Source organism: Tasmannia lanceolata, unplaced genomic scaffold (genome assembly GCF_043159265.1).
Source record: "Tasmannia lanceolata isolate RefF3 unplaced genomic scaffold, GAP_Taslan_0.1 ptg000018l, whole genome shotgun sequence".
NCBI lineage: Eukaryota > Viridiplantae > Streptophyta > Magnoliopsida > Canellales > Winteraceae > Tasmannia > Tasmannia lanceolata.
Window position 1 is genome coordinate 17,543,870 of NW_027518695.1, and position 240,764 is coordinate 17,784,633.

At 38.5% G+C, this 240,764-nt stretch overlaps 14 protein-coding genes, 1 long non-coding RNA gene, 1 other non-coding gene and 1 pseudogene across 37 annotated transcripts; 3 read left to right on the forward strand and 14 right to left on the reverse strand.

The window, feature by feature from the left end:
• Positions 1 to 8,076: 8,076 nt before the first annotated feature.
• On the reverse strand, positions 8,077 to 10,469 carry LOC143850747 (uncharacterized). Its single transcript, XM_077359994.1, has one exon. The coding sequence runs from the start codon at positions 10,067 to 10,069 to the stop codon at positions 8,336 to 8,338; it is 1,734 nt and encodes a 577-aa protein (XP_077216109.1). The 5' UTR covers positions 10,070 to 10,469; the 3' UTR covers positions 8,077 to 8,335.
• Positions 10,470 to 18,279: 7,810 nt separating this feature from the next.
• LOC143849549 (uncharacterized) lies at positions 18,280 to 29,969 on the forward strand. Of its 9 annotated transcripts, XR_013235703.1 has the most exons (7): positions 18,282 to 18,496; positions 23,081 to 23,193; positions 23,322 to 23,372; positions 27,293 to 27,405; positions 27,534 to 27,584; positions 28,181 to 28,295; positions 28,378 to 28,824. XR_013235703.1 is itself a non-coding variant. In XM_077358607.1 (4 exons), exons 1-4 carry the CDS (start codon positions 18,419 to 18,421, stop codon positions 24,245 to 24,247), a joined length of 312 nt encoding a protein of 103 aa, XP_077214722.1. In that variant the 5' UTR covers positions 18,284 to 18,418; the 3' UTR covers positions 24,248 to 25,355. The 9 variants fall into 9 exon arrangements, 1 of the variants encoding a protein (XP_077214722.1); XR_013235702.1 differs by having other exon boundaries at positions 18,281 to 18,496; positions 27,293 to 27,584; XR_013235704.1 differs by lacking the exons at positions 28,181 to 28,295; positions 28,378 to 28,824 and adding an exon at positions 29,299 to 29,969 and having other exon boundaries at positions 18,284 to 18,496.
• Positions 29,970 to 43,731: 13,762 nt separating this feature from the next.
• LOC143849791 (uncharacterized) lies at positions 43,732 to 54,123 on the reverse strand. Of its 3 annotated transcripts, none has more exons than XM_077358988.1 (3): positions 53,393 to 54,123; positions 45,590 to 45,744; positions 43,732 to 45,497 (listed from the first exon to the last, which is right to left on the reverse strand). In XM_077358988.1, the coding sequence occupies exons 2-3, from the start codon at positions 45,735 to 45,737 to the stop codon at positions 44,212 to 44,214; spliced, it is 1,434 nt and encodes a 477-aa protein (XP_077215103.1). In that variant the 5' UTR covers positions 45,738 to 45,744; positions 53,393 to 54,123; the 3' UTR covers positions 43,732 to 44,211. The 3 variants fall into 3 exon arrangements, with proteins under 3 accessions (XP_077215103.1, XP_077215101.1, XP_077215102.1); XM_077358986.1 differs by having other exon boundaries at positions 43,732 to 45,506; XM_077358987.1 differs by having other exon boundaries at positions 43,732 to 45,506; positions 45,590 to 45,756.
• Positions 54,124 to 58,979: 4,856 nt separating this feature from the next.
• LOC143849648 (UDP-glucose 6-dehydrogenase 4-like) lies at positions 58,980 to 69,495 on the reverse strand. 2 transcript variants are annotated; one of them, XM_077358760.1, is made up of 3 exons: positions 69,449 to 69,495; positions 69,239 to 69,337; positions 58,980 to 60,670 (listed from the first exon to the last, which is right to left on the reverse strand). In XM_077358760.1, the coding sequence occupies exon 3, from the start codon at positions 60,641 to 60,643 to the stop codon at positions 59,195 to 59,197; it is 1,449 nt and encodes a 482-aa protein (XP_077214875.1). In that variant the 5' UTR covers positions 60,644 to 60,670; positions 69,239 to 69,337; positions 69,449 to 69,495; the 3' UTR covers positions 58,980 to 59,194. The 2 variants fall into 2 exon arrangements, with proteins under 2 accessions (XP_077214875.1, XP_077214874.1); XM_077358759.1 differs by lacking the exon at positions 69,449 to 69,495 and having other exon boundaries at positions 69,239 to 69,436.
• Positions 69,496 to 73,656: 4,161 nt separating this feature from the next.
• On the reverse strand, positions 73,657 to 79,908 carry LOC143849880 (UDP-glucose 6-dehydrogenase 4). Of its 3 annotated transcripts, none has more exons than XM_077359164.1 (2): positions 79,807 to 79,908; positions 73,657 to 75,392 (listed from the first exon to the last, which is right to left on the reverse strand). In XM_077359164.1, the coding sequence occupies exon 2, from the start codon at positions 75,371 to 75,373 to the stop codon at positions 73,931 to 73,933; it is 1,443 nt and encodes a 480-aa protein (XP_077215279.1). In that variant the 5' UTR covers positions 75,374 to 75,392; positions 79,807 to 79,908; the 3' UTR covers positions 73,657 to 73,930. The 3 variants fall into 3 exon arrangements, with proteins under 3 accessions (XP_077215279.1, XP_077215278.1, XP_077215277.1); XM_077359163.1 differs by lacking the exon at positions 79,807 to 79,908 and adding an exon at positions 77,389 to 77,585; XM_077359162.1 differs by lacking the exon at positions 79,807 to 79,908 and adding an exon at positions 77,244 to 77,382.
• Positions 79,909 to 85,514: 5,606 nt separating this feature from the next.
• On the reverse strand, positions 85,515 to 100,821 carry LOC143849736 (diacylglycerol kinase 1-like). 4 transcript variants are annotated; one of them, XM_077358906.1, is made up of 9 exons: positions 100,686 to 100,821; positions 97,418 to 99,225; positions 94,902 to 95,268; positions 94,743 to 94,819; positions 94,004 to 94,123; positions 93,765 to 93,929; positions 92,920 to 93,003; positions 86,448 to 86,585; positions 85,515 to 85,813 (listed from the first exon to the last, which is right to left on the reverse strand). In XM_077358906.1, the coding sequence occupies exons 2-9, from the start codon at positions 98,597 to 98,599 to the stop codon at positions 85,664 to 85,666; spliced, it is 2,283 nt and encodes a 760-aa protein (XP_077215021.1). In that variant the 5' UTR covers positions 98,600 to 99,225; positions 100,686 to 100,821; the 3' UTR covers positions 85,515 to 85,663. The 4 variants fall into 4 exon arrangements, with proteins under 4 accessions (XP_077215021.1, XP_077215020.1, XP_077215023.1 ...); XM_077358905.1 differs by having other exon boundaries at positions 100,567 to 100,704; XM_077358908.1 differs by lacking the exon at positions 92,920 to 93,003 and having other exon boundaries at positions 100,567 to 100,704.
• A 5,002-nt stretch (positions 100,822 to 105,823) lies between these two features.
• On the reverse strand, positions 105,824 to 113,152 carry LOC143851649 (small ribosomal subunit protein eS19z-like). The gene is made up of 4 exons (XM_077361124.1): positions 112,963 to 113,152; positions 108,034 to 108,124; positions 107,722 to 107,905; positions 105,824 to 106,223 (listed from the first exon to the last, which is right to left on the reverse strand). Exons 1-4 carry the CDS (start codon positions 113,044 to 113,046, stop codon positions 106,151 to 106,153), a joined length of 432 nt encoding a protein of 143 aa, XP_077217239.1. The 5' UTR covers positions 113,047 to 113,152; the 3' UTR covers positions 105,824 to 106,150.
• Positions 113,153 to 116,767: 3,615 nt separating this feature from the next.
• On the reverse strand, positions 116,768 to 130,831 carry LOC143849487 (uncharacterized; annotated as a pseudogene). The gene is made up of 5 exons (XR_013235683.1): positions 130,382 to 130,831; positions 129,309 to 129,447; positions 127,719 to 127,780; positions 125,594 to 125,731; positions 116,768 to 117,890 (listed from the first exon to the last, which is right to left on the reverse strand). The product of XR_013235683.1 is annotated as an uncharacterized LOC143849487 (transcript).
• Positions 120,753 to 122,287, forward strand: LOC143849489 (uncharacterized). The gene is made up of 3 exons (XR_013235684.1): positions 120,753 to 121,046; positions 121,529 to 121,635; positions 121,790 to 122,287. It is a non-coding gene; the product is annotated as an uncharacterized LOC143849489 (long non-coding RNA).
• Positions 130,832 to 141,696: 10,865 nt separating the features above from the next.
• LOC143850703 (expansin-A22-like) lies at positions 141,697 to 143,905 on the reverse strand. Its single transcript, XM_077359927.1, has 2 exons — positions 143,775 to 143,905; positions 141,697 to 142,307 (listed from the first exon to the last, which is right to left on the reverse strand). The coding sequence occupies exons 1-2, from the start codon at positions 143,902 to 143,904 to the stop codon at positions 141,697 to 141,699; spliced, it is 741 nt and encodes a 246-aa protein (XP_077216042.1). The 5' UTR covers position 143,905.
• Positions 143,906 to 146,390: 2,485 nt separating this feature from the next.
• On the reverse strand, positions 146,391 to 148,848 carry LOC143851613 (Pentatricopeptide repeat (PPR) superfamily protein). Its single transcript, XM_077361097.1, has one exon. It carries the CDS (start codon positions 148,796 to 148,798, stop codon positions 147,299 to 147,301), a length of 1,500 nt encoding a protein of 499 aa, XP_077217212.1. The 5' UTR covers positions 148,799 to 148,848; the 3' UTR covers positions 146,391 to 147,298.
• Positions 148,849 to 149,865: 1,017 nt separating this feature from the next.
• TRNAA-UGC (transfer RNA alanine (anticodon UGC)) lies at positions 149,866 to 149,938 on the reverse strand. Its single transcript has one exon. It is a non-coding gene; the product is annotated as a tRNA-Ala (tRNA).
• Positions 149,939 to 152,112: 2,174 nt separating this feature from the next.
• On the reverse strand, positions 152,113 to 156,697 carry LOC143851614 (chromatin modification-like protein). Its single transcript, XM_077361098.1, has 5 exons — positions 156,394 to 156,697; positions 156,200 to 156,272; positions 154,236 to 154,287; positions 154,054 to 154,123; positions 152,113 to 152,344 (listed from the first exon to the last, which is right to left on the reverse strand). Exons 1-5 carry the CDS (start codon positions 156,484 to 156,486, stop codon positions 152,258 to 152,260), a joined length of 375 nt encoding a protein of 124 aa, XP_077217213.1. The 5' UTR covers positions 156,487 to 156,697; the 3' UTR covers positions 152,113 to 152,257.
• Positions 156,698 to 159,253: 2,556 nt separating this feature from the next.
• On the forward strand, positions 159,254 to 176,677 carry LOC143851407 (uncharacterized). Of its 3 annotated transcripts, XM_077360829.1 has the most exons (9): positions 159,254 to 159,493; positions 162,407 to 162,865; positions 163,261 to 165,890; positions 165,969 to 166,114; positions 166,237 to 167,877; positions 168,393 to 168,441; positions 168,551 to 168,801; positions 169,184 to 169,291; positions 175,694 to 176,677. In XM_077360829.1, the coding sequence occupies exons 2-9, from the start codon at positions 162,673 to 162,675 to the stop codon at positions 175,920 to 175,922; spliced, it is 5,247 nt and encodes a 1,748-aa protein (XP_077216944.1). In that variant the 5' UTR covers positions 159,254 to 159,493; positions 162,407 to 162,672; the 3' UTR covers positions 175,923 to 176,677. The 3 variants fall into 3 exon arrangements, with proteins under 3 accessions (XP_077216944.1, XP_077216945.1, XP_077216946.1); XM_077360830.1 differs by lacking the exon at positions 162,407 to 162,865; XM_077360831.1 differs by lacking the exon at positions 159,254 to 159,493 and having other exon boundaries at positions 162,726 to 162,865; positions 163,269 to 165,890.
• Positions 176,678 to 178,507: 1,830 nt separating this feature from the next.
• Positions 178,508 to 181,928, reverse strand: LOC143849834 (pentatricopeptide repeat-containing protein At4g13650-like). The gene has a single exon (XM_077359086.1). The coding sequence runs from the start codon at positions 181,708 to 181,710 to the stop codon at positions 179,410 to 179,412; it is 2,301 nt and encodes a 766-aa protein (XP_077215201.1). The 5' UTR covers positions 181,711 to 181,928; the 3' UTR covers positions 178,508 to 179,409.
• A 1,090-nt stretch (positions 181,929 to 183,018) lies between these two features.
• On the reverse strand, positions 183,019 to 196,525 carry LOC143851307 (Transducin/WD40 repeat-like superfamily protein). Its single transcript, XM_077360688.1, has 15 exons — positions 196,370 to 196,525; positions 196,053 to 196,217; positions 195,786 to 195,886; positions 192,138 to 192,244; positions 189,415 to 189,450; positions 189,206 to 189,291; positions 189,030 to 189,097; positions 188,843 to 188,953; positions 188,581 to 188,715; positions 185,155 to 185,298; positions 184,740 to 184,848; positions 184,508 to 184,644; positions 184,080 to 184,115; positions 183,906 to 183,999; positions 183,019 to 183,381 (listed from the first exon to the last, which is right to left on the reverse strand). Exons 2-14 carry the CDS (start codon positions 196,213 to 196,215, stop codon positions 183,907 to 183,909), a joined length of 1,326 nt encoding a protein of 441 aa, XP_077216803.1. The 5' UTR covers positions 196,216 to 196,217; positions 196,370 to 196,525; the 3' UTR covers positions 183,019 to 183,381; position 183,906.
• Positions 196,526 to 198,434: 1,909 nt separating this feature from the next.
• Positions 198,435 to 220,663, reverse strand: LOC143849409 (putative methyltransferase PMT5). Of its 3 annotated transcripts, none has more exons than XM_077358414.1 (10): positions 220,506 to 220,662; positions 218,933 to 220,330; positions 213,087 to 213,222; positions 208,059 to 208,299; positions 206,051 to 206,276; positions 205,695 to 205,870; positions 205,151 to 205,451; positions 201,142 to 201,277; positions 199,575 to 199,756; positions 198,435 to 198,748 (listed from the first exon to the last, which is right to left on the reverse strand). In XM_077358414.1, exons 2-9 carry the CDS (start codon positions 219,442 to 219,444, stop codon positions 199,607 to 199,609), a joined length of 1,878 nt encoding a protein of 625 aa, XP_077214529.1. In that variant the 5' UTR covers positions 219,445 to 220,330; positions 220,506 to 220,662; the 3' UTR covers positions 198,435 to 198,748; positions 199,575 to 199,606. The 3 variants fall into 3 exon arrangements, with proteins under 3 accessions (XP_077214529.1, XP_077214530.1, XP_077214531.1); XM_077358415.1 differs by having other exon boundaries at positions 198,435 to 198,751; XM_077358416.1 differs by lacking the exons at positions 198,435 to 198,748; positions 199,575 to 199,756; positions 201,142 to 201,277 and having other exon boundaries at positions 205,268 to 205,454; positions 205,669 to 205,870; positions 220,506 to 220,663.
• Positions 220,664 to 240,764: the final 20,101 nt, after the last annotated feature.

Here is a 240,764-nt window from a genome sequence, read left to right on the forward strand (position 1 = left end):
AAACAATGTGGGCCCCCACTGTATTTTAAGCTTCTGTGTAGATAACTTATCTACACTAGTGCGTGTTTTCTCAAATAAATTTTGGATTTATGAATTCGCCCGCGGTTTTTTCTTTCTTTCTTTTTTTCGCTGGGGGGGGGGGGGGGGGGGAGGAAGAAGACCTCTAGTTTGATAATTTTGCAGACAAAACCATGACATTTTAGTGACTTTGGTGACTTTTACATATCACATAGCCATCAATTTGTGCAAAATGTCCTTTTTTTGAATGACGATACCAAAATGTCTTTAGATGTGAAAAGACAAAAAATGGGAAGTGATATATACACCCTTTTGATTAGCTGGCACACCCAGCAGCAATGTATCAATGACCACAGAGGGGCTGATATACTTCACGTCAGAAGGATTCAATGGGGCTGATTGCCACGTACACTACTGCTAGGTAGACCTAGCAATCGGGTGGGTCGGGCAAGGTTTCACCCGACCCGTACTGGTCCGGGTCATACGGGCCGGGTAAAAAATGACCCGGAATTTTACAGGTCACCAATTGGTGGACCCGGACCCCACCTGCACAGCCAGATGGACCTGTGGGTCACCTGTTTCTTTTTTAAAGAATCTAACGAATGAATGTTTTTTATCAAATTCTATGAAATATGGATGTTTTTTTTTTTTTTTTTTAATATAATGGAGAGGTACTTTGGTCATTTTTTATGAGATAGAACCTTCATATTTATGAGACAAGCATTTTGGCTCTCTCTCTCGCGCCCGATTTCGTCCTTATCTATTTATTTTTTCCTCGTGTCCTTATCTTGTTCCTCATTTTACATTTTAACGGCAAATGGAAAAAAGCCTAAAAAGTTAAACTTGCTTTTTTATGGGTACCCTCGGGCACCCGCGGGTCCACCCGACCCGACCCAATTTTGACGAGCCGGGAGGACCCACGAGTCACTTGCAAACGGGTCACTAATCATTGACCCGAACCTGTAATTTACAAGCGGTCAATTTTAGCTAGGTCTATTGCCAGGTGTCCCAAGTATCCAAAAGGAGCGGATGTATCATTTCCCGACAAAAAAATTACCTTCCAAAAGACCAAAAAACCCATGACATTAATGATACGCTTGGAATGAAGGTAGTGGTCCCACTATATATACTAACATTCTTGGCCCATGCCATGTATGGGTGTAAAAAAAGAATGGGCCCTCCTCATCAAAACATGAGGTGTAAAATGGTGTGTGCCACCCTATGCATGGGCTTGGGTGGAGATCGTGGGACCTACTCCATCAAAACACGAGGCAAAATGGTGGGTCCCACCCGATGCTTGTGTTTGAGTTGATCTGGTGAGATCCACCCTATCAGAACATATTGTTGGGCATCACCTAGTGGTCATGGGTTCGAGTCACGGAAACAGCCTCTTTGCAAAGCAAGGGTAAGGCTGCGTACATCTAGCCCTCCCCAGACCCCGCAATGGCAGGAGCCACGTGCGTTGCACTGGGCCGCCCTTTCTTTACTAGATAATTTTCATCTTTTTATACACAAGGACATATTGGTCTTTTTATGAGTGAAAAATAATCGACCATGAGTATCTTGATCACAAATCGATGGCAAGACTAATTTACAAAATTCAATCAAATATGACGGCTATTTGCAAGCGGAAATGTTATCAGCGCAACCATGTTTTGATATTTGCACAAACACAGGTGTCCTTTCTTCTTTAATTGGCTCATGAGAGCTTTTTGAGAAATGTAATAACCTTCTGACGGGGTAAGGCTGCGTACATCTAGCCCTCCCCCAACCCCGTAATGGTGGGAGCCTCGTGCACTGGGCTGCCCCTATGGTTGTGCTGATATCATTTCCCTTTGCAAATTGTCAAACTAGAACACTGTTTTTGCAAATAAAGCAAAGTAGACGACTGGTTTTGTAAAAACCCATTTTTTTTTACTTGGAACAGCCCTTCTACTGTAAAAGAATAGTCATAAATACACTAGAGAGGGCTGTCCCAAGTAAATTAAAGGGGCAGATATATCACTTCCCTAAATGTTTCCGAAGTTTTTAGTCTTGAAAAGCATTAGTAATAGTAGAAGTGGGAGATACAATGGATGAGTCTTTTTTCCTAAAAAACATCCTCATTGAATGATCCTAACCTTTTAAATTGTGGTAGACATTTCAAAAAGAAAAAAACAGAGAGAGAGAGAGAGAGAGAGAGTTAATAATATAAAACTCTTTAGTTCAATTTGGTTGAAGAGGTTATTTAGGCTCTATTTGATTGCAAGTAATTACCTTGTAGAGTAGTGGTGTTAGTAGTGAACGGGAAGGAGACAAACATTGGATTGACCTGGAACTTTCCCTGAGATTTCTTTCACTCGCATTAATCCAAAAGCAACTATCGGTAGAGTCATCTGGAGTCTTTGTGTAAAATAATAGAAAATTATATTAATCTTGGATGATTTAGGGTGTGTTTGGCGTACCATTTGAAATAGCGTTTAAAATACCGTTTTGCAAAACGGTGTTTTGCCAAACGGCCTTTTCATGTTTGGTTGGCCAGATCAAAACGGTGTTTTAAACGGCAAAAAGAGGCATTGTGTGTTTGGTTGCAAATGCCCCAAAACGGAGTTTTAGTGGTAAAATGACCAAAAATGGCATTGTTTGGTTGGCTTCAATGTAACTCAACTACTCTCTCATTAGGCCCAATATTAAAATGTCATTAGGATCTCATTCAAACACTATTAAAATTAAACATCATTGCAAAAAAAAAATGGCTATACCTTTGGGGTTCTTCTCCTTCTTCTTAACGGCCGGATTTGCCGAATTTGACGAATGAGTGGAGGCGTTGAGGCAGTGAGGCGGACGAGTGGGTTTGCAACTTTGCAAAGTAGATGAAGAAAGTAAGAAACTAGGGTTTCTTTTAATTCTTTTGTTTTTAAAAAAATCAAAATTAAGAGATCATATAATGATATCAGCAGTCCCTTGTTTTGAATTAAATATTAACAATTTAACAAATTTGTGTCCTCAAGAATGATATTAACACCCCAACTTTTTTGGTATTTGACGTAACGCATAAAGTCGCACGCATATATGTAAAAATGGGTGTTGATGAGGGCAAACACGTAAAAACCCACAGCCCAAAAACTCCGTTCAAAACAGTGTTTTGCAAACGGACCTCCCCCCTCCATTTGCAAAACGCCGTTTCGAGGGTTCAAAAAGGCGTTTCAAACAGTGGCTGCACACCCAAACACTCACAAACGGCCGTTTGGCCCCAAAGCGGTGTTTCAAACGCCAAACGGTGTTTCAAACGGTACGCCAAACACGCACTTACAATAGAGCTCAAGGTGTGCTTATATTGAGCACATACATGATAAACATAGAAAGAGATCAAGCAGACTATGGAAAGAGATAATGATGGAATATTCTAATCTAATCTACTTACTAATTAAATCTAGCTGCATATTCTAGTGGGTTGCCTCATTAACTAACTTGCCTAATCTCCCACAAGAAGATCTACACCTAATCCAACGGTGGATCTCACATATTCTAACAGTTTGTTTTGGATTTATTAGAATTGTTTTTTTTAGTTCAAAACTGATTCTAAGCACAATTCATTTTGGTTTCTGATAATTGATTTTGCATTCAAAACTGATTATTAGATTCAAAATTAAATTCAATTTCGAGTCTAAAAATCAATTTTGGACGCAAAATTCATTCTCACAATCCAAAAAGAACAGGGCTTTTTTGCAAATTGAGGTGTTTAGAATCGATTTTTTTACTCAAACTGACTCTACATTCCAATAGTTTGTATATTTTTGTAAGGATTTAGAATTGTTTTGAGTCCAAATCGATTCTACAACTGCGAACCAAACACCCAATTTTTCCAAGTATCACTTTGAACTCAAAATTGATTCTCAAAATCCAAAGGCCCTGTTCGTTTTGGATTTTGAGAATTGATGTTGAGTTCAAAGTTGATTCTTGGTCTCAAAATTGCATTTAAATTTTAGTCCAATAATCAGTTTTAGACTCAAAATCAATTCTCAAAATTTAAAATGAACAGGGCAGAACAAACATGGTCTTGGGAAACTATGGGATCCTTTCTAGTGAGTTAAAGATTTTATTTTGAGATGCCTATCTTGTAGTGTGTGTATGCCTTCCCTTTATTTGGAGTTTGGATTTTTTTTTTTGTATTTTTCTTCCTTTTTTATAATGCAATTTTGATTGATAAATAATATTGTAAGTTGAGATTATGCTCCAATTGGCCAAAAGGATGAATATATTCTTTGGGGCATCGTAGCGATAAATGCTTTGGGTGTGAAAGGACTCAGCCTACGCAAATAAAATGAAAAATATTCCAAGACTTACTTTTGATATTAGCGCCCTTCATCTAAGCAGCGTATGGGATAATTACATTTACACCTCCTCAACCATGGCCAAATTCCACTTCTGACCCTGTGGTATCGATTTCACCAAAGACACCCACTCATCTTTCAATAATGCTTGTAACGTGATGTGGTGGGCGGGAACAAAGAAATTGTTAAGGGTGTTTTGATGAATTTTGAACTATAGGGTGAAAAGTCAGGGGGGTCTACTTAAAAATGTCAGAAAGTTGAGGGGGTTGTCTTTGGTACCTTAATCAGAGGAAAATTGTTGCAGTCAAAAGAATTTCTTTCAAATTCATGCAAAAACTTATAGAAAGCATTTTTACCAATATACCAATTTATGACATCTATAGCTTATTTTGAAGATAATTTAATGATCTACAATTAATGGATTTTGTAAAGATTAGCATTTTGGGCTACAAATTGTGGATTGAAGGTCAGTGATAGAATTAGTAACAAAAAATCAGAGTTTTAATTGTTTTAGTCTATAATTTTAAATCTAGTTAACAAATGTCTCTAATTTTAACTTTAGAAATCTTTTTCTTTACGAAAAGATCAGAATAATTAAGGTTAACTATGGCTAGTATTGGGAAACGGGTAGAACTCACCCTTTAAAGTTAGCCATTGAGAGGAGGGTGCCCAAGTCCTTATAAGCCCTTCCACATCCACTCACTTTTCCAATGTGGGATCTTTGCTTTCGTGTGGAACCCCCAATAGTTAGAACTTAACTCGGTGTTCATATAATACTATACGAGTGATCAGATATCTCTATTTCCCATATCCACCCAGAAGAGAATTAGAGAGCTGATAAGTTGGCAAAATACTAATACTCGGGGTTGAACCCTTAGCTCAATTGCTCAAGCCTTTATGCGTCAACTTTGATAGCTGATAAGTTAGCAAACTACAATGAAGGTAACCGTTCCGCTGATTTTGAAGAAGATTTCAATGAAGCAGAGACCAGATGGGCTAACAACCTCGTGGGCTATTTCATAGGGGAGCAACCTTCATGGCTTTGCTAGATCACCTTTCTAGAATATGGCAGTTGAAAGGAGACCCGCAACTTTTCGCCCTAAACAATGGTTTTTTCCTCTTCAAGTTCAACAATGGCGAAGATTGTTCCCAAGTTCTTGAAGCTGGGAACCATTCCTATGGTGGTCGTCCTCTGATCCTCAGAAGATGGAACCCAGATATAGCTCTCGAAAGATCATCTATCTCCTCTATCCTAGTTTGGATCCGCCTGCCTAATCTTCACCTAAAATTCTGGGCGACCAAAGGGTTAAGCAAGAGAGCCAGTGGGTTTGGGCAAACCACATACATGGACTCACAAATGGCATAGGTCTCTAGTCTAAGCTACGCTGGAATCTGTGTGGAAATAGAAGCCGGCTCTCTCCCTCTTCCTGACTTCATCGAACCGAAGACACCCTCAGGACCAGTGAAACAACTAGTTGAATACGATCGGAAACCAACAAGGTACCCAACTTGCAAAGACTTCAGTCATACATTCCGCACCTGCCCAAAAAAACCCTCATGAATGCCGACACACCAAGCCAGAGCAGGAGTGGAGGCCTGTTGCTCCAAAACACCCTACATATGAGACATAACCTCCCCTGAAAATCCATTCAATGGACAGCCCCCAAAAGCCAAAAGACAACAGAACAAGGGAAACGACATTAGCACAACCATGTTTTGTTATATGCACTGTCCTAGCTTGTCTTTTAGTATTTAAAGAGCTGTTAAAAGGTTATTACAGTTCCCATGAAGATGTCACAAGCCAATTAAAAAAAGAAAAAACAAGCTAGGACTGTGCATGTAACAAAACATGGTTGTGCTGATATCATTTGCCCAGAACAAATATCTCTGGGGAAAGTTCATCTCAAGGCCTCCTGCCCCTGAAATCAAGCTTAAAAACACTATCAGTTTACTGGAGGAAACAGAAGATCCGGAAAGTGAAAGATTTGGGTCTGAAATAGAGTACTCCTCCTCCATAGAAGTGTCAGAAGCTGGGAAAGAAGAGCACCCCCAACAAAAGAAAAGAAAACCTCTCCATCAAAGTAAAACAGAATGCACAAAGGTTCAAGAGTTGAGGAAGAGCCAGAGAATACCGAAGTATAGCCAGAAGATGATAGACCTCCTGAATCACAGTAAGCATCGCTTCACCTGAGTATGGAGACTTGCTCTAGGGATCACGTGTCTCCCAAGCCCCACCAATTGCACAAATCCTGCTAGTGTATTTTCTTTTCTCTTGCTTGTTTTGAGTTCGTCTTCAAGGGTATCATGACCCTGGTTGTTCTGGCCTCTTCCTTGGACATTCTTCTAAGGATTGGACAGTAGTCTTGTTCCTATATTGTATCATCTTTCTTTATTTAATACACTAGTAGGGGTCCGCCTAACCCTAGCTTACCCATAAAAAAAAGTTAGCAAAATACTAATACTTGGGGTTGAACCCTTAGCTCAATTGCTCAAGCCTTTATGCCTCAACCTTGAGATCACAGGTTCAATCCTGGCTTACCCACCAAAATAATTCAGCAAAATATTAAGTTTGACTGTTCTCATCTAACAGTGTGGGATGCAATGTCCAATCGTAGGTGGCTTCAGTGTAAGAACCTGTCACATTTTTTTTTAAAGATTTTGAGTTGTTTTTCAGCTAGTTGGTCGAGCTGGTGCAATGTATATTTGTTGTTGTTCTTTTCTCTCTCTTTTTTTAAATATATATGTTAATTGTTTGACAAAAAAAGGTTATGTACCCAAACCGACTTGACCTAATCTTACTGTGACCAATTCCATTTGGGTTGGTTCCAGCAACCTTGGATCCAACTGCATGTGATTTTTTTAGTTAAGAGTTCACAGAGCCCATTAGAAACACTGCTGATTACTTCAAAGCTGTTATTACTAATGGGTTTTGGAATCCCATTTAGAAACAGCGTGCCTAGAAAGATTTAGACAGAGATATGACCTTAAAACAAAGAAAAATGGAATACAATGTACTTATGGGAACTGACTGTTTAATTAAGATCATGGGTCTTTTTCAGGACATAACATCCATTCATTCCTGAAGCAAAACCATTCACAAGAAATGAATCCTAAGCATCTTTGTACAGTAAAACTCTCACCGTGCAGCTGCATTTCCAACCTATCTATCTATTAGTATTCCCTCTATTCTTAAAAGAAATATCACAAAGGTGACTGAATTTCCAACCTATCTATCAATGGACTGGATTTACAGTAAGTCACAAAGGTGACTGAATTCACTGTATCATGAGGCTGAAATGAGAATTAGGGTTGCATCTTGGGTCAATTTTTGGAAATTCTTGTTGAGCTTTTGCATAAAATCTGGTTGGATTGGCTTTAATTCCTACTCATTTTTGGCAAAAGCTCAACCCGACCTGACCCAAGTTGCACCCCCTAATGAGAATGCACTCACATGGATTTAATAGAAAAACAACCAAGTGATTTGGGCCAGCACACCTGATTACTTAAGGCAGCAATAACTTGTGAGGATTCCTGGAACCCTGCCTAATGAGCTCAACTAGAACAAGTCACTCAAAGTATTATGGCTGGAACTGCCATCAATGACCTTTGTCCTAACAATTTAATAGTGAATCTAGAATGAAACAAGATATACCACATACACTTGAGCATATAAATTCTCTCCCAGTAAAAGAGGGTAGTGTAAGCTGAGTTCATGTAAATCTCTTTTTGAGTAGATGAACATACATTTCATGAAAAAAAGAATTCAGTTGTAGTATCATAGTTTCAAACAATAGACATGTCATGATTGTCTCAGTGTAAATTTATTCTCAGACTTAAAATCGAAAAGAACTCGAATGTGAAAAAAAATGCTACTTAGAGTATTAAGCAGCGAATGGAACTGTTACCTCTTCGGCAATGTGAACCCGTAAAGAATTAATGAAAAAAAAATCCATCAACTGTTTCTACACTCTTGCATCTTAACGAAACCATGGCTAGCCGGCGTCTCAATTGGAGATCAGACCCGTGAGTGGCTCGTGCTTGTGGTTGCTTCCAACCCACCAAGAATTAAAGCCATGTCCATTGTCCTTATCTTCGTTGACAGGAGTGGGGAGATTAAGATCAAGTAAATCTTGAATCTCAGGCAGCTGTTGCTGAATTACAATGGCATCTGAATTTCCAATCAAATGTGACCTCTTGTGGCCTCCTAGAGCTTGGCCGGATGAGAAAACCCTGAGACAGATTGGGCATTCGTGACCTTTGATCTTCTTTTGTCCATTACTAGTTTCTCCCCCTCCTCCCTTGTCAATCAGATTCTCAATTCTGGATGGCTTGAGTTTGTCAACTGCTGTTGAGAGAGGGGAAACATTGGTTTCAATGCTGTTTTTGCTGCCCTCCATCCTCGGCGCAGAGCATCCTTTGATCTTCATGTGGCTTGCCCTGTGACCCCCAAGAGCCTGGTAAGAGTGGAAAATTTTGTTGCACGTCGTGCACTTATATCTGCTTGTCTTGTACTGATCCTTACCCAATTCACTTCCATCATACATGATTTTCTTATTGGAATCCCTCCCTAATTCAGTATCATAAGCATCATATTTAGCTCTCTTGCTTGAATTCCACTTCCCCAATTCTGAATCAAACCAATTGGACCTAATTTCCTTGGTTGAAACCTTGCCCAATTCAGTGTCAGAACAATTCAATTGAGCCTTCTTACTAGAATTCCTCCCCAATTCAATATCAGACCAATCAGTTCTTCTTTTCTTACAGAAATTCTTCCCCATTTCTTCATCTGAAACTTCAAGTCCAGTCTCTCCACCCGCGAATTCCGAATCAGAGAAATCCAGCTTACTCTTCTTAAACTCATCACCCCTCTCAAACCAATCAATATAAACATCTGATTCAACCTTCTTGACCATATCCCTCAAAACCCTAGATTCAGAAACATCAAATTCAGATCCCTTCCTTCCAAAACAATATTTCTGTTTCTGCTTCTCTCTTTGAAATTTCACCTCCTCCATCTCGTCGCCACCACAATCAAAATCCCCATCTCCTTTCTCAGTAATTCCCTTAACTAGTCCCAATGACCTAACCCCCAAAACCACAGAATTATTATCAGAAGACTCCGCAACTGAATTTACTCCACCCCAATTAGACCCCACATCCCTAGAAAGCATCATCAAACAAATGGCTACATCTTCCAATTCCTGTTCAATCTCACAAAAAGAAGAACAAGCATTGGTAACAGACAAAGAAGAAGTCTCAACATACCTATTTCTTCTCAATCTCCTCCTCCTCGGCGCCGTGCATTCGTTGTCAGATTGGCTATCCAAAACCATCCTTTTGTTCTCTCCACTCCAAGAATTTTCTTCTAAGCTGTGAGGCAATCTTTCTGTATGACATCTCATATGACCAAAGAGAGCTTTCAATGACTGAAATCCCTTCCCACATTCCTTACAGACCTTCCTTTCTCGCAAATTCTTGTTGTTCAAATCCGAAAGCCTCCATGTTTTTTTGGGGTTTTCTCTAAGGCCATAACCAACCTTACCATTAGCTTCAAGACCCATGTAGTGATTTCCGCTACTCCCACCATTAACAGAATTCTTTCTTTTTTGCAACTTCTCATTTGTTTTGGCAGAATTAAGGGTCAAATGTGACCTCACGTGACCACCCAAAGATCTGCCACATTGGAACTTTTTGTTGCAGAACTTGCAGAAATACTTAAATTCTTGATCTTCTCCCATAAATGGAAATTCAAATGTAAAAGAAATAAAGGAACCCACAAAAAACCCAGATGAAAAACCAATTAAAAAGATCTAATCAAACAAAAAGACATACAAGACTGATTCTGTTCTTGATCATAGATGGTAATCAAATGTTAAAGAAAAAAAGGAACCCAGAAAAACCCCAGATGAAAAACCAATTAAAAAGCACAGATCAGACAAAAAGGCTATTGTTCTTGATCTTCTACCATGAATTGAAATCCAAGTACCAAAGAAACAGAGGAACTAAGATACCTAGATCAGAAAACCAAGGAAGAACTCAAATCTATTGAGAAAAATCCAATCAGCTTATGGGTTTTCTTGCTGTCTTTAGGAAAGAAACCCATCTCATACTCTGTCTCTCTGTCTCTCCGTCTCTCTCTCTCTCTAATGTCTGAATAATAAAAACCCATGCAAGGAAGCAAAGATAAAAGGAGGAAAGGAAAGATAGGAGCACGTGTGCTCAACTGAGAATCCTACAAGACCAATTCCAACGGCCAAGATCTCTCCTCATCCCATACATTTTGGGCATCTCTAAGTAAAGGGTCTGAACTAACCGCCTCTAACTATTCCTTCCTTTGTCTTGCTGTTAGGAAGCCACAAAGGTGTAGAGTTCGACCCTCCTACCGGTATTCTTTTGGACTTTTCCCATTTTCTTTAAGGGCAATGATAAAGTCGCCTCCTTCTATTACCATATTCACCCCCTCTTTTTCAAAATGGACTCTACAGCCCACACCATAGGATGATCCAAACCGTCCATTTGATGGGCCACAATGTAAATAGGTTCTTCCCCAAAAATAATTTCCATAGGATGATCCTAGCTGTCCGATCTATAGAGTTTTGATTGTATGGATCTCTATAGATCGGAGGGCTAGGGTCATCCTATGGAAATGAATTTTGGGGCACAACCTATTTACATTGTGGCCCATCAAATGGATGGTTTGAATCATCCTATGGTTTGGGTTGTACTGTCCAATTTGAAAAATAGGGGATGAATATGGTAATAGAAGGGGGCGAATTTATCATTGCCCTTCTTTAATTTTACTCATATAATACTCGAAAAAAAATTCCTTACACCCACAATTAAAAATAAAAATCAGCACCTTGGATTACTTTGTATGCATTCACTAAAACCCATGTCATGCATTATTTTATTGATTTTAAAAAATATCTTCTTCATTAGAGGGACCAAGTCAGGATTCAAGGACATAGCCCCAGCTACTGTTGTGGCCTAGACCGAGAACACCAAGACTGTGTCTTGCTCAGGATTTTAGGATTTTGGGTTTTCTTTTTATAGTTTAATCCAAAGAGATTTGGATAGTAGTTTACAACTGGCAATGGTGCCAGCCTTGTTCCAGCTCGAGTTGGCTCATCACACTAACTATTCTGCCAGTGTGTTAGTGTTTATTAGGTAATATTAATCACATTTGGGTTGCAATTAGTCGCCAATAACCACCCATTGCCCGCAATTTTCTTGGAGTGTGCAGCTGTAAGTTGTTTTGAGTTGGAGATTCTTCATGTGTGTGTAACTGTGTATCATTTGAGTGCGAGCTTATAGCAATAAGGAATTATATTTATATTTAAATGTACGTATGTATATGTGTATGTATATATATATATATATATGTACGCACGATTCATATTAACTGAATCAAGCGAAAAATCCACCGAATCCAATGGTTATCTTTGATTCGTGTTGAGATTTGCTTATGGTAAAAATAGAAAAGGGTATACTTGAGAAAAAAAAATTAATAGATTTCACCCTTAAGGAGAAACCATGGCCAACTATGATTTACTTAAAAATAATAATTAAAATAAAAGTACTTGCAAAATTTTGAACATGACTAAATCAAGTGCAGCTTATTCAAGACCCATTTTCAAAGCAAATTAATTGGGGCAATTTTATTTTTTATTTTTTATTTTTTACTTTTGGAAATAAATTCTCATACTAAATGTTAATTTTGTTCTGAAAATTTTGAATATATATAATAAACAAAATTAGCAAATGAATTTTCTGATTTCAATGGTGAAACACACTCATAATTATAAATTAAACCATGTAAGTATAAAATTAATTCTAGCTTAACTAGGAGCCAAGTGGCGCATCGAGCAAGTGGCACTTTGGTGGTGAAGAAATTTCGGTAGAACAATGGCGCTATTCGGGCGAAGGAGCTTCGGGTTTGTCGGGATTTCGGCAGCACAACAACGCTATTCGGAGAAAGGGGCTTCAGGTTTGTCTGAATTTCGGCATAACAACGACGCTAGTTGAAGGATGTCGCTTCGAGTCTTCGAAAATTCGGTAGAGGGCCAAAGCCCAGTGTGAGCTATCTAAGAATTTTTCTACTTTCTCTCTTTTAAAGCAAAGAAACTAAAACTTTTTGGACAGTAACTTTTTTCAGAAAGGGTTTGAAAAGCAGAAAACTAGAATTTCTATGAGTGAAAACCTAATTTAGAACTATAAAAACTAGAAAAGTCTCTAATGTAAATTCTCTCTGAATTCAACAACTTCTGAATTCTTCTTTACTTCTACCCCCCCCCCCCCCCCCCCCATATATAGGAAGTCGGGCAAAATTTTCACACTTTGCGAAATTGGACTTGACACTTGGGTGTCAATGTCAGGTCGGCAAGATTTCAAAAAATGTGATTTTTTGTCTTTTGTGGGGGATTTTGGGGGAGTTTCGGCAGGCCATAACTCATCCGTTTGGACTCATAATTGCGCGATCAGATTTGTTGGATTCCTTGTTCCGAGGAGATTCCAACGAGTCTAATATCGCTAGCTTTCAGAACGTAAAGTGTTTTGTGGATAAAAACGTATGTTTTTTACTCAAAGTTAAATTCTTGGTTGAAATGTCGTGTGGGAACGGGCTTTTGGCTGTGCTGTAAAAGGCGGGTGTCATGTAAAGACGGGCTTTTTATTGTACCTCTGGGATAAAATCGTTTTCGAGAAGTATTTTCCTGTTTCAATAACCTAGAGAGAGAACCCTCAAAGAGAAATTGAGAATGTTGTTTAGATAATTTCTTTCTCAAAATCCCAATCCTCCCCAGGTGATAGCATCGTCACTTGGTGTGAAGTTAGAAGAACTTCTATTTCTGCAGAAACCAAGTGAAAAGTTCAGTAAGGGCACCGTCGATAAGGCTTGCAGGATAAAAAAGAAAAGACAGAATAGAAAAAGCAAGGAAAAGAAAAAGAAAGAAATAAAACATATCACAGAAAAAGCAAAAAAAGCCAGAAAAGTAAGGTGTCAATGAGTATTAGCCTTGTCGAGTCCGGCAAAGTCGATGTCAAAATTTTTTTCATTCCTCTCAACCTTTCCAACACCATAGAGAAGATCCCCACCCACAACCATTCGTCCATCAATGCCATAATCATTCCTAAAAAATATATCAAAGAAGCTTTCCTATCTGTCATGATTTATGTCTCCTAATTTACAATCTTCAATTTCTATATAATGTAGGTGCCGTATGACTTTTGAGTAGGGAATAATCACAATTAGTGCAATTAGAGCATTAGAAGATGAGTTTCCTCGAATTAACTCATTTGAGGCCTTTTCTCGAATTAACTCACGTTTTCCCTCTTCCCCTATCATTTTCTTCTCTAATTTCTATTTCGATTGAATGGTGTTCTATCAATTGGAGGAAGGAATAGAGGGTGGGGATTTCATAATCAAAGGTGAAAAGTCCCAAAGAAGGGATTGAGATTGGCATTCTCCACATTTCTCTTTTCGTTTAGAGAAAAGTACATAATGCAGGCCGATGTTTAGTGAGATTACGGATTGCGGGCACCTTTTAAAACAAGAACAAAAAAGGCCTAAACTTCAAAATCGGGTGGTCAAAAGACCTTGATACCCTTCTGACATCGACAGAGTTCTCCTTTTTCATTACTGCCTCTTAAATTAGCCCGATTCACGAGGTTTCTTTTGGTTCATTTAAATGTGAATTTGAACCGAGAGAACCTTGGGTTCGTTTTTATCTTGGCCGTCGGAAATAAATAGAGACGGATGGATCTTGACATGTGTTGGAAAACTTTTTGGAACCCCGACGTTATTGTACTTTTTAGAAAACTGACGTTATCTTTTCTCACTTATCTTTTGGCTTAGAACGGTAACGTTATTGAATACATCTCTTTTGGCTTAGAATCTTTTGAAATAATGAGTACGCTGGCGGAAATAATAAGGTATGCCGGCAGAAATAATGGGTACGCCGGCAGAAATAATAGTTACAGAGAGGGAAATAATGGGTACGCCGACGAAAATAATGGGGCGGAAATAATGGGTATGCCGATGGAAATAATGGTTACAGTGAGGGAAATAATGGGTACGCTAGCGGAAATAATGGGTACGTCGATGGAAATAATGGTTACAGAGAGGGGAATAAAGGGTACGCTTGCGGAAATAATGGGTATGCCCATGGAAATAATGGTTACAGAGAGGGGAATAATGCACCGGTGGAAATAATGGGTACACCGATGGAAATAATGGTACAGAGAGGGGAATAATGGGTACGCCGGCGGGTATGCCGGCGGAAATAATAGGTACGCCGATGGAAATAATGGTTACAGAGAGGGGAATAGGAATAATGGGTACCCCGGCGGAAATAATGTGATGGGTACACAGAGAGAGGGGAATAATGGGTACGCCGACGGAAATAATGGGTACGCCGACGGAATTAATGGGTACGCCGATGGAAATAATGGTTACAGAGAGGGAAATAATGGGTACAGAGAGGGGTATTATTAGAAGACGCCACCATTTCATATTTATGTCCACGTGTTGTGGATCCGACCGTCTATTCATATTGGCGACGACCAAGATTTAAAGGAACCCAAGGATTCTGGGTTCACAGAAAGATTTCAATCCAAACCAAACCGATTATGTATAAAGCCGCTAGCATTCCAAAAAACTTTTCAACACGTGTTAGTTATCCATCCGTCTCTAGGTATTTCCGACGGCCAAGATAGAAACAAACCAAGGTTCTGTCGGTTCAAATACCAGACGAACCAAAAGAACCGTGTGAAACACGCCAGTAATAAGAAAGGAGGCTGAATGACGTTTATGTTGTTGTCAGAAAGGGTATCACCGTATCAGGGTCTTTTTCCAACCCGATTTTGAAGTTTAGCCCTTTGTTTGTTCTTGTTTTAAAAGGTGCCCGCAATCCGTAATTTCACTAAACATTGGCCTGCATTCCGCACTTTTCTCTTTGGTTTATCTCCTTCCCTTGTGTCAGTATTTCTTGTTAAAAAGGTGAAGGTGAGGTGTTTAAAACCTTGCATTGCATGTGACTATGTGAGTGTGATCAAGACTGTTGATATGTAGGCCACCACTTGCAGACAAACATGTTCTCAAGATCAATGGCTATAAACTCACCATTAGCAAAATGATGAAAGATTCCCAAGTGATCAAGATTCTAGGTTATGTAATAATCACAATGGATCAATGGTTATAAATGTAGGACCCATGGGAAGGTATCTAAATGTTGATTGTAAGTAGGCCAAAAACAAGGTAGGCCCACTTATTCGATGATCCCAGCCATTCATCTGTTGATCTTTCCTATTTATGGGCCATCTCAACGGTGACAATACATTTATGTGCAATCGAGACCGTTGATCTTATATAACATAATGAGGCAACCCACATGATCTTCCTGGTCTCATTCAGAGAGACTGAGAGAGACTAGGGGTGTAAATGGATATTCAAAAATTCGATTACCGTCCGCAACCGAATCCGTTTAAAGCGAATATTATCCGAATCCGTTTATTAGATATCCGGCTCTTAGCGAATGCGGATCTGGTAAATGGTACATCCGATCCGTTTAACATCCGAATCTGAGAAGTACATCCGTTTATCCCGAATATCCGCATCCGCATCCGTATCCATATATCCGAATTCGTATTCGAATTCGATATTCGGATTTGTTTTATTATTTTAAATATAATTTTTAATATTTATTATTAATAATATAATCAAATAAGTGAAATAACAAATAAATCCTCAAATATAATTATATTTACATTTTTGCCATCGATATATATTTATATTTTAATATAAGTTCCTAGCTTGCAAAATAATTGGTAGTTAGTTTTTAAGAATCACGTAATATCTAAAGAGTCCAGTATTTTTAAAGGGAGCTGATAAATATGCCCCTTTTAATTATGTGGACACCCGATTTGATACCTTGTCCCTAGTTAAAGAACGTGGCCAGTTAGACGTAGTAAGTCTGTTTTGAAAATGACCAAAATACCCATAAAAGCATCTTAATCGCTAACTCTCCATTTGTCTCTCCCACACCTCTCGCCCGGATCAAGCAACCAAATCCAGCGCCCAATCTCTCTCTTTCAAGCAATTTTAATTTGGAAGGGAGCTGAATGCTGAGTTCTCCTCTCTTGTACAGGTAGACGTGCTAAGGGAAACAAACCTACAACAACGATCCTTTGTAGATACTTTTCAAAAAACCAAGAAAAAAAACCTAGAATGGAGAGATCTTCTAAGCTGGATTTGGGCGAGACGCCGCTGGTTTTGGGTGAGAGATGGACGTGTGGGAGAGAGAGGGTTTAAGGGTTTGGGGAGAGATGGGTCCATGTCATGGGTATTTTGGTGATTTCCAAAAGTACTTTTGTGGTATATTTGGCTACCTTATTTAGCCGGTTTGGTGGCGTGAAAACGGTGTCTGTAGAATTAGAAGGGGCGTATATATCAGCTCCCTTTTTAAAATAGTTGCTAAGAAATCCCAATAACAAACTAACGCTAATTTTCTCACTAAAATTTTTTAAAATGACAATTTTGCGGTCGAACCAATAACTCGTTTTTAACTCATCCTTCAAGACTTGTGACATCATTTAACTGCTAACTCTTTCGAGAAAAGTTCTAATGAGTAATGACAATCGAAAAATAGTATCTCTAAAAACTTTCAAGTATTTGACGTTATGGTGCCGTATAAGTTATAACTTTAGGCTCGGTTTTGATTGGAAGAAAAATAACTATGCACATATTTTTTTCTCCTTTAGGCCATGTTTTGGATTGTAAGAAAAACATTTCTGATGGAAAAGTGGGCAATTTTATAAATGTTTTTCCTTTCCAAAATTTTCACAAAATTACAAGTTTACAACAATCCAAACAGGGAGTTAACTTTAAATAGAAACCAGTTTCTTAGAAATAATTCTGATAGAAATAATGTTCTTAGAAATAAATCCAAAATAACTACAATAGATATAATTTTCATGGAAATTATTTTCTCTTCACGTTTTAGAGGGAAATTAAATGAATATGGTTACTTGGAGCCTTTCGGAGGGCTAATGATTTCTATCTAAAGTTAATTAGCTCGGCCCTGTTTGGATTGTTGTAATTTTGTGGAAAAGAGTGTCAAGGAAATATATTTGTAAAATGAGATTTTATATGGTGTAAGTCATTATAGTCCCGTATTTTTCAAAAAGTACTGTACGGACCACATCACAGGATGATCCAAACTGTCCATGTGATAGAACACAACATAAATAGATTGTTACCCAAAAATTATTTCCTTTGGATGATCCTCGCCCTCCAATCTATAGAGGTTTCCAACTTGGGATCATGCTTTGGAAATGATTTTTTGGGCAAAACATGTATACTTTGTGGCCCCTGCCCCTCACATGGTCGGTTTGGATGATCACAGGATGATCCAAACCGTCCATGTGATAGAACACAGCATAAATAGATTGTTACCCAAAACTTATTTCCATTGGATGATCCTTGCCCTCGAATCTATAGAGGTTTCCAACTTGGGATCATGCTTTGGAAATGATTTTTTGGGCAAAACATGTATACTTTGTGGCCCCTGCCCCTCACATGGTCGGTTTGGATGATCACAGGATGATCCAAACCGTCCATGTGATAGAACACAACAAAAATAGGTTGTTACCCAAAAATTATTTCCATTGGATGATCCTCGCCCTCCAATCTATAGAGGTTTCCAACTTGGGATCATGCTTTGGAAATGATTTTTTGGGCAAAACATGTATACTTTGTGGCCCCTGCCCCTCACATGGTCGCTTTGGAATTTTGGACCATCCTATAGTCTGGTCCGTACGGTAATTTTTGAAAAGTAAGGGACCATATAATTTCTTAAAACCCTACTGTTTGTTGTGGAGTGTGGACAGCCCCATTTACATAGTGTAAAATACAAAAGGGGAGTCATAGATACACACTGAATGGGGGGCTGCATGAAGTAAAAGTAGGAGGTAATGGGGTAAATATCACTACCTATATGATATACATATCCAAATGAAAAGAAACATGAAACCCTAATCGATTCATATTCTGGCTCTCCACACGAATCCTAATCAGCGGCGCCTCTCTCCGAATGCCCACACCAAACCGGCAAACCTTAATCGGTGGTCTTCCCCAACCCATATCACCGACGTTCCTCGCCTCTCGCTCGGTACTCACTCCCCCTTTCTCTCTCTGACATGTTTTTCTTCTTCTTCTTCCATTCTCTCTTTTTTTTTTTTTTTTCAGAATAGGGTGGGTTAGGGTTTTCATACAAAAAAGGAAAAGATTAGGGGTGTCAATGGACCGACAATCTGATGTATTCAAAGGATCTTAATGTTAATGGATGTATTAGAGAATAAAATCAGATTTGGGGTTTTGATTTAATCACTGTTTAACTTTTGATTCTACAGATTTGGATTTTAGGGTTATCGTTTTTTTATTTTACACATTTTACAGATTTGAGTTTTAGGGTTTTCGGTTTTGATTTTTAAAATATTTTGTGTTTTTGGCATTGATTTTATTGAGCTAAGGCTTTTATTAAGGCTTTGATGTTACTAATTTACAGATTATGGTTTTGATTTAGGGCTTTTTGAATTAGGGCTTTTTTATTTACCAAATTCGAATTCGGATATGAATTATTCAAATTCGGATATGAATTTTTCGAATTTGGACATTCAGATCTGAATTCGGTTACTAAATTCGGATTCGGATTTGAATTCGGACATTCGGTTATGAATTCGAATGTTCGACTTTACCGGATAGTCGGATACTAATAATATCCGAATTCGAATATTATCCTTCGGATTCGAATTCGGTAATAGAAATTAAGTATCCGCCGAATTCGAATCCGAATTCGGATAGTGGAAATTATAATCGAATTCGAATTCGATCCGTTTACACCCCTAAGAGATACCCTACTAACCTTTCGAAGAGGTCTTGCTGTCCATTTTCCACAAATTAGAAAACTTGCTGGAAAAGTAATCAGTTCTTATCTTTAGCTGTCCCGAAAACCTACTATTTTTTTTTTCCTTTTCCAGAAAATCGATGGTGATGCTGATAAACTCATATTGAAGCATTCTTTCAATGGTGATTGTGTCCATGTGGTTTTGCTCAGAAAGAAGAAGAAGAAGCTGAGAGTTCGAGTTCGCTCAATCTTTCCCTGGTTGTAAAACTCACTAGGACTTCCGGGATTTCTTTGGTATTCTATTGCGTTGCGTCTTCTACACATATCACCTTGGATAAAATGCAATTCCAGCGCGATCATACTGATGCACATATTCCTACTACGGTTCAATTCTTCACCTATTCCAGGGGAACCAAGGCTCTTCATTTATGAGCGTCAAGCATTAAGCCTAAGAGAACAAAATGATCAATAGTTTTGAATTACATAATCAACTAATTTTCAAGGGGTGAGATGGGCTGTTTGTGAGCGCTTTGTTTGGCCAGATTTTCTTGGTAACTTCCTGCCAATTTGATTCTCCAAGTTCTGAGGTCTCCTCTATGTTCGACTTGAATCAGGTGGACTTGATTGAGTTCTTCTGCCCACGATACATTTTTTTTTTGGAGACTCTGGGGCCTTATTTATGCTTGTTTGATTGTCCTCCTTTTCTGGAAAAGATGCAAATGAGGGCTTCAGGGTCAAAGTAGTCCTCTGATCTAGTATCTTCTTCAGTCTCTTCGTCTTCCGTCTTTCCATTTGAATCTTGTTAAACATTGTCTTGTATGGCTTCATAGTTTGAGTGCTTCAGATTTTCTTCATTTTCCATACCTTCCTTTGAATCTTGAATGTTTTCCTCTTCTTGAGTGTTTTCCTCTTCTTCATTTTGGAGGATCGACTAGGGATTGAATGTCTGGATGCTCAGGGGGGCTGGAGGGGTATGAATTTTGGACTTTGAGCTTTCAGCATCGTCTGTAGATTTCCTTGGGGAATTTTCCTTAGGTCCAGGGTAGGAGTATCTCTCAGTGGGCCATGGGTTGCTCTTTTGGAAGCTCTTTTTAAACGGGCCTCCATTATTTTTTGGGGGTTTTGCCTGAAGTTTTCAGCTGTAAAGGGGCAGATTTTGGTGGAATGATCAAAGGTATGGCAAGAGGGACAAGAATGGGGTTTCCAATCATATTCCACTTCCTTGTAAATGTTGCCTGAGGAAGTTCTGATCAAAACAGAGTCGGGGAGGTTGGCTCCAGCCTCAACTTCCACACAAATTCTGGCATAGAGTAATCTTGTGGCTTCAACAGTTTGGGAGTCTAAGTAGAGGGGTTTGCCCACTCCGCTTGTATTTACAAACTTAATAAAAAAACAAAAAAAGAAAAAGAAGAAAAAGACTAAACTTGATTTCAGCTATTCCTCCCCACCATCAATCTTCTTCCTTCATCTTCGAGGTACCATATTTTCGGGCCAACAGATTCCTACAAAAATAAAAATATATAATAAGAATAATAATAAAAAAAAAACAACTTACTCATATTCTTCAGAACCAAAACACCTATTCTGATTTGGTTTCGCTTGAAACCTCTCCAGAAAAGCATTCCGACACACGGAATAAAAATGTTTGTGGTGTTTATGCTATTCTTTTGAATGATCCAGAAGTCATTTATTTGAATGGAACCCTTTGCTAAAGCTCTCGTGCTCATCCTTTAAACAAATCAAACATTGATATTTGTTAATGTTTCCACCAAAGGTAGAAGCATAACTTCTACATTTAAAATAATTGGTGACGAACTTAATAAACAAGGAAAATTTTGAAGCCATCAGAATTTTGTGGGTTTTGGAAGACGGCTTTTGAAATTCACCTATTTTTTATTTGAATTTTTCTTTATGTAATTTTTTTTACAATCATCACAGTTGTATAAAGAAATGTGTGGCCGATCCCTACAAGTGGTTCTTAAAGTCATGATCCAATGAAAAGGAAGGATGTTTTCCTCTTGAAGATGGATAGATTTAGAGGGAGGCAAGTGTTTTTTTCCCCTTGTGTTAAACAACCAGTTACTCCAAAAGCTTAAGCTGTTGGAGAAAAGCGTTATTTATCTTTTATACTTTAACACTCCCCCGCACGTGTAGCCCACTTGGCAAACACGTGGCACATGTGGTCCCACTTTGGGCCGACCATCGCATGTGGATTTTTGCTATCCGAGAGGTTTGAACTCGAGACCTTTGGCTCTGATACCATGTTAAACAACCAGTTACTCCAAAAGCTTAAGCTGTTGGAGAAAGGCGTTATTTAAGAAATAAAAGAGAGTAATGGCCGGGCGGACAACTAGATTGGCCGGGCGGACGTCTAGATCTGCCGCCCGCCGGAGAAGGAAGCTTCTTGTGTTGTGCTCAGGCTAGGTCCAATCGACCTGCTTTGATACCATGTAAAACAACCAGTTACTCCAAAAGCTTAAGCTGTTGGAGAAAGGTGTTATTTATCTTTTATACTTTAACACCTTGATTGTTAAAACTCGATCAAATCAAGATGGATATATTTATGGTTCTGGAAGCTTCTTACTGTAATAGAACTGTAAATGAAGAACTATTTATCTTATACCTCTCTCGTCTTATGCATGTATGGTTAGATCTCTGACTCCATCTTGCGAAGTATCTTGGTTTTTTGTGGAAGTGATTATTTTTCGTTCCTTTTATGTGTCACCGAATTTTCTTTAGATTATCATGCAAACTTTGGTAATGGACAAAATTGTAATGGGACTTAAATTCAGCAGTCAGATCAATGGAGGTATATATGACATTCAAAATATATTTTTTAAAAAAACAAAAAAATGGGTTATTTTAATAAACAGATGAGATCATATGAAGATGGATATATGCAGCTTCAACAAGAAACATGAAAGCTCTAAATTGAATCCTACTGATTCCAAGTTACTGAGGTGCCCTTTTTCATTTCACTTCAAAAGCAAATAAAGCCTCCTTTTCATTACTAATGCAGCTCTTTAAGTTTGGGATTTTTAGCTCAGGCAACAATCAAATATAAAAGAATCCTCTAATTTTAGTCTTATGTATGCTTTATATCTACATGTTTTAATTTGTGGAGGTGTATAGGTATTGCAAATTAAATGTTTTTTTAGAGATTGAGATAAGATGATTGTTGGGATTGAAGATAAATTAGATGATTAGAAGTGTGTGAGATTGCATGTGATGGATACAGAAAAGATCACATCCCGCTTTGATTTAGGTCATACACGCTGCAATAATCATCGGTTTGTATCTTTTTTTATTGAATGCCATTATTGGTTTATAACTTCATCCAAGTAAGAATCACAAGATCTGAATTTATAACTTCATCAGGTCTATTATATTAAGGAGGAATCGTCAAAATACTATTCATGCTGACGTGTCGGCGTCCCCGTTCGTCTTAGCATATATTTTCTGTGTTTTTGCTTATTCAAAAAGACTAACTTCCCTTACGTGTCAGTCTCCCATTCGTCTTCACAGATAGAATAGAAGCCAAAAAAAATTACTCGCTATTTTCTCCCGATATTTTCTCGCTGTCTTTGTGAGATTTTCCCCCGATATTTTCTCACTTTCTCTTTCTCTCTCTCTCTCTCTCTCTCTCGATTTTAGTTCGTCTCCCCGCGAACCCTAAAAAAAGTCTAAAAAGGAACGTCATTAGCTTCACTAAATATGGAATTCCAAAAGCCGTCTATTCCTAATATCGTTGTTTCTTTATCTTCCTCCAAAAAGCAATATACAGTCAGGTATTAGTCATTTCCATTTCTACAAATGAATGTTTTTTTAATGTTTCTCTTATTTGTTTAGAAATCAAATAAATAGGGTTTGAGGCTGAGATTTGACGATGGTGTTGGATTCGGTACGGATTTTACACTGTTTGGAGGTTCGGATTTTCCGCCCATGTTGGAGATTGATCAAAGGTTCTTTCCCCCTTCTTCTTCCCCTTTCTTCTTCTGTTTTCTTTGCCTTCTCCTAGGGTTTCTTCTTTAAACCCTAAGATATTTATCTTAATTTGTTTGATATTTCTGTGTTCGTACGGGTTTTGAAGTCTCTCCTCTTGCCCTGCTCTGCTCAAGGAGGAACGAGACAGCAATCAAAGGTACTTTCCCCTTGTCCTTCTTCCCCCTTCATCTATTTTGTTTATCTTCTCCTAGGGTTTCTTCTTTAAACCCTATGATATATCTATCTTAATTTGTTTGATCTTTGTGTATTCATATTCTTTTTTGAAGTTTATTTGGGGTTGAAGTTTATTTGGTTATTTCTGTGATTTGCTATTGATTGATTTACATTGGCTTGCATATCATTGAACTCCTTGCTTTTTAAATTCGATGAGCTTCTTGCCTTTTGAAATCAGCATTTAACTTGATAGTTCTCTAAGAGTGTATTTGGATGAACACCCCCACTGTTCATAACGGTATGTATGATGATTGCTCTCCGTTTTATCAATTTCATCTTCTTTTCTCGATTTCTTCTTCTTTATAAATGGAAAAATTTCCTCTACCTCTTGGGTTTGGTAACATGAAAACCTGTTTAACAAAAACAATTGATTATGCCAACATATTTGAGTAGTTCATGAAGAGGTAATGTTTCATGATTTTATTCCGACTGATACAATTCATCTTAGTTTCTTGAATAATCCATGGTCATGACAACAATTAGCAAAAAAAGATTGACATGCTATTTTTAAAATGGGTACGTCAAAACTTTTTATGGAAATTCTGGATTATTTGGTTTGCCATGCTATTTTTTCCATTTTCTTGATCTTGATTGGCTTGACATGATGAATTTCTTGAATTTTCAGAAGAAGGTAACGTCTTTTTGTTGGGTTTCATTGATTACCCCTGTTTCCAGTTTTGAGTTTTTTTGTTTTTGGTTCTCTTTGATTGTAGATGGTTCTCTTTGATTGTAGATGGGTGTGGTTATTTGACGCTTGCACTGTTGGTTCTCTATAGGCGTGGAGATTGTGTGGAGTAGCTGAAAAATAAGGGGGAAAATGTATTTTGAGCAGAGTTTTTATATTCCCTCTTTTTTCAGCTACTTCCAGCCCTCGGCTGACTCATGACCTCTAATTTCTCTCCATCTCACACCCTTCCTATCCCTCTCCCACCGTGTCAATAATCTAATATTCCATGGAAAAAGCTTTCATGGCTGCCAGACAAACATGGATGCCAAACATGACCCATTCATGACCCGAACATGGATTCCATTAATTTCTTATGTTTTTTAATTTCTTATAGAGGTTTCCATAACTTGCAGTCTCTTTAGATCCGAGGGCTAGGATCATCCTTTGGAAATGATATTTTTGAGGTGCAACCCATTAACGTTGTGGGCCATCAAATGTATGGTTTGGTTCTACCTTGCTCACATATTAAAATAAATTAATTGTTGGGCCCACCAACTGTTCATGCATGTTGGAGAGAGAGAGAGACCAGATGGAGTACACGGTACAGCGTACACCATAGGATGGTCCAAACCGTCCATTTGATGGGCCACAACGTAAATAGATCGTGCCCTAAAAATCATTGCCATAGGATGATCTCAACCGTCCGTTCTATAGAAGTTTCTATATTGTGATTGTTTCTTCAGATCGGAGGGTTAGATGATAATGATTTTTTGGGCACAGTAGCTGAAAAGTCAATCCGTAGCTTGCACGTTCCACTCTATTCTCTAGTATCACTATGTACATGTATTACTGTAGTTATATAAAGGACATATAAGTATATTACCTTTATGTAGGTGTGTGGTTTCAATAAATATGGAAAGAACTCTTCGTTTCCTATGGTGTTGGACCATTTTCGCCTGGATGGTTTGGATCATCCTATGGTTGGGCCTACCTTGCTCAGATATTAAAATAAATTGATTGTTGGGCCCACCAATTGTTCATGCAAGTTGGAGAGAGAGACTGTTGTACCGGTAACAAGTAGATTGGAAACTTGCTTTATATAGGTTAGGTCTCACTTTTCCCATTAGTGGTATCAGTGCCCTAAAGATGCCATCCTATTAGGTGTCACTTGCTTTATAAGTTTCTATTTCTGCCTGAGAGAGAGAGAGAGAGAGAGAGAGAGAGAGAGAGAGAGAGAGAGAGAGAGAGAGAGAGAGAGGAGAGGGAGAGGGAGAGGTTCTCAATAAAAAAAAGTGCAATTTATGAGGGAGATAAGGGACATTGAGCGAGAGAACCCATCCAATAACCAATTAAAAATTTGGCATGCAAATCATTGCGCCAGAACCCTTTTATTTTAGTATAAATAGAATCTCATATCTTTCTTACTTGAATAGAAAAAAAGAAAAAGAAAAAGAAAAAAACTGCACTCGGTTCAAGCGATTCCTTCTCACCACCATCAATCTTCTTCCTCCTATTTAGACGTACCATACTTTCGGACGAACAAGTGATGACAAGTTTAGCAATAATAATTAGCACTTTATCTTCTTCTCTAAGTTCACGAAAATCTGATGGCTTCAAAATTTTCCTTGTTTATTAAGTCTGTTATTACATGTAGAAGTACATGTAGAAGTTATGCTTCAGTAGGTGGAAGCATTAGGAAATACCAATGTCTGATTTGTTTACATGATGTGCACAAGGATTTTGGCAAAGGCTTCTCTATAAAGAATGGACTTATCGATCATTCAAAAGCATTGCATAAAGCGTACAGAGATTTTGGTCCCACGTGTGGGAATGCATTTATGAAGAGGTTTCAAGCAGAACCAAAAGAGCATAGCTGTTTTGGTTCCGAGGAATATAAGTAAGTTGGTTTTTTTAATTTTTAATTTTTTTAGTTTTTAGTTTTCTTATTATATATATTATTTTTGTAGGAACTTGTTTGTCCGAAAGTATGGTACGTCTAAATAGGAGGAAGAAGTTCCTACAAAAATAATATATATAATAAGAAAACTAAAAACTAAAAAAATAAAAAATAAAAAAAACCAACTTACTTATTTTCCTCTATGCTGTTTTGGTTCCGCTTGAAACCTCTTCATAAATGCATTCCTACACGTGGTATAAAAATGTCTGTACGTTTTATGCAATGCTTTTGAGTTTTGAATGATCGATAAGTCCATTCTTTGTAGAGAAGCCTTTGCCAAAATCCTTGTGCACATCATCTAAACAAATCAGACATTGGTATTTCCTAATGCTTCCACCTACTGAAGCATAACTTCTACATGTACTTCTACATGTAATAACTGACTTAATAAACAAGGAAAATTTTGAAGCCATCAGATTTTCGTGGGCTTAGAGAAGAAGAAAAAAAGGTAAACTATTATGGCTAAACCTGTCCTCACTTGTTGGTCCGAAAGTATGGTACGTCTAAATAGGAGGAAGAAGATTGATGGTGGTGAGGAGGAATCGCTTGAACCGAGTGCAGTTTTTTTTTTCTTTTTCTTTTTTTCTATTAAGGTAAGAAAGATATGACATTCTATTTATAATAAAATAAAAGGGTTCTGGCGCCATGATTTGCATGCTAAATTTTTAATTAGTTATTGGATGAGTTCTCTCGCTCAATGTCCCTTATCTCCCTCATAAATCACACTTTTTTTTATTGACAACCTCTATCTCTCTCTCTCTCATGAATCACTCTCTCTCTCTCTCATAAATCACTCTCTCTCTCTCACAGGCAGAAATAGAAACTTATAAAGCAAGTGAGACCTAATAGGCTGGCATCTTACGTGTCAGTCTCCCATTCGTCTTCACAGATAGAATAGAAGCCAAAAAAAATTACTCGCTATTTTCTCCCGATATTTTCTCGCTGTCTTTGTGAGATTTTCCCCCGATATTTTCTCACTTTCTCTTTCTCTCTCTCTCTCTCTCTCTCTCTCTCGAGATTTTAGTTTGTCTCCCCTCGAACCCTAAAAAAAGTCTAAAAAGGAACGTCATTAGCTTCACTAAATATGGAATTCCAAAAGCCGTCTATTCCTAATATCGTTGTTTCTTTATCTTCCTCCAAAAAGCAATATACAGTCAGGTATTAGTCATTTCCATTTCTACAAATGAATGTTTTTTTAATGTTTCTCTTATTTGTTTAGAAATCAAATAAATAGGGTTTGAGGCTGAGATTTGACGATGGTGTTGGATTCGGTACGAATTTTACACTGTTTGGAGGTTCGGATTTTCCGCCCATGTCGGAGATTGATCAAAGGTTCTTTCCCCCTTCTTCTTCCCCTTTCTTCTTCTGTTTTCTTTGTCTTCTCCTAGGGTTTCTTCTTTAAACCCTAAGATATTTATCTTAATTTGTTTGATATTTCTGTGTTCGTACGGGTTTTGAAGTCTCTCCTCTTGCCCTGCTCTGCTCAAGGAGGAACGAGACAGCAATCAAAGGTACTTTCCCCTTGTCCTTCTTCCCCCTTCTTCATCTATTTTGTTTATCTTCTCCTAGGGTTTCTTCTTTAAACCCTATGATATATCTATCTTAATTTGTTTGATCTTTGTGTATTCGTATTCTTTTTTGAAGTTTATTTGGGGTTGAAGTTTATTTGGTTATTTCTGTGATTTGCTATTGATTGATTTACATTGGGTTGCATATCATTGAACTCCTTGCCTTTTAAATTCGATGAGCTTCTTGCCTTTTGAAATCAGCCTTTAACTTGATAGTTCTCTAAGAGTGTATTTGGATGAACACCCCCACTGTTCATAACAGTATGTATGATGATTGCTCTCCGTTTTATCAATTTCATCTTCTTTTCTTGATTTCTTCTTCTTTATAAATGGAAAAATTTCCTCTACCTCTTGGGTTTGGTAACATGAAAACCTGTTTAACAAAAAAAATTGATTATGCCGACATATTTGAGTTGTTCATGAAGAGGTAATGTTTCATGATTTTATTCCGACTGATACAATTCATCTTAGTTTCTTGAATAATCCATGGTCATGACAACAATTAGCAAAAAAAGATTGACAAGCTATTTTTTAAATAGGTACGTCAAAGCTTTTTATGGAAATTCTGGATTATTTGGTTTGACATGCTATTTTTCCCATTTTCTTGATCTTGATTGGCTTGACATGATGAATTTCTTGAATTTTCAGAAGAAGGTAACGTCTTTTTGTTGGGTTTCATTGATTACCCCTGTTTCCAGTTTTGATTTTTTTTGTTTTTGGTTCTCTTTGATTGTAGATGGGTGTGGTTATTTGACGCTTGCACTGTTGGTTCTCTATAGGCGTGGAGATTGTGTGGAGTAGCTGAAAAATAAGGGGGAAAATGTATTTTGAGCAGAGTTTTTATATTCCCTCTTTTTTCAGCTACTTCCAGCCCTCGGCTGACTCATGACCTCTAATTTCTCTCCATCTCACACCCTTCCTATCCCTCTCCCACCGTGTCAATAATCTAATATTCCATGTAAAAAGCTTTCATGGCTGCCAGACAAACATGGATGCCAAACATGACCCATTCATGACCCGAACATGGATTCCATTAATTTCTTATGTATATTAATGGATTATAATTAGAATGTTCTAAATAATCTTTCATTGTTTATTTCATGAATATGACTGTCATTGGCTGTTCTTGCACAGGATGCTTTTTAATCTGAATTTCATCAATCCGAGTTATGATTTTAATTAATTCAATTGCCTTCTGCATTGCTGACTTGGAACATAATGGGCAAATGCAATGTTAGTTGTGGTAGAGCTAAAACAGTTAGGTTTGCTTCCTTCTCAAGGATTTGATTAGTAATTTGTAGGATTTGAGAAGTACTATAGCTTCCTCAAAAAAAATTCGGCTCTAAAAAATTATATAGTTTATTCTTCTCACAAATATCCTTATGAGCATGCCATGTAAGTTATCACTAAGGTCCTTACTATTATTGGGTTTCCTTTTACTTGAAATCGGTATTTTGTTGGCTTATATTTATCAAAAACAAAATAAATGTCGATGCAACTTATTCCATTCTCTTTTTCTTTTTTTTTTATGCTTTGTATCTTATAATATGTTTTCTACTAATTGGAACTGAGAAGTAGAGGAATTTTGAGCTGCTTTTTTCCTCTTTTTTTCTATGGTTTGCATCTTATGATATGCTTCCTATGTATTACATAACAGGGAAGAAGTACGGGACTTCAAGGCTGTTTTTTAGCCTTGAAAAAGAAGTTAAAGAGATATTTTATGGAAGGAGATGCATTTCCAAGATATCTGAGATTATTTATCTGTAGGGGCGTTGCAAATGGATTGAATCGAGCATAAAATAGGAAGATAGACTCTCAAGATCAGGTAGTTTTGAGTGTTTGAGTTCATTCCTCATGATCCCTAGGTGCGGTCGACCGCACAATCTTATTCCTCATATATATCAAAAAGAGAGAAAACTTAATTCTAATCAGACTCAAACTGGAATTAAGAGTAATTCCAACCATACCCCCCAAAATCTCTATACATGAGGAGCACCATAGGAATTATCGTTGTCTCATGAATAAATCTCTTAAATGCAATTAATGAACATGGCATACTTGTATGCTCCATAGGTACCATACAAGTATGCCATCAATAAACAAATAACCTTAATATTTAAAATATTCACAATAATGCAATTATCTCTTAAAATGTTAAATATCAATGTGCTTTCCAATCAAACCGATAGCACAGACTAAATCCTAATGAGCACCCGATCAAGCATCCATCTCTGATCCCTCTTAGTGGGGCCTAAATAGGTGACACCTCCGGATTCCATTACTTGCAGTTTATGCCCAAAAATCATTTCCATGGGATCATCGCAACCCTCCAGTCTGTAGAGGTTTCCATAACTTGCAGTCTCTTTAGATCCGAGGGCTAGGATCATCCTTTGTAAATGATATTTTTGAGGTGCAACCCATTTACGTTGTGGGCCATCAAATGGATGGTTTGGGTCATGTACATAGTGGTAGTAGAGAATAGAGTGGAACGTGCAAGCTACGGATTGACTTTTCAGCTACTGTGCCCAAAAAATCATTATCATCTAACCCTCCGATCTGAAGAAACTTCTATAGAACAGACGTTGAGATCATCCTATGGCAATGATTTTTAGGGCACGATTTATTTACGTTGTGGCCCATCAAATGGACGGTTTGGATCATCCTATGGTGTAGGCTGTACTGTGTACTCCATCCGGTCTCTCTCTCTGTCCAACATGCATGAACAGTTGGAGGGCCCTACAATTAATTTATTTTAATATGTGAGCAAGGTAGACCGAAACCATCCATTTGATGGCCCACGACGTAAATGGGTTGTACCTCAAAAATATCATTTCCAAAGGATGATCTTAGCCCTCGGATCTAAAGAGACTGCAAGTTATGGAAACCTCTATAGATTGGTGTGGAGGGTTGCGATGATCCCATGGAAATGATTTTTGGGCACAAACTGTAAGTAATCGAATCCGGAGGTGTCACCTATTTAGGCCTCACTAAGAGGGATCAGAGATGGATGCTTGATCGGGTGCTCATTAGGATTTAGTCTGTGCTATCGGTTTGATTGGAAAGTACATTGATATTTAACATTTTAAGAGATAATTGCATTATTGTGAATATTTTAAATATTAAGGTTATTTGTTCATTGATGGCATACTTGTATGGTGCCTAGAGAGCATACAAGTATGCCATGTTCATTAATTGCATTTAAGAGATTTATTCATGAGACAACGATAATTCCTATGGTGCTCCTCATGTATAGAGATTTTGGGGGGTATGGTTGGAATTACTCTTAATTCCAGTTTGAGTCTGATTAGAATTAAGTTTTCTCTCTTTTTGATATATATATATGCGGTCGACCGCACCTAAGCTTAGGTGCGGTCGAGGGCCCAACCACATGGGTCCCACATTTTTTGTGCTGATCAAAACAGTTCATTTGCAAGGTCCCATCATAGACAGGGTGTGTACAAAAAATCAGGTCCATTGAATCATCCTAACCCCTCCAAAAGTGGAGGGGAAAAATGGGCAGATTTGTGGCAAGCGGTGTCTGTCCATTTTGCCCTCCACTTTTCCATCCAAACTCGGCATGGTTTCATTTCCCCACCGAAAAACATACGAAAACCGAAACCTACAACATTGCTTAAATCTCGCCTTCAAATCCTTTTGAATAGTGATGTGGGCCATCAAATGATCATGGATTGTTCGGCAGTCACAACTATGGGCTTTGGTAGGGTCCATCGCAGATGGTCTGTTGCATGTCAGATGACCCACCTCATGAATGAAGACAAAAGCTGCTGTAAATTGAGCCTGTGTAGCTGGCCTGACATGCAACATACCATCTGCGATGGACGCTAGCAAATCCCTTGATTCTGAATATTTTATTTATAGAATATCGGGTTATAGGCATTCTTGCACAAATTAATGAATGGAGTAGCAAGTTAAATGGCCTTTTTAATATATAAAATTTTGTTTCAATTGACGGGCTAACATATTGGTGAAACTGAAAAGGGTATCTTTATAATTTAGAATCTTTTGTTTTCCTCAATTGTTGGCTATAATCATTTTGAAAAGAGGGTGGCAAACGGAGGGGGACTGAGATAGTCACCACAAAGCCAAAGAAAGGTTGGAAATTCATCTAGTGGCTAGATGGCCACATCAAGGGCGATATTCAAAGATCTCCGAGGTGTGTCTATTGACTCTTGACCGAGCTAGCTGCCCATCATCATTATTGGCAACTCTCCAAATATGCTTGAATATGACTGCATGTCCCTCGTCTGTGTTAAGAATTTCTTTGGTTGCAAATGCACATCTCCATGGATAATTTGTCATGATTTTTATCCAATTAATAATAGTCTTAGAGTATCCTTCCACTATGTTGCGATCAAGGTCAATAGTGTCCATCAAGCCAATACCTTCTAGAAGAGCATGTACCTCCGCATTGGTTGCATATGTCTGTCCCAGAGGCCTCGAGTAGGCTTATCTCTTGGATTTGTTGTGCTCACGAAGAAGGCCTTCAACACCTGCCAACCCAAGATTCCCCATGCTAGAACAATCAAAGTTCAGCTTAAAGTGGCTTTGGAGGGGGAAGAACCCCATCTGGGTCATCATTCTCTGAGGTATGGTGATTAGATCTCATCCCATGATCTTCTAATGGCATTTTCCGCAACTCCCTTGAACTCTGAGTGGACACCGGTCCATCGAATCGTCAGAGAGGGTATACAATATTGGCAGCTACATACACCTTTGGAAGTTCTCTGAAAAATTCGGCTATTCCTTTCTTTTCATAAACACCAGGACACGATGATCAGCACCAGTCTCCATAGCACTTGATTCATTTTAGGCCAAGGGACATAGAGCCAACAATGGTTTTAAATTTCGACCAAAATCCGAAATTTCGGATTTCAGTCGACAACAGAACCGAAATCTCATATACACGAATGGTCGTTTATTTCAGCCGAAATTTTGGTCGAAATTTTGTTTATACCGGAAATTTAAGGGATTTCACCCAAAAATCTCTATTTTAGACAATCATTTAATATTTCCCGGAAATTTCAGTTTCAGTGAGGACCAAACTGAATTTGAAACCATGGAGCCATCTATTAAAAAGGTTCGCTCTGTGAGCCAAGAGAGTCCATGAGATATCGAACATCTGAAACACAAATGACCAGATTGCCTAGCAAAGGCTGCAACATATGAACAGGTGATCTACAGACTCTTACCTTAAGGCAGAGAGCACAATAATCTACGATGTTTGTTCTCCAATTTCTCAAATGGTCCACCGTGAGGATTTTGTTGAGGCTTGTCCAGGCGAATGCAATCTACGTGTGTGCTCTTAGGCTGAAATCTGCCATACTTGTTGTTCTTACTCCTCCTTCGAATAAGGTCTCTGGAAATTAACTTTCAAGTGTAGTCAGAATAGTCTTTTAGAGAATATACCATCGATTCTCCAGTGAAACCGTGATTCCTGATTGTTTTAGGTGACCTTTAGAGCTCCTGGAATTTTCGATCTACAATTTTGAAGTACTTCTTGTTCTTACTCCTTCGAGTAAAGTCTCTGGAAATTAACAAGTGTAGTCAGAATAGTCTTAGAGAATTATACCATCGGTTCTCCAGTGAAACCATGATTCCTGATTGTGTTAGGAGACCTTTTGAGCCTGGAATTTTCGATCTTCAATTTTGAAGTACTGTTTCGATTTTCTATTTCACATCATTGGCTGTGCTATCTTGGATTGGATTGGTACCAGTGCTTTCACTTTTTATTTCAAAGATGGCTTGGCTGTCATGATCTATACTTTGCATGTTTTTCTACCTTCAAATATGGAACTGAACATGTGTAATATCACAAGCAAGGTGCTATCCCTTCAACTTCCCTTCAACTTTGCATGTTTTTCTACCTTCAAATATTGAAGATACAGCATGCATTATGGATTGAAACTCCCACTAAAATCTCGGTTGTTACTTTAAGCTTCAAGGTCCACAGAGGAATCATAAGCTATATGACAGTGCTCCTCATGTGTGGGTTTTACTTTTCCTTGCCGAGCTATTAATTTCAAGTAGAGTGCAATTTAGAGTGGAGAATGTAACTGTTAATGATTGGCTTTAACTTCTTTGGAGCGGGAGATTGTTCCAACATTACATAGTTCTTTTTAATCTTGTTCTTTTATAGTTCTACATCATTACATAGTAAGAAAGAAGCCAGGGACTACTCTCAGCCTTGGATCTGCTTGGCTTGAGATTAAGTGACCTGAAGCCACCCTTTTAGAGCAGAAGCCGACCCTAGCTTTGACCTTGGTTACATCCTTTAATTTGTTCAGCCATAGATTTACAGTTGGTGCTTGGGTAATTTGACACTAGAAGCACAGTGATCTGCACCTACAGTGTCCTCTATCATGACATGTGCAGAGCATCCCTGTGCCACTTACCTTGCATCAACAGTGTCCTCTGTCATGACATGTGCGCAAACAACAGAAGTTGAGAGCGCGTATCCACATAAAGGCAAAAGCGAGAGAGAGAGAGAGAGAAAGAGTGTGTGTGGGTGGTTGAAAGTGGCCTAGTCGATCTGTCACTTCCACCCCTTCTTTATTTTCAACACGGGAACCGGTTTAGATACAACAATGGTTATAACTAATTGGGACAGCAGCTCTTGTCACTGTGAAGGGAAGAAAATAGAATATTTTTGAGGTGCAACCCATTTACGTTGTGGGCCATCAAATGGATGGTTTGGGTCTACCTTGCTCATGTATTAAAATAAATTAATTGTTGGGCCCACTAACTGTTCATGCATGTTGGAGAGAGAGAGAGACCGGATGGAGTACACAGTACAGCCTACACCATAGGATGATCCAAACCGTCCATTTGATGGGCCACAACGTAAATAGATCGTGCCCTAAAAATCATTGCCATAGGATGACCTCAACCGTCCGTTCTATAGAAGTTTCTATATTGTGATTGTTTCTCAGATCGGAGGGTTAGATGATAATGATTTTTTGGACACAGTAGCTGAAAAGTCAATCCGTAGCTTGCACGTTCCACTCTATTCTTTACTACCACTATGTACATGTATTACTATAGTTATATAAAGGACATATAGGCTTTATAAGTTTCTATTTCTGCCTGAGAGAGAGAGAGAGAGAGAGAGAGAGAGAGAGAGAGAGAGAGAGAGAGAGAGAGAGAGAGAGAGAGAGAGAGAGAGAGAGAGAGAGAGAGAGAGAGAGAGAGAGAGAGAGAGAGAGAGAGAGAGAGAGAGAGAGAGAGAGAGAGAGAGAGAGAGAGAGAGAGAGAGAGAGAGGTTCTCAGTAAAAAAAAGTGTGATTTATGAGGGAGATAAGGGACATTGAGCGAGAGAATCCATCCAATAACCAATTAAAAATTTGGCATACAAATCATTGCGCCATAACCCTTTTATTTTAGTATAAATAGAATCTCATATCTTTCTTACCTTAATAGAAAAAAAGAAAAAGAAAAAAAAAAATTGTACTCGGTTCAAGCGATTCCTCCTCACCACCATCAATCTTCTTCCTCATATTTAGAAGTACCATACTTTCGGATCAACAAGTTCCTACAAAAATAATATATATAATAAGAAAACTAAAAACTAAAAAAATTAAAAATAAAAAAAACCAACTTACTTATATTCCTCGGAATCAAAACATCTATTTGGTTCCACTTGAAACCTCTTCATAAATGCAAAAATGTCTGTACGCTCTATGCAATGCTCTTGAATGATCGATAAGTCCTTTCATTGTAGAGAAGCCTTTGCCAAAATCCTTGTGCACATGCTTCTACCTACTGAAGCATAACTTCTACATGTACATTTTATTTGGTCCAATTGCATGTAGCTCACACAGCACAATTAATTTCCCTCTGTTGTACTATAGCTTGTTTTCAACCCTACGATTTGTACCAAATGTGTATATTTTGGACGCGCACATATAGAGAGTATTTCTAAAAGGGGAATGATTTCAGGACAACTATGTTTTGATGCATGCGCTCATTTATGTTGTCTTTTAGCATTAACTGTCACGTAAATGCTTTTTGGGGACCGTAAAAACCCTTTCACGCTCTTTAAATATAAAAACACAAGAAACATGAGCGTCATGTATCAAAACATGTATATGTTGAAATCATTTCCCTCCTAAAATTTCCTAATTTTTTTAACTCTAAATCATGAAAAGAAAAAAAATTTGTAAAAAAGATTTTAGTCATAAATGTTTTTCTTTAATGTAAAGAGGGCTTACCGAGAGACTTCTTTCTTTGTTGGTTTCCTCCAATATCCCACTCATGTCCATAAATCATCAAGTTCATTGCCTAAGCCACAAACTAAAGTGAATAAGAAAAGTTGCTTATAGGCATACATATACACACATATATACATCCATCACACACGCCAGATGCCTTTTTTAGTCACATTTAAGGTGCATGCCGAATCATGAAATTGGCATTCATCACAGCACACCAAATACCTTCTGTTTTTACTCGCATTCTATGTGCATGTGGAACCATAAAATTGGGATGCTTGTGGATTCAAACATCCTCCTTCAAAGAAACCATATGATATGGTATGCCCACCTAAAATAAAAGCAGTAAAAGTTGAACCATTTGTTAAATGATCCGAAAACATCATTGGGCAGGGTAGACCACACCGCATGTCCCAACTCTTTCATACTAAATCTGGATTGTACGCTTATATTGTTTTAGCAGCGCCAACATTTTGTTGGCCATTGGTCGAAGTTGAGATCATTTGAAGGGAAAATTTTGGGGGCTACCTATGGTAGGGCCTAAAATATGAATGGGGCCCATGGCTTGGTTATGGCCAAAATTGCACCAACTCGATATTTCTGATTAAATTTAAAACACAGGAACTTGTCAACCAAAATACACATGAAAATAGAAATTCTTTTAGACTTACCTGCCATGGCTGAAAACAAAGAACTTGAAGTAAGCCTTCAACTCAATCCTCCTGCCTTATGCTCTTGCTTCAATGGATCAGCAATCCTAATGAGCATGAGATTAAATAGAGATAGAGTTGGGACATATGGAGGGCAAAATAACAAATACGTGCAAGGAACGTGAGCAGATCATATTTCTGCTCTCTCATTTCCCTCTTTCTCCCACCAACAAATTAAACACCCTTTTCAACCCCCCTCCTTTTCCCTCATTTCCTCTCCTCCTCAAATATTTTCTTCAAAACCCTAGAAAAACCAATCCCTGTTTTTTTTTTTTCTGTTTTTTTGTTTTTTTTTGTTTTTGGGTAAGCTGGGGTTAGGCAACACCCCTACCGGATTTATTAAAGAAAGAAAGATAAAGATAAGCATGAAAAACATACCCTCTACAGGCAGAGGGGAACAAAGATAGAGAGACAAAGGATCTAAAAAGACAACACAGAAACTCCCAATACCCTGTTCTACAGGGTTGGGGATATTAGTAATGGAAGGCAGAATGCTGAGGAGCAGCATTTTTCTGGACCGAAGCTTCAGCATCAAAGTCGTTTAAATCAAGTCCCTGTTTTCTTAGAGAGAAAAGATCAAACGTGAGAATCGAAAGAAAAGAAAATTCCCAATCTCTCTCTCTTTCTCTCTCACTATTATTGTTTATGGCGATAAACTCTCTGCAGGTCAATTTTTTCTGAAGCTGTTCGTTTCCCAAGATCCTACTTACTTGTCGACCGTCCATATTCAGAGTAGTAAATATATTTGGATATTAAGATTGTCTCATTGAGTCCACTTGAAAAACAATTCAGCTCTCAGACCCATCATATGCTGGGTCGGTGGGTCAAGGACTCAAGGCCTATCTATAGGCTATAGCATGGGCAGAAACGTTGTTACCGAATTGTAAAATTTAGCAGCCAATGAGAGAAATTGATTTATACGGCAAGATTTTATATATTGTAATCCAAAAAAATCTGATATTTTCACAGAGTACTGTAACGCTTACACCATAGGATAATCCAAACCTTCCATTTGATGGTCAGATGATCCAAACCTTCCATTTGAGGGGCGGAAACGTTGTTCCCAATTGGAATTGTAAAATTTAGCAGCCAATGAGAGAAATTGATTTATACGCCAAGATTTTATATAGTGTAATCCCATAAAATATGGTATTTTTCAAATTGTAGCAGCCGATGAGAGAAATTTCGCCAAAATTACCGGGATTTGGGATTAAAAAAATATTATTTTTAATGGTGTGACGAAATTTTGCCCAAAATTTGGTATTAAAAATAATGGCTTTTTAATTGTGTACTAGATTTCGTCCGAAATTTCAAACTTCTGGCTGAAATATCGGTTTCGCTTATGGGCGAAACTCATACCGAAATTTAAAACCTTGGTTGCAAATACATACATCTAAAATTACTTAATATTTTTCTAGATGATCACCAACAATCTCTGTTTGTTCATGGTCCCCCAAAGCTCTATGTACCTCCGCCCCTGACACGCATTAAACCATTTCATCATATGCACCAAAAAAAGAAAAAATTCAAAGACCACTACCAACACCATCATCTATCGCCGCCGTCTCTCTCTGTCTCTCTCTCTGCCTTTGTTTTAAAAGGAAGAAGACGATCTCCTAAATTCTAGGGTTTGAGAGTTAATTTTGAGTAGAGAAGATAAAGGTCTAGTTTTAGGGTTTGGAAAATTCATTCGAGAAGTAGAAGGAGAAGAAAGATAAAGTGCTTCAATAAAATGTTCTAATTTACCAGATAAACGGATACGGATAATATCCGAATTCGAATAATATCAGATGGAATCGAATTCGGTAATAGATATTAAATATCCGTCAAATTCGAATTCGGATAGTGTATCTTGTAATCGAATTCGGATATCTGCTCCGAGTTCGATCCGTTTACACCCTACTTTTATCATACCGCCCACACTGGACTTCACGGCCAGGCACCATATAAAATCTCCTAAAAGAAATGTGACCGGTAGGACAAATGATATGTGCATCACACTTTGTCTCTCTCTTCCACTTCTTCTGTATTGATGTATGTCTCTCCCCATTGTCCCCTCTTCATTTTCGTCTTCCTGTGCATGGCACAGGGTTGCTCACTAATAGTATATACATGTGTTTGAGGTTCAAGCATCAAAACGAACTTCAACGCCTTTATTTAGCAATGCTCCACATGAAACAAAAAGCCCGTGATCATGAAATATAGAAAATCACACGTCTATGGTGAGCAAGGTTTTAAATTTTGTCAGAAATCGAAAATTTCGGTTAAGACCGAAACTGAAATGCACCGAAATTGAAATCGGCGAAACCTACAAAATTTAGTTTTCAGAAAAATATTAATTTTTAAATACTTTACCAAATTTCAGCCGAAATTACCAAAATTTTGGCCAAAAAAATGAAATTTCGAGTCTCTTTACCAGATTTCGGGATTTCGGCTGAAATTTCGGTTTTGGTGGGGACCGAAATTAACCCCGAAACCGAAATTTATAATCTTGACAATGATGATGTTGGCTTGCTCTATGCTCATTCTTCTGAGACACGTGTAAGCTTTGCATTTTCAGACCTTGCTTCTGTCAAGGTTATCCCCAATAGCACTCCCATTTTGCTTAGTCTAACAGTAGGGATGTATTTCTAAGTTTATCAAATATAAAGGGCCATTTTTTTTTTGGCCCCACCAAGTTTTAATAATGGGCCGATCTCAGCTTGTCGTTTCTTTTTTAATTGGCTGCCTAGAGCTTTTGGGGAATTGTAATAGCCGTTGGGAGCTGGTTAAATGATAAAAGACAAGGTGAGTTCAGCCCATTATAAAACTTGGTGGTGCCAAAGGCCTTTCCGTTGATTTTCGGCCTCCAAAGGCCTCTCCGTTTTAAATCTAATTGATAATGAGACCCTAATTATTCGATAGCTCCTCTTATCTTAAAGAATGTCTTTTTTTAATCATGTTTGATCAAGGTCTAGAATAATCGGATCAGAGTGTGACCAAAGGCAATAGGCCGGCTTTTCTATTTTTAATAAAATCAATGGACCTCGTAGGTATGGTAATGGGTCGTGCCAATATTGAAACAATGGAGTACCGATCAAGGGAAGACCCGGCAAACGGGCGGGGCGGGTCAAAATGACCCGAAAATTTTTAAGGGTCACTGAGCTTGGACCTGCACCCGGCCCCTATGGGCCGGGTCGACCCGTGGGTCACCTGGATTTTTGACGTATTTTTTAAGATTTTTTTTTTTTGGTATAGGGATTTGCTAGCCGCGGAGGAATACCGAAAGAATATTCTAAAATATGACAATTACGGAAAAAACTACAAAGAAAGTTAAAAAATTATGACAATTACGAAAAAAAAACCAAATAAAAACTTTCCACCCGCGGGTCAATTTCAGGGCCTTAATTTACGGGCGGGCCGGGTGTACCCGCGGGTCCGGGTCACTTTTTACCTAGTCTAATCAAGGGGCCAGAATCATTCAATTGGTGTAGGACCATAAAAATGTGCTGACGTTATGATTGCCTGCTAGATCAACGGTTAAGATCAAGTTTAATATCACACATGCGACCCAATAGTGATTCTTAACATATTTCTTCTGTTCACGAGGAGACAAAGTATTTCTTCTAAAATGCAAAAAAGTTCCGCTGAAAAAACACAAATCCAACAGTATAAAAAAGTAGAAATGATACTTTTTTTGTCTTCTTTATTGCCTCTGAGTAATCAAATGATTACTCACCTCTTTTCCTTCCCGAGATCCTGCCCCGTCAGGCTACATAATATAAAGATTCAAATAGAGTAAATGTTATCGGCACTACTGTATGTTGATGAGGCCACTCCTCACTTTATTAAAAGTACTGTATGGCCTGCACCATAGGATGATCCAAACCGTCAATTAGATGGGCCAAAGTCTAAATAGGTTGTGCCTCAAAAATCATTTCCACTAACCCTCCGATCTGAATGTTAGAGGGTTAAGATCATACTAAGGAGATGATTAGCAGTTTTATGAAAAAAAAAAAAAGAGATTTCTTTTTGGGAGATGATATTTTCACTCCCCTGTATTACATTACGTGCACACTCCCTTATAACGTGATTTGACGTCAAAAAGCGTTCATGAGACAGATGCGATAATTGACACGTAACGGGATGGTAACAAAAAGCGTTTAAAACCGGTTCCCGATAATGAGTTGGTTCCAATGAGGCCTCCTTCTCTCGCTCTTCAAGCAAGGCACCCTTGTCTCCAAGAAATGAAAAATACAAAAGCAGCAACACAAATCTCCTTTCACTAACTTGCCGAGTCAAATTGGACAAGAATTCGAGTTGTCTCGACGAACCATAGTTACAAGGGTGGGAAACCAATTTGGAAAATGAAATGTGAAACGGAAACGGAAAACATATGAAAAAATATATCGGGGAAACGAGAAACAAGCAACGACAGAAATTCATATGAGAAACGTCTTGGGAAATGCATTAGAAGCATTTCAGAAGCCATAGAAAATCCACACATGAAACACAAGGAAAACACAAAGTTTGTGGTTTTGTAGATTTAAATTTTATTAATTTCAAATTTCTATTTGAATTTTTCTTGTTTTTAATTTTAAATCATAAGAACTGATTACTTTTCCACCAAGTTTTCTATTTTGTGGAAAATGGACAGCAAGTCTTCTTCGAAAGGTCCACCCGGCCTGACCCAGTTTTGACGGGCCGGGTGGACCCGCGGGTCAATTTCAAACGGGTCAATAGGTTGATCCCAACCCTCCGATCTGAATGTTAGAGGGTTGATCACTTGATCCTAACCCTCTATAGATCGGAGGGTTAGGATCAACATATTGAGATGATTTTTGGGGCACAATCTATTTAGGCTGTGGGCCATCTAATGGACGGTTTGGATCATCCCACAGTGCCGGCCATACCGCTCTCATCAAAATCCAGTGATAACATTTCCCAAAATAAACGACTGTTTGAATTTGCGGATGACCCGTGGGTTGACCCAGCCCACCCGCGGGTCACCTAAATTCTGACCTGCAAAAATGCGGGTCATTTCCTGACCCGACCCGCACCCGCATCACCCGCGGGTCGAGCCGGCCCGGCCCACCCGTTTGCCAGGTCTAGTTTTAACCACCTCACCTTCACCTTTTTAAGGAAATTTGGTCAACAGGGTCAAAAAATAGCGGAAATAGTGAAACGGTACCTCCACATTTCAAATTTGTGAAATGGGTCCATTTTACTTTTCCTGACATGTTTTTTTACCTAAATACCCCTCAGACGGTTTTGTTTATTTTAAAAATATTACAGGCTTACGACCATCTTTTACCTGGAAGGGGTTACCAAGTCAAGGAAATTGAGGGTATTATATATGAAAATGGGGTGACCAAGAGATGAAATGGGGATCACACCTGGAAAAGAACAGCAAGTCTTCTTCAAAAAATGGACAGCAAAAGTCTTCTTCAAAAGTCTCTCTCTCTCTCTCTCTCTCAATGAGACCAGGAAGACCATGTGGTAGACCTGGCAATGGAGTTGCCCGTGGAGTAGGCGTTGTTTGGCCGAACCACGTTAAAAAAGTCTATTGTGTTGTATTGTGTGTGTTCTTATTTTGTTGTGTGATCTTTGTGTGTGCAAACTTGAGTGGCTGACTAGTGTAATGCTAGGCCATCATGGACAGCCCTTTTATCAAAGGAATTTTGATTTTTGGTGAGTTGCCCCGTGACACTAAGCATGTTGTCTTTTCTTTCTCAACTGGTTTCAGAGAGCTATTAGCGGTCGATAACGAAACCGAAATCGATTTAAACCAAAACAGTAGTTTATTTCGACCGAAATTTCGAAACCAAAATTTTGAAATTTCGGTCGAAATTTTGTTTATCCCAAATTTCGTCCGAAATGTTAAGGGATTTTACCTAAAATCCGTTATTTTTATAATTATTTAATAATATTCCGAAATTTCAGCCAAAATTTAAGAAATTTCAATAGAAAGTGTAGGAGAAAAAATAGCCGTTCAAGAGATTTCGTTGGATTTCGACCGAAATTTCGGTTTAGGTGAGGACCGAAACGCATTCCAAAACCGAAATTTGAAACCTTGGTTGCAAGTAACATGAAAAAGACAATAGGTTTTTAAAGTTGAAACAGATGGTAAAAATTTCTACTTGTTATATCTTGTTTCTAGAAAAAATGGTTGGTATACTAAAAAAAGCTATAGTGACTAGTGCTTTCAACTCACTGACATATTTGACACTCCTTATTCAATCAAAAGGTTGGTGATTAGGGCCTCTTAATCTTCCTGTAATTCGTGTATCAATTCCTTCATTGCTTTCTTTACTAGACCCTCTGCGTGAAAATTCATGTAGTCGAAGGCCTTTCATCATATAAAAACTCATATAAATGATTATGAGCTCAGAATCCCTCTAATTTCAACAAAATTTAGTTCGAAACGGGCATTAATTGCCAAAATAATTTGCAAAATTTCACGTAGAGGTTCTAGTAAAGAAAGCAATGAAGGAATTGATACACGAATTACAGAAAGATTAAGAGGCCCTAATCACCAACCTTTTGATTGAACAAGGAGTGTCAAATAAGCCAGTGAGTTGAAAGCACTAGTCCCTATAGCTTTTTGTAGTACACCAACCATTATTTCTAGAAACAAGATATAACAAGTAGATATTTTTACTATCTGTTTCAACTTTAAAAACCCAATGTCTTTTTCATGTTACCTGCAACCTGCAACCTGCAACATAAGATTTAATATCAAAAGATGTACTTGAAGGGAAAAGATGAAGGAAATCTACGTTTTAAAGGGTTCATAAAGGATCCAAATCGGCTGGTAAGCAATCTTTAACCACCATATTTTTTTATTTTGAATGACAAACTTTAGCCACCATTCTTTGCTTAGAATTGTAGGACCCATAACCAGTACAATATGCATTTAGTTTGCTTAGAAGGATTCTCATGCACACAAAAGAGAAGGCTTATAGAGAACAAAGAATGGTATCCTATGCTTTTAAATCTAGTCTGAAATTTTTTGTCTATCTTATTATGCATACAGAAATTTAGTGCTTTGCTGATACTGAGGAGGAGAGATGGTGGGATTCTTTTACTACAATTTCATTTTATTATGTGGAAAACATAGCAGAAAGACCATTGAAGTTTAATGGAGTCAGTGAAACCATACTGCACAAAACCTAACATAAAAAAAAAGCACATTTAAGAATAGGAATTGTCTTCAACACTAGACTTCAATAGAGAGATGAAATGTGCCTTCAATTAGACACTACATCCCATCCCCTTTATAAAACTTCCAAACACATCCTCTTCCCAAGAGAGATTTCCCAAGAGAAAAAATGGAGGGTTGCCCTAAAAGGTTGCAGGAGTGAATTCACAAATAGCAGATTCCATGAGAGTAACTTGAAAAACTCATGGAAACCAACCCCACCATAATAGAGCTTGAACTACATTTTACAATGAAAGCAGAACTTCCATCTTCCACTGCAAATGTACAAGGAAATTGGACAGCCCTATGCTCAAAGAAAGAATACCCTCGCCAACATACCTGACTAACACTAGAATCAGATACCTTTGGTGGTTAAGAGAAACTCGCCTCACTACCAAGATGAGATAGGTTGCAAGGAAGGGATAGCCCTCGCTGAGGTGAAATATTCCAGCTTAGCTGACACTCAGATCATTCCTTGACTCACTGTTATTCCAGGCTTCGTCCCCAAACACTTCTTGAATCACATTGCATGTAGGTAAGAAGTCAACATCTTTCTTTGGGCCAGTGAGAAATTGAACATCCCAAACTTTCGCATCATAAGGCTCCAAGGTGTATCCATGATCAACCACGGCACCAAAACTGTCGTTTCTGTAGTCATGGTACACACGTTTATGGTCTGTCTCAATTTGACTCTCTTGTGTCGCAGCCACATCAGAAGATGTGCATGAGTCCTCCATGCCATGATGATGATGATCAACAACGCCATCATGATGATGATGATGATGATGATGATGATGCTCATCATCATCATCATGGTTATCCTCCTCGTGGGAATCATCATTATAAACACCATCTTGATCAGGAAGAGATTCCACCACAGAATCCTCATCATCTTCTGTCACCGCAAACTCATCACCATCGTCACTTCCTTGCCACTCATCATTGTCGCTGTCGATATTCATTGGGTCCAACCTGTTCTGCTCAGCCCTTCTCCTAAGCATAAAGACATTGAAATAGTAACTGACAAGGTCATTCTTGGTTTTGGAAGGGAAGGCCATTGAGAGATGATCCCAGAAGTTCTTGCCCAGTGATGCGGGATTTGAGAACACAACTTCTTGGAACACCTGTTCGTCTTCTTCGCTCCATTTTTCAGATACATCCTCTCCCATGTTGCAGAATCCCAACTCCACAAATCTCTCCTGCCCAAGCATTCCCCTTAGTTTTTCTCTTGCCTCCATCACATGTAGTCTCACACATCTAATCGAGCCCTCGTCCAAGCACCTACAATCAGTTCTACCATGCCCAACTTTTGGGCCATCAGGAGCTGATGAGTCAGCATCAGGCATTGGAATGATGCAAGTCCCCATGAACTTCTCCCCATTGTTGCCATAGTTCATGGTATTGTGTAAGGCACATATTGGAACATCTGCTTGATGATCTGGTCCAATAGAAACAAGTTTCCGAGGAGGAAAATCAAAATGAATTGAATAGATATCCTCCGACAGTGTTAATGCCCTTGAAGGGTGGTCATGCTCAAATAAACTGGCGGAACAGGATATCTGTAATGCTGGCTCTGACCTGAAATCTCCTTCACTACTGCTGCTTGTTACCCATGACAAGCTGGAGACACTGCTAAAACCACTGCTATCAATATCTTTTTCACCAGCAACAGAGAGTTCCGCAATGTTGTAGTTTACAAGCCTATCCCCACCTTGAGATTTGTTCAAGCATTCTTCACCTTCACCGACTTTGTATCAGAATTTGGTCAGGCTATGAAGATAGATCAAACAACCATTTTCTATAATAACGATACATTTAACCTTTTTTTACCTGAAGGGTGAGGTTTCTCAGGGAAACCATTAGATATTCCTACAAATGGAGCCAGATGCCTGCTGAAATCCAATTGTCTTGGCTGCTTATAAGAAAGTTGGCATGACTCATCATCACTGAAAGTCCGCTTGTTTTGCTTAAATACCATGTTTGACCTGTAACAGAAGCTATTAAAGAGTAATTAATAATCACCATGATTTATGTTATCAATCATCCCACAGCTTGCAGAAACAAGGACCAATCAAGCCATATATATCAAAGGGAAGTAACGGAGTTCTGTTGGCTGAAGCTCAAACACGGATTAGAAAAAAAAAAAAACTTTACATGAGATTGAAATAGGGCAGTTATAATCATGATTCCCAACCATGCATATATTCCAGAGAAATGAATGTCGGCAAAATAGAGATAATGTAACCAAGAAGACAAACCAAAGATTTGTGTTGAGCAATACAAAAACACAAATTGCCATGTTTTTTTTTTTTGAATTGTAGACACACTGCCATGTTCCACCATGAGGATTTTTATTTCAACAGGACCCTTCTTATATAGCTAGTATAGTTCAAATTGCAGCGAAATTTAAATCTCAGTGACCATTTGAAAAAAAAAGAAGCAAGGGCCCTAAAAAGTGAAATTTAAAATGTGTATATGGTTGAGGAAGCGATACGGGAGAAGCATGTGGAAAAACACCCAAGCATGGTTTTAAATTTCGGCTGAAATATTTCAGATTTAACCAAGGCCCAAACGAAATTTACATGAAATCGATTTTTTACAAGATTTCAGCGAAATTTCGCCAAAGCTTTAAAAATTTCTACCAAAATTTTATGATTTCCATCTAAATCTTCACTAAGAAGCAATATGGTAAGCGGACAAGAAGCACAACGGAAGCAATATGAGAAATGAAAGTGCGGTCGGCAACACAGTGAGGTTGTGTTCCTTAACACTGCTCCGCAGCACTTTTGCGCCTTTTCAATGCAGAGAGTAAAAAATTGAAAAAAAAAAAAACAGAGAGAATGGAGTGATTTCGTCAACCCCGACCCGTTCAAATCTCCCTGTATTCAAGTTTGGGAGCCCCGCATAGGGGCCTCCTCAAGCTTAATCTTGATGGTCTAGTCTTGAAACCCGGGTCCGGCCGATATTGGGGGAGTTCTTAGGGATGAAGAAGGTGTAGTGAGGTGGGCTTTTGCAGGGGGGCTATTGGAGTCGCCAACTCTAATGAGGCGAAGGTGCGGGCAGTTCATCAAGGTATAAAATTTCTATTAGGGGAAGATTTTAATCGAGTGGTGGTGAAAGGCAATTCATTAAATGTGGTTCGTTGGTTATCTGGCACTCACAATTCTCCTTAGCGGTTTGCGGACTTCTTTAACGAGATTATGGATATCGTGGGCAGTGCCTCTATCTCCTTCTATCACATTAGAAGATCGGCCAACGAAGTGGAGTATAACCTCTCTAGGAGAGGGATTTTATGAGTCCTTTGAACAATATAATGTTCTTCCTCGACTTTTCATGGTGTCTGTCTCTATAAGTATAGTCTTCTGCTCTTTTCTTTGTTAACTATCCCTTCTTGTATTATTTGACCCTCTCGGTCCTTTTAAAGAATTCTTTTTACCTCTACAGAAAATGACGTGTTATTTTATGCTCAACATGGACTAGACGTGGGGGTAAGAGACAACACTTTTCTTTGACATTATAGAAATAGAGTAGATGGATGCTTCAACAAATCATACTAGATGTGATGAACGCATAAAGAGTAGATGTCCACTATAGAGTATTAGAGATTGTTCTTATCGTCTACGGTATCTTGGCCAAGAGTCTGTGATGTAGGATGGTCTTGCTATTCCTTGAGCTTTTCTACTTTTTGAGTTTTCTTGGGGAAGAAGTTAGAAGTTTCTAGAGTTTCCAGACTAATCATGATTTCTAGGCTATTCTTTAGTTTCTAGAGTATTCTTGTCTTTCTATTTTGTATGCCATTAGGGCCTATAATAATAGGGTGTGAGAAGTGTATTAATCATCTTGGAATTGAAAAAACTTAAGTTCTTATTTTCTCTTGTGGATTCAAGAGTGTTTTCCATTAAAGAAGATGGTGTTCTTCATCTTCCGCACGCCTCCGCCGCGTCAAAGTGGTATCAGAGCAGGCGAAGATTCCTGCGGCTTCCATCGAAAGTTCAGTTTTCCAGGACTTTCTTCAACCTCCATCGATTAAGATCAGTCTTCCTGATTCGCAAAGGATTGATCAGGGAGAGCATGAGCCCATGCGTTGTACCAGTCTTGTTAACACCTAAGAAGGATGGAAGCTGGTGCATGTGTATCGACAGTCGGACCATTAATAAGATCACTGTGAAGTATAGGTTCCCTATACCACGATTGGACGACTTGCTAAATATGTTACACGGATCGACTGTGTTTTCCAAGTTGGACCTGCAAAGCGGTTATCACCAGATCAGGATTAGACTGGGTGACGAGTGGAAGACCGCTTTCAAGACTAAGGACGGTCTATATGAATGGCTAGTAATGCCGTTCAGTCTTTCTAATGCGCCCAGTACCTTCATGAGGCTGATGAACCAAGTTCTTAAGCAGTTTATTGGACGGTTCGTGGTGGTATATTTTGATGACATCCTGATCTATAGTCGTAATGATGAGGAAAATGTTGGTCACCTCAGACAGGTACTTCTCACCCTCAAAGAGAATCAACTTTACTTAAATCTCAAAAAGTGTGGTTTCATGACAGATAAGCTATTATTTTTGGGATACGTTGTGAGTTCTACGGGCATCCAAGCAGATGAGGAAAAGGTAAGGGCCATCCGAGAATGGCCTACACCTAAGACTATCAATGAAGTACGGAGTTTTCATGGGCTGCCGACTTTCTATTGTCAGTTTGTGAGAAATTTCAGCACCATTGTAGCACCAATCACAAACTGCATGAAGAAAGGAAAATTCCAATGGACTGAAGCAGCAGAACAAAGCTTTGCAATAATCAAAGAGACGTTATCCTCTGCCCCTGTTCTAGCCCTACCGAGCTTTGAAAAGTTGTTTGAGGTGGAGTGTGACGCGTCGTATGTTGGTATTGGGGCTGTCCTTTCTCAAGAAGGAAGACCTGTATCTTTCTACAGTGAGAAGTTAAGTGATGCGCGCAAAAAGTGGTTGACATATGAGTTAGAGCTTTATGCAGTCATCCAAGCTCTACAACATTGGAAGCACTATCTCATACAACGCAAGTTCATTCTTTAGACGGATCACCAAGCTTTGAAATATATTAATAGCCAAAATAATGTGAATCGTATGCATGCCTGTTGGATATCATTTCAACAAGAATTCACCTGTGTTTTGAAGCACAAATCTGGTCAGCAAAATAAAGTAGCTGATGCGCTTAGCAGGAGAGCTTCGTTATTGGTTTACCATGAGTAATGAAGTTGTGGGGTTCGAATAACTCAAGGAATTATATGCTGAAGATGATGATTTCAAGGATGTGTGGGCTAGGTGTCTGATTTCGCCGATTGAGGATATGCACATACATGATGGTTTTCTCTTTAAGGAAAATCGATTGTGTATTCCAAAGTGTTCATTACGTGATCGCATCATCCTAGAGCTACATGGAGGTGGATTGGCTGGACATCTAGGTCGTGACAAAAGTATTGCTCTTGTAGAAGAGAGGTACTGTTGGCCTCAGTTGAAGAGAGATGTTGGAAGAGTAGTACAAAGATGCCATATTTGCCATCCAAGGGGACATCTCAAAATACTGGTCTTTATACCCCCTTGCCAGTACTAGAGGCACCTTGGGAGGACTTATCGATGGACTTTGTGTTGGGTCTTCCGCGGACTCAACGAGGCATGGACTCGGTGTTTGTAATTGTTGACAGGTTCTCTAAGATGGCACACTATGTTCCGTGCAAGAAGACGATGGATGCAACAAATATATCCAATCTCTTCTTCAAGGAGGTTGTGCGCTTGCATGGTGTTCCAAAGACAATCACCTCAGATCGTGACACAAAGTTCTTAAGTCATTTCTGGAGGACATTATGGAAGCGATTTGATATACTACCTTACAGTACAATAGTGCGTATCATCCACAAACAGACGGCCATACATAGGTAGTGAATCGTACTTTGGGGAATATCATCCGATGTTTGTCTTCAGATAAGCCCAAGCAGTGGGATTTTTCTTTTGCTCAAGCTGAGTTTGCTTTCAACAATATGATGAACCGCTCTACGGGCAAATCTCCTTTCGAGATCGTGTATGGACGTGCACCAAAACATACATTAGACCTAGTATTATTACCAAAGCTTCCAGGAATGAGTGTTGCTGCTGATAAAATGGCTGAGAGGATTGTGACCGTACATGCCGATGTTCAGAAAAAGTTGCAAGAAGCTAATGCCAAGTACAAGAAGGATGCTGATCAGCATAGGCGTTTGAAAGTAGTGTTTAAAAACTCGTTGACTCGGCTCGGAACTCGGCCGAGTCAACGCGGGATGGTGGTGACCGCGTCATGGAGTTACAGACTCGGGCAAGTCCGCGCCATCTCGGTCGAGTTCATACCTAGTCAAACAAGAATCCATCCTTTTATTGGATGTGATCGACTTTGGCAACCATTTTTGCCCATCCATGGACCATGACTCCTCGGACCTTTAATCTTTCCAAATACTGCTTGTTATTCAAAAGAAAAAAAGTTCTCTGTAAAAAAAATCATACCTATAAATTTGGGTCAATGTTGATTCTCATTCAATCTGTGCAAAAGCTCGACAACCTTTGTTTTATCATCAAACCATTTTTGCTAGTAGGTTACTGATTATCTGAAAGATTGGTGTTAATGTCTCATTTATGGTGTTGCTACTTGGTTTATGTTCTACTGTTTCTTGTTTCACAAATGGTTGGTTTTTGTTTCTCAAGGTAAGAAGAAGACGATGACCTAAGACCAGAAAGTTATACCTTTATTTGTTTAAAAAACAAATAATGGTTAAAAGGTGTTTGAAATCTTAGCCGTTGGATTAACATATGCAAAACCCAAAATTTCTATGGATGGAAAATGAAATTTAGAAGGTATAGATATGATATGTTATATTCGCCCCTTTGTTACGTGAGACAGCCCCATGTATTATAAAAGAGTAGTAAGAAATACAGCAGAGGAGGCTGTCCTTAGTAAAAATAAGGGTAGAATATATCACTTCTATTGTCCTTTATTATGGCAGACACAACTAGAGAAATAGATAGAGTGATAAAGCTAGCTATATGACAGCTAGTATGTTGTCTTGTCTTAAAGCTGGCATCTCTCTCTCTCTCTCTCTCTCTCTCTCTCTCTCTCTCTCTCCTGCCAAATTTAACACTTTTTCCATTTGTTAATACTGCAGTGCCCTATTTTGATAATGCCACCCCAAAGTTTGTCTTCACATTCGAATTTGAATTTGATAGTGCATCGAGTATTGTAAATTAGTAATAGTCATGTGCTGATATCATTTGGCTAAAAGTTTCTTAAAAAAGAGTTATATTGCCCATACCATAGGATGATCCAAACTGTCCATTTGATGGGTCACACCAAGGGCTAGAATCATCCTATTGAAATGTTTTATTAGGCACAACTTGTTTATGTTGTGGCCCATCAAAAGGACGGTTTAGATCATTGGATCATCCTATGTTGTGTGTATCCGGTCTCCTAACTTATACCAATTGTTTTTTTTTTTAAGTTAGATAAATCTTTTACTAAAAAAATCTATATTCTGTAAGATAATCAATCTGACTAACATTCACTAAAGTAGTCAATTCATTAAAATTAACTAAAAGAAGTTACATAAATCCTTTTCTTTTTCATTTATTATTTATAAAAATTACAACTCATCCGACTTAGCCGCATCAACCGCGTTCTCAGCCGCCTCAACCGTGTTCCGCGTCGAGTAGACAAGGATTTTCTCTGGCCGCGTTCCGCGTCGCATCCGCATTTTTAAACACTGTTTGAAAGTATTTAAAGAAGGCGATAAAGTGATGATTCATTTAAGAAAAGAGCGTTTTCCAGTGAGGACATACAATAAGCTAAAGAACAAGAAGATTGGTCCCTACCAAATAGTCCAGAAGATTAATGACAATGCATATGTTATAGATCTTCCAAAAGACAAGGCAATTTCGCGAACCTTCAATGTTGCAAATCTATTCGAGTACCATGAGCCAGATCCAGATAATAACTCGAGGGCGAGTTTCTTTTCAAGTGGAGGGGATATGATGTAGGATGGTCTTGCTATTCCTTGAGCTTTTCTATTTTTGAGTTTACTTGGGGAAGAAGTTAGAAGTTTCTATAGTTTCTAGACTGATCTTGATTTCTAGGCTATTCTTTAGTTTCTAGAGTATTCTTGTCTTTCTATTTTGTATGCCATTAGGGCCTATAAATATAGGGTGTGAGAAGTGTATTAGTCATCTTGGAATTGAATAAAGTTAAGTTCTTATTTTCTCTTGTGGATTCAAGAGTGTTTTCCATTAAAGAAGATGGTGTTCTTCTTCTGTAAGTTGAAGACGGTGTTCTTCATCTTTCGCACGCCTCCGCCGCGTCAGTCTGGCATTGGATAGTGGCATTTAAGACTTACAAATTGTCATTTATGATGCTTTAGTTTATATCACTTGGTCACTCTATAGTTTGGGGGGTCTTGACTGACACGTAATCTAAAATTCTATGCTTATTAATAATCATTTAGTATGAAGTATTCAGATATTTCTTGTTTTCTTCATTAGGTTCCAGTTGCTACTTTATTTAGTTGATTATGATACCTGATTACATTTATAGTTCAATAGTTCAGGTATTTTTAAAAAATTTATCATATTTTAGATTATGTTACAGAAAGTGTTGAGACTTACGCCTTTTGCCACTAAAAGCCTTGACACAAACAAAATGTCAATAATTTCTAAATAATGACCACACTTGCAATGTAAGATTTCATAAATATAATTGGCACATCGAGCAATCAATCCAACATACATTAAACTGTCCAGAGAAGGCAACCCTGCAATCAAAAAAACTCACATTCAACAACATAGGAAGAACTAAACTTCCATTATTTCAATGCTGCATCCTTTTTCCTTTGTATGGTGAATTAGAATCATAAATAAGCTGTCATTAATATAACAAATAGCATTTTTCAGCCAAATAAATTCAAGAAAAAAACTACAGCAAAGATGGTTACTACATTCAAGAACCCCATTCAAACACAAAGTAAAACACTGTATGACCCTCTAAAAAATTAGTAAAGTATTCCCAAGCCACTCTTCCCTTCCATACTGAATTATCACTTTGTACAATAAAGATTAAGTACATAAACAAACTGCTTCCTATACATCCAAATAAATGAAAGAACAGGGCTATCATGGAAGATGATTATTGAAAGTAAGACACCAGTATTGACAAACTCCCTCCTGCTACCGTTTACGTATGAGTGCGCGCGCGCGCACTATATGTATGGAAATGTTATCAGCACAACCATATTTAGATATTTGCACAAACCCAGCTGTATTTTCTTCTTTAATTCTGGTGAGAGCTTTTTAGGAAATGTAATAACCTTTTGAATGCCCTTTAAATACTAAAAGACAAGACGGTTTGTCAAAATATCAAAATATGGTTGTGCTGATATCATCTCTCTACATACACACACATATTTATGAATGGACAGGTGTATTGCAGAAAGACATAAGAACCCAAATGCAGAAATTTAGAAAGATAACTTTGCCTAGCCTAATTTGAGAAGGTATCAAATTGAAGAAATAGAGTATTCGTCAAACCATAATCTCAACTAAAACAGCATAAAAATCATTTAAATATCAGGAGGTGGTGCTTACCTCCGAAGAGCCTTCCAACTTTTGAAAAAAAATAGATGGAACACAGAAAAATCAAAGATCAATAAAACCCTAACCCTAAATCCTGAAATTTAAGCAAACAAACGCCAATTAACAAGAGATCAAAAGGGTGAAACGTCTATTAAGGATAAAGTGTGCTATTCCCCCAAGAAAATTCAACCAAATCGGGCAAGACGAGAATTTTACGAAACCCTAACCCTAGAATTACGAGAATTCAGCGGAATCAACAAAACAACGACCGATCCAAATAGGGAAAGATTGCCAAAGAATATTAATAGCTATTTCCAGACAAGAATTACGGATCGATGTTACGCATGCGAGTTTCGAAAACCCTAGCCCTACAAACCCAAAACGATCGCGAAAAAACACGAAATTTCAAGCAATTCGAAGAGGGGAAAGAGAAATGATGGAACAAAGATTTAATCAACCTAAAAGATCTACCGATCGGGGATCAAAATAAAAAAATTAAAAAAAACTGGTATTCTTGCAAACCCTAACCCTAGAATCGCGAAAAGGGAACGGCCTCAGACAAAATTAAGATCAATCGGTAGAGGGGAAAAAGGGCGATCGGGGTGAAGGTTGATTCGAAGATCTGGTAGGTTGAATTTGAGGAGAATCGAGATGGAGATCTGAGAAATTTTGAAAAGGGTGGGAAGACAGAAAAACAAAAAAAAAGGGGTAAAGCCAGAGATCGTTGTTTTTTGTATTCGTGCGAAACCATTTTCACACGAAGATTCTTAGCCCCATTTATAATTACCAAAACAACCCTAGTTATTTCCAAATATTACATTATTTTAAAAGCTTCCTTTTTTACTAGTGCAGGGACTTTATTGTACATAGAGATCTCGGATCTAAACGTTTGCCTGGCATACAAGTGGAACTTTGTAAGAAGATCAACACCATCCAAATTGTGGGGCCCACTGTTGATTGAAGATACATAAGAAATTGTACAGGTGGAGTGTGATCCTAACCATCCGATGAAAGGATTTTTAATTGTTTCATTTAGGCCATTGTTTGGTGGGGCCCACAATAGATGGCCCAAATCAAACACTCCTAACCATCCAATTAAAATGCCTTATAAATGTGAAAATTTCTTTATAGTTATTAAAATATCTGATACATGTAAATTTCTCTATAGATAATATAAATACATTATAGATGTAAATTTCTTTATAGCTATTTAATATTTTACATTTTTAAGCTCGGGCTCTGTTTTTACCTCATAAAATTTAGTCATAAAAGCATATATTTTATATGGGACTTGCTAACGTCCATCGTAGATCGTCTGTTGCATGTCAGATGAGCCACCTCATGAATGAAGACAAAAGCTGCTGTAAAGTGAGCCTGAGTGGCTGGTGTGACATGTAGCAGACTGCGATGGACGCTAGCAAATCCCATTTTATATAGGTATTAATACTTTACATTTTTAAGTTCGGACCCTATTTTTACCTCGTAAAAAATTAGTCATAAAGGGCACACCCGGCTCCCAAGGAAAGTTTTTCCTTACACCCGAAGTGTAAATTTGGAGAGAAATCAGGAAACAAAATCCCCGAGACAATTCTCCAATGAAGAGAAGTTGCTAAAAACCACAAAACGATTGATCGGGTTTTGCGTAGAGATTTCCCTTACCGGATTTTTGGCAACTTCTCTTCATTGGAGACGTCTTCTCCGGGATTTTGTTCCCATATTTCTCTCCAATTTACATTTGGAGATGGCAATTTATTAGGAAAAACTTTCCCTGGCAGCCAGACCTGCCCAAAAGCATATATTTTTTAGGGAAATGATATCACCACTACCGTATTTTGATGTTGCACTCCTCACATTATTAAAACGTACGGTATGGCCCGCACCATAAGATGATGCAAACCGCTCCTCACATTAGATGGGCCACAGCCTAAATAGGTTGTGCCCTCAAAAATCATTTCCATAGGTTGATCCTAACCCTCCGATCTTAGAGGGACTGAATATTAGAGGGTTGATCCTGATCCTCTATTGATCGGAGGGTTAGGATCAACCTATGGAAATGATTTTTGGGGGCACAACCTATTTAGGCTGTGGCCCATCTAATGGACGGTTTGGATCATCCTATGGTGCGGGCCATACCCTACATTTTAATAATGTGAGGAGTGCGATCATCAAAATATAGTAGTGGTGATATGATTTCCCATTTTTATAGGTATTAATACTTTATATTTTAAAGCTTGGGCCCTATTTTTACCTCGTAAAAATTTAGTCATAAAAGCATATATTTTTAGAAAAAATAGTAGGTACTCCCTCCAGTACATAACTTATCTACTTCCTAGCTTAAAATAACAGTTGGGGCCACCTTGTTTGGGTGATCCAAAGCATTCATTTGATTGGCCTTCACATAGATAGGGTGTGCCCAAAAAATCAGCTCGATAGGACGTGCTCTATTTTTTTTTTCTCAAAAATTTTAGTCATAAAAGCATATATTTTTGGGTGAATATTTGTTCACGCATAGCACATGCTTTTTTCTTGTAGCCCTTTAAAGAAATTTCTTATCAAATACTTTATAGATGTAAATTTCATCATAGCTATTAAATATTTTACATTTAAGTCGGGCTCTATATTTATCTCAAAAAATTTAGTCATAAAAGCATATATTTTTGCATGAATATTGTTCATGCATCGCACGTCCTTTTTTCTTGTAGCTCTTTAAAGAAATTTCTTATTAAATACTTTATAGATGTAAATTTCATTATAGCTATTAAATATTTTACATTTAAGTCGGGCTCTCTAGACCCCCAATTTTTGGTGATCCCCTATCGTCCTGCACAAACACGGGAAAAAACCAGCTCTCACAAGAATAGATTTTTGTGTGAATATTAAATACTTTACTTCTTAAAACTTTGTTTCTATTTTTATATGAAAAATATTTAGTCATAAAAGCACATATTTTTGGGATGAGTATTGCTCATGCATAACACGTGCCGTTTTCTTGTAGCACTATAAAGAAATTTATTTATTAAGAATTTGATTTAGAATTTTTTTTTTTGCATTTATAAGGTTTTAAATAACTCCAAGAGGTACACAAGCTTCCCAATAATTACATATAGTATAGAGATATAGTACAAATAGGTTGTCACAAATCACAATTAGCAAAAACCTACCAACACCCAGTTAAAAATGGGTTTAATAAAGTGAGGTGTACCTACCAAAAGACTGGCATGTGAAGAAAAAAAATGAGTTTTTATATGGTGTGTGGCCATATAGTCCGATAGTCCAGTATCTGGACTACTGTTCGGCCCACTCCATAGGATGATCCATACCGTCCATTTGTCGGGCACTTGGGCCTCAACGTAAATATGTTGTGCCCCAAAAATAATTTCCATGGAATTTTAGTTTATCAAGTTTTTAGAGGACGAAGGAGGGTGGAGGAGAGATTGGAGAGGGAATGTGTGAAGAGAGGGTGAGAAAAGGAGAAAGAAACAAGGAAAAGAAAAAACTCTAATCAAAATACAATTTATTTATTTTTTTCTCTACTTTATGGCACCCTTCTTAGTTCTTACCAGCCCTTGCTCACCACTATAGACTAATATTTCATGGAAAAACAATTCATGATTGCCAAACGTGGTCTTATGATCCAATCAATCTATGTCTGCTTCCTGCTTATCGGATATAGAAATTTAGGTTTCGAAGCGTTTCGGTCCTCACCGAAACCTTAAAATTATTATTTTATCCCATACCAAATTTTAATTTCGGTCAAAATTTCGGGTAAATATTAAATAATTAAAAAATCGAGATTTAGAATTTCCTTAAATTTCATACGAAATTTCAGAAAAAATAAGAATTTCAAAGAAATAACGTAACGTTTTCGGCAGTCGAAATTTAAAACCATGATATTACCGGGTTCTGGCCCAAATTTCATGAGCATATAGCATATGGACGTATGTACACGTACAAATACATGTATATACATGTATAGATGCTAGTGTGGATTCATGTATTTGACATTGTGTTTAAGAAGAGTGTAGAACAATAGGGCCTCTTTGGATATCCCTAAAATTTGAGCCAAATTTGCATATGGAATTAGGTTTGGTGTATAAATTGGGAAAAAGTTGTATGTTTTGGTTGCCATAAATAAATTTGTTTAAAGATGATTTTATGTCACATAAGTCGGCCCTGTTTGGATAGCAAGAAAAACATTTCCAAAGGAATTTTTTTTCTTGGGAAACTTTTTTCTTTTCATAATTTAGAGAAATGATATGATTATAGTTAATTTAATAAGATATTATAAGAAATTGAAGGCCCCTCTAATTAAAATTGAATAGGGTTGGTTCAAATCATCTTTTTTTCACGTGCAAAAAAATAAAAATGTTACGAACCCGAATGGTTCGTAACGTGATTGATCTTCTTAGAGTGAAGATCAGCCTCTTGATCCACTTCGAGGGAAGGATCAATCCTCCTTTGTGCAAAAATACACAATTTTTAAGATTATTTCTTCATTAAATTATAGAAAAGCAAATGAGTGTTTACTCAAGGAATGAACATAGAAAGATCTTATGATAACAATAGAAATAACTAAATAAAGACTAATCTAATCTTTGCTAGAATCCAAATCAATTCTAGTTACTTAATCCACCCTACTTGCTTAATCTACTGTACAAGCAATCTAATAAAAAGATCTTCAAAGATTTGACATATCCTAAATCCAAACTATTTTACATAACAAAAAATAAAAACGAACACGCCTGAATCAAACAATTTAGGTGAATAAGATGTTGTTTTAGCATTTAAAAAGTTATTAACATGAACATGATGGCATATGGAAACCCTTTATTAAGAAATATAGAGATTGTTCTTCTAAGCATGGAGTCTCTGATTAATTCCGATTTTGCAGGTTTAAGTGAAAAGAAGCAATTTTATGAACTGGAGAGCCTAGGAATCAATAAGATGAGAAAGGTGGCCAACCATCCTTTGTAGAAGATTTATGCAACTATAGACATGTTTTTGTCCATACACTCCCTCTACAAATGTGCAGATGATGGGCAGATGAAACTTAATATAAAATACAGTGGGGGCCACATTGTTTGAGTGATCCAAAGCATACATTTGATGGGCCATCACATAGATAGGGTGTGCCCATAGGATCATCCTGACCCTTTGATTTGTGGAGGCAAAAACCGGACAGATGCCTCTGTTAGGATTTGATGAAAGGAGTTGATATATTTGCCCTCTTTCTTCCTCAGGTAATGTGGGCGTGTATTTACTGATGGGCACACTTGTTTGGAGGATCTAAACCTTTTAAGGCCCTGTTCATTTTGGATTTTAAGAATTGACTTTGAGTCTAAGACTGATTATTTGACAATTGGTTCTCAAAATCCAAAACAAACAGGGCCTAAGTTTTTTACCCCCGCCCCAGATATGTGATAGGTCATGCCCAGAAAATCTTCTCCTTGGGATGATGCCAGCCCTACAATTTCAAAAGGTTTCTATACCCTGTTATGTTAACCACAAGATCATTTCATTTCAAGAGAGGAAAAGTATGTTCTAAATTGAAATTCTCCCAAAAATGCATACAACCAACAGACATGTGAGAACCAAACAATAAACCAGAACTAACACTGGAACATTAAGAGCCAGAGAGTGGTGTATCATGAAATAAAAACAAAATTAAAGGAAAAAAAAAGAGAGAGAGACAGAGATCTCACACTAAAGACCAAAAAGAAGGCTGTTTAACGTAGAAAGGATTTAAAAACACTCAACTGGATTACGAATTTATTTACCCAATCGCGATATCTATCTTCTGATGTTTGTCTTTCTCTACGCGACTGCAGGCATGTCCTTCATCCATGGATCCAAAGGCTTTCCTATCGAGTAGACTATGAATCCAATCTTCCTTAGCTTCTCCGCATCAACTATGTTACGCCCATCAAACACAAATGCTGGCTTCTGCATATTCTCGTAGATTCTCTGATAATCGAGAGCTTTGAACTCATCCCATTCAGTCAAAATGCAAATTCCATGAGCACCCTTTGTAGCCTCATAAGCATCCCATACCACTCGCACTTGCTTCACGGAAGAAGGACTCATGGGTTGGGGTTGGAGGTGAATTGGGTGATCCCAATCAAATTTGTTCATGGATAGATCCCTTTGAATCTGATCCTCAGTCACCTGCGGATCGTAGACGCTGATATTGGCCTTGTCTTCTAATAGCCCCTTACACACATCAATTGCAGGTGTCTCTCTAGTGTCCCCTGTGTCTTTCTTGAATGCAAATCCAAGCACCGCAATTTTCTTCCCCGAGACAGTGTTGAACATTGAAGAAACCACACGGTTTACAAACCGGTTCTTCTGATAATCATTGATCTTAATGACTTGCTTCCAGTAATGTGCTACCTCTGGGAGCCCGTTACACTCGCAGATATAGACCAAATTGAGTATGTCCTTTTGGAAGCAAGAACCACCAAACCCAACACTGGCATTTAGGAACTTAGGTCCAATCCTCGAGTCCTTCCCGACGGTGTAAGCAACCTCTGTCACGTCAGCTCCGGTTGCCTCGCAGAGTGCAGACATGGCATTGATAGACGAGATCCTCTGAGCTAAGATCGCATTGGCAGCAAGCTTCGAGAGCTCAGCAGACCATAGGTTGGTGGATAAGATCTGATCCTCTGGCACCCAATGAGCATAGACATCCTTCAAGGCTTTAATGGCTTTCTGACCTTCAGGAGTCTCCCTGCCTCCTATAAGAACCCGGTCTGGTTTGAAGAGATCTTGAATTGCAGTCCCTTCGGCAAGGAATTCAGGGTTTGAGAGGATTTGAAAGCTTATGCCTTTGCTGTTGTGGGTAAGGATCTTTTCGATTGCTTCGGCTGTTTTCACGGGTACTGTAGATTTCTCAACTACAATCTTGTCGGATTTGGATACGTCAGCAATCATCCGAGCAGCACTCTCCCAATAAGTCAAATCAGCAGCTTTTCCAGCTCCAATACCTCGAGTTTTTGTTGGGGTGTTGACAGAAACAAAGATTATATCTGCTTCTGATATGTGTTTTTCTATGTCAGTACTAAAGAAGAGATTCCTCCCTCGGCATTCTTTCACCACATCATCGAGGCCTGGCTCGTAGATTGGAAGTTGGTCACTGTTCCAGGCTGCAATCCTAGCTATGGATATATCAACAACAACCACTTCAATGGATGGGCATTTGAGTGCAATCACGGCCATGGTTGGGCCTCCAACATATCCAGCACCGAGGCAGCAGATCTTCACCATCTTTTTTCTTTGCTTTCTAACGTAAATCTGAAAGCAGAAAGAAACAGCACAAATCGATAAGAGCATATGGCAGAACACTTGCACTATAATCTAATTTGTCATGTTCCAAATGTCACCCAATGAAGCATTCCAGAACAACCTAGGCTCTGAGAATTTTCTTGGCAATTAGTTCTATTCAATGAGGACTTGTTTAAATTACTGTTTGGAAGAAAATTTTACCCAAAGTTAAGGTCAGACAATATATAAATTTTGATGATACACTAAAAAGGAATCCTAGTACTGAATTCGAATATTTGATGGATCATATAAAAAACGCAAAATTGAATTTAATAACATAGAGAAAGAAAATCAAATAATTCAAGTACAGTAAAATTGAAACAAGAAAAATAATCAATGCAAATCTGAAATGAACAATGCAGCAATCCTTCTAACTACATGTAAGTAGAATCTATCAAACCACGCTGATACAGAGAAGTCATTTATTAATTCATATAAATATTTTATCGTAGGTTTACACATAAAATATGCATCAAAAGCCAACTCATTCTTTATAAAAAGGGGCATGATAGGATTAGAACGACCATACTACACATGAACAAAAGCATTTTGTGTAAATCGGAATCAGAGAAATAGTAGAAACTGAGGAGGAAAAAATTTGAAAGACCATTCATTTGTTGGCCCCGACGTAAAGAGGTTGTGCCCCGAATATCATCTCCATAGGATGATCCTAACCCTTCGATCTAAAGGTTTCTATAATATGTCATTCCACTACAAATTGAAGAGTTAGGATCATCCTATGGAGATGATATTCGGGGCACATCCTATTTACGCCGGGGCCCAACAAATGAATGGTTTGGATCTTTGAACAAGGTGGACCCCACCTTTTTTAAAAAATTCATGCACCTGCGAGCAACAACATACAAAAACTTGAGTGCTTCCTCATCTCTGTCTATTAGTAAGTGTTTTGATTGCAAATGGAAAAATATGAAAGGTACGGCTAAGCACATTTACAACTTAAGCCCTGTTTGGATTGCAAGAAATTTTGGGAAAAGTTTGGAAAGGTTACACACGAACAAAAAGATAACTTGAACCGAACCTATTTAATTTTGATTTAGAGGGACCTTAAGTATGTAAATGCCGTTTTCTTTTTGGGCATGGTGTAGCTGCTGTTCACATGAGTGTGATGCCTCGTCCCGGTTGTTGTACTACAATTATTGCCATTTTAATAGATATTGTTATCTTTCAAAAAACAGGTGTAGCGAATGGAAAACCTCTTCATAAAGAGATCAAAGAAAGCAAGATTATTGCCCAAAAGGATGATATAGTCCAGGTAGACAAGAATGGCAATGATGTTGCCTTTGTAGTCCGAGTAAACAGAGATGGATTGGCCATGCTCCCCTTGAAGCAAGGGAGAGGAGAATTTAGCTGAGGAGGTGATACCATGCGTGCGGTGCTTGTTTGAGACCATAAATAGATAGCCTTAAGAATTTTATAGACATGATGAGGCAGCATGGTGTTGACAAAACTGGCCGTCGACTTCATATAGATTTCTTCTTGAAGAAGTCCATGGAGGAACACATTTCCAATGCCTAGTTGATGTATGGGCCAATGTATGGAGATAACAATGGAGAGGACCATTAAGATTGTGCCAGGATTGATGACATGACTAAAAGTTTTGTCATAATCAAGACTGGCTTGTTGGTTGAACACTTGAACTCTTGGAGACAAGACATGCCATGTAGCATTTAGTACTTCTGCTTGCAATTTGCTTGATCTTAAAAACTCATTTTCAACCAAAATAAAGTTATGTTTGGTGTGGGGGGGGGGGGAAAGAAACCAAGTTCTATTTTTTATCAAGGCGTTGAACTCGTCAGCCACAGCAATACGCCAGTTTGGGTCTTTCGAGGCAATAGTATAACATGTGGGCTCGGTTCGGCTACAAATGGAGGTGGAAAGACAATGAAAATTGGATGCTTTGTGGAAATATGGGCTGCATAGAATTTTTTGTCAATACCAGATTTTGATTGAGCCATCATGATATGAATGTTGGTAGGGCATATTGAGGGAGTGATAGCTGATGTTGTGGTGAGTGAGATGATGGGGCATTCACAATCGCAGGAAGTGAGTCATGAAGTGTGAGTCGAGGCACAACCAGGTGTAGTGGTGAAGGTGAATGTTAGGTGGAGAACAGAGCGAAGGACTCCAGATATGTCCTAAAGACGGTGCTGATAAGGTGTTTCTTTGTATCAGCCGAGACAGGTTGATCACAGGCACCTAGTGAGGCAAAAGGCCTGGTATTAGAGAACCATCCACTGTGAAGGGGTGGTAGGGGACCCAATATTGCCAGTTGTCGTGGAGTGGAGGAGATTGAAGCAAGGAAATAAAACCAAGTAACAAGCACATATGTATCCTAATCAAAGAGGGCATGTACGGAGATTTAGTCACACCCTGTGTTAGGATCCATGAACCTATAACCTTTATGATCGGAGCTATATCCTAGGAAATTGCATTGCATGGATTTCATCAACAGCTCGTGTCTTGTAGGAATTAAATATGGATAAGATGCACATCAAAAGTGCTTGAGAAAGGTGAAGTCCTGCAATCTTTGAAACAGCAGTGCATATGGGGACTTGTAATGCGGGGTGACAGCAGAAGCCAATTGATGGCATAAACAAAAGTGAAAATCACTGAATCATTTCATTGGCGAGAAAATCCTGTAAGTTATTACAGGTGAACTCACCACTGCTATTGTTTTGTAAAATTTTGAGGGTTTTGAAAAAAGTTTCTCTACCAGTAACTTAAATTCTCATGAAGTTAGACAAAGCATCGGATTTCTTAGCAAGCAGAAAAATCAACATATAATGAGTCTTGTCATCAATAAGACTTATGCAGTAACAAAATCTAGAATTTGAAATCATATGAGAGGGCCCCATAAATCACAATGTACTACATGTAAAGCATCTGGAGCAAGGTGCTGGGGCTAGGGAACCATCATTGTCGTTGTTGCAGCAACTAGGATAGCTTTTGCATCCTTGTCCTCTTCCTCGGAAGGTTGACACACAACACACACGAGAATCTTCCGTGCATACATTACCACGGCCAACATTAGAGGAGGAATGACGACCACCATGAGAGGGGGAGGAATGGCAAGGATTGGAGGGATACTGATATCGACCCAAGTGGATGAGAGAGCGACATTTTAAGGGGTAGATTGATGGTGTATTCATTGGAGAGGAAATTGCTGATGAAAAAGCAGATCTTGAGTTTAGCAAACAAAACTTCAGTGGCATGGATGTTAATGGAGGTGACAAGTAGATTCAAGTTCTTCAAGAGTGAAGGTGATAAGAGTGTAGTCAGAGACGTGATGATCGGCATCCCAAAGAGTCATTGATAGGTTAGACATTATGCAGTTAAATAGAAAGAGATTGAGAAGACGGTTTGCCCAGGATATGAACTTGGGAGCTTAGGTGCATGACCCGATAATGAGAATGTGAAGAGAACATTCATTCCAGAGAGGACTAGACAGCTTGTGAAGTTTGGCATCCCCATTGCGATCAGCATTAGCAAGGGATAGTAGCTGCGCGGGAGGGGGGGGAGGATCACAGGAATGTCAGGCGACTCAGGCCCTTTGATGGGGAACTTGACTTTCAAAAGCATATCAGCCGGGCTATTACCTTCCCTCCAGCAGTGCGAAACTTTCCAACTGTCAAAGCTCAATAGAGAAGCTTCAATGACAGAAGCCAAGTTTGTACAGGTCCAAGGGACTTCTGATTGTTTGGAGATTATATCCACAGCCAACTTGGAGTCGGATTCAATCCAAATCCTTGAAGCCCTCAACTTTTTTGCCAGAATTATACAATGAAATGCCGCCCAGAGCTCGAGGATGAAAATGGCTTCCATTTTAGTCTTCTCAGAGAACATTTGAAGAAGCATGCCCTTATCGTCTCTAAGAAGCCCCCCAATTCCAGCACAGTCAGATTCAAGATAAGCATCGGAATTTATTTTAACCTCACCCTTATCTGGTTTTACCCAGCTACAGAATTTGGGTTCATCGACCTTAACAAAAAGATTTATCAGGCTGTAACTGTCCATCATATGGGCATATTTTGGTTTTGTTTTTTATGCTTTTCTTTGTTCTTGGCTGTTGCTGGTCCTGTTGGGTGCATACCACTAGATTGTTGGCTTTCGAGCCCCCTTACTTTGTAGTTTGTACTTTTCTCTTCTTTTATGATATCTGGTGGGAGTCCTGCCTAATCCCAGCTTACTCATCAAAACAGAAAGTTTGGTATCCCACAACATGAGCCAAGGCAGATTCAGAGAGTGTGGCATTGAGCCAACTTAAGATCGTCTGATCCATTTTCACCCATTCAACGTAGGTAGGATTCATGGAGGGTGGCTCATCTATGTTGCTTGAATCGGAGAAGTGAGTTGGAGGTGGGGAACGAGACCCATCAACTAAGGTGAACATATCAAGAGTTTTCAAAATAGAAACAATTTGGCTTTTCTAAAGCCAATGATTAGTCCTATCAAGCTTCATAGAAACTAAGTGAGAGAGGTGTTGGAGAATGGATTGATGGAGAGAGTCGACATTGGCGGGAATGAGGAGGAAGGAGGGCAGGTTGGAGGAGTGAGGGAAATAGGAATAGAACTGACGGCAGGGGAGGAGTGGGCTTTGGCTGTGGTGAAGATGCGGGAACAAATGCACAAAACACGTTCAAGGAGAATCACAAGAAGAGGAAGACACATATCCCAGATCCTCGAGAATGGTTTAAACTTATGATACCATATAGAATGTTAGATTTTGATTTTCAAAATCTTGTGTTTTTGGTAAAAAATAGTATTAGGAAAATATTTTGTAAGTGTGTTTTGGAAAAGAAAAATTATTCTTTTTGGCAAAACTTGCTTTTTTACAAGAGAGTGCAGAAGTGGGAAAACAGTCCCACATGGGAAGTGGAGAAAGAAAGAGATGGGATTATATAGCTTTACACACATCTCTTCTTTGTTTCATTGCACATTGGGTCTTAGCTTTACACACATCTCTTCTTTGTTTTGTTGCACCGTCCCCATACGCTCATGCGGCATGGGCAATGGGCTGTAGGGTGCCAGTGGCGCTTTTTTATGCACACTCTGCACTTCGCACGACACATTGTCACAATGAGCAATTGGAGCACTAAATTTTTTTCAGAGTCGATCCGGACGGACTGCCCGATCAGAGTTGGTGTGGTCAGTCAGGCTGAGTGACCGAATGGTTCGGTCAGATTGGGCCATGGGTCGGTCCGGCTAGATGACCGAATGGTTCGGTTGGATTGGGCCGTGGGCTCGGTTCAATGTGCTCCAATGGCTAGTGCACAAGCGGGTACGATCTGAACCATCGATCGCAGGGTAACAGCTAGTAGCTGAGGACTGTTAGGTTGTGTCCCATTGTCCCAGCGGTCAAGAGCCCAAAGGGTGCAATCTGCACCCTGGATGGTTGATCTAGCGGTTACGGGTTGGAGGGAGGTTTTACTCAAGCCAACAGTCACTCCAGGATCGATCTGGACTGTAGAATCACGAACGGGCGCGATCTAACGGCCAGAATCAAACCTGCTCTGAATTGATAAGTAAAGGTGTGAACCAAACAAAAGTCACCAGAGACAATAAAAACAGAAGAAAATGCCCATTCCAGATAGAATTCGAAAATCTACTTTGGCAGACCCAAGTTGCTGATTCTAGAAGCATTTTCACACTCTTACACTCTCTTGAATACCCTACAGACGTTTTATTTACTGTTTTTCGAAGTTCTCTTCAAGTGTATTGTTGTTTTGCAGAAACTGTCACTTGGGTCTCACATACTGGACAAATTCATGGGTGATTCAGGTTTGGTGCCGTTTAGTGCAAAACGTCATCAAGCAATCGGTTTGGAACCGGGCTTCATTGTATCTCGGAGGCGAGTCCGTGGTCCCTTTTGCACACTACTGGTGGGGGCGAATGTCGTCATAAGGAAAGATTTATGCGCCTTAAAGCATCTTCTTTCTTGTCTTTTTACCATCACCACTGTACAATTTCTCCAACATAGAATCTAAAGGAATGTTGTTTCCTATGTAAAGCACTGTGATGGGGTCTTCCTTCTCTCTCACTCTATTAATATGTGTTGCGATTACAAATATATAAGTATAAATGGTACAGTAAAGCATATTTCCAAATATTAAACATAATTTAGAGTCTAATAATCACATTTGGGCTCACAATCGGTTCTCAAAACCCAAAACAAACAGAGCCATAGTGATGAGATCACCAAGGATTCGAACAATGAGATAAATGGCTATCACCTGATAGATCTGAAATATAACATAAGCATGTCACTGTCCCAACTGAAGCCAAGCATCTAACAAACAATTCCTTTCTCAATCCTTCGAATTGATGATATTATTAAATTCAGACAACAGTAAGTAGATTGATAGTATCAAACCCAAAGGATAATCAAATTAATGGTCATCCCAAAAGAAAAAAGTGATAACTACAAAAGATTAAGCATTTTTTAACAGATCCCATCATTAAATAAAACAATTGTCATTCAGATCACAAGTCAATGGACAAATTTGGGCTGAATCGACATAAAGGAAACATCCCAAATTCTAAAAAATCAATTAGGAGATAACACAAACAAAAACAATAGACCATATCAATATAAACTGACTGTATTCTTTGCTACATGAACAGTTTACGTTACAGAGCAATAAATGAAAAGTGAAACACCATTTAAAAAGAAAAGAAAAAAGAAAAACGAAAAAAGCAACCAAACTAACCAAACACACAAAGCAAACAGATCACGGTCCAGGTAGTGGAATTAGTTCAGAGATGTATCAGAACTGGAGATCAGCATTGCCTTCTGGATTACTCCATTCTCCTCTTCACCCAAGCCATGAGAGAGAGAGAGAGAGAGAGAGAGAGAGAGAATTGGTGGGTGTTTAGATCATCATAATGGAAGAGAAACCAGATTTTCTTTGACTGCAAGACTAGGCGAGGTCAGCCTCATTAAATACTCAAACATGGAGAAAATGGTACATACACAGGCTCACTTGCACATGAATAGATCATGAATCTGGATCTCTGGAAGAACCCTTGCAATAGAAAAGTAGGTAACCAGAGGCAGGAATTGATTTTGAGAAAATTATTCACAGGAATAGGTGTTATAAGTGATCTAAATAGATGGGGAATGACATTAAAGTCAGTATTTCAAAATTCGGACTTCGGCAAGAAGACAGCCATGGTAAAAAGGAGTTGACTCGGGTCAGTCAAAGATTGAGTCAGTTAATTTTACATTATTTGGAGTGAGTAAAAGGAGTTTTAATTGCCTTAGTGGGAAAATTCAGACGTGGATAAGAACTCAGCCAAGGTAAAAGAGAGTGGACTTGAGTGAGTGGACGGTTGACTTGGGAGTTTTTAAACAGCGATAAAATAGCAAAAAATGAGAAGCTACATTTTAATATGCTGATGTCACAAATATTAAACTATAAAAGGGTCGGAGATTGCAAAGGCTTAGTTGAGTTGAGTTTAAGAAGGTCAGGCAAGCAAAGGGTTGGAGATTACATAAATATTTAAGATTCACCATCCAATTTGACAGACCATATAAAAACACAAAATTGGATTTGATACCATGGAAAATGAAAATCATATGAATCAAGTGGAGTAAAGGGTTTCAACAAGAAGAATCAAGGCAAAGATCTGAAATGAAGACAATATATCATTTAAGTTTTAACTACCGGGGAAGAAGGATCTAACCATTTACGCTGATACACAAACAAAATGTCAACTCAATCTTCAGGAAAAAAAAAACACATAATAAGATCAGAACAAGCATACTACATATGAACAAAAGATTTTGTGCAAATCGGAATCAAAGAAATCTACAAAAATCCCAAATTGTAACTTGGGGCCATTTGTAGATTTCAGATTTACACATAAATTGCAATTTGTTTGTACATCCAAATGTGCCCTATGGAACTGAAATGTATCATAAGCCAGTCACTATCGTAGACTTTCTGAACACAAGCATCTAACAAACAGTTTTCTCCTTTGGAAATGAAGCTTGTTTTTACCAAAACATCTCAAAACCAGCTTTTTGGTAGGCACTCTGGGAGGTTGAAGAACAAAGCCTTGACCATTGAGCTAGAGGCTCAAACCCTATCTCAAAAGTCAAAACCAGTTTAATCCTTTGAATTGATGTTTATTCATAAAAAGCAAATGGGGCATCAGTAAGTGTAGAATGACAGTATCTAAACCAAAAAAACTCATCAATGTAGTGATCACACACATCAGATCCAGAACCAGGAAAAAAAAAGAAAGCCAGAACTACAACAGACCTAGGCATTTATGTTCAGATCTCATCAAGACATGAAATAGTCTCAATTCAAATCATGAAAAATCAAAGTAGAGAAATTTGAACAGAGAAAACCCTAGATTCTTCAAAAATCGACTCAGATCAAGAGAGTACAAAAAATCAAAATCAATCGACAAAATCAACAGAAACCAACTGAATCCTTCTCAACATGAACAATTCACATTACAAAAAAAAAAAAAAAAAAAAAGACGATGAGAATTTGGGATCAGCATTACCTTGGGTATAGATCTACAAAATAGGAGCAGAAACTAGATTTTCTTGTGCAGCAAAACCAGGTGAGCTCAGCTTCTTAAATACCCAAACTCATCTCAGATCTAACAACAATTGAAAAGGAGAAATGGGGAAAAAAAAAATCGATTATTATAAAGAAAATAAAAGGAGGAGAGACGAATAATAATCAGAAAAATCAAACAGTAAAATCATACCTTAGAAAATAAGTCAGATTTAATAGAAAAAACAATTAAGAGGAATAATATTCAACACGTTGTCACCATACCTGACACTAACAAACAATGTGAGGGGTAGAATAGGAAAATCATCAGTATGCTGAAACGAAAAATACACAGAGATGATACTGTTTTTCGCCCCCTCCCTGTAGGATAATACACTCCCCTCTTAAAGTGATTTAACGTCAAAAAAACGTTAAAATCTGCCCACAAGGCCACAATTGACTATTATCTGCCGTTGGGGCGAAAAAAAAATTATCTCCCAAAATATAGACCTCAAATTAAGCGATATATCCCCCCTTTTTCTCACTTGAGACAGCCCCCTCTAGAGTGCGAAAAAAAAAAAAAAAAAATTCCAAAGGATGATCCCAATCCTCCAATATATTTGGTATTAAATGGACGGGCCCACCATGATTGATATGAACCAACCATCCCATGAGATCGCATGGCACATGAATCCCACCATAGATCAGCTATCTTTTGTGCATTAACTTATCCTATATATACACACTAGTAAAAAACCCGTGCGATGCACGGGCCGACAAAGAACGGTACGGACCACGTGATAGGTTGATCCAAACCGTCCATGTGATGGAACACAACATAAATAGGTTGTGCCCCAAAAATCATTTCCATAGGCCAATCCTAGCCCTCCAATCTATAGATGTTTCCATAATTCCTCTTATCTTAAATCGGATGGTCAAGATCACCCTATAGTTTTTTAATTAAAAAACCATAAAGGAGGGGGGTAAGATCGAAATTATACGGCTCTAATGGGTGCCTTTGTTAAAAGCATAAAGGAGGGGTAGGACTGAAATTATATGATCTAATGGGTGCCTTTGTTAAAAGCATAAAGGAGGGGGTAGGATTGCAATTATATGAGTTGAATGGGGGCATTTGTTCAAAAAAAGTCAAAAAATGTGAGGTGTAATTCTCATGGATTTTTCAAAAAAATCGAAAAAACTCTCTCTTCTCATCCCGGCTTATTACAGTAGATAGCTACTAATATTTGCGCGGCCATGTTTTGAAAATGGGTGAACTCTACACTCACTTTCCATTTTATTAGATTCATATCCAATTTCCATGATGCTTTATCTAATGTCTGTTTGGATAATGTACGTCGAATCTTGTCTTGTTCAATTTAGTGATTACATTGTTTTATTTTCTTTCTCGAGATTATTACATTCTTCTTCTCTAGTCCCATAAAAAATGTAATTTAACCCAAAAAAAATCCAAGGGAATGATACCATTTTGGAGGGGTGTTTTCCATGTGTGGGTTTCTGTTAAAAAAACGACGGAAAGCTTCAAAACCCAGCAAGCAAGTGATAGGTGTACTCGAGAGCAGTTGAGTGAGGTCGAAGTCATGGTGAGGGAATGATATCCACACCCCTGTTTTTTATAACGGGACTTCACAATTTAATGATTTATTATTGACCCCATTTTCCTGATTACCCGTTTGGTTGCACCGGGAAAAAAAAAAAGGAAAATCAAAGTAAAGCTACAACTTTTTTCCACTGTGCACTAATTTTCAAGAAGTATAGTCGGGCCCACTTCGTTGGTTGATCCAAACTGTTCATTTGATGTGCCACAAATATAAATAGGTTGTACGCTGTAAATCATCTCCATAGGATGATCCTAACCCTCTGATTTGTAGAAGTTTCTATAATGTGTTGGGCCCCTACATATCGGAGTGTTAAGATCATCCTATGGAGATGATCTATGGGGTACAACCTATTTACGCTGGAGCCCTTACCGAAGGGAGAAAAGAGCTTCCCTATAGAGAAGCCAGAGCGTAGGGCTACCTTCCCGTCTTCCTGAGATAGGAGATAGGGTTTGTTAAAGTGTACTGAACTGGTGATAGGGGTCTTTGTAATTTTCAAGAAGTATAGTGGGGCACACTTCATTGGATGATCCAAACCGGGTTCATTTGTTGGTACATAAACATAAATATGCTATTCCCTATAAATCATCTCCATAGGATGATCTTAACCCTAAGATTTGTAGAAGTTTCTATAATTCTATGGCCCCTATAGATCGGAGGGTCAGGATCATCTGATGGAGATGATTTATGGGGTACCTAAAATACCTAAATTCCGGATTTTTAGTCTGACTTCTAACATATTTATGTTGTGGGCCAACAAATGAAGTTTGGATCATCCTATGAAGTGAGCCCCATTGTATTTTTTGAAAAATACCGGACTTCCGTGTGTGCACACAACATTTAAAATCTATCATAAGACATGCCTTGTGATTGTGAATTTTCAAAATGCAAACGAATTTTTTAGGGAAATGATAAATGCGCCTCTTTTCATCACTTGGGACACTGAGCAGCAGTGTATCAATGACTGCAGAGGGGCTGATGTACTACACGTCAAAACAATTCAACGGATTTGATTGCCACGTACACTGCAGTTGGTTGTCCCATGTGGTGAAAAGGGGCACATTTATCATTTCCCATTTTTTAATGTTCGACATTCCTCCCGAAATCAAGAGAAAAAAAAAGGGGTCGGAACCTCTAGCTCAATTGGTAAAGACTATGTTCTTTGACCTTGAGGTCGGAGGTTCATTCCCAGCTTACCTACCAAAAAAATTAAGTGAAGAAATGGGAAACTATGTTCTTTCCCTTCTACGTCTATATTGTGTACATCCAAATGGGCCTTGGAATTAGTAAAGTCTGGGATTCTAAAATGTGGTTGAGAGTGCAGAGCTGTATTAAGTCAAGAGGATAGCAAGGTAGCCAATTCCAAGAACAATTTATCCAAGCAAGGTAGCCAATCCCAAGAACAACTTATCCAAGGACTTTAGTCACAGAACGATTGAGGATTTCTTTTTGCAGAGTAATATATTTGACTCCTTTTCTTCTCCCGGCTACCCTCTCTAGTGTATTTATGATGACTCTTTTTACACTAAAGGTCTCTCCACCTAAGCTGCATATGAAAGGCCCAAAGCCAATCCTAGGGAACAATGAAGCTTCATAGGGTCTTTTTGTCCACGTACAAGTAATCCGCATCTTCACAAACATGTCTATTTCACCGACCCTCTCTCCAAAGAAAATGCCTAGATGACGCCGTCGGAACTTACCCAACATGGAATTTCACTATCTTAGGACCGTTGTAGTACTGCCTTTCATTGTGGATGACGCCGTCGGAACTTACCCAACATGGAATTTCGCTATCTTAGGACCGTTGTAGTACTGCCTTTCATTGTGGCTTTAGTTGCTGGCTCCCCTGTAATCGCATAAAGAGGGAATTTTTTGTTACAATAGAACCAGAACTTAAGGGGATTATTCAAGAATCGAAGTCGATTTGCTTTATAAAAAGAAGATATCAATAAACTTCTATGAAATGGTTCACGAGATTCACCCAATAGTCTAGAAAGGTGAAATTGTTCCTCCATTGGTCGGGGAAGAAAAGGAGGCAACTCAGAGGGTGGCCAAGTGGGTGCAAATTTGGAGCAGAGATCTCATTTGCAAGATTGAGGAGTGCAAAAATCAATGTATTAAAGGCATCATGCTTAATCAAAGGCCGAGAATCAACTGATGGGGTTGTAATTGCCAACAGTATTCGTGGACCTAATTTTGCAAGATTGAGGAGTGCAAAAATCAATGTATTAAAGGCATCATGCTTAATCAAAGGTCAAGAATCAACTGATGGGGTTGTAATTGCCAACAGTATTCGCGGACCTAATTACTAACACAGTGATGATTGTTTTCCTTAAACAAAGAAAAAGCTATAAAAATGGAGATTTGTTTTCTCAATTGAAAATGGATCTCCATTTTTTGAATTTTATTTAGGAAAGTGATAGTTTAGTAAAAAGGAGAGTAATATTTACGCATGCAAGATCAAATGGTTTTTAGGAGAATGATAAACTTCATCTCACCTTTGTTACTTCTCTCCCAATCCCTTTGTCCCTTGTGATTGTGCCTTATAATTGGTAAAACTCTCTCTCTCTCTCTCTCTCTCTCTCTCTCTCTCTCTCTCTCTCTCTGTGTAGCCAGGAAATTAGCCCTTCACACTTTTGTAAACGGCTGACATTAAAGAACAGACCTTTTAGTGAGATTAATCTGAGCCCTTTGTAAGAAACTTTTCAGAACATAGACAAACAGCTTGTGACCAAAAACAAAGGTGGATCCGATCCAAAGTGGATCCAATGATACCCCTACTCCCAAAACTCTAAACCAACACACATTTGAGAACTGATTAATATGTAAGAACTTCCACTTGAACAACAGAGACAAAACACTAGTATATCCTGAAATACAAGCAAAGTAAAAAGGGGGAGATATAAAAAGAGCAAGATATCCCACCTTTCATAAGATGCCAATCCTATCCAACTGAAGTGAGGAGAATGAAAAACATCAAAAGAACATTGTTTTAAGGAAGAAAAGACTAAAATGAATCAACTCGTTTCTTAATTTAATGACCCAATAAGGATACCTACCTTCTTCATATTTCACTTACTTTATGCCACAGCAGGCATGTCCTTCAACCATGGGTCCAGAGGCTTTCCAATTGAATATACTATAAATCCAATCTTCCTCAACTTCTCTGCATCAACGATATTGCGCCCATCAAACACGAATGCTGGCTTCTGCATACTGTCAAAGATTTTCTGATAATCGAGCGATTTGAACTCTTCCCATTCAGTCAGAATGCAAATACCATGAGCATCCTTTGTAGCTTCATATGCATCCCAAACCACACTCACTTGCTTAACAGCAGTAGGACTCATGGGTTGAAGGTGAATTGGGTGATCCCAATCGAACTTTTTCATGATCAAGTCCCGTTGGATCTGATCATCGGTCACCTGAGGATCGTAGATGCTAACATTTGCCTTGTCTCCCAATAGCCCCTTGCACACATCAATCGCGGGTGTCTCTCTAGTGTCACCAGTGTCTTTCTTGAATGCAAATCCGAGCACCGCAATTTTCTTCCCCGAGACAGTGTTGAACATTGAAGATACCACACGGTTCACAAACCGGTTCTTCTGATAATCGTTGATCTTAATGACTTGCTTCCAGTAATGTGCAACCTCTGGGAGCCCGTTACACTCACAGATATAGACTAAATTGAGGATGTCCTTTTGGAAGCAAGACCCACCAAACCCAACACTGGCATTGAGGAATTTAGGTCCAATCCTCGAATCCTTCCCAACAGCGTATGCAACCTCTGTCACATCAGCACCTGTGGCCTCGCAGAGTGCAGACATTGCATTAACAGATGAGATCCTTTGAGCTAAGATTGCATTGGCAGCGAGCTTCGAGAGCTCCGCAGACCAGAGGTTGGTGGTTAAGATTCGATCCGATGGCACCCAATGAGCATAGACACCCCTTAAGGCTTTAATGGCCTTCTGACCTTCGGGTGTCTCTCTTCCTCCAATTAGAACCCGGTCTGGTTCGAAAAGATCTTGAATTGCAGTGCCCTCAGCAAGGAATTCGGGGTTTGAGAGGATTTGAAATTTTATCCCTTTACTATTATGGGTAAGGATCTTTTCGATTGCTTCAGCTGTCTTCACGGGGACAGTGGATTTCTCAACCACAATCTTATCAGATTTGGAAACATCGGCAATCATTCGAGCAGCGCTCTCCCAGTAAGTCAAATCGGCAGCTTTACCAGCTCCAAGGCCACGGGTTTTAGTTGGAGTGTTTACTGAAACAAAGATTATATCTGCTTCGGCTATGTGCTTCTCTGTGTCAGTACTGAAGAAGAGATTCCTCCCTCTGCATTCTTTCACAACGTCATCAAGGCCCGGCTCGTAGATTGGAAGTTGTTCACTGTTCCAGGCAGCAATTCGAGCTACGGATATATCAACAACAACCACTTCAATGGATGGGCATTTGAGTGCAATCACGGCCATGGTTGGGCCACCAACATATCCAGCTCCGAGGCAGCAGATCTTCACCATCTTTTTTTTTCTATGTAACCTGAAAGCCGGAAAAAAAAAAAAAAAAAAACTGCACAAACTGAGTAAGAGCATATGGTTGAGAATTTCCAATATATTCAAATTTGACAGGTTCCAAAGCCACCCTTGAGACATTCCCGATAAAAAGCTATACGCTTTCACTAATTAGCTCTATTTTACAGAAATGCTCAGAAGAGAAATGGTATACTTCACTCAGATAATCTGATTCTGAGATTCCATGTACTCAAAACTCTTTTAAGTAATACTGTGTTTTTTCAGTTTTTTGAGTACTCGATCCGATTTTGGGTCTTACACATACTTGTTCAATTTCCTACAGGTTTTATGAAAAAAAAGCTACTCTGCCTGATATTAATCGAATTGAACTGACTAGGTGTGTATTCCAAGCACTCAACTGAGGCTTTGGACACTGATCAAGCCATGCTTAAATAACAAGTTTAAAGTTATAAGAATGAGAAGGGACCCACATTTTTAGATCTATAACACGTCAGAATATGAAGGATCAACAGAAGACGCAGGCAGAATCTAGCAGAGTAAGGATATAAGATCATGAATCTGGATTACTGAGACAACACTTCCAAGCAAAAGGGGAAAACCAGAGGAAAATTTTGATATTGAGACAAAAACTGGTAGGAATAGCTTGAGCCCGGAGTTCTTTGAAGGGATTTGAACACTTTTACTAAGCAAGACATTTAATTAAGAAAAAAAAAATGAGAAAGCAGGTATGCATACAGATGAATCCTACTATAAAATTCCACTAATCATATGAAAAACATAAAATTGAGTTTAAATAAATGGAAAAAGAAAATCAAACGAATTGAATGGGATACAAGGGATTCAAGAAAGGTAATTTAGGCAAAGATCCAATATCAATACATGATAGCAATTTTTTAACTACAGGGGAAGGGATCTGACAATCTCCTCTGATACAGAGAACTTACATAAAAAATGGAAACCCTTTCTTTAAAGAAGACACACCAGGATCAGACAAAAGCATTTTTAATGGATAAAAATCAAGGAACTAGCACTGTTGTATCGGGCAGAAATGTATATTCAATTCAACCCAAGCAGAAGGATTTTTGAATACTTACTTTTACTGTAACTGCCGATTTACATTGTTATATCAAACAGCTGATCCTGTTTACTCCGGAGGACCTCTTGCCCCCTCGGTTGTAATCGTTTTATGTTAATAATAGTTATCTTTCAAAAAAAAAAATATATCAAAGAACTAGCAAAACTTGACAACAATAATAAATTGGAACACCATAGGCGCATTTGGGTGTACACCCAAAGTGCAATTGGGCTTTTTCAGATTGCAGCATACGCGAAAACCCAAAATCAATAAAAAAAGCCAACTTGTAATATGGGTGTACATCTAGATCTAAAATATATCATAATCTTGTGACTATCCCAGACTTGCTGAAGACAGGAATCTAACAAACAGTTCCCTCATTTCGAAATGATGCTTGTGAAGTCTTCCAGAAAAATTAATTCATCTGAGTTTTTGCCAAACCTCTAACAAAGCAGTTTAATCTATTGTTGATGTTAATTGACAAGTAAAAATGAGCTGAGATGATACAACTCAGACATGAGAAAGTACAAGGGCCACCACATTAGATTCAAAACAAATAAGGAAAAAGGCAAGAACCACGAAGATCTAGCCATTTGCAAACAGATCTTGTCAATACATAACAGTCGCAATTTGGATCATAAAAATCAATGAACAAAATTTGGAGCCAATCACAGAAAAAGAAAACCCAAATTCTTCAAAACCCAATTCAGATCTGGAGAGAACACAGAGAAAAACAATGTATCAGATCAACAAAACCCAAGTCTACTCTTCGCATCGTGTTACCGTAATTAATGTATCAGAACTTGAAATCAACAATTCCCTTCTGGATTACTCCCTTCCTCACTTCTCTCCCCCAAATGATTAGAAAAAAATAAGTAACAAGAGAGGGAAAATGGTGGGTCTAGAGATCTTCATAATAGAAGAGTACCCTGATTTCTTATGCAACAAAAGTAGGTGACCCCACCCTCCTTAAATACTGTTACGCTTCTGAGATCTACCCCTGTATTTCCCTGAACTAACTAAGCAGAGTGAAATTTAACAGCTGAACAGAAATAGCCAACACTTTTCCGAGCATCTATTCCACTAACAAGAGAGAATAATAGTCCAATTTCAATCATAAAAGGCTGTAAAAATGAAAATTTTCCAAAATGAAACAGAAAAATAGAAAGTCAAATGATAAAGAAAATTAAAATTCCATGATAACCCATAACTTAGAAGAAAAGAAAGATTATGAAATCAAGTAGAATATTCAACACGGTTTCAAATTTCAACCATATGTTTCAGTACCAAAACAAATTGAGTGGGGCCAATGCTAACTATCAGTTTGTGGGGTCCCACATGATACATGCGTGTGTAATAGAGACCCTTGATCTTGTAGATCATCATGAGGCAGCCAAAAACTTAAAACTTCAGCTTTTCTTCTGTAACCCTAAACGAAGCTGTATGGATCAAGGGACTAGGATCATTTGATCAAGTTGAGATCAACAGCAATGGATTGGAATTGTGTTCTCCTGTTGGATCAATGGGCCTGATCACGCCCACATAGCACATGCGGCCCCAGAAAGTGCTTATTAGGAAACAGCCTAACATTTCTTTTTAAAAATTTCCTAAGATTAGACCTATATTTTAGCAAAGCCCAAAACATAAATTGGAATCATTTTTCTGCTAAAAGTGAAAACCTACGTGCAAAAATGAAATGCAGTTGAGTACTCAGTTGACGCGGTTGAGTCCTCAGTTGACACGATCATAACTGGGGAGAGTCAAAGGAGTTTTGATTGACTTTGTAAGGGGAAATGCGGACTAACAAGAGCGCGGCCATGGAAAAAGGGGGTCGACTCTGGGAGTTATCAAACTATGATAATACCCATAACCATGGTTTTTAATTTCGACAGAAATCCAAAATTAAATTTCGGATTTCGGCATAGAGTACGGACGAAATTGAGTCATTTCAGCTGAAATTTAAAGAAAATAAAAAATTGGTTTTGGTAGGGTCCGAAACCGAAACCGAAACCGAAATTTGAATCCACGCCCATAACACATAAAAATAAAAAAAATCATAAAAAAGGGAAACTCAAATAAAATGCATATGTTATGATCCTAAGTAATTTAAAGGCAATGAGAGTAAAAGCCATCACAGAGTAGAGTCCACCACTAACAGAGTAGCCTCCAAGGGATGTTGGCTCGTAATGTTATGAACTTATGATCCTAAAGTGGTTTGAGGGCATAGCCTAATTCATTCCATTAATCTGAGGGCTTTTGGCATATTGTTTAGAGACATAACATATTTCAAATTTTTTTTTTTTTTTTTGATGGGTAAGCTGAGGTTAGGTGGACCCCCACCTGATATATTAATAAAGATAAAAAGATACATCAAGAAGAACCAAGAAAATCCCTAAGCAGTAGGGAAACAAAAGACAACCAGTAGGTAAACAAAATCCCTAACCAGTAGGGAACCAAGAAAATCCCTTTGGATATTTCAATTACTATAGAACTTGAGAAAAGTTTTATAATATAAAACCCTAATACAAAAGTTCTATATGAAAAAAAAAACATAAAATAAGTTGAAACCCTAATATAAAATTCCTATATAAAAAATTAAAATAATTTAAAAATGGGCAAATTCAAGAAAACTAATATGAAACTATTTTCAATAATTCCCAATTCTAAGATCCCACCAAATAAATGAAAGGTCTAGCATAAAACATATATTCCAACCCAAAATAAAGAAATAAAAGGACAAAAATTTTCCAAATAAATAATCAATATGCCATCAATTAAATGAAAACTCAAGCATAAAACATAGTTTTTTTTTTTTTTTTTTAAGTCAAGTTTTCTAGGCTGAAAATAAATAAATAAAAAAAAACAAACAAAACCCATGTTCAGTGAAATGCTGAAAGCTTCAAAATATCCATTTAAAATCCATATTCCAACAAAACCCATGACCCATAAACTTAAAAAGAAAAAAGGAAACAGAAGACAGAAATAAAGGGTATGGGTGGTAATTTCCATGTGTTTTTGAGTGGTGATTTCCATGTGTTTTAGGGTTTTAACTTTTGATCTAACACGAGATTTTTAAATATTACTGATAAAGAAATGCTGAAAGCTTCAAAACCCAGAAAGCCATTGATTAGCCTACTCGAGAACAGTTAAATGAAATCAAAGCCATGGCACGAGAGATCGACATTTAAAGAACCCACATTCCAAAAAAAAAAAAGGAAATAAAATGGAGTTTTAACGTGGAGAGCCGAAGGAAATGTCACTAAATCAGCAAAAAAAGAGCATTGAAGGAAACGTGAAGAACACTACAATGGCGAATAGAAAAGAAGAGATAGAGGAAATATTTTACCTTTTTATGGGTTGGTTTTAGAAGAAAAGAAGAAAGCTTGTTTATGATTTCGAGGGTTTGCCTTTTTGCATTTTTATAATAGGTTGAAGGGTGAGAAATCGAGTAGTCTCGAATTTAAGATAGAGTTATTTTTAGGAGGTGTAATCTCAAGAAAATCTTTTCCAAAGATTGTTCTTTATTTTTTGGGCGATGATATTGTCACCCCCCCTGCGTACGCATTCGCCCCCCTTATTAATGCTTTTTGACGTCAAATCAAGCCAAAAGGGGAGCGAATGCGTAATTTAGGGGGGGTGACAATATCATCGCCCTATTTTTTATGGAAACTTAAACAGAAGTTTTATGAAGAATGCAAAATGAAGGGCACCCTTGCAAGAATGGAGTGAAAGGGTGCCCCATTGGATCCACAAATGACAATCAAGTGCCTTACAAATAGGGCCCGTTTGGATGCTTTGGAAAAGAAAAAAATTTCCTAGAAAATGAACTTTTCATCACTTGTTCCTCTATTGCTCTGTTTGGATGCTGGTAGATGTTGGGGGATTTAGAAAAGAAGAAGTCAAAGGGAAATCAAAAGGAAATCAGTCAACGGGGAGATTGAGAGCAAATCTCCCAGACGTTGTTTGGTTGCGTCCGGAGATGTGAAGGAGGTTTTTTTCCGTATTTTTTAAGATTTTTTTTGGGAAATGTTATCAGCACTATTGCTTTTTGATGAGGGCACTCCTCACTTTATTAAAAGTACGGTATGGCCCGCACCATAGGATGATCCAAACCGTCCATTAGATGGACCATAGCCTAAATAGGTTATGCCCCAAAATTATTTCCATAGGTTGATTCTAACCCTCCGATCTATAGAGGGTTAGGATCAACCCTCTAACATTCAGATTAGAGGGTTAGGATCAGCCTATGGAAATAATTTTTGGGGCATAACCTATTTAGGCTATGGCCCTTCTAATGGACGGTTTGGATCATCCTATGGTGTGGGCCATACTGTACTTTTAATAAAGTGAGAGTGCCCACATCAAAAAACAGTAGTGTTGATAATATTTCCCTTTTTTTGTAAAGGAATTTGTTAGCCAACTTCTCCGAGGCCACTTTTCTTCTTGCGCCCCATCCTTTGTGCAAAGATGGCACATGGGCAACGGTCCCTAGCAAAAACATAAAAAATGAAAAATAGTAATCATTAGGAAAAAATAGTAAAATAGCAAAGTTATAAAGTTTTAAATGAAAAATTACGGAGAAATTGTTACAAAGTTGGAAAATTATGAAAAAAAATACCATGTAATAACATATATGACAATTTACCATATATGACACAATGAAAACTATAAAGTTATGACAATTACAGGAAAAAGGAATTTGCCTGAGAAATTCTCCCATTTTTTCTTCGATTCGGGGAAATTCATCGGGCGAATTTTGAGGGTTCCACGTCACCAACAAGCGCCTGACATCCCCGGCGGTCAAACTCCCCAATATCTTTAAATTCCCAACCAAACACCCTTCTGAGAATTAGTAGAATTACATTCCCTGCTATTTTTCTCAAAACAAGAGAACCAAACAGAGCATATGAGAATCTCATTCTACTCTCTCTACAGAGTGGGGGAAATGCTTAGAACAGAATCACGATTTTGGGTGTAGTTAGAGAGGGCTTGGAATCTACTAATATAGAGACAATAACCATAGTTGATAAAGATGTTCTACTATAAAGCAAAAGGAAGTAGAACTCAATAGGATCTCATCTCTCTACTCCCCATAACGAAAAGTCCCCAGTCGGTTGAGCGAGGGGCTTTCTTTGGCAAGTCATTTGTCAGCCATATTTAATAAGACATTGATCTAATATCAGACGTCTAGGGTGCTCCATTGAATTTTGTGGCTACATCCAGTTCCCGATCCAAAATAATTTCACACCTTAGGATATAGATCCAATGGTCACGGTACTGATGTGGCTGGTGTGCTCAAATCTTGTTTATTAAGGTTCGGATTCTTTAGATTCATTGAAACCCCCTAGGCCCTGCTTGTTTTGGATTTTGAAAACCGATTGCGAGTCCAAAACCGGTTAATGGACTAAAACCTAAAAGTAATTTTGAGTCCAATAATCAGTTTTGGACTCAATCGCTTCTCAAAATCCAAAACAATCCGGGCCTAATAATTACACATATCAGGCCAAACCATCTGACAGTTATTTGCTCTCTCTCTCTCTCTCTCTCTCTCTCTCTCTCTCTCATACATAATCTGTATTTTTCTTGATACCATCTTATATCTCTCGTACATTGTTCTAAAGATTGGGGAGTGGTCTTGTTTCTTTTATTGTATCATCTTCGTTTAGTTAATATACTTGTAGGGGACCACCTAACCCCAGCTCACCGACAGAATTGTATCTTTCTTGAGGATTGTATACTGGTAGGGGTCCGCCTAACCTCAGCTTACCGACAGAATTGTCTCTCTCTCATACATTATCTGTCTCTTTTTTGAGGACATACCATCTTGTATCTCTCTTACATTGTTCTAAAGATTGGGGAGTGGTCTTGTTTCTTTTATTGTATCATCTTCGTTTAGTTAATATACTGGTAGGGGTCTGCCTAACCCAGCTTACCGACATAATTGGGTGGGACCCAGCCTGATATGGGACAAGTTCAAAGGGCCTTGCCTAACGTGTTCCATCAGCTCTTAAAGCTTTTGGAGTATTGGTAAGGAACCTAACAAGTCCTCTCATTTTTTGTCTAATTTTCTCACTAGGTGCTTTGTTAGAACCGTACAAGAAAACGACTTATCTAGGAATACGTTGGTTGTTAGGTAACTAAACAAAGAGAAATTATATGATGCCAGACCGGCAAGTCACGTGAAGGTGGTTCTTCAAAAGTACCACCCTTGACATTTGATCCAACAGGCTGTTGGATCAAATATCAAGGGCGGTTTTGACAGGACTTGACGGTCGACACCATATAAAGACTCCCTAAACAATATGCCAAAAAATCCCAATACTAATGGAATGTGTTAGGTTAGGACCTTAAACCACACGCTCTGTCATAGGTTGACCCTTCCGTTGGGTGGTCGACTATGTGGCTCTCACTCAGATTGGTCCAAGTACTCTTTTCACAAGTTGACCCTTCAAGGGGTGCACCTCGGGTCGATTTTTGAGAATTCGGGTTGAGCTTTTACCTTAAAATCGGGTCGGGTTGGGGCTGATTCCAATTCATTTTTAGCAAAAGCTTAACCCGACCCGTCCCAAGTTGCACCCCTACCCTTCAGTGACTCAAACACATTACAAAGCGTTCGCTTTAAGTACCAAAACCAGATGTTAATTACTTTTTTTTTATGGGTAAGCTGGGGTTTGGCAGGACCCCTACCAGTGTATTAGATCAAAGAAGAATTTACAATCTAACATAATCACTCCATTAGAGTCCTTTGATACAATTTCCAAGAGGGGAGAGAGAACAAGATGGAGTGGAATTCGGTCTGCCTTACAGGAGTCGTCAGTTTCTGATAAGATGTTAAGTACCTATCCAATAGCCAGTATAAAAGTGTAGGCTTTAATACAAAGTGTTGGCTTCTACCTATGGAAAATCCTGATTTGTTTATGGGTCGTTTAGAAACAAAAAGTATTTACTAATGGGGTGTGTGTGTGTGTGTGTGTGTGTGTGTGTGAGAGAGAGAGAGAGAGAGAGAGAGAGAGATATGGTATTTTAATTTAAAAAATAAGAGACCAGAGTGTAATTTGGTTTTTTATGAGGCAGCACCACATAATAACTCCAAAACACAAAGGCTACTTATAGGCACTACCATGTTTGGATAATTACACTATCTCTATCTGTCATTTCTTTTTTTGAATTGATTCCGACAGTTTTTATGGAATTGTAATAACCTTTGACAGCTGGTTAAATAATAGAAGACAAGGTGAGTTAGTGCAAGTATTAGAACATAGTAGAGTGAATATGAGTATCCCCCACTTTAAAAAACCTTCACCTCACCTAACCCCTTCCTGCCACTGGTAGAGAACAGCCACCTCCTAGAATATTTTGTCTTATTCATCTAATCCGTTTGATGTGGCTGTTCACTCATGAAAAAGTGAACCTCGAAATGGCTTAATGAGAAATTGCCTAATAAATTCCTCAAATTATATTACTAGATTGGTTTTTATAATGAGATTTTTGGTGAATTGAAGCCCTCAATTATAGGGCCCACTAGATGAATGAGTTAGATCATCAAAAATACTTGACCGCACTTGATCATCAAACACCGGAATCAGAATAGGATACCAATTCCAGGGCCTGATTCTGGAGATCCAAACGCAAGTGATTATGACAGATCCCCCAGAGTTGTACAAGACACTGAAAGAAGTTTAAAATAAAGAGGGATTTATGTAAATTATCACACCCTATTGAAGGAAAGGAGAAAGACAAACCAGCATTCAAATGAGAGAATGAGAGGGACGTAGAACCCTATGCAACTTCCTTGTAAACAAGAAAATCATAACGTATGCAGAGAGACACCCACATTCAAAAAGTTCCATTGAACCCAAGACAGAAAAACCCACATCAAAATCCCCTCCCATTTCTCCAAATGGAGAAAGCTTTGGACAAAAGAGATCACCCACTACCTAAGGAAGTTTCAATGGAGAAGAACCACCTATCCTTGACCCCCACCCCACCTCATCTCCGCCGCCAGTCTCAGACCCCACTGTGGGGATGCGGAGAGAGCACACTGTATGATTCGTACGAGCTCAGGGCCGTCACCAAACAGCTCGATCAGACTCTAAAAGCTACACAAGGACACAAATCTCCTTACCCAAGTTACCTGACATCCCCCTTCTATCCATATCAACGGCGATGTCTAGACCGCCTCTATAAGAAGAATGCCAAGAAATCAAAGAAAGTTACGTACCCATGTGCGACTCCCAAGCCTCTCGACACCAATGTGACGAATAAGAGCAACAGAGGGTTCATATCGCGGCTATGGAAGAAGCTGAAGCGGAGCATCCTAAGGAGTGAACAAGCACAAGGCTAAATGTGATAGGAATCAAAAGGCGCTCAAGATTTACTAGAGGTGGTTTAAAGGCGTCGGAGGAGAAACTGGATGTAACAATCCATCTTGTGTAGGTAATCTCGGGTTCATTCGAATGGTACATGTGATAAATTATCAAAAAATGTATACATTCATGTATAAATGTGTGAAAGTGTGTGTATGAATGCATGGCTAGATCTGTGGAGCATGAATACATGTTTCAAACCTTGAACCAGCTTTAACCAGCGACTATGTTGCATGAGTGCCGGATTCGTCAAACCTCGAAAAGAAAGATTCATAAATTCGCCAAAATATTTTAATCTATTCTCAAATTTTCATTTTTTACATAATAATATGGTTATAACATGTAATATATCAAATTTTCAAATAATTTAAATAAATATAACGTACATCTAGCCCTCCCAGACCCCACAATGGTGTGAGCCTCGTGCACTGGGCCGCCCCTTTTTATTTTATTTTTTTATAACGTTATATTTCCATAAAAATTGCTAATAGGATAGATAAAACTCAAAACTTGCGGTAATTGTAAAGTTGTGGCAGGAGTATTCATAAAAAATCGATAAAAGAGATCTAGAATGTTGCAGAGAATCCTAAAGAATTGGAATTCGACATGTGTACTTTGCACATTCAGAAGAATCCATGTAAAATAGGATATCGATGAAACTTCACATAGACGTTTGGAACCACAGAAATCAAAGAAGAAAAGGAATAGGAGAGATATTATGAAATGATACTGACAGAGTTTATCACTTAAATATAATACGCACCTGATCACAATATACTATAATGATGTTTACAAATGCCAACAAAACAAGCAAAAACAGAGGGGATAGAGAGATGTCTAGGATAGCTTGAGGGCCATTTCCTGAAGGAGAGCCCGCTTTTGAGCGGCAGTGATGACACGGTTAGTTTCAGCATTCTCAAGAACATCAGTGATGATGGCAGCTGCATGACCAAGAGGCTCTTCGGATGCCCTCCTTAACATGAATGCCTTTTGGAATCAAACGCAATAGACAAAACATTAATTTTCAAACAAAATTCAAAAAATGTGGAGAGCATTTGGTTTCCTAACCAGTTTCCTTTCAAAATCAAGTGAAAATGGATGTTTTTTTCCAGCAGTTGAAAAAAAAAAAAGGTAAAGAAATCAAAGCATCGAAACAGGGAAGGGGTTGTTTTAAAAGAATAACTTATGATAAACAGAGGAGTAAATGGAGAAGCCATTCAGTATTCAGAAGGTATGCCCTCATTCACCAACATCTGTTCTCATTTATCAGGTCTCTGGAAACAATAGTAAAAACTGCAAGCACATATATAGGGAAATGATATCTGCTACCCTTATTTTCATAATGGCACTCCTCACTTATTGAACACCTGTGGGTGGCTGTTACTGTTTGAGAACTGTAACAGAATAACAGCCTTTAACAGCAAATTCAAAGTGTAAAATGAAGAGAGAAGTGCCATTATTAAGGAGGAGTGCGGATCAGTTCCCTATACACATGCAAACAGATTTAGACACACACACACACACACACACACACACACACACACACACACACACATATATATATATATATATATATATATATATATATATATATAGAGAGAGAGAGAGAGAGAGAGAGAACCTGGCCATGATGCGATATTCCTAATATGCATGGTTCCTGAAACCAAGGTTCTCCATCAACCTGAACTGGCAAACCAACAAAAAGCTGGATCTTGATGGATTGGCCTTGTGCCAGCCTCCTAGCTCGAGACAATCCCACCTGTCCCCACACACATAGCAAGTCTCATTAAACAATTTATTCGTACATTACGAATATTCCGCATTAGATAGTTATTTTTAGATAGCACTAGATTCTGCTCCAACAGTTGCAAATTGTTCAAGAGGCTACAATCATCCATGTCCAACAATCCCATTTTTTCAAACTATTGCCAATGATGTATCTAATCCATTAATCAATTGTATATGCTTAAGCATATAAAGCACCCAGCAAATAGCCCATGTACAGACATTAACAGCAAAAACAGTATCATGTAACAAAAGTTTAATGCAGAGGAAAGCTTCAAATCTACCAATCATATAAGCTAACATGTTGAATGGGTCCACAGCTGCAGCTATGGAATTTCCGCTCCACTGGCATGGAAAACATATGGAACTGTAATTTGTGCAATTGAAGGAACCATAATGACAAATGAAATTCCATGACAAATTACGGTTTTCTATTTTTGGATGAGACCATAATCTGTAAATTTATTCCATTCAAATGTTAAATTAAAAAAAAAACTATTTTCCACCACAGCCATTGTTCATGGACAACTTCAAGAGGCTTTTGAATCCTTTCAACCACTGTTTGATCTCAACTCTTGACCCAGACTGAGTGAGGTCTGATGGGCTATGGCCAATAAAACTCAAAACTTATACAAGTACCTGATCATGGTTGTCAAATTTGAAGGGCTTCATATGTTGATCGGGCTTTCCAAGTACTTATCGGAATTTTTCTGAGTTACGATAACAAGATACCCTCTAAATTGACCTAAGTCTTGCCAATGGGCTATGGCCAAGAAAACTCAAAGCTTAGACAGGTAATTGATCAATTTTGTCAAATTTGAAGGGCTTCATATGTGATCGGACTTTCCAAGTACGTAATTGGATTTTCTTGAGTTAAAAAAGATAACAAGATACCCTCTAAGTTGACCCGAGTCTTGATCAAGTTGGCTGAATTGGGTGGATTTTATGAAGTATTAAATTGAGTTTCTAAAAACTTCTTTCAACGCGAAAATCATTGTTCCTAACATTGGCCTTTAGGTGACCAAGGCCATTAAAAACCTTCAAATTAAAGGAAGAAAGGGAGAAACAATAACTTAAATCAAGCCTAAAAGAAACTGAGAATTAGACACATTTTGAATAGTTAGGAAAAGAAAAGCTCTATATATTCCCATGTACTCGAATAAAACGTATCGATAACCACATCATACCAGGTAGCAAGTCTAGCCAGACTACCATGAACCAGATTGGTTTGGAGAAAATATGAATTCGAAGAAATTCCAACGGGAAAAATGAAAATAGTTAAGCAATGTGATAACATCTGACAGAAAAGCTAAAGCAAAAGAAAAAGTACACCATCTTCGAAAAATAAATTATTCAAATTAGGAGATCTTAAACAGGGAATTATTTCAATAGCAACTCATGTAACATCCAGTCAGAACCCCCATGATTGGGCATATCTACACGGTATCACCATAATCCATAGTTTTCATCCAATGAGCTCAATCATGGATTGAAAATTGCCCAAAATTCTCTCAAATTGGGCAGTTATAACTTATAACCATCCAACTGGAGGATATTTGTCTGTTTAATATGGAATATTGAAAACATAGATAGCAGACCACTCACTGATGATTAGGATTGTGTGATTGGGGCAATTTTGGGTTATAGCCAACCCATAGATAAACAGTCCTGGTCATAGTGGGCATCATGTGGGTCGGCCCAATGAGAGGTGTTGACCAAACAGTCCACAAAAGTGGTTTGAAAGTGGCTTCACACTTAAAAGCTGTGTTGCATGGATTCAGATTCGCATGTCGGGATCCGACACAGATTCGAGGTGTCGAATTCGGCAATCCCCAAAAAGTAGGATTCGTGGATTCAGTAATTTTTAAATAAAATTATATATATATATATATATATATATATATATATATATATATATATATATATGAGAAAAGAGAAGGTACTCCCTGGAGTAGATAACTTATCTACTCCCTACCTTAAAATAACAGTTGGGCCACATTGTTTGGGTGATCCAAAGCATTCATTTGATGGGCCCTCACATAGATAGGGTGTGCCCAAAAAATCAGCTCGATAGGATCATCCTAACCCTATGAATTGTGGAGGCAAAAATGGACGTGTATAAGTCTGCTGTATTGAAATAATTCAATGGGCCCACTGTAGAAGTCTCTCTCTCTCTCTCTCTCTCTCTCTCTCTCTCTATATATATATATATATATATATATATATATATATATATATATATATATATATATATATATATATATATATATGAGTTAAGTCAAGCTACACATACGTGTAGCTAACTTAGCTACACCGATGGCTTAAAATACAGTGGGCCCACATTGTTTGGGTGATCCAAACCATTCATTTGATAGGCCCTCACATTGATAGGGTGTGCCCAAAAAATCAGCTCCATTGGATGATCCCAACCCTTCAAATTGTGGAGGCAAAAATGGACAGATTTGTGAAGGTTTTTACACGTCCATTTTTGCCTCCACAAATCGTAGGGTTGGGATGATCCTATGGAGCTGATATTTTGGGCACACCCTATCTATGTGAGGGCCCATCAAATGAATGGTTTGCATCACCCAAACAATGTGGAGCCCACTGTATTTTAAGCCGTCGGTGTAGCTAAGTTAGCTACACTTCTCTCTCTCTCTCTCTCTCTCTCTCTATATATATATATATATATATATATATATATGTATGTATATATATATATATATATTCAACAACCTATATATAAATAGAGTAGAGTTGATGCGCTCGAGCACAGAAACAGGGGGGGCCACATTTTTGGTGGGATCCAAAGCATTCATTTGATGGGCCCTTTCATGGTAGGATGTCCACAAAAAATCAGCTCCATTGGATCACCTTAGGGTGTCCATTTGTGGGGCCAAAAATGGACAGATTTGTCTCGTTGAATCAGTGTGCTTTTGTAAGCCAGAGGCAGATATTGGATTGCTCTCTGGTGGCCAATGAGACGGTGGATTGGATGATCAAGTCGGGATCTGCGGGGGTTGTTTGTAAACTCGACCTGGAAAAAGCGTATGATAGAGTGGAGTGGCAATGTTTGGATCATTTCCTTAGTAAAATGGGGTTTGGGAATCGTTGGAGAGGGTGGATACAGAGTTGTGTCTCGTCGGCTTGGTTCTCCGTCCTCATTAATGGCTCTCCTAAAGGTTTTTTTCGATCTTCTCGAGGCTTGCGGCAAGGGGACCCTTTATCTCCTTTCCTGTTCGTTATCGTAGCTGAAGTTTTGAGTCTCTTAATGGAGAAAGGAAAATCCGTGGGTCTAGTTGAAGGTATCCAATGCAGTCCGAGCGGGATAGCGGTGTCTCATCTGCAATTTGCTGACGATACTCTTTTATTCAGCTCTCCCCAGATATCCAAATTAATGAACCTTAAGGCAGTATTGAGGTGTTATGAAGTCATCACGGGTCAAAGATCGAACTTCTCAAAATCCAGACTGTACGCAGTGAATGTGGGGGAGGAGGAAGCAAGGGGTTTGGCGAATCTAATGGGCTGTCGTTTGGACAAATTCCCTTCTTCTTATCTTGGCCTCCCTTTGGGAGGTGGTAGACCGAAAATAGCTTCATGGGCACACATTGTGGAAAGAATTGAAAGGAGACTAGACACATGGAAAAGGAATTTGGTATCAAAAGGAGGTAGATTGACATTGATTAAAGCAGTGCTGTCAAATCTTCCTATTTACCAATTATCATTATTCAGGTGCCCTGTTTCTATTGCAAAGCGAATCGAACTAATTCAGCGGAGGTTCTTGTGGGGCGGATCTTCAGGGAAAAAGAGCTTATCCTTGGTATCCTGGGAAGATGTATGCAAGCCGGTACGTGGCGGAGGTTTGGGAATCCGTAAAATTAACCAAGTAAATGCCGCCCTTTTGGGGAAATGGCTGTGGAGGTTTGGCGAAGAGCAGTCTCAGTTATGGGCGAAAGTTATAGGCAGTAAATATGGAGCAGATGTGGGTAATTGGAAATCTCTAAATCGATATAGGAAACCAGGAGTGACTCTGTGGAGGGATATTTTGCGTTTGTGTCCATCTTTCGACCGCGGCATCAGATATAGAGTATACTCGGGGGATAGAATCTCTTTTTGGAATATGGCCTGGTGCTCTGTTATCCCTTTAAAAGATATGTTCCCTGATTTATATATAGTAGCTAGTGACAAACAAGCTTTAGTCAGAGATTGCTTCGAGTTCCGGGCCAATAAGGTGATATGGAAGCCTTGTTTTCGCAGAAATTTCTTCGACAGGGAATTGCTCTCGTTGGTCTCTTTTCTTCAGGTCTTAGAAGCCAACTACATTAGTCCTTCGGGGGCCGATAAAAGGATATGGATGTGGGAAACATCGGGTTACTTCTCGGTTAAATCCTTCTACTCAGGATTGTATCCGTGTGCAGTAAATCGATCGGTGGCAAAAGTGTGGCAGTTGAAGGTTCCTCCTAGAATTTGTTTTTTTGGGTGGACGGCGATTCTCGGCCGTATTCAAACGGTAGATTTTTTGAGGGCCAGGAATATGATCATAGTTAATCATTGTGCCATGTGTTTCGAAGACGGAGAATCCGCCGCGCATTTATTTATTCATTGCAAAGTCGCTCGGGAGGTGTGGGGCAGGGTTCTAGCAAGATTCGGCATTGAGTGGGTTTTTCCTTCCGAATTGAAGGATCTCTTTGAGGGGTGGGCCTTTTCTCCTTGGAAGTCAAAAGGCAAGGTATTGTGGTCAATCTCTCTAATGGCTACGCTGTGGGTGTTATGGTCGGAAAGGAACAATAGGCTGTTTGAAGGGCGATCCAATTCTCCCATTACTTATATATCAAGGTAGTTGTCTTATCGATTTCATGGGCAAGGGCGATGCCGATGTTCAAATTTATTTCGGCTTTCGACTTATGGGCGGGCTGGAAAGTGGTATGTAACAGCCAAGTCTCCGTTCCTAGAATCTCTCAGCAATGGGTTAAACCTCCTGTAGGTTTTTCTAAGCTGAATTTCGACGGATCAAGCCTGGGTAACCCCGGCCCAGCAGGGATCGGGGGCGTGTTAAGGAATTCAGAGGGGGAGGTTGTAAAGGCTTTTTCTGGGCCATTAGGTGTCGCTGATTCTACCGAAGCCGAAGTCAGAGCTGCGTATCAAGGATTCTTGGTGATTGGTCGCGAGAGGTTAGCGCACTCGGTGGTGGAAGGAGACTCTGTCAACGTTATAAGGTGGCTTAAGGGTTCGGTCTCTCCTCCTTGGAGATTTCTTCGTATTTTTTACGAAATAAAGGACTTATCGGTCGGATGCTCGGTTGACTTCTTGCATGTAAGGAGATCAGCCAATGATATTGCTGATAGGCTGGCTAAAGAGGGGGTGGTCAAACAGTCTCTGGAACTTTTTGATTATCTTCCCCCCTAATTGTTTATTATTGTTTCGTTTCTTTTCTTTTCTGTCAGTTTGTAAGTTCGGCCCAGTGGGGTGCGGGAGGGTTTTTCGATCCTCCCTTATAATATAATCAGTTACCATTCAAAAAAAAAAGAAGGGTTGAGGCCTTAGAGTTTTTATTAAGAGAGTCGAAGAAGAAGGAATGAAGGGGGGTCGATGTTCTGGGTCGAGGCGCTAGGGTTTTTATTAAAAGAGTACGGGTTGTGCTTTCATATAAAAAAAGCTAAGAAGGAAATACGTTTAAAGGGAAAATATACTGGATTCACATTTTAAAAGAGTCAATGATGCGTTGGATTTGTCCGAAAAAATAGGATTCGTGCGGGACACAGCTACGACAAGAATTCGGGTGTGTCCCATGTGAATCCATGTCCGATTAACGTGTGGAGACGTGTCAACACGGATTCGGCGAGTGAGTGTGTTTGGGGGGGAGGGGGGAGAGAGAGAGAGGAGGAGATGCAACACAGGTTAAAAGTTACAAGTTTCTGGTTCAAACTCAAAAAAATTCAACTAGATTTCATGCATTACATAAGATTTCTAAATTCCACTAATATATAAAATAAAACAACCAAAGAACAGGACTTAAATTTTTTAGGATATTAGAAAAAGAGAAAGATAGAGGGCGAGCCTTGGTGCAACGGTAAGGTTGCTCCACTATGACTTGGTGGTCACAGGTTCAAGTCACGGAAACAGCCTCTTGGCAAAGCAGGGGTAAGGCTGCGTACATCTAGCCCTCCCTAGACCCAGCAATGGCGGGAGCCTCGTGCACTGGGCCGCCTTTTTTAGAAAAGGAGAAAGATGAATAATAGAGGAGAAAATTGAAGACATAAAACAACGAGTCCTGTTGACCGTAAGTTATTATAGTTTCCTTATCTTACAATGATTTCGAGTAACTGGAAGCCAACGGGCACTTTCCCGGAGAGAGGCTTGGTGAAACAAACATATGTGAAGATGCGGAATACCTGCAGTTAATTATGAGGACAAGAAGAACTCATATGTTTATGTATCCTCGTTACAAGTAAAAAGGGACCAAGAGATCTCCTATAATTAAAATATGCCCTAAACTCCTTAAGATGGATTTTCAAAAAATAAAAAATAAAAGGCAAACCAATAGTACAATCCCTATTTTAGGTCTTTGTTCAAACTAGATTGGAGAAGAATAAGTGGCTACCTTAGTATATTTATGTGAAACGAGCTGTTCTGTTTATGCATATCTTAGAACAAATCGGATAGTTCATATCAGTGTTACTCAGATGAGAAGTCTGCCAAGGTAAAACGGAGTGGATTTGGGCAAGTCAATGACTGGCTAGGGAATTTTCAAATAGTGGTTCATAATCCTTCAAAAAGCAGTAAACCATTTCTGAGGACTGAATATATGGTCATATTGAAATGAAAGTTGCAGTCGAATCACATCCATTGGCTGCTCTGGTTTGGTCTTTAAAACACGAGGAATGCTAGATTCACAGGCGCCCTTGCAAAAAAGGGTCTAAAGGGCGCCCTCATTGGTAAATTTCTATTTAAGATGGAACAGAAAAGTACAATCATAACTGTCATAAATGAAAACTGACCAATGGAGGAGCACTTTACTTTCTTTTTTGCAAGGGCGCCTGTGAATATAGCATTCCTCTTAAAACATTGAATACAATATCATCAGTATGTTTAATGTGGAAGTGGATCCAAGCCATTCACATCTTAAATATCAATGACAACTACCACAAATTACCTGAAGCTTTCCAAGGTGCCACGCTCCAGATATACTGACAACCTCCAGTATCTTGTCATGCATAGATTGAGGGTCAAAATTGTCATAATTTTCATCCTCATTTTGCCACAGATCTACTCCTCCCATGTAGCTTCCAATGTTAGCAACAAGCACGCCTTCCGCATCCTGCAACAGTTTGAGACACATTGCTAGAGACATGATAATTTCCAGCAGATGATTTTAAACCTTAGCAAACGCACCTCAGGAACCTCGATTTCCACCCCATCCACCTCTAATCGTATTTGCCACGGAAAGTCTGCAAAAGTCCTATCCATGATGTTCTTCGCACCTTCTCTTGCATAAAGCACTTTATTCAGAAACTGCAGAAAAATTGCCAACTTTTCAGCTAGACAAAACTAGAAAACTGCAGCCAAAAGTCAAAACAGTAACTTAGCTCGGACAGAGACTGATGACGATATTTGCAGCATGAGAAATGGTCAAAAGATGGTGACCCCATTAGGGAATTTCCTAATGATAATTTTTTTGGACCCCACATGCACCTTGTGGACATGATTGGGTCCATTGATCTGACTGGCGAACACAAGTCCGGCCCGTTGTCGTTAGCCCCACCTTGATCGAATGATTTGTGCCCACTAAAAGGGCCAAATGGGACCCTCTTGGTAATAGAACCAGTGATTTTGTATCACCAACTCAACAAAAAAGGTAACCATTGATTCTTGCTTCCCTGTTCCATTATTGATAGAAAATATAAGGATTCTATTAGGTGACAGTGTGATACGTATTGACTATGTATGCTTTCCAACTATCACTTGGGCGCCCATGGCAATACAATTGACAAATTGTTCAAACTCATGAGAAAAATACTATATGGAAGGATGGTACTAACATAAATTTGCTATATTAACATAAGAATCCATTCCAAGGTTTAAGAATGGATGAAAGTCTATTGTTGATCTCAAAGGTTGTAAAAAAGAGTACCTGGCTATAGAACTTCTCTGGGTTTTCTTCCCGCAGATTATGGATGTCCAGGGCAACCTTTGCATCACACCCTATTCCTGTTGAAATAATTAATTTAGTTAGTTAATTTAAATTTCTAATATACATTTATGTCATTTAGGGAAAGTTTTCATAGCAAACCAAGATAGTTGTTCATAAACTTTGTGTGTTGACCATGCTTAGCCTGTTGATTTCTTATTGTTATTTTCCATCGATCAAGAATGGTAACTGCTGCATGCTCTATGTCATGCAATATTGTGCACAAGCCTCCCTGTCTCTCCACGGCACCAAGACCACCTCCCCACGATAAAACTCGAGCCAGATCATTACCAGTGCCAGCTGGAAGGATTGCAACTGGGGGAGGAGATTCAAAATTTAGCTTGTCAATCGCATCCAAAACCCAACCGACCGTACCATCTCCACCACATACAAGAATTCTAAAGTTTGGCACGGTTCTAAATAAAAAGAGACCGGTCTCTGGTCCATGTGTTGAGCTCAACTCAAAGACCTAAAAAGAACATCTAGTAGGTTAAGCTTTAAAATAATAAAGTACAAATCATACAGTTACCTGAAAAATTAAAAAAGGAAGCAATGTAAACAGAAAATATACATATGCAACGATAATAAGGAACCATCCCTAAGTGCATTGGACTAAGCAATGGTGAGCTTTTTCGTCGTCTTGGCCAAGTCCAGCTCAAAAATACCAGTTTCTGGCTCTAGTTTGAGTTTTTGGATATTGATGGCAGGGAAGCTTTAAATTGACAGATTAAGTAACTAGAAGGCCGGACAAGGTCATCTACATAAAATAATTGTCGCTTTAAGTGTTGAAGTGATTTAGATATGGCCCACTGCATTCCTAGGTCAATAAGATTTAAGTCAGATAGTCTGTTTATTTGATAGGGCCCATTATTGAATGTCCTAATGGCACTTTTGTAACTCTTGTTAGTGAGACATTATAAATGCATTGAATTCGTGGGATAGGAGTCAATTACACAAATGAATTCTCTCCTCTCCCACTCCCTTCCTCGCTTCTCCTTCCATAGTTTCTTTAATCTTCTTACAATGCTGACATAGTATCACAGCATAGGTTTCAAGAAGAACAAGAAACCTAAGATGTAAGTTTCCCTTCCACCTTGATGGGGATCCCATCTTTTCTCTCTCTATTTTAATGCTTTCTTCTTTAAATAAAACCAAGATCTGAAACTGCTTCCTCCTTTATTGGGCACTACATTCTTTACATCATAAAGATTCAAGTCATTCTTATGGTTATTTGACATTGCCCATTCATGGATGGCCCTAAAGCTGTGTTGCATGGATTCTTCGCCCACTATGCCGACACGCGAATCAGACATGGATTTGCGTGGGACATATCCGTATTCTTGTCGGAGTCCTGTCCTGCAAGAATCATGTTTTTTCTTCCGACACATCGTCGTCTCTTTTAAAATGTGAATCCTGTATATTTTTCCTGTAAACGTGTTTTCTTCTTAACTATTGCTCTTATAAAAGCACAACCCATTTTGTCTTCATAAAAACCCTAGCGACATGACCGTCCACCCTCTAACATCAACCCCCTTCCCCCTTCATCTTTGATTCTCTTAATAAAAATCCTAAAGTCTTGACCCTCCACACTTAAATTTTTCATACATATATATTTATGAGAATAGAGTTCCTGCGTTCGAGCGCAGCTAAACTTAGCTGCGCTCGAGCACACAAACAGGGTGGCGCCACATTTTGGGTGGGATCCAAAGCATTCATTTGATGGGCCCTTTCATGGGTAGGGTGTCCACCAAAAATTAGCTCCATTGGATCACCTTAGGGTGTCCATTTGTGGGGCCAAAAATGGACAGATTTGTGGACAAACAGTATCTGTCCATTTTTGGCCCCACAAATGGACACCCATTGGTGATCCAATGGAGCTGATTTTTGGTAGGCCCCCCATCCATGATGGGGCCTTCCAAATGAATGGTTAGGATCACCCCCCCACCCCCTGTTTCTGTGCTCGAGCGGCGCTCGAGCGCAAGAACTCTCTCTCTCTCTCTCTCTCTCTCTCTCTCTCTCTCTCTATATATATATATATATATATATATATATATATATATATATATATATATATATAATTTTGTTTTGTTTCATAAAAATTGCAGAATCCACGAATCCTACTTTTTGGGATTTGTCGAATCCAACACCTCGAATCTATGTCAGATCCCGACACGCGAATCCGAATCCATGCAACACTGGCACTTCTGTAATGCTTGTAAGAGATTATAAAAATAAATAGAATCCATGGGGTGGAAGTCAACTACACAATCATGACTTCTCTCCCCCCCCCCCCCCCCCCCTCTTCTTCTGTCTTCTCTTTTACTCTCTTCTCCTTCCTTCGTTTCTTTCTTATTCTTCTTTCCTACTTCTATGAGTGAAGATTGACAACGTTGACAGTCAGAATGCAAGAATAAAAAATACATAATGTAAATATGAAACCTCATCAGAATATGCAGTGCAAGAAAAATGATGAATATTCATTATCAGTAGAGATTATGTACTAGCTCTTATGGTGTTTTCTAAAACTGTGAGAAAATGCAAAATTGTTATGCATTTAAAGGTGGCAGTTAATAAAAATGGAAACACAAGCTAAAAGATTCAATACATAGAGGGCTGACCTGGACGGGATTCAGAAGAATATTTAGACGGTGCCGAAGCGAATCCCCACGTTGGGCCCCACTTTTCTTGTTGATGAAAACTAGGAGTGGTCTGGCATCAGGAGGTAAATCTATGAATTCATATGTTTGCTTCATCCCCAAAATTTGAGAATAATCACTTCGAGGAGTTGACACACTTCTTTTCGTGCTTGAATTCTCCTCCGGCTTGTTATCCATTTCAAAACTACCATCCACATTCCCCACATTCTTGCTACCATTACAATTTTCATCATTTCTATGAGAACCAGCCAATGTCTGTTGAGCATCAACATTGCTCTCTGTAGATGAGTCAGCACCACTAAAGCTATGAGCTGAGTCAGCAGACGTCTCAGTACCCTGCTTGTGCTTTTTACTCTGGCTCCTAATACATCCACGTACAGAGGATGCCAGCTCATTCGCACCATGCGTGATTGAGCTCAAAAATCCACTTGAACCTGACCTGCTCAATTCCTTAACAAAGAGAGGAGATAAAATCAGCCTCCTATATGGCCCCAAATCACAAAGATCGCCACTTTGATTATGCATGCTTGCATGGCACTCAATGTGAACTAGCCGCTGACACCACAAACAACACCAAATCGGAGACCCACCTAGAAAAGATCCGCTACACGGCTCTTCGCAATAACTACAGAAAGGAGTTTTTTCAGGTCTATCAGCTACATCCGTCCATCGAACAGCCCATTGGTGGATCACGTGCTTATAATTAATCATCGATACACATTTGCAATCCTTTTGTGCGCTTGAAGAGCAGCTCAAATGTGCGGCAGCACCACAAACATGACAACGGTGAATGAAATAATCTGAAGCCATCATTTGGCCTAGTGGTTGAGGTGGTGACACAGATTTCATGCACACACAACAATTTAGACCTTTCCCACGAGACCCAGACTCTAAGCTCCATGTATGGGCAGCGACAGGAACCTTATGCTTAGCCTTCGGGTTCTTCTTTGATCTTGCTACAGCTTTCATCCAAGTTAGACTAATATTTTGCCTCCATTGAAAAATAGTGTATGCTATGGTCAATATTCCAACCAAGGCAGCAGTAAGACAACCAATGAAGAAAAGATGGGATTCCTTCATATCAGACGGCTTGTTGCTCCACCTGGGGAGCAACATCCGGAAATTTTCTCTGTAATTATCCATTCTTCAAGGTGAATTTTTCAGTACTCTACACATCATTCGGAGAGGACTCGGAAATTCTCAACCCAAGAAAGCATTTAGGAGTTTACGCACCAACTAATCACCAAAATGAAACATGGAAATAGAAGGAAGGAAATGAAACTTAAGGCAGGTCACATTAAAGGCCTCTTAAATCTGCTTTAACCATAAATGAGATGCCAATATTACATAGGAATCACATAAAAGGTACTTGTGATATGGTTGTAGTTAACCCACTTAAAAACAGCCCTTAATCATCCTGAGGGATTTATTAGTCACCATATTTCTCTTAGCTCGTAGCTCCCCCGAAAAGAACAGTAAATCAAAGCTGGATTTTACTAAGAAAATCAGAATAATCACTTCGATGGAATCTCATCACAAGTGGGTTACGCATTATAAACTCGATATTCACTGACATGACAGAGCATATAGCCTTTGTTTCTGCAGTGACATTAGTAAATGACACAAATGGTTATCTCATCTACAGATATTCTCTATTTTACACCAACAGGGGACACAAAATCTCAATGCACAGGAGCATAAATGCCTGTAGATCAATCCTGGTTGTAACTGGAAAGGAAATTCAAACACCAACGAGAACTAGGAAATTCCTGCAAAATCCAAGAGTCATATCAATATACAAAAAGTTAATAGTCTAGAGAATAATAAGGTTCGGAGACACCAAAAGCAAATTGTTTTGGAAAAAAAAAAATCAATAGCAACCTGCAATTTCAATGGCAAAGAAAAGCAAATTGTTTTGGAAAAAAAAAAAATCAATAGCAACCTGCAATTTCAATGGCAAAGCAAAACAAAACAGACAAACACACAAAGACACAAAGATTTACGTGGTTTGGCATAAAGCCTACATCCAAGGCAGAGGCAATGAGAAAATCCAATATAGGAACAGGAGATTACAAGAGAAAATCGGTATCTCTCACCAAACCCACCCAGAAACCCTTGTACCCCCTTCTCACCTTTCTAAGCTCTCAACCCTCTTCAAAAAAAAAACTTAAAATATGAAATAAGCCCAAAAACCCCCTTATACAAAGTGGGTAAAAACAAGCGCACCCAAACCGGGTCGAACTCAAATACACGTTTTTCGGACCCAACCAGGTTGAATTCAAGACACCCAATTCAACACAAATCATAATAGAAATTTCATCCATTTTGCAGTCAATGATTGAAAATAAAAATAACAGATTGCAGAAATCACTTACATTGATCACCAAACATATCTAAGAGTTAATCTTTCAGAAAAAGTTGCAATTTCCCCTATGTTAGGCTACACCTACCCAAGATTCAAGAAACATCAACCTTTAATTTCTTTTTTTTCTTTTTTTTTTTGTAGGTAAACTTTAATTTCCACCAAATACAATGACAGTATGGAATTTAACGCTTCAATTCGAATGCAACTGAAAAAGACAAAGCTCTTAGTGAAATTATCAAGAATATATGTCCAGGTGAAAACTTCATCAAACAGAATTTCTAGGCTAAAAGTAGAGTTGGGATTTCAAATAAAATTACCAGAATTTTGATAACAAAAAAATGAAAACAATAAAAGAGTGATATAAAGTGACCCAAATATCCTTCAAACATCCCAACAATCATCACCCAAATAAAGGAAAGATATAAAAAAAAAAAAAAAAAGCAAAAAACAATATTAAAATTAGAGTATTATATTCAAATCACAGGTGACATTACATTAATGATTTATTCAATTGCAGGCAATAAAAAATCCAAGTAAATCTGGGACAAATAAAACAACATTAAAAATCATGATCCAAAAGAAAAGAGGTTAAACGCAACAAGTTAAAACCTAAAAAGAAAATTTCATGAAACAAACTAAAACCTAGAAAAAACAAATCAACAATTCAAAGAGGTGTATTGCAAAAAAAATCCATGGAAATCTACAGAAAACAACGTGGATTTCCTCAAAGGACAATGAGACTTACATCCGAGCAATCGAAGATCGATCTTGAGAGAGAGAGAGAGAGAGAGAGAGATTGCTCGCGTTCGTATGAAAAAAAATGCGTTAATCTCGAAACAAAAACATTAGAAAGGAGAAAGTTACCGGGCTCAAATGGTCTTTTTGTAGGGAAATGATTTTTTCGCCCCACTATAGGATAATGCGCCCCACTGTTAACGTGAATTGTGGGCAGACTTTAACGCTTTTTCACGTCAAAAATACGTTAACGCTTTTTCACGTAAAATCACGTTACAAGTGGGGCGTATTATCCTATAGCGGGTGAAAAAATCATCGCTCTTTTTGTATTGCATTTGGTTTTTGGGCCATTTGCAAAAGAAACCTCGTGTTGTGGTGCATTTGCAAAATGGAGGCCGATTCGTAAACGGAGATGATTTTTTTGCCCCACTGTAGGATAATGCGCGCCCCCTCTTTAATGTGAATTGTGAGCAGACATTAACGCTTTTATTCCTTGTTTTAAATTTCGACCGAGAATTTCGGATTTCGATGGAGACCGACACCGAAATCACTAATACCCAAAATGGTATTTTATTTCGTCCGAAATTTCACCCAAAAACCTGTCTTTTTTTTAATTAAATTAACATTTTACCGAAATTTCTGCCGAAATTACCAAAATTTTATATGGAATAAAATAGTGTTTTTTCTGGTTGCTTCGGATTTCGGTCGAAATTTCAATTTCGGTGGGGTCCAACCGAAACCGAAATTTAAGAGAAGTGATATTTACGCCCCTTTTAATCACCAGGACACCCAGAATCAGTGTATTAATGACTTAAAGGAGGCTAATGTACTTGATGTCAGAAGAATCCAGAGGTTTTGATTGCCACGTACACTGGCGCTAGGTGTCTCCGGTGATCGAAAGGGCCGTAAATATCTCTTCCCAAATTTAAAACCATGCGGTTTTTCACGTAAGAAGGGGGCGCATTATCCTACGGTGGGGCGAAAAAATCATTGCCTGCAAAAGGGAAGTGAAAGGTGGGCAAGATATATCACATCCTTCTGCAGAATGGGTTATCATACGAGTGCTGCTATGGAGACTGAGAGCAGGACCGAGAGTGTAACCTAACAAATCCCCACATGTCACATGGCCTGGGAAGGGTAGTTTTGTCATTTCCATAGAGAAAAGGCCAAAAATCAAGGCAAAGATTGATAATGCGTTAAGAGGCTATTCGTTCGGTTCTACTCTCGGTCCCAACTCGGTTACCGTATCATTATTCTTATCATATTTGGCCAAAATTTCCAAGTGATCAACATCACTAGAAGAATGCTTCAGTAGGGCCCACCTCATTGTCAAAAAACAACTGAATAATGGCCCACTTTTGATTTACAAGAACCGTCCATCTAATAGGCACTATCGTGGATCTCTAGATAGCCCAAAATCACACCAATTAGAAAAGAGAAATGCTAAGAAGCCTTAATATTAGGTTCTTGCCTGGCTTAACTATTTGGGCCCCACATGGACGCAATCTGTCCGTTGATCCAGCCAGCAAATGGGTTAATTTTCCTAGGTCACACCTTGATTTGATGATCTTATCCCTTGATCAATTGGCTAAATGCATAAGGAGGAATAAATCTCTCATGTATTTGGCCTTTTAACACTTGCAAACTTCTTAAAATTCCTTCTAAACAACTTTCCAAGAGAAAACTAAGGGCCCGTTTGTATGCACAGAAGAATTTGATTTAGATTTCTCGCATTTACAGCCCTTTTTGCATTGTAATTTGGATCCGATTAAATTCTTGGATTTCCAATTCAGCAACTGACAGTGGAAAAATTCAGATTTGCAAATAAGAAATTGGAAATCCACAGATCTGGCAGTTTCCTTCACCCTCTTTGCTCCTCAACTTCTCCTCTCCAATAGGAAGTACCCCCTTCCCTCTCTCTCTCCCCCTCAACATGAGCTGCCGGATCTATTCATTTTGTATTCAAAACTCAACTCCAAATCCAAATACAATATATGAGGGATTCAAACAGCCCTGAGGGTACACACCAAGCATCCCGAAAAAAAGAGTTTCACCATGTTTCACCATAACAACTCCCTAAAAGATGGGATTTGCTAGGGACCATCACATAAGGCATTTCGCGGATGGTCAATTGCATGAGAGCATTATTAATATAAGGGAAAATGATATTAAAAAAAAAAAAATGGGACTTTTAACTGAAATTATGAAAAAAAAGGGGTTGAGTTTGCTAAATTCTGAGAAAGAGGTGAAACGCATCCCAAGGCATGTTTTAAGACAAGAATGCCCTTTACTTGCTTTTCCCTCCATCTTTTTGAGAAACGCATCCCAATGCATTTCACAAACCCTATTCACCTATTTTACCTTCTTCCCCACACCAAGTGTTGAAAGCCTTTCTAGGATGAATTCAATTGTACAACCCCCTTCTAAGATGAATTCAACCCATATTTTTCAAAATGGACTATACAGCCCACACGATAGGATGATCCAAACCTCCCAATTGATAGGCCACAATGTAAATAGGTTGTGCCCCAAAAATCATTTCCACAGGATGATTCTAACCATCCGATCTAAAGAGGGACTCAGATTATGGAAACTTCATAGATTGGACGGTTGGGATCATCTATGGAAATAACTTTTGGGCACAACCTATTTATGTTGTGGCCATCAATTGGGCGGATTGGATCATCCTATGGTGTGGGCTGTACATTCCATTTTAAAAAATACGGGGTGAATTTATCAGTGCCCTTCTAGAAATTGTGTTCAATTACATAAATACGCTTGGCTTTTGACTTCGTGGTAGGGAAGACCTATTGTTTCTTCATGAGAAAGAGTTTTTATAAGATGTAAACCCGTATACTCCAGAATTTTTCCCAAAAAGTATTGTACGGGTCACAGCATAGGATGATCCAAACCGTCCATTAGATGGGCCACAATGCAAATAGGTTGTGTCCAAAAAATCATTTCCATAGGTCCAATCCATAGAGGAAATTTGGATTATGGAAACCTCTGTGGATTGAAGGGCAAGGATCAGCCTATGGAAAAAATACTCAAAACTTCAAACAACATTTCATGTTCTGTATTTTTGTTTGGATAAAAATTGTCCATCCTCTCGAGTTTCTTTCCACTTTCTCTTGATCCCGAACTCTAAGCTCTAACTATGTACAATATCAGTTGGACTTAGGACACTTTGATGGATGGTCCCACTCGACTCAAAATATACTGTGACCTAGACTTAGAAATTAAGATCCGAAAAGCACTCCAAAAAGGATAATGGATCTAATGAAATACTATTAGAATGTATGAACCACTATTTATACCTTGGAACCACTATTTATACCTCGGAACCACTACTTAGTAGTAAATAGTAGTTCTAAGGTATAAATAGTGGTTCTCACTGTATAATTAGTGGTTATGAGTATTTAAACCACTATGTATACACTCATTCTCACTTTTTATAGTGGTTTTGACTATAATTGTAGTTCCTTGGAATCTTGAAACCACAATTAGTACTTGGGAGGATTTAATTGTTGTCCATTTCATCTAAACGTGGTTCTGAGTGTTCAAACCATTGTTTATAAATTCATGACAACTTTGAGACCCAATAAAATACTATTAGAATGTATGAACCAATATTTATACCTCGGAACCACGATTTATACCTCGAAACCACTACATAGTGGTAAATAGTGATTCCTATGTATAATTTGTGGTTCTGGGTGTTTAAACCCCAATAAATACAATCATTCTTACTTTTTATGGTGGTTTTGACTATAAAACTTTTTTATTCTCACAATTTCTACTCTCGAAACAAGTATTAGGCCTTCTAAACTATGAACCACCATAAAATCTGGGTGTTTAGACAACTATTTTAACCACTATTCATAAATTCATGACAACTTTGACACCTAATGAAATACTATTATAATGTGTGAACCAATATTTATACCTCGAATTCATAGGTCTAATTAGTGGTTCTGAGTGTTTAAACCCCTATTTATACACTCATTCTCACTTTTATAGTGGTTTTGACTGCAGAACTTTTTATTCTCACTATTTATACTCTCGGAACCACTATATAGCGGTTCAGAGGTCTACATAGTGGTTAGGACGGTATAAATAGATTATCTAAGTGTTTAAATAGTGGTTCTGATCTTCTACATAGGGTCGTCAGTGTATCTCCACATTCAGAACGACTATTCATACCATTGGAATCACTACTTAGTGGTTGCAATGACTAAATACTGATTCCCACATATCAACAGTGGTTCTGAGAACTAAATATTCGTTCTACACATTTAAATAGTGGTTCTGATTGTATATAGATAGGAGTTTCAACCGAGTTTTACTCTAAATAGAAACATAGATGGCGAGAGAGAGATAGAGAAATAAAGATAGACAGATGATGACAATACAACATAGCATTGTAAATATGATGATGACAATAACAAAACCATAAAAATCCCTAACAAATAAAGATTATGATGACAATACACCATAGCACTGTAAATAATATGTTAAACCTAAACAAATGTTTGACAATGGACCTATCAGAGAACCTTATGTTTCATAGCCGAAGAAAATAAAGAGAGCCAATAAAATCTACATGTTCTTAAGGGGAGATTCACCAGTCTTCAATGGAGTTTTGCAAAAGGCAATGGTGATGTGAGGAAGAAGAAGATAAAAAGGTGAAAAGGATTGGTGAAATGCATTGAGATCCGTTTCTTACCTTGGAGGGAAAAGCAAGTAAAGGGCATTCTTGTGTTAAAACATGCCTTACGGTCCGTTTCGCCCCTTTCACAGAATTTAGCCAACTCAACCCTTTTTTCATAATTTTAGTTAAAAGTCCCATTTTTTTTTATCATTTTCCATTAATATAATGCTGCTCTAAAATACAACAACCCATCCATGAAATGCCTTCTGCGATGGATGCTAGCAAATCGCATAAAACATTATATTTAAGGAAATGATATCTTTATAACCACTCTTTAATAATTGCACAAAAGCAGAATGTCTTTTTCTTACTAATTGGTTTGTATGACGTCTTTTTGTGAACCATAATAACCTTGAACAGTGATTTAAATAATAAACAAGATGAGTTAGTGAAATTATAAAAATATAGTAGTGCTGAAATCATTTCCCTATATTTACTCAGTCTATTTAAATATTCAATTTATGATTACAACCTGTGCTATTCTGAAAAAAAAAAAAATTTGAAAATTGTTTAAAATATTTTGAGGAATCCACAAATCTTTCTTGAAGGCCAACCCTCAACATCCATGTCAAATTCTAGATTCCGATACTCATACAAGTATCCTACAAGTACAAGTTTAAACAAACACACATTTATAAAAAAAGTGACCCCATCCACTTAGAAGCAAGACAGATGTAGGATCTTGACCCTCTCTATTTCAATACATAAAATCTGACTTCAAAAACCATGTTTCAAGTAGTCAGCTAAGGAGGAGGAAAAAAAAAAACTTAGTTAAGTTTCTCTATAACCATCTAAACTAGATAGACCCTGCAAAATCAGAGTAACAATAACCAAGAGAATCCTTCAAAAACAGTAACAGTAGCAGCAGTCAACAATAACTGAGTCATGGAGTAACCACAATACGGCCGGCGACTTGATCAAGATCTCGCTGACCACTGGATGTAATTCTCCTCCCACTGGAATACACCCAAAATAAATAGATAAATTAGTGATTGATACCATTAATTCGTTCATCGTTCTTTATGAAGAACATAAAGCAAAGGGAAATGATTTCAACACAAACATGTTTTGATACAAGAGGCTCACGTTTCTTGTCTTCTATATTTAAAGAGCTGTAAAAGGGTTTTTACTGTCCCCAAAAAGCACTTACCTGACAATTAATAAATGCTAAAAGACAAGATACATGAGCGCATGCATCAAATCATAGTTGTGCTGAAATCATTTCCCAAAGCAAACATCAACACATTCAGAAATCTTTTCTGTTGCTTATCAGGTCTGTGAAAGCGAGAGAGAGAGAGAGAGAGAGAGAGAGAGAGAGAGAGAGAGTTCCGGGAAAACATATGAGAAGGAAGATGCTGACACACAGGCCATGTTAGGCAGCCATGAAATTCTTCCCCATTGAATATTTGTTTACCAAGTGGTGGGGGAGGGGCAAGGAGGGTGGGAGAGGAACATAATTGAGAGGGCATGAATAAGGGGATGGTGCATAGTGGACTAAAAAAACTAGGCAAAACAAAAATTCTATTCAAAATAGAGTGAATGGAGATTTTGTTTTCCATATTTTCCAGCCAATACACACCATATCCTCAGTCTTCCATCTTAATTCTATCCTCCCACTCTCCCTACCCCTCTTCTCCCAACACTTGGTAAACTAAAATTCCATGGAATTCATTCATGGTTTCCAATCATAGCTCAAGGAAAAGGGGATGAAAACAAACAAGAATTGCAATTTGAGAGAAATTTAGGTCCAGTTCTTTAACCATTCTTGGCAGTGCTTTTGAGTGCTTTCCTGTGAGGATACTGAAACAGATTTAGAATGGCAAGGTTGACCTGTTTCACCCACTTCTCCAAATCTAGAGTTATGAGCAACGAGACCCGATGAATTCTAGCAATTCTGTTCCACCCACTCTGAAAGTCGAGAGTTGAAGAATACATCCTTAGAAAACATTCGGCTGCCTCCACTAGAGAAAGAGAGTAAGACCCCTAGTGATGAGAAATCATTAAAATGGTATGGTTTGGAAAAATATGCGAGATGGAAGGATGCCTACAGCTAGCAGGGAGGGGAGTGAAACATCAATTGCAAGCAATTTGGGAGAAAAAAGAAAAAAAAATGACTTGTGGAAAATTTAGAAAATAGCCAACTGCCTCCAATGGATAAAAACAGAGAGAAGCACCACTAGTGATGAGAAATAAGATGGTGACCTTCAAGGCTTCAATCCATTTAGATAGGAAGGAGACAATCTAGAAAAAAGCTATGATTTGTGGACACGGACACAATTGTCGCATGTCGACACGGACACGGAGTGTCGGACACGGCAAACCTTGCTTCTGTAATATTCACCTATGGACTGTTGAACGAGAAAGAGAACTAGATAACCATCAACAACCATAAAGAATTAAATACTTTCAATGACTTTCAATCAAGTGGAAGTAAAATCACAATGCTAGACTCACCCCTTTGGATCAATGTCAATTATGTTCATCTTCTGAAGTTGTTGAAGGATGTGACGAGCTATGGAACCACTGCTCTTGCAGAAATGTGGTGGGCGACTCCCGTTTCTCTTGCGCCCACCATAGATCTTCTGAAACCCACCTACTCCAATACCTTGTCTGAGGTATATTTTTCTTGCCATAGAAGCTGGGAAGAAAAATGCATAAATTCGTAAATATGTGTCGGACATTTCTAGTGGACTAATTCAACTGAAAGATAATAACAATGAAAAAGCTCTGCATAAATAAATAAACATCAAAGGGAGTTGACAGTACCAGCTCTGATATAGTACCAATCCGGGTCATATGGAGCAAGCTCCTTGAATTTACCAGTCTTCACTATATCGGTCCAGTGAGGTAGCTCAACCTATTTACCAAGCGAAAATAAAAAAAGAACCCACATTAGCACAAAAAACGACTCGAACAAAATATTAAAGAGGAAGATGTGAACTTCAACAATAAATCGCAAAGCATAGCTCAACAAATAGAGCAACATTGTTACAATGGTATTCCCATAGTAACAAGTGCTGATATCCTCTTAAGCCAAAACAATTCAAATTACAATAACATTACAAGTTGATTAAAAAAAAACTCAAGAAGTCTGTTGAAGGGTCAATGGCTCGAATCAAGTGTTCCTTACAACACAATTTTACGTCGGGCAAATCGACTCAAAAGTCTAAAAATCAAACCATGTCAACCTAAATCATGACAGCAAAACACATGATAGTTCTTCAGTCTTCATCAGAATTAGATTATTTCCCATTGATAAGAACAGTGCATTTAGTTCTCAATTAGACATAACATTATCCATTATGATGTAGAAAGAGACATTCAATGGCCACACAATCAATGTCAAGTGTTAAATTGAAACCAATTTGAATGGTTGACAGCAGCAGGAATTCGAGCTGCAGGTGGCCAATCATAATGGATGCATCTTCCAATGAAGTTCTCGATGTGTAATAGAGTTCATACTTATGTGTGTGTGGCATACTTTATACTATTTTAATGTGACTTAATTATCTTACAACAACAACATATAACAGGGTAGGCAACTAGTCAGGTTTGAAGAGAAGTAAAATTAACATGTTGACAATCTCATTGCCCATGCCTGACCAAGAATGTGTTATGTGTCCAGGTGTTCATGTGCCAATCACTGTTAACAAACCCTTACCCGGATGAGAACATAGCCAAGGCAAAACAAGTCAACAGTTCACACAATCAGTTTTCAAAGTCCGGTAGAGATAACAGTTTTATAATAAGTAAAGTCAAAAGCAAGTAGACTCAAAATCAACGGTTGACGAGTTTTTGAACAGTGATGCTACTGCACTTGGCACTTTTTTTTTTTTGGTAACGAAGGGTGTCCCCACCCCCTTCAGGGGTAGGACTATTTCCCTACGGATGCGCGCAATCACCCAGAAACCACGCGCATCGGGTAAGCAAGAGGGGATTCGAACGCTCGTCCCTGGGGAGCAAACCCATGACTTTACGCCAAAGAGCCACACCCTTCCGGGTTTACTTGGCACTTTTTGGAATTGTATAAAAAGAAAAACAATTCTAAAACGGGATCCCACGATAGAGGATCGCGTGTTTTTTATTAAATGGATTTCCATTTTGCTAGGCCTCTGTATAATATATCTCCATGGATTTGCACTGCATACCCACCGATGTTGCAATTAGGTTTCCAAAAAGAACAGGAAAATTTTCTGATGATAATGATATTGAACCACAAAACAATTAGCACAATAGTGCAAACAGGTGAAGATGTTTCCAAAGGCAACAATAAACATACTTATGGGTTATTCAAATCACACAACAGAGGCGTCCATTTTTCCTCCTATTTGTGTTCAATCATTATTTCAAATAGGCACGACTAGCCTGGCATCGATGTGGACGAGAATAAATTCATAGAATCAATGTTGGACTTGGGGTCTTCCATCTAATTGTTTCATAATTCTGACGTTGTTGTAACCAAAACTCATCCAGAAACTGCACATTCTATACCCTAATTCTACAAAGATGAAGCAATTAACCATTTTAACACCATATGGACAAAGAATAAAACCCCAAATACACCTGTATCTTCAGAGGAACATCATCTTAAATACAAGTAAAACATAAAGATGCGCTAACATAACACATTGATTCAAACACTTCAAAAAAAAATTATGACCAGCAGAAAAAGAAAAACACTCATATGAGCCTCAGTGTGAAACAGATCTATATGATGGGATGAGAAAGACAGCAATGTAGAAGTCCAAATCAATGTTTTGAAAATTAGAATCGAATCGTAAATCGTAATCGGGGTCGAATCGTATCGGATTGTAAATCGTATCGTAAATCGTAAGATTCATTCAAAAATATAAAAAAGTATGTATGATAAAAAATTATAAATAAGTTAAAAGAATAAAAATGGCCAATTATTCATTTTTCATCGAAATTCATTAATTCAAACAGAAACTACCATGATTAGCATTCAATATCGTAATATGAATTGTTTGCTGACAAACTTGACACATACTAATCATCTCATTCTCATCCAAACCCATGCATCTTGGTTAATAATCTTTAAAAAAAGACACAAGATCATATCAATTCTCAAAGTCTCAAACATCAAATGACAAACATCAATCATAAAAGAAGAAAATCAATGTTGTCCTTATTATGGTAGTCTCCCACCTCGATGTGAGTAATGCCCTCAACAAATGCTTTGTGCTCGACTGGTTCGATTCGTTCAAAGTCCTACTCCTCCTCTGTCTTCTTCCTTCTAATGAGAGGAATTTCAAAGGCTTCTTGTAATGTAGAAAGGAAATGAGGTCTTTTGAAAGAAAGACATATTTTCTTTTATACAAAACTTAATTTGGATAAATCGCATAAATCGTATGAATCGTACGATTTACTATCGAATAGTAAGATTCAATAAAAAATCGTAAGATTCATACAAATTAAGATTCAATCATGGGATTCAAATCGTTTTGCCTAAGAATCGTAAATCGAACCGTAAATCGTAAGATTTTCAAAACAATGGTCCAAATCATAAATCCTACAAAAATTACAGCCTTACATTCAACAAATTTGTGTGTAAACCAGATCAAGAAACAAATAAAATAGAGAGAAGATTATTAACATCTATGAGCGAATTAAACAGATAACAATGAAAGGGGGCAAACCAAAAGATCGAAATAAAAATTAACAAGAGATCTATAGCAAAGTCCAAAAAAGTACTCTGATGAGAACTCAGGTACGTTAAAATCTAGTAGACTCGGGCAAGTCACTGATTGCAGCGGTCATTTTTCACTAACTTGGACAATTCAAAGAAGTTTTCAATTGCTAGAGCAAAACCCAAACTCGGCCAAGTTATGACCTAGTCAACTCGGGGAGTTGGTGAGTAGCTCTTAGTTTTTTTTTGAACAGCAACCTAAAGACTACAAACCACGGAAAATAAAAAGTATAGCTAGTTCACCATGCAAGAAAGGCAGTACGGAAATTATAAAAACTTTAAAACAATAACAAAACCGATATAACCCACAAGGGCACAATCACTGATTGCAGCGGTCATTTTTCACTAACTTGGACAATTCAAAGAAGTTTTCAATTGCTAGAGCAAAACCCAAACTCGGCCAAGTTATGACCTAGTCAACTCGGGGAGTTGGTGAGTAGCTCTTAGTTTTTTTTTGAACAGCAACCTAAAGACTACAAACCACGGAAAATAAAAAGTATAGCTAGTTCACCATGCAAGAAAGGCAGTACGGAAATTATAAAAACTTTAAAACAATAACAAAACCGATATAACCCACAAGGGCACAACACCCCAACTTGCATCCTGTAGATATAAGAGTTTACATTTGCATAGATTCTACATGCAAATCTAACAGTACCAACACACGCAAGTAGGGATGGATCATTCAAATAAGAACAGAAACTAGGCAAAATGCATATTAAAAGATCAATTCAAACGCTAAACAGTATCCTATCAATTAAAAAACAAATAACAAAACCAGTACATACACATATGTGCACATGTAATTGGACAGTGATCAATGACCAAGAAGTGCCACTGCTGATATAAAAGTCGCCTGTACAGTGGAGATTAAAACAGCCTACAAAGTTTGGTAGTCCTAAAATTATATCCCTTTCCCAGCTAGAAATGTAGAACACAGCGACACGAATCCACATGACAGTGGACCAACAGAAACATCAATACAAGCCCAAACCACAACCCTAAGCCTTACAAAAAGAATCTGCTTAACACCTAAATATCCATCCAAATCCAGAAAACCCAAAAACTAAAAAAAAAAACCCTAGAAAACATAATAATAAACTAACTTTAAACAAAAAATTCAATCCTACGACTTACAAAAAGAATCTTCAAAACAGCTAAATATCCATCCAAATCTAGAAAACCCAAAATCCTAAAAAAAAAAAACCTAGAAAACATCATAATAAGCTGATTGTTAAGCAGTTGTATTGTAGAGGGTGATTCGCTTAATGTTATAAGGTGGCTCAGGGGCTCTTGGTTCCGCCGTGGAGATTTCTTCATTTCTTTAATGAGATAAAAGACATATCGGAAGGGCTTTCAATCTTATATCAGCATGCAAGAAGATCTGCTAATACTATTGCAGATAAGTTGGCAAAAGATGGAGTTTCTAAGCAGGTTTTAGAGTTTTTTATTTTTTACCACCCTAATTGTATAATTGTAGGGTTGCAGGGTTGTCTCTGTTTTCTTGGTTTGTATATGTGTATTTGTACTTGAGGGGGACCTTCTCAGTCTTCTTTTTAATGAATTCTGTTACCATTCAAAAAATAATAATAATAATAATAGGCTGATTGTTAACCCAAAATCCTAAAAAAAAAAACCTAGAAAACATAATAATACACAAAAACCCTAGAAAACATAATAATGCACTACTTTTAACTGCAAAAAACAATAGGAAATCGATAGACTATAGAATAAAATTGTAGGAAAGGATCAAAAGAAACCACCACAGTGAAAAGACAGGAGCAATCAATACAAACAAACCCTAATTGTCAGAGCTTAAACCCTAAGAATTATATTACCTAAATAGAAAAAACACCCGACTCAGATCATGCGACCCATTCAGATCATAAACCACAGCCACAAACCTTAAGAAAATCACACATACGAAGAAATAGGGTTTTCGAAAGAGAAAAATTAAAACGAGAGAATCGAAATAGAAAGCCTTTTACCTTTCCCGATCTCTTGAGGTGAGACGAATAGGCCGTCACAAAATCGCGAGGCGTAACATCCTTCACAGTTCTTGGAGCCTCCATGGCTGTAAGTGAAAACTAGGGTTAGGGTTTCTTGTACTCAGCCCTTCGAGCCCAATGGAGATTTGGAAGGGAAAACTAGGGTTAGGGTTTCTTGTGATGTATATGAGCTCCGGGAAGGAAATTACGGTAATGGCTCTGGCTTTTTAAGTTTCGACAAATTTTATGACCTGAATATCTTTGCTTATTTGGGCAATTGAAGGGGCTATTTGTAAATTCTCTCATTGGACGATCCTAACCCTACGATTTATGGCTGTGATCTCTTTGTTTTTTTTTTTTTTTGACCCGCTTATCTCAACACTTAGTAGACTAATTTTCTAGGGAAAACATTTTCATGGTCGACAAACACGGCATAATATTTCATGGAATATTTGTGGTTGTCATATTCGAAAACGAACTAGGCTTAACAAGATTTAAAAACATTCCGAGTCAATCATTGATCCACCCGAGTTGACTCATTTTTACGTTGGCCGAGTTCTCATTCAAGTCTAAGTTTTGACTTACCAAGTCGATAAAAACTACTTTAACTTGCTCGAATTAATGAAAAGTTGACCACATCAACCATTGACTTGCCCGAGTCAACTCATTTTACAGTCGGCTCCGAGTTTTTAAACATTGAACATCAATAATAAGAACAACAAATTACTATTACTCTTTCATTGCAAATTTATTAAAAAAGGCGTCCTTGCATCTTCTCCACCTTCCATCTCTTCTTATTGACTTTATCGATGAATTCTTCTACTTCCTTCTGAATTCTTCGACGTCTTCTTCATTTTCTCTCTCTTCTTCTCCAATTCAATCCTACCCATGATTGTTGTAGATGGTGCGTTGAGTTCTTGATAATCGGAAGGCGAATCGGGTTTAGGCCTACTAATGAGAAGAGTGGCAATTATCAAATTGCAGATAAAGAAGATGAGGAGAGAATCCAATGATAGCTCGGCTGTAGATTGAAACATGGCGGGGAGAGTGAGAGAGAGAGAGAGATGGATAATCTTTTAGAAAGAGAGATGCCTTTTAAAGCCTTGCTCAAAATCAATGAGAGTTGTGCTGTGAAAGCTGTAGTTTAATGCATGTGTTTGAGTAAATGAAAAGTAAGTTTATTATACACAAAGCACACATGTTGGATAGTCTAAACCATTGATTTGATCGGAACTACTGAGTGAGATCTTATTAAGTCTCATGTTAAGTGAGATCTTAGTCTCATGTTAAATCGAGATCTCATCAGTTAGATAAAGGATTAGAAAAATAATAGCTAAGGCAAAATTTGGCAAACATTCTTCGGAGTGATTCCATGCTTCTTCTATCTCTCCAGAGAATCGGAAGTCTCGTTGAATGACATTTTTAAAGAGTCACTCACACATAGTCCTGGCGCCATTGGCAATATTATAGACCAATCCTGGATTTTACAAGCTAAAACCTGGATTCAGTAAGGTAAAACCTGAATTTTATAAGCTAAAACCTAGATGGGAGAAATTACATGGTGCCTGATCAGGAGCCTACACTAGCGGGGCATCTGTCCTTGATATTGATACTTGATCCAACAGCAGCCTCTTAAAAAGTTGGAAAAGTGGGCTGCTGTTGGATCAGATATCAAGGGTGGATGCCCAGCCAATGTGTACGTGCCTGATCATGCGTGTTTCAACTGATTTGATCACATAAATTAGGCAGAAGTGGGGCCCAATAAGTGTCTTTCAGGAAGAAGTATAAAAGTGACTTCTTTATAGCATTTTTTAGATTTTATCATGGTTTTAAATTTCGACCAAAATCCTAAATTTCGGATTTCGGTGGAGACCGACACCGAAACCACAAAAAACCGAAACGGTCATTTATTTCGGCCAAAATTTCGGTTTTTCCGAAATTTGACCCAAAAAATCTGTTTTTTTTTTAAAAAAAATTAATTTAATATTTCACCGAAATTTAATATTGAATAAAATATTAGTTTTGATTTTTGTACCAGATTTCAACCGAAATTTCAAAATTTTAGGGTCCGAAACCGGTACCAAAACCAAAATTTTAAACCTTGGATTTTATATGTGTGCATGCATGTGAAGTCCAGTATTTTTCAAAAAATACAGTGGGGCCCACTTCATAGGATGATCCAAACCGTTCATTTGTTGGGGGTCACAACTTAAATAGGTTGTACATCTCCCAACCATAAGTAGGTTGTATGCGCTGAGCGTGCATGTGAAGTCAAGCATTTTTCAAGAAGTGCAATGGGGCCATTCCATAAGAAGATCCAAACCCTTCATTTGTTGGGTTACAACTTAAATAGAATGTTTAAAATTAATCATCTCCATAGGATGATCCTATCCCTCCAAACCCCTATAGGTAGGAGGGTTAGGATCTTCTTAGGGAGATGATTTGCCGGGTACAACCTATTTAAGCTGTGGCTCAACAGATGAACGATTTGGATCATCCTATGAAGTGGGCCCCACTGTACTTTTTAGACAGCATATAAAATCACAAAAGCATTGTAGGAAATATTGTATGTACCTAGATCATAATGTTGGAAGAATGTCAACATAATGTTGGAAGAATGTCAACATAATGTTCTTGTACAGAGCTTTATAAAGCAGAAAGCCCAAACCCATCTTCACCAATCTCCTTTCAAAGAACATAAGCAGAAGAAACTATAAATCTTTTATCTAACAGAGATTTTCTGCAAAGGAGTGACCCGAGAACACAGGAGCTATAAAATAGAGGCAAAAGAAGCCCTTCTCATGCACTTGTGTTCTCAGGTCACCCCTTTGGGGCACCCTGTTCAAATGCAGCTCACATTATTTTTTGGAGGGGTTTTTGTTCTTCCTCTGATGAGATTCGTACTATATATGCAGACATGTTTTGTGGGTTACACCAAGCTTTTGTTGTTCCCTTACAATTTCTTTTTTTTTTTTTCTTTGGTTGCAGGAAACAAGGTTCAGTTTCATAAAGTTTTCCTGGAATCAGATGCTGAAATCTGCCAAGACGAAAGGTAGTCGACTCGAGTGAGTCAAGGATTCACACAGTCAAATTTTCATTTAACTCGAACAAGTCAAAAAAGTTTTGATTGACTATGTAGGCAGAACTCAGACTAGGCCAAGGTAAAAGGGAGTCAACTCGGTCAAGTAGAGGTTTGACTCAGTCGTGTTTATCTATTATTCTTGCTGATGAGTTCTAGTCGTTTTTTGAAATGATGAGTTCTACCATTTCAAGTCTTTTTTTTTTTTTAAATGATGGGTTCTAGACATTCAATTTCTGCTTCCACATAAGTTCACATGGTTTATTTATTGAAATGTAAAGTTATATTTGTTTGAAATATAACTTTAGGCTACTAGAAAGGCAACTTCTTTGGTAGTGTTCAAGGAATTTATGATGCCTTTGTTATATGATCTATAGCACATGTTCACTGTCTTTGGGTATGATATGATTATATTGTCTGTAAAATGCATGCTAAATGCCAATATTAAAGTAATGCCATATAACACCAAATTAGATTATTAAACAAATAACAGTAACAAGTTAAGAAATTAAACTCTATCATTGAAATATTATTCAGAACATATGAGCTCAAAATTTGTAAAAATTCAGTCTGCTTATCAGTAACTCTAATTCATTCTAATAAAAAGCTAAATTACAAAACGAAGTAACCAAATAATCACTAGTACACCTGCTGGGAAGACATCGCGAGTCTTTGCAACCAAGAATGATCAAGTTTCTGCAGCTCATTCCAGCAAGTCACCTATCAAACAAATGAAAAATAATAATCAATTGCAAATTTGCAATGAAGCATAAAAAACATTCAAATAATTTGCCATGTAAAACGAGCCATGAAAACAACGTTATGAAATATGTATGTAAACAAACTTGCGGAATCCTAATGGTGAAATAAACCGTGTGATAGGGAAATTATTTAAACATTGGCTATGTTTGGCAACCATGAATTTTTTTTTCATGGAAAAATAGCTTACTCAGTGTTGAGAGAGAGAGAGAGAGAGAGAGAGAGAGAGAGAGAGAGAGAGGACATGAGTGTGGAGACGATGCGAAGGGGCTGAAAAATAAGGCAAGCAAAAACTCTATTTGAGTAGAGGTTTTCTTTTCCCTGTTTTTCAGCCACTTCTCACCCATTTCTCATTCATGCCCTCTCAATTCTCTCCTTCTCGCACTCTCCCTTCCCCTCTCTCAACACTTGGTAAGCTAATATTCCATAGAAAAGACTTTCATGGCTGCCAGGCCATAATGTGCATGAAAAGTTACGACATATTAAAGTTCATAAAATATACACAACAAATATCAGTCTCATTTACAGATTAGCTAGTAAATAGTATATACTATTTACTATACCCTATGTCTTATAGCAGCTTAGAGTGACAATTTTTCTTCGTGAAATGCATAGACCATGATTAAAACATAGTAAACTCTTGAGCCTGTTAACACTGAATTAAAATATTATTTTTTAAGCCACATGATTTTTTTTCTTTTTTCTTCATCATGCATTTCCAAAGTCCGTTCCCACTCAAATAAATTGTTGCAAGTTCTGGATGTATTAATTATTAACAACTAATTCTTCTGTTTTTTTAATGTACCAATAGTAGTGCAACTCGGCAGGGGTGCAAATAGAAAGATTATTGCCAACAGAAAAATTGAAGAGAAGGGAACACCGAAAACGGTACACGATCAATATCAACTCTTGCACACATTTCGAGCTAGGCATGTATAAATATCGGTCCCTGTCAAAGTTTTGATATGAACATGTCCACTTCCCGTTTCGCATACTCATGGGCAATGCTGATTGAACTCTTGCTGTGACGCAAAAAGAACTCTGCAAGTAGGATCTTAAGTTCTTCGTCTGTTAGGTCACCATGACAACCCTATAGGCAAAATTGAAGCACTTAGTTAATTATGATCACTTCGGAGTAAATGCATATGAATCTTTTGTTTTTAGCGGATTGGCATACACCTTATCATAATGGGTAAATCTTTTTCTCTTGGAACAGTAACATTGAAATTTGATATAATCATAGAAAGCCACCATGACAAGACAACATCACATAGGCAAGGCAACCATCCATAGAGATTTAATAATATTAAAAACCTACTGACAGTCATTGTCACGCATTCCCCAGAACAGTAAAGTTTATTCAAAATAGTGATATTTCACATGTTTTGAAAGCCGATGATCGTGTCATTTCTTTTACTGATGGAATGGGGATTAATGTTTCCTAGACATGAGGTTTATTGTTTATGTGGGTGCATGAAATGAATCAAACTTTGGACTTCGGCATGGATTTACTTTGGACCATGGTCCCCACTGAAGTCGACACTTGTTGATCGAAATTGACACGTGTTGAGGGAAGTTTAAAACCCTGAATGAGTCTACCTTATCATTGGCACTCCAAGGGATCAGCTTGAGAAAGAGCACCAGGATTTTACAAAGATCAAAAGTCAACAATATCCTACATAGTATTCTCCTAGCACTGTAGGCCAACTCACTTCGATGCCAAAAGGGGATTACATTCAAAGAGTCCCCCTTAATCCATAGTAGACCAGAGAGATGCACCTTAAGTAATCAAAGACCAGTTCAAAGTGTTGAGGCTTTTGCTTTCCTAGAGTTGTTCACGCATACACGCATGGAAAAAAACTTTACTATCTCCCACTGATTTCCTTATCTCACCACCAATACCAGTGGGACCCAGATTGCCACTCAAACTTTCATCAAAAGTCAACTTTAGGGTCCATCTAGCCAACTCTAAAGCTTAGAACAAAATAATGTTGATTTATCTAGATCTTGCAAGCAATGGATCTCAATGCCCCAAGCACTTGGCGATCTTTTTCCAAGTAGCGGACCCCCATGGTTTTCGATTTCCACCAAAACCGACATGAAACGACCGAAATGTTAGCGTTTCCATCCCGACCAAAACGAAATCTAAATGGATTCCTTCTACTTCATTATTTCCACCGAAATTCCCAAAATTTGACCAAATTTTCCAAAATTCAATCAAAATGGTTGAAACGACATATATATATATATATATATATATATATATATATATATATATATATATATATAGGGAAATGTTATCAGCACTATTGTATTTTGATGAGGGCAGTATGGTATGGCCTGCACCATAGGATGATCGAAACCGTCCATTAGATGGGCCACAGCCCAAATAGTTTGTGCCCCAAAAATCATTTTCATAGGTTGATCCTAACGCTCCGATCTGAATGTTAGAGGGTTGACCCTAATCATCTATAGATCGGAGGGTTAGGATCAACCTTTGGAAATAATTTTTGGGGCACAACCTATTTAGACTGTGGCCCATCTAATGGACGGTTTGGATCATCCTATGGTGTGGGCCATATCATACTTTTAATAAAGTGAGGAGTGCCCTCATCAAAATACAGTAGTGCTGATAACATTTCCCTATATATATATATATGAGAAAACTGTTGGTGAGCTTAAGCGCACCAAACCTATGGTGCGCTTAAGCTCCCCAATCACATGGGTCCCACAGGTTTGGTGGTGATCCAAACCATTCATTTGCAAGGTCTTATCATAGATAGGGGGTGTATCAAAAATCAGCTCCATAGGATCATCCTAACCCCTCCATTTGTGGAGGACAAAAATGGGGCAGATTTGTGTCTGTCCATTTTTGTCCTCCACAAATGGAGGGGTTAGGATGATCCTCTGGAGCTGATTTTTCGTACACCCCCTATCCATGTAAGGGACTTTAAAATGAATGCTTTGGATCACCTAACAAAGTGGGCCCCCATGTGATTGGGGCGCTTAAGCTCACCAAAAGTTTGGTGAGCTTAAGCGCACCAACAGTTTCCTCATATATATATATATATAGAGAAAACGGTTCCTACACATATGTGTAGAGAGTTCTCTACACACTAGCTTAAAATACAGTGGGGGCTCACATTGTTTGGGTGATCCAATCCATCCATTTTAAAGGCCCTCACATAGATAGGGTGTCTACAAAAAATCAGATCCATAGGATCATCCCAACCCTACGATTTGTGGAGGTAAAATGGATGTCTTTAAACCTTCACAAATTAGTCCATTTTTTGTCTCCACAGTTCGAATGGTTAGGATGATCCTATGGATCTGATTTTTTGTGGACACCCTATCTATGTGAGGGCCTTAAAAATGAATGGTTTGGATCACCCAAATAATGTGGCCCCCACTCTATTTTAAGTTAGTGTGTAGATAACTTATCTACACATATGTGTAGGAACCGTTCTCTCATATATATATATATATATATATATATATATATATATATATATATATATATATATATATATATATATATATATATATATATATGTATAGAGAGAGAGAGAGAAGGCATTTCTTTTCTTTTTTTCTAAGAATTACAAGTCAGCATTAGTATTTACATTTCTTGCCATCCCCAAATTTTCTCCCCTATATTTTTTCTTAGGTAGAAGAGAAAAGGAAAGATTTTGTTCATTTATTTGTAAATTATGTTGATTTAACACGTCAAAGTCATATATATTTACCGTTTACTGCCCTCGCCAGCTTTCTATCTATACTTACATCAGAGGATAAAATCATCTTTTCAAAAGGGCAAACAGGCTGTCGAGCGTCGTTCCACTCCAACCAGATATTTTTTCCTTTTATGGCACGTCAATTTTCATCTCTATTTTAATATAAAAGAGAAAGGCCTTGATTTTTCCAAGTATCGCATCCTCTCATTCGACTCACCCACGTGCCCTCTTCTCTCTCTCTCTCTCTCTCTGAAAATTTAGACGAGTCATGGCCGCCCCCTCTCGATGGATGCTGCACGTGACCGCCGCCCTTTCTCTCAATCTCCCGTCTCCGCCTCGATTCCCCATTTCTGCGTTTTCCTTTCTTCGTCTCTCTATGCCTTCTCCATTGAAGACGGGTTCGGTAGTTAGTAGTTAGGGTTTTCCTGATGTGTTGATCTCTCTCTCTCTCTCTCTCTCTCTCTCTCTCTCTCTCTCTCTCCAAAATCTACAATCTGCTCAAGAAGATCACGGTATGGCTTCTTATTTGTTATTCTTCTTTGTGGTCATTTCAAGAGGTACCTAGGGCATTTCTTCTTCTTACAGGTCGTTTTCTGTTTTGATTTCCTTTTATTGAATTGAATCAGCAAAGTCCAAATTTATGAATTCAGTTTTCAATCGCCTTTTTAGAAGGTCATTTCAAGAGGTACCTAGGGCATTTCTTCTTCTTACAGGTCGTTTTCTGTTTTGATTTCCTTTTATTGAATTGAATCAGTAAAGTCCAAATTTATGAATTCAGTTTTCAATCGCCTTTTTAGAATTTTTTTCATCCTAATTTATTCTGATCATTTCTTTGCTAGCTTTAATTTTAATTACTTTCAACCAATCCATGTTTTGATTCTGAAATATGAGTTAACGAATGTCTAATTTTAGTCTTGGAATTGCAGTCTTACTACTTCATGTTTTAGTTTCATTTTTGGGTTTTGATTTTTTTTGCTCTGTTACTGTATTCCAGGGGATCACACTGGATTTCCTTTTCTCGCAAGCTTTTACGGAGAATAACAGCTATGTACTCGAAGAATAGAAGAGCAATAGAGATGAAAGTATGAACGCTTTTAAAAGGTAGTCTCTCACTGAAATATTTTCAAATTATTTTTGAATTTCCAATCCCCTAAATGTAGTTATGAAACACATGATTTTCATTGAAATGTTTTCAAATTGTTTTTTTCTTCATGTGTGTCTATGAGCTATGAACTTGCAATGATCTTTTTGGTAGGAAACTAAGAAGAGGGCTCCATAGAAGGAGATGGCCATAGCTCACTGGAAAGATGCTGAAATATGCTTGATGAAGGCCAGAGCTCCACAGCAACATACCTGGGCATGGATATAAGGAGCTTCAATAGGATAGATACAAGGTCATGGCATTGTTGGCAACAACTTTACGGATTTCTCCTCTTCTTTGACATATATGTATCTGAGTATCATTGGCAATACCTTCCTTTCAATCCCATTAATATTAGCTAACAGGGGTTCCACTTATATTTTATATGTATTATGTTCTTGGATCTTATTTTTCCAATTTGTAGCTAATCCCAGATGATATGGAGTTCCAGTCTGGAGACATACCAAATTATACAACAACAATGGATTTGCATGTTTCTCCTCGACTTCTTTTCAGGTCTAATTTGTCATATATTTCATATGACATGACAATACCATTTTATGTCATTTCATTTTTGTTTATGAAACAGGTCCAACATAAATTTGGGTAAAACAGCGCCATCTTTCAGATTTCCATTTGATTTATGTAGACTATGTTAAAGTTTGGTTGTGAATGTGTTTTTTTAATAGTAGTGGAAGTTTGTTTGTGAATGCTTCTGTCAGTAACTTTGTTTCTCTTAGCCGATATAGGAAACCAAATAATTTTTATGTCAGAGAAAGATTCAATCACTTCAAGTCCAATATCATCTGAGGTGAATATGTTTCCTTATTGCCGTTACGATATCGTCTGATGTTTTGCTATGGATCTCTTTCTCAACAAATATGTTTTAGAGCAAGATGAGAATAGCGTCAAAGTTTCTTATTTTCTACTTTTGTTTGCTATGCCTACATATCTTGATTTTCTACTTATTTCCTATCCCGTGCATCGCACGGGGTTTTTTACTAGTATATATATATATATATATATATATATATATATATATATATAGAGAGAGAGAGAGAGAGAGAGAGAGAGAGAGAGGAAATGGTTTGTGAGCAGCTGCTCAGATAAGCTTATCTGGGCAGAGCTCACAAACCATAGGGGGGTGCACAGTTTTGGGGGGATCCAAAGCATTCATTTGGAAGGCCCTTCCATGGATAGGGTGTGTACCAAAAATCAGATCAATAGGATTATCCTAACCCAATCAAAGGGGGAGGGGGAAATGGACAGACACTGTGTGTCCATGTTTCTGCCCATTTTTTCCCTCCACAAATGGCAGGGTCAGGATGATTCTATAGGGCTGATTTTTGGTACACACCCTATCCATGGAAGGGCCTTCCAAATGAATGCTTTGGACCCCCCTAAAAATCTGGGGCCACATGTGTTTGTGAGGTCCTGCTCAGATAAGCTTATTTGAGCAGCTGCTCACAAACCATTTCCTTATATATATGAGGAAACTGTTGGTGAGCTTAAGCTCACCAAACTTATGGTGAGCTAGCTTCCCCAATCACATGGGTCCCACATTTTGGGGAGTGATCCAAACCATTCATTTGCAAGGCCTTATCATAGATAGGGGGTGTACCAAAAATCAGCTCCATAGGATCATCCTAACCCCTCCATTTGTGGAGGACAAAAATGGGGCAGATTTGTGTCTGTCCATTTTTATCCTCCACAAATGGAGGGGTTAGGATGATCCTATGGAGCTGATTTTTGGTACACCCCCCATCTATGTAAGGGACTTTCAAATGAATGCTTTGGATCATCCTAACAAAGTGGGCCCCCATGTGATTGGGCAAGCTAGCTCACCATAAGTTTGGTGAGAGTTTCCTCATTTCCTCTATATATATATATATGAAAAGATGTGATGATTTACAACATATAAAGCTATTTTTCTTAAAACCCAAAAAAAAAAAAAACCGTGCCCTAATCCGCTATAAATCGAAAAACACTGCAAATCAAAGAAACTATTTTTTTTCTGCTTTTCCATGGAATTTTTTCTGGAAAACCCTATAGAAGAATATTTAAGATATAAATCTTTGTCAACCTGCTTTGTGGGCCCATCCTAGTTTAATCAAAGATGGATCCACTTTTCATTTTAATGTGAAGAGTAACCAGAATTTGAAATTTGAAAACCTAAGCATCATACACATGATGAATGTTTTTTAAAGCCATTTTACTTTGCATTTTATTTCATTTCATTTCAATAATGTAGAGAATGATATATGTTAGGTTGGAGGGCGTAATGGTAATCTTGTTTTCTTATACTTCATTACATTTTTTTGAAATGGCTTTACTGTTCCAAACATGTGCGATTTAGTTGTTATTCGATTATCTTCCTCCTTGAGTTATTATTCCCCCTTTTGCTCTTCTTTCATTTCTAATCCTCTTTCAGTTTTTATGTAGTTTTCCTTTCTTCGCTTGCTCTTTGTACGGACCATCTCGGTCCTTTCTGTTTTCTCCTCAGTAAAATTTCTACTATTCAAAAAAGAAGAAAAGAAGAAATGTGATCTATATTGAATTATCGGACACACGTGACAATGATGTTAATAGGTGTTAGATGTTGTTAAACCATTATAGGTATTTTTTGCTTATGTGACGGTTTTCTAGTGCACATTTGTGCTTAGGTTGGCACTTCCCAAATTTTCATCTTGAATATTCATCATTTGCATATGTTTTCACATGTTTCGTGTTTTTAAAGGATTTCCATTGAAATTTCAAATTTCCATCCAAAACCGGCATGTTTCCATTTCTGTCATAACCGAAAGGAATACCGAAACTAAAACCTGTAACCATGCTAGAAAGTCCCTCAAGTAGCTAACTTTGTATGGAATGCATGTATACAATCTGATTTCTTTCTAATTTGAGATAGTACAGTACTGTTTTATTTACAATAGGGCAGGAAGTCTAAACTGAGCTGGTCTAGTGAGTTTGAAGTTTACCTTTTGTCCAGGAAGTACTCTCAGTTTAGATTTAGAAAATTGATTTTCTATTTGACTGTTCAAGAGTATTGGGACTTTTCTTTTAACATGTATCCAAGACATGAACAGCTCACTTTTTTTTTTCTTATTGTTATAATGCTGCTGCACAAATATTCAGATCCTTCTTTATCTAATATCAAGCGACTGATTTTTCTAGTCTTTTATTGCAACTCATGTGGATTGTCCGCTTGCACCAATTCAATTCCATAGCAAATTTCAAGTTCTTGTTGGTGGGTTCCAATTAGTAGCTTGGATTTCCAGCAATCTGAATCGGTGTTTTCAAATGCGGATGTGAGTCAAAACACGGCCAAAGCAAATCCTAGTCGACTCGGCACAACACGGTTGAGTACTTGGTTGACATGGCTGAGTAATCGGTTGACGTGGTCATAACTCAAGAGAGTCAAAGGAGTTTTGATTGACTTTGTAGGGCAAAATGTAGACTTGGACAAGAACGAGGCCAAGGTAAAAGGGAGTCAAGGGAGTCCACGATGACGCTCCCGGGTGCCAAAGCTCGTGTGGGATCGATCGATCAGAAGAAGGCGGACTTCGCGCGCGCCCCTAGTGAGTTTTGAAATGAAGATTTGAACACCTTTGGTTGATTTGACGAGTTTAAATTGCACCATGTCAGATGTTGCCTGTATTCATATAATCAGTTTTGTGCATGCAAAAGACTAGAGGGAAAAAAAGAGAAGATGTTTCTGCACAAATCAGTTGCAGTAAACTACCATTCTCACAAATGAAAACATTGGATAAGCCTCTGGCGCAAGTAAGAATAATACATGTATAGAGACATAATGGATTTAGCAACCATATTGTAAGATGCAATATGCATATATATTTTCATCATTTGTAATCATATAAGGCCATTATTTGTACTAAAAAGATGCAACACATTTTTTACCATGCGGGAAATTCTATCACACACAGCATGGTGCATGAGATGCCTGAAGCAACTGAAACATTGAAAGAGTCCACCATGCCTTTCATAGGAATGCTACAATGCAAGTCAGACAGTTCCAGAGCCTCATCACTTATACCCCTGCAATCAGGTATTAAGTAGCATCAACTAGACAAGAAGAGTTTCGATGCAGTTTAGCAATCAATAGTCAGTTCCTGAAGACAACATTCAAGTAAACATTTGCAAAATATGGCATGCCTAAGAACAGTAATTTGTGATTTGCATAATAGCGCATGGACTACAATCACATCTTTCATCATTGTGATTTTTCTCATCAAGAATACGTACCATTTTGGTGTGAAGTTTGCGGAAAATAAGAATGTATTGCAATGGTGAGTGAAAACCCCTTTTTCTTTCTACTATCAACCTCTTCAACAAGGGTCAATGTTTCCATTCTATTCTGTTATTCTAAGCATGGTTTTAAATTTCGACCGAAATCCGAAATTTCGGATTTTGGTGGAGACCGACACCGAAATTGACCAAAACCGAAATGGTCATTTATTTCGGCCGAAATTTTGGTTTTTCCGAAATTTGACCAAAAAAAACTGTTTTTTTAATATTAATTTAATATTTTACCGAAATTACCGAAATTTCGGCAGAAATTTAAAATTAAATAAAATAATCATTTCGGGTTATGTACCAGATTTCGACCGAAATTTCGAAATTCCTTGGTCCGAAACCGGTACCGAAACTGAAATTTTAAACCTTGATTCTAAGTAGCTTTGAAGCAAACTGAGTTGTGACTTATTGGCTTGTTATGAACTGCTAGCTAGATTCTAGATTTTTTTTTGGGTGACAGGTAAAATAGTATTGAACCTAAAACATCAAGGTTTAAGTACAAAATCCCCCACAATTGAGCTACAGGCCCAACCCCAAGATTCCAGGCTTCATTAAATCTTAGACACAGTGGGTACCATTCAAAAAAAAAAAAAAAAAAATCTTTAGACAGAGTGGGTGTTTGAGGTTTTTTCCTTTTTATGACAGTTTATGATAGAAAAAGAAGCACAAAATATTTCTAAAGCCATTGCCAATTTTCTTTATCTTTTCTATGCATTTCTTTACTTTTCTGATTTCATTGCTTAAAAGCAGGAAATTCATGAGGCTTATGCCTCAAACCTCGAGGCCTATGGTTCCTCATCCTCGCCTTTAGAAACACTAGTCATACAACTCCAATTACAAGATAAAGAAACATAGTGGACCCCTTTAAGTAGCAAACTTTCAATACCAAGTTTGGATAGTCTGAAGACTGTATTGTCATTCCAATAAGCCTCAAGACAATATTTCTAAGGCAAATCATCTCTTAATATATTTTCCAACTGTCTTGTATTTGACATTTATTTTCCAACTGTCTTGTATTTGACATTTGTCAAACATGTTCATAACTTTTACAATCTCTCTATTTACAATCTCCCTAGTTTACCTGTATTCATGTTCAACCAATTCAAAAGGGATGGTGGCTATAATAAATTAGTATTCTTAAACCCATTGTTAAACTGTCCAAAAAGTAATGTATAACTAAAATTATTCATATAAGAAAATGCTAATAATAAATATGTCAAATAAATTAAGAAGCTGCCTAAGGTGAAGAAATTTAATTGCACCCATATGCTTTCTCTTTTGGTGGTTGGCATGCGTACCTTGTATCGTTATCATACACGAAAATTGTACCCTTAACCAGGTAAGAAAGTACATGGTCAGAAGTCAATATGATTAACATTAGTCCTCCCCTTTCGCATAAGATGCATAGGTCTTGTTTGGCTAGTAGAGAACAGTTTGTTTCAGTTTTTTTTTTGTGGAACGGTAACAGTTCGTTTCAGTTTAAAATAGTAAGTTCAAGATTCTATGCGCGTTAGCAATGGAAATTAACAATTGAGATTAAGAACATGCTAGAAGGTCATTTCTGATATAATTTCATCTTTTTAAAAAAACAAGACCATAAAAAAATGTGACAACAAAGTTAATGATAGCAGGATGGCTCAACAAGCCATAATGAGGAACAGAAAAAGTCCACACGATGAAGATAGTGGAGCACAAAAGTATCAACTTATACTTAGAAGAACATACTCACTTACGCTCATTTCCGACAACAATAGCTGTTGGACACGACCAATCCATGTCATAAATAGAAACCTACAAAGTACCCATAAGATCATTTAGAGATCAGGTCATCATGATTTAAGAAGTAAAGCCTTTATGCCAGCAAGACCTGTAATGAATACACAAATATTGTACTAGTATGACAACTGCTGAATTCATAATAAATCAGCTTGGAAATTACCACTACAAGAATTACCTAAAGGAGGAATACAGCTATTTGCCCAGTGCTGACATGTTCACGAATCAATAAAGCTTACCTTTTTGAAGAGGAACAGAAAAAACACATTCAAGGACTAAAGTTTCAGGCTACGGTCACAAGCTGGAGAATAGCGGACTCGAACCCCTAATATCATCCATGGGGTAAACCACGGTGAACTAAACGCGATACATATAGTGAAACATATCAGTTCTAACCAATCTGTAGTCATTCCTTGCCAAAAAATGAAAATAGGAGGAAATAAAAAACAAGCATAAAATGCTGGGTAAATTTTGATAAAAAAAAACATTTGAAATGTTCTGATGATATTTAGTGAGTATTAGGCTCTTGTCCACTCGTCATATAGTCATATAGTACTAGTCAGTTTGTAGTGATGTTTTACTCATTGATTAATAGAAGAAAAAATTGAAAATGGGATAAACAATATAAATATACTATGGATCTACCACTGACCAACATTATATATCAACAGATTTCGTGCCAACGCCATGGATTTATAACATTCTAAGAAATTACAAAAACAAATAAATAAGTAGCCACGGTATTAAACATTCACATGTTTCATGTTGGGATTGTTTAAAAACTCAAAGAAGGGATTGGTTTCCACTATCTCAGCCAATTTCTTCAAAATAGGTGCTGAAAGAAAATGGGGCATGTATTTGAATGACTATGGGCAATTAAAATGAGAAAAATGAGGATTTAAACAAGCCAATAGTTGACTGAAACATTTGACCGGTTCTTTGACGAGATTCTTAATTGGTTGAGATCTTCATCATTGGTGTTTCATCATTTGCGAAGATCGGCCAGCTCTTTCGCTGATGCTCTTGCTAGAGATGGTGCATTTATTGAAGAGCTGGCACTCTTCGATTCTCTTCCTCCTTGATGTTTGTTTTGCTAGTGTCTTTCACTGATTGACTAATAGTAGTGTATGCTCCTTCCTTGTACTCGATCACCTCGGTCATTTTTAATAAAAAACCGGCTATTATTTAAAAAAAGAGTGGCCAAAACACATGCAAGTCTTACATATGTTATGAATCACACCAGTGTTTCAGAGCAAGCTAGGTTGAACACAAGTAAAAAAGACCATTCCGGTGGAACTTTTATGAGTTTATCCCATGCATAGCCATAGAAGGAATCAATTCTAAAATGTTTATATGCAAATTAATGTGAAATTGATCCCACATTTAAGTCATAAATGGCTTTTAAACATATGACTCTTAATTTGTAATAACTGGCTATATGGCACAATAAAAACAACAACTCATTCTGAAGGCATAGAAAATGCATTGATGAAAATATCGATAGTCCAACACGAAAAAGTTCTGAGAGAAATGATGTCAGTACTGCATCAGTTCCCACATGTGTCGTGGCAATCCGATAACCACGTGATTTCAACACCTTAAAGCACTGTTGGGTAGACTTCCAAAGTTCTATATCCAACCATTTTTCAGCACCCATGCTAACATGCCGATTGTCTCTATACCTGCGATAAGCACACAGAGATATCAGAGAATAGCAAGGAACAAGGTGGAATATCACAGCGCAAAAGGGCATACCAAATTCAAGTGGAGAGAATCAAAGAATACATCATGACCCATTCTATTTAAGCTAATATGAACAAATAGTGACACATAGATAGTAATGCTATATACCAGATGAAGCCTAGATCATGATTTCATTAGACAAGAAATTCTATACCACAGACATTGCATGTGTATGGTGATCATGGCTGTTGATTTGGCGGGTCACTACCAGACCACATCGACTTGCAGCTTCTACAGCAAGTGGCTACTCCAAACAACTTGATAAAAAGGAGTTTTTTGGGGGTTTGCACTAAAAAAGTCGAGAGTTGCCATTTGCATAACATGATTAAGAGGTTAGGATAATCAATTCGGTGTGAGGACTGAGAGACACGTACGGTTTGGTGGCCAACAAGATCAACAACGCTAATTACTGCAAACATGTGACACAAACTGAAGTGATCTCCCAATACCTGAAGATCAAAGAGGATTGAAAGGGCAATCTTCTCTAATGGACGAGGGGGACAAATATGGAAAGAGGCTAGGATTATCCTCATAAAGGAGAACTGTCTTGAATACAATAGCAGAAAAATTAAAGTCCATGAAAATTACCCTCATTCTTGGCTTTCATAATTGATGGTCTCCTCACCAAATCCAAGCCCAGATTCAAAGTTTTTTTTTTTTTTTTAACCTTGTTTTAGCATAAATCTACAATAAATAATTCAATGTACCTATCATTTAAAACCACCCATGCCCAACCCATCCAAATCCTAGTCTCATAACCATGGTAATAAAATCAACACTTAAAATGTAATATGGCGCCGACAAAACAAAAACAAGAAACAAAAACAAAAACAAAAATAAAAATGAAGGCTTTCACCTCAAATCGTGTTGCACCTTTTTGTGCCGTCGCAAGAGATAACATGAATCGATTGGACTCCAAGTGCATCAGCTGACCGCAACGCCGCAGACACATTTCCAAAATCAGTCAGACCTTCTACCACCAAGCAAACACCATAGCTCCTGTTCTTCACTACTTCCCTAATCCTTTCCTTCCTCCCCTCCAATAGATACGGATCCAGCGCCTCCAAAATTTCACTACTCGTCAAACTATCACTCCCCGTCCTAAACAGATCAAGATATGGAAACCAATGCCTTCTCTTCACATCTCCCCCTCCATCAACAATATCAGATCTTCTTTCCATCTTCATTAAATCGCTAACTTCATTGGCGTTCGAAAGCAATTCCTCTACCCTATCTTTCTTCGATTCATCAGTAATCTCTACTGTTGAACTGTTTGAAACTGTTTCATCTAATTGATCTGTGATTTCTCCTGAAACAGCTGCTTGAGCTAAAGCAAGCGATCTTGAAAAATCTCCGTTCGGACAAGACCCTAACCCTAACCCTAACCCTAAGCATGACGCATTCAATTGAAAATGAAGAAAGGTAAGGATGAGGATAGAGAGATGGTGAAATAGAGGGGAAATGGGATTACCTTGATTCGGCAAGACGAGAGATCTGAACCGTTGATTGGAGAAATTTGAAGAGATGGAATTGAGATTTCTAACAGAGATCGAGGAGAGATTTCGCCGGATTCTTTGTGTTCTTCTTTGGAAAGAGGGGAGGGGTGTACGGATAACGGACTAGCGTTTTGCAGAGGTGGGAGAAAACGATTTTATTTTTGTTTTCAGGAAAATTTCGGGTGGAGGGCATTTTAGTAATTTCGGAGGAGAGGGGAGTACGGAGACTCGCACGCTTCAGGCTTCTCCAAAACCTCCCCTCCAATTAAAAAATAATATTATAGTGATGACGAAATTTCAGCGAATTTTCCAAATTTTCGGTAATTTGGGCCGAAATTTAATATTAAAATTTATTTTTTAAACAAAAAAATTATTTGAAGTACAAAATTTTGGCCTAAATGACCGAAATTTCAATCAAAATTACAAGAATTTCAACCGAAATTTCCACTGAAATACCGGTAAAATTAATAAATTCATCGAAATTTTATCGAAATTATGTACAACAGTGTAAGACATCAAATTTCGGTCGAAATGTCAAAATTAACGAAATTTCGACCCGCGAAATAAAGTACCGTTTTTGGTATGTGCTGTTTCGGTGTCGGTCCCGATTGCAACCTGAAATTTCGGTCAAAATTTAAAACCATGTTTACTTTTTTTTATTTATGGGCAAGCTGGGATTAGGTAGATCCCGACCAGATATATTGAAAAGAAAACAGGATTACATAGGGGGCCGCTAGGGCAACAAAGACATACAAATAACCATAAAATCAGGGAAGTACAATTCCTATCACAAGGATGAAACTTCCATAAGACCCAAGAAGAGGGGGTCCACCAAAGCATATATGTCCAAATGCGGCAATAAGTGGAGGGAACACCGGGCAGGGGCAAGACCTTCAAACCTCCATCCCACTCGAGAAGACATCTCCTCTGAAGAATCTGTTGGAAAATTTGTTGAGGGTACTGTTGATGATAGAAAACAGAAACTTGTTGCTTCAAGGCGTGATATCACTTTCCTTAAGACAAGATTCGCCCCCACTAGTAGTGTGCAAAGGGGATCCGCGAATTGCCTCCAAGATACAATGAAGCCTAGTAGGGAAGCCCTACTAATGTTTGATGACGCGTAGCACTAGCGGAATCAAACCCGAAATGCCCTTCCGAAATTTCAAGCCTTAGAGAAATCTCTAGATTCTGTTTCTGCAGAAAAACAGTATCTAGAACAGTAAACAAAAGAAAAACAGTATGTAGAAATACTTGGGGATTTTAGTAGGAGTGTAGAAGAGAGTGTAAAGTCAGTCAGAATTGCCAATTCGATTTTTCTTTTTTAATGACTGAAGTTTGCACATATTTTATAGACCATCTGGTGACTTTTCAGTGTGAAAAACACCTCTACAGGGCACCTTTCCAGAATGTTTGAAATCTGACCGTTAGATCGCACCCATTGATATTGAACGGTCCTGATCGATCCTAGATGTGACTGTTGGCTTGAGTAAAACCTCTCTCCAACCCAGTCATCGTTAGATCAACCATCTATGGTGTGGATCGCACCCCCTTGGCACATGACCGTTGGGGAAAGGGACACAACCCATTTGATCACACCCTTTGACCGTTGGAGTCATGGGCCCGTTGGGCCGACCGTTAGGCCCGAACCGAAGCCCAACCCAACTGAACCATTCGGCTTGATGGGCCTGCGAACCATTTGACCCACCCATCCGACCGGTCCACCTTCATCTTGATCCAACGGTGCAGATCAAATCTGGAAAAATTAAAGGCTCCAATCGCTCCTCGCGACGTTGCGTACGTGCGAAGTGCAAAGTGCGCCTAAAAAAGCGCCAATAAAGCGCCACTATGCGCCCTATAGCCCATTGCCCACGCCGCGCGCGCGCGTGCGCGTGCGCGTGTGCGAACGGTGCGTTGCACCGTCCCGCGGGTCCAACCCAATGTGCAATCAACAAGAGTTAGAAAAGGTAGTGCTTTATAAGCCCTTCTCTTTCTTTTCTCTCATCCGATGTGGAACTATCTTTTTCAACTACACTTCTACATCCTTTTGTAAAAGCAAATATTTCCAAGAAAACTTTTTCTTTTTCCCAAACGCTTTTGATAAAATATTTTCCAAAACACTAAAACATGTAATATACATGATTTTGAAAATGCAAAATCATTAACAATCCCCCACCATTTTCAAAATCAAAGAAAATTTTCTCATCAGGCTTGGAAATCTTATGCATAGATGAAGGTATCTCTCGATTTGAACCTTCACTTAGTGAGGACATATCAAAGTTAACCAGAATTGCATAGTAGACGTATCTTTGAACTAGCTATTCTATTTGGTTAACCGGATACGTCTCACACACAAGATTTCACCTCTTTGGGCAATTTCTAAAACCGACACATGTACTGGCCTTGTGTCTATATCTTGGTTTCATGAGCGCTCTAGAGACTAGCCAGGTCTCATAGGAAGCGGCACCACTTCCACACTCACATAGGTAGGCTTATCAAGAGTGCCCCTGTAACTAAAACACTCCAACACTATGTTATAAGCCTATTAAGAGTTTAAATACTCAGCCTTCTCCTTTTAAACATTACAGGTACCAAGCACTTTACCTTGGGATGGCAAATAATACAGATTATAGTGCTTGCAGTCACTCCATATGATGTACTTGGACTCATTGAACTCAAGACTTGATGTTTATTCAAGTGTTGAGTTGATGTTCCATCATTGGTGACTATTGGTTAATGGCTTTAACCCCATCCCTAATGATGTTTTACACACCAGATCTCTTGCAAGAGCTTTAGTGAATGGATCGGCCAAGTTTTGACTCGATCTCACAAAATCAATAGTTACTACTCCATTAGTAAGTAACTCTCTTATAGCACTATGTCTAAGTCCTATATGTCTGGACTTACCATTATAAACATGATTATATGCCCTTGATAGTGTGGCCTGACTATCACAATGGACATAAATCGATGGCATTGGTTTAGACCATAACGGAATTTCCAATAACAAATTCCGAAGCCATTCCGCCTCTTTACAGCATGCTGCCAGAGCTATAAACTCTGCTTCCATAGTTGAAGTTGTTATGCATGTCTGTTTCTTAGAGGCCCAGGAGACTGCTCCCCCACCAAGGGTGAAAATCCACCCACTGGTTGATAAATGGTCTATACGCTCAGTTATCCAACTAGCATCAGAGTATCCTTCTATTACAGTTGGATACCCACTATAACATAAACCATAGTCTATAGTTTTCTTTAAATATTTTAAAACTCTATAGACTGCATTCCAATGAGAAAAACTAGGATTACTGGTAAACCTACTAAGTTTACCTACAGCATATGCTATGTCTGGCCTAGTACAAGTCATAGCATACATAAGACTACCAATTACACTAGCATACCCTAGTTGAGAGATAGTCCTACCAGTATTAAGATACAACTTTATATTTGGGTCAAAAGGTGTTGAAATGGGTGAACATTCAAAATGGTTAAACTTTTTGAGAACTTTCTCAATATAATGTGATTGTGTTAGAATAAGACCATTATTCTGTCTTATGATTCTAATACCCAAAATCACATCAGCTTCACCCATATCTTTCATATCAAAGTTTTGAGAAAGATATGATTTAGTACTTTGAATGCTTTCAATATCGGTACTAAAAATTAACATGTCATCAACATATAAACAAATAACAACACCTTTGCCACCCTTAAATTTACTGTATATACATTTATCTGACTCATGTATCTTATAACCATTTGACACTAAGACTTTATCAAATCTTTCATGCCATTGTTTAGGGGCTTGCTTAAGCCCATACAAAGATTTGATAAGCTTACATACTTTATGCTCTTGGCCTGGCAGAATAAATCCCTCAGGTTGTTCCATATACACTTCTTCATCAAGTTCACCATTTAAGAATGCGGTTTTAACATCCATCTGGTGAATGTGAAGTTTGTATATGGAAGCAAGGGCAATCAACACTCTAATGGTAGAAATCCTAGCAACAGGTGCATATGTGTCAAAGAAATCAATACCGGGTTTTTGAGTAAACCCTTTGGCAACTAACCTTGCCTTAAACTTTTCTATGGTCCCATCTACTTTGATCTTCTTCTTGAAGATCCATTTACATCCTATAGGTTTAGACCCAGGTGGTAGATCAACCAAAATCCAAGTTTTATTACCCATGATAGAATCCATTTCGTCATTAATTGCTTCTTTCCAAAAAGCAGCATCTTGTGACTTTATGGCTTCTCCATAGGTTTGAGGGTCACTTTCTATGCTAAAGTTTAACAAGATAGAACCTTGGAGTTTTTCCCTTGTCCCTTCTACCAGGTAGGTTACAAAGTCAGGGCCAAAACTCCTATCCCTTCTATCTCTTGAGCTTCTTCTTATTTTACTAGGTTGTACACTAGGTTCACCAACTTCTGTTTGTGATTCTAAATGATGATCTACAGAAGTTGTAGGTTCAATTTCTTTAGGAATTGAAGTGAACCTATTTTCATAGAAAAAGGCATCTCTAGATTCAATTATGGTATTGACATCTATAAAATCATTGGGTTCTATAACTAAGAACCTATAGGCCTTACTGTGACTAGCATATCCCAAAAAGATACACTCAATACCCTTTTCACCTAATTTCCTTAACTTAGGTTTAGGGACTTTAACTATAGATCTACAACCCCAAACTTTAAGGTAACTTAAGTTTGGTTTCCTTTTCTTCCACAATTCATAAGGGGTTATATCAGATTTCTTACTTGGAACCCTATTCAAAATGTGACAAGCTGTAAGTAAGGCTTCACCCCAAAAACTTTTATTTAAACCAGAATTAACAAGCATAGCATTAATCATTTCAGTAAGTGTCCTATTCTTCCTTTCTGCTACACCATTTTGTTGTGGTGTATAAGGGGCAGAAGTTTCATGGACTATGCCTACTGATTCACAGAAATGAGGAAAGTGATATTCACCACCTCTATCTGATCTGAGACATTTAATGCTTGTTATACATTGGTTTTCTACTTCAGTTTTATAAATCTTAAATTTTTCTAAAACCTCATCTTTATGACTAAGTAGATAAACATAACAGTACTTAGAATAATCATCAATAAATGTAACAAAGTACTTTTTACCTCCCTTTGTGGGAACACTATGAATGTCACATACATCACTATGAATTAAATCTAACAAGTTAGAAGTTCTATCTACTTTAGGAAATGACTTAGTAATTATCTTGGTTTGCATGCATGTTTTACATCTATCTACTAAGTCATTTTCATATTTAGGAATTAAGGTTAACTTAACCATATCATTCATTTTCCTAGTATTTACATGTCCTAAACGATTATGCCATAAAGATAAAGAAGAATCCAAAACATAAGCAAAGACATTCACTTTATTGATATTAAGTTTGAACATCCCTTCATACATATATCCCTTCCCAACAAAAGTACCCCCCTTAGAAAGAATGAACTTGTCAGATTCAAATACAAGTTTGAAGCCATTCTTGTTGAGAATGCTTCCAGACACTAAGTTCTTTCTAACTTCTGGTACATGGTAGACACCGGTTAGAGTGAGTCGCTTGCCGGATGTGAACTCAAGTTCCACCTTGCCCTTCCCTTTGACTTCTGCTGTCGACGAATTTCCCATGTATAACACGCTTCCATCTTCAACTGTTTCATAAGTTGAAAACAGGTTCCTGTCTTTACAGACATGCATCGTCGCACCAGAGTCAATCCACCAATCATTGCCATCTTCAAGCATATTTGCCTCTGAAATCATGGCGACAAACTTTTCTTTGTCTGTTGGTGCACCCGACTTCTTATCCTTAAGAAGTCGGCACTCACTCTTGTAATGGCCTGGTTTGCCACAGTTGAAACAAGCACCCTTTCTTTTCTTATTCTTATTAGTATTCTTTTCAGGGTGTTTGTTTCTCTTCCAATTGCCTTTTCTTTGTTGGTTCGAATTCTTGACATTTTCCACCAAATGGATCTTAGAGGATACAGTTTCATTTTCTTTCTTGTCTCTGATTCTTGACTCTTCCTCAATCCTGAGGCATTGAGCCAAGTCTTCAATAGACATTTCCTCTTTCTTGTGTTTTAGACTTTTTCTAAAGTCTTTCCAATTTGGTGGAAGTTTGTCAATAATTGACGGGACAATGAAGGAATCATCAAGAAGGATGCCTTGCAAATGAATTTGATTAATTACATGTTGTATTTCATGTAATTGATCAATAACAGACTTATCATCTACCATTTTAAAATTTAAAAATTGACTCACAGTGAATTTCTTGCTACTAGCGTCTTCCGCCAAGTATTTGGCTTCAAGTGCATTCCAGATTTCACTTGCTGATCCCATGCCTTGATATATGTCAAATAGTGTATCTGACATAGCATTTAGGATGTGCCCTTTGCAAATGTAGTCATCCTGTTCCCACTTCATCCTTGCACGAGCCTCCGCCAAAGTTTCATTTTCATTTGCTGACGGCTTTAGAGTTGTGAGAACATGGACCACTTTGAGTGATGTCAAAATGAAGTGCAGCTTCTTCTGCCAGCGCTTGAAATTTCCTTTGTCGAAACGTTCGAGTTTGACAAAGTCTTGGGTCATTTGACGAACTGAATAAAGTGCCATTGAAACAACAGTAGAAAATCTTGTCTTAAGATTGTTGGAAAATTTGTTGAGGGTACTGTTGATGATAGAAAACAGAAACTTGTTGCTTCAAGGCGTGATATCACTTTCCTTAAGACAAGATTCGCCCCCACTAGTAGTGTGCAAAGGGGATCCGCGAATTGCCTCCAAGATACAATGAAGCCTAGTAGGGAAGCCCTACTAATGTTTGATGACGCGTAGCACTAGCGGAATCAAACCCGAAATGCCCTTCCGAAATTTCAAGCCTTAGAGAAATCTCTAGATTCTGTTTCTGCAGAAAAACAGTATCTAGAACAGTAAACAAAAGAAAAACAGTATGTAGAAATACTTGGGGATTTTAGTAGGAGTGTAGAAGAGAGTGTAAAGTCAGTCAGAATTGCCAATTCGATTTTTCTTTTTTAATGACTGAAGTTTGCACATATTTTATAGACCATCTGGTGACTTTTCAGTGTGAAAAACACCTCTACAGGGCACCTTTCCAGAATGTTTGAAATCTGACCGTTAGATCGCACCCATTGATATTGAACGGTCCTGATCGATCCTAGATGTGACTGTTGGCTTGAGTAAAACCTCTCTCCAACCCAGTCATCGTTAGATCAACCATCTATGGTGTGGATCGCACCCCCTTGGCACATGACCGTTGGGGAAAGGGACACAACCCATTTGATCACACCCTTTGACCGTTGGAGTCATGGGCCCGTTGGGCCGACCGTTAGGCCCGAACCGAAGCCCAACCCAACTGAACCATTCGGCTTGATGGGCCTGCGAACCATTTGACCCACCCATCCGACCGGTCCACCTTCATCTTGATCCAACGGTGCAGATCAAATCTGGAAAAATTAAAGGCTCCAATCGCTCCTCGCGACGTTGCGTACGTGCGAAGTGCAAAGTGCGCCTAAAAAAGCGCCAATAAAGCGCCACTATGCGCCCTATAGCCCATTGCCCACGCCGCGCGCGCGCGTGCGCGTGCGCGTGTGCGAACGGTGCGTTGCACCGTCCCGCGGGTCCAACCCAATGTGCAATCAACAAGAGTTAGAAAAGGTAGTGCTTTATAAGCCCTTCTCTTTCTTTTCTCTCATCCGATGTGGAACTATCTTTTTCAACTACACTTCTACATCCTTTTGTAAAAGCAAATATTTCCAAGAAAACTTTTTCTTTTTCCCAAACGCTTTTGATAAAATATTTTCCAAAACACTAAAACATGTAATATACATGATTTTGAAAATGCAAAATCATTAACAATCCCCCACCATTTTCAAAATCAAAGAAAATTTTCTCATCAGGCTTGGAAATCTTATGCATAGATGAAGGTATCTCTCGATTTGAACCTTCACTTAGTGAGGACATATCAAAGTTAACCAGAATTGCATAGTAGACGTATCTTTGAACTAGCTATTCTATTTGGTTAACCGGATACGTCTCACACACAAGATTTCACCTCTTTGGGCAATTTCTAAAACCGACACATGTACTGGCCTTGTGTCTATATCTTGGTTTCATGAGCGCTCTAGAGACTAGCCAGGTCTCATAGGAAGCGGCACCACTTCCACACTCACATAGGTAGGCTTATCAAGAGTGCCCCTGTAACTAAAACACTCCAACACTATGTTATAAGCCTATTAAGAGTTTAAATACTCAGCCTTCTCCTTTTAAACATTACAGGTACCAAGCACTTTACCTTGGGATGGCAAATAATACAGATTATAGTGCTTGCAGTCACTCCATATGATGTACTTGGACTCATTGAACTCAAGACTTGATGTTTATTCAAGTGTTGAGTTGATGTTCCATCATTGGTGACTATTGGTTAATGGCTTTAACCCCATCCCTAATGATGTTTTACACACCAGATCTCTTGCAAGAGCTTTAGTGAATGGATCGGCCAAGTTTTGACTCGATCTCACAAAATCAATAGTTACTACTCCATTAGTAAGTAACTCTCTTATAGCACTATGTCTAACTCTCTTTTTTTAGTATCTTCTATTCACAAACAAGTAAAAGGCTGATTTTTAGATGAAACCGTTTTTTTATTGAATCTAATGATATTTTTAGGAATTTGGTTTTACATTTAGATAGATACAACCAAGGTTTTAAATTTCGCTTCTGGACCCAATTTCGGTATGGGCCGAAATCCGAAATTTGCTAATAATTAAAAAATACTATTTAATTAATTTTGAAATTTCGGACCAAATTCCGGCCGAAATTTTGTAATATATATATATATATATATATATATATATTTAATATACATTTTCTCGAAATTTCGGCCAAAATTCTCGAAATTCCGAAATTTCAGACCAAAATTCTGAAATTTCGGCCGAAATTTGGGAAAGTCCGAAATCCCGGATTTCGCCAAATTTCGGATTCGGATTTCGGCCGAAATTTAAAACCATGGATACAACAACCACACATCACTCCCCGTACCCTTTTTTAATCTTTTTTAAAGCAGAATGTATTTAAATCCATTTAATTCATTGAACATATTTTTGATATTTTGTGCATTTAACCTTTCTTACTACATTGTGATGAACCAATACCGCATTAAATCGAATTTTTCCTCTTATCATTTTTTGGGGCGTTGATAAATTCACCCCCTTCTATGATGCATTCACCCCCTATTCTTCAAAATGGACGATAGAGCCCTCACCATAGGATGATCCAAACCGCCCATTTGATGGGCCACAATGTAAATAGGTTGTGCCCCAAAAATGATTTCCATAGGATGATCCCAACTATCCGATCTCTAGAAGTTTTCATAATGTGAGTCCCTCGTTAGATCGGAGGGTTGAGATCATCCTATGGAAATGATTATTGGGGCACAACCTATTTACGCTGTGGCCCATCAAATGGGCGGTTTGGATCTTCCTATGGTACGGGCTGTACAGTCCATTTTGAAGAATAGGGGGTGACTTCAGCATAGAAGGGGGTGAATTTATCACTGCCCTTTTTTTTTGAAATGGTGAGATATATATTAGAAGTTGGAACAAGCCTCAAGACAGAGGAGGTCAATATTACAGGATAAAATATAAAGGAAAAGAAAGAACTTAGAAAGTATTTCACAGGAGGAGAAAATAAAAAGTTTTCAAGGATGCCCAATTCACCTCATCTCTAGCAAATCAGTCCTCATTATTAGCCGAGTGATGCACAAGATGACCTTTGAGATGGTCTCGAATCTCATTGATCTAGTGGTATTTAGGGAATCTCCTTTTAGCCACTCCAGAATACTAGTAATTTTAATACCCCTAGACAACTCATTTGAATCATGTGAAACAACCAATTACTCCAAAAGCTTAAGCTGTTGGACACTCCACCTCACGTGTAGCCCCTCTTTTTAGGGTTAGCCTGCACATGGCACATGTGGCCCCTCTTTTGAGTTGGGCATTGCATGAGAATATTTAATATCAAGGAGTTTTGAATGCGGGCAATTTGCTCTCATACCATGTGAAACAACCAATTAGTCCAAAAGCATAAGTTGTTGGAGATGGTGGTATTTAATCTTTTATACTTTAACAAATCCGGGACCCCAATGGATCTTGAGAAGGCCCATCTCTAGTGACCCCCTCCTCATCTATAAGCAAACCACTTACCATTTTTCTTCTCTCCCATTTCTTTGTCCTATCATGCTTTGCTAACTATGATCTTGATGGGAAACTAAATCCTATTGGCCTCCTCTCCATCAAGGAAGTATATATGCAAACCTTTTACAATAAATGGGGTTGGGTTCGGGTTAATTTCAAGTCATTTAGCAAAAGCTTGACCCGGCCCGACCCAAGTTCCACCCCTGTAGAGTGTGCAATGAGCCTAACAGTGGATGAATCATCACACATTCTATGAAACTTTGCAATCCATGGGCAGAAAATCAAACTCTAATAATAATTTAAAATTTAAGAAAAGCAAAGTGATTCACTTCCTTTTTACTACAAAACCAGTACAATAATGAACTCTCCAACGTGTAAACCCAAAACTTCCCCCACATAAAAAAAAACCCTAATTCTATTCTCTTATTATCATTCAAACAAAAGCTTGAAAACACACTGAGAGTTCTCTTATCCCTAAAACTGTCTACCCACAAATGTCTGACCAAATTGCCAGTTTGAGGGTGCAATATTATCAGATTCCACCATCCTTCCATCACTAGTAGTTACTCTGAATGACAATCTTTGACCCAGCAATGACACATGTGTATCCCAAATTTGCCCCCAATTTCGCGACATCGGTACCCAACCCGTCCTTGATCCCTTGATGGACAATCCGGTAATATCGCCGGCTCCGGCCACATTATATACTAGAACCTCTAACCAACCAGGATTTCCCTTGAGTTGAAACCTAATACCACCAGTTTTCACACAAGGAACACGGCGGTAATTAACGGGGACAATTCCAGCCTTGTATTTAGCAATCTTCAAGAACATGGGCATGGAGAGATCAAAGTGCTTGAGAGGGGGATTGCACCAGTTCTCTGTAGGCTTTGAGTAGTTTGGAGGGCAGAAATTGGTTGCGGTGACGGTAATTGAGCCTGGTAAGCACCATGGTGGGTCATTTGCGCATTCGAGCTGAAAGCATGCACCACATGTTGCACCATGATTGAAGAGGGCTGTGCTTAGGGCCGTGGTCGCGAGGCCATATCGTTGTCGGAACAGATTGCCATAGCCACAAGCTCCTTCTGTTGAAGAGGAAGTGTACTTCGATGTTAGAAACATGGTTTTAAATTTCCACTGAAATTTTGGGTTTCGGTCAACCCCAAAATCAAAATTGGGGATACTACACAAAACATTACATTATTTCGTCCAAAATTTCAAAATTTCTCCTTTTCCAGACATTTCGCCTGGGACAGAAACGCATTCCGAAACCGAAATTTGAAACCATGTGATAGAAATACTACAATCTTGTAATGTTTCATATTTCACTTGATAAACACTTAAGTAAAGAATTCAATTAATTAGAATCCACAGAATATATTGGATCATTGGGAACACATTATTTTTCCTTTTCTTTACTTATGGTCTCTAGGGATAGGGGTATTGCTTTGTTCTTTGTTGGCATGATTGAATATCTTTTTTATATTAATACACTGGTAGGGACCCTGCCAAACCCCAGCATACCTATCAAGAAAGAGAGAGAGAGAGAGAGAGAGAGAGAGAGAGAGAGAGAGAGAGAGGGTCTAGGGTTTTAACATTTAAATGGGTTTCTCAGTAGTAGAGAGTACTTAGGGTTTGAACATTTACATGGGTTTCTCAGTAGTACGAGTAGTTATAGAAGTGTAGTCCTCATTTATTTATTGTGGGACCAATGGGACCCACTCGACGGGGCCAATAATTTCCAACAATGGTATGGGCCATACATAGTACACATTGTCTTACTGGGCATACACACCACCGGGATCAATCCTAACCATCAATATTTGGACCCCACATGGAGATATGTACTGTAATCAGTGAACTTGCCGACGCGCCAGTGGAGAATAAGAAGTAGAATGGAGCCATATTATTGGGTGATCTAAACCATTCATTGGTTGGTCCCCAACATAGGCTATGCCCCAAAACAATAATCCTAACCCTTAGATTTGTGGAGGTTTAAAATATTTTGCACAATAGATCCGTCTTATTAGGTGATCTAAACCATTCATTTGTTTTGGATCCTGATCATAGGATCTGAAAAAATTAACGATCTGATATAGACACATAACAAAGGCCCATGGGACAGTCCTAAATCCAATTTTACTATAGTATTTTACGAAAATAACGTTCAATTTTTATAACATTAGGTATTATTCCAAGGGTATTTTAGTAAAAATAAGATCCATTATCAGTATTATGTCATTCATATGTCCCAATTTTCAAGTCGCCCTCTTCTCTTCCTCCTCTAACCATTGATTTAAAATCCCTCACCCTCTTTTGAGAATTTAATTTAATTGCCTAAAATGTTAGTAGGACCCAGTAGGACACAGTCCGATTTGAAATGGATCGTGATTTAGTATGATCCGAAGAACACTCCGAATCCGATCAGACCATCCTGACTTAGACATAGGTAGATCAGACATCCCTATTAACACACCGTAATTCACAGGTAAAAATATCATCACAGCCACAAATAATATTTCATAGTTAAGAAAAATTAAAGAAATACTTACGCATAGTTCCGTTGCCATGAATATCACCGTAAAATGTCGCGTGTGCACTATCCCAACCTCCTAGACCGGTAACACCTGCCATTGCTAAGAACAAAGTCACAGCCACCACCACAACACCCTGTCTACCCATCTCAGCTCTCTCCCTCTCTATGTCAAAACATGCCCATGCAAACAGTATTTATATGAAAGATGTGAAGGAGAAAAAGGAAGGAGATTGATATCGGCAGTCCTTATTCTCCATTTGAAGAAGAAAATCCCACTCGAAATATATGAGTTACCATAAGAGATGGAGAAAAAACAGTGATTCTTTGTTTATCAATGAAACTTATGGTAAGAGATTGGATTATTATTGCCATTCTAAAAAAAGAGATTGGATAGTTACATTTACTTATGGTAAGAGATTGGATAATTATTGCCATTCTAAAAAAAAAGAGATTGGATAGTTACATTTGGGTAAAATTCTTTGTATTTATGTAGATAAAATTCTTTGTATTTAACTAATACTTCTTGTTAAGGTAAATTTTCAATTTTGTAGTGATGAAAGAAACTTCCAAGTTGGAGAAGCGAAATTTGCCAAATTTTGAGTAAATACTATGTATATTTAATGACAAATCTTTTACTAGAGTCCAGTTTAATATGATGAGAGATTGAATACAGACTGTGGAAATATTGAATCGAAAATTTTGGACCCATTTGTCCCCGCTTTAGAATTTATCTTAGAAAACATTTTCCATTGAAAATGAGCCTTCCAATGCTTGATGGCTCAAAAATGGCTGTTTTGTAGGGGTGCAGCTTGGGCTTGACCCGGGCCAACCCGGGATAGCATTCCTTCAATCCTAACCCAACTTAACCTGAGGCTTGGGTTGTGGATGATTAACCCTAATCCAGCCCGCCTCTAAATCTCTCAACCCTAACCCTACCTATCTAGCTAGGGTTGAGTCTGAGTTGGGTTCGGATTGAAAAGGTCAATAAAATTAGAGGACGAAGGTCGGGTTCTTGTAGGTTGGCCCAAAGCCTCAACCCTAACTTAACCCGAAATTAAATTGGATTGGGTAACCTGAGGAAATTCCAACCCAACCCGAGCAGGTTGAACCCATTGGGTTTGGGTTGAGCCAGACCCTTGCTCCCCTAGCTGTTCTAAGTCCTCTATTAAGTATCAAAATTAAGGAAAACTCACAAACGTTAGAAGGGCATTTATTGTTAGGAATTATTATAAAGATCAACCTTTGACCCATTGTGCCACATGGATGTGATCGTGGTTGTTGATTCTCATTAAAGGACAACAAGTTTGGACCCATCTTGATGAGAGTATCTTATTATTATTTTTATTTTTTGAATATCAAGCTAGAGTATGGCGGACCCCTACCATATGTATTAATGAAGAAGAAATATAAGTTACATTCTTACATAATCCTAGGGATGTTCATTATTCAGTTATAACAGGGTAACCGAACCGAACCGAGTTGGTTTGGTCGGTTCGGTTCAGCTTTATTTCCTTTTCGGTTCGGTTTCAGTTTTTTTTTTTTGGAAATTCGGTTATTTGGGTTTAGGTTCGGTTATCTCAAAAAAAAATTCGGTTAACTGAATAACCAAAATTATGGATAAAACCATTGTTTTTTCAAAAAAAAAATGCTATATGGGCACTCCATAGGATGATAAAAAAAATGTCCATTTGATTGATCACAACTTAATTAGGTTGTGCTCAAAAAATCATTTCGTTAGGATGATCCTAGTCCTCTGATCCAAATCGAAATATAGCTTTTTCCCCTCTTTTTCACCCATTATTCAGCTATTCTGTTATAACCGAATAACCGAATTTTTAAGCGGTTCGGTTTCGGTTTTTGGAAATTTCGGTTATCGAAATTTGATAACCGAAATTATTTCGGTTATCAAATTTCGGTCTATTCGGTTCGGTTATAACCGAACGCACACCCCTACATAATCCCTCCCCTCACTATCACAATATACAATGTTTAGGAGTACGGGAGGGGATATAAACACGGAAATATTCAATCATTTACAAGGGCACTCTACTTTTGAAAGAAAATATGGTGTTGTATTAGCTTCTCTCCATACGTGTGAAATTTTCCAGCTCTCGAAGTTTTGCAGGGAATCTTTAATCTTTGCAAATGTACTTACTTTTTTATAATCTTCGCTGCCAACTGTGAATCAGATTCTACCCACAAATTTGTAACTTGATTATGTTTTGTAAGAAGGATGCTTTGAAATATAGCATCAAGCTCTATTGCATAAGTATCTTCTCTCTCAATGTTTGATGAGAGTATTGATATGATGCTTAAGAATCGCGAATAATAATCTCAAAGTTTGATGAGAACATTGGTACGATGCTTCCTAGTTTGATGAGAACATTGCTATGATGCTTGCAGAAACTAAGCATCATATGATGATCAAAATCGTACTCTTTGATGAACGTGTGTCGTGTTCCTTTCATGAAGGTCCATTTTGACTTTTGAGGACCTTGTTTAGTAAGAAGAGATGCATTTCTATTTTATGTTATTTTCATTGATGAATATTCAATACTCACATGGTTATTTTGCTAACCTATTCATACTCCATTGAAGAAATACATTCATTGGCAATGGATTTTGCGACAGTCAACTTTAACCGTTGCAGGTATTTAGCTCGTATGGTGGTGGTGTAAGCAGTCAACAGGGAAGCATGGATTTACCTACAACGTATGTCGTAGATTACTGATGAGTAACGTTTGATTGTCAACCTCATAGAGTAGATGTAGAGTTGGGGGGGGGGGGGGGATTTGCCATCGTACATTGCAAATGGCATTACGCGGAACATCTGTTGCATGAGAAAGCATCCACATAGGCTCACTTTTCAACAGATTTTGTCCTCATTCATGACATGGCTGCTCTCTCAGTAAACATGCAAAGATTAACCATGAGACATCCCTGGTAGTCTCCAGTATTTTCAATGCTATATTGGCAACCAAACAAAGGGTTGGATCTGTTTGGATGCGGGTAATATAGAAGAAGAAGGAAAGGAATATAGATCCACAGTTCTTTACTTTCTTTACCACTTGATTTGAGAGGAAAGTAACAGTAAGAAGGGCATGTTTTAAGGCGTCAAGCATAGCAAACACCCTCCCTCCACCGTCCTACGCCTTTAATGTTGGTGACCACATATTGACTCCTTTAGGGTTGATATCTCAGTATGTCCAAAAAATTTCCACAGCACATTTGGGAGTTTCCTATTCATAAAGTAACTTCTCTGTATCATTTTTCATTTTCATCTTCTTCTTCTTCTTCTTATTATTCTTCTTCAGCTTCAAAGATCCATATATATAGCCGTACGAATGTCATAGCTCTGGTTGCAGTGGAGGGCTCTGATGCGGCAGGGCCAGACACGGCTAGCCGATGGTTTGAAGGCTGTGAAACGAATCCAAATGTGCCTTTCAATCAAGAATATGCCAAGAGTCCAAGACGCTTAAAAGATTATACATCACATACAATGAAGGAAGTAATGAGTGAAGCTTTCCAATGATGGGTCAATCACAAACTCTCTAGTCTCCTCCTCCTCTCTCTAGTTGTCATCTTCTCTCCATATGTCATTAAAATATCACCGAGATCAACCAACCCCACGTCCCTTAGTCTCTTCCCCACCTCTTCAAACATACAAACCCCTTCTTCATTTGAAAAGCTATACAAAAACTTATTATAATCAAACCTAGGCACCTCAACCCCACCACCCATCATCCTCTCCACATACTTTGTAGCCTCCAATGACTTCCCAAGTTTCACCAATCCCCCCACAAATATAGAATCAAAATTCACAAGTGGGTCAGGCCCCTTCCTCCCTCTCTTCCCCAAATGCCCTTGCAAAAGCATAATATAAGTATGCATTGTTGGCTCACACCCTCTCTCAACCATTTCTCTGAACACTTGGGTGGCCTCACCAGCCCTTCTCAACCTCAAAAACCCCTTAATCAACTCATGATAAACACCCACATCAGGGTTCTCAATCCACCCCACAATCCTACAACCTTCCCTCACCCTCCCTCTACACAAAAGCCCATAAACCAATGCACCAAATATCTGATTATCAACCTTAACCCCTCTCTTAAGCATTTCATCAAACAACATATGTGCAAGAATAACCTTCCCATTTTTACACATCCAACTAATCAAAATCTTATAACTAGATGACCCCAAATCATGAATCCTCTCCTTTCTCAAGGATTGGAACAACTTCATTGCATCTTCAAATCTATTGGATTTTAATAGGGTTTCCATAATTTCCTCACAAGAACCCACATTAGGCTCAAAACCCTCATCCACCATCAAATTCCAAACCTTACACGCCTCCATCAAATCACCCACCCTACAAAACCCAATAACCAAAAACCCATATGTAATCTCAGAAGGTTTAATCCAAGGCTTAAGCTTCCAAACAATATATTTAGCTTCAAAAACCAACTTAGAACGGATTAGGGTTTCAACCACCTTGTTTAATCTCTCCACACTATAAAACAACTCATGGGAATTAATCAGATGAAAAATCTCAACACATTTCTTCATCTCTCTCGCATCAGCCAAAGTTTTCATCGCGATTCGGATAGTCGTATCCGTTACGATACGCTTTTCGGCCATTTCCGTTACGAAACCCCATAACAGATCTATGTTTCGGGATTTTCCGAAAATGTCGAGCATTTTGTTGTATGTAGTCGATGAATGGGAAAATTTGGAATCGGTTTCGGAGAATCTGAAGAATCTGTAGATGGGTTTCCATGAATAGGGGAATCGGTTGCAGACCTGGAGGAAAAATTCGTGGGTGAGGCCGATATTGCAGTTTCGGAGATGGGAGTAGAGTTTCGTATCGGGGGAGTTTTGTTGTTGGTAGAGAATTGTGCAGACTCGGAGGAGACGAGCCGGGTCGAATGGGGAAAGATCGGTCGTGGCCATATCGGGGTTTCGGGTTGATACGTTTCGGATTTGGAGGTGAGAATGGAGTTTCGGTAAGTATCGGAGTGGAGCTTTTCGGGTTGCATTCATTTGGATTTTTCTTCACTAGGAAAAGATCCGTTACAACTGAAACAGTGAAACATGGATTGCAAAGCAAATTTAATACACCATTCATCTACGATTTTATACGGTGAGTGTGCGTGAAGTCCAGGACAGTGGGACCCACTTCAAAGGATGATCCAAACTGTTGCTTTGTTGGGCCCTACTATAGGCTACTGTTTTTGTCTTTACAAGATGAACTATTGAACTATGAGCATGAGATTTTATCGTCCTTATAGTCCCGTATATTTCAAAAAGTACTGTATGGACCACATCATAGGATGATCCAAACTGTCAATGTGATGGAACCATGGTTTTAAATTTCGACCGAAATCCGAAATTGATCGAAACCTAAATTTGGCGAAATTAGAAATTTCGCCGTTTACTCGGTAATTTTGGTCCAAAATTTTGGAATTTCTGTCAGGAATTCAGACTCGAGTACCAAATTTCGACCAAAGTTTCAGTTTTTCGGAAGTCCGAAACCGTTACCGAAATCAAAATTTTAAACCTCGGATGTAACACAACGTAAATAGGTTGTGCCCCAAAAATCACTTCCATAGGATGATCCTAGCCCTCCGATCTATAGAGGTTTCCAAGATATGCATTTCCTTTATAGATCAGAGGTCTAGAATCATCCTATGCAAATGATTTTTTTGGAACATTACTTTTTGAAAAGTACGGGACTCTAAGGCTCTGTTTGGTTGCAAAAAGTAGGGAAGACGGCTGAGCATTTCTAGGAATATGAAATACCAAGTGTTGTTTGGTTGTCATTTTTTAGCTCAAATCCTATTTGACTACTAGACATGGAAGAGACATCATTATTACACCCTATAAAATCTCAGCCGGAGCATTAGGTGTACGGTGCGTACATATAGCATAGATTCGGTATATACACTCTAGATCAAAATCTGTTTGGTGATGGTTATGGCCACCAAAGTGAATTTTCTTTTTTTAGGGATTTGCTAGGGACCATCGCAGAAAGGCATCTTGCGGCTGGCTGTTGCGTAGCAAATACCCTTTTTATAATACCTCGAAGAAAATTATAAAAAAACCAAAAGTGGAGATGCAGGGGATCGAACCCTGTACCTCCCGCATGCAAAGCGGGCGCTCTACCATTTGAGCTACATCCCCATTTGTTTTATAGTTTCAATCTTTGTATATTTAAAAGTTTGAAATTTAAATTGGAAATCCTTGACTGAAAATATCTTCAACACAGTTATAAGCTTATACGAGGAAAGTGATTGTGAGCGGCCCCTCATCTACTACTATAAGCTAGGAGAAAAGGAAGTGAATTTTTTGATTTTTTTGAAAATTATATGAGAATTGCACATCACTTTTTTTGACTTTTTTCAACAAATGCACCCATTCAACTCACATATTTTCAATCCTACCCCCTCCTTTATGCTTTTAACAAAAGCACCCATTAAAGCCATATAATTTCAATCTTACCTCCCTCCTTTATGGTTTTTTAATAAAAAATCTATAGGGTGATCTTAACCATCCGATTTAAGAGAAATTATGGAAACATCTATAGATTGGAGGGCTAGGATCAGCCTATGGAAATGATTTTTGGGGCACAACCTATTTATGTTGTGTTCCATCACATGGACGGTTTGGATCAACCTATGACGTGGTCCGTACAGTTCTTTGTCGGCCCGTGCATTCACGAGTTTTTTACTAGTATAAGCTTATATGAGGTGACCGCTAAAAACACAGTGGGCCCACATATTTGGGGTGATCCGAACTGGTCATTTCATAGGCCCTGACATAGATAAGGGGTGCCCAAAAAATCAGCTCCATAGGATCATCTCAACCCTTCGAACTGTGGAGGTGAAAGAGGAGAAAATAGACGGGTACAAATATGTGGGCCCACCATGTTTTTAGCTGTCACCTCATATAAGCTTATATGAGGGGCCGCTCACATTCACTTTCCCCCTATAACTATACTATCCAATTGTTGGAGAATTGTTAATTGTGTTTATTATCTTTCTAGACCGCTCATTTTATGATCTACGTATGAATGGTCAAGATTGTCCAATGAAGATGCCGACATCAGCGAACAACATGTGAATGGTTTAGATCGCTAAAAATTGAGTCCAATTATATGATCAAAATGTATTTTGAACTTCCGGGAATCCAAGGAGAGGCCCACCATACACTGAGCCAAGATCGATGGTTCATAATTGATCAGTTTGGCGATCCTAGGAAGCATAGAGTCAAGATCAATGGTCAGAATTGATCAGATGGCGAGGGATGTCTATAGCAAGGAATGATCAAATGGGTCCCGCTTTTGTGTGTGGTGAGAAGAAACTCCTACAAAGGCATTTTAGTGTAGAAATTCCGCTGCAAATTCATAGGAAAAGCTCATGGAGTGTAGATGCGATGGGCCCACCAAAAGATTGAAGTATTGGGGAAGAGCTGGGCCACTTATCATCGCCCAATCATGATCGTTGGGAAATGATAAATTTGCCCTTTTCTTTAGATGGCTCACCACTTCCAGTGTACGTGTACGTGCCAATCTGGAACGTTGAATCCTTCCCACGAAATTGTAGACCAGCCACACAGGCTCACTTTTCAACAGATTTTGTCTTACTAATGAGGTGGCTGTTCCCACGTACAAAAGTCAGCCGTGAAATAGCTTTCTGCCAAATTGCCTAGCAAATCCCATATAATTATAGGTAAATGATATAATTAGCTCACTTTTCTTCCCCAGGTCATCACCTTGTAGTGTAAATGGATTAGTCATAATTCATAAAAAGACACTATCGGTCGGTCTATAGGGGTGGCTCGGGGAAGAAAGGGGGCCAAATATGTCACCCCACAGATAAGGGATTTTTGCCTATAATTCACTAACAAACTTTTCTCAATATTAAAATGATATTTCCACCACCCCGGTTTATTTGTATGTTCTTGAAAATAGCTTTATTTTCAAGAAAAGATAATCAAATAGAGTGGAGACATAGGTAGTGATCAGCAATGATTCCTATTCCTATTCCTATTCCTATTTTCTCACAAGTCACAACTGTCGAACCAATAAAACAGGCAAAAATGGGGGAATGAGAATGATCCAGAGCTACTCTGTGTGGCTTCAAAAAAAAGGGCGGAAATCTCATTCCCCCTTGCCCTTTTTGTGGGGATTTGGAGGAGAGTAATGCAAAAGAACAAGGTTTTACAACGATTAGGAAAACAATCAAATCCAGTTATAGCCACCACATCACAAGGAACAATGAATAATTGTTCCTTTAAAGATGCATATATCTGATTTTAACCTAGACCCACATTATATTTGTGTTGAAGACACAGTGGCAACCCAAGTATTTGTGTTGTATAAGTGTAGAAGTATCCAATATCTGAGTAACAAGGTTATGATAGTAGATGAAAATTATAGTGACTGAAACAATGGATTAAAATACACAAACTTTATAGGATCAGGATACCTTCAGCTCAGAGTTATGATTCTTCCTTGATGAAAAAGTTCTGGGGTAAGCAAAATTCTTCCTCCTGGTTCAGAGCCTCAATCTCCTCATCATCTGGTTTCTGAATTTGGTAGAGAAATATAGAAAAGGGGTTTGACATATCAGTCAATTTCAATATCTACCAGCACTAATATGAAAAAACAGGCAAAAGCTAGTTGATTGGAAGAATCAAACAATTAAGAAGGATTGAAACCACTCAAAGAATACCACAAAATGGAAGTTTAAAATACAGATCAATGGTATCATATTAACCACTCGCCCACATTTCAATCTAATTGACCAAATCATTAGTGAAATGCATATATCACCATTACATGTGAGTGTATGTCTTAACATAATGAAAAATCAAGGAAATTGAAAAATGATAAAAATGGGAAGAAGTGGCAATGCATTTACATAAATAAATAAATAATAATATTTGATTTCAATAGTAGACAATATTAGGCATAAGGCTTATTAAAAAGAGAAAATGGGGCTGAAGATTCTGGAAATTACCCACCTTGGAGATTGATGGTGCCAGAAAGGAAGGGAAATCTAAGAGTAAGGACAGATTGGGCTTCAGTAAAAGACGCCAAATTTATACCATAGGTGATAACTGATAAATAACAATATATAATAATACTATAAAATCAATAGGAAATGGTATACGAACTCTCTTGTTTTGATAATGAAACTCTTCATTTTACACTTCTAATTAGCTGTTAAAAGCATTTACAGTTCCTCAAAAGTTATCAACATCCAATCAAAAAAGTGTAATAAAGTGAGTGTCATTACCAAACAAGGGAGTGCATATACATTTCCCTGTCAATATTGTTGTTGTTACATCATAACAAATGTCCTAGGTACCACTAGATATCAAACAAACTCTTTACAAATTGACTAAGAGTATTACTGCTGTTCCATTCAATTTACAAATAGTTCTGTTATGTAAGGTTTTTTCACTCATATATGGGACACTTATCAATTTTTGAAGTGGGGATTGTTTGGTTTCAGCTATTTTGTCTAGAATTGGGGGGGGGGGATCTGATTTGCACTTTCCAAAAGTACCAGCAGGAGGGCAATGGAAAATTTTGAGGGCAATGGAAACAGCACTTAACTTTGGTTGTATCTGAACTGAAACATAAATTGCAAGACATCCTCTTATCTTTCAATGCATAGAAAAGACAGAAATATAAGAGCTTGTATCTGGACTGAAACAATCATTTTTTGGAATTTAGGGTGAACTTTGATCAAATTTGAAAGAAAAAAGTTTTTTCCTTTTTCCTTTAGAAAATCATGGGTCTGCTATGACTTTTTTCTATAAACAATCAATACAACAATTAATGCAGAAAGAATAATCATTGGTCAAATTTTCATACACGGATACCTAGTGTCGAATTTGGAAAACCTCAAAAATAACATTAGTTGATTCGGCAATAAATTTTAATCATTTTTAAGAATTTAATACTTTTACATAATAATATGGTTTATAATAGCTAAGACGGATGTAATGTTTTCTTTCCATTTAAAAAGTGTACTATTTCGATGCAGAAAATTCAAAACTTATGGCAAATGTATATTTGCATTACATGAGTTCAGAAAAAAATATATAGATAAAAGATCTAGAAGTATTGAGATCGAATCTGTGGGGTATCAGAATTCGACACATGTCCAACAAGGGTACCCTGCCCATTCAGAAGAGTCCATATAGCATAGGAAGTAACCAATCTATATGTGCAACATGAGATAGAAATAAAGAATCAATGAAATTGAGGTGGGTATTCAGATTACCAGCATTTCTAAATTGAAGAAACGATCCAGCAGCTGCAAAACCTCATCCGGCGAGAAGTGTCTATCAAAGCTGCCAAAATGTTAAGAAAATGTAGAGATACTCAGCCATTATATTAGAATGCTACAAGAATTCGGTGACAAAACCCTCAGTAAGCAAATCCAGCTAAAGTGGCAAAGCTAACCTCCTCCTCAAAAATTCCATTAGACCATAAAGAACAAAGTGGCGATGGATACCTGCAGAAACAATCATTCAGAAGAGCAATTAAATGGCTGGGATCAAAACTGAGAAAAGTCAGAATTGGCATTCCTTAAGAATGGAGACAAAATACGGGGCCCCTCTCTCCCCACCAAAAATAAATAAAAATTAATAACATATTTTATGTTTTAAAACATGGTAATAACTAATAACCATAGCAATGGATGATATTCCTCTCTGTAAGATAGGACAAAATACTGAAAGTGCCAGAGATATTCCTCTCTGTAAACTACAGATCTACACATTTTTAAAAAAAAATGGTAATGTTTATTACTGAAAAAAAGATGGCTCACAACTGAGAAAGTTGAAAGTACAATGAGAACATAACCAAGTTATATTCAAAGAGGCAGAAAATCGAAAATCTCTAATGACGGGCGATCAACTCCGTCCCGCCCAAGCCTATCAGCTTCCCTCCCTCCCTCCCATCGGACAGAGAAAAGAACCCACTCTTGCAAATTCAGCCGGGCCAGCCCAGCCAGTCTGTATCAAATCAGAATAAGCAGACAGCTCCAATGAGGACGAAGAAGGCAGAAATAGGCCGCAATTAGAAGTGGCACGAACGTCGTGTATGATACGGTGAACGGACTTAGCTTAGCTTAGCCTAAGTGGGGCTGGGGGTGACGACATAAGGGCTGGCAGGCTTCAAAATGAAATGGTGTGCTGTCAGCAGTCCAGAGAGCAAGGATTCTCTCCTCTTCAATACAGTGCTCTTTGAATGATGTTTGTCAGCCAGTGAGGAGTGGACATCTCCTTGTAGAAATGTGCCTGTCCCAGCAAACCTCTGTACCGCTCTACTTAATTTGAATCATAGGTTTAAAACTCCCCCGCGTCATCGTAAATACCCCCGAGTCAACTCCCTTTTTCCCTTAACCGCATTCCGCACTTTGCCCTACAGAGTCAATAAAAACTCCTTTGACTCTCCCAAGTAATGACCACGTCAACCAAGTGCTCAACGGTATCGTGTCGAGTCGACTAGGATTTTCTTTGACCGTGTTTTGACCCGCATCAGTGGTTTGAATTCATCAAGTCGCCCTTGTTCACACACAGATATACTAGTTGATTAGGGCAATTGCGGTTCACATTGGGACTCTGAGAGCGGTGACTGGGAGAATGCCACCGATTTCTTCATGGTTAGAAATCATCCCTCATATGTCAGAGACTTTGGCCTCTTAGTTTTGGAAGATATGTGCTCCCCAGCGAATCCATTTTATTGTATTCATAACAGCAGGCATGCAGTTACAATTTCTTTAAACCTTGATTGCTATGATATTCAATGTCCCTTGACTTCGTGTTTACAAAAGAGAGCTTATATCTTTCAGGTAGACATTTTTGTGGAAGGTGATTCTCCACTGCTATTGTGTGGGGCTTCTGAGGTTGGCAAATATTGTGCTACTGTAATGTTCCATTTTAGGAACATTGATCGAGGGCCGTTGTTTGTGGTCCGATCTTTTTGCCATTCTCAAGAGGGCACCTCGTACGGTGGCAATCCATGGACCATCTTCGGCTGACATAAGTAGGGTTTAAAGGGCCTGGCCTATATTTTTAAAACTCCCCCGAGTCGACTCCCTTTTACCTTGGCCGTGTTCCATGTTTTGCCCTACTGAGTCAATAAAAACCCCTTTAACACTTTTGGTCAGTTTCTTCTGATTTTTAGTTTTATACTTTTACTATTCAATTTACAATTTTTTATTTTTAAATCCTTCCCTATAACAATGTCTATTTTCTTAATTCCATGGACATCGACTCATCAAATTAAGAATCTGAAACCCTAATTACATCAGCCGAATCTGAAAATTCATAAATCCCTAACAATCCCACTGAAATTAATAGACAAAACAAAAAAGCAATCAAAATCCGAAACCCTATTAAAGCAATTGAAGAGGAAATTACCTTGTAATCTGGCCGGAGGATATATTTCCAGAGCTTCTAACACTCTCAGCTCCAATTCAACCTGCGAATGCTCCTGAACAAGATAATTCAAAAAAGATAAAAGGCCTCAATGAAAGAACAACAAAAGGAAAATGAATCTATGGAGAAAACGTATAAAGAAATTAAAAAGAGAGGATTAAGATGAAAAGAAAAACCTTTGGAAGAGATGATGCAGATGAGGGAGGAGCCTGGCCTGGAGAATGCACGGAAAGGCCATCTTGTGCCTCCTCTTCGCCTGGATTTTCCATTTTTCTTCTCTTTCGAAACCCTATTTTTAGAGAGAGAGAGAGAGAGAGAGGGGAAACCCTAGGGTTTTGAACTGTTATGGACTAGGGTTTTGAACTGTTATGGAGATCATTGAAGGGGTTGAAAAAGAATGCAGGGAGAGGTGATTCGGTGGAGGGTATTTTAGGTATTTCGGTCAATTTAATGAACTATGCACTCGGATCCTTAAAATCCCGTTTGGATTAAGGATTATATAATTCAAGCTTGTAAAAAAGGGAAATGATATCAGCACGACCTTGTTTTGATAAATGAACTGATCTGTCTTGACTTTTTATTATTTAAAGAGCTGTGATGAGTTATTACAGATCCCAAAAAACTCTTACAGACCAATTAATGAGGAACAGACAAACTGCGTTTGTGCAATTATTAAAGCATGGTTGTGCTGATATCATCTCCCTTTCACAAGCATGGATTATAAAATCCTTAATCCAAACGGGATTTTAAGGATCCGAGTGGATAGTTCATAAAATTGACCAAAATACCTAAAATACTCTTCATGTATCCAGGCTTTAAAACCTGGATTTTATAAGCTAAATCCTGGATTGTGCATTTCCAGTTTTGTACAATCCAGGTTATAGCTTACAATCCAGGATTTACAGTCCTAGATTATAAAACCCATGTATCCAAACGGCCAGTTAATATATAAGAATTCCTTAGATCCTACCAAGCCTCACATTCAATACTTGAATCAAAGGGTCCATTGGACCACCCAAGATCCAACAAAATAACATTAAAAAATTTAGGGCGCTGATATTCCTATGGTCTGGACGGCTCGGATCATCCTATGGTCTGGACGGTACACTTCATTTTCAAAAATATGGGTAGGGCCTAAATTGGGCCTTAATGTTACTGTACGAACCACACCATAGGATGATCCAAACCATGAACGGCTTGGATCATTCTATGTTGTGGACGGTAAGCTTCAATTTGAAAAAATATCGGTGGGGCCTACGATTGGGCCTTAATGTTACTATACGACCAACTCCATAGGATTATCCAAACCATGGACGGTTTGGATTGTCCTATGTTGTGGACGGGCCTTAATGTTACTTTACGACCAACTCCATAGAATGATCCAAACCATTCATTTGATGGGCCACAATGTAAATAGGTTGTACCCCAAAAATCATTTCCATAGGATGATCACAACCCTACAATCTATAGAGGTTGCATAAGGTGTAGTTTCTATTTAGATCGAAAGGCTAGGATCAGCCTATGGAAATGATATTTTGGGACGCAACCTATTTATGTTTATGGCCCATCAAATGTCGTATGAGCGGGGCCTACGTTGTTCAAAGATGGGCCCACCATTCCACCAACGCTTTCTGTTGGGCCCACCAACTGTTCCTGTTGTGTGTGTGTGGAGAGAGAGAGAGAGACCGGTCAAATGGTGGGAGAGTGACATATACGCTGAATCTCTGAAGAGGGAGAAAAATTAATTGGCTAGGGATGGATGAGCAGTTGATGGAGAAAAGGGGGGAATGAGGCTATTAGGATGGATTGTAAAATGTTTATATAAATTACAAAAAGGTCAATGCTAAACTGAAGGGCGCCTTTGTGAAAATCAGCTACAAGGGTGCCTCCATTAGATCAACATCGCCAAAGTACATTAAATATTTATTCACTTTACATTTTTTAATGTTTCTATAAATGCACTTTGGTGATTGGATCCAATGGGGGCACCCTTGGATCTGATTTTTGAAAGAGCATCCTTCAGTTTAGCAATCCCTACCCTCAACCCATGCACCATAAGTCAAACACATTCCCACAACTAGACAATAATTAGATTATAACTACCCATATGCACCATAGTTATATGCATGATTTAAAATTTTGACCGAAATTCAAAATTTTCTAAAAATTCAATTTTTCGCCATTTACCAAATTTTGGTAATTTCGGTCCGAAATTTGGGAATTTGGGTCCCGAATTTGGAACCAAATTACCAAATTTCGGATAGAAATTTCGGCGAAATCCAAAATTTCGGTTTTTGGTGGGGTCCGAAACGGTTCCGAAACCGAAATTTTAAACCATGGTTATATGCACATAACACAATCATCTCATCAGAGCTATCTTATTTCCGAGAGGCTACAGGTAGCTCCCATCCTCAAATGAAGCATTCGAATCATACTGAAGACATGAAGTGGACCCAGATGAAGTTTCTCACATAAGCTTCTTACCATTTACAGGTTAACAACCGTCCATGATGGAGCCAAATAGATTAACGATCCAGATCATAGAACTTGTGCTCCACTCATACTTCGTGGGCCCTGTCAAATGGGCACAAATATGAGAGAGAGAGAGAGAGTCCCATCTACCAAGCTAACGGCCTTTTCAATCTAACAACTAACGTCCGTTACATTGCCGTTAGCCTGATCTGACAGCTGAGCCATGTTAAGCGCCAAAACCAATCAAAAATAGAAAAGGTAGTCAAAGAAAGGCATTGATAAATTCGCACCCTTTAGAAGATAATTCGCACCCCTTTAAACCTTACCCCGCCTTTTCAAAGGACGCGAATTATCCTGCAGCGGGTGGGAATTCATCATCACCCTCAAAGAAATACCAAAATAGGAAAAAAGCCCCTAAATTATCAACGCGCCCTTTTTAAATTTTTTTTATCCTTTCCCGTCTTGTAGGTTCGAATCCGAACCACCTTGCTTCGGTACTCCGAACCTCAGCCTCGACCCGAACCAAGCCCTGTTCTCAGTTCGTAAAATTTCTCCCACTATTTCAATCACTCTTGGTCTGAAAACCCATCCCTTCCCTTTCCCTGTCCAGCTGAAAAAAAAAAAAACACGAAGGAAAAAAAAAAAAAAAGAAAGAAAGAAATCTCATTTTCTTTTCTCCCTATTTGAAAACCCTAACCCTAGTTTTTTTATTTTTGAAAACCCTAACCCTAGTTAACGCAGATAAAATCAGGACGGAAATCAGGAGAATTGGTTTATCGCCATTAGAGGACTTTCCTCATCCAAGTAAGTTCGTTTTCTCCCTTACGAAACCCTAATTTTCTCTCCATCGAAATTACATGCTCGAAGTTCGGTTAGGGTTCCATTTTCTAGACCTAATTGGGAAATTTCAGTCTTGTGGTGGGGAATGGGAATTCCGCTCCTATTTTCTAGACCTAATTGGGGATCTGTTGTGAGGGAACTGAGATTAGGGTTTTTATTCTTTTACGTATGTGTTTATGAATTGGGTTGTGTTGGGAGTTGCTGTTTCTAGGGTTTTTAGGGTTTCTGTTTGTTTTGTTTGGGTTGGTTCAAGCAAAGAGTACTGTTCTTTTTTTATATGATTGACATGGGCTTGCCTAGTTTTTTCAGTTGGAGTGTATTTTCATTACAGTTCAAGCAGTCTAACACTCTTTAACTGTCTTAATTTTCTTTTCTTGATGTTATATTTCTTGTTGATTTTTCTTCATCTTTTACATAATCCTCCTTTTGTGTTTCCTTGTATTTCTTCTCCCTTTTTTTGTTTATCTTGTCATGCATTTCAAAATCATCACAATTTTTCAACTGTTCTGTTGGTACTGAACTTATCGAGTGGAGGGAGATTGGCAAGGTGCAGTACTAAGTTAGTTGTTTCAGTTTCTCAGAGAAAATAATCCATATCGAGTTTAGGCCCTGTTTCTTTCGATGTTAATTGGGCGGAAAACAAATTTTACGATGTCTTTTTAGTGCAAAAATGAGTGTAAAATTTGCTTTCACGCCCATTTTACTTCAAAAGAAACAGAGCCTAGAGTAGGAATCTTTTCGCTCTTTGGTTAGGAAAAGCGTCCCTTCTTTCAAGTGTCGCAGAAAATCCTTGAAGTGGTACACCTGATATCTATATCTTTCATTCTCAAAGCCCTGCAAGCAAGCTACACAAGCAATGTCCTATTAGTTTCTTCTTCCAAAACATTTCACTAGTCTTCACCTTTATAGTTGGTAAGAAAATGCCCAATGAATTAATTAGTGTGACCAAGACAATTCAGTAGAGAACAAGGCAAAGCTCAATAGCTTAATGCCAGCATAAGAATGGGGTTTTCAACACCTCACCAACAAACACTACTTCTGTCTGACCTGTCAATGATAAAGTTGGCTTGCAAACTTGTAGCTCTGTCTTCTGTCTTAGTGATAGAATATGCTTGCCGTTTTTGTTTTGTTTTTCTTTTCTAGCACCTCAATTTCTGTCTTCTGATGAACTTTCATGGATCCAAGTCATATTCAGGTATTGTTATCCAAGCATTTTATCCTACTTCGAACCATGTAAAATAGATAACTGTATTCTGCAAAATTTGTTCGCTAAATCCCTATGCCTTTGCATTCCTGTAAGCCCATCACTTTAGCACTATCATATCTTTAGATTGCATTGACAATCTTATCGTTTATTATTGTGCCCCCATGCTGGTGTTCTATTTATGTTGCCTCTTTTGTCAATAACCAATTTACAGGACTTAGAAATCTAGATCACGATTCATTAGAGAGGGAAGGAAAGAAGTGAGATAGTTCAACAAAACCATTCATTCTGCATCACGTGTCTTTTCTTTTCATTGCCTTTTATCCCACAAATCATCGTTTTTTGGTTTTTTTATAAGAGTTCATTTGTGATTAGGAATTTAAGGCCACGTAAGAATTTGAGTTAATTTATACTATATTCTGGGATTGAAAATTCTGTCTTAGAAAGGTTGGATTCTGCTCTAGTATGATTGTATTAGAGTATAGGTTTGCTGAAGGTTGGATTTAGTCTACAATAAGAGCAATGGGCAGCCCGTGGGGGATGGATTTTATGATTGTATTTTGCCTTTAGTTTCTGCACAAATTTTCAGAGTATATTTTGGGAGATGATAAATGCACCACTTATTTTACTCATTCAATCCCCTTTAAGTTGTTTCAGACTTTATGTTTAAAATCTTGGAGACCACCAAAAAGGGGAGCTCCTGGTAAAATGAAGGGCAGATTAATAATGACCCTAATTTTTTATCCTCTGGCTTTGATTTTTCCCTCTCTAGATTGCTGAGATTTGTTATTTTCTTTTACTCGATCAGCTGCTTCTATTTTATACGAACTCAGGAATTTTGTTTCAGACTTTGTGTTTAAAATCTTGGGGACCACCAAAAAGGGGAGTTCCTGGTAAAATGAAGGGCAGATTTATAATGACCCTAATTTTTATCCTCTGGCTTTGATTTTTCCCACTCTAGGTTGCTGAGATTTGTTATTTTCTTTTACCACTTCTATTTATTCGAACTCAGGAATTGGAATTTCTTAGTCTTAGGCCATGTTCAGCAATCATGAAAAACTTTTCCTTGAAAAGTGGTTTTTCTGATGTTTGGTAATGCCTTTTATTAGGTAAAAGTTATTTCCGGTAAGGCTTTTCGAGCAAAAGACCTCATAAAGTTTTACTTGAAGTAATTCTACCTACAAAAAGGGCTAGTAAACCTTGGAAAAATCGGTTTCGAAGGAAAAAAATCCAGGGAAAAAATTTCATGGTTGCCAAACATGCCCTTAGTGACAGCAGGTAGTTCTATATTTTTATATAGTTGTTGCATGCTTAATATTCTTTTCTTCAATAAGCAGTTCACATATACCGTGATGGAAATATTCATCAATACATTGTGAAAGAAAACGAAGAATCCTCTTAACAATGAGTCACATATCCACGCACTTGACGTGTTTTAACATGCACGTCCTATAAAAAATATGCAAGAGAGATTTATGGTAAGAAGATGGGTAGAAATAAGAGATGGATTGGAACTCCCAGACAACAAAAGGGCACATATAATACTTAAGAACTAGAAACATTTTGATGGCTGACTTGGCTTGATACGACTTTTCACCCACGAGGCGACGGTTGATATACATGGATGCCTTTTATTTTTATCATCCTTTTGAGTTGATTTATTTTGGTTTAAGGGACTTATCTTCTGGAGGATGGAATTCTAAATGAAGTGAACATAGCATTTGCAAGATTTTGCTGATACGTACAGAACAGGAGTAAGCTGAGGAATACCTTTATGGAGTAAACTGAAGTTATACATTATGTACTGACTGGAGCATCACCCCTTCCTTTTCAGTAGGAATGAGAATGTTTTGAACTTTATGTGCCTCCTTACCTTTAAGGTTGGCTTCTTTTCCTAAACAAAGTATCGACTCCGGACAGTTTACCAGCTGGCTTACCTATGCCTGGCAGCGAAGTTGCAGATAAGATCCACAATTTCTTTGAGCAAGATGGTGGGTCCCAGGGTCAGCATCAACCACAAGTTGCCAATAGAAATTGGCCAGTTTTAAATAAAAACCCATGGGTCAGGAACCAGAAACAGAACGAAACACTCCCGAACTCCAATCTAAAGAACTACAATCTACAGTCATCCGGTATGTATGAGTTGATTACTTTTTTTCTGTTTTCTTTTACTTCATTTGATCCATTTGCACATTTTATCTCTGCTTTCCGATCATGTGATTGAGAAGCTTGATAGTCAGAGTGCATCTTATAATGGTTTAAGGATTGCTTGTCTACCAAACTGTACATGCCTTTATTCATTGTGTATATTTTCCATGAAGATTTTGTATATCTGATGGAAACTGCTTCCGCCTTTGTCTTCAAAGTTTGCACATACCTCATTGGATTTGAAACTCATCTGTTTGGCGTTTCACTGTTCTTGCACTAACTTTTGTCTTCTGCTTTGGATCTCATAGCGGTTTAAAGATTTGATTGTCTGTTTTAAGTTCTGACAAGAACATGTTGTTTTTTGCTTTGGTATTGTTAGAGTCCCAGATAGGAAATGGCTGGCAGTTTTCACAAATGCCACCCGGCGCAGACCTTTCACAGTTAACTCTGAGACCCGAGTTCGCGAAAAGCCAACTGAGAACACAGCAGGCAAGTTTCAATGGCTTTATGCAGAGTCCTCATGGTTTCCAAACAAGGTCAAACCAGGTGGAGTTCATGGTAGAAGATACAGTACCTTACCAACATAATTTGACGTTAAGAGGTTTAGCTGTTATTGAATCACAGCAAGGAAATGCTCCTGAACATAGTCTGGGCTTGACCAGAATTTCTGAAGAACTTCAAACTGCCGAGTCTCCTGTCAATTTTGACTTTCTTGGTGGTCAGCAGATGCTCGTGAGGAACCAACAATCGGGTGTTCCACAACCTCGGCTGGGTCAGCAATCAGGGTTTAATGATATGCCGTTATGGCAACAGCATTTCATGTACAAGCAACTGGATACGAAACAAACAGGTGGTGATCAGTTACCCGCTTTGGTTAATGAGGCGCCTATTTATGATTCATCTAACTACATGTGGCCCGGCGATCTTATGGGAGGTGACAGTAAGATACCAAGTACCTCCCAAATGTTCATGGCTGGTAACACGAACTGGGTACAGTGGGGTGGATCTCCTGCCATGCAAGGATATCCGAATGGGCTTATGTTGTCACAAGACCAAAGTCAGGCATTACGTTCAATGGGGTTTGTTGATCAATCTTTATATGGTTCTCCTGTTGCTAGCACAGGAGGGTCTTTGAATCAGTATTCTCAATTCCAAGGGATTCCTCGTGATGGTGCGGGTATGTTGACCAAGACAGGTAGGAACCAAGGAGAGAAGCCAGTAACTCAATCAGCTGCCTTAAATTCGTTTCAAATTGATCAATCTGCCCTGTTTTCCGATCAAGCTTGCATACAGGACGCTTTTTCAGTCTCTGAACAGGGCTTTCAAGGCAAGAATTTGTTCGGTCATGTTCCTGTACAAACTCTAAATAGCGTTGTTTTACCGGGAAATTTTCAACAATTCAATCCCTTACCAAGGGATATGCCCACACAAGAATTCCATGCGAGGCTGGAGAAGCAGGCTGATTGGGCTGGGATCTTACAGGAAAAAACAGCAACACAGATGGGCCCTTTTCATGGCATGATTAGTCTAGATCCAACTGAAGAGAAAATCTTGTTCAATGATGACGGTGTCTGGGATTCTTCTTTTGGTAGCAACAGTGGCATGGGTACAATGAGTTCTCTAGATGGAAATCAGCTGGAAAATACTGATTACTTAAATGTCTTTCCCTCTGTTCAGAGTGGGAGCTGGAGCGCTCTTATGCAATCAGCTGTCGCAGAGGCTTCGAGCAGCGACACAGGTTTACAGGATGAGTGGAGTGGGTTGAGTTTTCAGAAAATGGAAGTGTCAACTAGGGTCCATCCTACTGTTGGTGATGAGAAGCATACAACTTGGCTCGATAACAATTTGCAGACTGCCTCTTCTTCTTCAAGACCCTTTCCTCTGTTTGATGATACCAATGTGTGCCCGAGTAGTCGTAGTATCCCTGTTTTTCAGCAATCAAGTACCAAATATTCACTTGAACAGGGTGAGAGAGAGAGAACCAATCCCTCCCATGTTGACCTTCAGCAATCACCTAAAGAACCCGGCAAGTGGTTAGATCAGAGTTCCCAGCAAAAACCACTTCTCGAGGGGAGTCTTCAAGTTCAAACACCTGTGCGTTTGGAAAATGATTGGGGAAATCAGATGTATGAGCAGTCACGCAGTTCTGGACATTCAGATGTTGAGTTAAATCTGCAGAGCATGCAGGGGTCCTGGGATCACCAACAGAGAATGCCCTCGTATAATATTAGCAATAAACTGAATGGTTGGAATATGAACGAATCGCTTTCACCCAGTGGAGCTGGTGGTTCAAAAATTTGTGATAATGAAAACAATATTCAACATGCTCAGAGCAATGAACATAAGAGGGCGATTCATATAGACAGGGATCATGATGGCATCACAGGAATGTGGAAGGCTACTGATAATCGGGTGTCTGTTTCCTTCCCTAGTTCAATTGGCGGAATAAAAAGAGTAAAATCGGGTAGTCCCCAGTTGCATTCAGAAGATTCCTATATGAGTAACTTTACTGCTCTACCAAATTCAAGAAATTCAAAGATTAGCCAGGAAATTAATCAACATGTCCTAAATAGTCATCAGCTTGAGTATGGAAAGCATGCCAATTTGGATTCCTCGGTTAAATATAGAGGAAACGAGAATGTGGAAAGAAATCAGTATCAGCTGGGAAAGGGCCAAGTTCAGGAGTCATCCATGAATAACTCTGACATAGTATCGGGTGAAATCTTTGATAAAGAACGGGATAATTCGTTTCAGAAACAGATATCTAATGACAGTGGCAACCAAAAGTCTGTTGGTCGAAAATCGTCTGGAGCTCTCAGATTTCAGTATCATCCAATGGGAAATTTGGCCGTCAATGTGGATGCATCTGACACGACAAAACACACTATGCATTTACAGGGCTTATCTCAACCGGTTACTCGAGGACCAAAAAGTCAAGATCAAGGATATTATTGTCAACCAAAGTTTGTTTGTCATGCTGTTTCGAACAATGTCATGGATATGGAAAAGGTGAATGATGTCTTTTATGTTGTTTATTGAGCAAAATTCTTGTGGTTTCTGATTTTTTCTTGAGTCTGATTTTTACAGGGTTGCTTACCTGATTCGAAGAGAAATGGAAAAGGAGCAGAGGATGCGCCTTCTAGAGGCATTCATCTGGGCTACGACTCCACTGTATCTTCTTCCTTTGATGGATCAGCTGCCTTTTATGCACCGAAAGTGACTGGTCAGACAAGGTAGGTAATAACGTTAGAGTTTGTTATTTTGCTTTAACGAGCTATGTTGTTTTACAATAGGTTTGGATAATCCTTCATTTGTTATTTCTTTTGGAATTTATGACTAAAATTGATATTTGCAGTCAAAATATGCTTGAGCTTCTTCACAAGGTGGACCAGTCAAGGGAGAAAAACATTGTAGCTCAAATTGTCTCTTCCGACCAGACTTTGTCAGAGATTCCCGAAGGAGAAAATCTACATCACAGTTATTCTTCTGCCTCCCAAGGCTTTGGTTTACGGTTGGCCCCTCCATCTCAACGGATGTCAATTTCAAACCATGCTTTGTCCTCTCGGACCACATCACAAACAATTAATGATCTTAATTCAAGGCATGTTGATCCTCAAGTAAGAGATAATAAGGGCCAGACATGGTTGACTACACCTTCTGTGCAGCATCTACCTCCTGTTTGTGAAGTTTCTCAAAGAGAATACTGGGACAATAAATCAAGTATTTCAGGGCTAACAGGCGATGAAAACTCACCCTCAAATATGCAGGAAAACTCCTCGGCAACAGTTACTTCTGGGCTGCCTTTCAACCTCAGTCCTCATGCAGAGAGTCGTGTGGGTATTGCATCTACACGGTCTTACTCGAGTGAACCTGGCCGCTCCCAGCCGATGAATGTGACCTCCTCCTATCCAAGGGTTTCAGGCCAACAACACTCGGTCATGGAGCCTGTCCCAGTCTCACAACCTCCCATTACATCCGGCATGTCTCAACATGGTGCCTTCTCAACTATGTTGCATAATGTGTGGACCAATGTATCAATTCAGCAACGTTTATCTGGTGGCCCACCTCATAAAGTTCCTCCCAATGTGTTTCAGTCCATGTGTCCATCAAATAGTACCTTGGAAACAACTTCGTGGGCCACTCATAGGGCAGATGATCATGGTATGAAGAATGGAGTAAATGTTCCATCTGAGTGTGGTACATGTACCATCAATTCACAACATTTCACCTACGGGGAAGAGCAACCAGGCAAAGACAACTCTGTACAACAAATATCATCTGGGAGGTTTGACTTGGCTCCACAGACAGATGTCGCACCACAAAGGAAAGATCCTGTGGCGCGCCATCTTTCAGATATTGAAGCCTTTGGTCGTTCTTTAAAACCATCAGATGTTTTGCGTCAAAATTACTCCTTACTGAACCAAATGCAGGTCATGAAGGATGCAGAGATTGATCCTAATAGGAAGACTGTGAAGAGACTCAAAGGAGCAGAGTCTCAGGCTATGGCCACATTTGGACAAAATGATTCACAAAAGCATTCTAGTCATCATTCCATAGCATCTACACCCTCATCTCCTAGAGGAAATGACCATGCCAAGATTAATCCGCAGATGGCATCATCCTGGTTTGAGAAGTATGGGTCCTATACAAATGGGGAGATTCTGGCGATATATGATGGATTGGACAGTTCACGGCGTACAGCAAAAGTGGCCGCTCAGCAGTTCTCTTTTGGAAAGGATTCTGAGAACTTGCATACACATTCTACTGTGGAACAAGCAAATGCTGGTGATGCCAGTCAGGTTGGTAGTGCTTGGCAAATTCCAACCATCACAGTGGTTGCGAGTGAGTACATCTCTTCCTCCCAATCTTTGCCCCCAGATGCTGTGGACCAAAATTTGGCTGTGGTGAGGCCAAAGAAGCGTAAAAGTGTGGCATCCAAGCTTCTACCATGGCACAAGGAAGTTACACAAGGTTCCGACAGGCTTCAGAATATCAGGTGGTAGCAAGACTTTATTTAGGAGCACTACATGCCTTGCCATTGCGTATATTTAATTTTCTTCTTTTGAACTTGATAGATAGGTTGACTTAAGGATGTCACAAATATCTCCAATATTTTCAAAATTCAAAATATTGCGTTTTTATCGCGGCATTTTAATAAAACGACAAAATCCTGAAATAGTCCCGAGAATTTAAAAATATAGCGATATTTTCATTTTATCATCAAATATCACGATAATCTCATGATATTATCCTGATATTTGATATTTTTACGATATTTTTATTTTATATTTTTCTTAAATTTTATATATTTATATATTTTAAATAATTTTATTTTTATCTTGTTTCCCCATATTAACCCGAAAAAAATTAAAAAAATGTAATATATCCCGAGATTTTCCCTTGCCGAGAAATTCCCGAGAACGATATCTGTGACATAGTTTGAGAAGTGGTTGATTGTCTTCATGTTAGTTTGTTTATGTTAACAGTTAAATTGTTTCTTTTTGTTTACAGCATGGCAGAGATGGATTGGGCACAAGCCACAAATCGATGGACCGAGAAGGTTTGCTCGTAGTTGATTGGATGATTGTAAATTATAGTTTTCTTCCATATTTCCCCCCTACTATTGAATCTGGAAAGAATTTTAGTGGCCTCCTTTTTTTTCATTGCAGGTGGAATGTGAATCTGAAGTGATTGACGATGGTCCACCAATTCCTCGATCACAGAGAAGGCTTATTTTGACAACCCAGCTAATGCAACAACTTTTTTGTTCCATACCGGCAACAATTTTGTCTGCAGAAGCCACATCAGAATATGAAATTGTGGCTTACTTCACTGCTAAATTAGCATTAAGAGATGCATGCAGCAGGCTGATTTCTTGCTCAGGAAGTGAATCTTGTGTACACCCTAACAACAGAAACACGTAAGCACCCTTCTTGAAGCCACAAATTTTAGAGGAATGATAGAATGAAGGGCGCCCTTGCAAAAATCAGCTTCAACTTTCAAGGGTGCCCCTATTGGTTGATTTCTGCAAAGTCAACACAGTTTTCCACTTTTTTTGGCGCCACCATAAATTTTCTTTGCAGAAATTAACCAATAGGGGCGCCCTCGAAGCTGATTTTAGCAAGGGCGCCCTTCATTCTATCATTCCTCCAAATTTTAATATGAGCAATATTGTACAATTCGTGATAGGACATTTATGTCTTTTAGATGTAGATGCCTCTCATGGAGCACATTGTGTCACAATGTATGGGTCTTGGTGAGGACGTTGGACATCTAAAGATAAACTTTCTATTTTTTTCCAGGACATCTGAAAAGCGTACGGCTTCTGAAAGGGTAGGAAATCATTTTTTCTCAGAAGTTGTGGAAGACTTTATTTCTAGAGCAAGGAAGCTGGAAAGTGATTTGTCAAGGTATGAGTGCAAGTTCAGTAGATGTTATTCATGGAAAATTCCAATCTTTCGTTCTTACAGGCTACTGAAAGTATGTTCTAGCATGCACACTTATCACATTATCACTATATGAGTTCTATGTTTATGTTATTCTTTTGTTTGTCATTTCTTCCTAGGTTTGTTGTGGTATGATGCAATTTCTATCCAGAGCTGCCAATGGCACTGTGAGACAAGCCCAGTTCTTGCTAGACAATGATCTTTCAATTTTTTTTGTCGTTGCTGGCAAAATGTACTCTATCTAGCAGGGGACTATAGCCAATTCATTGAGGTTGGTGGTGACTGGCAAGAAAAAAGAGCAATGAAGAAACTGGTGAGATATAGAAAGTTAGAGTGATTTAGGAATCCAAATTAGGATCTGTGCCTGTCTCTCTTTCATTTTATTTGGGTGAGCAGTAGTTGTACCAGCAGAAGGGGCGGCTTTGGGGTGTGTGTGTTGTGAGAGAGAGAGGGAGGGAGGGATTTGATTGCAGTTTGGATACATAAATGGTATGCAAATAGGAAGAGGCATATGAGGAGTTCTCAATCTCCATAAAATTTTGCATAGTTTTTACGTGGTCGGCGATGGCGCACTGCCATCCTTCTCACCCTAAGGGCATGGAGAGATTGTGGAGGGAGTGAGTTGAAATCTGTGGGGAAGTGGGGGAGGGGGGTGAGACCGGGGGGGGGGGGGGGGGGGGGGGGGGGGTCTTCCATTTTGTTCTAGGTGAGTTTTCAACACTACGTCCATTCATGAGAAGAGGGGAAGACGTAGGGTGACTGCTAGTATGTGGAATCTTAACAATTTATTAAGACCATTATCTGATGGATGTAGTTTTCAGCACTACATCATTCGTTTTTTTCGGTTTTGGGTGGTTGGTGACGAAGCTCTACCATCCTTCTAACCCCCAAGGGCGTGGATAGATTGTGGAGGGAGTAAGTTGTGGAATGAGTTGGGGGGGAGCTCTCATGTTGTTTTAGGTGAGTTTTCAACACTACATCCATTTATGAGAAGAGAGGAAGAAGTAGGGTGGCTGCTAGTATGTTGAATCTTTACAATTTATTAAGACCAATATCTGATGCCAGGGGGGATATAAGTGGGGTCTAATAATAGAGATACCCTACCATTCCAATAGTAGTAGTAGTAGTAGTAGTAGTACTTACGACCGATTTCGTTTTACTTGCCGGTTTTGCTTCAGATTGGGAAAGGGAAAAAGGACCTTACTCCATTCCGTTTCAAAAAAATTTGGTTAGAAGTTTCGAGTTACTTGAAGTGGATTGGTGGAAGTGAAGTGCAAGGTTGGGAAGGATTTAGATTTGGGAGAAAGTTGAGGGAAGTGAAGAGGATTAAGGAGTAGAAACTCATTAAATTTGAAGGATTAGGGACAAAAAAGAAGAGGATATTGAGGGAGATAGAAAATCTCAGAAAGGCAGTCCTAAACGAGAACCAAAAAATATAGATGCCTAAAAAGAGTATGATGATGTTCTTATAATGGAGGAGATTAATTGGAGGCAAAAATTGAAGGCTCTACATTTGAAAAAGGGAGACCAAAAATACCTCTGTCTCCATAGGATTGCCAATGTGAAAGAGAACTAATGAAATGAGGGTTTTGATTGTGGATAGGGTCATTGTGGGGGATAAGATGGGAATTGAGGAGGCAATAGTGGATTTCTATCATGACCTTTTCTCAAAGTACAGATTGGAAGCCGGAGTTGAAAGTTATCTGTTTTAGCATCTCTCCAGGGAAGAGGTGATTCAGTTAGACAAGGAATGAGAACATGAGGTCAAGGAGGTGGTTTTCGCTATGGATAAGGATAAATCTCTAAGACCAGATGGTTTCTCTGTGGATTTTTTTTTCATGAGATGTGGTATCTTGTCAAAGATAATGTATTCAAGGTGGTGGAGGAATTCTGTGTAGAAAAACAGAGGAATACCTTCTCGACGAGGATCATCCACGTTCTGCAACACTAAAAAAATGATGCAAGGAAACACAATCACACAAGATTTACGTGGTTCGGCTGGCCTGCCTACATCCATGGGAGAAGATTTCCACTGTTTCGGTCTAGGGTTACAAATATCTTCTTCTTGGCCAAGAAAACACAAAGGAACAACCTAATCCCGTAAACCTAACATGTGGCTTATATATCAACGCCACTACGTGGAGAAATTTACCGAAATACCCTTTAGCTCGACCCGCGTGTGCGTCGCGCACATTAGTCCATCAGGGTCTTGTATAATGCCAGAATACAAGATATTTGCACATCAGTTTGTGAGGGCTTGACTAATGACTTATGTCAAGTCTACTTTTTTCACTATTATTGAGAGAGAGAGAGAGAGAGAGAGGATTTTATACCTATTGGTCTTGTCGGGAGTGTATACAAGATTATTACCCTTTCTAATGTGCTTTTGTGGATGGTATTCGAATTTTAAATGTGGTGTTGATGATTGCTAATGAATTCCGTGGGACATGGAAGAGAGAAGGCATGTGCTAATTTGTAAGGTCGAGTTGGGATCCTTTGTATTTCCTTCTGTGGAAAATGGGTTTAAGGGAGAGGTGGAGATAGCTCAGTGAGAATTCTTCATGCTTTCTTGTTGTTGGTGAATGGTTGCTCGGTGGGTTTCTTCTAGATTTCTCGGGGGCTTATCCAAGGGGAACATCTTTCCGTTACTTTTTACTGTAGTGGGTGTCAAATTCTTAAAGAGTAAGGATTTTTTTTTATTGGTATAAAAGGGTAAGGATAGCAATCTTATAAAGGCAGTAGAGATTTATTTATTTATTATTTTTTTTGCGTGGAGGGTTGGCGGGGTGTGGAAATGTGTTTTCTCACTTTTAATTAACTTATGATAGTTGAAGCTTATTCTGACTTCTGAGATGGTTTAAGCATTCTTTGTTAGAGAGTTTGTTTGCCCACTTAAGTGTACTTTTTGTCATTGTACATCATCAGTATATAAGTTGTGTAATTACTCTAATTTTAAGATGAAACTTTAGGAAATGCTAGAAGAGCAATGATAGATACAAGGGAGCCCTTGCATAGAGAGCCACAAAAGGGCTCATCATTGGATCCACGCCATTTTCAGTTACATTTTAAAATTGTTTGAAAAAGTAAAATCAGTTACATTTGATGACGTGGATCCAATCAAGAGCCCTTTTTTGGCTCTTTATGCAAGGGCTCCCTTGTATCTATCATTCCTCATGCTAGAAATAGAATAAGTACAGATACACACTTAGAAACCACCACATAAGCAAGATAGCTATCTATAATGGCTTAACAACATCGAACACCTAGTGACTTGCATTGGCACAAGCATTCTACTAGGAATCTGCGGATATTGCACCCTTTTCCGTGTATCCGCGGAGCTGATTTTTGCGACTACAGTTGTTTTCTTTTTCCTTTAAAAAAAGACATGCATTGTCACAAAAGTCTGATAATCTTTTTTTTTTCAACTGTTATGTCTGATTTTGACCATTCAAAAAAAAAAAAAAAAGTCTGATAATTCTGTACATACCACATTTACTTGTAATTCATATAAATATTTTTACATTATATTCCACATGCAAATATAATTATGTAAAACATAGCATACTAATATACTAATACAATATGCCACTAATATGCTTACAGTTTTGGTTTCGGTATGCATTTCAGTTTTGGCATGTGTTTCACTGGGGATGGAAACATAAACATTTCAGCTGTTTTGTGTTGCTGTTGCTTTAGGTGGAAAGTTAAAACCATGTTGATGAGTTTTGGGACCAGGGTGCAGTCCTAGATATTCATCTTTGTTTCGTCTGCGTGATGCTTTGTTCTTATAAATGAGTCGCTACATAGTTTGTTCAAATTCTCTCATAGTCTTTGGCAGGGATAGTTGTCCCTGTTTCTGTTCACCCTAATGGTTAAATCTTTAAGCAGAATGTTAGAGAAGGCTAAGAGATGCGGACTGATTGAAGGTTTTAGATTGGGTTTGCCAGGAGTGGAGATCACTCACCTGCAGTATGCTGATGACACAGTTGTGTTCATCAATGCAGAGGAAGGAAAAATTAAGAATATGAGTCATGCAGAGTAAGGAAAAATTAAGAATATGAGTCATCCTTTGATGTTATGAGGCAGTGACTGGTCAGAGAACCAATTTTAGCAAATTGATCATGATGGACATTCAGCTCAGTGAGCAAAGAACTCGGTTTTCCATCTTTTTGAGTTGTAGAGTGGGGCAGTTTCCCATCAGATATCTGGGTTTACCTTTATGCGGTGGGAGGCCTAAAAAAGCGCCGTGTGACCTAATCATTGGAAGAGTCGAGAATCGTCTCTCCTTGTGGAAGAGAAGCCTCCTCTCCTTGGGTGAAGGATCACGTTGATCAACTCATCTTCCCATATATTACCTTTGCCTTATTGTCGTTCTCAAGTGCATTGAACAACTTTAGTGAAATTTTTTGTGGGATTATTCGGCGGACAGGATATACCATCTAGTTAGTTGGAAGGAGGTTTGTCTGCATAAGAAATATGGGGGCCTTGGCATCAAAAACCTAAAAGCCATGAACAGAGCTCTAATGTGAAAGTGGTTTTGTAGATTTAGGGAGGATAAATCTCATCTTTAGAGGCAGGGTTTATGGAGAAGTACGGTGCCAATTTTGGTGGTTACGGTTACAGGAATCAGTGTGTCACGACATCCAGTTAGCTTAAAGGGATTTGATGTAGGGTATGCAAAGGTGATAGAATGCTGTTATGCTCTAATGCTTAGTGCGCAGAGATGCCTCAGAAAGACTTATTTTTGGACCTTTTTTGAATGACAACTTTTATTTAATAAGGGGACAAGCCGAAAAGAAGGCAAGGCCAAAAGGGGACCGAGATGATCAAACATGCCAACAAAAAGGAAGAAAGCAAGGAACAAAAAAAAAAAGATTTAGATAACCAAAATCACGGAGGAAGATAGTCGAAAATCTCCAATCCCAATCTTGAATTTCCTGATCAGGCTAAATGGTCCATCTCATTGTTCATAGATCTCCACACGTGTTGGAAAGTAACCGTATGGCCTTCAATCCGCTCATGCACTTCTTCAATCGCATCAGCGTATCTCTATGGGCAAGGGGTCTTCTTGCTCATCCAAAAAATCACGTTAAGCAAGTCACACTCAACTATCAGATGGGCGAAGTCACAAAGCCTCGACTCAACGTATGCCAGCAAGGAGGGCTTGAACTTCTGCACTAATTGCTTCTGTATGGGTCTAAAGGGACAAAGTAGGCCCATCTGATAGCTCCGTCCGACTCTCACATGAGTTACCCAGCACCCCTAATCTAGGGTTACCCATGCTCGATTCGTCAAAGTTAAGCTTGGCAACAGGGGGAGGGGATTCCACCTGGGTGAATAAGTGTTCAAAGGAATCTTGCTGCCTCACACACCCCACCCCACGCTCTCCTTAGATAGCATTCTGACAAACCCCTAAACTGAGGGAGGGCAATGGACTTCTGAATAATTAAGGATAGAATTTTCTGGTTCAATGAATTTCTTTTTAAGAGATGCCCTCAAAGACTACTGTTTCTTTCCTTCTATATTACCTACAAAGTACCTTCCAAGGCCAAACTCCACAAAACTCGCCCCCTTTTTGGCTTGAGGGATAAAGGACCAGCCTTTGAACAGGTTCTCAATGTGCTCTGGAAAGACCCAGATGACTTTGACAAATTCTATTTTTGTTCTTGTACTCTAGACAAATGAAAGGGTCTTATCAATCTAGAGATCATCTCATTCTCGCCATTCAAAAAAATAAAAATAAAAAATAGAGATCATGTCATTCGTTCCATTAGTGAACATTTGGAAAATCAAACATTGATCAATCAAACTGAGATTTGGCAACTAAAAGGATAATTTTTTGAGGTGCATCTTCAAATGGTTTGCAAAGAGAGAAGCGGATTGAATTTTCGAAATCCATGTCCCAATATTTTGTTAATCCTTATGCATGCTTCTATTTGGAGTTCTTGAACTGCATATGATTGTCATGAGGTTGTTATACTGATTTCTCCCATTAGCTTTGCATGTGATGTGCATTGTACACTGTCTTTTGGGGGCGATCTTAGTTGAGTAAGATTTTGAGAGATGATAATGTCTTTTGAAATCTGACAAATAACTTTCAAAAAAAAAAAAAAAAAACCTTTTGAAATCTGACATTCATTTGTCTAGAGTTACGTCAAAATATCTAGAAGGTGTCTATGGGCTCATATATCTTCTTGAGACTTATGCAGTTATTTTCTGATCCACCTTCTTTTCTCTCTTTTTAAAAATAAAAAATAAAAATTCCAACCCTCATAGTTCAAAATGTTTGATGCTTTCTTGTAATTACAACGAAATGTATCGTTTTGTTTTTCCACTTCTCTGTAATGCTCTCATATGATCATGCAGGCTGGACAAGAGATCTTCAATTTTGGATATCAGAGTTGAATGCCAGGATTTGGAGAGGTATTCCATCATCAATCGTTTTGCCACAATTCACGTCCGGGGCACTACAGATGGTGTTGAGAGCTCGTCGTCCTCCGAAGCAACTGCCCGGAAAACAGTCCCCCAGAGATATGTCACTGTGCTTCCAATGCCTAGAAATTTTCCCGAGGGGGTGCTCTGTCTCTCACTTTAATCATTAATTGATTGATTTTTACCCCCTTTTTTGAAATGAAGTTCTCTATCCATTTATGATCTTCAACAATCCTTATGTGCACCACATACTCTACATGCTCATGCACAAATAGAAGAGAAACAAAATCAAGGAAAAAAGAAGAGAAACAGAAACAGAAACAGAAAGAATTCAATCTGCTTTCACTTGAGAAGAAAATGCTGAAAAATCAAAGTGGGTTTTAGATCAGTTTGAGACTTCAAGGTGCCCATCGATCGGAATTTAGACTGGATCAGAAGAGTTGAGGCTGTTTATGTCATTCCTGATAGTTCCAGGTCTTTGTATATTCATGAAAAATTATTAGGATACTTTGTTCCCTACATTTTTCAGGGGGAAAAAGAGGGAGAATTGGTAGCTGCTTTAAATTTGTTAGAAATTATATGATAATTAGGTAATATTTCGATGCTGTGCCTGGCAATTGCCAAAATTTTCAGGGGTTCAGTAGGAAATGAACCCCCTAGTTTTATTTTCTTGTTTTTTTATCCTTTCAATTTTACTACTTGTAAATTTGACAATTAATGCATAGTTCTTTGTTTTTCTTTTTGGGAATATTGATGTCTTTTTTTATTAATCCTTTGTATTCCATTTTCACCCAATCATTTCCAAGAATTCTAGCTGCGTCCATCCCTCACAGGGGGAAATGTCAAGCAATAAAAGGAAGGGGTGTTGAATGTAATTTCTTAGTGTATGATAAATAAAAGGGAATTGGTGTTGTCACCCATTATTATCCTGTTTGGATTGCAGGAGTTTTCCCAAAATTTCTTTTTTTTCTCCAGTTTGATTACAAATGAAAAGGTAACTTAGCAGATCAACAGGTTTTATTTAGAGAGATATATCCCTCCAGATAAGCCATAACTATATCAATTCTGTGGAGATTAAAATTTTTTCTTCAAGAAATGTTTTTCCTGCTATCCAAACAGGGACTTGGTCTAGTAATTTTGCATCTTATCATCATTTTTGTGGACAAATTGGTAGGGGTGTCATGCCTAATTGTAGGGGAGTCTATACCACCCTCATATGACAAAGGATGAGAAAAGGAATATTCAGTATAGGGAGGCTAAAGAAGGTCTCAGCTAACAAAGGTTATAAATGTAATTTCCCATGGTGCCTGCATTAAATTTTAATTGTTTGCCATTTTGAGACAAATCCCCACCCCCTTTCATTAATAATGACACTCAATATTTTACTTTCCAAGGGCATTTTAGTTGTTTCTCATTTTGAGACATCAAATATCTCATAAGCTTTCGAATGCACTACTTGGGTTCTCCAAAAATCTAAGTGCTCTTGCAACATAGTCTGTCAGTTTCTCAAGTACTAGAAATCACTGACAAACAAAAGAGAAACGGGAACAATGGCTAACGAAGCTGGTTATATGATCATTATAAGGCTTGTATGAGGTTTTGTTTGTGGATTCCCAAGCATATAAGACATTAAGACAACCCTTGCTTTCCTTAATGTAGGGTAGGGTGTAACTCGGGTCGATTTTTAGGAATTCGAGTTGAGCTTTTACTTTTAAATCGGGTTGGGCTGGGTTGGGGTTGGTCACTCATCCTAATACTATTCTCGCACAAGCACGCTTAACTTCGGAGTTCTTATGGGATGAAGTGCATCAGTGTTGGTATGATTGCACCCATGAGTTTAATCTTAGTAGACAGTAATAGTACAAGCACCGAGAACCCGAACACAATTCACATGATATTATCTTAACAAGACAATATCTGCAGTCTCAACTCCTCGTTTTCACTCATGGATTTTTTTAACTCAGCTTATCTAGGAACCCAGGCCTTCACCTTCAATTTTTAACTCAGCTCTCCTAACAGATCTTGGGAGATCCTTTCGCGATCACAAGCATGGTTGGCAAGAGCATCTGCTACTTGATTTCCTTCTATGCACTGATGAGAAAATCAATGATTAATGTCAAAAATAAGGTCCAAAAGATCCTGCCCATAGTAGCTAATAGACCAACGTAGCTCCTTACTGGAATTTATCATATCTATCGGATTCAAAGCTATCTCTTCACCTTTCATTTTATCAATTTTTTTAGCCACTTCAAAGTGTTTGCTTGTTCTTCACAAAAGCTATTCCAAATGCTGCACACCCTTCTTGTTCTTGATAAAAAGATGAATGTTCAGAGAAGTGGACGTCTCGAGATCATTTGCCCGCAATTTTTTTTTTCCAAGTTTACTAATTGTATTACTCCCATGAACTATAAAGCCCATTACATCAAGGAAAAGTGGGGAACAAGATGTCCCCAGAATATAGATGCAGCACAGTAACCTGACCAATACACAAAATCACCCACTAGACCCAAAGGGGTTGTATCTCTTCTCCACCTATGGCTTATCGACTCCTGTTTTCACCAGTTCATCTGCTCTGTTATTGGCAGATCTATACGTATGAGAGAAGCGGGGACGGATAGATGAGCAACAATCCTGGATCTCTAGAACAGTCTTGTTTTTACTAGATCTAATTGACCCCAATTCAGAAGACCGGGCGGATGAATGAATAGGGAAGAAATGAATAGATTCGAAAAAAAAGAAGATAAAGACTAAGATTCAAACTCTCATTACTATTATTATTAATATATATATTTTTTAAAAATCGTTTCTTTGCTTGAAAGACTCGGAGAAGTCTGAAAAAAAAATGGAGCTATAGATTCTTGCGCAACTCAACTCAATCTTATGTTCTGAATTCAATGGATCTCAATGGCCCGTTGTCGAGCCGCTCGCCCAAGACAAAACGCCAGAAGAGTCCCCTTCCACAATCAGCAGAGAAGATGGATGAAGGAAATACCACCTAAGACCCCATAAAAGAGCTTTCACTTCCGCCTAGTTTGATTCACAAACGTCTGTGGAGCCTGAGAAGGAGAATACTATGTTGCCGATTGAATCCCCCTAATTCCTGCCGGTCCCGGATTACCTCCTGCGCTCCTGTCAAAGTTGGATTTCAGCTAACCAGATGGAGGTGGTTTCCATTAGGGGAATGGATGGCTTTTGATCTTCTTTTCCCAAATTACCGAGCCCCAGTTCCGAATAATATGTCCTCCGGAATTGCCAGAGCAATAAGATCAATCTTTACATCCGAGATGACCCGACCAAGGCTTCTTTCTTTCTCTTCAAATATCCTTCTGTATGTGCCATTCCATGATGCCACGAGAGCAAACAGAACCAATTTCCATACAGCTCTCCTCGTCTTACCAAACAGGCTTGAAGGCCAGAATAGGATTGTTCTTCTAATGGATCTTTGAGATACTCATGGAAAGCCAAAACTATGGATCACAGCCCTCCATAAAGCGGATGAGATTGGACAGAGGAGGAGGTGGTCTAAGGATTCCTCCTCATACTTCCACAAGATGCACCTGCTAGCCATAGAAACCTCACATCTCTTGAGAAGATCACAAGTGTTTATCCGCATGTATCACACAAATCAGACATCAAAGACAAATCAGACATCAAAGACACAACTTGTCTTTGATCTGCACCCAACTGACCCCAGGCTCCTTCTTCATTCCCTGGTCTCTGATCCTCTTCCTTACCTTCTCTGCATCATCCCACATTCCAACTTCAGAATACATATTAGACATTAGTACAAGTAGTGATGCATTATCTGGACCTTCCATTCTCAAAATATGGTCTATGGAAAGCTGTGCTAACTCTGCATCCCCATGAAGCTTACAAGCTGCTAAAAATATATTCCATATCGATACACTGGGTTCAAATGGCATGTCGTCAATCAAGAGCTTTGCCCTATCCAGCATCCCAGCCCTACCAAACATATCAACCATGCATGTATAATGTTCCATGGATGGCACAATCCCATACTTACGGGTCATCGACTCAAAGATGGAAACCCCTACATCTAGTAGCCCACAACGGCTACAAGCCGACAATAGAGAGACGAAGGTCACATGATTCGGAGTGACACCATTCTTCTCCATTATTTCGAACAATTTTAGAGCTTCGTTTCCATATCCGTGATGGGCACATCCAGATATCATCGAATTCCAGGAGACAACATCTTTCTTAGGCAATTCATCAAACAGTCTATAACTCTCATCCAATGCTCCACATTTAGCATACATATCCAAAAGTGAGCAATTTGTGAATTCCTCATCATTGATCCCATGCTTTATACTACATCCATGGATGCATCTACCTTGTTCCAGATTAGCCAAATTTCCACAAGCCTTCAAAACACAAGAAAAAGTGAAACAGTTAGGACATACACTTTCTATTTGCATTCTCTTAAAGAATTCTAGTGCATCTGGATCAAAACCCAACTGAGATAGTCCTGATATGATTGTAGTCCATGAAACAACATTTCTCTGTTGCATCTTATCAAAAAATGATTGAGCTTCGTCAACTGCTCCTCCCTTGATCAGACCATCCAAAAGCGCGTTTTGTACCATCAAATCCAATCCAAAACCCCGTTTAATTGCATGAACGTAGACACTTCTCTCAGTTCCCGGGCACCAACTCAACAAAACAATAAAAGTAGCATTATCGGCTTCCAACTGCATGCGGTTCATATCAATAAACAGCCTCACCGCCTCATTGAAATTTCCACTTTGCCCATGCCCTAAAATCATGGAATTATAAGAAACAGAACTTCTTTTAGACATTTTATCAAACACTCTACAGCTCTCTTTGACACACCCACATTTCATGTACACATCAATCAAAGCAGTATTGACAACCAAATCTCTACAAAACTCCGACTTTACTACAACCCCATGAAAAGCTCTCCCTAAACTTGCGCATTTTAGACCACTAAAAGCTTTAAGAACACTAGAAAAGGTACACTCATTTGGGTTGAAACCTACTAATTTCAATTCACTAAAAAATTCCAATGCAAGTTCATTAAGACCATTCTGTGAAAACCCAACAATCATAGCATTGTACAAAGCAAGATCAGTAAGTAAAATGCTCCTAAAAACGATTTCCGAGCTCTCCATATCACCAAATCTACCATACATATCAACAAGTGAAGTCCCAACAAAACAATCAGAATCAAATCCGGTCTTTACACTAAAACCATGAATTTGCTCCCCAATTCCTCTATCTAAATTCGTGCAAGCCTTGATCAAGCTACAAAATGTAAATCCGGTCGGCCTCAAATCGAAATCCTCTCGCGCTTGCACAAACACCCCAAGAGCCTTTTCATAAGAGCCGAAGCTCACGAGCCCTGAGATCATCGAATTATACATCACTGGATCTCTGATTGTGATTGGACACTGATCAAACACTAAAAAAGTAGACTCTAAATCACCACACTTGGAGTACATATCAATTAGAGACGTTTTTACGAACCGATCTGATTCAAAATCAGAGACTATCACTTGGGCATGGATTTGCTTCCCCTGATTAACCGAATTGAGCTTCGTGCACGCTAGAATCAAACTCGAGAAAACATACTGGTTTGGACTAATCTCTTGTTTTTGTAATTGGGTTATGAGATCTAATGCGGATTGAGGACTACCCAATTGGGAATAGCCAGAAATTAAGGTGGAAAAAGAGATTAAGTTTCTATGAGGCATTTCATCGAACAGTTTTCGAGCGTCTACTAAATCTGATAATTTGGAATACAAATTAATGAGATGATTGAAGAGTTGGGGTTCTGGTAGGAATCCAGATTTGATGAGTTGGGCATGGAGGGATTTCCCAGTTGGGAGAGATTTCTGGATTATGGAGTTCTTGATTGCAGAAACAAAGGAAGAATAATGTGTTGGTGTTGAGAGTCTGGAGACATTCATGGTAACACAGAATGTATAAGAACTTGGAAAGTGGCTTAGACTCTCTCCTAAACCAAAGATGAATACTGTGAGTTTTCAATGTGGGTTTAAAAATCATGTTGCCTGAAAGTTCCTAATCGTTCAACCAGTGGCTAGATAATTGTCTAATAGGAAGAAGAAAACACAAGATAAGCGCCCTTTTATCCAATTTTTGCAAGGGCACCCATGAGTTTAGCATTCCTCTTGTAGAAAACTGAAAGGTTATTTTCGTAAGATAGTATAATAAAATGGGATTTAGGTACGGGTGCAATCCGGGTCGGGTCGGGTTGAGCTTTTGCAAAAATAAACCCGAGTTTAACCCCTAGAATAAATAACTCAACAGCTTAAGCTTTTGGATTAACAGGTTGTTTCACATGGTATGGGTTCAAACCTCCTCGATAGCAAAAATCCACATGCAATGGCCAAACCTAACAGAGGGCCACACGTGCCACGTTTAGGCCAACCCAAAGAAAGTGAGACCACACGTGAGGGGGAGTGTTAAAAGTATAAAAGAATAAATAAGGCCTACTCCAACAGCTTAAGCTTTTGGAGTAACTTTTTTTTTTTAATAGGTAAGCTGGGGATGAGGCGGACCCCTACCAGAACTTCCTTAAAAAATAAAGAGGAGAATTACAATCGAGAATAGGGGACCTCGGGAAACAATCTGAAGAAGGGAGGGAGGAAGAAGAAGAGGGGGAATATCATTCCCTTTACAGGAGCAATCTTGCTTAGAAAGGAAGTCCACGGCCGCATTAGCTTCTCGCCATATATGCGTGAGTTTCCAAGATTCAAAACCAAGAAGCATTTTCCTGATTTCGTATAATGATTTCCGCTTCCGCCATGGTTCTTCAGATTTCATTAGAATGGAGTCAACAGCCATTTCAAGTTCATAGATTTCTTCAGGTTGCGCATTCAGGGAGAAAGCCCCAAGGTTGCTTTTGGAGTAACTTGTTGTTTCACAAACGGGATCCCGTTTGGAAAATAAAGACAGTGAAATTAACAAACGATTCGTCATTTCCTTGCTTTGCATTTTTGGGGGGATTCAAGCTTTACTTCCTAGTCTTATTGTGCATGTCACAGCATACTTTTTTGTCTTCATTTTCCAAACGAAATCCCATTTTGCTGGCACTCTTTCAAATTATGCAGAATGTCATTCTCTCTGTTTAACAAATGTTGTGCAACGCCTGATTAACTACTGTAAACTAGGTAGAGACTCCACACACCTTTTATACGAAGTGCCATAGCAAGAATTTTTTTATTTTTTTTGATAACAAGGTCTTTCCAAACCCATGAAAAACAAACCCAGTTCTGTCATAGATTAAGCATTAAGTCTATAAAAACAAATATAATTATAGCAATTTCATGCGACCGGAAACTGTGGAGGCTGATCGAATATAAAAAACGATTACAATTTCAATAGTTTGCCCAGGATCAACTTAAAAAACATTTTACTGCATACTTAGAGATGCAAGCGGCTCCATGTAATTGCAAGCAACCCAGATCCTTTGTCTCTCTTACCAGATTACAGAACTCAGATTCCTTCAATGTCTTTCCTTCTAGTGGAAGAAATAGATAAATAGCCCAAAGAGTGCTGCCAAGAGTTTCTGCTTGAATGTTTTTGGAAATCAAAATATCAGATCAGTTGATGTTTATCTGCATTATTGGAAAGATCAAATAGACTATATATGTCAATGACAATCGCAAAGGAACAGCAAAATAAACAGCATTAAAAAATGTATAGAACTGGATTTTCTCTTTCTAAAAGGCATGTTGTCCTTTTTTTTTTTGAAAAACTAAAAAGAATGTTGTCTATTCTCTTATGTTTCAAAGAGAGCTACAATGATGACAATAAAAATGGATACACAATCAAGATTGGCTCAAAGAGGAAACAAAAAGGCATAAGAAACATGATATGGAGGACGGAGCCAAAGGGTTCGGCAACTGAAAAAAATTATTCCATAGAATTTTAGCGGATTTATGAGAGATGTGCAGAAAGGGGGAGACTCAGAGAGAATACTCCATGGAATAATTTTTCATGGTTGCCAAACATGGCCTAAAAGATGCATAAGCTTTTAGAAATGACTAGTAAGAAGCATCAAGACATCTATGTGAGACAACAACAACACAAAAAAGCAGGGTGAGCAACGAAGTCATGAAAGATTAGAAGGAATGACTACCTCACTCAATGCAAATCTCAGAAGAAATACAAAGCTTTGAATCAGCTCCACCACTGACCAAACTATCGCTTTTCCACCAGTCTGCACATAGCACCTGTATTTTCCCAATGCCAGTAAGTTAGAAAGCAAAACCCAAATGCATGTGACAGACTCCAGGACAGAAAGAAAAGCTACCTTGTCTTTGTGCGAGTCTAACACTGCCAGAGGCCACTGCAACAAATTCATCACTTTAGAGATCAATTAAATGTTGTGTAGTGTAGACGCAGAATCATTTAAAAACTCATATCAGTACTTGAAAAACATGCCAAACTGAATCGAGCCACAATTAGGTCAAGTTAAAGGGGTAATTCATTTTCTAAAAACATAGAGAAACTTGATCGTGTACGTGAGAAACACCGTGGAAAACTCAAAACACACACACACACAACTTGTGCACTGATCATCATAAACATTTGTAACTCAAGAAAACATGGAGTAACGATGGAGTTTCAACTTGTCTTGGACTAGGTCCCTTATGGAGTCCAAGTTGAGTTTCAATGTTTAAAACAATGAATATGACATTAATTGTGCGCTGACTAATGTCAAGAAGGAGAAGACCATACCGCTGTTCTCAAATCCCATAACATCACCTTCCCGTCATAAGATGCTGAAAGCAAATGAAACCATGATCTCGCATGCCACTTGCAAGCTGTGATCCAAGATGAGTGTGATGAGAATTGAAAGACTGGAGACAGAGATCCTGAAGAAAATCCGATGTTAGCTGAGAAACAGATCCAGAAAGAGATACAAGCGATACTCAGATCCTCTGACATATGGGTTGCTCAGTAAAATCACCTGGTTTGCGGGGATCCCATATCCTCAGAACTGGGTCGGAGGCACCAGAAGCAATGAGTGCAGAGCTTTCACCACCAACATCAAGGCAATTGAGAGCTTTCCCACAGAACTATACATCAGGGTTTTGAGAAGTTAAAACTCAAAATGAATAACTGCTAACAAAGGCTTATGATAATTAAAGATGATTTTGGACATTAAAAACAGAAAGACATCTGACACATCTTCAAGAATGTTCGCCTTTTGGACATTACACTAACCATATTTAACTCTCAAATTCCAAAGTCGCGCACCAACAACTAACTGGTTTGGCTTTGCTTAACATGAAACTTGATGACCAGAACAATTTCTTATTTTTTTGATATAAAGAGCCGTTCATTTAACTGCAATATAATAATATAAGGTTCGTCTCCCATACCAAGTTCAAGGAATCTTTGCCAGTTTCAACATCCCATCTTCTGACAGAATGATCCCATGATGCTGAATATATAGTTTCATGTTCCGGCCAGACAACAGAAGATACACATTGTGTGTGACCTGCCAGCGTTGATACAGCACCACCCTGAATGACATAAATAAGTTACACAACGAACAAAAAAAAGAACTCCCATGTCCCATCCATAGCAAGACAGCTCAAGATCCACAAAAATAAAATAGTAAAGAACGACAGCAAAATCCTGTGAACCATCGAGTCTTTGAACGCAAGTTGCGCCAAAGGCCACATTAGGTTGAGGTAACGCCTGCCTGGGCATCATGCCTTGTGTACACTCCGTGCCCAACTCCTTGTGGGTGTTGTTCAAGGATGCGTAGATTGGCCACCCATGCGTTTCGGCGCAGTAGGCTTAAAAATTGAGCCCTTGGTGGCGCGCAGCACGATGAGTGGTTTTTAAAAAATAAATTCAAAAAAAAAAGAACGACAACAAAAGAAAGCCTCCAACAACTTTTATCGGATAGCACAATACACTACCAGTTTTCATATAACCTGAGAGAATTTGATTGAAGGGAATACCGTCGGCGGAGTTTCAGCACATTTGCCATAATATCCTTCGGATATAATAACAAATGAGCCAAGGTAATCAAGTAACCCATCCAGTTGCAGATATATCATCTTGTAAAGTCATAATGCATAAGCCCATGAGGAAACAAATGAGATCTGATATCATACAAATCATTAAAAAACCATAATGTACCTAAATAAGGCGAATGACAAAAAAAAAAATCCTTACTGATACCAAAGAGAACTTATTGAAATAACCAAAAACACAAAGGCAAAGAGTATGAGATGGCCTCCACGAATGAGAAAAGAAAGGAGAAAATCGGGCAGTCCACTGCCAAAAGGGGCAACGGTTTCCAACATCCCGAAAGAGGTGATAAAAGATTCTCTGGTCCCGCAGGGGAATAGCCGACTCAGATGAGTTGGAGATGTGATCTCTTCTAAGGCTTGTAGATATTCAAGTCGGAGCTATCAGGACATCTTTTGACAGAGGGCGACTCAAGAAATGTAATATTATGGGCATCAACTAGGCGATCTCCAAGACCATGCAGACTAGCGGTGGTCATTTTGGAGGTTCTAGATTTATGAAGGAAGACCTCACCAATGCTCGGCAAATGACTAGGCTGACAATCATGCGGAGAGTGAATAGAAAGAGATGAGCTGTTTATTGGCAAAAGGTTCCCATTATAATTAGAATTTACTGCGGGTCGCTGTTTTATTTTGTAATTCTGCTGCATGCTTTACTGGTGCTGCTTTGTGTTGGGACAACTTGTCCCACTTCACTTTACGAAGTATTGGTCCTAAACTGGTTTTTTCTATCGAACCACTCAAAAAAAAAGAAAAAGAAGAAGAAGGGTTGCCCAACTCACGACTGTTACGTATCGACTCCCTCTAGAGCAGTGGAATATGCTTTATTTTATTCCGAACAACCAGTAAGACAAATAGACAATCACTGAAACCATGACCTAGTGCAGAGACCAGCCACTGGAAATTGACAATGAAATTCAAAACATGAATGAGAAAGTAAGCTAATGATGAATTCTAGCTCTGAAAACTGCACTTGGGGGTACAATTATGCTCCTAGTTCACAAATCTCTACACACGGGTCTGGAGGACAAGTAGCTATGGTGTGTAAACCAGTGAGTATAAGTATAGGGATTCAATCTAGCCACAGCTCATTAAGCCTACTGTGAGAGATTCACAAATGGTAAAATTTTTGGATCTAGATATTTAAATTAGTTTTCAAGGAGAGTAAATCATGATATCAATGATGGAACACTAACACGGTAGGTTGCAATGCAATCCATTTGAATCAGTGATCTTGTATAACGATTTCCTAATATACTATTACAAATTATAAATTATTATACAATATAATAAGGGAGTGTACAAAATATATCTAATAATATATTGCACGCTGGGAGTGCGCCACGTGGCAATCTATCTTTATCCCTTTTTTTTTATTTGGCAAAGAGGAAGTTCAAGAGACGTAACCTCAACTAGACTTAAATATACCAAATGTATTAACTCCCCTCTCGCAATAAATCCCTTCACTTAACGTACAAATATACAATAAATCATTAGATGTCAGTAAAAACCCGCAACCCTTCTCTCTCTCTCTCTCTCTCTCTCTCTCTCTCTCTCTCTCTCCTACCATATTTTCCATCCATTTATCGCATTTACCCCCCCCTTGGGACAAAGTCTTAGTTGGGTTGAGTTGAGTTGAGTTTACCCCCATAAATACAGGTCACATCCAAACTTCACTAACCCCTCAACTTCCTTCACGCCTCCTCACATCCACTCCTTTTCCATTATGTTCATTGAATGCAGTACATCCATGAAGCCTGTTATAACATCTATGATAGTATCGACGATTCGTTCACAACTATTCGGATGCGTGTATTCTTCATACTTGACTCCCTTTCTGGTGAATACAGTGACCTGCCCCGGTTCCACCTATATGATCAAACTCAATGTGCTTCATTTTTTTGGAATAACTTTTCCAAACTTCGTCAATATGTGGCTTCGCTTATCCTCTGACGCTCAAGTTCTTGGAATAACTATATTAGGTCCCTAATACTTATCATTCCTTCAGCCTTTGGTTGCCTCTGAGATTAATGTTTGCTGATTGAATTGTCAAGGGCGATGATTTTTCCCCCCCCTGTAGGAGGGACGCGCCCCCCTTGTAACATGATTTGACGTCAAAAAGCGTTAAAGTTGCACATAATTCGAGAATGGAAGAAAATGATCCACGTAGACGAACCCAACTAGTGTTAGGATTAGACTTAGTCAATTTGAGCCGGGTAGATTCTTTCACCTTCTTCATGAAAATTTTCTAAAGGATTCATTAGCCGACCCCAACTAGTTTGGGACAAAGGCTTAGTTGAATTGAGTTGAGTGGAGTATCCTTTTCCCAATTAAATTCTGTTTTTTATAGGCTTATTTCAGAGAAAGAAAGACAGAGAGAGGTATGCTTTTCCTTATACAAGATTTTTAGTCTTTTTCCATAATTTGTATTCACTAACTTCAGGGTGCTATCTTGGATTTTCTTTTCTGTTCTTTTGCCATTTACTTTCATGTGAAGCATGACCTACTTTTTATAAACAATTTAGTTTTTTATCTTGCCCCGTGCGACGCACAGGACTGCAACTAGTTTATCAAGTATACAGAAAGCCATTGCAAAGGGTCCACAAATATCATTCACGCTGATAAGACTTAATAATACTGGTGTTACGAAAGAATAAATTAAATATAAATTGGACAAGAAAAATATCACTGGTTAAGAAGTTCCTTAGGAGAAAATAGTATATCTTTTTATCATCATTTCAATAAAAATTGAACAACAAATACCTCGAATTGGGATTCTTCAAATAAGGCTAAATCGGTATCCACTTTTCTCTTCTTTATTGACACCAAATCACCCTCAGCGTGTGTGCCCTCCGTTTGCCATAACTTGATAGAACAGTCCCAGGAACCCGAACATACCTAAACGTGTAACAAAAACAATGCAACGCCATGTGATTAATGTAACATCCAAGTGCAACAGAAAGATGTTGCAAGCCCAATTTGAGGGTATCATTTGCTGATTTTTAAGTGAAAGAAAAGATCTAACCATATCTCCGGAAGGCCTTGCAGAGACACTTTGTACAGATGATGTATGCCCTCTCAGAATTTTAAATGCTCTAATCTTCGAAGGATGGTTCAAAGACTCAGCTGCATCAAACTTTTAGGGTTGAAAGGAATATTAGTAATTTAGCAAATGCTAACAACCAATGCCAAAAGCACTAACTTTGGTATACCTTCCACAACCTCAGCGTTCGATCTTTTGAAGCGGTGGCTATATGCAACATGCTACCCTTCTCATCAACTGGAAAGTAGATCATTTATCAAACAAAACCTTCCATTCTATTGACAAGGCCGCTTAGACAAATAAAACAAAACTTCATAGATGCAAACATTATCTGTACATATTAACCTTTTGAATTGATGATACTGACAGAAGTAACTGCATCACTGTGTCCCTCCAAAATATGCGTACACAATCGACCGGATTTCCATAACCTAGAAAAATTCAGATTTGAAACATCAGGAGTTTGCGATTTTTGCATCTAAGAAAAAAGGACCAACGACAGAACCTACATAAAGAGAATCCAATGGGTAGAGTAAATTTTTTAGAAATTTTACCTTCCAAAACTGTCATAGCAGCCTGTCAATATGAAGCTGCAAAAGAGCACAAGTTAGTGCATATTTACCAGATAAATGGACCAAACATTTCGCAGAAGTATATCAATAGAAAACAGGGAACATTCCGGCTTACAACAGTTACAACCTAATGCAGTGCATGTATTTATCAATAAATAAAACCTAGTTGACCTGGCTCGAAACTCAGCTGATCAATTTTCATAGCTCCAAATTCTTTGCACATAAGCGCTAAACATGGGCACACAAAGTTTGACTGTGAAATTTATGCCCCCAAATCCCAAACTTAATGTATTGCAACTCTTTCCTTTAAAAATACGTTGGGTTTATTTTTCTTATGATGAAAAAAAAAATGGAAGATCTAAACCGCAGAAAAGCCAAACAATTTGTGTCTATGTGTGTTTGTGCGCGAGCGCGCGCGCGCGTGTCTGTGTGTGTGTGTGTGTGTGTGTGTGTGTGTGTGTGAGAGAGAGAGAGAGAGAGAGAGAGAGAGAGAGAGAGAGAGAGAGAGAGAGAGAGAGAGAGAGAGAGAGAGAGAGAGAGATCAACACCATCCCTTTGAGACTAGCTCGCATATCTTTCATTTTTTTTTAACAATAACGTTAATTATATATATTTTCTTCTAGAATTAGGTACTGTATGTCTAGACCTTTCAAGGTTTGGGTGGTGTAGACCCATCAGAAATAGAAAAGGAAATATTTTTGGAAAATCCTCTTTCCAATCGTTGAGGTTATAATGAGTAAAGAAATTCCCGACTTTTGTTTGGAAAATATGGTGGCATGAGGGGTTTAATTAAATCCATAATTATTGAATCCTCTTTTTAGAGCTCTCAAATTGGAATGTTTCATTGGAAGTTAATGGCACATAAGCTCGGCAAAGGGACGGTGAGTTTCACAGTGAAATTTATGCATCCAAATCCCAACCTTAATGTATTGCAACTCTCTCCTTTAAAAACTTGCCGAATTTCCTTCTCTTATGATGAAAATCGAAATGGAAAACCGAAACTGCACAAAAGCCCAACGGTGTGTCTTAGTGTGTAGGAGAGAGAGAGAGAGAGAGAGAGAGAGAGAGAGAGAGAGAGAGAGAGAGAGAGAGAGCAAAGTCAACGCTACCACATTGCCATTTGCTTGCATATCTTCATTCAATGACCATGTTCTTCCCACATTTGGTTTTTCTTCTACAATTAGTTAATATAGGTTTGGACCTTTCTTGCTTTGGGCGGTGTAGGCCCATCAGAAATAGAAGAGGGAAATTTCTGAAAAACCATCTTTCCAACCGTTATGGTTATAATGGAAGTAGAGAGATTCCCGTCTTTTTTGGAACATATGGTGGGACAAGGGGTTTAATTAAAACCATAATTATTGAATCCTCTAAAAAAGCTCTCAAAGTGAAATTTGAATCTGGAATGTTCCATTGGGCCTTAAAAAATGGTGCCTACGTAGAGACAAGGTCTTTGGTCGGTCAATTGTACATAGAATCTTTGGCCAGTCAGCTGTGTACGGGAGTTCTTCTTTCCTTTGCTTAGGTTACAAGCAGGGGAAAACACAAAGGAAGGGTTGATAACGATAAGATTTTGGGACAATTAATCGTTAGAAAATGTCCCTTTATGTCGTTCATGCCTGAATCTAAACTTTACTAACTGAAGTTGGGATTCATATTGCCAATTCTTATCAAAGGGGGTAGAGGGCTGTGTAGAAGATATAGGCGTTGCGACGTAATAAACAATAAATAATTTGAGTGTATCCCTGAGTGAAGTTAAATGATGTGGAAGACAAGATTGGTGAAGCAGAGTGGAAGTGACACTGAGTGATTTGGGTGTTTGAATGTCAAAAACTGAATGAGAGGGAAGTGAGGGTGCCCTTATCAAAACTGATTGGTGGCCTTCTAACATATGGGTGCCAATTTATGATTATTAGCTCAACACCCAACGGCTTTAAAGCATCTTACTCTTCTTTCCCAAAACCCAACCACTACCCTTGCCATCTTTGAGATCCAAATGGGAGAAGCTCCAGAATGGTGATGGTTGCAAAGGGAGATACAAAGGAGAAGTCGGAGGGAAGAGAACAAGGAGCAGATGAAGAAGAAAAAAAGATTTCTTTTCGTTGCAAAGATCAGATATGGTCCACCAACATTCACCATGTCATCCGTGCCACCTTTGAGCAATTCATGGGACTCCTCGTTTGACCAGTCGAGCTCATGCTCAAGATCCCCTGCAGAGTCCCGAGTACACCAGACTTCAAACATTTGAGGAATTCAACGGATTCCTTGGCCTACCAGCAAGAGGGAATGGGGAAAGTTCCGACAATTCTGGAATTCTTGGAGTCTTAATTTCTAGAAAAAATTCACAGTCGAGTCATTGTCGTCATCAAACGGTAAGAAAGAATCTAGGATGTTGAAACTAGTCCATCTCTCCCTTTTAGTTTTATGTGAATTAGAAAGGTCAAAACTGTCTTCAAAACTTTCAAGCAATAATTCATGGATACATTTTCTTCTAGTCCGGATAAATGCTCCTACCTAACATTGCAATGTCAGTGACTCAGCATCGTTCTAATCAAAATTGTCTAACCCTAATCCTAAGTAAAATATAGAGAATAAACAAAGGAAAGGTGTGAGAGTCAGCGCGGATTACTAGGAAGCAACGGAACACATCACATCACTTGCTAGTAAATTCAACAGACAGTATATTATAAACAGATCCTAATTTTTACCTGGGATTAGAACCATCAACTGCACTGACCCAATCATCATGCAAACAAGGATCTTCTTGTTTTCGTGGAGCTACAGCCTTTATGTATTCGATTTCGAGTATCTTCTCCTGTAATGCATAACAGATTCAAATCAGCATTATAGAGGGAAACCCAATGCAATGATGAGAATTCAGAAGGACCTACATAGATTCTGATTACCGAAAAAGAGTGAAAACAAACAATTGAGCCTAGCAATGAATAAATTTGATGTAACAATAAAAACAGAAGACTTTTTATTTAATATAACATGAGCAATGGCGATAGTCAACTCAACTAAAGGTTTCAACAATAGATTTGGTAACTACTCTCTTAATAATTCGACCAAAAAACAGATGTATAGCTCTAATATCATGTTTATTGGTGGTCAGTTTTACTGTCAACAGATAGGGCGGCCCAGTGCATGAAGCTCCCGCCATTGCGGGGTCTGGGGATGGCTAGATGTACACACCCTTACCCCTGCTTTGCAGAGAGGCTGTTTCCGTGACTCGAACCTGTGACCACCAGGTCACAATGGAGCAACCTTACCGTTGCGCAAGAGGTTTTACTGTCAACAGATACGAATAAAAAAGGACCAAAGTTCCATTCACCAGCAAATCAATCTATTCTAATCCAGAAAACACAAATAGATGTAAAACAGATTATTGTTAATCTTTTTCAAAGAAAAAATGAGGAAAATTATTTTTTTTTTAAAAAGAGGAGCATGTTACAAAAGGGAACGGGGACAAGATGCCCCACAAAAGAAAAATACAGACCATTACAGCAAAATCCCCAAAAGGAAGTATGATGGAAGTAAACTACTCTCAATTGACCCTTTTATTCTCTCAAAGTAATCTTTGCTGAATAAAGGCCTTGTTTATGATCTTTGCTTGAATCAAAGTTTATCCCCAGCACCGAGCATTAAGAATTTGGGCCAACACCAACACCAGTAGATGTTAAATTTAAGCAAGTAATAGGAACCAACCTACATCTAAAATGGGGTAAACAGTTGCACTGCCAAAAAAATGAACGAAAACAATGCATTTCATTAGCAAATAGAAAAATTACACAAAAATCAGGTGATACACTGATCAAGAACTTTAAGTGTTTTTTTCCTTTTTAATTCTCATCAAACACTTTGCTTGCATGGCAGGCCTTGAGCCTAAGTTGTAGCATTTCTCTAAAAGTGGAGTGTGCCGCTTATCTTGCATTTTACTATAAAATATTTGTCAGAAGTGGCACATACCATGCTTCTTCTTGCTATTTGCATTCATGTCGAGATCTCTAGCAGGGTTAGGTTTTGACGAGTTCAAATGGTAGGATTTGGAAAATATTATGGAGGAATGAAAACAATATCGAGGAGAAAAGGTAAGAGGAGATAGGCTTTATGGTAAGAGGACATAGGCTTTTTCGACCAAATATTATATTAAAGAATAAAGAATAAAGAAATAAGAAAGGAGTCGAGAAGGAAACAAATAAAAACAGAGGAGACTAAGTAAGCCCATCTTTACAAAAATTGCATCTCATGCCAAACTATAAAATCAGTAAATGTAACAACAAATTGGCCAAGGGATCTGCATCGATGTTTCCTTCCTGGTGAATATGCGAGAAAGCACACTTCATAGAAGCAATAGTGTCCAACAGCTCTCTAAAGAAGCATTTGAATCTCCAAGAGTCAGTCTAGTTGCATGTAGTTGCCTTTTAGAGTAGCGGTGAATGAGAACTGAAGTAGTCAATAATAGCAGTGAAGTAGTCTCCTCGTAAGTAGTGTTTGGTTGTCATCTGATGTAGTTTCCTCCTCAAAAAACAGTAAATGTAACAACAAATTAGCAAGGGATCTTCATCGATGTTTCCTTCCTGGTGAATATGCGAGAAAGCACACTTCATAGAAGCAATAGTGTCCAACATCTCTCTAAAGAAGCGTTTGAATCTCCAAGAGTCAGTCTAGTTGCATGTAGTTGCCTCGTAGAGTAGCGGTGAATGAGAACTGAACTAGTCAATAATAGCAGCGAAGTAGTCTCCTCGTAGAGCAGTGGTAAGTAGTGTTTGGTTGTCAACTGATGTAGTTTCATGGCTAGGAGTGTCATTACTAATATAAGAGAGCAATAGGGATGTCATTAGGAATATAGAGATAGAGAGGAGAGAAGGAAAGAGAGAAGAGTGATATATCCCAAGACTCTACTAGCAAAAAACCTTATTTTTTCAAGTAGTTTGTTGGGGAACAAAAGTCATTCCACATAGGCAAACAAGGGAGACACGAGGAAGTAGTCTCCTAGTAGTTTGAATCAAAATGTGCAACCAAACACCACTAGCAGATGATGTGGCATCCCAAAACCAATCAACACACCTAGTAAACCCTAGAAATTGTGAAACCAAACAGACCCCAAGGGAAATGAGACCTCCACCTAAGCCACCTGATAGGGTTGGAGGGTCACCCTCAATCCATAACTTAGAGGAGCTTAAGTGAGGAGCGAGGACAATCATCTCCTAACTGCTTTGACCTCTGCTTCTGCCACATCATTGTCACTTCAGGAACCTACAAAACCATGATAATTAAGTCATTATAATCAGAAAGACCCCCCTATGGGTCAGCTTGCTACTACCACCAAAATTTAGCTTAATCCACCTATCGAGATGGGCCCCTCTAAACATCAGAGGGTGAGACGGTTTTTCTTTTCATTTTTCGGGGGAGAGAGAGAAGGGTGGGAGGAGCTTTATGTCCAAGGAGAAGATTGGCTGTTGGTGCCATAACATCAGAGAGAGAAGGGTGGGGGGAGCTTTATGTCCAAGGAGAAGATTGGCTGTTGCTGCCATAACATCAAATATAGGAGTGTAGAAGATGCAATATGCTGAAGGACATGATAGTAACAGGACAGAGGGAATATGCAAGTGTGCTTGGCCGGAGGGGGTGATGTTAGGAAGCCAATACAAGGCGGTGTTGACTGAGGGTAAATAAATGAAAGGAGGTTAAAGAGATGCCTCAGCAAGAGTAGTGGTGGACCTATGGCTAGCTACAGGGTGGAATGATACTTCCCTCATAGAGGCTAGGAAGGTATGGATCTGACTGCTACGTACTTGGGATGCATGGTAGTGAAGGACCTTGGTACCCTATTCGAAGAAGTTTGGGTGGATCACATCGGATTAATTTGCAGAACCGAAAATGGGTGAAGGCATTAAAGAGGCTAGAGGAAAACAGGATAAATATATGGTAATGAGGGGAAAAGAAGAGATGAACTGGACAGAGGAACACAATGCCCCATCAAAACAAGTTGTATTAGTCCTTTAGAGATGAAATAGCAAACTTTCAAGACTCAAGTCCCAATATATAAATAAAAAATAATCCAACTGAGATGCATTAATACTTGAACATAATGATAATTAGCATTGGATAGAGATAACGAACAATGCAAAGGAACATCATCACCGCTAACACCATTGCATAGATACTTATTACTCAGCATTGTCTAAAACGCAAGCATTGATTCTGTCAAATCTTCTTCCTTAAGAATACAAAGAAAAGGTATACCGTATCCATCATTTTAGAAATTTCAAAATGCTATAACTAGATTAAAAATCATGTAAAACACAAAATATATTGGAAAGGATGATGCAACATCAAGGGAAGAAAAGTACAGCAGAAATGCCTTTGGCAAGAAGAAACTCTTCAAGTGACATCCGAACTAGTTCGCCATCAATTAGAAAGTCAAAAGGCTGTGTTTGGCATTGAGGATTTCCTGATGACATCAACTTTTAAACATAAGGATGGTAAGGATTTTAAAGAATTATCAATCTGCAGCCTAAAGGAATCAAACAAGATGGACCAAGGTGAGGATTGAGAACCAATAGCAAATCATGATTACCAAGAATTATCAATTTGTCTAACAGAAACATAAATGTTACCATTCTTTAGAAGAACATTGACAATCTCAGACAGACCCATTCTGGTAAGATTAGATGGGACTGCAATTGAAGTAGTTGGGACCTTGAGAGGAGGTGGAAGCTTCGTTATGAAGCGAACCCGCACCTGCCTAGATGCTTCTACAACACGTCCATCTATCTCCATAACTGGCAAGAAAACACAGATAAAATCAATTTTTAAACCATCTCAATGACCCAAACAATCGCATTAATCAGTAAAAGAAGGGTTTCCAAGGATCCGTTCGTTTGAGATTATGAAAACTGATTGTGAGTGCGAATGAGAAGAATCGAAGCCATACCTTCCGGTGGAGATTTAGGGTTTTCCTCACTCCTATGCTTTGGACCGTAAAAAATGAAATACCTTCAGTCCTAAAACCCTAAAAACCCTAATTTTGGGAGGGATATGATATCAGCACAAAAATGTTTTAATAATTGCACTAACACATCTTGTCTTTTATTATTTAAAGAGCTGTGAAAGCAGTTCCCAAAACATGGCCGTGCGCTTTGATTATCATATGATATGGCTTTTATTAAAACATTTTTTTGCTGATATGGTGAAAGCCAGTATGGTCTAGTATTTTTCAAAAAGCACGGTACGATATATGAGAGCCAGTATTGTCTAGTATTTTTCAAAATGCACAGTACGATGTAGCATATGATGATCCAAGCCATTCATTTGACAGGCCACAACATAAATAGGTTGTGCCTGAAAACTCATTTCAATTGGATGATCCTAGCTCTACAATCTGTAGTGGAACTCCATCCTATGGAGACCTCTATAGAACGGAGGGTTAGGATCATCTCATGAAAATGATTTTGGGGGCAAGATGTATTTACGATGGTAGCCCATCAAATGGACGGCTTGGATTATCCTATGGTAAGCTGTACCGGACTTTTTTAAAAAAAAATACTGCACTATATGAGCTTACACAGTATTAAAACTCGTATGCTGTGTGTGCGTGAGGTTCATTTTTTTCAAAAGCACTATGGGGGCCACCTCATATGATGATCAAACCGTTCATTTGTTGGGCCACAAATCTGCAACGTCTTGGGTGATTTTCAAGTTTGCTAGAGAGACACAGCATTAATTTTTTGCAGGGGATTTGCTAGCGTCCATCTCGGATGGTCCGTTGCATCTGATAGCAGCCACCTCGTGAATGAAGACAAAATCTGCTGAAAGTTGGGCCTCTGTGGCTGTTGTTAGACGCAACAAACCATCTGCAAAATGCCTTCTGAGATGGACGCTAGCAAATCCCCTTTTGGATACCGTAGGTGCCTCGTTGCAGTTGGAAAAATTGCACACGGGGACACCAAAATATGAGAATTGCCAACGAGGGACACTCTTTTGAAAAATTATAAATGGCGTCAAACAAGGAATTTGCGAGAAAACCTAACCAAAATGCCCTTAGGGGTTATCATTTCTAGAAAGGGGTTATCAACTGGATAACAGGTCTAAATATGATTTAACAACTCTAACCTAAACAGGGTTATCAAATCTCGCCCGGGGATATCAAGTTCTGAAGAGGGTTATTGAGTCTCACAAGGGGTTATCAAGTCTAAACAGGTGTTATCAAATCTTTATGAACATGATAATCCTTGTTTACGTACTTGATAACCCATTTTTAGACTTATAACCCCTAGGGGCATTTTGGTCAGGCTTTCACTGTTTACGTACTTGATAACCTTTTTCTTTCCCCTTCTATAGACAGAAAAAAGTATAAAAGCACTACCCAGGCCAGAATGGTTAAAGAACACACCATTAATCACTAGAGAAATGATTTCCTGATGTTACTCTCCACTCTTCAATATTACACTACTCATCGGGAAATGATAAATGCACCCCTTTTCATCATCACTTGGGACACGCAGCTGCATTGTACGTGGTAATCATGTCCTTTTAACTCCTTCAAATGTGAAGTACATGCTTTGCAGTCATAGATCCACCGTAGTTGGGTGTCCCAAGTGATGAAAAGGAGTGCATTTATCATTTCCCCTTCTCAAATTAGTAGTTAAAGTTGTTATATTCCAAGGGTCATCAAAGTCAATGAAATAGTGTATCAATATTGGAATTTCTAAAGCAACGGATTTCTATGCATCCACCCAACTGGGTTCATTGTTTGATGGTGAGTCCAACAGGGTGGCACCGGATTCCAGTTAAAAACTCAGAATTGGAGAACCCAAGTCCAGCTAAATGTACTATTGAAACAACATTCAAGAGGTTTTCCGGGTTAGGTGAAACTGCGAGCCTAACAATTGAATACATACCCCAAAACCAAAATCCTTCCAGTCTGACACTGTTCTTTTTTCTTTTTTTTTTGAAACTCAAGATTTCAATCTCTCTGCTCTGCATTTTTCAAATTAACATCTCAAGAACTGCATGAGAAATTTGATATTAAATCGAGATCGAGCAATATGTTGCAGCACAAACTTTACAATGCTGCCTCCCACCTCTCTCACAGTAAAAAGATTTAGACCAACACATATGGAGTTCAAATCGAAGAAAAAATAGAAATGAATGGATGAATGAATGAGTGTTAAGAGTACCTCGAAAATGGTTTTCAACACAGATGAATCATAGAGTTTTTAGCTTCCGTGTGTCATTTTAATCACGTGTAATTGAATACAGTTGGACATTCCAAGCCAACGATGATGAGGAAATGCTGTGCCCGGCTCGTGTGCTGCTGACAGGAGCGTAAGTATTTTGGTCAGTTAGAGCAAACCAAAACTGTAAGTGTATTAGTGGTATACTATCTTAGTTTTTTTTATTATTAGTGGTATACTATATCAGTAGGTGTTATTTGATTTTATTTATATGAATTACATGTGAAATGCGGTATCTGTATGCTTTATAAGTATTTATATAAATTACATGTGAAATATGGTATGTATTGAATTATCAGAAATTTAAAACCTCGGTGAGGAGTGCTACTACAGAAACGAACGAACACAGACATCATTTCCCTTGAAAGAAACAAATAGGTTGTATTTATTGCAAATGACAAATGTATTCTTTGAAAGGCATTTCAGTTTCTATTCTCAAAGGGTTTGTTTTCCAGAAAGAAACGCCAAAGGCTGAGTTATTGACATTTCATGGAAACATCAACAAGGCAATGCCCATCAAAAAGAAGTTTGGGATTGCCATTTTTAAAGTTCAGGCATATGAGTCACATTTCCTAATCTTCTAAGGCCTTGTTTGGATTGCAAGAAAAATACTTCTCATGGAAAGTTTTTTAACTGGGAAAGTTTTTTCATTTCCACAATTTAGAGGGAAATGATCTGATTATGGCTTATTTCGAGGGATATCAATACTAATAGAAGGCCCCTGTAAATAAAACTAGAACTTCGGCGTTTCAAATTATTTTTCCACATGTAATCAAAAAATGAAAAGGCAGGAAATTCTGAAAAAAAAAAAAAAACTTTCCCAAGATTTTCTTAAAATTCCTGCCATCCAAACAGGGCCTAAAGGAATAAAGCTAACTGCCAAAGATGGAGATGGATTCTTACAGAAAAGAGAAATCTCCCCATGCCAAAGCTGATTATTTCTTCAAGAAAGGCTTTTGGCAAACAAGCAGCCGCTGGTCATTGTCGTTCTGGAGCTCAATCACCCGTGCATCCCAACGATTCTGTGCCGCAAGTCTGCGTGCTTTCTCTATCACTTGAACTTTATCACATAAAACAACCCAACCCTGTCCCACCAGTCACAATATATCAAACATGCGAATTAAATAAATCACAAAAGATCAATATAAAATTTCCAATCATCTCATATTTGTCAGAATACCCAACTCTGCCCCACCAGTCATAATATATCAAGCATGCGAATTAAATAAATCACAAAAGATCAATATAGAATCTGCAACCATTTCATATATGTCACAGATGGATGATTGAATTGGGTAAATATCAATGTAGTTTGAGATTGAGTGTTTGAAAACTTGAATGAATACTCGAAGAAATAAAGGAGTGACACGGTGTTTTCCTAAAACTCAAAAGAACTTGATCAAGTAATTGAAGCAGTGGAAAATTCATCTACAGTACAAGCCTTTTTAACTCAACCTCAGGTAACCACGTTTCAAGTTGAGTTGCAATTAGCCCATAATCAAGTCTGGGGCGTGGTTTGGATTTTAAACCTTGCTGGATATAAATGATGCAGGTGTCAGAATCAAGCATGAAATCGTCCAAAACAGATGGTTTGATTGGGAAACATAACTTGGATACAGCTACATATGCCGAAGTTGGCAAAGGCATGAGGTATACGAAATGTGCCACACATAATAGAGGCAAGATTAGAGATCCGCGGCCGGTGTTTAGTGTTTGTTAAGTGCGTTGCACATGGAGAGAAGTGATGCATAGAGTGTTTAAAGTTTCTTTTCGAGAGGGAAAGAGGATTCTATAGTACACATTGGCCATTTACAAGGGAGTTTAGGGTGGCTATAAATTAAAAAAGAAGTAAACATTTTTCAATATTTCACTAGTAAATTCAAGGGAATATATAGAAAGAGATGCATAGGACATTAGAACAGGTAGTTTGGGCATTCTCATGTGTTCAACTTTGTGTTTCCATTCATTCTATAAAGAAAGTTGGGAAATTTAATACTTTTAGGCGCTGTTTGGATGCATGGACAATTCATCTTGGGAAAAGAATTTCATGGGAAATGACTATTCCAGCATTTGGCTACCTCATTTTCCATGTAACGTTTTTTTTCAAAATTGAAAATTTTCCTGTTTTCTAGAAAAATTGAAACCCTACTAGACACTGAATTTTTTCCATGGAAAAAATATTCCATATATGTTCTCCCTATTTCCAAATGACGCCTTAAGTAATTTGATTAGACAAGTATTGTTGAAAGTATAGATCTAAAGGTGTTCTATCATTCTATCAAATAGGCAAGGAGCTTAACCGCTTACGAAAATTTATCAACCAAGAGCTAGGATTACAAATATCCAACAACTTGCCATCTCAAAAAAAGTACTAGCATTACTTAAAAGAAAGAGATGGATTTTCTACGACCACTGTAATTTATTTTTTCTCACAAAAAATAATCACATGAAAGCGAAAAGACTAGTCTACCTCAGGGCGTAGAATCCTATCCATCTCCAAGAACAAACCACTGATGTCACACTCTTCTGAATTGAGAAGGTGTGAGAGGAGACCCATTGCATGAAGCATGTCATATGTCCGCGGGTACGTGGGAAAGGGCTCACACCTACACAACAGTGAAAATATGCATCTGAGTTATCTAATGTTTCAATTCTACAAATGTCAAGTAATATTTGTTTATTTATGTTATATAGTTATGCATAAAACTTATGATTCATGCATAAAACTCATAGTATGATTCACTAAGGAGCATATAGTTGAAGCGAATAAAGGAACAAAAGTTGGTCTTCCCATGGAACAGCCTATAAAATTTTCAAGTATCTAAATTACTGACAACTGGGACTGCTGAAGAAGAGGATGAGAAGATAGAGCATGTGTTAAAATTGAACTGAAAGCGTATAATATCACATGGGGTTATGCAACAATCAGACAACTAGCTGCAAGGAAAACCCGTGATTTATTGAAAATAAACCATCCATAAATCTACATATTTGGAAAGTGAGTAACTATGGTAAATGTGGTTATATTAAATTTTTCTTTATTTGAGATAGATAGAAGGATAAATCTTCAATAAAAGGTATTACAAATACAATGGCATATGTGCACCCTCAACTGTTGGGAAAATTTTCATAAGCATGCAGGAAGTAATTTTCAACCTTCACAAGGGCTTCCAGGAAGATATGGTAGTTAATACAAGCTTTGGAAGAGTCACTTGCCTAATAGATCTAAGATAGAGTCATTACTCGAGCAATGTTCAAAATAGATTTTCTTACTACGGGCCTACAGGAGGATATGATAGTTAATACAAGCTTTGGAAGAGTCACTCGCCCAAGGATCTAAGATAGAGTCAATACTAGAGCAATGTTCAAAAAAAAATTCTGACTAACTCGGAACTTTGCTGAGTTCACTCTATCTGGCAGGATTCTTAGTATCAAGTCCAAATTCCGGTTATATAGAAGGTAGTCAAGTTAATCACCACTTGCCAACTTTGCAGAGATTATGTTTTTTCATCAGCTTTGATGTGTTAAAGTCAGTTAGCTCACAAATCTAAAGACCACTTTCCACGTTAGGTATGAGTTTGTGGACTTTGGTTGAGATTGGAGCATCACTGTAATTGGAAAAACCTATGATCTGTGGACACGGACTCGAGTGTCGCGTATCGACACGGACACGGAGTGTCGGACATGGCAGACTCCCAAAATTTAGAAACGGGGACACAGCTAAAATAGAAAGTACATATAATCATGATTTGTAAACACAGATTCGTGGGCCGAGTTTCGACATGGATACGCGAAATGGAATCCCTAAAAAATCTAGAAATAGTGGCACACTCGAACACATACATACATATAGAGTTACTGACACTTTTAGCTATACACATAAAAGTGTCTAAAGGAGTGTCGACACGTGTGGACATGGTTGTCGTTTCGGACACGACACGACACGACACATGTGTAGGCAATAAATTCAAAGTGTCGGCCAAATCATAAGGAAAAACTGTAGACCTAGGGTGATATATAATATATGACGTCTTTGTAAATTTGTTTCAGCATCCATCTCTTCAAAAGGTGGACATTCAAATTGATTATTGAGAGTCTAGTATACTGGAGATCAGTTTGTGAGTGTTAGTTTAACCTCATTTTCAACATAATCAAACCCTTAATGTGATTGTCCATTAAAAAAACCCTGTAAATAATGTGATTTTCCTCTAAGGTGGGTTACAATCAAAACTTTGACTACCACTCCCCAATATCCACAGATATAATCCAATCACAAAATCTTTAGAAGATTGAATACAATATGAGGAACTATGGGAGACAAGATTTGAATACCAAAAAACCTGAAGTAAGAAGCCTCAAGCATTTAGGAAAATCAAAACAAGGAAACCAACAAGTACGGGAGAGGAAGATCACTTTACTTGGTAAGTAAGTTGTAAAAACTGTTTTGTTTCGCCTGAAATGGGCAAAAAATTTTGTTCTGGACTGAAATCCGGAAAGGAATGGCCATATATTCCATTTCGTTCTGGATTTCGGTCCATTTCAAACTAAATTCACCCGAAAATCGAAATTTTGGAGGAAATAGACGAAATGCCCAATTTCATCCGAAATATGTCATTTTAGTTGTTTTTCTTCTACTCTTCTTGTCTCTTCTTGGTTCTCTTCTCTTCTTCTTTCCTCTTCTTTTCATGTACTTAAAGATTTACTAGTAAATAAAGGAATACCCCCATTTGCATTCATTAAAAATAGTTTCAAGACCCAATTCTAAAAGGATAAAAAGTCAACTTTCTAGTTCAAGTACAAAATTCGAAAAAATCAGGTCGGGTCAAAATCTTAACTTCCAAACAATGGGGTATTTTTCCAATTTTAAAAATTCATAAATTCTATCATGTCCAAACATTATTAAATCCCAAAAGTTGGGTAAAAAAATCTCATAATTTGGTCTCTAAATTTCTTTCACCTTCACAGGCACGGGTCAATACACAGGTCAACACAAGCATTTCAGTTGATAGTGATTTTCTTTTAAGTAAATGTTGGATCTTTTATAAATTTGGTTCATTTAATTGTTTCTTATATTTTCTAACAATTTCTCATTTTTTGGATTTTTTTCATATTTTTAACTATTAAAAAAATTTCAGTCGTTGTAGCAGAACGAAAAATTTGGAACAAAATGCCAAACGAAATGATAGAAATACCGAAGCGTTCTGCTCCGGTTGCCAAAACGAAATTTACAACCTAGCTTGGTAATGATCAACGGAACAGATGGAACTTAATGTTGTTTAATAATTGTGAAGTGTGTTGAACTCAAAGATACTTGGTTGTTAAACCTTTGAAAACTGCAACCCGATGCAACATCCAAAAGCCACGGGTCTAGAAACATGGAATTGCTATAGAAAAGAATGGAAGGCAATTATCTTTATACCAGGGAACTCCAACAAATATCAGGCATGGAACAAATTATAACCATGAATTTTCATCAATATCCATTTCTACAATAAAACCAATAAGTAGATAGTGGACAGGGTAGCACAAATATTGCCCGCTTTTTTTTTACTTTATCGAATAACCGAGCATCATCAGTTGCCAGCCAACTAGAGTTCCGGCTACATTTCATTATGACGAGTCCTCTTTGTGCAGCACATGATACATGTGACATTACAGATATTTTACAGCTTTTTTAACTGGGTTTCAATGATGCTACAAGAGTAAGCACCAGGTGTGTTGAAAGATTTCTGTTCGAGCTACATGCAAAGTATGACTGAAAATATTAAACTGTCACATTATATGCCCCGCTAATCTGATACAGGGACTTGTTTCCAATCTATATTCACCCTACAGGGTTACGATTGTATTACTTATATAGATGGTAAGTTGCTTTAGCAATTTATACAGGCCCGTCCCTACCGTAGTGTTTTTCAGCCACCCTGCAAGTCAAAGAACTTTTAACAGATTATAACAGTGGTACACAGCCTTCCTTTATGTCAAAGTGATTGCCTTGACAATCTCTTGGGTTAAATTCCTTCCTCTCTTTAGATTTGTATCCGCTTACGACCTATGGGAAAGGGGGAGAGAAGTTTGTGGCAGTGTGGAGATCAAGCAAAAAGTTGTTCAAGAATGGGATCTCCCTCTGCTCGGTTTTCTAAAGCTCAACTTTGATGGCTCTAGCTTGGGAAATCCTGGCCCGGCTGGGGTTGGGGGCGTCCTGAGAAACAACCTTGGGGAAGTAGTTTGGGCCTTTGCGTGTCCCATAGGAGTGGCGGATTCTGCAGAAGAGGAGGTTCGTGCAGTCCACCAAAGCCTAAAGCTTGTGGTGAGAGATCGGCTTATGAATGTGGTGGCTGAAGGTGACTCATTGAATGTAATCCGGTGGCTCAATAGCTCTCAACTTTCGTCAAAAATTTTGCTCCTGCTTTATTTTTCTTCCGCATTCACAGCAATGGTCTAGAGAGAAAAAAAACAGCAACTTGGGAGAAATGGCTTACCAGTCGTGCAAAACACCAGCAAAACCGCGATCAAGTATTAGAGGAAGTGTATTTGGAGTTCTGATAGGCACAACATTCATCACCCAGACTGCTTTCCTTGCCTCCAGTAATGCAGCATTTAATCCACCGTAATGAGCACTCATGTCCATTACATTGCGTATCATGTTGAATGGAGGTAATGGGTCTTCATCACCTGGCCTCTTTGGATGATCGGAAAAAATCAAGGGTGTAAGCAAAGACCAATAGTTATTCAAAGCTGACCTCCAAACATGAGAGTCTTCAAGAAAATCCTCAGGGTGTATTCCTGCAGAGCCACATGAAAATCAATGCACAAGTACTTCACCATGATTGCATGAAAAGACTAAAGAAGCACAGCTTCTAGCAAGTCCAATACAATACTGGCACCAAAAGATTCAGCTAAAAATACAGCAGAAAATTGGCAGCTATGGGAAACAAAAACTAATGGAATATTTTTTATTTTTTTTGAAAATTAAAAACTAATGGAATATCAAACTCACAAAAAAATCTTTGTCAGAAAGATACTTTCCATGGACTGCAAGTTCATGTGCACTCATTTGGTAGTAAGCAGGCCAGTGAGACCTGTTCTGTACAGGAACCCAACGTTTGCTGGCAGTTCCGCTTATACATGAGAGGAGGGGCTGATAATATGAATCTTCATCATTATCATATTTACAAAGAGGAGGTATATGGCCGTTCTTGCTACAATTAAAACAGAAAGAGATGTAGTGTTAAACTTTATTTTCTGCAAAAAGCAAATTACCTACAGTTATTACCGAAGTACATGAATCAGAACATGGACCAACATAAACAACCATTCAAAATTTTAGATAAACAAGAAAGCAAAAATATTCAGGAGTATGCAACAAGAAATATCCTCACCGAGACGTATAGCAATTAACATCTGCAGTTTTCTGCCAAATAAAAGTTTCATCTTGTTGAGCCAACAGACTCCAACAGATTTTCTGTGCAAAATCCTCAATTGGAGTGAACATGTTTTGGTTCTTTACACTCAGCGACGAGCTTTGTGGTTTGCTTGTGGGTGATGTCAAAACAAAGTAGCCTCCCGGTTTGAGCACCCGGTCCACTTCAATAAGGAATGCACCATCTGCAGCACAGAGACATTATAAGAGGAAATAAAGCAGAGAAAGTTTGGAGCGATTTGATTATCTCCCCCCTTGAATTTTCTTTGGTTTCATTTTTTGATCTTGTATTATCTGTATTGACCATCTCGGTTTCCTTTTGCTATTATTAATACTATCTACCATTCAAAAAAAAAAAAAAAAAACAGAAACACTGTCCTATTTATATAACAAATGGAAGCCCATAGAGGCTGCTCCTCCACTGTACAGAAGGTTAAGAAACTTAAATCCAATTACTTGACGTCATAGGATATGCAAATGTGCATTCATGTTCTTATGAAAACAATGTCTCCACTCTCGCAATGTGTCCAGGAGAGTAGATACATGTCCAGAAGAAGAGAAACAAATTGGCATGATAGGATGGGCCAGTAGTCAACCCTTAATGAAATGACATGAATATCCAAATTTTAAAATAAATGCACTGGTTGAATAGCTGTCGTGCACCGACGGATGAAACCCTTGCCGAACAGTATTGTCACCCTGCCAATATGGCGCCTGTTTGGGGGGGGGGGGAGAGCAAAACGTGATCTTTTGGATGCTGAAAAACCGATCTAGGCGGACCACCTTTCGCCAGCAGAACTCCCCACAGGCACCATATTGGCCGGGCTGCAATACTCCAATCGGTGCTGGCATCATCTGGTGGGGGAGATCGCAATGCAGATGATGGCATTTATTTGAACATTGACCTCTGAATAGGGTTTAGATTAGTGTTTGAAAAACTCAAGTGAGGAAGTTATTGGCTTGGATGGTCTTCCCTGTTCCCGCTATGTAAAAGAAGATGACATGCGTGTTGAAATAGAAGAAACAGAGATCAGAGAAAATTGTAAAATAAGCCTTTTTAGATTGGCACTCGACCATTTTTCAAGAGGGGCCAACTATAATACAATCCCTGCCAAACATATCGACGACCGGGATCTCGGCATGCCTGGCATCTCCATGTGCATTCCAATGGAATCTAGGTGTAGGATTCTCCATTCCCATCAGAACTAATCAGACCCTCTACTCTTGCTTGGTTTTAAACTTTTAAGTAACTGACAGATTCTGAAAAAGGGTCCAAAGGTTAAGGGCACAAGTTCGAGATTTTGGCTTTGGAGGAATCCATGATTAAAAAAATGGCTACAATGAAGGTTGATTTCTCAATACTCAGATTTGGGATGGTGTTGAGGGCGTTCAGAATGGTTTTTGGAGTTGTTGTTTAAGGAAGCAATTGAAGGGATTGAGAGAGAAAAACACTGTGCTGTTAGCACTTAGCAGCAGAAACAGAAAAAGGAAAGCAAGAGCACCGGATTTAGAACTATCAATTTGGGACTGTTTTTTTTTTAACTGAAAAAATGGCATTAGTTAACAATTTTCATAAAATGGCATTAGTTATGTATGGGGTATGGACCATAAGGTGAGCTTCTGATAATTAAAAAAAAAAAAAACTTAAGCCCACAAAATTGATGGAGAGAAGTTGGCATTTGTTTTATGACATCTTATACTCAAAACTGTAACGATTTCCCACTATCTTGAGAAGGTTATGTCCGAATGTGAAGCAAGACAGTACATGAAGAAAATTCTTTAGATAGAAAGAAATGTTTAGACTTTAGAGAGAATGATTCTGGGAGCAATTAACGAAACTTACAAGTTTTCTTCTTTTTTTTTCCCATTTTTTTTTCCTATTTTTTAAGGACAACACCAAAAGGCCATATTTGACATTAATCACTTGTAGAGGAAGAAATAACTAACCAGACCAACTAGGGATGTACCTTTATTGTCCCAGATGATTCCACACTGAGCACAGTGAACCATGTCAAATGACAGAGATGGATAAGGAAGTTGCCTTGAAATAAAGCTGCCAATCATTGCTGGAAGACCCCTCTCAAGGGACAGCTGGACTTGGCTCCCAAATATCTCATAAGCCGCAATACACACAGTCATTAGGTTTAGTGAGAACAAGTGAGCTCCGAAACTGCCGAATCCACAGCCAATATCCAATACCGTACGGACCTATAATAACAAGAAGAGCAGATCAAGACATGATGTAAAAGCATAGGAGCTAATAGGTAGAAACTACGACTATATATGTGTGTCTGTATTGGAGTGAGTAAGCACGTATGATTGTATTTCTATCAGGGTTCGAGAGTAGGCAGCTGCCCTAAAGCTCAGTGTGTCCGTCTTACAAACTGAAGGTCCTTCCGTAGGTCGATCCTGCGTGAGGGCATTTGCGCATGCCTTTTTTTTTAAGGGATTGAGCCTCTAGTTCAATGGTCAAGGCTTTGTTCTTCAAAATGGAGGCCAGAGGTTCAATCCCAGCTTACCTACCAAAAAAGAGGTTTGAGTGGCCCAAACCTAAGGTGCGCAGTTTATTTTTTAGGAATTTAGTAGCGTAAAATGGGGTTTAGATCAATACCAACCACCAACATACATTCCCCAAATGAGTTAAACAAAGCATAATAATCAAATTCAGCTAGTGTATTCATAGTCCAATGTAGGTTTCATACATCAAGTCCATAAACAAAACATCCAGCTAATGGAAAAATAAACAAGTTTCAAATAAGGTATCAAAAAATCAGATCTAAGATATGAATTTAACTACAGCCCAATCAACATTTAATGGAGGTAAGAGAATGATGTACAATGATGAGGTCAAGGTAGGGTGAAAAAGATGCCAAAGTTTAAAGAGAAAGGTTTATGGAGTAAGCTTTAAAAAAAGAGATGGTAGGATCCATAACTCGGAGCGGCATGCCAGGCTTCATGCCTAACTCACCCAGATATAGAAGGCCTCCTCCAGGAGAGAGAGAGAGAGAGAGAGAGAGAGAGAGAGAGAGAGAGAGAGAGAGAGAGAGAGAGAGAGAGAGAGAGAGAGAGAGAGAGAGGTGAGACGAGGGGGCTGCGAAGAGAGAGGAAGAAAGATGGAAATATGAGGTGGGGAGAAAGTAATATGGAGAAAAAAAAACTGAGAGAGAAGAGAGAGATGGGTAAAATAAAGGGGTTGTGATCTGCTGCAGCTAGTGAGAAAAGGAGATAAAGTGCTGCTGTAACAGCAGCTAGACTAAGGGGAAAGAAGAAGAACACAGGTGGTGTCCGGCAGTAGAAATTAGGAGAAAAGGTGACAAGAAAATATATTGGAAAATGTGGTTGCAGTGGCGGCTACCATGCACCAGTCTTGGAGGAAAATAGGAGGATCGAAGGAGGGATTCAAGAGAGGGAGAAAGAGAGGAGAGGATAAACAGAGTGATTGCAGTCTTCTCAGCTGCAAGCTGGCCAAGAGGTGGGGAGAGACGGAAGAAGAAGAAGAAGGAAAGGAAGGAGGAAGGAGGAAGGAAGAAAAGAAGACAAGGAAAGGGGACAAAAGGGCATACACCTTGGACGCAAGGGGGAGGGAGGCTTCTCTTGTTGATTCCTTCAAGCTTAGGATTGTGGGGGAGTTTGAGAGTTTATATAAGATGAGGAGCGTAGTTAAGTGGTGGGCCATGGGTTGTGACCACTATGATATAAGGTACTTTAGTGATGGGTTTGAGCTCAGGTAATAGGATCTATGCTAAATAAATGTCACCAAATTCAACGTAAATCCTACATAAAAGAAAAAAATAAAACATGTCCAATATAAAAAGACCAGATCTAATGACTAAGACTGCTGAATTACATCAAAGAGGAACAATGAGTGACTAACTGCTGCGAAAAAATCCTCCAATATTTATAAACCCAATATGAAAAAAGGCAAAAACAGAAAATTCAGAACATTTAAAGAACCACGTCGTATCCAATTTTACTTTCTTCCACAGTGAAATGAAGATATATACAAAGGGCTTTCAAAAACAGCATAAAAGATTGGAAAACTACAATGAACAGATTCCATACAATTTTAGACCAAACACTTTCACAATGAATAAACTCATACCCCATCATACCCACAATGTAGTAGAGGAGCTACTTCAGTCTTCAGGTAGCAATCGTGGCAGACGGTAAAAGAAATTTTAGAAAATTTCACTATATATTATTTCATTCAAGAAAATTTTCAGTGCGGTCTTTGAGAGGCATCAATGTTGTTGTTTTATAAAGCATTCTTACCCTACCTATTTGAGATGGCATCAGTGCATTTTTCCTATGAAGTTCTCTCTCAGAGTGGCATTATAGAAGGCCAACCTCCAGAACCCAAAAGATTCTCCACGTTGTAGTGAACCTGAAGTACCCACAATCCAAGCACCTGCAATATCTCATTGTTGCCATCAGACACTTAACTTTGACCTGCAGGGTTAATAGCACTGGCTATGGAATCTGTTCAGCATTGCAACAGTTCTACCGTTCTAATGAAATGGCAGCTTTTATTCTTACAAGAGTTCAGAAATTGCGACTGCCTTTGAGCTTGCTGCTTTTTTCATCACATTAGCTTGAGCACACCCACATCGTTTGGTCTAACCAGTGATGTGCATGTGTATACAGGATAAACAGAATTAATAAATGCCAAGGGTGTGTTCTGGTGAGGGTAAATAGGGCGTAAAACATTCGTCTAATCAGTGATGTGCATGTGTATACAAGATACACAAGAATTGATAAATGCCAAGGGTGTGTTCCGGAGAGGGTAAATAGGGGGTAAAACATTCGTTTACCCCCATAGGCAAAAGATATTGTTGTTCCAGTAGTCAAAATTTAAGTATCGTATCTCATAAGTTACTTCCGCGGTCTCATTCAATTACCTTCTTTAGGCGCGTGCCACCGCACAGGTGGTAATTAGGGTTGGGGTAAGTCGGAGAGGTCGATGCGTACACGGAGAAGTTCCAGCGGAGCAAATTGCACTTCGTTTCCCAAGAAAACCCTTTGTAATGACTTCTCTCTCTCTCTCTCTCTCTCTCTCTCTCTCTCTCTCTCTCTCTCTCTCTCTCTCTCCACTGTATCTTCCTTCAATTGCCCAACTCCACCTCCATCTCTCTTTCTTGTTTTGAATCAGCAACCAGTCACCTATGACGAAGAAGGTCTCTGTTTTCCCATCCTTTTTCCTTATTTTATTTTCTTTAGATCTTGTGGGTTTATTAGATTTTTCATTTAAAGTTTAAACAGAACGATGATGAAAATACAATTATTTCTGAATTTCCATATGACTTTGTTATTGCAGATTATCGATCCAGTCACTTATGTGTTATTTTTGTCACTTGCTCTTCTTTTTCATTCTTTTGCTTGCCTTCTTTGCGATCTCATTGCCTCTTCTCACATTTTTACATTTTGCAATTTCGTTGCTCAAAGGGCTTATTCATGGGAGGCAGATACTGAAAACGGTGGGATTCAAAAGAGATCTCCAAATTGGAGAAGGGAAAATGAGGAAAAAAAACCTACTTCAAAAGGGTTTTTTCAACCATTCAAACTGAGTGAAGGTTGCTGGTTTTTTTAACATTAGAGGTTGGGGTTTGGGTCTTGGGCAGCAATCTTTTTTTCAATGATCAAAGTTCATTTCATTGCTTTTCTGGTCTCAAAGTTCATTTCATCGTTTTTCTGGTCTTTCAGTGCTAAAGTCAATTACAACTCAAGACACAATCTGAAAGTATAAGAATGTGAGCAATTTTGGCATTGAGGAATGATAACATGTCTAATCACAAGAAATTGTTTCAGGTTTATTCCGGTTGCAAACATCCTGAAGAAACCCTAACAATCGGTTAACTTCAGCACCAACATTAACAGCAGAAGCATTGGTCCAACTGAACTGCATATGCATCCCTATAACGAGGGCAAAGCATTCTAGGGTCATAAAATTATAATTCACCCTTTCACAATGTGCTACCCTAGCTTGCAGTGGATCAGATTGATGGTATATAATTTGGAAGAGGCGGTGGAATCTGAATCCTTCACACATGCAGGGAGGTTTGGGAAGGACGAATGGCTAATTATAGGGGTGGAAATATCAACCCCATATTACATATATTGTGCCATAATATATTGAAGATCATATATGATCCAAATAATTCATTTAATGGTCCCCACCCTTGATACGGCATGACATGACAGAAAATCTCCTCGGAGGGATGATCCCAGGCCTTCATAAAATTGGTGACATATGAACGATTCAGAAAATTTATACAGTCACCCTCTACAGCAAGCAATCACCGGAACACTAAAAATAGAATGTGGGCCTTAGTTTACCTTGCACATTGGAACAACAGAAATAACTTCCAATGTAAACCACTTCAGAGGAAAGTACTTAATAGTTTACCCTAAAATAGCTTACCCCCTCTCCTCTTACTTACCCTCATTGGAACAGACCCCAAGTGAAGATGACCCTGGATAATTCTGATATAAAATTTGTTTTCCTTATAAATTGACAACAAGTATCATCCATGAAGGCTTTAGTATTACAATCGACTGTTATAAAATTGCGTCTAGTGACTATGAGATCAAAGACAGGATATAAAGCTTATGATAAATAGCATATTAGCAAAAAAAATGAAAAAAAAAAATTCAAGGAAGCGAATACGCATAATAGTTAATACTTAATACCTATAAAAAGATGTGGATGCATCCTTCACACACACACAAAAAAAAGGGGGAAACAAGCAACACATATATGTGAAATAAACAAAAAAGGAAGATGAGGTCAATTACGAATTGAAAAGGGAAATAACTTAGTTTCAATTGTAACTACTGCATGCATCTGCAAACTACTTGCCAATGAATGTCCAATACTATAATGCAGGGAATTGAGTTCGAAATTCAAACCAATTACACTGAAATCATCCCAAAAAGAAAATAATGACACCAAAATTGGCAAATGAGACCAGAGTAACATTGGCAAGGAAAAGACTTACACCAGCTTGAAGAAATTCAGAATCACTTCCCAACCCTATCATCTCCGCAATTTGGCGGGAATAATCTTTGACACCATCAATGTTCATTCCATCCTCAGATTGAAAAGCAATTTGATTCTCCTCTAGTAACATTAACCTAAAGTTTGCAAGAGAATGAGAAAAAGAAAAAGAAAAACAGTGGAATTGAGAGAAAGCTCAACAGAACAAATATAGAAAATTCCCCATCATGCAAGATCATGAATCATCCATGTGCCTATTCCAAGAAAAAGAGGGAAGAGAATGAGGGAAGACACAAAGTTAATTTGATATTTTTATATAATTCACTGAAATGACTTTAATATGAGGACCCTATAAATTGTGGTTTGACTAGAGAAGGAATTATTTAAGTAATACGCTTCCATCAAGTTGGGCTTTAATTTTGAGTTTTTACTCGGGGTAGTTTAGGTATTGTAAAAGTTTTTTTTGGAAGTTATTTAAGCGACTTCCATGGCCCCTATCAATGGTCAAATTAGGTTTTTCAAGAGTCTAGATCAAGGGTTGAGATCAAATGCGGGGTTAAGAGTACTAGGGGTTGGGAACGAAATTGTTCTTTTGCAGTATTTCTTAATATTTTTTTTAGAATTGGAATAAAATGTATTCTTCTTTGTGTGTGATACCTTAGGTTCCTCTTCTTCTTCTTCTTCTTTTTTTGAAAATTACCTGAGGTTCTTCTTGTCTGGTGATTTTATATGGCTCACATGATTTGATGCTACCAAATTGGTGAGTTCTTTTGTTAGTGGGCTTTAAAGTTATATTGTGTGATATAAGTCTTGTGGATTTTATGCTGAATTTTTGCACATGTGTTTGAGCGGGAAAAATTGGGAGAAATTTAATTGGGAGTTGTTGTTAGGGCTATGTTGTTGGAAAAACTTAAAACTGGAATTATGGAATATATCTCCTTTTGTTTTCCCTTGTGTCTGTTTTTTGGTTTTGCTGCACACTTTGATGAAACATGAAAAATTATTGCTTTTGCATCATGTCTTGACTTGTGGTGACCACTCGTATCGAAGCAGGTGTGCGAAAGCTTCGGAATTCGGGGCTGGGGCATCGCAGGAAATTAATTTTCTTGCATTAATTGGTATTAGAGAAAATTCCAATTCATTGGGAAAAAGGAACGTAAAGTTGATTAATGCCCAGCGGGACGAAGTGACGCAATATCTGGGTTGAATGAAACAAGTTTTTTTTTTTTTTTTTTTGAATGGTGGGTTGAATGAAACAAGTCATTGAAGATTAAAAAAATAAGCATGCTGATTATGATCAAATCTACAATAGAAATAAATAGAGTGAAAAGGTAGATAAGATGAACATAGGCTATACGGCTGAAATTCCTATTAAGTAGGAGATTCGAGATAGCTTGTCCTCAAAGAGGAGCAGAAATCTTTACACAGTGGAAGACAAGATGGATGAATCGATTTTTTATAGACCTTGTTGATGATGATTACTCCAATGAAAATGAAAGTGTCTGAGAAGATTGTGACAAGAATGAAGGCAAAGACAAAATTGGAAGATTTGAGGATGAATCTGTTATATAAGGTAATAATTGTGCGGATCACAGCATTGAGACTAATGACTCCATATCTCACAGTTATTATTTAAGTACTACTTCTAAGAAACAAGTTCAAAAAAATTCTTGACCAAAGGATAACTGTGATGAGAACCTGTGAATTTTGAAACATATCTCTATTCGAAGTGCTTTATCCACAAGAATAGATTTCCATAGTACTTCATGGCAGATGGAATGTAAATAAAACTCGAGGTCTAGTCTCTTTCCATCAAGAGGGATTCATGCAGGTGCATCAATTATCCATATGCAGACTCAAAGATATAAAGGAAGAAATCGAAGAAGACATAAAAGGTTATGTGATATTTTCGATGTCACCAAAGAGACGTGTAAATGTATGTGGACCTTAGGTATTAATTCTGTTCTGGTGTATCTTTCATTTTGCTCTATGGAATGGAACATTTCATTGTTTCTTCCATTCCATTAAAGGCGTTATGACCGGTGGATTTTTTTTTCAAAGACATTTTACTACTCTAAGCATCTACCATATGCATCGAAATAGCTCTTTTTGAGCCTAATTAATATCAAATTTAGTGCAAAACATTAATAACACTAACAATTCATCATACACAATGCTAAATATAAATTATGGGTAGGGTTTTAGGGGGAAGTGAGTTTTACAAATTGTAAAAATAAGGGGGTTTGATGTGTGTTTTTAGCCTTCCTATTCATTTGGGAGGTTAAATATATCAAATGCAATTGAAACAAACAAAAGGTGGTTGCCATAAAAAGAGGTTAAAGGGAGGAAATCCAGAAAAATTGCCGCAAAAAATGAGTTTGGAAATTGCACAGAAATACTGCACTGTTTTGTGTGGAACAAGACATTTCATCCTGTTTCATTCCTTCCGGACGAAATAGATCGAATTGTACCTAAACAAAAACAAAACTGAGTTCCATGTTTTGTTATGTTTTCAAAATCGGAACTGAACGTTCCGTCCATTTTGAATGAAACGGGGCAGAATCAATAAATAAGATGTGGAGACCCTATCAATTGCATGGTGTTCAGATTCATAAATGATTTATTTAAGTCATAAGGTTATTGTAAGTTGGATTTTAAGTTTGATTTATTATTTGGGGTAGTTTAGGCCTTTATGGACTAGAAAAGTTACCTTGTTTAAAGTGGTTTATATGGGCCTATTAATATAAATCGTGAGTAGTGTTTTGATGGAAAAAACCTATAACCGACGTTACCTTTAGAATTTTCCTAGGGTCAAGTTATGCTTTATGGGACTAGAGAGGAAAAATTGAGATAAAAAATAATGTTAGGAGTACTGTAGAAATTGTTCTGTTGTGGTAACTCTTAATAATTAACTTCTAGAATTAATCAAATTTCTTATTTTTTGTATGTGGTACTTGAGATTTTTCTTCTAGATTGATTTGTAAGGTTCATGTGGTGGGGTGCTACCAACTCTTAATAATTAACTTCTAGAATTAATCAAAATTTCTTATTTTTTGTATGTGGTACTTGAGATTTTTCTTCTAGATTGATTTTGTAAGGCTCATGTGGTGGGCTACCAAATCAGTGGCTTCCTTTGTTCATGGGATTTTCATGTTATATTATTTGTTTAAACTTTTATTTTCGTGTGAATTTTATGTTCAATATTTTTTATTGGGAAGAGATGGGAGAAAAGGGAAAATTGATTGGGAGTTCAACTCAACTCAACTCAACCAAGCCTTTGTCCCAAACTAGTTGGGGTCGGCTAATTAATCCTTTAGAAAATTTTCATGAAGAAGGTGAAAGGATCTCCCCGGCTCAAATTGACTAAGTCTAATCCCGACACTAGTTGGGTTCGTCTACATGGATCATTTTCTTCCATTCTCTCCTATCCAAAGTCACGTTCATGAAGAAGGTGAAAGGATCTCCCCGGCTCAAATTGATTTGCAGTTGAAGAAAAAAATTAAATTTTCTTAAGTAAATTGGTATGAGAGCATAGTTATCAATTTCGTTTCATTTCAGCCGAAACGTCACGAAACTCCGGAACGATAACAACCCCCCCAACCATTACTGTTTCACCCCGATTCTTCCTGTTTCATCTTAAACGAGGTGTAATGCCCTGTTTCGGCCGAAACACCCCTTTTGGGTTTTTTTTCCTCTTCTCTTCTTCTTGCCCCTTTGGGTATTTGCATGCAAAATCATTTAAGATTTCCATGTACATAGGGGGATACCCCCATTTGGATTTCTTAAAATTAGTTTCAAGACCCAATTCTAAAAGGATAAAAAATCAACTTTCAAGTTCAAGTACAAAATTCGACATTTTTCTATCATTTCGGGCTGGGTCAAAATCGTAACTTCCAAATGATGAGATATTTTCCAATTTTAAAAATTCATATTTGCTATCATGTCCAAGCATTATTAATTTCTAAAAGTCCCGTAAAAAATTTCATAATTTAGTTTCTAAATTTTTTTCATCTAGTCAAGCACTGGTCAACACATGCATTTCAACTAATAGTGATTTTCCATTAAGTAAATGTTGGATGTTTCCAACTTTGATGTTATGATGCATTGGGTTGCATTGGATGGCAGTTGTTCCAATTTTTAGCACTTTCTAATTTTTTGGACTTTTTCAAAATTTTAACTATTAAAAAAAAAAAAAAACCGGTCATCGTAGCGTCTTTTCTGAAACAAAACAAACGAAACGTCAAAGCATTCCGTTCCACTGCCCAAAAGGAAACGGCGAACGAAACAGAATCGATAACTACGTATGAGATCAAGTTCCGATTCTGTGGAAAGAAACGACTTGAAGTTGAATGACTTCCACTGGGCAGTGGAATGGAGTGATGCACCTCTAGGTAGAATCAAACAAATCATTGAAGATTTAAAAAGAAAACAAGCTAGTGAAAATTCTGGATGAGAAGGTACATCCAATGAACAAGTGATGCCCCTCTACGGTTAAGTAGACTGGATGAGAAGGAATACCCTATGAAGCACGGGTACGGGTACGGGGTGCGGGTACGACACGACACGGGTACGTGATTTGCCAAAAAAACTGGGTGAGGGTACGTTCGGGTACGCCAAATATAATAATATATTTTAATATTTTATTATATATTGATAAAAAATTTTAAAAAAAAATTGTAGAGCAATCAAATAACAATAACATCACCAAAATGGAAAATTCTAATATTACTCTTCATTTCTTAAGTGATTAAGTTCCATATTTCATAACATGAGGCATCAATACATCATTCATTAGAAAAAAAAGTCTGTCACCAGTGTGTTGACCAGTGCCTGACAAGATGAATAATTTTTAGAGACCAAATTATGAGATTTTTTTTACCGGACTTTTGGGATTTAATAATGTTTGAACAAAATAGATTTTATGAATTTTTAAATTTTGAAAAATACCCCACCGTTTGGAAGTTAAGAAAGTTAAAATTTTGACCCGACCCTTTTTCTTTGAATTTTGTACTAGAACTGGAGAGTTGACTTTTTTTTCCTTTTAGATTTGGGTGTTGAAACTATTTTTAATAAATCCAAAAGGGGGGTATTCCGTTATTTACATGTAAATCTTAAGTAAATGGACAATAAAATAATAAAATAGGAAGGGAAAGAGAAGCAGCAGGAAGAAGCAGGACGTGTCGGGTACGCGTGGTGCGCACCCGACACGCAAAATTAGTTTGTTTTTTTTCAATAAAGGGGGTACAACCCCATACGTGTCGGGTGCGGGTGTGGGAGCCCCGGGATTGTACCCGTGCTTCCTAGAATACCAGTGATCCACCTCTACGGTTAAATAGACTGGATGAGAAGGTTTATCCAATGAACAAATATGATAGAACTGAAAATTCCAATTCAGTCAAAATCTGAAGATTTATAGCGAAAGGTTGAAGATCCGATGATGAATCAAAATTATATGGAGAAATAGTTGGATGAGAAGATTATGACAAGAGCAAATGACAAGACAAAATTGAAATATTTGAGGATGAATATACTATAAAAGATAGTAAGTACATTTGTTAAATGTTGGAAGCCCTTCATATATGGTGAAAATTCTACCATTCAAAAAAATGCACTCAAAATTCAAGAAACTTAGCCATTCAAAGAAAAAGAAAATTCAAGAAATCTTCAACTTTAGTGTGTGGGTTAAGGTTGGTGGGCATTCGATTCTTTTTTTCTTTTTTTCTTTTTTTTTCTTTTTTGGATGATGGCAGGCATTCAATTCGTATAGATTGTTGCTTCATGTTAACATTCACTTTAATTGGAAATAATATAATTTCAATGTATGAGAAATTCAACAAGGGAATGTACCTTTTTGTCATGCTTCCGGAAGAGAGGAACTGATTTTTGGTGATCTTCACATTCCCACTCCATATGACATCTCTACCAGCCGGCCACCTCAGAGGAATCTTGTATTCCTTGGGGGGTCGAACCAAGCAAGGTGGTCCCACCCCCGATAATTCACAATGCCGATCAAATTCCTCTCCATCATGAAAGCCAACTAAAAAGTTCGCAGAGACATTGTAGCAAGGAACATGGTTTTCTCTCTCCTTGACACAGAGATGAAGCTCCCTTGGATGAGTCACCCCAAGTGAGAGCGACTTTATCTCCAAAAAATCAGTCGTTGCTTGCTCTCCTAGCCTTCTGTAAGTATTATAAATCTGAGGTGCAGAAGAGGAATCAACAAAATCCAATCTGCTCAAAGAAGATGAGCCAAAGACTGCAATCAATGCAACAACACTAATGAAGCACAAGAGCATCCACTTCAATGGCGGGCTTCGGCCAAAATTGAGAAAGGGCTGCTGGGCCCAGTGGCTTCTCATGTCCAAACCAACTGGAAAGCAACCTCCTCTAGTAATTGGCCCAAGGATTGAGACGAAGAACCTCTCTTTCTAATCTAGACCTAAGATATTTGAGAATGGAAAAGGAGGACAATGACATAAGATCCGAGTTATTTCCATCCACATGGTGCCTAATTCGTACAATTCCTAAAAGACTCAAAACAATCTAGAATCCCAACTACTGGAAAATACACAGACACAAGCTTCAACACTACCATCTAGGATCCTGAATGATGAGATGTTATCTCTGAAGCAGTCTAAGTCTCCTATCTAATAAAAAGACGACCAAATCAAGCAAATTGACCTTCGAATGGAAACTCAAAGATTGAATTTTCAGATCAGCACAATACAGCATTCTAAGAATCAATAACCTACAGAAGATTTACAGCAAAATTACGCCAAAATCTCTTCCAGATCAGATATTCTAGAAAAAAAAAATGTATCCATCTCTTGAAAGAATGAAAAATATTCTACCAACAAGATCAACATACTAGAATACCAGAAACCTAATCCGATCACATTCTTGTTGGAGAATCTCTCCAAAAACAAACCTCAGCGCGTAGGGAGATCAAAAGAAAGGACAATGGAATCGAGCTCCCGGAACATCGAATTCTACGAATTTCAGCGATTTGAAATGAAAAAACACTGCGAAATCTACAATTAGACAAAGCAATAAACTAGATCAAATCCGATCTGATCCCTAATCAAATGAATTCCAAGGAAAAACACAAACAAGAGGGACGTGATAGATCTAGATAAAGAGAGTGAGAAAAATGACTATTCTCGCTACGATTTCTTCTTCTTCACGTTTGGAACATAAAATGTGTGGCGAATTTCAGCTATTTGAAACGAAAAAACACCGAAAAATCTACAATAAAACAAAGAGATAAAGTTAGATCAGATCTGATACGTAATCAAATGAATTTCAAGGAAGGACGCACAGAAAAAGAGGAATGTGATAGATCGTGATAGAGAGAGTGAGAGAAAGGAGGATTATCGCTAGGGTTTCGAATTATTTACGTTTGGAATTAGTTTTGACATACCAGGTGAGATTTAGAGAAAGAGAGAGATTCGCCATTTTCGCTTTCGGAAAGTCTTCGATTGGGTCGAATCGCCGTTTTTTCGGGTTTCTGTTTTTGCATACGAGAGGGAGGCGGGGCTCTTTATATAGGGTATCAACGACTCCCTCATCTACACACCAGAGATCGGCACTCAATGATTTGGAATTTGTTGTTTTGGTGAATTACCCAAAACACCCCCCTATACTTACTTCTCTAATCTCTTAGTTGTTGACTAAACACCCTTTTCAGATAGCCACAGATAATCTTAGGAGTGCAACTCGGGTTGGGTTGGGTTGAGTTCGGTCGGGTTGACGGCTGGGCAACCCGACACGAGTGAAACCCGACATTTTTTTATTTTTTTCTATTAAGCTTAAAAACTCGGGTCGGGTTGGGTTGGATTAAAGGGTTCCTCGGGTTGGGTCGGATTCGGGTTGAGTAAATGGGTTGTGGCCAACCCGACCTGAGTGGAACCCCAACAAGTACCCCTCCAGAGGGGGTGAAAAAACATCACCTCTCTAAAATGATACCTTCATCGTACGGCATCCCTCAGGTGTACGGTGATAAAACCCTTTCTATAGTCCTTGGGCCTACACTTTCTAGATGATCTAGACCTTTGATTGTATATGTCGAAAAATACATCAATTAAGATGTTTTAAGGCCATGTCCGGCAACTGTGATTTTTTTTTGGTAAATTAGTATCCCGAGTTGTTAGAGAGGGGTAGAGCGGGTGAGAGGAGAAGAGACTTGAGAGGGCACGAACAAGTAGAACGTGAGAAGTGGCTGAAAAACAAGGAACATGTCAAGCATATTGTTGCCACTGAAATCTAGATTGGGCGCTCGGAAAGAGAACCATGCTGAGTTGGCTCTTGGAAAGATGATGTACGACCTAAGAATACAAAAGAGTGTTGGAAAAAGTATCGAAATTGGACTCCCGGGGTGTTGGGGGGCTCTGATGCCTAAGTCATACACGGCAACAGTACGAGTTGAGTTCTCTAAGGGTTTATGGACATGAAAGTGAGATGCTACATATTACCATGCGTCCCTCAAGTCTGGTTCCCTTTTATAGACTGTAGTCCAAGGCATGAAAGGAATCTTGCCTTTTCTGTAGTCTTGCTGATTGTGCGATTTTCCTGGAATTATGTTTTCAAGTTTATCCTGTTGCGTCGGCAACTAAGAGTCCTAGGGTTTCTAAGGCTTCTGACAGATTGATGAGATTACCCTTTACCCTCTCCTGCCTTTGAGTCTCAAGGTGTCATGTGTTGGGTTATGATTGGATGCCAAATTTTACCCTAGCATATTACCTCGCACTTCCTCGGGTGGCTCTGGGCCAAGGAAGTAGTCTTCTACCTTGGCATATGAGCCTATCTATATCAGCTCGCTGCAAATAGTTGGTGAAGTTTTACTTCGAGATCGATTGATGAAAGGAATCTTGCTCGTCATGCCTTGGACTAATGGACTCTAGTCTATAAAAGAGAACCAAACTTCGAGGTACGCATGATAACATCTAGCATTTCACTTTCATATTCCTGAGCACTCAGAAAGCTCAGCTCGTACTGTTACTGTGTCTGACTTAGGCATCGTAGGGTCCCATTAGAATCCAACTAAGGTGAACCATCTCAACATTGTTCACTTTCCGAAAGCACAGTCCGGATTTCAGCGGCAACAAAACCCAAAGAGGATGGTGGGTCCCAAAACTCCTTGGTCCACTACAAGGTGTTCTACTCTTTCTTAGAAATTAAGAAAAAATAAGATATAGATATCTAAAGAGAGACTTCAATAGAAGAAAAAGCCCTCCATTTTATTATGCAATCAAGTACTTGAAGAGAGATTCGAAAAAAACCAAGCCAACACACAAGAACATTTACCAGAGGAAAGTCACACTCTGCAAAGTCAAGAGCGAAGTTCACACATTTTCGAAGAGAAAAGAACGAGAAACATGCTGCGAAAGCCATCGTCTTCACCTATATTGAAAGTAAATCAAAGGATTCCATAGAGTTGTATCATTTTTAATAATTATAAGTTATTTATATTTTGTCTTCAATTTTTGTGATTTCAATATTCAAAATTTGTGTCGATAAATGCTTCAATAGGTTCTAATTTAATATGATCCGAACCGTTCATTTTATGTCTTGGTTTAGATGTCCGATAATCTGAAATCTACTTCACTTATGTATTCCTAATGCTCATTCATGTAATCCGAAATCCTCATATTGTGGACATAGTATTTAAACAATCAATTGGTGTGATTTTTTGGCCTTAGGCGATCCAAACCGGGCCATTTGAAATGAACGGTTCAGATTAACATCATGTGGGACCTACTAAATAGTTCAGATAATCATCCAATGGGTCGAGAGTATCATGGTAATTTAAAAGGGATAGGTTGGTCAATTACAAAAGTAATAAACTATTTCAGTAAATATGTTCAAAGTGTAAGAGAATATTTATAGGGATATGATATTTTCACCCCTCTGCAGTACGTATTCGCCCCCTTATAACGTGAACAGTGGGCAACTTTAACCCCTTTTGACGTCAAAACGGGGGCGAATGCGTACTATAATGTAATCTAGTTTAATCAAAAAACCATATTATGCAATGAGAGTTTGGTAATTCCACCACTCGTCATTAATTTGGGGGCTTGATGGATCATAATTATACTTCTTTCTAGGGAAAGAAAGGAATAAAATCTTGGGCAGTAACCTCGAAATAAAGGATAAGAAAAAAAGTAGCCAAGCATGTGCATTGTTATAAAAAGAGGAATGATGCCATAGTCGGACACCTTGAGATTTGGCCTACACAACCGTTGGCATGATCTCGACCATTCATTTATTGTACGCCAGCAAAGATCCTATTCGTTAATATTGTTCACCGTACACTTGTAGCCATCCGATTAGAGGAATTGAATGTGGGACCTTGCTTATTTATTTTATTTTTTTGTAATTTATTTGCCTACAGTAACTCCGTATAGGAACTAGATGAATGGTTCAGACCTTGAGATTGGGCCTACACTATACACGTGGTGCATGACACAAAAAAGATGGTTAGGATAATTTGTGTTGTGATCCTAGAATAACTCGCCCCTAAAGGCTAGTTTTTAAGGGGAGGGTGCCTCAGTCCTTTTTTTCTTGATCCTCGAGGGTACACTGGGTTATGACAGTCAGCTGTGTCTTTGATACTACTTGTTGGGACCGAGGTAGAACTCACCTTTAAAAGCTGGTCCTTAAGGAGAGGGTGCACAAGTCCTTATAAGCACATCGACATCCATTAACTTTTTTGATGTGGGATCTTTGCTTTCACGTGGAAACCCAACAACTTGACTATAATGGTTCTTGTATCATTGAGAAATGGTGTTGGAGTTTGATCGCTTGTTTGATTGTGTAAATGTATAACGGTTGTTGATGCCAAAATCTGGATCTGTGATCGAACGGCTGGTAGAGATTCACCGCGGGGTCTACAATCACAGAAATTAGGTCAGGGATCCCGGGCTTTGTCTCGGACAACCACTTTGATACTCAAGTCAGATTTTTGCATCACGAGATAATAATCCAACAAGATAATGAGAAATATAACGAGGTTACCAAGATTCATAATGGGCTTTCTCTGGGTATTGAGTGGTAATTAGGTGTACAAGACTAGGGAGAAAGAAGGTTATAGTGTCTAGGTAAACCTTTGTCCTCATTTCCCGTTAGTAGGACTAAGCTGGAGGAGAGTTGAGTTATATGGAGTGGGGAGAGTTCTCTCTAGACTATCATCTTTTATGAGAAAGCTAGGAGAGAAATCGATCCATTTCTTTAGATATATCTATGCCTTTTATACTGGATGCATGCATTAAATCCCGAATTGTGCTCCACGAGGACCTAATTAACTTGGGATAAAGTGGGCCATTTTTACAATCATTTGGAGGCAAGTTTTATGAACTTGGATTGGATAATAGTAGGACACTCCATCTAGGCCCGTCAACAAGGTAACATGTATAGCACGATGGATATGTATGCAAAGGCACAGTGATGATTAGAAGGAAGTAATGATATTCTTGATGAATAGATGACACGTGCCGTGATCTTGGGGTAATACAAATTTTGTCCCATCAAAGGTGAAGTTAACATAGTCCCGAGCTGGGACAGTCCCCACGATCATACACCAAATGGATGGTTAGGATCAATCAATTATGATACATTTTGAGTTATAACAAATTTAAAATGACACTAAGTGATTATTGAACTTAAAATTAATTTAGGCCCTGTTTGTTTTGGATTTTGAGAACTGTTTGGGAGTCCAGAACTGATTACTAATCAATTTAATCAGTTTAATCAGTTTTAAACTCCCAAATAGTTCTCAAAATCCAAAACAAACAGCGCCATGTTAGGATTGCAAGAATTTTTCGAAAAAGTTTGGAAAGGAAAAATATTTCTATAATTTTCTACATTTTTTACACAGGAAAAAAGTTAAATTGAAGCATCCCATTTCAATTTTTATTTAGATCGCCCTTCAATTTATCATTTTCTGAAGGATTCATTACCCAAGCCCAACTAGTTTGGGATAAAGGCTTCGTTGAGTATGGACCTTCAATTTATCATGATATCCATCTAAATTAACCTTAATTTAATTTTATTATTTCCCTCTAAATTGTGGAGAGAGAAATTTTCCAGAGAAAGTTTTTTGTCATAAATGTGTTATTGCAATCCAAATAGGGCCTTAAGTGTTCCACTCAGACCTTGTTTGTTTTGAACTTTGGAAAATGATTTTGAGTCCAAAACTAATTATTGGACTCAAAATTGCATTTTGAGACCAAGTTTGTTGATAATATTAGCTTAATAATCAAACTTAGGTCTTCATGGTATATACGTGTGATTAAGATCATTGATTTAGTGGATTCCCGTGAGGCGACTCACATGATCATGATCTCACATCATTTTTTTCTGTGTAGACACCCCATTTTGACAGGCCCCAAAGGTCCCAAAGTTGAGTCGAAGCTTTGAAGTTAAATAAATTCCCGAGGAAGCGGACCCCAAGCGAGGAGAGAATCCGAATTTTACCAGCTTATTGTGTATAGGTACAAATCTCCCAAAAGATTGTCATAACCCCAAGGAATGCGCCCGTAAAATTTTACGGAAATCGAGTGAGAAATGGCAGACAAGACTAGCTAAATTGGTGTGAATATCAAAATCTGGTGTGTTGATATCATGTTCCTTCTTCAGGGCGAAAAGGGGATTTGCTATCTTTACAAGGGTAATTATGTAAGTCTGGTATTACTTGGGTTGTAAGCATCCCTTGGCAGCCGTTGGATCGAAGTAGAGGGTTAGGATCATTTGAGGAGAAAAGAATTTCTCACCCTATTTTCTACCCAGACCCCCCCTGGTAGTATAAAAAGAGTAGTCGAAATACACTAGGTGGCGGCTGTCCATGGAAGGGGGGGGGGAGAAAAATTTGTCGTTTCCCTCTATACATATTGAACTAGGGTTTCTCGAAGGAGGAAAACCACATTTTTTTTTTGCAAGAGAAAAACCAAGAAAAAAAAAACAGAGAGGGAGGAGAAAAACCGAGAGGGAGAGAAAGGGAGCCCAAGCTCCACCCATTTCCACCTTCTTCTCCGGTAAGCTAGCCGGAATTCGGCAAGCCTATTCCACCCCCATCTACCATCCTCCACCTTCATCTCCATCTCTCCACCGCCACCAACCACCCTCTTCTTCACATCCTCCGGCAAACCCCGCCAGAATATGAACCATCCGAACCCCATCTCCACCCAAAACCCATTTCCGAAAATCCACTCCCACCTCGTCTTCGGCAAGCCACCACCACCGATCGTCTCCACCTTCACAACCTCTCCATCTTCCTCATCCATTCGTCTCAGCCCCCGTACCCCATTAAACCTCATCTTCCACCTTATTTCCTCCATTTTTTTTTCTCTCCGGTCGTTCCGGCATAGCTCCGGCCAAGAACTCTATTAAATCCGACCGGATTTATACAACCACCTCTACCACCATCTTCCTCAGCCATCTTCTCCATCCTCTCCTTCCTTCACCACCATTTTTGCCACCCAATCAAACCCATTTTCATCTTCTCTGCCCAAAACCCATTTCAAAAAAAAAACAGAGAGAAGGAAAACGAGGGAGATGGAGCCGCTGGCCATTCTTCCTTTCGCCGGCCTCTTCCCATCTTCAACCTTCGAACCCCACCACCATTGCTAGCCACCTTCTCCATCATTAAAGCCAAAAACCCATTCCTCCACCTCCATTAAATCCAAAACCCATCTCCATTTTCCCTCTTCACCTCCCCCCAAAACCCATCTTCTCCCTCATCCCCCAAAAAAAAAAAATGAGAGGGGAAAACAGAGAGAGAGAGGGTGCTCCAGCAACCTTACCGGAATCCGGCAACACCACTCCAGCCGACACTACCTTCCCACCGGCCAGCCACCTCCTCCACCATTACTCCTCTGCCATTTTTTTTTTATTTTAAAAAACCCTCTTCCATTGCTAGCCACCTCCTCTTTCCCATTCATCTCTGCAACTTCCAACCACCACAATCCCCATTCTCATCCCTCTCTTCCACCCACCTCCTTCACCGGCCATCCTCTGCCATTTCCCCAAACCCATTTTTAAAAACCCACTTCGAAAAACCATAACCTCCCCACTACCACCTCCACCTCCATTGTTCGCAACCTCCGGCCTCCCTAGCATCCACCCTTGCCACCACGAACAGCTCCAACTTCATCTCCACCCATTTTCAACCCCAGCAGATCTGATTCTCTCCTTGGACCTCCATTAAACCCTCTTCATTCCCCATCTCAGCCATCACTCTCCAAACCCACATTCAAAGAGAACCAAAAACCCATATGATTTCCCTGTTTTAGATTTGTAGGGAGGAGCAAAGAGAAGGTTCGACCATTTTTCTCGGTAGGGAGGTCTTCCATTTTTCATTTTTGGAGGGGATAATAATAATAATAAAAATCAGCAGAAAGAGAAGAAGTCTACAAACTCCAGCAGGTATGGATCTATAGTTTGACTTACGAATTCCTTAAATGGTTATTGCTACTGTTGGTTTATGATTTTTTCTATGAATTGTTAAAGAGCCATTAAAATTTTGTGTTTTTGATGCTTTGGTCCATGGGTTGCTATGTTTATTATTGAATTTCGGATTTCTTTCCATTTACTTGAGGGATTTAACTAGCAGGTGGTTATATATGCAAAACTTTCATTGCAATTTGCTACTACAGATTTATGGTACAATCAGTTCCTTTTCTTTAGCAATAAGATTCTCAAAAATTCCATGTCTGAAAGTTGTTATTATGTTTTGAACAAGAGAAATGATGCTAATGCATCCACTCTCTGTCATTCGTATTAGCTTTAAATTGATCCTGTTGTTAGTTGTGGCTATAGCTGAAATGATCTGTATTAGCTCTAAATCGATCTTGTTGTTTGTTGTGGTTATAGCTAAAATGATCCCGTTGTTCAATATATGGCTATCAAGGTTCCAATTCCCATTCAGTCATACATGTTGAACTGTGCTTCACCCTTGCATGCTAGCTAACCCAATTTCATCTGCTTGTTAGTTGAATTTCCAGCATATTGACTTTAGACATGAGAGGTGGGTATAATAAAAGATGCTTCTATTCTTGAATTTGCATGTGCCAAGTGCTGCGCAATTCCCTTTTCTGTCAATCAAAGGGGAAGTAATGTCCATTAAATGGAAAGTTCCTAATAGGTCGAATGAGTAAACAGATGTTAGAGATGTTCAATCTAGCTCGTTCAATTCATTTCTTGTATGTTAGGAGTGGCAATTCGAGCACCCTTTGTATATAGGACCAAGCCTCTAATAGTTCATCCCAACCCAACAGTTGATATCATTGTTGGGGCGTCTATATGGTTGGCATTTTGTCCTATTATTTCCCTTTAAAGAATGTGTATAGTATGAGTCTCGCAATTTCATTCATAATTGAACTCTATTTCTTGTTTCTTTCCCCTTCTAGGATCCTTATAGAGTTTAGGGTTCCTTTTGTTTTCTGGCTCCCTTTCATTATCAGATTTCCATAGGGCCAAGGCTATGACGGAATGCTTCTTGAGCCAACACTTTCCCTTCCTGCCTTAGAGTTTTCGCAGGTTAAGGGATTTCTTCCTTTTTAGAGTCTGTCATAGAGAGTTTAGGAGTCTGTCCTTCCATCTTTCAGAGTCAGTCTTCAGCATAGGAGTCAGTCCTTCAGTCTTTCAGGAGTCTGTCCTATCATCATAGGGGTTAGGATTCTGTCCATCCCCTCATCAAATCATGTGATTTTTACCCGCTCCCGCAAGGTATATGATGCTGTCCAACCCTTGCAGAGTTGTTATTCTGTTCATTCCCCCGCAAAGCATAGGATGCTGTTCAAACTTTGCGGGATATCAAGAGTCTGTCATACTCTTATGATGATAGGATTCTGTCCTCTTGTGTCAAAAACACTTGAAAATTCAAAAATATCTAAAAACCAAAAATCTCAAAAATCTTGAGTCATTAGGAGAGTAGTTAGGAATTTAGTCCGAACTACGGATGGATTGATCCCTAGCTGAGGGGTACGTAGGCAGCTCAGGCGTGCAGCTGGCATCCTGAGTCCAGTCACCCTTTTTTTTTTCATCACCATTTTTACATCACCTTTTTTTTACACCATTTTACAAATATTTCTCACCTTTTCGTCCGAACTACGTTGGCTTGATCTCTCTCTCCGCAGGGTACGTAGGTAGCTTGGGTCCACCCAAGTTTAGTCAAACCTTTTTAATAAATATTTTCAAACATTTCAAAACAAAAGCAAAAATGGGCAAGGATGGTGATTGCCAGGTCACTCGGAGCCCTCTTTTCATTCCATTTTCGATTTTCATCGTGATTTTTCGGTTTCCATCGGTTTTCTGACGTTTTATCGGGTTTTGGGACGGACGATGACGTAGCGTGGCCCCTTTACAGGGATTGTCCTCGCTGAGCCCAACGATAGGTCATGACGATCACGAGACTTGTCCGATCTTCAGCAGGTTATGATCGATGGGCTTGATTCCTTTTGAATCGCCCTCTGAGCCTATCGTGTGTTCCATCTTCTTTCCCCTGGCATTTTTGGTTCTCACATGCCGTTGATTTTCCGATTTCTTTATTTTCTTACACCTTTTAGCTTGCTGTGTGCTTATCTTAGATTTCTCATGCATTCTAGTTTGTTTGTTCTTCTAGCGCGCGATCGATTGCCATTTTCTTAGTCTTATCTCTTGCATAGGCTTGCATGCTAGTGTGTTTACTTTACTGCTTTGATTGCTTAGCTATAGCGTTTATCCATTCATCTTAGCTTGATTATCTGTCTAAACTTAGATATTTGCTTTCATTATCTCATTATATCTATCATTATCTGCTTAGCTGTAACTATGCATGCGATTGTTTATTGCTTTCTTAGATGTGATGAGTTAGGATTAGATGCGATGAGTTAGGATTTGGATGTTCATTTTCTTTGCCCATCCCCGGGTCATGCATGCTTAGATAGACGTTTTCTCGGGGATGATTGTTCCCATTTCACATGATTTTTGGCCAAAACTCTTCAAAGTTAATAATAAATGGCATAAGAGACCAGGTGCTTGCACTTGGGCGAATTGGGGGCGCCTAACCCCTTCCCCATTCGTCATCAGGCACGGACCTTTTGTATCTCTGATTATCTGTTGCGACAGAGCACAGCATGGGATCCAGGGCCCACTTCCTTGGATGACGACTCTTTCTTTGTTTAAGGTGCGCCTCGAATCCGGGCTAGTCCCCGAATCGAGAGGTATCTCACTTTACATTGCCGCTCATGCTGTGAGGGGCACTCTTTCGAGAGTTCCTTGGTGGAGCTCTCCTTCACGTGGATGATCCAGAGACTTGTCTGGGGGCACGTCCCCCCGCCTCTCTCGGATCGGGGTCCACACTATGACATAGGGTATTCCCACGCCATTTTAGGGCGGGCCTAATCCCTATGACTTTAAGCATACCCATGACTTTAAGCCGAAGAGCATGCCCATCCGAGTTATCATGATCTCACATCACATGCACACACGTAAGATGGGTACCCGCAAAAGATAAATGGTTTAACTTCTTAGGGCGTGCTTGTATCATTGATCAAGTTTCAAGGATTATCCAACCATAGGAGAACCAACTTGAAATGGCTTAGACTTGTAGGTTGCGTTTTGATGCGGACGAAAATCATCAAGAATAGTTCGATTCGTTGGCGTGGAATAATTTTTTTTATTTTTTTAATTTGTATTTTCGTCATTTTATTTGTAGTAAATTTTTAGGGCATCAAATCTTATTCTGTTGGCATGATTTTGGTGTTTTTATAAAGGTTTTTCGATTACCTATCTAAAGAGCTCAAGATTACACGATTTGGATTTGATTTGGCTAAGTTATAGGCAATTTTAGGATATAGTAAGTGTCTATTACAGGATTACTATTTTAGGTAAGTTTTAGTCAAGTTTTAGGTTATATTTATGTTATTTTAAATGGACGGCTATGATTAGTTGCTTAAGCCTTAAGTTAGATTTTAGGGTTTCTTTTATTATAAATAGATGTTATGAAAGTAATGTAATGGACTTTGATTATTGAATGAAATTTGCCTTTAGGCTTTTGAGTTCTTTTGAGAACTTTTGGTTGCTTGGATTAGCACCTGCATGAGTATTTTCTAGTTTCGCTCTGAGAAACTCGACTTCGACGGGATCGAAGTAAATCACATCCCCTTCGACGGTGATCGAAGTATTATATTCCCTACAACGATGTTTGAAGGGCCCCTTTTCATTTATTTTATCAATCTTGCATCCGCCGCTGCACGACGAAGAGCGTCTAGATTTTTTGGACTGCATCAATTGGTATCAGAGCTGACTCTTTCCTTAGGTTGAAGAAAAAGTTTGGTAGAGAAGTTTGCGTGGATTCGTGATGGCTACACTTCATAGAAGAGTTGCCGAATGCCAAGTTGGGCGTAACACCACACTTAAAATCCTTTTATTATTACCTAGAGGAAGAAATCATAAATTGAAACTTCCCACCAATATATGATGAATATTTAGAAGATGGATATTTGATTATTGCTAAAAGTTCAGATCAGGAGTCATTATCTTTCGATGGTGAGGAAGCGATCGTTGAATCACTTGAAGCGATGATTGTTGTGCCGTTTGAAATCATGGACAAAGAACCAAGAGAAATTGGATCTGACAATATATTAGGTGAACTAATGGAGTTTGAAGAGATGGGTGAATGCAAAAACTAATGTAGACACCCCATTTCGACCGGACCATTTTCCCCAAAATCGAATAAATTCTCGAAATCGAATAAAATCCCAATCCTGAAGTTGAGTCGAAATCTCGAACCGAATCCCAGAATTCCTGAAGAGGGTGGGCCCTAAGTGCAGAGAAAACTCAAAAGCGTACCCTCCCACTGCAGTGCAAAGTCCTTAAGAGGCTGCTAATATCCCTAGGAGTGCATTTATCAAAGCGGGCGTGTGTTAAATCACTTTCCCATGTTAAGCAGGAGGGGAGTGAATTAGCCAGCTTGAGGTTGCTTAGAGAAGAAAAGCCAAATAGGGTATAGTGGCAAGAGGGTAAAATTGCCTTCTTCTTGGGGTATTTAGTAAAATGGACATTTTCTTCCTTTGCAAGTAACAGGCATGGGCCATTGGATCAAAGAGGTGAAGTGTAGGGCTTAGATCAATTAGAATATTCTAGGTTTCAGGGTTTCTAAGGGGGCATTAAGGCTAAAGAAGAGAGATTGATGGCTGAGATGAGAAGGGATGAAATGGATGGCTGAGATTAGAGGAGGATGACAACCCTATCTATAAAAATGATAAATCTCGTGTGAAGAAAGGAGGAGATTTTTTTCTAAAAAAAAAGAGAAAGGAGTAGCAGAGAAGAGAGAGGGAGAAAAGCAGAGAACGAGGCAGCCATCTTCTCCGGCCTCCTTCTCCATCCAAATCAGCACAACCACCACCAAACTCTCTTCCATTCTCTTCCCCAAACCACCATCTTCACCCCATCCCACCTTCATTTCCACATCCGACCATTTTATTTTTATTTTTTCCCTTTGCCATTAATTCCGGCAACCTTGCCGGAATCCGGCGAGCTCAAGACCATCGCCATCACCATTAAAACCATCTAACCCAAATCAAAACCCACCTCTGCAAATCTCTACCTCCGACCGGATCCGCCGGCCAATCTCCACCACCACAGTCATCCACCAGCAACCCAAACCCTCTTCCTCTTCCACCCTTCTCCAACCACCATCTCTTCCACCTCACCTCCAACTTCTTCTCCTTCATTTTTTTTTTTTTTAAAAAAGAAATTAAAAACAGAGCAACAGAGAGAGGAAGGAGGAGGAGACCGGCCGAACCACCATCATCATCACCTTCAAACCCATCTCTGCCCGTGAAACCCATTTCTTCCACAACCACCATGGATTCCGGCCACCCAGACTTATAAAACCCATTTCATTTGCACCTTCTTCTCCACCCAAACCAGCCACCAACTACCACTACCATCCTCAAATCCGGCATCGCCACCACCACCTCCATTTTCTCCACTCCAACAGCCGAAACCCACCTCCACCGAACCACCACCACCACCACCCATTCGAAAACCCTCTCCCACCCTCATCTCCTCCAACCCTCACCTCCAAAACCGAAACCCATCTCCACCCCAAACCCACTTCGAAAACCCAAGTCCATAACCCTCAAACGCTCCTCCATTTCAGCCACTCACGCCATCAACCTCCATCCTCTCTTCACCTCCACCTCCACCTCCACCTCCACCTCCACCAACAACAGCCACCAAGGGAGAGACCCCCACCTCCATTGATTCCTGCAAGCTTGCCGGAATCCGGCCTCAAACCCGAAACCCAAAACCCTCTCCACTACGATCATACCCATCTCCTGCCGACTAACCATCTCCGCGCCAACCGGCCACCCAAACCCATTTCACTTCCACCCATTCCCATTTCTTCCCTCCTCTGCCTCAGCCACAACAACAGAGAAAGAAAAAAAAGAAAAAAAGCAGAGAGAAAGAGGGAGGAAGAAGAAAGGGGTTCTCGACCATTTTCCCCACCTCCGGCGAGCTCCATCACTTCCGAGCACTCCCCTCTCCTCCACCACCAACCATCACCCCCACCTTCTCCGAGCAATCCCTCGCCTCTGCAATTCCATCAAAACCCCTTTTCAACCACATCTTCAAACCTTATCTTCCTTTGCCACTAACCCCCTTTTAATTTCACCCAAACCCTCTTCCATATCCCCTTTTTTATTTCACCCATACTACTGCCCTCATTCCCTCCTCCACACCTAACTTCCATCTTCCACACCTACCATTGTCTCTGCACATCCATCCCACACACATCTGTTCCACCAAATAATCCTTCAATCTCAGGCCATTTCATCAAATTCTCCACAGTCAGGGCAACAGAGTACTAATTCTCAGTCCAACATAGGGTCTTCATTTTCGCAAGGACAAACATCATTGCCGAGCCAACCAGTGCCTCAACAGCTCTATCAGCAACACATCCTGGTATCATTTTATTCCCCTCTTATTCTAGTTTAATTTCGGTATAGTGCCTTCTTTGAACGTATGGTGTTTGGCTTATGAAACTGATTTTCATTTGATGTTCTTGCAGATGGTTTTTATCCCTGAACGGTATTATTATGGTCAAATTTTCAAATTATGACTTCATCTTTGATTCATTTTTAAATGTCCTGTATGTGAGGAAATCAGATTATACCTGAATTTCGCAAATGGAGTGGCCCAACAAATCTGGTCTCATTCGATTCCTTGGTTTTGGATCCAAATGCACTAGGATTTAATCTTGGGACCAGACAGCCTATTAGTGGTGGCAATATTGTGTTTACAAATTGAACTGATAATACTTCCTAATTCAGTGGATCTAATGCTTCCATTTCTATCTTTTAATGTCTTTGATCTTTATCAATTCATTGCCTGATAATGTCAGCTATGCTTGCTTATTTCATTTAGTTTATCAAGTTTGTGATAGCTGAAGCTAGTGTTAACACCTGTGCAGAAACTAAATCACCTGTTTTGTGTTTCAAGGTGTCTGATAAAATTTCAAGATTATTTCCCGATCAACTTGATTTGATGATGATGTGTTCTTAGCCTTAGGGATTACTTCCTGGTTGAAAACGTTCATTAAGGCTTGGGATTAGCACCTGTGTTCAATTTGTTTATTCATCCTAGGCAATTTTCCTCTCAAGTTCAGGCGATGACGGAATGATTCTTGAGCCGACCCTTTGCCCTTCACATCCTCTTTCCCTTCTTGGGATTCTTACAGAGTGTAGGGGGTTTCCTTTCTTTCTGAGGTCATCATTTCTTATGGGATTCAGGGGTTCCACCTTGTCCTCTTTTTGGGACTACTCTCTTCGCGTTCCTTGGGATACTCTTTGCATCTCAGGATTCCATCAATTTTGGGAACACTTCGTCACTTCTCTCGGGTCAAGGCGACGATGGACGGCAACCTCCTGAGCCAAAACCCCCCTTTTGATCCAAAGGGATAAAAATACATAAAAATCAAATAACAAAAATCCAAAAAAAAAATCAAAAAAAAAAACACCCAAAGCGTTCTTCGAAAAGCTGTTTCGAACTACGTTGGCTTGATCCCTTTTCACAGGGTACGTAGGCAGCTTGGGATCGTCATCCCAAGTTCAGTCAAACTTTTCAATAAAATCATTTCAACCCTTCAAAAAAAATTATTTCAGCATCCAAAAATATCTCTCAAGCTTTTCTCAACAATACAAAAACCAAAATAGGCAAGGATGGTGATTGCCAGGTCATTCAGAGCCTTCTTTTTATCTCATTACCGGTTTTGATCGTGGTTTGCCGGTTTTATCGGTTTTCCGACGTTTTATCGAGCTTTGGGACGGGCGACGACGTAGCGTGGCCCCTTTACAGGGATTGTCCTCGCTGAGCCCAACGATAGGCTATGACGATCGTGAGACTTGTCCGATTTTAGCGGATCAGGATCGCCGAGCTCGATTCCTTTAGAATCGCTCCCTGAGTCTATCGTATGTCCCATTTTCTTTTCCCTGGCATCCTGGGTTTGCGCATACCGTCTGTTTTCTGATTCCTTTCTTTCCTCGCATCTTTTAGCTTATCATGTGTTTGTCTTTGGTTCCGTGTGTGTTTACTTTCAGCTTGCTTGTTTCTTATGCATTTAGTTTCACCTGCTTATTTACTTGCTTAGCTGTGACATTTATTGGCTTACTTATCATGATCATATGCTTAGCTGTAGATAGTTACCGCTTTTCTACTTATCATATCTGCTATTACTTGCTTAGCTGTAGTTGTGCATGCGGATGTTATTGCTTTCCTAGATGTGATGGGTTAGGATTAGATGCGGTGAGTTAGGATTTGGATGTTTATTTTCTTCTGCCCATCCCCGGGTCATGCATGCATAGATAGGCGTTTTCTCGGGGATACTCGTTCCCATTTCACATGATTTTAGCCCAAAACTCTTCAAAATTAATTAAAAATGGCATAAGAGACCAGGTGTTTGCACTTGGGCGAATTGAGGGCGCTTAACACCTTCCCCATTCGTCATCAGGCACGGACTTTTGTATCTCTGGTTATCCGTTGCAACAGAGTATTTCATGGGATCCAGGGCCTACTTCCCTGGATGGCGACTCTTCTTTGTTATAGGTACATCTTGGTTCCGGGCTAGTCCTTAAATCGAGAGGTATCTCATTTATATCGCCACCCATGCTGTGAGTGGCACCATTTCGAGAGTTCCTTGGTAGAGCTCTCCTTCACATTGTGGAGATCTTAGAGGATCGGCGTGGGATCTCGTGTCCCTCGCCCATTCGTCCTCGGGATCGGGGTCCACAGGTGAATGCAAAAACATTAAATCTTACGCTCAAGCTTACCGTGGATATTCGTGACTTCAAGCCTATTCAAGATCATGACAGATTATCTATTTGTCTTGAAGATTATGAAGCAGGGTTTGATCCTCGAGGGATTCAATTGATGAATGTTCTTCGACACTTTAAAACTCGAGGACGTGTTTTTTTTAACCAGGGGAGTATGATGCGGACGAAAATCACCAAGAATAGTTCAGTTTGTTGGCGTGGAATAATTTTCTTATTTTTAATTTGTATTTTCATTATTTTATTTGTAGTAATTTGTAGGGCATCAAATCTTATTCTTTTGGCATGATTTTGGTGTTTTTATAAAGGTTTTTTTATTACCTATCTAAAGAGCTTAAGATTACGCGATTTGGACTTGATTTGGCTAAGTTATAGGTAGTTTTAGGATATGGTAAGTGTCTATTACAGGATTACTATTTTAGGTAAGTTTTAGTTAAGTTTTAGGTTGTATTTATGTTATTTTAGATGGACGACTATGATTAGTTGCTTAAGCTTTAAGTTAGATTTTAGGGTTTTTTTTTATTATAAATAGATGTTATGAAAGTAATGTAATGGACTTTGATTATTGAATGAAATTTGAGAACATTTGATTGCTTGGATTAGCACCTGCTGGAGTATTTTATAGTTTCGCTCTGAGAAACTCTACTTCGACGGGATCGAAGTAAATCACATCCCCTTCGACGGTGATCGAAGTGTTATAGATTCCCTACAATGGTGTTTGAAGGGCCCCTTTTCATTTATTTTATCAATCTTGCATCCGTTGCCGCGCCACGAAGAGCGTCTAGATTTTTTGGACTGCATCACGTTCTTCAATCCTTCTTCTTTTTCTTTCAGGTAGAGCAAAACAGAATTAGGACGAGTGACTACCTTGTTGCAAGCATTATTTCAAGAAGAATCTGAAGAAAAGAGCAGAATGGCCAGGGTTGAGGAACGTCATTCTCCTCATTTTTTTTACTTTCTCATCCTTAACGCAGACAAAAGCGCAGAAGTACATGTGACATGCATGAGGCCAAAGCTAAATTTCCTTCTTTGTTTTTTATTTGGTGAGACAAAAAAAATTGGAAAACATGATTCACCAAAAAAAAAAAGGATAGGAAAAGTTTGAGTTTAATAGGTTATTGGCTCAAAAAAATAGTAAAAAAAATAGAGGAAATACACACAAAAAAAATATCACATTTATTACGCTTATAATTTTGTCATTTATAAAATATAGTGGGGTAAAGTTGAAAAGTTGGATGAAAAAACGTGTTTTAAATGTTTTCCTTAAAAAATGTAGTTTTTTAATTTAAAATTTTTAAACAGTATGATTTAGACAATTATGCAATTAGTTTTTTTTTTTTAATTTTTCTTTTTAAATAGCAATAAACACCTAATTTAGAAGAAATATATATATATTTTTAAATTTTTTGTTATTTTCAAAATATATACTATCTAAAAAGATACACACCGGAGACCGGTTTCTTAAAAACGAGAAATTATATGATGAAGGGCCGTATAAACATGTACCCATCATCTCATCCTTGATATTTGATCCAACAGCAGCTCACCAGAAGCTGCTGTTGGATCAAAAATCAAGGGTGGAACTTCTGATATACCACCTTTACGTGTTTATAAGGCCTTTCATGATATAATTTCTCGTCTAGGCATTTGCTAGCGTCCATCGCAGAAGGCCTGTTGCATGTGAGAGCAGCCACACAGGCTCGCTCTTCAGCAGATATTGTCTTCATTCACGAGGTGGCTGCTCTCACATGCAACAGGCCATCCGCGAAACGCCTTCTGCGATGTACGCTAGGGATTTGCTATAGACATAATCTTCATTCTATATTATCTGTTTATAGTTTATGTCATGAGAAAACTTTGGTTGTATAATCATAAATCTTCTTTTAACTAATAAATAGCTTATAACTATAAAGTTTTTAAAGCTAATAAATATATTTAAAATAAAAAAATAAGGTATTTAATAGCTACACATCAATTTACATCTATATGGTATTTGATACCTATAACGAAGTTTACATGTACCATGTATGCATCATTCTCTTTTCATTTTAAATCATCAAAATATAGTCATTTTCTTCGATATAATTATAAGAGGTTTATATTGCAACCACTGATGGAGTCTCTGTCTCAATCATGGATTTAAATTTCAGTCGAATTTTTTTGTTTCAGCCGACATATATCGATTTCCTCTCTTACGAAAATGAATATCCACTTGGATTTGGAAAAATCAAAGATTTTTTCAGGATTTTATTAATGTTTCAGTTGAAATATGTGAAACATACAACTTTTCGGAGGATGATGCATAAACCCAAAAAAGATGCTCCAAAAATCAAAGGCATGGATTGTACCATCAGGTGCACCCGTGGTTGTCGATTAAAAATTATCGGATAAGATTACATTGATGTGGCACAAGCAAAGCCATGTGGTAGGAAGGTCCTCGAGGTACCAAAACATCGTTTTAAATGGCGTTGAATCTCATGTGGCCTAAAAATCACACCATTTATGCATAGATAATTATTCAATATGCGACCATTGCATAAGGCATTTCACAGATGGGCTGTTGCATGTGATGAATTAAATGAATTAGACAAAATCTGTTGTTTTCTCACATGCGATAGCCCATCCGCCAAATGCCTTTCGTGATGGTCGCTAGCAAATCCCATTTAATATTTTTTACTTTTTGTCATTGAAGGTGAACCGTTGATCATACGTGATTATTGATTTTCCTTAGATGAATGAGTAATGAATTGGATTAAAATTAGCAGATTTGTTCAATAAAACAACCAAAGGGGGGCGTTCATTGTTACAAAGGGGGTGCATTTATAATCGCAAATTAACATTTTAATGACTTTTTAGCATATCTCATATGTGGTCTCCATTTTTCAATCCACAAGAACAAAAATGTAACACCCATTTCAATTCAGACATCAGGATCTTGTAGCCTCTTGATTTCTGTGTAACAAGCATTACTTCAAAAGCTTAAAATATTGGAGAAGGAGTTACTTAATCCTGCATATTTTAACACCCCTCCATGTGTGGCTCCTGTTTTTAGGGTTGGGCTGCTCGTTGCACATGCAGCCCCTCTTTTGGGTTGGCCATTTACATGTGGATTTTTAATATCAAAGAATTTTGTACAATAACGAAAGCACTTTTTCATTCTTTCGTATACTAGGGGATTTCGCTTGGAAAAGAAAATGTCCCATACTAACATATTCGGGTCCATAACTATGGGGCACGAAATCTTGTGGCACTTACCAATAAGACCCTATCAATTAGTATTACAGAGAAGAAATGAATTATAGACCGTAATACAATTAGATAAGCTCTTCAAGTCTCCATAGACAAACTTGGGATATGCGATCTAAAGTAAGATCTGTACCTTTCAATTACTCCTAAAGCTTGGTTGTTTCACAGTTTCCATAATGTGCAGCCCTTCTATATAGTCCGGGGTTAGGATCATCCTATTGAAATTAATTTTGGGGCACAACCCATTTTTGGTTTGTGGCCTATCAAATGGACGATTTGGATCATCATATTTCTCGGTCATCATCATCGAGAGAGAGAGAGAGAGAGAGAGAGAGAGAGAGAGAGAGAGTGTGTGTGTGTGAGTGAGTGTTAGGTGGGACTCATTCTGAACAACCTCGCAGAGTAGATGGGCCACATTATCAGCAACCTGTCTTAAATTCGGACTAGAACTATAGGAAAACAACTAATTTTTTATGACAATATTACCCCTATCTTTTGCTAGTCTAACGAACATACCTTATTCGTGTACACGTGGCAGCACCCTCTTCCCTTGATAAATTTTTTATGACAATATCCTTCATCTTGATAATGACACTCTTAATGGTTAGGTGAGGGAGCTAAAGATTGGACTATTAAACTCCGCAAAAAACTACGGTCTCAATAGGTCCACTTTGGAACGGATCCACCTATGTCTCGGTCAGGGTCCATTCGGATCCTTTCTTGGTCGTATCCTTTTGAATGGAAATTGGCATCATATTCCGGTACCCATGTGAATGGAATGGAATGGAAAAAAATAAAATAAAAAATATTAATTTTGAATATTTCAAATAAAAATTCAATTTGAACTAGGGCAGAATCAGAATACGTGTCTATCATCTTTGTGTCTTGATTCCATTCATTTTTGGAACCAAATGCTGAAATCGAAATAGGATGCCAATTCCATCACGATTCTGGAATCCGAAGGCACCAAAACAATGGAATCAAGGGGCAGAATTAATTAATTAAAAGGGAAGAAATACAGGAATCTTTTTCCCATCCTAATTGTGATATTCTAATTCCACCCAATTAGGAATGATAATTTTATCATAATTTTTTTAATTAAAATTTTAAAGGAGAATAAGAAT

Coding starts and splice junctions, on each gene's coding strand:
- LOC143849834 (XM_077359086.1), bottom strand. CDS start 181,710: ATGAATGTCTCCAGACTCTCAACACCAACACATTATTCTTCCTTTGTT.
- LOC143849648 (XM_077358760.1), bottom strand. CDS start 60,643: ATGGTGAAGATCTGCTGCCTCGGTGCTGGATATGTTGGAGGCCCAACC.
- LOC143849791 (XM_077358986.1), bottom strand. CDS start 45,737: ATGGTATTTAAGCAAAACAAGCGGACTTTCAGTGATGATGAGTCATGC. Junction 45,507..45,589: donor TGAGAAACCTCACCCTTCAG/GTAAAAAAAGGT, acceptor TCTGATACAAAG/TCGGTGAAGGTGAAGAATGC.
- LOC143851614 (XM_077361098.1), bottom strand. CDS start 156,486: ATGGAAAATCCAGGCGAAGAGGAGGCACAAGATGGCCTTTCCGTGCAT. Junction 156,273..156,393: donor CTGCATCATCTCTTCCAAAG/GTTTTTCTTTTC, acceptor TATCTTGTTCAG/GAGCATTCGCAGGTTGAATT. Junction 154,288..156,199: donor TCCTCCGGCCAGATTACAAG/GTAATTTCCTCT, acceptor TTGTTTCTGCAG/GTATCCATCGCCACTTTGTT.
- LOC143851649 (XM_077361124.1), bottom strand. CDS start 113,046: ATGGAGGCTCCAAGAACTGTGAAGGATGTTACGCCTCGCGATTTTGTG. Junction 108,125..112,962: donor ACCTCAAGAGATCGGGAAAG/GTAAAAGGCTTT, acceptor CTTGGTAAATAG/GTTGAGCTACCTCACTGGAC. Junction 107,906..108,033: donor TTGGTACTATATCAGAGCTG/GTACTGTCAACT, acceptor TTTTCTTCCCAG/CTTCTATGGCAAGAAAAATA.
- LOC143850747 (XM_077359994.1), bottom strand. CDS start 10,069: ATGGGAGAAGATCAAGAATTTAAGTATTTCTGCAAGTTCTGCAACAAA.
- LOC143851407 (XM_077360829.1), top strand. CDS start 162,673: ATGCCTGGCAGCGAAGTTGCAGATAAGATCCACAATTTCTTTGAGCAA. Junction 165,891..165,968: donor ATGTCATGGATATGGAAAAG/GTGAATGATGTC, acceptor TGATTTTTACAG/GGTTGCTTACCTGATTCGAA. Junction 166,115..166,236: donor AAAGTGACTGGTCAGACAAG/GTAGGTAATAAC, acceptor TGATATTTGCAG/TCAAAATATGCTTGAGCTTC.
- LOC143849736 (XM_077358906.1), bottom strand. CDS start 98,599: ATGGATAATTACAGAGAAAATTTCCGGATGTTGCTCCCCAGGTGGAGC. Junction 95,269..97,417: donor TTCTTCTGAATCCCGTCCAG/GTCAGCCCTCTA, acceptor TGTTCTTTTTAG/GTCTTTGAGTTGAGCTCAAC. Junction 85,814..86,447: donor GAATATCGCATCATGGCCAG/GTTCTCTCTCTC, acceptor TGATTCCAAAAG/GCATTCATGTTAAGGAGGGC.
- LOC143849880 (XM_077359164.1), bottom strand. CDS start 75,373: ATGGTGAAGATCTGCTGCCTCGGAGCTGGATATGTTGGTGGCCCAACC.
- LOC143849549 (XM_077358607.1), top strand. CDS start 18,419: ATGCCCACACCAAACCGGCAAACCTTAATCGGTGGTCTTCCCCAACCC. Junction 18,497..23,095: donor CGTTCCTCGCCTCTCGCTCG/GTACTCACTCCC, acceptor TCAAATAAATAG/GGTTTGAGGCTGAGATTTGA. Junction 23,373..24,162: donor GAACGAGACAGCAATCAAAG/GTACTTTCCCCT, acceptor CTTTGATTGTAG/ATGGTTCTCTTTGATTGTAG.
- LOC143851307 (XM_077360688.1), bottom strand. CDS start 196,215: ATGGAGATAGATGGACGTGTTGTAGAAGCATCTAGGCAGGTGCGGGTT. Junction 184,645..184,739: donor ATGGGATCCCCGCAAACCAG/GTGATTTTACTG, acceptor GATTTTCTTCAG/GATCTCTGTCTCCAGTCTTT. Junction 184,116..184,507: donor TATGGGATTTGAGAACAGCG/GTATGGTCTTCT, acceptor AATTTGTTGCAG/TGGCCTCTGGCAGTGTTAGA.
- LOC143849409 (XM_077358414.1), bottom strand. CDS start 219,444: ATGAGAAGCCACTGGGCCCAGCAGCCCTTTCTCAATTTTGGCCGAAGC. Junction 213,223..218,932: donor TCCGGAAGCATGACAAAAAG/GTACATTCCCTT, acceptor TGCAAACTTTAG/GTTAATGTTACTAGAGGAGA. Junction 205,452..205,694: donor TGAACTTGCAGTCCATGGAA/AGTATCTTTCTG, acceptor GCTCTGCAGGAA/TACACCCTGAGGATTTTCTT.
- LOC143851613 (XM_077361097.1), bottom strand. CDS start 148,798: ATGAATGCAACCCGAAAAGCTCCACTCCGATACTTACCGAAACTCCAT.
- LOC143850703 (XM_077359927.1), bottom strand. CDS start 143,904: ATGGGTAGACAGGGTGTTGTGGTGGTGGCTGTGACTTTGTTCTTAGCA. Junction 142,308..143,774: donor TCATGGCAACGGAACTATGC/GTAAGTATTTCT, acceptor CCTCTTCAACAG/AAGGAGCTTGTGGCTATGGC.